General features: G+C 42.4%; 7 protein-coding genes and 6 long non-coding RNA genes across 20 annotated transcripts; 7 read left to right on the forward strand and 6 right to left on the reverse strand.

The window, feature by feature from the left end:
• The first annotated feature begins 9,266 nt into the window (after positions 1-9,266).
• Positions 9,267-26,450, forward strand: sap130a (Sin3A-associated protein a). 2 transcript variants are annotated; one of them, XM_079460422.1, is made up of 21 exons: positions 9,267-9,343; positions 9,781-9,891; positions 9,980-10,239; positions 10,943-11,107; positions 11,208-11,331; positions 11,554-11,678; positions 13,415-13,539; positions 13,632-13,776; positions 13,939-14,029; positions 14,123-14,227; positions 16,216-16,357; positions 17,903-18,021; positions 18,121-18,393; positions 18,685-18,862; positions 19,222-19,320; positions 19,448-19,797; positions 19,948-20,202; positions 20,595-20,720; positions 21,827-21,930; positions 22,052-22,165; positions 25,486-26,450. In XM_079460422.1, the coding sequence occupies exons 2-21, from the start codon at positions 9,795-9,797 to the stop codon at positions 25,642-25,644; spliced, it is 3,156 nt and encodes a 1,051-aa protein (XP_079316548.1). In that variant the 5' UTR covers positions 9,267-9,343; positions 9,781-9,794; the 3' UTR covers positions 25,645-26,450. The 2 variants fall into 2 exon arrangements, with proteins under 2 accessions (XP_079316548.1, XP_079316547.1); XM_079460421.1 differs by lacking the exon at positions 9,267-9,343 and adding an exon at positions 9,362-9,631.
• Positions 26,451-29,163: 2,713 nt separating this feature from the next.
• Positions 29,164-59,731, forward strand: myo7ba (myosin VIIBa). 3 transcript variants are annotated; one of them, XM_079461233.1, is made up of 48 exons: positions 29,164-29,283; positions 29,465-29,506; positions 29,650-29,751; positions 29,848-29,994; positions 33,539-33,723; positions 34,194-34,315; positions 34,428-34,570; positions 34,701-34,814; positions 35,846-35,999; positions 36,075-36,151; positions 36,245-36,364; positions 36,447-36,589; positions 36,755-36,965; positions 37,604-37,739; positions 37,848-38,011; positions 38,482-38,631; positions 38,912-39,070; positions 39,937-40,026; positions 40,106-40,200; positions 40,282-40,366; positions 40,632-40,850; positions 40,974-41,183; positions 41,275-41,484; positions 42,832-42,999; positions 43,137-43,409; positions 43,545-43,702; positions 43,790-43,916; positions 44,042-44,161; positions 44,302-44,475; positions 44,591-44,818; positions 45,637-45,804; positions 45,895-46,012; positions 46,139-46,265; positions 46,373-46,527; positions 46,651-46,832; positions 46,978-47,096; positions 51,928-52,082; positions 52,396-52,549; positions 53,594-53,749; positions 56,688-56,793; positions 56,919-57,032; positions 57,270-57,357; positions 57,447-57,544; positions 57,858-58,043; positions 58,174-58,290; positions 58,383-58,466; positions 59,030-59,149; positions 59,297-59,731. In XM_079461233.1, exons 2-48 carry the CDS (start codon positions 29,489-29,491, stop codon positions 59,387-59,389), a joined length of 6,642 nt encoding a protein of 2,213 aa, XP_079317359.1. In that variant the 5' UTR covers positions 29,164-29,283; positions 29,465-29,488; the 3' UTR covers positions 59,390-59,731. The 3 variants fall into 3 exon arrangements, 2 of the variants coding, with proteins under 2 accessions (XP_079317359.1, XP_079317360.1); XR_013786967.1 differs by lacking the exons at positions 57,270-57,357; positions 57,447-57,544; positions 57,858-58,043; ... (2 more) ...; positions 59,030-59,149; positions 59,297-59,731 and adding an exon at positions 55,477-55,577 and having other exon boundaries at positions 56,919-56,936; XM_079461234.1 differs by lacking the exons at positions 56,688-56,793; positions 56,919-57,032; positions 57,270-57,357; ... (4 more) ...; positions 59,030-59,149; positions 59,297-59,731 and adding an exon at positions 55,477-55,704.
• Positions 59,732-65,452: 5,721 nt separating this feature from the next.
• On the forward strand, positions 65,453-67,253 carry gpr17 (G protein-coupled receptor 17). Its single transcript, XM_079459745.1, has one exon. The coding sequence runs from the start codon at positions 65,926-65,928 to the stop codon at positions 66,943-66,945; it is 1,020 nt and encodes a 339-aa protein (XP_079315871.1). The 5' UTR covers positions 65,453-65,925; the 3' UTR covers positions 66,946-67,253.
• Positions 67,254-70,840: 3,587 nt separating this feature from the next.
• Positions 70,841-123,739, forward strand: inpp5d (inositol polyphosphate-5-phosphatase D). 2 transcript variants are annotated; one of them, XM_079460950.1, is made up of 27 exons: positions 70,841-71,195; positions 71,927-71,990; positions 79,346-79,481; positions 80,181-80,346; positions 80,711-80,851; positions 80,981-81,071; positions 85,896-85,973; positions 86,088-86,165; positions 86,493-86,616; positions 86,754-86,860; positions 87,137-87,239; positions 93,134-93,330; positions 93,453-93,570; positions 93,675-93,771; positions 94,219-94,357; positions 96,635-96,743; positions 108,529-108,617; positions 108,765-108,846; positions 108,937-109,026; positions 109,975-110,085; positions 110,265-110,344; positions 110,450-110,537; positions 121,703-121,849; positions 121,950-122,010; positions 122,105-122,305; positions 122,377-122,810; positions 123,293-123,739. In XM_079460950.1, the coding sequence occupies exons 1-27, from the start codon at positions 71,056-71,058 to the stop codon at positions 123,340-123,342; spliced, it is 3,321 nt and encodes a 1,106-aa protein (XP_079317076.1). In that variant the 5' UTR covers positions 70,841-71,055; the 3' UTR covers positions 123,343-123,739. The 2 variants fall into 2 exon arrangements, with proteins under 2 accessions (XP_079317076.1, XP_079317077.1); XM_079460951.1 differs by having other exon boundaries at positions 70,852-71,195; positions 110,265-110,320.
• An 18,290-nt stretch (positions 123,740-142,029) lies between these two features.
• Positions 142,030-142,853, reverse strand: LOC306896894. The gene is made up of 3 exons (XR_013786966.1): positions 142,763-142,853; positions 142,577-142,686; positions 142,030-142,501 (listed from the first exon to the last, which is right to left on the reverse strand). It is a non-coding gene; the product is annotated as an uncharacterized lncRNA (long non-coding RNA).
• A 3,280-nt stretch (positions 142,854-146,133) lies between these two features.
• Positions 146,134-146,635, reverse strand: LOC306896041. The gene is made up of 3 exons (XR_013786864.1): positions 146,545-146,635; positions 146,359-146,468; positions 146,134-146,283 (listed from the first exon to the last, which is right to left on the reverse strand). It is a non-coding gene; the product is annotated as an uncharacterized lncRNA (long non-coding RNA).
• Positions 146,636-149,915: 3,280 nt separating this feature from the next.
• Positions 149,916-150,417, reverse strand: LOC306896018. Its single transcript, XR_013786863.1, has 3 exons — positions 150,327-150,417; positions 150,141-150,250; positions 149,916-150,065 (listed from the first exon to the last, which is right to left on the reverse strand). It is a non-coding gene; the product is annotated as an uncharacterized lncRNA (long non-coding RNA).
• A 3,280-nt stretch (positions 150,418-153,697) lies between these two features.
• LOC306895973 lies at positions 153,698-154,199 on the reverse strand. Its single transcript, XR_013786855.1, has 3 exons — positions 154,109-154,199; positions 153,923-154,032; positions 153,698-153,847 (listed from the first exon to the last, which is right to left on the reverse strand). It is a non-coding gene; the product is annotated as an uncharacterized lncRNA (long non-coding RNA).
• Positions 154,200-157,479: 3,280 nt separating this feature from the next.
• Positions 157,480-157,981, reverse strand: LOC306895932. The gene is made up of 3 exons (XR_013786848.1): positions 157,891-157,981; positions 157,705-157,814; positions 157,480-157,629 (listed from the first exon to the last, which is right to left on the reverse strand). It is a non-coding gene; the product is annotated as an uncharacterized lncRNA (long non-coding RNA).
• A 4,900-nt stretch (positions 157,982-162,881) lies between these two features.
• On the reverse strand, positions 162,882-163,699 carry LOC306896118. Its single transcript, XR_013786873.1, has 3 exons — positions 163,609-163,699; positions 163,423-163,532; positions 162,882-163,347 (listed from the first exon to the last, which is right to left on the reverse strand). It is a non-coding gene; the product is annotated as an uncharacterized lncRNA (long non-coding RNA).
• A 15,093-nt stretch (positions 163,700-178,792) lies between these two features.
• smx5 lies at positions 178,793-180,358 on the forward strand. 2 transcript variants are annotated; one of them, XM_079461005.1, is made up of 6 exons: positions 178,858-178,924; positions 179,323-179,390; positions 179,502-179,532; positions 179,620-179,679; positions 179,811-179,945; positions 180,074-180,358. In XM_079461005.1, exons 1-5 carry the CDS (start codon positions 178,922-178,924, stop codon positions 179,934-179,936), a joined length of 288 nt encoding a protein of 95 aa, XP_079317131.1. In that variant the 5' UTR covers positions 178,858-178,921; the 3' UTR covers positions 179,937-179,945; positions 180,074-180,358. The 2 variants fall into 2 exon arrangements, with proteins under 2 accessions (XP_079317130.1, XP_079317131.1); XM_079461004.1 differs by having other exon boundaries at positions 178,793-178,924; positions 179,811-180,358.
• An 8,895-nt stretch (positions 180,359-189,253) lies between these two features.
• Positions 189,254-205,996, forward strand: scly (selenocysteine lyase). 3 transcript variants are annotated; one of them, XM_079461189.1, is made up of 13 exons: positions 189,254-189,364; positions 189,867-190,006; positions 190,081-190,190; positions 190,266-190,366; positions 192,107-192,290; positions 192,532-192,659; positions 193,383-193,544; positions 193,632-193,738; positions 193,845-193,881; positions 199,140-199,223; positions 199,318-199,420; positions 204,633-204,708; positions 205,351-205,995. In XM_079461189.1, the coding sequence occupies exons 2-13, from the start codon at positions 189,870-189,872 to the stop codon at positions 205,502-205,504; spliced, it is 1,383 nt and encodes a 460-aa protein (XP_079317315.1). In that variant the 5' UTR covers positions 189,254-189,364; positions 189,867-189,869; the 3' UTR covers positions 205,505-205,995. The 3 variants fall into 3 exon arrangements, with proteins under 3 accessions (XP_079317315.1, XP_079317316.1, XP_079317317.1); XM_079461190.1 differs by having other exon boundaries at positions 189,288-189,364; positions 189,845-190,006; positions 205,351-205,996; XM_079461191.1 differs by lacking the exon at positions 189,254-189,364 and adding an exon at positions 189,368-189,395 and having other exon boundaries at positions 189,845-190,006; positions 205,351-205,616.
• Positions 205,997-245,814: 39,818 nt separating this feature from the next.
• espnla (espin like a) lies at positions 245,815-264,808 on the forward strand (the record flags this gene model as incomplete). The annotated part of the gene is made up of 10 exons (XM_079459780.1): positions 245,815-246,108; positions 250,228-250,418; positions 250,873-251,059; positions 251,194-251,376; positions 251,490-251,621; positions 259,152-259,292; positions 259,703-259,850; positions 260,087-260,232; positions 262,642-262,806; positions 262,954-264,808. The coding sequence occupies 10 exons, from the start codon at positions 245,815-245,817 to the stop codon at positions 264,439-264,441; spliced, it is 3,075 nt and encodes a 1,024-aa protein (XP_079315906.1). The 3' UTR covers positions 264,442-264,808.
• Positions 264,809-288,358: the final 23,550 nt, after the last annotated feature.

Genomic DNA, 288,358 nt, shown 5'->3' on the forward strand with positions numbered 1-288,358 from the left:
ACTTAGCCTCTGGAGCTCTCTAAGCCATTTTTGATGCACATACGACCCAGATGTGAAGACATACCGTCTTTCTAGTAAGGAGAAGAACTCTCCTATCTCAGGGATAGCTTTGGCTGTATCCACTAAAACTAAATTCAGACAGTGTGCTTTGCAGTGGATGTAAAAAGCATCCTTAATGTTTGATGTTTGTTGCCTTCTTCCAATTGTTAAACCCCAATTTTGAAAATACCGTCTCAGAAACTTTGGGAGGGTTAAAATGCCTAACATAACACAGAGTCTGATTGTTTGGAATATTCAAGCCGGGGTGGATATGGTACCAGGCTGCCTTGAAGCTCCTCCTCCGGTCCCCCATCAGAGTTCTTGGGTATATATTCATCATTGGCTGCACCGGTGGTTCTTCCCGGGATTTGCTGATATCTGCCAAAGAAAAAATATATATAAATATATTTAAAGTATGTATAACCTTTTCATTTCAGCAAATAGTTTTCATTTACATAATAAGTGCACTTAAAACTGAATTCTGAATATTTATTTCGTTTGCCTAACTTAATATTTTTCAGTTTCCATTATCTGCTGATGAGACTGTATTTATATATTTATTTTACCACCTTCACTTTTACTTTGTCATGTCTTTTTGTTGTTATTACTACTGTTGTGATTACTTATGCCTGTTTATTTATTTGTTTACTGCTTTTCTCCCTACCCTGAATGTATAATTTTAAGAAAATCATAAAAATATTTGGCAAATTTTTTATATACAGGTGCTTCTCAGTAAATTAGAATGTCGTGGAAAAGCTAATTTATTTCAGGAATTCAACTTAACAGGTGAAACTAATATATTATCATTACATACAAAGTGAGATATTTCAAGCCTTTATTTGTTATAATTTTGATGTCCAAATAGAACTTAATATTAATAAATAAAATCTTTAGCTTGACATCTATATAACAAAATCCCTCCACTCCTAACGTGTGGATAAAACACACGGGACCAACAGTAACTCAATTCCACTGGGGAGCTGCAGACTTGGCAACACAGACCGGTACGCACCGTTCCAGTATGGTGGACGACCTACGTATGAACCTTTTTTTTTTATTATTAAATGCTTGTAGAAGATAACAAAAAAGAAACATTAACAACAACCATTATCTTTGTCAGTACAAACTCCAGATTCCCTCAATCCTCAATCAAGACTAAATTCCTTCAGTATTTCAATCCATATTAAGTGCCAAGTCCTTAAACACAGCCACTGTTCTTGTAGCTTTTAAGTTTTTAGAGAACTCGACAGACTCAAAGTACATTTTCAACTCACGTTTAAACCTCAAAAAAAGAGGAGTGGATTTAGAGAATTTAGTTTTGTGAATGTGAAATTTAGCTAACAGAAAAATAAGGTTTATAAAATAAATATCACTTTTCCTTTCACATTCATGAAAACCAAAAATTACATTTCTGTATGTAAAATCAACATTAGGATTTACATAACAATTGATAAAATCACAAATGTCACACCAGAATGTAACTGTGAAAGAGCAGTTCCAAAATAAATGTAAAGTGGTCTCAGGTTTCTCTGAACAGAAAGAACAGAGAGTATCAATGTCAAGTCTTTTGAGAAAGCACTTAACTGGGTAAACCTGTGAATTAATTTAAAGGTGATTTCTCTCGTTTTATTTGTTATCAGGTATTTGTGAGGTAATGTCCAAACTTTTTTCCACGGAATATCACTTACAAAACCATTCCAATAAGAAATTACATATGGGACAGAAACAGACTCCTCTTGAAACAAGACTTGAATTTTCTAGATGAAGAAAGGCATTGTTTACCTACAAATGTCTTACACAGATCCACTGAGCGACAAACAGATGAAAAAAAATCCTTTATAAAGCATGATAACTCCTCGCGGCACTGCATCAGCCACGGTGGCGAACTCTTTTGGAGTAACAGGAATTCCATGCTTTACCAAGAACTCAGAATAATTACAAATTGAACCATTTTGATTGGAAAGTTGAGACACAAAAATAATTCCATTACTAACCCAATTATCAAAGAAAAGAGATTTATGTTTATACAGTAGGTCCTTATTATTCCAAATTATATAAGAGTGAGGGGTAAAATTGTGTTTAAAGATGAGGGACCAAGCTAATAACATTTGCTTATGAAAAAGGGATAATTTAACAGGGATTTTCATTATGCAGGTTAACAAGAATTTTAAACCCCCTAGTGTCAGGTCCCGGGTTTGATCTTCCTTCACTTTCTCACTTTTCCTTAGTCGCCTTTCTATGTGCACAGCTGATGCGGCTTGGCAATCAGCCGAGTGGCTCAGCAGTGCACAGCTGTTTCTTATTGCTCTCATTATTTTCCTCCCTTTATGTTTCTCTCCTTAGTCGCTGTTGCATTAACTAGCTCACTCTAGCCTTGTCTGATTATTTGTACTAACCTTGCACTCTTCAAGTTATAATATTCAAGTTTTCATGCACTGGAGAATTGCTTTGGACTGTGCTGGATTCTCTCTTTTAGTCTGCACCGGTTTGGATTACGAGTTTTGCCTTTTCCCTCTGGAATCTGTTTAGACCTCGACCGACCCTTGCCTTTTGTGCTTAATCTTTGGATTACCCCTTCAGACTCTGTTCGCACCTCGACCGACCACCTGCCTGTCTGACCCTGCATCTGCTTTGCCCTGGACTATCTGAAGCTCTGCTTAGCTTTTTGTTTTGTTCTTGCTTATCTGTTTAAACCATTATTATTTTGGATTTGAGTCCTAGCCTTCTGTACCTGACAGAACGCAACAGCCAGTTATGGATTCATCTTTTCGTTCGACGCTGGAGAGACAAGGGGTCTTGTTGACCCATCACCAAGAAGGCTTCGTCGCTACCCAGCAGACTCTTGAGACGTTGTCCGTCCAGGTAGCTGACCTCACGGCTCGGATGGAGCATTTCCAACTCTCTGAGCCCTGTGTCGTCCCCGCCAGCTCGGCGCGAGCTCACGAACCACGCATAAACAACCCTCTTCCATATGACGGTGAGCCCACCCTATGCAGAGCCTTCATTATTCAATGTGAAGTTGTTTTTTTCTCAACTTTGAAGACTTCAAGGAGGAAATGATTAAGGTGTTCGGTGAAGCCTTCACTCACATTTCCGTCTCAAGTCCCCTGCGGTGGCTTCCACCAGTATCATCCGTCCCTCCTCATCTCCGGCCGGTGCAGGGTTCTTTGTGAAGAAGGATGGTTCACTTCGCCCCTGCATTGACTACAGAGGTCTGAACGACATAACTGTTAAGTATCGGTATCCGTTACCCCTTATGTCTTCAGCCTTTGAACTCCTGCAGGGGGCGAAGTTCTTCACAAAGCAGGACCTTCGCAATGCTTACCATCTGGTCCGGATAAGAGAGGGGGACGAATGGAAGACGGCCTTTAACACTCCCACGGGGCATTTTGAGTATTTGGTTCTTCCCTGTGGGTTGTCTAATGCTCCGGCTGTTATCCAAGCACCTGTTAATGATGTTCTTCGTGACATGATCAACAGGTTTGCCTTTGTGTATCTGGATGACATTCTTATATTTTCTTCCCTCCAGATTAATGTCAAACAAGTGCTCCAACGGCTGCTTGAGAACCAGCTGTACGTCAAGATGGAGAAATGCCCGGTCAGTTTTGTTCTTGGGTCACATAATCTCGGATGAGGGAGTTCGCATGGACCCTTCGACGGTATGGGCCATCTCCGACTGGCCGACACCAGTCTCCCACAAGGGGTTCAACAGTTCCTGGGTTTTGCCAATTTTTATCGGTAATTCATCATGAACTTCGGACAGGTGGCGGCTCCTCTCTCTGCATTGACCTCAACTAGGAACAGCTTTGAGTGGTCATCGGCAGCTCAGGTTGCGTTTGCTGAACTCAAGAACAGGTTTGTCACCGCACCTATTCTGGTCACCCCTGATCCTGCTCGTCAGTTCGTGGTGGAGGTTGATGCTTCTGAGGTTGGGGTCAGAGCGGTTCTTTCCCAGGTTTATTCGCACGATCTAAAATTACATCCTTGTACCTACTCTTTTCACCGTTTGTCTCCCGCAGAGCGAAACTATGATTTTGGCAAGTGGGAGCTGTTGGCCGTGCGATTGGCTCTGTGGGAGTGGCGCCACTGGCTGGAAGGTGCTGCCAGTCCTTTTAACGTGTGGACCGATCACAGGAACTTGGGAGTACATTCGGTCCGCCAAGTGACTGAATGCCAGGCAGGCTCGGTGGGCATTATTCTTTGGGCGCTTAGATTTCACCCGGTCTTACCGACCAGGCTCTAAAAACTGCACTCTCCCGCTGCCTTGCTCCGGTAGAGGAGCCGCCCTCTCTTCCCGACACCATCCTTCCAGAGGGTCGGGTGGTGGGAGCGACGCGTCAAGAGATCTATGGTCGGTGTCAAGTTGCCCTGAGGGTACCGACCAGGTCTGCTCTTTGTCCTGGAGTCGGCCTGCACTGCAGTCCTTCGGTGGGGCCATTCTTCCAGGCCTACCTGCCATCCGGGTGTTAGGAGATCGCCAGCGGTTTTGGTGGCCAGCCATGAGAGGACGTTCACCAGTTCTTGGGGGTGTGTCCGGTCTGTGCGCAGAATAAGTCTTCCAATGCGTCTCCCGTTGGTTTGTTACGGCCTCTACCTGTTCCTTACCATCCATGGTCCCATATTGCCCTGGACTTTGTGGTTGGTCTCCCTCAGTCCAGTGGCAATACGGTGATTTTGACCGTAGTGGACCGCTTCTCTAAGGCGGCCCATTTCATTGGTCTTCCCAAACTCCCTTCGGCCAAGGAAACGGCCCGGGTTTTGGTGGATCATGTTTTCCGCATCCACGGCCTTCTGAGGCTGTGGTTTTGGACAGAGGTCCTCAGTTTGCCTCGCAATTCAGGAGGGAATTCTGTCGACAGATTGGCGTCTCTGCTGGTCTGTCGTCTGGATTCCAAACAGAAACCAACGGGCAGTCCGAGCGCGCCAACCAGAATCTGGGTAGGATGCTCCGATGCATGGCTTCCCACAATCCTTCAACCTGGAGCCAGCAGCTAACCTGGGTGGAGTATGCTCACAACTCCTTGCCGGTATCTATGACCGGGCTGTCTCCATTCATGTGTTGTCTTGGTTACCAACCTCCTGTGTTTCCTTCCCAGGCCCTCGAAGCTGCGGTCCCCTCTGTCCAGGCCTTTATCCAATGCTGTCGGCGCACCTGGAAAAGGGCCAAGGAGGCGCTTATCCGGGACCGTACCAAGCGTACCGCCGACCGTCACCGCCGGAAGGCACCAAGATTCGTATGTGGGCAACGAGTTTGGCTTTGTATCAAGACCTCCTTTTGCGGATTACGGCTCGGTTTGGCCCCCAGGTTCATTGGACCGTTCCCCATCGGGGATGGTTCAGCTTCGATTGTCCAACCCTTTCTGTTGTGTTCATCCTGTCTTTCATGTGTCTAGTCAAACCTGTTTGTTGTTCTAAGCTCTGCTTAGCTTTTTGTTTTGTTCTTGCTTATTATCTGATTAAACCATTATTTTGAATCTGCATTTGAGTCCTTGCCTTCTGTACCTGACACTTAGTTTGGAAAAAATAGCATTAGGGATCAAATTCCAGATAGATGCAGGCTTATTGATAAAGTTTATCCAATTTATTTTAAAGGTGTGGTTTAACATAGTAAAATCAAGAATGTTTAACCCCTTCTCAATGGAGTTCACAAGTTTTGAGAATGGCAGTGTCAACACAAAGAAAAAGCAGCATCTGTTAGCCTTGCCAAGCCCTCAGCTTTAGCTAGTAAAAGTCTTCCCTTCAATGACAGATCACGCTGCAGCCATATACAAAGTTTTTTTCTGTGTACTCAATTAGTGGCTTCAAATTGATAGTGTATCTTTTGTTATAATACCTAAATATGATACCTGATCTCTAATTTGAATATTACAAATTTGTGACAAATTACACTCTTTGAGGGACATCAGTTCACATTTCGATAGGTTCAGAACTAAGCCTGAAGCTTTGGAGAATTGCTGGATAGATTCTAGTGCTGACGGAACTTGATTTGCATCATGCGAAAAAAGAGTGGTATCATCAGCCAACTGACTGATGAGTATCTGTTTCAGCAATAGAGATACCACGAAGACCACTATTGGAAACATAAGATGCAAATATCTGGGAAACTAGTAAAAAAAGATAAGCAGATATTGGACAACCTTCTCTAATACCACGTGACAAGTAAAACCTAGAAGTACCGTATTTTAATTTGATCGTACTATTACAGTTGTAATAGTTCTTGCAGCCTTACAGAAATACTCACCAAAACCAAACTTTTGCACCGATTTAAAAATAAAATGATGCTTAACTGAATCAAAAGCTTTATAAAAATCCAGGAAAAGAATAAAACTATGTTCCACTAGGTTGCTATAATCAAATAAGTCTAAAACGAATCTGTTATTCATTATGTGTCGGTCTCTCATAAATCCAGACTGAGTTTCATCTATAATGCTATCCAAACAATCTTTAAGCCTTTTAGCAAATATTATGGCAAAAATGTTATAATCATTGTTAAGGAGAGTGATGGGCCGCCAATCGTCTAGATTAGTAAAATCTTTCTTTGGTTTAGGAATTAGAGTGATGATACCCTGCGTTAACGTAGAAGGTAAAGTTTCTTTATCAATACTCTCTTTAAAAACATTTGTTAAAAAAGGAGAAAGTTCATTGGCAAATAATTTATCAAACAAATTCGATATCTGCTCTGTACGTTTTGAACTATAAAGATTTTTATAAAAACTGCCACTGAAATTGGCAATATCTTTTGGATCTTTTATCATTTTACCATCAAGATATAATTTATCAATTGGTGAAAGGGTAAAATTTCGATTTTCAAGCTTAAAGAAATATGCAGAATTAAGTTCACCTTCTTCAAGCCATCTTTTCTTGGATCTTATATAAGCACCCCTAGCTTTTGATAAATATAAATCATCTTATTTAGTTTGCAGAGCTGCAAGTTCAGATTTCTCCTCCAAAGATAAACAACTACAGTTACGGGTTTTAGATAATTTCATAACCAGGCTGTCCTCAAAAACTCTTCTCTTTTTGGCTATGATTGCTCCAACGTTCCTTAAATAAACTCCAATTTCAAATTTTAGAAGCTCCCAATTGGTACAAAAATTATTTTTAATTGTGGCTGCTTTCCAATATTAAGCATTTAACTTTTACATTTTTTAATTTACATTGATTTTTAATTTGCATCCTTATCTTTCTGCGAGAAATCCTCGAACACCTTTATTTTCTTCTTCGAGGCCCCAATCGATGAGCGATGTCAATTCTGAGGTGCAGATCAGCCGCGATGCTTGGGGAAATCTGGCTGAAGAGGTCGATGATCATCTGCTTCACGTTCTCTCCTGATTTCTCTGGAATACCAGCAACACGCAGATTCCACCTTCTTTTGTAAGCAACCAAATTGTTACATTTATCACGAAGTTCAACGTTTTCTTTCTCCAGTTTTTCGATCATACACTTCACCTGTTCACCATGGAATTCAAGAGAGTTGATTATCTGTTTAATAGAGTTCGAGTTTTCGATCACCGTTTTTTCAACTCCTTGAATTCGGTGCAAAGTTTCTTCGTGCATGGCCTCCATTCGCTGCATGAATCTCATTAGCATAGTGTTACTCACCACTGGATTATCAGAACTCGGTTTGCTTTTTTTGGCAGGATTGGGTTCAGGTGTATCGGGTAAAGGCACAAAACCATCAGACTGTCTCGCTCTCCATATCAGTGCTTAGAGTTCTCCTTGCCTAAATATGCAAGGATATGCTGTGCATAGCAAGATGAGTTTCTTCTTTTTCTTCCATATTCTCAAGTCAGTGCATCAGTTGAAGCAAAAGCACTTGCTAGCATGTTGATAACGAACTATAACTTTGGGGTGAAAAGTGCAGAACTTAATAAATATTTACAAAGAAGCAAGATTATTAAAGTGCGGCTATTCGAAATTATTCCTGAACATGACCAGATTAGAAGTAAAACCGGGATTTGAGAAAAAGTTTTAAGAGCTACCGTAAAACCGCCTTCTCACGACGCCATCTTGGCCCGGACCCGTATGAACCTTTTTCGCGCGATATTACCTAATTACGTAGGGCTAATGCTCAGACTTCCGGTTCACCTCTTGATCCCATTAGTTAGGCATTTCCAAGTTAGCTTGAAAGCTTTTAAACGGACGTTATAATACTTTTGTCATTTACAACAGCATATTGTCTCAGAGCAGTGTCTATATTATTTGACAGGGGATGCAGGGGCATGCGTTTTAAAGCTAGACCGTAAAAAACAACTTTGTTTCTCACCATAAGAAATTGGACAGCGACATCTACTGGGATGATGACATTAAACTCCAGCTAGCAGGCACATTTGATATATTGTCTTATGTATGTAGACGGCCAAGAGCTTAACATTTATAAAACACTTAACATTGGACGAATTCTTTGCCATAACCATCAACAGTTCACATTTCTAAGTGGAGGTTGCTGAGTACAGTGTTCTTAAAAAAAGAAAAAAAGTGAAAGTGACCTTTTTGTCAGTAATGTTGACCCATACACGAAATGTGACCTCTCCATTTTACCCATCTTGGAGATAACTGCAGCGCCCGCGGAGCAAGGGGGGTAAGGTGCCTTGCTCAAGGACACCTCAGTTGTTAACCGCCGGCCCTGAAGACAATATAAACAAAGAAATATATAAAATAAGAGAAATATGAATAACAAAATAAATAATAATACAAAATAAAAAAGAAGAAATAAAAAATACAAACAACTGTGATATTAAACTTAATTTGATATAATAATAAATTATTGTAACGTCACTTAGCCCTGGATTTATGATTCGTGTGTTAATAGTGATGTTCTATACAATAACAATAAAGTAAATAACGAAGTAAACAATATGTTGTGATATGTTGAACTAACCATCTTTAAGTGGAGCTATGCTTCTGTACTCCACGTAAATAATAAAATATTGAGATTAGTTGAGAAAGGAAAACGTTTTTGTGTTTATAGCCGCCTTTTGCCCTTACCAATATGGCGGTGGGGTTGACGTACGATCCAGCGGATCGCGTATATGTATTATTATATATGTCTCTATACTCGACTCAAGCCTCGGATCAAATGTCACATCGGTACAGTTAGTGCCTATGGCTAAATTGCAAATAAAGCCTATGAGAATATTGTATTTATATCACGAATACATTTAACAATTCCGATTCCTGGCCACTTCATAGACCGGTTTTAAATGGCTTTTATTTTGAAATTCCTTGTACTGGTCTTTCATTTTGTTTCTTGTGTATTGGTGCTGCGTTCACACTATGGAGGGGGAATAGCTACATAAACACGGTAGTATTAGCAATGTTTGTTTTCTTATTGACTACATGTTTGCATTTGTTTGGCAGAGCCTATACACACTGTCATGCTATAACACTGATATTTCCTGTACGGAATATGCGCTTTTTGAAAGCATTCGCATTAGATTTTAGTGAGCAGGGGAAATAACGCACCTGTATGTGACTTACCCGCTCTTCCTCTGGTATTGTAGCCTGCTGACTGGTTGTGTGATTTGAACTTGTGTGTATGGAATGAGCCCGATCTGATCATATCCGACCATGTGATGTTTTATGGGATACAGTGAGTGAAGTAAACAGTACAGCGGTAAAATGACAGAAGTACCGCTCAGCTAAGCTTACTTCAACCTAATGTTATTTCAACCTCAAACTTGGGATCCAATACAAACTGGAAAATGACAATTCTATGACAAACCTGGCCTTTTCCCACAGGTTACAAACAGAAGATGAGTTCTCAACATCTTTCCAGAGCCTCGTTGCCTCCCTCTGGTTCCGGACAAAGTCAGGCATCTACCAGCAGTACTGGTTTAGCGACGCTATCAGGTAGACATACAGGACTTTTTACACCCCAACTTAAAGCAAGCTGTGACTAGAAGATCACAGAATGTTGTGAATTTACTGTTACAAATAGGTGGTAATGACAAAAGTCGTGAAGTGGATCACTCTCAGGACCCTATACATGGCAGCAGTACAGGTGGATCAGCACCGTTTCGTGACGATAAGCAGGAAACTGTGGTGGTTAGGCCCTATCCACAGGTCCAAGCCCCCAGTCAATCTCCAGCTCTGCCCCAGCATGTGCCTATCCAACCCAGCCCTCCTGCCGCTGTGTCTAACCCATCAGTTCATATGTCGCATGGCCAGCAGACAGGCATTGGGGAAAGCTCTGTGAAGGTAAAACCAGTTTGCTTTCTTGTTTTTAAAATCAACATAAATCGTTTGTTGGAAATATCTGTGAAGCTGCTTTGTGAAAATTGGGATACAAACTGTTGGATGAACACACGATGAGCACGTGATGGAAAAGTTTTCTCTGATGTTTCCATTTGATTCCGATTCATAAGCACTGGCTTCGATTCGAGTAAATAAATATATATTTAATACAGATCCAACAGATATTTCTAAAAATGAGCAGTAAATATCACATTACAATGGTGAATAAAAAAAAAAAAAGGAGCCACAAACCTGTATATTAAATTTTAAACACATTTGGGTATATTGAAACAGAACTGGTTATATAACATTTAAGATATGGTATAACAAACAAAATTAGCTTTAAGGAGGGGCTGCAATCATATGAATCACTGCCTTTTATGTGAAGTTTATGCTCCCTATGGTAACATCCACCCGTTGTAAAAAGAAATAGTTCATTCACGTTAATGAAGGTTCAATGTCTGCGGAAATATGAATGAAAAAAATCAATATTCAATTGACCGCTTTTAAAAAACCCATTAATAAATGTTTTACCCAGCCCTATTAATTTCTGACATTATCAGTAAACGTTCAATATAACCTTTGTTTGTTTGCGGATTGATTACAGTCCTTCCCCTAACCCCTACCCAACACATTTGCTACTGGCAGTTCTGTTGTTTTCCTCTAGGCTGCCCTAAAGTCACCTATGCCCAGTCGTCTCATAGCTCCTGCTCCTGCAGTCAGCCAGGGGCATATTCCTGTTCCAGCCAAAGTGTCTGGCCATATTACCGTTCCTCTGGAAAGCAGCATTGCTCCAGCGTCTATACCAGTGGCAACCATCAGTGGTCAGCAGGTAGAGCCAATGCCAATAGCTCAACATCTTCTATTGAGATTTTGATATTGAAAGTGCTTTTCATAACATAAACAAAAAAACCTGATTAATGCTTCTCCAGGGGCAGAGTAATCTACATCACCTAATGGCGACTAACGTGCAAATCATCAGGAGCAGTGCGCCTGCACTACAGATCGGATCTCCAGCTCCTCCTCCTCACACATACACCTCCCACCTACCCAGGGGTCAGTGCATTTTATTCATACAGGACTGACATTTATATATTCATTTTGTATTTATAAACACATACACATGTATATATATTTAGGAAATATTTTTATGTTTTTATTTTGTGTAAACAAACTTTTATTCTTGATGCGATTAATCATTTCACAGCCCTAGTTTGAGTACATGCATACAGCAGCATTCTGTCATTTTCTAAATAGTTGCTGTGTTCTGTGATTTAGGTGCCGCCGCTGCAGCTGTCATGTCCAGTACTAAAGGCCCTACTGTTCTCAGACCAGCTGGAGGAGGAAACACGGGCCCTTGCCAATCTGCAGCTGTACAGCACATCATACATCAGCCTATTCAGGTGCAAATAGTCCACACCACACTGATCAGATACTACAGTTACACACAACAGTCTGTGGCATGGGCACTTGCAGCATATTAAATGTCTTGAGATTTAGTGACAGTATAGGTTGAAGTCATTTTGTTGGTTATGACAATTTCCTATAAAAACGGATAAACTGTTACATTGAAATATATATTTTTATATTGATATTCTTTAGCTAAAATACCATGGGGTGAAATAAGGCCAAGTTTAAATAAGCAGTGTGCAATTGTTAGTATATTTTGCTAAATTATTTGTCAAGAGTCTTTAAAGAGTAAGTAACATTGAATTTTTAAGGTCCTACTTTGGTTTATGGAGTGTCCAACAACAAGTTTTTGTACATACAAGGTGTAAAAACACTATTATGTCGTAATAATAGGCAGTTACTTTACTTCTTGACTGATTTCTTCCGTGATTCATCCGTCTAATCCCCTCTTATCCGTGAGAGCCTAGTGTCATGTGATTGGTCAGATGGTGTAGTCTGTTGTGAAAAAACGGAACGCCTATCATCATAACGGGAGTCCGCTGTGATTGGTTAAACGCGTTCATCATATGTCGCAAATTGAACGCCTATCATCATTACTGGATTACGGGTTACAGGTAGTTGGATATTATATACAGTGTATAGATAGCAGTTTGAGGCCGAATCTGACGAAGAAACATCCGAAGACGCTAATCAACAAGAAACTCCAACACGACTGGAGCACAATGTTTCTTAATGGCAAGTGACAACTCTTGTCATCAAAACTTCCAGTGTGACAACATGCATGTTGTGCTTTTGCTCACCATTAAAATATAATAAAAATTTTACTTGAAACACTGTTTATACGTTAGTAATAATATTATTTCGTCTTACAATACAGATAGTACTCAGTTCTTGAAATAAATACTTTGAGAGTCAATAGATTGAACACTTAAATTAGGCGAGTTCATATCTAGAAAAACAAACTGTAATACCTCAAAAATAACATGTTAACGTTAGTGTTAAATGCATTAGCTAAACACAGGCATAAGGTACACAGATATTTATTTAAGACAGAAATAAATAGTCACACTTTCATGTTGTGATTCGGTGGAGCTAACAGTTCCAAATAGAGTTGGAATATCCCCACGTTTCAAGGATAGTTGTTTAACATATCCTGCAGTAAACACACCCAGATTATTGAAGCAATCTTCGGTGAAATGACACGCACACAGTAAAACCTTGGGGTTATACTCCTTTGTTGTCGTTTGAAAAATGATTTGTAACCATTGTTTCCTCAGAAGTACTTCCTTTGGTAGTTTGAATAAGACAGACTTTGTTTTACAACGTAGAACACAGGTTCTGGACATGATACACACGCGTCACGTACGAGCGACCGTGTTTGGGGGAGGAGAGTGAAGTTTTAGCTGCAGTCCCAGCAAAACGTAGGCGGGAAATATTTCTAGTGACGTAGATATGTGGCGGTTAGAGACTCGGACTAGGTCAGGTCTCGTTTGCGTGATTCGGAGTCAACTCCCTTTTTTACAAGCAAATAACTTATTTCAAGTAAGTTATTCATTTACCTTTGGCAGACTGCTTACTGCAACATAACACATTGCATGAAATGTAATTGTCATGATCTAATGTTAAACTGCAAAATGTGTTACACAACATTTGTCAATGTTCCACAGTTCATGATTCTGGATGTTATAGAAATTGATTGAATGTTTATCCCCTGCAATTGTATTGACAGTCTCGATCTTTGGTGACCACATCTACGGCTGTTCTACCCACAATGGTGGCTCCTATTCCAGCTGCCAGAACACAGTCTCCAGTCATCAGCACGCCTGTGACACACACTTCAGAGATGGTTCATGGGTATGATTGTATCCACATGTTTGCTGAGTTCTATAACTGTGCAGTATTATGGCGTTTTATGGTTTTGCTCTTCTGATTGTCTTGCGTTTTAGGCGACCAGTGACAATTCACCATCCACCAACCACCATAAACATTCAGCGACCACCAACCCCACGGGACATTGCCACTCGCATCACACTGCCCTCCCATTCAGCTGTAGGAGCCCAGAAAGCCCAAGTCCCTCACACCGTCACACAAGTCAGTGACATGACACAAACTTTTAGAAGTTGCTTATGGAATCAGTTTGTTATGGAATTTGTTTTTTTTGTTACCTGGAATTGTAGCCCACAATCTTGATGTTGCCAATGCTTGCAGTATTTGGTAACCTATTCTTGAAATGTGTGAAATCTATGTCCACAGAAGCCAATTTTCAACACTGTGAGCCCGGTTGCTGCTGCTACAGTAGCTCCTATCTTAGCTGCCAACACCGTTCCATCAGCCACCACTACAGGTACATTACCTAAGCTTTTCCCCAGATGCTGCATGGTAGAGATTCCATGTAGTTAACAACATTATCTAAACTCTTAATCTTTTTTTCAAACAGGGTCTGCACCACACACCCAAATGGTCAGTAGCACTATTGTCACCATGACAATGGCCTCTCACTCCTCTCATGCTACAGCCGTGACCACCTCTGCTATTCCTGTTGGTAGGCACAACCCACTCCAAATGTGCATACAGAACTATTTGAAGGACTGCTCAGCATTAAACTGTTTATTTCTGTTTAAACATTTTACACAAATGAGAAGGACTTTTGACACATATGTTTAAAATATATGATGGAAACTTGGTTTGTTTGAGGTTAAAGTTACACCAGGTAACCAAATTAAAAACATAGACCAAAAAAGCCAGCAGAAAACTAGAGCTTTAGAAAGAAGTGGAGGTGATTGATAAAGTAATACTTGATGCATCCAGGGCCGGGACTCGCCAAATCGATTAAAAATACTTGTCTACCTTGTGAAAATGTTTCTACAGAAACCTTGGTTTAATCATAGGTTTTGGAATCATTTTGTGATATCCATGGTTTTACTATAGTAACCCTGTTTTTGTAATAAAGCCATGGTTAATATGGCTGTATTAATGAGTATTTTTTTTCATTAATCTCAAACAAATTAAACTGCAGCCTGGGGTAAAGTCAGCATGTACATTTAAAACAAACCGTGTTAATTAACAGTAAATGTCCAGGGTTGTAGACCCGATGGTGAACATGCAGTGGTGTAACTTTATTTTGACAAAGACCATCCCCACCCCCCTGGGTCGCTGAAACAAATGGAAAACTATACTTTAATAACGAAAATATTTCTATAATAACTCTGTGGGAATCTGCTTTTTAGCACAGTGGGTTAGCACATGCCCTTCAGGTCCGTCCATTGGCTGTTGCGCTGCGATTTTCTCTTAACTGGATGAATTCTACTCCCGCTACTACCTTAGCAGCCTCATAGAGGCTACAACCACACTCTGTAAGTTCTGTGTTTAGGTCGGTTCAGGCCCATCCCTTTGTTCAGGCGTTTCTGCATTCGTTCCATCGTTTTTGTTCCATCAGCTTTGTCCAAACAGAATCACTTGTTCTAAATGTCAAGTTTGCGCATGTGAAAAGCATTGCTGAAAGGGATGAATGCAAAGTGTCTTCTCGGGTAAAGAGAAAATGGTGTTGATATGTATTATTCAGTTTACCCCTGTGACAGAAACTGCCATGTTATGAGAGACAGTTGCCAGTCTCTGTTTGGAATTTCCATTTCTAGAGCTCTGCCCTTCTAAGCGGGTCGGCACTTGGGTGCTATTGTTTCCGAAGTTTCAAATGCAGAAACTGTTGTTTACAGATGATATTTGATCATTATTTTAGAGACCGATCAATTTGCTTCATAATACATTACTATGGTATCAGGAGCCGCGCAGATTACTTTTGTATTGCTTGTATCTGCTTTTTGAACTTTCTTTTTTATGAAAGCTCTTAATAACTTATTATATAAAATAAAATTTGAGCTCATATCTCGCATAAATCATGCATAATTTGTGTTAGTAAAGACCTATTAAGGTGTACCTCTCAGAAAATAAAGACAAATAAAGATAATTTAAGATGTTTAATTACGACTTTGTGCATTGGGATCGCGTGACTACGACAATGTAATAATTTTTCATAAAAATCTAAAGTTCTACCAAAATTCATACTTCGCATTCATATTCACTTTGTCCTGTAGCTCAAAATGATTCTCATGTGATTAGCTGTTGCTGCATGGGTGAGATGTGGTGCACTTGAAAAACTTGCACTTGAAAAGGATGGCTGTCAACTTTTTCACCTCTTCCGAGTTTGTAGGTCTGTACGGTGTGTCCCAGACCTTAAAGGGAAACTCCGCAGAAAATTTTTAATTCCATGAATTACTCACCCTTAAGTCGTTTGAAACGCTGAGGAAACCATTCTTCTTCGGAACACAATTATTTTATTCAGTTTAAGTAATGAGATTCAGGAGCTTTCTGACTCCCGCCCATAGACAGCAATGTAACTGACATTCTTCAATAATCAAGTGACAAAAATACTTTCAGTTACGTGTCAATTACGTTTATTTGTTTTGTTCTTATCTCTTATCTTATCAAGGTTAGAAGTGTATATTTAATAACATTGATACTATCTTTGTTCAGCTAAAGTGGTTCCTCAGCCAATTGCCCACACATCCCCACGTATCCAGCCAGAGTACCCAGGAGAGAGAACTAATTTGATTCCCATCTCAGGTCATCGGTCCTCTCCAAATCCTGTCACTATGGAGGCCCGCAGTGATAACAGGTAAAATAACAGCAGAAACTGTTCATTTGATGTCATACAAAACATTTCAATCAAGTAACTCTATAATTTAAAACAATAGTGTATGTAAAGTGTAATAAATGTCTTTTATCGCTGGGACTGCTTCGTCTTTCACATGATGTGAACAAACACACTTGCACAACACTGTTGCTTCCACGAAAAAAAACTTTATTCACTGTGGGAAAGTCCACCCAAAATTGAAAATTCTGTCAACATTTACTCACTCTCAGATTGTTCCCAACCTGTATAAATGTCTTTGTTCTGCTAAACACAAAGGAAGATATTTGGAAGAATGTCTGTAACAGGGCAGATAATGTCCCTCATTGACTCCCATAGTATTTATTTTCCCTATTATGGCAGTAAATCGGGGACAAGACTTGCTCAGTTACTTACATTCTTCCAAATATCTTTCTTTGTGTTTAGCAGAACAAAGAAATCTGAGGGTGAGTAAAATATGACTATCACTTTAATACTAGGATCTTTGGAAAGCTGAAAAGGTTTTCTTTCCCTCCCAACCAAAAACACACTTCGTAAGTGGCTTTGTAGTCTATAAACAAAAATACATATTTTTCTTTCCGCCCTGTGTTACGTCATACAGGACCATACTCAAAAAACTTGTACGAACTCTGACGGAGTGTATCTGGCACAGAAAAAGAAGTCTGAATGCATGAAATAGCTTTGGCAGAGATGCTCAATACCAAAATCGAGTCTGACTACTGGAATACATTAGATCATTTTCCATTTAAGTTTAAATTTTAATTAGATATTTTATTCTTATTTTTAAATGTATATTCAATAAAAAGATGCACAGTCTATAGAGTTTACCAGAATTACTGTATATGTATATAACTGTGTATTTAACAAATGAAAACACTCAAAATAATGTTTAAGTATCATGAGTATTGTTGACAAAAATGACACTATTTAGGGAAATACCTGTTGATGCCCTTAAATGCGAGTTTGGCTAACACTGATTTTCTGAGTGTGGATGAAGACAGGCATGAATGAATGCATCAATAGCACACCGGAACACTGGATTTTCTCAGATACCACACTACAGTTCCTGCTAATCTAGAATTACTAAAACTAAAATATATATATAACTAAAAAAATCCCCCGCAAAAAACTAAGTCTTGTTTGTATAATGTAACAATGTGTGAACTCGACGCGGACTGCAAGCACTGTGATTGGTCTGCTTCAACCCCCTCCCTTCAGGTAAAAAAAACTCTGCAAAAGTGTCGGGTTTACTCATTCGCATTTCCAAATGAAGTATCTAAGTAAATTACGTGTTTTTCTGTATTTAACAACTCAAGCTGAAAAAGTGACTGTTAACTTGCCGCTATCATTGCTAAATGCTTCTCCCAGACAGCGTACACAAGGAAGCGCATCTTCTTCTGCTCTTGTCTTGGTTATACGAGACATCCTAGATTGATCATCTAACTGAATTCTTAAGTTTGAAAACATGGAACGGAACTTGAATTTACAACTTGTGAAAATATAATTGAAGATTACTGTGTTTTTCTGTAGGCCATCAGTGCCAGTACAGTTTCAGTACTTCTTACCGACATACCCCTCATCACCGTATCCTCTGGCCCACACCTACACCCCCATCACCAGCTCTGTGTCCTCTATCCGCCCTTACCCAGGTAAACACAACACACACCATCTACCAGACCCTATGTGCTACTGTCTGAGTTTCTAAATGGTTCTAAGGCCTCTAATATGAACTCTGTTTGTAACTTTAGTCACAGCTCAGGCTCAAAGCTCCACCCTTCAAACCCAGGCTGGTGTGGGTGTGGCCACCACTGTCCACTTGAATCCCATGCAGCTGATGGCAGTGGATCGCATTGGCCTGCAGTCTGCTCAGATCAGCACCCAAAACATCCAGCCAGCCTCTATGAACGCTCAGGGCCTTCAGCCTACACCAATTGGAGTCCAGGGACTGCATGCAACTGCACCAATCAGCACACAGGCTCCGGTCGCCACACAGCAGCCACAATCAGAAACAAAGCCATCAGGTTAATATTAGCACTAGGCAGTGCAAGGTTATATACTCATTGAAACAATGAAACCGTGGTAAATTTGTCAACCAGTAGCAATTTTAGAGCATTGTTCTATTGCGATATAAGGTAAAGAATGGCTGCAGTTTTTACATTTGTACACCTTTCCACGAAAAAGTGCGTATTTAGATATTATTTTAGATGTGATAGCAGTTTTAGCTCATGTTGCCTAACTCTGTATCGAAAAACCTAAGCATTAGACAGCGTCTGTCTGACTCACAAGTATCTTACTTATTGTTTGTTGTACAGGTGTAGTTCTGGCTGAAAGCACTTCTTTTGTCACTAATCCAGTTGGGAGCACTTTCAGTGGCACACAGCCAGTCACTTCGGTGGTACAGACACACTCTCAGGGGACGGCCACTGGTGCACCCACACTGGTCTCCTCCCCTCGACCCAGCATCCTTCGCAAGAAACCTGTGAATGAAGGGTGAGTCTTGTCTACAGCTAAATTTGCATCGCTTGTTTGCATAGACTGTAACAGAGTGCTGCAGGGATAACGTTTTGGAGAACGTTAAAAACGGTTTCCCTTGAAAAACTAGTTCCTATCGACCTATCAGATGTAGGACCTTACAGACCTTACAGGTTTTGGCTGCAAAAATAAGTCATCCCACATCTATAATGTGAAAACTAGCTGGACTAGTCAACATGTATGGACAATTCATTGCATTCAATGTGAAAAACAATCAAGTTCCACATTAGCAAGGCTCTTAAGAAGTGTGCTGTCTTATAATGTTGAGGTAGAAGTTGATGAAGTAGTGTGAGACTGGTTTTGGGGTGTATTTCTAGGGCGGTGCGTAAAAGTCTCATTCCAGCACAGCCAAGCGACCCTAACACTGGCCGTGTGGATAGCGGGATAAGGCTATCAGGATCCCCTCGCCCAGCAGGGTAAGCCCTGTTTGAAGATCCTTCAGGCAATAAAGGGCAAGAAATATTGCTCTGAACATGCATATGATTGCAATGCCTAGAACTGTGTTTACTTTACAAAGTTGAATTGGTTAATTTTTCTATTCAGAGTGAAGCCCAAATCCGATGTCCATGTTGCTATGGCGCCCCCAGTCATGGCTGCTGTGGAAGCTCTGCCCAGTCTTGGAGGAGAGCTGCAGAATCTCTCCAATCCTGCTCAGCATCTTTCACAGGCCACTCATACTCTTCTAGCTCCACCAGTCCCTATGCCCCCCTCTCAACCCACAGGAGTTCTCTCTGCCCTGCCTGCAGCTATGGCTGTCACTCCTCCAGTGCCTGCGTCCATGGCCAATGCCTCTCCCACCCAGCCGGCAGCCAGCAGCACTGCAGCCCTGAGCTCCACCCTTTCAGAAGTTAAAGTCAAACAGGAAACAGAACCAGTGGACACCTCACAGCCAGGTAGATGTGTCCTGTTCACAAACTAACAAGCTGTAAGCCACATGTGATGATTAATACAGTGCTTCGAATCTGATTCACGGCAGTTTTAAAAAGGTGCTTTCGGCATCCCATGTTTATGGATTCCGACAATTTTTGCTCTCTTGTTTATAGTGCTCCTGGCCCAATCCTCGACTGGTCCAGCTCCAGCACTCTCCTCCCAGGCCTACTCCCTTTCTGTACCTGCCCAACCTGGAGACCTCCTGCCCGGGGCCTCCCCAAGGAAGAAACCCCGCAAACAGCAGCATATCATCTCCACTGAGGAGACAGAGATGATGGAGACCAACAGCACAGATGAGGAGAGAGCTAGCAGCAGAGGTGCAGGACACCGACCTGACAGACACAAGTCTCCACCCAGGGAATATGTTGGTGGGTTTTTCAGCCTGAAAGGTTTTTCTCCTCAAAGCTTTTCTTCCTTTGGATGGATATTTTCCGGAATTATTTAACAAAAGTTTGTGTTTACATAATATATGGCTGTGTAATGTGCATATTAATTTTGTATTTGTAAGCATAAAAACATGCATATATAAGAAAAGTCTCAAATAATTTTTTTAAAAACTTTTTTATATCATTTCGATTATTGGTAAATCTAAATAAATACGTCTCGATTGAAGACATTATGTAAACACAAACTTTCATTCTGGATGCAATTAATAGTTTGACAGCCTTATCTTCTGACCAAATATAAATTTAATTAAATTTTTATTGATGCATAAGTTAAGTGGTTTTGATTTGTAATGACAATCATTGTTATAATGTAGATGAGGAAGGTGTTCGGTACGTGCCGGTTCGTCCCAGACCTCCCCTCACTCTGCTGCGTCAGTACCGTAACCCGTGGAAAGCTGCCTATCACCACTTCCAGAGGTACAGTGACATCAGAGTTAAAGGTAGGTGTTTCTGTCAGCTTTACCAATTTGAACTTCAATTAAAGTTGTTCAGTGTTTTCGGTTTTGTCACCAAGTTGATACTGATTATGACAGTCAAAGAAGGGAATCCTCTGGCATGCCATCACCTCTGTCATCTACCCACTTAAACTAGCTTCATACCAAACTTAAAACGAGTCTCGATTCATTTTGAGGCATGACAGTTGACTTGTGGTTAAGTATGTCAGCCAGATGTTGTTCTGATCAGACTGATCAATTGACTTAAAGCAGTCATATGACTAGGCTAAATCGAATATTATTGGTTGTTATAGATGTATTGTAATGTGTGTACACGATTTAAGGTTAGAAAACGTTGCATTTTCCACATACCGTGCATGTTTGTATCTCCTCTTTGCCCCGCTTGTCTGAAATGTGCTGATTTTTTACAAAGCTCATCGCTCTGAAAAGCAAGGTGTGCCCTGATTGGCCAGTTCACCAGGGCATGGTGATTGGTCGTATACTGCAAGTATGTGACTGAAATGTAACACCTGTTACCATATTTCGAGCATTAGGTTCCAAAGCAATTGTACTGACAGGTACGCCAAACTTACGTGCTTATACATTTTGACGCTCTTCGTCAAACAATACCACAAACTGACGTAGATATTTGGGGGTGTGGTTACACTAAGGTGTTTCAGGCAGGTCTGGGTGAGCATTCGCTTTTAGATAGAATTCATCTTTTATTCCGACACTTGAAGTTTTGCAATTTTACGTGTCTAATACATGCATGGGTAACTTATAACACACCAAAGACGAAGAAAAACACGTATTCGCATCATATGACCCCTTTAATGAAATGGAGACATTAGATACTGGTTCGAACCATTTTTTGTGTCTCCTTTTGACTGATTTATCGAAAGAACGAGCTCTTAAGAGTCACTGGTCAGTGAAATGTACTATGCGCTTTTTAGGATTATCATAGTAAAACATTTTCTTTGCATAATTTGGCGGTGTCTTATTTTATTTCATCACTTTCGGATCGAAAACTCCCAAAACATGAAACACTGGGTTGTACTGATAAATCTCGCAATATAACAACTCTAAATCATCTTGCTACTGTGACTCTGCAGAGGAGAGGAAAGGAAGCCTTCAGGACATGGCCAATCAGAGGGGAGTTGCATGTCGCGCTCAGGGCTGGAAGGTGCACCTGTGTGCTGCACAGCTGCTGCAGCTGGTGAGTTTGCATCTGATAGTGTTGCGATTCACTATATTGTGTATATGTTTTATCAGCCAGTTGTTGGCGTGGTTAATGCTGCATTTAGGTGATGGTTTACTAAACTTTTCTCTTGTCACAGACTAATTTAGAACATGACGTGTACAGCCGACTGACAACCCTGCAGGAGGGGCTCATCCCAAAGAAGAGAGCTGGAACGGATGATGAACTGCATCGCATCAATGAGCTCATACAGGTTAACATCTCAATGTTCTATAGTTCCCTTTTTGTGGCCTCGTGAGTTCGGACCTAAATATTTGTGCGTATCATAAACAGAAACGTAGTAACTTTGGGTAACCAGTATGGGCTAAAAAAGGATATCAAATGCAAACACAAATACCTAATAGGCTCGATGGTGTAGGCCATGTCTTTTGTCTTTGTGTTAAACTTGCATCCCTTGATAAATATAGAGTTCAAAAACTCACCATAACTTGGAAATGATGGAAATATCTCTAAACATTTTGCCCTTCAACATCGACTTCTCTCGTCCTCCCCCGTAAAGGCATTTTAATCCACTGATATACAGTACAGTGGGCAAAATAATTATTTGATCCTCTGCTGATTTTGTAATTTTGCCTGCTTACAAAGAAATGAAGGGTCTATCATTTTATGGTAGTTTATTTTAACTCTGAGACAGAATATCCCCAAAAATCAGGGGCATTTTTTTATATAAAGGTTATTAATTGATTTGCATTTCAGTCAGTGAAATAAGTATTTGATCCCAGAGAAAAACATAACTTTGTACTTACTGGAGAAACCCTTGTTGGCAAGCACAGAGGTAAGACATTTCTGATAGTTGGTCCCCAGGTTTGCACATGTGTCAGGATACATTTGAGTTCATTCCTCTGAAATCTTTAAGGTTTCTTGGCTGTCGATCAGCAAATTGGAGTTTAGCCTCTATCACAGATTTTCTATAGGACTAGGGTTTAGAGACTGGTTAGGACATTTATTGTCCAGTTTTTTCACTAAACTACCCACTGTAGCTCAATAAACTCCCCACTGGAAGGTTTCAGGACAAGCACGGCGGATACAACTCGAGCCACTTTTTGAGTTTTTATTTAGAACACCTACACAGCTAGTTATGTGTGATGTTTAGCTCGTCATTTTACTAACAGAAAGATCGCTAGTTTGTAAACCTGCAAAAAAAAACACAAACAATACATCAAAATAAACTAATGAAATTACCCAATCTGGAAATATTAACTTTCGATCCAAATTACTAGCAATTCCAGATTACAGATACTCACCGGCAAGCGCACCAGTCCTGATCAACAACAGAATTAAAAATGAAACTAAAGGCGGCGCCTGCGCACTCACCAACCACACACATACAAATACACAATCTGGTAACTAGGAACAACAATAAACATATCTGCGACCTAGTAAGATTATAACATAAATATTACCACAATTAGAATGAGAATAAATGTACACTTATTTCCTCAAACAAGAAAAATAAAAAATAACATCCATCAATCCTAATATACCCCGCAAACAGTAGTGACACTCGCAAACAGTAGTGACACCCGCTGGAAAGTTCTACATTTATTGTGCTTCTCCTTAAGCCACTCTGTGGTTGTCTTGACAATATGTTTTGGGTCTTTGTCATGTTAAAGGCACATCCACGACCCATCTTCACTGATCCAGTCAAGTGGAGGTTCTTGCCCATTATTTTACGGTACATCGGCTCGTCTCTTAGCCCCTCAATGCGGTGAAGTCATCCTGTACCCGAGGCCGAGAAAAAGCCTTCAAGTATAATGTTTCCATTCTTCAGGATTTCTATATATTGTGGCATAGCGAGTTAACAATGGTTTGCTTGCCAACTGTGGTCCCAAGTGTCAAGAACTCATTAACAAGCTTCTTCCGTGGAGTTCTGGGCTGATCTGTCCCATGATCATCTTTACCCCGTTGATGAAATCTTGCAGGGAGCTCCAGACCAAGGACAATTGATAGTTATTTTGTATTTCTTCTTTTTCCACATAATAATAAATAATCGCACCAACAGTTGTCTCCTTCTAACCAAGCTTCTGTCTGTAGTCTATTCAAGGTTTGTGTAGGTCGACAATCTTGTCCCTGTCAACCTTTGAAATGTATTTGGTCTTGACCATGGTGGTGGAGAGGTTTAAATGGAAGATACAGATTCTGTTGGCAGGCATCTTTTATATACATAACAAGCTGACTTAGGAGTAACTAATCTGTGGAATTCTAGCTGGTTGGTAGGGGATCAAATGCTTATTTCACTGACTGAAATGCAAATAAAATGAATAACCTTTATATATATATTTTCCAGCTTTTTTGGTTAAAATAAACCTACCATAAAAATTATAGACCCTTCATTTCTTTGTAAGCAGGCAAACTTACAAAATCAGCATGGGATCAAATAATTATTTCCCCCACTGTATATGTTCAGACTAGGGATGTTCATATTAACCGTTAACCGATAGTAAAACCCTATGACCGATTACTATTATCAGTTAGGGCTGGGCAGAATATTCCGTTCCGAGATTTTTCTATTCTGTGTATTCCGCGGAATGTAAATAAGTGGGCGTGTTTAACTCGGCGCTCAGCAAATTGGCCTCTATTCTGAAAAAAACGAATGAATGAATCCACCCGTAACAAATGAACCTATCAAACATTCTTTCAGTCTGTAGTTTAGTGATCCGCTCCAGTCCGGCGATTCTTCTGTCACCCGCAGTGCTCGTGCAGGGATCTGCTCCAGCATAGAAAAAAGCTCAATCTCAACACGTATTGCAGAAGTCAGGTTGTTTTGTAAAGCTGTTAATAGCTTTAATAAAATTTAACTTCAGGCAAGCCAAGGTGAAACTTGCATTGAAATGCGCGATGATGCTCGCCGTGCGAGCGCTTTGATGTGACGCGCTAACGTCCCGTTTTGAGAGACGCGTAGATATAGATATGATATAAATAATACATCTGATTGTCAGAACTTAATTTGATATCTTCAGTACATTTTCATAACTTGCCTACATTTGAAATATTAACTATTGAGCATTTAAATAAACTGTAATAAATAAATTAAATCAATCTAAGAAAAATTTGGTGTAAAATATAGCATTATAATGCGAGATTTCATGAATATGTCGTTACCGTAAAATAATTTACTCATTCTGTGAAATAGATTTTTGATCATTCCGCCCACTTCTACTATCAGTTAAACGGTTTAATTTCTTTTAATACAGAAAAAAAATTATTTTTTGGTATGACAATGCAGATAATAAATAATATTTTTTTTATGTTTTTTTGCATGACAACGAAAGATGTGCTAATACTTGTTAATTTACGTGAACACGTGAAAGACGTCGGCGCGTGAAGCCATACGTGAAATGAACATCCCTAGTTCAGACCTTAAGTTATAATACCACAAGGCATATTTTTGTTTTGGGATAATTTTTTGGTAGCTTTTTGTTGAGTCAATATTTAATTTTCAGTTTCTACAATTTTTCAAAATAATTTATTTTTACAGTGTATGTTTTGACTAGATGAACTGTCTCTGTGTAGGGAAACATGCAGCGCTGCAAGCTCGTAATGGATCAGGTGACTGAAGCTCGAGACACCATGATGAAAGTGCTAGACCACAAGGACAGAGTTCTCAAGCTGCTCAACAAAAATGGAACCCCCAAGAAAAGCTCCAAGTTAAAGCGCAAGGAACGGGCATAAATGCTTTATGGTGTTAATAGGTTTTTTAGTGGAGTGAAATACAGGAATGCTTTTCAAAGGCTGGACCTGTCATGTTTAACAGGTTGCTTTGCACAATCATCTACTTTCTTAATCAGTTTTGAAGACAAAGAAAGGCGATCGTAAACCATAAAAGCATTTTTACAGCAGCTGCTGATTACTGTGGACTGTCCAGTGCATTTGAGGCAGCTAGGTTAACAGATTTTTTTAAACACCAAATGTAAAAAAAAAAACATTTTTAAAGACACATGTTCCTTTTCTGTTTAGTTGTATAGAGCCAAAATATTGCTTTAGTGAACTTTAAAGATTAGAATAGCTGAAAGTTACTCTTCCCGTCCGTTTTTCATGTTTTGGTGACGTGAAAAGTTGGTGAAACTGGGATATTTTGTGTGCAGATAAAAGTCCCCGGCTTAGTCAACAAATTGAGCCCGCTATAAACATAACATGGTAACAATATTCTATCCTGTTATGATGACGTGTAACCAATTTTTAGTTTCTTAATTCATTCAACTCAACTGTCAGGCGTTAAAGAATGACAGTGATGAAATATGTACTTTTTAAAATCAGCAAAATTATGTAATAAGAATGTGTAATTTGTTATATTGTTTCTGTGGTGATGGAAGTGATGTGGTTTTCAGTCTTTTATGCTATTTTACAGACTGTACGTGAATGTTGTTCTAAGTTTCAATAATAATTGGGTTCTTTTGTACATCTGATTATTCATTCATTTTGTGCTTGTACACTATTATGTGCTATTGCAGTAAAACCATATAAACATACAAAACATTATGTTTAGTGCATGGACTTAGTGTTGCTATATCTTAAGACATAATTAATGTAACCTCATGATCTTTATTCAACATCTGAAAATCCGCGATCCATCTCTGATGACATCGGTTAGATTGCCCTCCAACTGTCTGCATTGAGTTCGGTGTCAAAATGAAATGCCTGCAATCAATCCAGAGGTCACAGGACCGACTCGGGCTTGGTGGGCAAGAATGCGGTGGTTTACATTGTGCTCTCCATAGAGACACAACACAAGCTGATAAATGTTCCTTCACTTTCAAGTCACGTAATGTATGTTTAAGTCACCTCTCCATAGAAAAAAAGATATGAAGAAACTTTCAAGTTTATTTCACTTGAAATGCATGTACAGCAACAAAACATTCCCAGAATCCTACCAAGCTCCACTTTATTTACAACTATACTTAAAATGTTTTGTGTAGAATCCCTCGCCTTATACTACCACAAAGATTATATCAACATTTTCTCGGATTACATTATATCATATCACATTAGTTAATAACAATAAACCTCAAGACTTGACTTCTTTAATGCACTTCTTAGTGGTTGTCCTGCATCATCAATAAACAAACTACAGTTTGTTCAGAAGGCAGCTCTAGAGTTCTAACCAGGTCCAGAAAATATACCTAACAGAGCTTCTATCACACTACAAGCCATCACGCTCTCTTAAGATCTCAAAACTTTTGATAACACCTAGAATAACTAAATCCACCAAAGGGGGTCGAGCTTTCTCATACGTAGCACCTAAACTCTGGAATTGCCTTCCCGACGCTATTCGAGGATCAGATACACTCGCCCAATTTAAATCTAGATTAAAGACGCATCTTTTCAGCCAAGCATTCACTTAATGCAAAATATGGTTATTAAACCACCATGAGACCGTATTTATTAGATATTATTTACTAGAAAAATGTAGTTTGTTCTATTCACACCATATGCTGTGTTTTCAATTTATTGAAAATGAATAAATTGGTTGCCTTGTCCACAACAAGAATTAAGATAAAGATGTGATTTGTGGCCAGAAATACTATATCCGGTGTTTATAAGAGGTTTCTTTATGAGGATTTTTGTGCATGTTGTTGGTGCATGTTATTGCATAACAACTACCGATTATTTAAGCAAACGATAGAAATCACTCACTTTTTACTTAGTGGACGATGGCTGATAGCCTTCTCTTGCTTCTCCTAACTAGATGGCATCACATGCAAACTATGGATTAGCATTGGAAAAGACGAGCCACTTTTTTTTTGTTTTATTTTTGTTTCACTTGTCAGAATACAGCAGTAAAAATTATTGCGACTTCCATTTAATGGGACTAAGGATTTTATGGAAAAATCAAGGTACGAGAAGCTGTGCTATTGCTGTATAGTCACAGCTCGGGGTTGTGCAGCTTAAAGGTGGATTTCTATTTCTACAAACTGAAATAAACACCCAAGCAAACAATTTTGGAATATTTGCTAGACCTGCTCTTGTCTGTTCTGTGTTCGTATGTGTTGAAAGCCGAAGAGTTATTTTAATGGGTGGAGCAACAAAGCCAAGGGTGTGCTTGTTTCAAGTCTCAAAAATGGCTTGCTGCACATTTAATGGCTCAATACACTAATGACTATAACGAAAAATGTTCTAGAATAGTGAATTCCACAGTGATACAGATGGAATCAACCTTCTTTTTGTGTCGTTCATTTGTCTCTTTTGAAGAATGTTTGAGGTGTACATCTTTTGCATCCTCCAATTACCCACAATTCTTGCAAACATTTCAAAAGGGTGAGCCAGTCAGCTGAGCTAGTTATGAAAGGCAAGACAAAATGTTTACAGATATGAAAACATTTGTTTTATTTATTTTTGTAAATTTTATAATGCCACACAGTTGATATGTGATTCTCATTCACTGTATTGATTTAAAGGAAAGATGTATAATACCATTTAGTGACGGTACATTTCATTATTGTTGCCATGCACACACACTAGATCGTCTCACTCTAGCTTTGACTCCTTATATAATGCATCCTCCTGATTTAGATACACTCATCGTTCTTGATGAGGGTGCCTAAAACTCTGTTAGCTTTGGATATAATTCCTTATTACTTTGATTGATTACTTTAGAATTTTGTAGTTACTAAATTAAATAAGTGTAAATGTATTACCGATAATGATAATTGAATGAATTATTCATTATACTGTATGAATATATAAGTGCCATACTTCTGATAGATACATATGGTGAACCAGCAGAACAGCAATCTCACAATAATCAATACAGGGTTCCGCCTGAAAATGTTCTAATCGTGTTCCGTATTGCTAGGTGGAAATATGACTTACCGTTTTGGGTGGAGCTGTTGTGGTAACTATGACGCCTCTGATATTTACAACTTAATTACTCCTTTATGATCACAACTCTCAAAGGTACAAAGGTTTGGCATTTACCTCTATGGAAAAAGCATTATACAAAAAAGAACACTGTGTGTGTATGTGTGTGTGTGTGCGGGTATACATTCTAATTGTATGCTGCATTTTTACAAATGTAAATGTCAAAATATGAAAAATGTTTACTTGTCATTGGTCACTAGTCTTTGTGGAATTAGTAAAAACTGTTTTCATTATTATTTCATAATTCTTATGATATGGAGGGCAGAACCTTCTCTATCATAAAAGTCACTACGGAAGTGTTGGTCAGGGAGCAAAGTCAAAGTATCATAAACATCCACAGAGAGATATCCAAAGCCAGTTCTGTCAACTGAGCACTTGGACTTGTGTAAACCGATTCGAAAGAAAAGGGACAGGAATTCTTTGTTAAAGGACTTGATAATATCCAACCCACAGGTAATGTTTGACATTGTTTAGATATTATAATGCCTTGGAAAATATTTGTAAGTACATTTATTTGATCATTGTTGTGAATAGGGAAAGTGTTTACAGGCCACTCCAGCTTTGTCACTGCTATTAAAATTTCTACATTGCTGTTATATTTATTTAAATTTGCCTCTTTTGCTCAAATACTCAGACTGGGCGAGACAAGAACTCTGCCATGGTGGTTTTAAGAAAGGCAAGTTGTTTGAGGCATTTACCGGCTGTTTTTATTTTCATCTCACTATTATACATAGTATGATATTTTAGTTTTTAGAAAATTACATTTTTAACAAGATCGTAAGTTGCTCATTTCAAGATCTTCAAATCTCAATGAATTAGGGGGACTATGTGTGGTTGGACTGCAGCGATGGGGTACCGATCGGAGCTGAAGTCAGGCTCTCAGATACCGGACAGCTTCAACTCATTGATGATGAGGGAAAGGTAATATCTGTGGCTGGAACTCTTTAAGTTTGTGTAGATTTTTTTGTTAAGCCTTTTTTTGAGTATATCTGTTTTCTTGTGTGATTTAATTTCCAGGAGCATAAAATGAATAAGGAAAATTCTCTGAAGCCAATGCATGCCACGTCAGTGAAGGGCGTTGATGACATGATACGTCTGGGTGACCTTAATGAGGCAGGGCTGTTACGGAACCTTCTGGTGCGCCACAAAGATGGAATTATCTATGTGAGTTCTGAAACGCCACCTCTAGTAAACCTCTAAATGAAATGCCACGTCTTGTTTGTCCGTATGGAACGGCTGCGCTTGCACACAACACTTACGTTTTCAAGATCCACAAATGTCCAGAAAGCTTTTAAGATTTAGGCAAGGCAAGTTTATTTCCCAGTTAAATAACAAATTAAAATGCATATTTTTTTCTTGTAAATAGTTTATCAATGTGGGGAATTCTCTTTTTAAAATTTGTGTGCCCTAATAATCTTTAGTTCCCTTTCTGTCGGTCTCTCGATGTTGTGTCGAACCGACAGATGGGGTTTGACTTGAGAACCTATCATCTTCTGACTATTTTGAAAAGGCCAATGAAATTGGCGAATGAAATTTGCATGCCGGTCTCCGCCCCCGGATATCCGGGTATAAAAAGGAGACGGCGTGCTGCATTCATTCACCTTTTGTTCTTCGGAGCCTTCGCATCTGATGACATCCTTCTAAAAGAGCTGATTTCTCGCCGTGGTGCAGCGGACTGTCCCTCATCAGTGACTTCCCCTGGCGTCTCAGCGGTTCCGAAGGTGTTTTTCTCTCTAAAAGAGCAAATTTCTACAGCGCAGCATATCTCGCTGTTCTCACGGGTGCAACACAGTCATTGAGGAGGGGGAGGGACACGATGTCTGCCTCGTGTGCTTGGGGGTCCAACACGCTGAGGCAGCCGTTGTGGATAAGTCCTGCACTGCGGGCCAGAGGCTATTCAGACGTTGCAGTCACGGGTGGCCGTGTTCTTTTAAGAGCCTGCCACCACCTCGTTTGCTTCCCGTCCTGTGACCACGGTGGCTCCGGCCACGGTGTCAGCGATGGCGAGCAGCGTGGGTGACATGGGGATTACCGTGAGCGTTCATGCCCCGTCTCGCTCGTCTGGCCACTCCCTAAAAGACGGCACCTCGCCGTCTTGCTCCTTTCCCACGTACTCGTACACGATGCGTGACGAAAATGAGATGTCCCTTGCGATGTCCACGATGGTGGTCCAGGAGAGGCACCTCTGGCTCAACCTTGCCTAGATGCGGGACGCCGAGAGGGTCTGCTTTCTCGATGCTCCCATCTCACAGGGTGGGCTGTTTGGTGAGCCCCACCGTGGGCCGGCCGCCTTCCGGCTGTCGAGGTCCTGTTAGAGGTCTGCTCCTAAACAGCCTCGGCCCCCCAGAGGAAGACGTCAAGGAAAGGTCTGCCGTCTCATCAGCATCCGCCGCGGAAGCACTAGCGCTCCTGATGAGGTGAACCCAAGGAGAACAAGATTGGGTCCGACCCCAGCCATTCCATCGCTGCCGGGTCGGACTGGGATGGTTCCTGCCCCGTCCCAACATCTGCTGTGCCCCTTCGGGGGCCTGGTGCCCAAATGTTCACAAGAGCTTTCTTTCCCCCTGGGTCTGACAGCCGCTCTCACCCTCTGTGGACGGTGTTCAGCGACTCGACATTGCGTCATGGTGACGCACAGTGTAGAGTATAAACATAGCCAGCCCTCAGCATTCTCACCTCGGCGGTGCATTGAGCTACGCCATCGCCAGGCAGGAAACACAGCGGAGCTGGTCCCTTCCCCCGCCGGGGGACCGGCACTGCTGGCCGTCGAACCACCCCCCGCGGGGCCGATGAAGCAGATCGTACCTCTAGTCCCCCTGTTTCGGTCTTTGGGTAGCACTCTCCAAGCTGTCACGGTGGCTACAGAATACGGCCCGTCTCGGCTATGCGATCCAATTCGCCAGGCCTCCGCCCAGGTTTCGGGGCATCCTCTTCACCTCAGCAGAGGCACAGATGCTCCTGTAGAAGCTGCCGTTCAGGATGCTCACGCAGAGGCTCATCTTGACGTCTGGCAGACGTCAGGATTGGTTCGTAGCCATCGACCTGAAGGATGCATACTTTCATGTCTCGATTCTTCCTCGTCATCGGCCGCTCCTACGGTTCGCTTTCGAGGGGCGGGCATATCAGTACAGGGTCCTCCCATTCGGCCTGTCCCTGTCTCCACGGGCCTTTACGAAGGTCATGGAAGCTGCCCTCGCTCCCCTCAGGGAGAGCGGTGTGAGGGTACTCCACTATCTCGACGATTGGCTTATCTTGGCACACTCGCGAGATCTGTTGTGTACACACAGGGACTTGGTGCTCCGGCACCTCGACCGATTGGGATTCTTGTGCTTCAAGGGACAAATAGCTAACAAACAGAAGTATGTGAAAATATCCGACTTGACAAGTTTCCTTTAAACCAGTCAGTTAATTATGTCATTTTAATATTTTTTGAAGAATATGCATTATCTGAAAATATGATTTTGCATTTGATTATATCTGTATAAGGGGGCGTATTACAGAAAGATTGTAACTTGAAAATCGTCCTATCTGTTCGGTAATTATGGTAATTTCAGTTACCTCATTTAGGACAAATGCTATTACAGAACAGCACTTCCAAGTGCATAATCTTATTTTAACTAGAGATAGGAAAGGGGTATTACAGAAGCGTCTCAACCTGCCAAATAATCCAATAAACGGTCTTAACTTTAGGGCAACCCCACAACTGTCCTCATAATTGGTCAGTCCAACAATGGCATTACATTTATTAATAATTGAAAATTTGCAGGCTACTCGGTGGGACATGTCCCCACCACTTTATGGAAGAAATTAAGAAATACTTGCAGCAGGTGTGTATTGTTTAGGGGCGATTAACATCTAAAACTCATGGAAAACGCAGGATGGTAAAATCAATAAAATTGATTTAAAATATGTGTACAGTAAATAAAAATAATAAAAGAAAGAAAATAGAAATAAAAGTGCTGTTGATGTAACCAACGGTGCTCAGGTTGTAAATGCACGTCTAAACAAGTGTGTTTTTAATTTGGATTTAAAAATGGCTACTGTTGGATTACAATTGATGTCTTCTGGAAGTCTTCTGTCTAAACTGCAGCTGTCTGATGGTTGTTTTGGGAAGACCTGTTAGGAGTCCATTTCAGTAAACCACCCTTCTGGTGATGAAAGCATGAACTAGTTTCTCTTAATCTTGGCTTGAGACACAACATCTGATTCTGGCTATATTTGTGAGATAGAACGCTGATTTGCGTATTTATTATAAATGTTCACAAATTCTTTCACTTGATCTTCTTTGCCCTTTCTCAGTTCAGTTTGTTACGCAGATTAATCACATGTTTTTTTATCTCATTGTAACAGTGTTATTCTACATGACACTAAATTCCTTTAGAGGCATAGTACACTGGTCCACTAAACTGTACAGTTCTAAAACATTTTTACTATTCAGGGTGTGATCATAGATCCAAACCACCACATTTTAATGTAATCAACCTGTTCATTTGTTAATCTGTTTATTTATTTACTTGGTTATTTATTAACAATTTATGAGATGATGCACTGAAATGTCATGGACATTGATAGATGTGTCATTTAAAAGACATGTTGAAATAAAGACTCTTCTTGTTCTATTGTCCTGTTTAAAACAACTAAAAATAGTTTCAAAGCATTGTGTTGCATGTCATTTTCAGATCACTTATTCACTCGCTGTTGCTTTCAGACATTCACAGGATCTATTCTTGTGGCAGTGAATCCCTACCAGCTGTTACCCATCTACACTCCAGAGCAGGTACAGCTGTACACAGACCGGCGTCTCGGTGATCTTCCCCCACATGTCTTTTCCATCGCAGACAGCTGTTTCTTCAACATGCGCCGGAATCGCAAAGACCAGTGCTGCATTATAAGGTTCTGCAATCTTTCATTGGCTTCCTTATGGCTAAACCTTTAAACACATTTCCTTGTTTGAATTTTTCTGCTCATTTAACTGTAAGATGCATTTGGATAAATAGCTTACTAGCGTTTACTGTTCTCCACTTGAAGGACAAATTTTAAAGTAATTTGACAGTCATTTTAAGACCATAGATGTCACGATAGATCGTTGCGGAAGAACCCAATTGCACCCAATCGGATTGACAATACGTCTCTCTCCACATAAAACACGTGGGTCTGTCATAATTCTGCCCCTAGACCAGAAAAGACAAGAGAAGGCAGAATCATGACAATAGTAATACATATGGGTAATACCAAGACAAGAGGTACAAATTAATCTACTAATAGTTGTATTGGCCCTGTAGTATCCAACATCTGCTGTATGTTGGGTTAGTGTTATCTGTTTGACATAGTCTGAGAGTCTCTTGGTGTGTTTTGTTGACCAGTGGGGAGTCTGGAGCTGGAAAAACAGAGAGCACCAAACTAATGCTGCAGTTTCTTGCAGCTGTAAGTGGACAGCGCTCCTGGGTTGAGCAGCAGATACTAGAGGCCAACCCTGTGCTAGAAGGTAAAGCTATCTGTCTGTGTGAGCAACATGCATTTAAAGAAATAATGTACTGTAAGTTCTCCAGGCACTGCTAGTAAGCATTTTAACATTCAGGTCAATACTTATTTTGTAGCCTTTGGTAATGCAAAAACCATCCGCAATGACAACTCGAGCCGTTTCGGAAAATACATAGAGATCCACTTTACCAAAAATGGAGCAATAGAGGGTGCCCGCATTGAACAGTACCTGCTTGAGAAATCACGTGTTTGTCGACAGGTAAGCCGCCCTGATAAATGATAAAAGATGCAATAAAATTATATGATGTTTTTATATACTCCGAGACAAGAAAACCAAAGTCATTGATGTCATCCTGAACTACAAATAAGCAATCGTATGTTTGGCACAGGCCGCAGAGGAGAGAAACTACCACATCTTTTACTGCATGCTGCTGGGGATGCCACTTGACCAAAAGAAGATCCTGTCTCTAGGACATGCCACTGAATATAACTATCTCACCATGGTATTGATCTTGTAACTACTCTTTATCTCACACATTATTTTAATAGAACTTCATAAATTCAATAATTACATCAATGTTTTTAATCATTTTTAATTGTTTATATTTTGATTGTATTGTATTTGGAATAGTCTGTCATTCAATGACAGTTATTGTTTATAAATGTTTCAGGTTGTTGTATTAATAGTAATAACGTGAATATAATATGATTTTCTAATGTTCTAAATATGTGAGCATGTCCTTAAAAAAACTACCCTGTAGGTCAATTGTGCCAGTGGCCTAATATGACTTCCCCTTGTGAGTTGATCAACCAAGACGCATTGTAATCCCAGGTGTAAACAGGACCACAGTTAAAAACACGATGGTCTCGTGTTGTATAAATGTCATTTTATTTGACCAACGATAACAGTGAAAATGAGAAAGGCCCTTAAAGTTTTCACACCAGCCAGTCATTGCATCCAGTACGTTTTTCAACCGTAACTCAATTTTGACCAAATGTGTAGTTACTGCACTTTGCCTTTGTAGGGCAGCACTGTGTTCTCAATATTAGATAAACTCAATCTGCTTGTACATATATCTATTTGACAGACGCTTTGGATAAGCGACTTGCAGTTAATTTATACATTTAATTAGTTTGTTTTAGGGATCAAAACGGTTGGTGCCAAAGCTCTAACCAAGTGACCGGAACCTCACCAAGCTTAACGTGTACATTAAACACCACAAAACATCAAGGTTTCTATAGTGATGATAATGTGCTGCCCACAGAGTCAGTAATTAAAAAAGGCTCCTATGGGGGTGTATTTAAAGGATGGGACAAATGACCCATGTTGTTTGGGTTGGAGGATAGGTTGTTAATTTTGGAATACAATAGTACATCTTGTTAACTAGCTGAATTCAATTTAAATTTAAAAAAAATTATCAGAATATATTATTTGTTTCTGAAATGGTCCACAACTTTGATATAAACAAGAAGCTAGTTGTAAAATGTATCATCATGTGTAACTGTTACATAAACCATGGTTATGTTGAATTAGGGTAATTGCACTACCTGTGAAGGACGGGATGACATAAAGGAGTACGCCAGCTTCCGTTCCGCAATGAAAATCCTAACATTTACAGAAAATGATACATGGGAAATTAGCAAGCTGCTGGCTGCCATTCTCCACCTGGGGAATGTAGACTTTGAGGGTGAGGAGAAACCAATACCAAAAATAAATAAATGAAGTGTCTATTTGGACTTTATTTTCATATTCTGTTTTTAAGAAACCATGATGAACAACATGGAGGCCTGTGAAATACTCACATCTTCTCATTACAGCATGGCTGCACAGTTATTAGAGGTCATTTTTAAACTTCCGTATATTTCCCTTATAAACTAATAAAAACATTGTATAGGCCAACAGCGCACTCAAGCCCAGCATACTTTTTTATAGGTTGCCCCAAATGCCCTGGATGTGAGCTTAACACAACGATCTTTGATGACAAACAGGGAAAGTGTGTCTAAACCTCTCACCTCAGCACAAGCCGTGGACGGCAGAGATGCTTTTCTAAAGGTTAAGCAACTGAATGTGAATTTGGTTAATGTCAGATCTAATATTTATTAGTGTACAGTTCTCAAATTCTTTCTGCGTGCAGGCCATCTATGGAAAGCTATTTTTGTGGATTGTGGAGAAAATAAACAGCGCCATTTACAAACCACCTCCTGATGATGTCAAACACATCCGACTTTCAATTGGCTTGTTGGACATTTTCGGATTTGAAAATTTCAAAAACAACAGGTTTGTAATTTAAATGCTTGTATGAGGTTTATATTTTGAACATTGTTGTCCTAAACAAATATTTGTTTTCATACGGATAAAAAAAGTGTTTTTAAGAATATTCTAACAGACATGAGGATGAGTAAATGATGACTATTCTTTTAATGTTGTGTGTGATCCCTGTAGCTTTGAACAGCTCTGCATTAACTTTGCCAATGAGCAGCTTCAGCAGTTCTTTGTGAAACATGTCTTTAAACTTGAACAACAAGAATATGCCCGTGAAGACATAGTATGGAAGAACATTGATTTCAGCGACAACCAACGCACACTCGATGTCCTGGCTATAAAGTCTCTCAACATTCTTTCCCTTATTGACGAAGAGAGTCACTTCCCCAAGGTTATAAAATATAGTTACCCTTGTTTACAAAATAGACTTGCCTTTATCATTTGTTTATTTTGAGTATGTGATTATTGTTTTAAAATCTCATATCTGCAATTGTAATGTTGTGTCTCTGAGCTGTATTCCAGATACTTGAATTCCAATATCTACACTGTAAAACGTTTTGCTTCGGGTTGCCAGAAACTTATTGTAGATTGAATTTACAATTTTGCTGTAAACACAAACTTACCTAGTTCTTACATTTTAAAATCTTTCATAAAACAAGACTAAATATCTCAGGTCACCTTTCTTGTGAAATAAATGTCACATGTTTTAAAAAGTTTTTAATAGTTTCACTAGTAAACAACTTAGGAAGAATGTTATTTTTTTGCTTTGTTACTGTGCTAATGCCAGTAATGAGACCAGCATCTTCTTGCTCATTTTGAATCTCAAAAGTCAAAGTGTTTTAATTTTGAAGTAAAGTATAACCCAAATTGAAAACAGTACTCATAGGAAAGTAGTAATAAGTAGTAATTAAAGCTATAGTAAGTCACTGCCAAACCTTTAGCAATACTACAGCAAAGTTTTACAGTGTATGTGCCATTGAAAATCTGTAGTTTGCTGCTTGTATTTACCAGTGTGTCATATTTGTTTAGGGCACAGACACTACCATGCTCAACAAACTGAATCAAGTTCATGGGAAGGATGATATTTATATATCTCCAAAGAATAATCATGACACAAAGTTTGGAATCCTGCATTTTGCTGGAGCTGTCTACTATGACTCAAAAGGTATGATTGGGCTACAGGACTTCATTGTTGTATTTGGGTTTTACATGATCTAATGCAAAGGATCTATGATCTAATAAATTATCTTTGTTTTTATGTGCTTTGATATAGGTTTTCTTGAGAAGAACAGAGATGCTCTGAGTGGTGATATCATTCAATTAGTTCAAACATCATCAAATAAGCTCCTAAAGCAAATATTCCAGAATGAGCTTAGCACCGCAGATGGAAAAACTACTACCAGTCACATAATTGTAACCCCAAAAAACTCTCTCCGGGTAAGCTAAAATAGCTAGTAACTAAAATCATTTAAATATTTATGTTAAATCAGTATTTAGACCATTAAATGACTTAAAAGTATGTGGACAGCCTAACATCACACCTTGTAGTTGTTGTTTATTCAAAATCATGGCTATTAATATGGAATTGGCGCTTCCTAACAATTTATTTTCTTTGGGAATAACTTTCCAGGTATTTCATCCATCCATTTAGGTATGCAAAAATCTGTTAGGCCAGACTTTCCAAGTTGGTCTAGGTTTTATGCAGGCCAAACTAAAACCCTTCCTTCAAGGCCACCAATTTGGAAATCCACAAAGCTCTACAATTTTATTGTATATTGCTAATAAGACCATTCCATGTAAATTAAGGGGTCTAACCAAACTCTTTAATTAGAATGAAGTGTCCACATACTTTAAACATTAGTCTTATAAAATAATGAGTCTTCATTTTCTTGCCATATTGTTTGCAGCTCCCTCAGCAAACATCAGAGTCAAAGAAGCGGGTTCCCACATTAACTGGTCAGTTTCGTCTGTCATTGGACTCTTTAATGAAGACTCTAACTACCTGCCAGCCTTTCTTTATCCGCTGTATTAAACCCAATGACTACAAGAAGCCTATGGTGAGTACAGTTTATCTTTTCGTCTTTTAACCCAAATCTATATGGGTACAATTTTCTTTGCTTTTAAGCAACTTACAGATGAGCAAACACCAAAAAACACCAGAAAAGAAGGTCCCGTGAAGCTTAAATTGTCATAAGTCACCAAGGTTCCTGGCTCTCCTTGAAGGAGTTACTGTATGTTATGTTTAGTCTTACATGAATGAAGAGGTTGTGTTAAAGGGTTTGCAGAGATCAAAATCAGTTCTGTCTTAGTTTGTACAGTTCCATCTTTCTGTTTCAGCTTTTTGACAGGGAGCTGTGCATTCGTCAGCTTCGTTACTCTGGCATGATGGAGACTATCCGCATAAGGAAAGCTGGCTATCCCATCCGCCACACATTCGACGAGTTCCTGGAACGCTACCGTGTCCTACTGAAGTCTAGTGTTTGTGATCCCCAAACTGTGAGAAATGCATGATTTAATTCAATGTTAATTTGTTTTTGGTATGGTAAAAGTATTGAAAATTAAACAGTTGTCATTTACTTAACCTCATGTCTTTCAAAAACATGGTTTTCATTCTTCCAAAAGGAGTTGTTTATAAAAGAATACAGTCAAGCAAGTTTTATAAAGGTTTGTCTTCGGCTTCAGGAGGCTTGAAGTATGTTGAGATATGGTCATAAGGACTTGTTACTTATATGGTGCCTTTTATATGGATTGACAATTCAAGATTGTTTCTCCCCCAACTTGTGTGGATCAATTTACAATTAGAAAATAAACTGACTTTTGTAAGGGTATCTGGTTCTCGGTATAGCAGTATATTTACATTTAGTCATTTAGCAGACGCTTTTATCCAAAGCGACTTACAGATGTGGAAACATTGGAAGCAATTATAACAACAAAATACATAAGTGCATCAAACTAGTCCATTGAAGCCTAGCACAGTATACAAAGCTAAGAATAGTGAGGTTAGTAAGGTTTTTTTTATTTAAAGAAGGAAAGGGAAGAGAATTAGGATGAATCAATCAGCGACGTGTTGACGGAAGAGATGCGTTTTTAGGCGTTTTTTAAAGATGGCAACCGAGTCTGCTGATCTTGTAGCAGCTGGTAGATCATTCCACCATTCCACCAGTATATGCTTGAAGGGCGTTAAGTAGAAATATATGAATATATGGTTTGACTGCAGGCCCTGTTGGCTTTCATTGTGAGGAACAACATGAGGTTAAGTAAAAAAATTATACAATTTCATTTTTGGATGACCGTTCCTATATCTATGTTAAACTTCTTACTGTTTAACTGTCTGTGTTAAAATACCATTTGATTGGTTAAAGGAGAGTGTCAAGAAATGTTGTGAAAGCATTTGTGAGAATGTGCTGATTGAAGATGATTGGAGGATGGGCAAAACTAAAGTGTTTCTGAAGGTACAGAGTTGAATTTTACAGGTATAGCTGTTGAATTGTAGTGGCACACCAGTTCTAACCTGCTATATTTATTCGTCAGGATTTCCACGATACAGTTTTGGAATGTGCACGAGACAAAGCTTTGAACGAGAAGGCACTTCTTATTCAAAAAGTCCTCAGAGGATACAAACACAGGTATAAGATTGAAGATGATCTCTGACATGTTTCTAGAGAAGTTTATCACACTGGTTTCATCTGCATTTTGTGATGCTTCAGGAAAGGGTTTCTGAAAAAGAGAGCAGCAGCTGCGGTCATACAGAAATACTGGCGTGGACACAAAGTCAGAAAACTTTACAGAGTGGTAAGCTGTCTTCTAGCTACAGAGGGATGTCACTTCATGTTCCTCTGAAGGGAAAGAGAGACATCTTAATATTAAAATTGTTGCAAGTACTTGTAAAGGATTTCCTTCAATTATCTCAAATGATGTAATTGATGTAGCCTTGTATTCTTATGGCTCACCCTTTTGCAGAGCCCACACTGGTATTGACACAACATTGGTCTGTTGCCCAACAAAATATGTGGGAAAATGTATATTCTTATGTAATGTGGCAAATCTCTTTCTGCAGGTCCAGTTGGGTTTTGCCCGTTTGCAGGCTCAAGTGAGATCTCGCCAGATGGCCTGGCAATATAAACAAAAGCAACAGGCAACTTTGCTGCTTCAGGCTCAGACCCGTGGCTATCTGATGAGAAAGGAGTGGAAACGAAAGCAAAAGGCAGTGATCCTCCTCCAGGCTTACACCAGGGGGACTCTAGCAAGAAGGGCTGTCAAGAAGATGAAGAGAGATGTAGGTTGTTTCCTGATGGATAGACATACCATATTTGGATGGATGATCACATAATTATTAATATATCACACAACCTCTTTGATCTGGCTGGTGTATCATAACTGTGCTTCATGTTGTTTGTAGGCTTTTCTCTCACATCAGGAACGAAGGGATGAACAACTTGCTGTTCTAGAGAGACAAAAGAAGTTAGAGGAGGTCCTGCGTCAGAAAAGAGAAAGAGAGGCATCTCAACAGCTAGAGTCTATCACTGACCAGGAAATGGTGGATGATATTTTTGGTTTCTTGCCAAGCATGGTTGGAGGACAGGAAGGCCAGGCACCTGTTGGCTTTGAGGTAACATATCAAAGCAAAGTAGAACATTAACAATAAGATTAATTTAAAAGTGTCTGGTGATAGCTGGGAACTTTTGTATACGTCTGCCTAGGATTTGGAAAGCAAACGGACAGTCCTTGAGGAGGTGGATCTGGATGATGCTCCACTAATGGAAATTCCAGAGGAAGACTATGATGATTTGGATGAATACTCCTTTTCCAAATTTTATTCGATGTACTTCCAGGGCGCTGCTACACCTACACATATTCGTCAGAGAATACGTCAGCCTTTGCTTTACCATGAGGATGAAAATGATGTTCTGGTAAAGCCGTTAACCTATCTTTAGTTAATTCTTTTTTTTGTAATATCCAGAACTGCTTATTATTACGATGGCATCTTGCACACACACAAAATGTTTGTGTGACACGGTTCAATAAAAGGGAAGGAAGGAGGCGGAAAAAGGCGAACATTTAAAAAAAACCTTTTATTAAATAAACAAACATGGAATTAAAAGACCTGCAGGCAACTCACGGTCGACTGCTGGCCATAAAACATAAACACAAACTTAACATATGTCCGGGCCCGGTCCTCTCTCATGCTTCCTGAGCTCCTCCCTGAGAGAAGCGAGACCAGTGCTCACACAGCTGATGCTCGTTATCACTCACGTGACCGGCCTCGCACCTATCCCTCACAGCTCTCGTCCCGCCCTGCTCGTCACATACCCCATCACCCCTCGCAGGCCGGGGGTAATACAGAGACTGCGCTCTACTCCCCCCCCGAGGCTCGATCCTCCGCCCCCTGGCAGCCGGCGTGGGCTCCTCCAGCTAGGGCAGCTGGTCCCCCGTTCCCTGCTCCTCCACTTCATGGCAGCTGGCAGCAGGCTCGGCACACGGCGAACGGTGGCGACTCTTAGGCTCCCTCTCGGATGGCAGCCATCCCACCTCGACCCAGGAGCACGGCAGCGAGTTCTCCTTCCCATCCGAATCCTCGATCCAGCACCACCGCCTCAGGCAGCCACTCGCAGACTTTCCACAATCCGCACTGCCTGAACTCCTCAGCACCGCGATCACCCTCGGCAGGGAGGGCTCTTCGACAGCAAGTCTCTCCTTCCTCCCGGGTTTCGGCACCAATGTAACACGGTTCAACAAAAGGGAAGGAAGGAGGCGGGAACTGGCGAACATTTAACAAAACTTTAAATAAATAAACAACCAACAAACACGGAAGTAAAAGACCGGCAGCCACCTCGCGGTAGACTGCCGGCCATAAAACATAAACACAAACTTAACATATGTCCGGGCCTGGTCCTCTTTCGTCATATACTCCTGTCGCTCCTCTCTTATGCTTCCTGAGCTCCTCCGTGAGAGATGCGAGACCGGTGCACGCCACGGCTCTCGTCCCGCCCTGCTCGCCACAGTTTGGTTCCACAAAGAATTTTTCAGTCAAAAGTTATTTAAAGAACAATCTCTTTCTTACCTTTTTATAATCTGGCGAAACTTTTATCACCACAAATAACCTTTTTTGAAACTGAAAGGTTCTTTGGATGTTAAAGGTACTTTATGGAACCATTTAGACAAAAAAGGTTCTTCTATGGCATTGTGACGCACCTTTACTTATATAATGTACCACATTGTAACTTACCACTGAACATTACTACTGTCATTCCCAACAGGCTTCCTTAACAGTTTGGTGGATGATTTTAAGATTTATGGGTGATCTTCCTGAACCAAGGGTTCAGAAGATCTCTAGAAATGAACCAGGGTCAGTTGATCGCTCGGTTCAGAAAGATGTGGCCTCTAGACAAGGTAGACGCCTCAGCCATATGGTGGGCCTGGACCAGGTGAGGGGCTTCCTGTTTATAAAGACTCAACAGTGATGATTTTGCAACACTACACACCTGCCAAAATATTTTCCTTCTCTATGAATTACTTGTAAATACACAAAGAATATGTTGTATTTACGCTTCATTATTTTCAGAGGCTGCGAAATTCAAGAAACACACAGAACAATGAGGCTTCTGGCAAAAGAAAAGCTTCAACTTTTACAGACATTCTATCTAGAAACAGAAAAGCATCAAGTGTCTCAGAAGAGGTTCCAAACCGCAAATTATCTGCTGTACCAGAGCAGAAAAACAGAAAGGGCTCTACTTTCACTGATCTAAAGTCCCAAAACCGTAAGACCTCCACAACACCAGTGAGAGATCCACCAAACAGAGGGTCTAGTAGAAAACCATCTCTCATTTTAGAAGAGGTGAGACCAACAATAATATTACAAATCTGTAATGGCACTCACTCTTATTATTGCACATAATTTTTATTTGATCATCATCTTTGTCAAAAAATATCTTAAAATTAAAATCTTGATTCTTGAACTTTTCATATGAAGTCAGAGGATGGGTCAGAAGTTTCAAAACCACCAACTGTGCAAACCATTAGCGAAGAAGATGAAATAAATAGAGATGATCTTACTCTGGATCGCCCAATGACATCTCTTGAAAAGCTGCATATCATAGTTGGATATGCCATTGTCAGACGTGACCTTAGGTTGTAATTATTTAAAATGATGAAATCTATTATGTAGTGGCCAGATATTTTTTCTATTAAACATTCTTAGCATATCTATGTTTTTAGGGATGAAATCTACTGTCAGATCTGTAAACAGCTCCAGGAAAACCCTAGTCGTGGAAGCTTCTTCCGTGGCTGGATCCTTCTGTCGATTTGCTTGGGCATCTTCCCTCCTACTGATCGCTTTATTAAGGTGATTAAAGAACTTTATTCTCTGTTAAACACTTTGATGCATACTGCAACTCCTAATAAATGGGGTATCACATTTAATTGGACACTTCATTGTGTTGCTCTAAATATCTGCTAATTTCCTTACAGTACCTGCAAAGTTTTCTTCGATTTGGCCCTGTGGGATATGCACCATACTGTGCAGAAAGACTAAGGCGCACTGTCGCCAATGGAGTGCGTGGCGAGCCTCCCAGTTGGCTGGAGCTCCAGGTAATAACACTAGTATCATATTATCTTAATGCTCCAGAAAGTTGGCCTTGTGCCAAATGACCTTTAGAAGAAGTCATAAAATATATTACTATACTAAATATATATATTACATGATACATGATCTTATTGTTTAATAACAGGCTACCAAGTCCAAGAAACCCATTGCCATCTCAGTCACTCTGATGGATGGGAGAACTATCAGTTTACCTGTAGATTCTGCTTCAACTTCTAAAGAGGTCTGCCAAGTTCTCTCACAAAAAGTCAGAGTTCAGGACATATTTGGCTTCTCACTTTATGTGGCTTTGTATGACAAGGTACGTGACTGCTCATAGGTGCCTGAATTATTACTACTACGGAAGCATATTTAATCGAGATATTTCATGTGATTGAAGATCACTGTTCAGGACAGTATGGTATCTCTTCCTCTAGGTGTGGTCTCTGGGTGGTGGCAGAGAACATGTGATGGATGCTATCTCTCAGTGTGAACAGGAAGTAAAGAGAAAGGGTGGGCAGGAACAACATGCCCCCTGGCGTCTCTACTTTCGTAAAGAAATCTTCAAACCTTGGCATGACTGCAGCCAGGATAATGTTAGCACAGACCTTATCTACAGACAGGTCATCAGAGGCCTGAAGTATGGAGAGTACCAGTGTGAAAAGGTGTGTCTGAGACAATTTTAGTATGAGTTACGGCGTGAATGTTGTGAGTCTTAAGATAGAGGATTAGTGTTGTTATTAGTGAACCTGTGTTGACATATTTCCAATTGAAACAGAAAATTGATGCCGGCGATGTTAGATAGACTAGATGGACCAGTGTCTTGACATTTCCTTCTACCTGACAGATTGTCCTACTAAAATCACCTCTTCATTTTATACTGATAGGACAATCTGATATGGTATTGTGCAGTGTAAAATCATCCTATGTGTTTATTTAGATGATAATGCATGTCAATGTTTTTGTTCCTGGAAGAAAGTACTGTACATTGTATATGTGTTTATCTGATGAAGGTGCTTTTTAAAAACAAACTTTAAAAACAAACTTTACATTTTTGGGAGTTTCACAGACAGGGCTTAAACCTGCTGTAGTCCCAGACTAAAATAAATGTTAGAGCTTATAACTACTTGAACTGGTATAAATAGTGCCTTTGTTACATCTCAAGATGATTTTAAACATGTTTGTAAAAATCTAAATTTCTACCAGTGGTCTGTGCACCAACATGTTGTGCAATAGCACTTCGGGCAACCCTAGTTCAAATTCCAGCTCATGGTCCTATCCCGCTCCTATTCCCCACTCTCGTCCCACAATTTCCTGTCTCAACTGTACTATCTGATAGAGCTACAGTGTTAATGGCCAAAAAAGTCTACATTTTTTCAAGGCCTGGCTTAATCTACACCCTGTCTAGAAAACCACGCCTTTAGGTCCTAAAATAAGTACATGAGCATAACTGAAAACAATATATGTTATTTGTGTTTATCAGGAGGAAGACTATGTTGAACTTGCAGCAAAGCACTTCTATGTGCAGTATGGGTCAGACAGCAGTATGGAGAATGCCACGACTGTTGTTCAGGAATGCATTAATTCCAAACTGTTGGAGGTCAAGTCTGAGGCTAAGTGGGTACAGATGGTCAGCACATCACATGTTCAGGTAGAGATTTTAGTACTTATATTAACTGAAATGGAAAATATAATATTAAAAATATTTTATATATTATATTTAATAATCTTTTTTAACAAGGGCCCATTTATAAACTCTCGGACCAAGTCTGCTCATGTGAAAGCCGAGGTAGTTGACTATGCTCGCCAGAAGTGGTCCATGTTCTTCTCAAAGTTTTTTGAAGTTGCCAAGTTATCCGGTATGAATCGATGAGTATTTCCTTATAGTTGTTTGTAGTCCTATCCTATAACCTTTGCATATAATTCCCAGAAGAAAAACACTCTAATTTTGTAGGTGAAGTTAACTTGGATAATTTAATTTTCAGGTCCTGCTCTACCCAAGAACAAGTTCATCCTTGCCATAAACTCAACTGGAATAATATTCTTAGATGAACGGGAAAAGAATCTTCTGGTACTGTCTTACCCTGATGTCACCGGGGTCAACACTTTTAGGTTAGTTTAGCACCATTGTTGTATGTTTAGATTGTATCATGTTGACAATTTTGCCAACAACATAAGTGATACCTCTTTCAAAAGGTAATTCTCTCTGTGTCTTCCAGAGGTAGGAAGTCTGTGTGTTTGTTAACTCTAAAAGGAGACTTCACACTGAATGCAGTCATGGCTGCTGACATCTCTGATTTGGTAGCGATGTTCCTAGCAGGCCTAATAGAGCGTTCACATTATGCAGTTGCCCTACAAGAAGTAAACAGACAAGGTCAGGCACAAAAATAAGAAAGAAATGTCCTTTTTATGTTTTTAATATGTGAAAATGCACATTTGATGTTTACCACTTAATCTAATGTTATTGTCTAATGGAAATGGTTTGAATTTTTTAAAGATGATAAAACATTTCTCAGCTTTAAGAAAGCGGAGCTCATTCTACTTATTAAAGATGATGAGTTTTCTGCTGATCGTGGCTGGTTGAAGGGTAAGAATGAACGAACTACAGAAACCGGTGTAGTCCCTGCAGATGCTGTTTTGATTCTTCCTACTCTTACAAAGCCGACCAATGACATCCTGGTGAGAACTTCAATGTGTTGAACCTTGTTAAATGTAGTGCTCAAAACGGAATTTAGATTTATTAAGTTCTAAACTGTTCACTTGTCATTAAATAAAAAATAGCGATGTAGAAATACGTCTTATAAAAATGTTTTCCCTTTTTTAGAACCTGATCAGCTTGTCCCCTGATCAGAGAAAGACTGTCATAGATAACAGCTTAAAAGGAACCATTACTGAGAAAGTGGCTCCTACAACTCTTAAGGAGTTCTCTGTTGAATATTTCAGGTACGTTCTTATATCTGTTGGTCCGCATTGCTACTACTTATGGCCCTTTTCCACTGCATGGTACCGTCAGGTTTAGTACAACTCGTACGGCTCATTTCACTTCAGCTCAGTTTGCTTTTCCAAAGCCGTTTAGTACCACTTCAAAGTGGGTGAGGCTTATAAACTTATCGTCATGGTTGCACCGTCTCTAATGCTGAAGCGTCATTGAACGTGACAAAAACGCACACAACACAGGAGTAATGGAGCATATCGATAGCGGATGATAGCAAAACAAAATACTGCAAAAATATATGTGAGTTTGGGAAATCTTACAGCAAAGAGCAGACAACAGTCATTTGGTTTGCTCGACGGTGCACGAGGGTAAGCTAATGTAGCATTAAGCCTTGCGTTAAGGGTTAAACATTAAAACAAAACACCCACGATGGGGAAAACAAAGACAAGACTAGAATACAAACTGCAAAACAAAAACTTCCCACGAGGGGGATAAAACAAGTGTGCTAAAAAGAGTCACAATGTATCTAAAACCAAAATAACAAACATGACACAACCCCTTAAACACTAGAAGATAAACTAAAACCAGGCAGGTAACTCAGACAAGCAGGGTAGGAAGCTATTTGAAAAGGCCAGTTATACGAAACATAGACAGCATGAAAACTCACAAGCATCAGCATGACAGACAAAGTAGTATAGCACGCCGGACAAAGTAGAATAGCACGCCGGACAAAGTAGAATAGCACACCGGACAAAAGTAGTATAGCACGCCGGACAATGTAGTATAGCACGCCGGACAAAGTAGTATAGCACGACGGACAAAGTAGTATAGCACGCCGGACAAAGTAGAATAGCACGCCGGACAAAGTAGAATATCACGACGGACAAAGTAGAATAGCACGCCGGACAAAGTAGTATAGCACGACGGACAAAGTAGTATAGCACGACGGACAAAGTAGAATAGCACGCCGGACAAAGTAGTATAGCACGACGGACAAAGTAGAATAGCACGCCGGACAAAGTAGTATAGCACGACGGACAAAGTAGAATAGCACGCCGGACAAAGTAGTATAGCACGACGGACAAAGTAGTATAGCACGACGGACAAAGTAGAATAGCACGCCGGACAAAGTAGTATAGCACGACGGACAAAGTAGAATAGCATGCCGGACAAAGTAGTATAGCACGACGGACAAAGTAGAATAGCATGCCGGACAAAGTAGAATAGCACGCCGGACAAAAGTAGTATAGCACGACGGACAAAGTAGTATAGCACGACGGACAAAGTAGTATAGCACAACGGACAAAGTAGTATAGCACGACGGACAAAGTAGTATAGCACGACGGACAAAGTAGTATAGCACGCCGGACAAAGTAGTATAGCACGAGGGACAAAGTAGTATAGCACGACGGACAAAGTAGTATAGCACGACGGACATGGGACTATAGTACGACGAACGAGCACAGGAAAATAGACATGAGGGGATTAAATAGGGAGACTAACAAAGGAGATATCAATGTGCAGGTGTGGGTAATGAGACACAGGTAGAAAGCTAGCCTAGGAACCAAAGGGGCAGGGCCAAAGACGAGACCAGAGAGAACGCATTTGTCATGACTGACAATAATATGTTTCTCTCCACACAAAACACGTGGCTCTGTCATGATTCTGCCACTAGACTAGAAAATCAAGACAAAAGAGGGCAGAACCATGAAATGATTCTCTCTGCCCAAACAGTGATCTGTGTGTAAACACGTCACATTTTGGTATCGGTACAGTACGCTTGGAACCTTAACCGAGGTGGTACTAAAAAAAGTATCATGTACTAGGTACTGTACCCAGTGGAAAACCCCCAAAAGTAAGCTTTACTGTGCCATATTGTGCAGTAATACACAGTGGAAAAGCGCCATTAGTATACAATAGTAAACAGTATGATGATTAGCAAAATAGCAATATATACTGTATATAAACTATGTGAAAAGGATGCTAGAGACTATTTACACCAAGTGCAATTAGTTGATATTCACACTAAGTGAAAACATTATATTTTCTGATTTATTTAGCAATTTATGCAAAATCTGATAAATAAAAATAGTGATAGATGCTATTTTCTCTAATTTGCCTACTTACACTATTCATTCAAACAATGAACTGTTATTGTTATGGAAAAGTTTTCTTGCGTAGCAAAACAAAAATAAATTTCTGTTCACATAAAAACAGTATTCATGTCTAGGCTGTTGCTGCCTTAAAGACATCATCACCAGGCAAGAACATCAAAATACAGCTCTTCTTTCCATTAAATGATTAATTCATTATTTATTATGTAAATACTCTATACCTACATTTATTCATTGAGCAAAGCATCTTTTATTAATTTTATGAATACAAGGTAGCGCAGCAGGTCGTGGGTAATATCAGACGTTTGTGTGCCCTGGGTACTTTAAGAATACACATTTCAACATTCTATTATAATAATTGCGAATACTATTTAGGATGGATAGTGTGTGAATTAGGATGCAGCATTATTAAAAAATAGCAACTTTTAAGCAATATGCTATTGAAACTGAAAAAAATAGCCCTATTTTTTCGCATTTAGTCTGTATTGAGCGGGGCACAAAGTTACGCTTTTTGGTTTTAGCTCAATCACTCAAACAGTATGTAAAATGTACATCTCTGCTACAAATGAACACTTGCATGTTTGTTTGTAGATTATACCATTCCCGTATAATTACAGCAAAAGTGCAAACGTTACAAGTTACCCCATGGGTATGTATACATTGTTATATATTGTTATCTGAGGTTTGCCAAAGTGCGTTTAATTTAGTCTATTTATTTATTTATTTTTGTCCCTGTGTGCGATCGGAGTTCACTGCTGATATTCTGAGGTAAGAGCTTTCTAGTATCGCGGCTGTCATCAGCAGCGCCTTGCATCGCCCAATCAGCGGATGGTGGGCGGGTGCGGTTTTAAAAATTGGTCAAAAACGTTGGTGCGTATAGATGGCGGACGGATGATGAGTTTTGTGATGCGGTTGCGGATGAAATAATAGCCCATCCGCGCATCTCTAATACATACACGGTATGGACAGATATATGAGAACATGCGCCACAATTATAATAAAATTGTATAATAATAATTGTCCATTACTCTCGCTTATATTGTAATTTTTAGTTTTGATTTCAATTATTGAATTTAATCTCATTGTCTTGTACACATTTTCACATGTAAACCACATGTGGTTTAGCAGTTGCTAGTAGTCACTCACATGTTTCAATATGGTGCTATGTATAAGGCAACCCGAGTGATAAAGATAATATAAGGTTGGATTTGGTGACTTACACACGCAACTTAGAAATTTCAAAAAAACATGTGATGAAGAAATTTACTTTCAAGCTGCCAAAACACTCTTTGTCCAATTTCCCTGTGAAAATACATCATCTGTTTTGTGCAATCAGACTGCTAATATTCATTTAAGTGTTTTGAGTTTATACACCCTAGCTCGCGTGCTATTTAAATGTGATCGCATCACTGTATTATAAGAAATTACTTGAGTGTAACTCGTTAATATGTGTAAGTAAATACGATATTATAAACTAAGGTGGTTTCTTTTTTTATTGTAATTCAAGTACGATTCTTTGTTCAGTCATAATACCAAATGTAAAATGTTAAAACTCAAATTGTGAAAACGTAATAAATGCAGAACTTTAAAATGATCGAAGGTTAAGAAATACAAAGTATTACATTGTGCTGTAACCAATATTAATAAATTAGACCTTATTATAAAATGCTTACCATAAACAGCTGCATTGTCCTTCTCCAATCTTTTAATGGGTCACTTTCAATACTGCACATAAGATTAAAACATTTCTGTATAATCATGGTCTCCCGTTTATTTTAATATACTGTATAGGCTACATAAACAATTATTTACTGCCCATCACAGTAAACCAGAGCAGACATAATAAAACACGCATACATAATGAGTTGCAAGATCCAACGCACCTGTGAGTAAAACAACTCATATTGTATGTTTTACATTATTAAAATATTTTTTATAATTTCAGAATCACTTCCAATTTCTGAAACAGAAAGTGTGATGCGATTCTGACGGAAGGGATTGGGTGATGTCTTTCCAGCACAACGTGCTGCCTTTACTGTAATGTTTATTTTAGCGATATAATGCAGAACCAAACCAGACAGACATAAAGAATAAAATGAGACAAGAGTATATCATCACTGGATTTTTTATAAAATCAGAAAGTACCTGCCTCAGGTTGCTATCCCTTAAACAGTACAAACCTTAGATTAAGACCAAAACAGCAGCACTAGAGCCCCATTTTAGGACATTTTTAAATTAAGATCTTAACTTTAAGCAGGGGTAAAAAGGTATTAAGCTTTACATTATTTAAACAGGTGGTAATAAGCTATTAAGCTTGTTTACATTATTTATACGAAGACATTAAATCCAGACACTCTTGTAAGACTTGGATACTGTTGTAACCGGAACATCGTTTACCCTTCGAAGCGTGATAAAGGTCTATAAAGTCCTAAACCTCACCTAAGCTTACTCTAAACTTTATTCAAATGGGGTCAGCCTCTTTAAAAATATTTTCTTCAATTTGTTGAGAATAAACGCCTTTATGATCTGATATGTGATGGAAATTGGTAGAACTATGGGTTTGTCAGAGGCGATGTTAAAATCGGTGAGTAGCTTTTCCTCTATTTCAATCAGATATTTGTGGGCGGAGTTAATGTAAAACACGGCAAGCTATTTGCACTCAGTGTAAACACACATTGACACATTAAAACCAAATAAATGGCCTGTTTTTTGTGATTGTCTCCAGGCAGCCCATCAAAGATGTGAGCAGACAGGTAATCTCTAAGAATGCACCACCTGAGAGGCTGTGGGCAAACTCCAGAGAACCCCTCAGACAGCCTCTGCTGAAGAGGCTGGTGGGAAATCCAGAATTAAGCCCTCAAGCCTGCCAAGCCTTCACTGATATCCTTTACCACACTTTTCCAGATGTTGTTACTTTTACTAGTTTATTTTAAAAATATTCTAAAGTATTATTCTCGTGTATTGTAACATTTCCTTTGAAAGACCAATTATTGCCACAAACAAGCAACAAGGAGATTTCAAACCAGACATAAATGTTTATGAATTACTATTCGTAACGATTCATGAGGAGCATGCAAAGAGCATTGCTGTAAAAATTGATAGATATGAAAAAGTGTGTTTTTTAGCTAACCTGGTTCTTCAAATAGGATTCATTCCAGAACAATAGTGTTTACTTGACTGAAAGGGTGTGCACCTATTCTGAAATACATGGGTGACTACCCCACCAGACAGATCCAGTCTGCCCTGGAGCTCACAGACCAGATCTTTGGTCCACCTACACAGAACGAAGCACTCAGAGATGAGATCTTCTGCCAGATCATAAAACAAATGACCAGCAATAACAACCGGTAAATAGTACTTCATAAACAGAAATACAGGGGAAAGCCACTACTAATAATGCCTTCCAAATTTCATCCAAAATATTATTTGTTCAAAATCTTAAAAAATTCTGTGTTATTTTCAGATTTTAATAAGAGTTTCTAATTTGAAATTAGTTTGATCTATTAAACGTGTTTACATGCAAAATTTAAAGCCCACCTGTGGTTGATTTTATCACTTAAAACTAATCGTTCAAAATTGCATATTTAAACGTATTTTTTCCTGTGAAACAATATATGTTCCTGCCTTAAAATAGCTTGAATGTAACTCTACACCTCAGCTTCATTAAGTATATGCAGATACATGAATATGCAAACTAGCCCTGCCTCCACTTAATCCCACCTGTAAATCCCAGACACAGCTAAAGCTGAAAGTGAAACTGAGAGCAGTGCAATGATCATTTTAGCTCAAACCTAAACACCATCTTTGTATATATATGCCTTAAACTGCTGATCCACAGGGGTCAAATTAGTTGATATGCAATTGGTTACAGGTTTATGACATCTTTAACTGGAGCAGTTATTTTTAAACTGTCTTTGTTAAACTGCCGTTTTGTGGAGAAAATACTCAGTAATGGTTTAAAATTAGAAATTTGCACATGATTTGTCTTAAAGCATATTAAAAACACATAAACATATGAACAACATTAAAAACTTGATTTTAACCACAGGGGGTCATTAAAAGAGCAAGACAGTTAAACAAATATACAAATATGGCAGAAATATTTTTCGTAACAGTTCTGTACAATATTCCTTGTAGTATTTTAGCCGCACAAAAGACAACTCTTCCTTTTAATTGCTGAAAGTAAAACTATGCAATCTTGAGCTCCATTATTATCCCATTTTATTTTTCTTCTAACTTATTGTTTCAAAATTAAGTTTGAAGTAAATCATTTACAGTTTTAATAACCTAAAAGGTGTATTATAATACCTAAGCATTGTGCCTCATCATTATGAGCTTTGCCCTTCAAGAATATATTTAAAAATAATTGGAAATTATTTTTTCTAAATCAGGTTCAGTATGGAGCAAGGCTGGCAGCTGCTGTGGCTATGCTGTGGTCTTTTCCCACCCAGTAGCTCTCTGATGAAACATGTTCAACGTTTTATTGAGACACGCAAACGAGAGCCGCTGGCCACTGACTGCCTCCAAAAACTCCAGGGGGCTCTGAGGTACTATTACCACACATGTAGTTTGCAAACCAAAACTTTGTCATTCAACGTACACCAGGCTTGGGTGGAATTGTTTTATTAAAGTTTTGTATATATCATACAAGTTTAGTTGTACCGTAAGTTCACTAAGTAAAATTGTCTTTAATGAAAAATACATTGTTTCAAAAGATGTATCTGTTAATAGCACAATAATTTTTATTGTTTGTGCTATTCAGTCACTATATTAGCACAGCAACAGATCTCCTTTTATTAACTAAGACAGGAAATGACAGTTCGAACTGTTAACAGGTAACAAGTAACAGGTAAGTAGAGTTTGCTACTGCAATATTAAGGATTAATGGGAGGCAATGATGGATACACTTTTCCTGCAGGAGCGTTGGAGTTTGTGGATGTGGTAAGAAAAGTAAAGAATTGAGCACCTTGTTTGATGTCAGGTAGTATATCAGTAAGTATCCACTAGACATGGAAAAAGATGAAGACTTGGACCTGATTAACTGACGGTAGATGTTTCGGGCATCTGCTTGGATCTGTTGTCTGCACACTGCCCTCTGAGATGCTGTTTACACTAGCTTGTTTTAAAACAAAAACGATCCTTGTTTAAAGTGGCGTTTTCACATGCGTTTCAGAAAAATCTGTGTTTACACTACACTATCGAAAACACATGTCACAAATGTAAACAGTTGTAAGCTATGTGCATGCATACACGTTGTTGATGACAGTTGGTTACTAGTCACAGACCGGTCAGTACAAAATGAACATGACGTAGATAGATGAGGTGTTATCCGTGTTATTGGGTTTATTTGATTTCATCCGGCACCACAAAGACCAATATACGGATGAAATTGCAGTCCTGAGAGTGATTGTTGTCTTCAGGTAGTGTAATGGCTAATAGGACAGGGGCTTAATGAATCAGGGAAGCAAACGCAATGATACTGATGACCCAATCAGTGAGTGAATGTGGGCAACCATACCTGTGTATTATAACTTTTTCAACTAAAACGGGGTCTGCAGCGTTTCCATAAGTCTTCGTTTTCTGTGTTGAAAACTACGGAGTGGTTAGCTCGATTGCCTAGAGGTCCTTGTTGCCGATGTCGTAGTTCTCTGTCTGTGGTCATTTCTTGTAGAAGACGACACATGGCTGGGTCATCATGCTGCTGAGACAGCACCACTTTGGATGGGTCAGGATGGATGAGGAGCAGTGTGCTTATAAATGCCACCTTGAGTTAGCAGTCCTTGAGTGGCTGTTAGAGACCAAGACAGAGCTTTAGGCTTGCCTAAAAGAGTGTTGGCAAGATGAAGAATGGTGGAGCTGAATGTCTTGATCCTACACCGCCTCCCTCATGCCCCTGTCTGGCTCCACTATCCTATATACTGTATACATATAAAGGCCTAAAAAGCAGTCTTCACCCTCAGATATCCAGATGAGGTTATAAGAATGTGGAGGTCTAACCTGGTGAAAAAGACAGCTCCACATAGTAGTTCCAGGGCAGCTGGGACAAGGGCAAGTGGTTACCAAAACTTAACAGTTATGTTATTAAGAGCTCTATAGTAAAAACAAGGTCTCAACTCTCCATCGTTCTGAGGCAAAAAAACGCCTGATGCACCAGGAAATGTCGAAGGGTGGATTTATATACTCCTTGGGAAATTGGATATATCTTGCCAGCTTGATCGCGCAGTCCCATGAATTTCTAAAGATTTTTTCTCTGCTGCACATTGGATGGATGTAGAATTCAAGAAGCATACCGGAAAGGATTGAGGAACTCCGAGGGCGAGATGAGGGAAACATTCAGGACCACAGTTCTCCCCAAACTCCAGAATTGACCTATCGGTAAGCCCCGCCCCCCTTAATTACTGTTGCTAACTCGGACAAGCAGCCGGAGTTCCCAATGTCTTTCAATGGTAGCTGTCAGTGTAAAAACCAGTTGTTTTTGGTAGATTTTGGACACACTTTGTCGTCGAGGAGAATTCAAGTGGGACTTAAATATGCCATGGAGGGATATATAAATGATTTTAAAATAAATGTGGTGGATGACAAATTTAATTGGGAAGCGAGGGTTTACAGATCACAATGCAAGCGGGAGAAGCCTCATTTTGCGTTATCACGATTGCAGATGACAACATCTAGGATCAACTGTTCATGTACTGCAGTGTAAGATTAAATTAATTTACATTCAACCACTTTAATATGGAGAGACACTGAAATGTAGACCTTTGTTTATGACCTACAATGTACATGCTGTGAAAACAGTTAGGTACATAGATTTATCACTTTTCTAAAACCGATAAGAGCTTCGGATCTTACTATGTTTCTCTATGGCATTGTAAACTAAAGTTGTCCAAGTTCTGGTCCCTGTGCAACTTATATTCAACTGCCATTGGCTCCACTGCATTTGAGGGGAGAGGCTTTCCGTTCAATTTCGCCAGAGGTCCAGGAGATAGTGGGATGGTGTAAAATAAACCATGATGACACCAGCAACACACAAGTTGTGGTGGTTAGCCATGGGACTGCAACTCACTGCCATAGAGGAAGGTGAAGTTTTAGGGCCTGAGGAAGCGGTGGAGATGCAGAGTACTCAAGGTGTGTGCTTATATAGAAGTGACTGATTAGTTGATGATCGGGTTCAGGTGCGTGGATTAGAATTCTGGTCTATGGGTCTATGTTGATTGGGTGGTTGAGTGTGTATTATCCATGACACACTCTTGCCTTGGGAGACTCAAGTAAACATCAGAAAAGTGTCAGGCATAAGTTAGTGTACAGTACAGATTTTACATTGGCTTCATATGCCATTGCAACTGTTCAGAGACCTCCACAATTGGGGAACTCTACTATAAACATATTGTTGCGCTGAAATTAAATGCTGGTTCACAGATTTTCTGAAATATCAATTGGTTTGATAGTATCTCTGATTATAACATAACATTGTTTTTCATGCTTTAGAATGGAACCCAGGAAGCTTCCCCCCCACCAGGTAGAGGTAGATGCCATTCAGCAGAACAGTACCCAGATCTTCCACAAAATCTACTTCCCTAATGACACTCATGAGGTAATATAACACATACTAGAAAACTGTATTATTTCACAGTGTTTCTCACCACAATAACGCACCACAGAACTGTAGCCAGGTCTGTCAGGTATAATGTTGTCCTAAGTATTATCTTATCTGGACAGATTTTTGAGGTAGCAACCAACACCCGGATAAAAGGTTTGGTCCAGGCCATTGCCAAGAAGCTCATGTTGGTAACAGCTGATGGTTTCAGTCTCTTTGTGAAAACTCCGGATAAGGTTGGTACCAGAACAACCATGATGTAACGGACAGAAAAGTCAAGATTCTGGGTGAAACAAAGTGTCGTCATTTTAAAATCATCAATTGGAAAAAAAACAGTTTTGTTCATTTTCAATGTGTATGTTGTGTATGGCCATGTGAACAGCTCCATGTCATGTTGCTTTGCTAATTTTCCACTGCATTACTAACAAATGAACTTGATTTAATGTGCACATTTAAAATTCTCTTTCTGTCAGGTTCTTAGTCTAAATGAAACTGACTACTTCTTCGACAGTCTAAGACAAATTACAGATTGGTCCAAAAGAGCAAAGAGAGTGAATCAGAGTAGGTGCATTTCAATCTAGATGAACAAATATTTTTAGACTGTTGTTTAAAGAGTTCAATGAATGTAATGGTACTCTTTTAAATACCAGGCCCAGTGTCTTACATGGTGTTCTTTATGAGAAAACAATGGTTCAACGTCATTCCTGGGAGAGATGTGGAGGCTGATCTTATCTTTCACTACCCGCAGGTACAAGAAATCGGTGCCCTCCATTCGTATTTGAGTTAGTATCATCCATAGTCGCTTTTCCAGCAATGGGCCTATGGTCTAAGAACAGTAAGGAACAGTTACAGTTATCTGTATGTTACCATCCAAAGAGCTCAGTTATCAGCCCCACAGTGGGCAATAAAGCTTATTTGTACAGGACTGCTGGATTGGTGCGGAATGAAAATGTTAAGCAATGAGAATGGTTAGGCCCAGCGCTGGGAAAGTGACCTATGTATATTTATGCCTAAATCTACCTTCAACATTTCTTACATTTTTGTGTTTCTATACTAATAAGGAATTACCCAAGTACCTGAGAGGTTATCATCATTGCACTAAAGAAGACATGGTGCAGCTCGGTGCTCTACTCTTCAGGGCAAAGGTGGGCAATGACAAAACTAAATTTCCCATGATTCCAAAGATGCTGAAGGACCTGGTGCCTAATGACCAACTTAAAGCTATGTCTGCCGATGAATGGAAGAAGGTCAGTTAAATAAATAATGCGCTTGTAAGCTTCTGTTATGTATTCTAATATAAGTTTACAATGGATGCATTAATGTGTAAGTAATATTATTCTCTTCAACTGTTTCTAAAATGCAAACATTCATCAACAGCACCTTACTGCAGAATACAACAAGCAACCAAATATGACAGCGGAACAGGCCATGACTGGCTTTTTGAAGATCATCTATAAATGGCCCACATTTGGCTGTGCCTTTTTTGAAGTAAAAGTAAGGATATTTGACTTTGCTTCAAACACGTTTTATTTTGATATTACATATTTTAAAAACGATGTGTGTAAACGATGATGATGATATTGCAGCAAACATCTGAGCCTAATTTCCCTGACATTGTGAGGATTGCCATCAGCAAAGAGGGCGTCACAGTTATCCACCCCAAAACAAAGGTATCAGCTATTTATAACTCACTTTGCTCTTGTTTTAATGTCTGATTTTGTGAATTATGGGAAAAAAGCAACATCATAAATGTTACTTTGCACACACGCTTTTGTGGCCCAAACTTAACATCCGGTACACATCTGCAAAGAATAGAGTCCCTGGAGATTATTTTTGAAAACGAGCAAAAGAAATAACAAGTAAATTACCTTAACTGGCCATTGTGTCTAGCCAGTATTATTTTGGGTTACCAGTAGAAGAACCGTTACCTGGCTAAACCTAAAAGCGACAAAGTTACACAACCCATTCAATACATTTAACAAATTAAATAATAATAAATGAATATGAAAATAAATGCAAAATATATAAATCGTTATATTACTAGCCACTAACCAGACCGATAACAAAGCATATTAGGGCCAGCATATGCGTATCTATATATATAAATTAATTGTTTATACACTATATTTCAATCAGCTTGATTGCTAAAATTGTGTCTCATGATTTTAGTTTCTAGTTTCACTGTATTTGTTAGGATGTCTTGTTGACTAATTCAGTTCCACAACTTTTTAAGGACATTCTGGCAGTGCATCCTTATAACAAAATTGCAAACTGGTCCAGTGGAAGCACATACTTCCACATGACTGTAGGAAACCTTGTCAAAGGAAACAAAATCTTGTGTGAAACATCCTTGGTAAGATGTTGTTGTTAACCAGTAATTTAGCTCTAAAGCATGGCTGTTAATTAATTCTTTTTTCTAAAACGCAAATAAGGATATTCTATAACTCTATAAAATTCTTAACTCCTAAAATTATAACTATATTTTCCCTTCATTCAAAAGGGCTATAAAATGGATGACCTTCTGACATCTTATGTCAACATGTACCTTAATAATGAGAAGAGAGGACAGAGAAGTCGTCAACACTTTGACTAAACATTCTAGTATTTTTTTAAAGACACAGTCACACATGATAAAAAAATGTAATCTACTCATGTGTTTGAAACATGGATACTTATGCATTTAAAACACATTTTCTTTATTCTTTACTAATGCAGTAAACATTACTAAGTTGTGTATTTGTTGTCTCCAAGATCCATTGTATCATCCTAATATATTGTGTCAATATAACATTTTTTTTGCCAAGATTGAAAGACTGTAATTTTAGTGTGCTTACTGGTAAAATAACATTTTATGCTGTAAATTAATCAATCATAGTAATTTAATCATGTTTTTTTATTGAGGTGAGTTTTTCAAATAAATGATTGTGAGGCATAATTCACAGCATTTCATTTCCTTGAGAAGTACTTTTAACAGTTGCATTGTTTTTGACATGCAGTATAAATAATGTGTATGAAGTGCTGAAATATTGTTGAGTGCTGCGGTTTACTCCTAGGCACACTGACAAACTCAACTTCAAAATGGATTACTGTTGATTTTGGTGATAGGATTTTAAACGACAATAAAATTAACAATATATACACATCTCAACCCATTTGTATGTTTTATTGGCCACAATGCAGCCTAATATCTAATAATTATTTTCAATTATTGCTTTCTGCAGCAAAACATTTAACATAACATATTAGGCAATGTTTATAAATCAATTAATTTGCATATCATTTTAGTCATTTCTTTTATAAGTTTTAATTGATTGACAACACCAATTATACATTCAGACATACTCAGCTGTTTACATCATGTTATATATCTTTGATATATATATATATCTTTTGGGTTCCATTCTATGAAAGAAGAATAGTTCTTCTCTGGTGTTTTGCCACAGGGCATAAGGGGGGAAGACAACAAAGGACTGTGGGGCAGCAAATAATTAGGATTTAGAGACAGCCCAATTCAGACATGGCTGTGTGTTTTTTAGCCTATTTTGGGGGAATAAATAGGACTAGATAGTAGGCTTATTCATTAAGTCAACTATATTAGCATATCGGTGCGGACGGTCCCAGACAGAAGAAAAGCCTACACAGCTGTGATCTCCCAGAAAGGCAGATTATTAGCCTAGCTTTTTGATTGGGGCTTCTCTCCACATCTGTCTCTAAATCACATGACAGGATTATTTTGGCCCAGTGCTGCCCCACCGGTCGACAGCAGGATCCCAGAGAACAAGGACCCCAGTTTGTTATTCTGTCTCAACCGCTCTTGTGTTTTCTACTCAAATTTCTTCTCACTCATACTCATGCTCTAAGTTCCAAGGGGCCTCTTCTGTCCGGCTGTTAGGAGTCCACAATGGATGATCTCTGTTTCTTTATTCATAAACTGCCTGTTAAATGCTAAATCCGTCTTCTGTTTATTGATATAGTTGAAGGATGGGGGTTGTCGGAGAGCTTTTAACCTAAAGGGACGCATTACAGCTCTAGGCATTGTTGCCATGGCACCCCTCCCGGCTCCACGTTGCGACCAAGGCATGCCATTATTCTCCCTGTCGAAATGTGCTTCTTCTTCTGACTCAAGTTATTGTGGAGCACACAAGTGGCCCTCAGAAGAAAATGGCATTGCAAAGAAAGGCTTAGGTCAGGGGTCACATTAGAGCCTTCCCATCAGGGACCATGTTTTTGTGATCAAATTTGTTGGATACACAAAAAGAGCCACAGTATCGTAGCTCAAACACACTGCAGTGTAGAGACAGCAGAACATGCCTGACACCATTAGCACAGCCCACTTAAAACAGTAAAACCACAAATCCATTAAACACTGCCCCTAAAAGAAGCTCTCGGTTACCCTTGTGCTTTTCAACCAGCGGTAAGAAACTCAATCCAGCAGCAGAATTCCATCTCCTCTACTCCGCTCTTCCCCTTCAGTGCTGCACGGACTGTTGAGAGATTTACACTGGGTAAGTCTCTTATACTTTTCAATACTTTACCCTGTTATTTGTATTTTGAGTTAATCCCAGGATTGAAAATACCAAAGGATTTTTAGTATGATCAATTATAGACTAACTCAAGAAATTTGTAACTGCATTTGATTTATAAGGTGTTATAAGGTATTACTTAGAAAAGAGAACATGGCTGTGAGCTAAATTCCTTATTGGAAGTTTAGAATCATTATTAGCCAGTTTCTTAAAAGGTGCTTTGCTAGGGTCTATGAATCAGGAGTGAAATCATATTGGGAGTCTAAATGATGTAATGAGAGTTAGGGCATTGGAAGGAAATTAATTTTCCGATAGGTAAGTATGCATTCATGTTCATGTTTCATATTCTTGTGTGTTACTTAAAGAAGCAGGTCTATTTTGGTTTGCCTCGATCTTGAGCTATGGAAGCATGTTCATCCATGCTGAGCTCCAGCTTCGGTTAATCTCTAGAATGCCTTGTGCCTGTAATTACTTCTACATGCCTTTCGTGTGATGTAGAACAGAAGCATTAGTGTCTCAGTGCAACCTAAGCTTGACCCCACAATGTTCTTTAATACAAAAGTGATTTTGTATTGTGGCAAGTCAGTGGACCTGTGAGACTATTTGTTTTTAAAGATAACAACAATAAAAACCACAGGAACACTTGTAGTGCTTTGCTTTACATTAATAAACAGTCTATATGTATATGATATATACATTTAGTTTTATAGTTCTATATTGATCATTCGACAGAATCCAGAATCCAGAGTTGGAAACATCTTGAAAAATTAAATTCCCCCAGAATTTTAAAATGGATGCAAATTGTGTAATGTCAAAGTTACACATTTCTAGTAATTGTGCAGTTAATTTTCATATTGAAATTTCAGAAAGTTTTGAAATATTCTTCTCACCAAATTGTGTCACTACCGAAACACAGTAATATATCATTTAATAAGAAGGATTATATTGACATATTAAGATTTTTCAAACCTACTTTTTAAATATATTTGCTTTAAAAAGTGAGTTTTGTTTACTTTCACAAATAAAGGATTAAGTGTTCTTTTTTGTCACTACCGAATTTCTTTTATCACTAACGAAACAATGATACCCAGTGATACGTTTCAGTCGTGACTGTTTTGGTAGTGACAATTTTTTAATTCTTTTGAGCACATCTCAAAGATGCTAATCAGCACATGGTTTGCAAGCACAGATCTGGACAGACGTACACACATACACATTTTTTGATGGAATAACAGCCAAAAAAGTCTGATGTGACGTTCCTTAAAGTTACTCACGGATTTTCAGACTTTTGAACACATTTAAAAATTATAAGACCGACTGCTCATCATGCAACTATTAGAGAGAGGGACACAGTAATAATTCTAGATAAAAAATTTAGGGCTGTTGCTAAACTCAATCTCAGCCAATGGACTTAAACATACACTGGTATGGTAGTGACATGAAAATCAGGCTGACTGTGCGAGCATTTTCCAATGAATGGAAAACACACGTAACTTCGAGATCGTGTGTGTTGAACTGTGTGTGTTCTGCAATAAAGGCAGTAGAAGTCCAGCCGATCCCGTCTTCTTCCTTCCTAATCCTTTGAACCATGTTACAGTTATTTAACCGCAATCATGAGATTTGCGTAGAAGTCACATTTTGTGCACTTCAATTACTTATGTCCACTTCGTGATGACCAGGATAGAACCGCAGTAGCTCAGTGGCTAGCAGTCAAACCATTGGCTGGCTTACCTTTTACATGGCGTGTTCGGGGGTGAGAAAAGTCTTTCAACACTACAAGAAGTGATATGCAATCGTTATCTTTAACTCATTTTCTTCTTGTTCATCTTTTCAGTAATTTCTCAAATAAAACTGAATATTGTTGTGCACCAGCTATCGCAGCATATAAATTAAACTCTTGACAACAGTGGGGAACACTGAATGGTCAATCAACCGGAGTAACAAATTAAAACTTTCCTTTTACAATCAATAAAGAATCTGAGGGGCCCTTTGTTAAATAGTTTTATACTTCAAGCACTCATATAGCATACCATGAAAATATTGGAAATGCCATCCAGGACAACCAAGATCATCTTGATATCTTTGGCTGACAGTAAGTTGAGTAATGGGACAATAACATTACACTTAATACGATACCCAATCTGATCTACTGTTCCACCACTTGTGTAGTTTGTAATTGCCCATACTGCCTCCTTCTGTGTCTTAAAGTCTCCCTGAACAGAAAGTGAGCATTAAAATCAATTGTTAAAAGGATGGAAATGACTGTGTTCACGTAGTTACGTTATCTAACCTTGGTTAGGAGCTCGACAAGCGGAGGCACTAGGCCTGCATCGATAACCTCCTGAATCTGTGCGTCTTTTTCAGCAGTGATGTTAGACAGAGTCCATGCTGCCTCCTTCTGAATGCTGAGCTTATGATAACGCAGTAACACAGGGAAAGCAGCCAAAGCCCCAGCATTTATCACACTGTGGGTCTGCTCATCTGTACCTGTCACTATATTGCCCACCGCCCTTAGTGATGGAGTCTGGGCACAAGAAAACTAGAAATGTAAAAAAAATCTAAATGGCTTTTTGATTTTGTGTATCAGTAAACCTACCACAATTTCAGTATCCCCACAACTTAGAAGTTGCACAAAACGAGGCACAAGACCAGCTCGTACAACCAGCTCAATACGGTCATTTTGGCCATCAGTTAGGTATGAAACTGTAGCCATTTTTTGTGTCATTTTAGGGTTTGGAGTGAGGTAAGGTGTCGGTCAGCCACCTCCTAAAATATGTACAACTTCTTTTGATATCAGGTTATAAATATATAAATGTACATACAAACGTGGCCTGTGTATTGAAAGTCATGCTGAGTGACACGGAAAAGAGGGAAATTCATGTCCATGAGGAAAATCACTAGATTCCAAATTTCATGCTTATACCATGACCTGCCTTGAGACTGGGATGGATATCCAGTTACAAAAGCTGCTTCATGCTGACAATTGTAAACGCACTGTGTCCTGATGGATTTATGATCCAATCAGTTTGATCAGGTCACTGTGATCACATGTTAATGCCAAATGTAAATGCAGCCATATTTTGCGGCCACGAGATCAGCTTGTTGAGGTAACAACATTGTTATGTTATGGCCACGCGACAGGTGGGACAAGTTACTGAAAGAAACAAATGTGGAAGGTGTGTATTAGGTACTATTAAGATAAAAAATCATGTTGAAAATAGGGTGACCGCACGTCCTGCTTTGCATTGTATTACATAGCATTGTCAGCTCTTGTCCAGCATGTGACATTGAGAGAAAATGTCCTGCATTTTCATCAGTCTGATTGTCTTTGTTTTGAAAACGTAACCTTTTACCCAAATTGAACAAGAGACGCTTGTTTGCGTTATTGTTTATTTAACTATTAAACAGCGTCAAAAGCAGCAACCCGGCAGCTCATAGCTGACTTTTATTCAGTGGATGAGAAGACATAATTGAATTGAGTCATCAAGAGGCTGTGACATTCGTCAATCAAACTGTAGATCGGTGGGAAATTCCTCCCGTGTTAAACCTACCGGATACGTCACTAAAACATTGTAAACTGTTCAAATTTAAACATAAAGACAGTTAACCTTAAATTGAAATAGCAATTAAAATAGTTTTGTTGTATAACATTTTATCTAGTTGGAATGACTAATTAACAAATAATTTTTACGAGCTGAAAGGTAAAACATATATTTCGTTATTATATCAGTTTTACACTACGTTTCAGTGGTGTTCCACATTGTCCCACACAAACGTATTACCTGTCCCACATTTGGTTTGTTGGGTGGTGGTCACCCTAGTTTAAAACGTGGGCTGTGCCAGAACAGTAAGCTAAGAATCATATCCTTCTCCATAATATTTGGTTGTTGTTCTTGCTGTTTGCTCTGATTTTTTAAAATCATGCAAATCATTAATTTGCAGTTGGTCTGTGAATGACGTGACTCAGCGCTGCCCTCTGTAGGTCTGGTAGAGCACACAAACAAATTTTTATTAAGCATGTGTCTAACTCGGAACATCTGCGCTTAATCCGTGATGAGTAGAGCTCAAGAAGCTCTGCGGATGTGTTTGTCACGAGATGAACACGGATGCAGAAAGTCAAGTATACCCGTGGCTTTAAGCTGTTGCTGTGTTCATTTACATTGTTTATAGATTATTATGCAGATCCAGATGTCAATCCAATATAGAGAACCTGTGGTCAATCCTTGAAAAGCGACTGGGTAAGCAGAAGCCCACAAATTGTGATCAGCGCTAATAAAGCAGGAAAGGATCATATAGATTCTAGAAAATCACTGGCATTGTGAATAGGCTTATAACTTTAGGCCCTATTTTAATACTGCAATTAAACCATTCATTCATGACAGAAAAAAATGAAACCAATGTGTGTTTTTATTAATACGGCAATATATTTTCCTTAAAAATAAATATTATTATAGGCCTGTCTATTTCTGATAATTCCAAGTGCTATATACGCTCAGGTTTTTAACGCATTTAATTTAGTGAGCAAGTTGCTTAAATGTACTGAAAGGTAATCTGTGTAATATAAATAATTTACTTTGATTTCCCATTGTTATCCGCAGTTATAAAGATGGAGTCCCCAGTGACAGAACTTCCCTCCTTGCTGTCCAATCAATCCATGGAAAGCTGTCCATCCATGGACAATACAGTGGAGAACATGGTCTTTGGATTTTACTACATTATAGTTTTCCTCTTGGCCTTGAACGGCAATAGTCTCGCCTTGTGGATCTTCCTTCGCCAGCGAGGCACCTCTTCTCCTGCCAATGTCTTCTTGCTCCATCTTGCTGTGGCTGACCTGTCATATGTCTTCATTTTACCTCTCCGGGCCACTTATCATTTAACCGAGGGCCATTGGCCATTTGGTGAAATTCCCTGCCGTCTCGCAGGCTTCCTCTATTATGTAAACATGTACGCCAGTTTGTACTTCCTGGCTTGTGTTGCAGGTGATAGATACCTTGCTGTGGTGCATGCTGTACGTTCCCTCAAGGTCCGCCGCCCCCGTTACGCTCATATAGCTAGCTTCGCCCTGTGGGCTTTGGTGACAGTCTCAATGGCACCTCTTTTGGTCACCCAGCAGACTGCAGAAGTGAACGGTTCTACTGTATGTTTGCAGCTGTATAGAGAAAAGGCCTCACGCCATGCTCTTGTCTCCCTCGCCGTGGCATTCACACCTCCTTTTGTTGCCACCCTCGCCTGCTACCTGCTTATAATGCACAGCCTGCGGAAAGGTTCAAGGCTGGAGCCAGCACTGAAACTTCGAGCTCTACGCACAATTGGCCTAGTCATGCTAATCTACATAGTGTGCTTTCTGCCCTATCACCTAAGCCGTGCAACCTTCATTCTAGGTTATGGACACCCAGACCTGTCGTGCCAAATCAAAAGAGTACTTGCTTTGGCCAACCGTCTTACTTCCTCTTTAACTTGCCTGAATGGAGCTTTGGATCCACTGGTCTACCTGTTTGCTGCTGAGAAGTTTAGGGGGAGCATTCGAAGGCTTCTCTGCAGGGATAAATCAGGGGGGTCAGGTGCTACCAGCGGGGATGCGAAAGGTACACATGATAGTTCTCTGAGTGCCAAGTCAGAGTTCTGAGACAATAATTATATTTGTTCATAATGCAAGATTTCCCACATTTCCTGACTGTGGACACTGTATATGCAATTCAGGATCTGTAATAAATTTACACAGCCTTGTGTATCCGAAAAACGTGATCTAGGTATACTGAAGTGAAACTATTTTGGGGAAAAACTGTGAACAACAAATGACTGAAATCATTTTACAATATCAGTAGCTTTTATAAGACATGCATTAATGTCTGTTGACAGTTGTAACAAAACAAAAGCAGCTAAAGACTAAAGAAACGTTTCGCTCTAAGCAGCTATAATATTCTGTGATAAATAATGCACAAGGGTTAAACCTGGATTTATTCCATAACAAAAACAACACATACTTTTAGGCCATAATATAAGTAGGCATTGGTACTGTATGCAGCATAAGGTGCTTTTTAATGAACTATTGAGCTCCTTAAGTCATTTAATACTTGTTTTTACACTGTTGCATGAAATCCATGTCACGTTTGAAATCAATATAGTATTTTGATAAACGGCATTACCGGTCATGTGAGGTTTCTTAATTGTATCATATGTTACAAATAGAAAAAGATTTGAGAATAACGTTTTCACGTTAAGCATTTAGAATTAGAATCTCCTTTTTTTGTTGCGCTCATTTTTTTCGATTTCTCCTTGAGGGGCTGCCAGAGCATAACCTTGTTACCATTTGATTTGATTTTTTTTATTCAATTTATTGTCATTACACACATACAAGTACAGTGCAACGAAATGTATTATATAATATACAGTATATTCTGATTATCCACTATCCGTCTCCACTTACTCTAAATGTAATACAATCAATGTTAATGTCGAGCCCTAATAAGTCTATATGCAGGGGCTCATCTTCAGATGGCCTCGGCCAAATAGAGACAGAGTACATCGCGTCATAATCTGAAAACCACGGCCACCACGGAGGAAAACAATCCCACTCTCTCCATTGTCTTTCTATTGCGGGAAGCTTCCTCCTTGTCATTTCTGACTTATAACAAAAACAGAACAAATTTTAAAAACTGTTATGTGACAAGGTGTAGCCTACAGTTAACAAGCTGAAAAACCCACAACTACGTTTTTACGTGTCATATTGTCATTTCTTTTTTTACTAAAACGATGGTGGGACAAGCTGTTCAAAAGCTGTTAGCTATATTATCTTATTAGCACTCGCAAATATAACGTTACTGCATAGCTTTCTGCTTTATTCACATTCTTACTTAAGTTGCACACTGTCAAAATGCTACAGCTTAGAGCGTAGCTATCATAGATAATATATAAAACAGAAATTTGGATATTTGACTTACCAGTGACTGCACGCATGTTTACTGCACACATATCGTTGCACAATGAGTGTCTCAATTTACCCATTCTTCATGCTGATGCTTCACGTCTTATTGCCTGAAACCACTTTGGCCTCCTTAAAGTCTGGCATTTATGGTTTGATAGCTAGCTTTGACGGTTCTGTGTTTTTTTTTTTTTTTTTTACTGCACACCTTGTCACACAGCAGCTTTTAGACATTGTTTTTTGTTAAAACTCAGAAATTACAAGGAGGCAGCTTCCCTGCAAATAGAAAGTCAATGGAGAGGGTTGGATTGTCCCCCCTGATGTGGGTGTGGCCTCAATGGGCTCTGTCTCAACTGGGAGCCGCAGAGATGACGTATTTTGGTATGCACACCCCAGAAGCAAGTTAGCCTATTAGGACTTTCGGTTCCATCGCCATCGTTACATTGTTTTTTTTTAATGGGTTCTTAGTAAGTCGCCTGAAATAAGGTCTGTGGTTAACAAAACCTCTATATATTTTCACGTTTTATTCTATGATATAAAACACACCAATTATAACCGGCTTGTGATTTTTAAATGCCTTTTTGTCTTAAAAACGGCGGTTGCTAACAAGTTGCTAAAAAGTTGCTTAAAGTTAATACTTCCTTTGGAGGCGACGTTAGACATCATCAAGCATATAAATCTTATAAATAACGCAACATGGGCACACATCTTTAAAAACATAGATTCTCATTAATTCACAGAGTAATTACTTACCAAGGAAGACATTTTTAATAAAGTTTGAAAGAGTTGTCGGAGGCTTGGTGGTGGTGACGTTGAGCGACTATATTGTGTAGTCTGTTTATTGGCATCATGTTAGCTTTTTACTTCTGACAATCGTATTTCGGCTTCAAAAGTACGAAATTTGGTGTTAATTTGTAAAGATTACATTGATAGTTGAAACAAGTGAACATCATAAACCTTTGTTGATCACAGAGATAATACATAGTATTTCGGTCGATTTACCGACTGCAGCGCTAACTTTCCGGGTCGGCCAAAAAAACATGTCAACTCTGCGGCTCCCTATTATGACACAAACTAATGATCTCTACACATAAATTGTTTTACTTGTCCCTAGTGGGTGCTGTGGTTACAGCACTGTAAAGCTGTGGTAAACATATGTAAATGTACCTGTGAGAATATTGCTTTTTAATATTCCTTGACAGCTTGTTACTAAGGCTATTTAAATAAATGCATGTGCACTTCACTCTATACAGTCAAATAAAATGACAAAAGTTGTTAAATGACTACTTATTTAGAAGAGATGGTTAGAGCTTTTAGGTTTTGTTGTCACTTTGTTGTCACTTTTTTATTATGCTTTTAAATCATTGCAATCCATCAGCATAAATTTTGTTTTGTCAGTCTGGTTGCAATTATCTATATTTTGTAATATTTGTTCGGTATCTATCATTGTATTTGTAATATATCAGTTTAATCAATTTGTAAATGCATCCACTGAATAAACTTAACTTGAAATAGTTGGGTTGTGTGTGTTTTGTGTTATGAAATGACTGAAATGCATTCTGGACCATTTGGAAAATACAGTTTCTTAATGCATGCGTTAGTTAACAAAAGGTTTTGAATCTTGTCAAAGCATACTTTACCGTACTATATAATTATATTTAAACACATTCCCCCTCACCACACTGTGGCCATCACTGCTAAGCTATTATTGACACTACAGCATAACCGCGATCTTTGGCTGCGTGAGAGAGAGGCAAGACGGAAACCACCGGGCTGAAGTGACTCTGTAGGTTCTCTTTTTGCATCATGTGACTCAGACTGTTGGATGTCAGCAGTTGATCTCTCTGCCTTTTCTTTTCTCATATTTGCGCAAGGCTTCCTGTCCATTTATATATGAAGGCATCTTCACAGATAGAGACATAGAGCTACTCAATGAGAGAGATGACACAACGCCATTTATATAAAAAAAGAAAATGTGACACAAAAAAAGCAGTGACTAGATGCTGTAAAGTGTTAATGCTGTTGTGTACTTACCACACAAACAAGAGACCCTGCTATAAAACCTAAAGCAATCACATCCCCTAAAAACAAGTGTACCGGTTAAGCTATGTTTTTTCAGGGTCAGAACATGCAAATGAACCAAAGAGCAAATTATATTTGAAAATTTATGTTTTTATAAAATTTGCATTATTTTATCGCCTTTTTATTTGTCATCCATGCAAAAATAAAATTGTTGTACTTCCTTTCTGAGACCAGTTGTTGTGTAAAAATAATAAATGAATAATCTACCTCTTCACACTTTTTATGTTGATGTTGTCTACATTTCTCAGTTTTGCATAAGGGCTTTTAGCTGGTTTATCCTGCTTACCATAGTTTTGGTTAGCAAGGTTGAACATTTATATGGGATCAAAGAGCTTTCTGGCCGTAGGTCATACAATACCACATACACCTTTCTCTCCTCATTTGCACATACAGCTGTGTGAACATGTAAACCAACCTGCTGTTCGGCCTTCTCGCTTGCTTGCTCACTCTCTCTCTCTGCGTTTTTAAACTGCTCTGTGTGCAGAATGAGGAAGTTCACCCTTGTGCTTGTGGCAGCTTCCTTTTTGTAGCTTTCGCCCCTATAACAGGAAGACAGAGAAACAGCAAGCTTTGAGCTAGACAGAGCAGGAACAGACATTCATTTTATCAACGCCTTGAAGAAGACTTTGAGACTCTGAAACTGACCATATGTTTATCATCTTTTGAAACTTTCTGGGGTCAAATTTACCTGGGTGTCTCCTGGACGGACTCTAGGAGAAGTGTTTGGAAAGGATGTTTTCCCAACAGCCATGGTACCATGGCAATATTACTCGGTCTACAGCTGAGGACCTTCTCTCCAAAGCAGCCAAGGATGGAAGCTTCCTCCTGCGGGACAGTGAATCTATACAGGGTGCTTATGCCCTCTGTGTACTGTGAGTATTACCACAAGTGTCAAAGCTAGAGCTCTAGTAGAAGTGTGTCACTTATATCAGATTTAGGATCAAATGTTTAGAGTTGTGAGTTTTTATGAGTTAGTTATTATTTTATTACGTTTTATTATGTTTTGGGGTTTTGGGTTATTTACATTGCAGAGATATTTACAACATTGAAGGACTGGCATATAGTACTAAGCCCATCTTAAACACAGCATTTAAAATATGCTTGGGTTTGTGGCTGTGAACCAAATTTGTGTCAGATATATATAAAAGCACGGTTCATATGGTACACATATATTCACTGCATTCCATGTTCTAACTCTGAAAACCTATTGTAAATTTTGCTACCAGATTAAAAGATTGCTACTGTTATCACCTTCAGTATCAATATACAAAACAGAGCTCTATTTGTTTGCAGTTTCCCTGTAACTATTTATGTGAGGCTATAATGCTTGCACTGTGTGTTGCAAACAAATTTACCTTAAACAATTTAACGAAGAAGTCTGTTATTGATAGTTACTGTAAATTATAAACAAACAGTGCTGACTGAGACAAAATGTGTTAATTGTAGCAAATTGTGAGATATGTAATAACAGAGCTACCATACCAACATTTACATTTAAGCTTTTTAAAAAGCAGCTTACAAAATTGTAAGACAAACGATGTGGCAATGGAAATGCAGACACATAGGTGATAGTAATGAAGCATTTCGCATCGCTCTTTTACAGCTACCAGAATTGTGTGTATACCTACAGAATATTACCAAATGAAGAGAAAAAGTTATCAGTCCAGGTAAGAAATTCACCTTATAAATGTAACATAATACTGAATTGCTGATGAACGTTCTAGTAGCGTGTATTCTTTTTTAGTAAATGCACACCTATAAAGTAGTTCTACATCAGTCAACTGCATTGCACTCTATTTAACTGAATAATACTTTAGCCTAGTTGTCCACCACAGCCCACATATCAAACGAAAAAAAAGAAAACAGACAATTTCTGACAAGAAAAAACTATTCATAGTTATGAAAAGAGGGATGGTTGCATAAACACAGCAATTAGAGTAAGACAGCAAGAATTAGTCTAACTAAAGCCGGTTTATTTTTGCTGCAAATATTTGCATATTAGAGGAATACAATGCTTCCAAGTCATTTTAAACGAACCAATTTAGCGACTACAGTGCAAATAATATAAAAAAAATCAAGATGGCTGTTGCAGCAGTACAGATAACGCATCCAGAGTCGTTCGACTTCTCAGCGGATTACAGATTACAGGATTCGTCTAGCATTAGTTTTGAGTGCGAAACCTGAGGAATACCAGATCAACTCCTTGTTATATGCAATGGGAGACGATGTCTTTGCACTATTACTGCTGGGTAAGTCATAGAAAAAAAACATGACTGTGTGGTGGAAGCCTTTAGACACCACTGTGTCTGCAAACACAATCTCATATTCGAACGAGCTCAAAATGATGGCAAAAGTGTGGAGACTTTCATTACAACAGTACACAAACTGGCAGAACACTGCAATTTCTGGTCATTAAAGGAGGACTTAATCCGTGACAGAATAGTTGTGGGAATCAGAGACAGGAGGCTGTCAGAATGCTTACAACTGGATTCAGAGCCAAAGCTATTCAAATAGAGTGTCAAAATTATGCAGTAAAGAACCACCTCAAAATTTAAGGACACCCACAGTTTTAATTTGGATGTGATTAGAGATAAAGCCTCAAGAAACAGGCCAGTATAAGAGAAAGAACAAGTCAGACAGATATCATGATGATAAAGGGAAACAAAATTCAACACGAAAAGACTGTGGAGGATGTGGAACTGGACGGAGGCATTCTTGGAAAGATTGTCCATCAAAAGATGCAGAATGCAGAAAATGTAGGAAAAGGAGAGTTTTTGCAGCAGTATGTCGGACACTTAAATTGGATTCAGTTTCACAACAGGACAGACATTCTTCTGAGGGAGAGGAGGAGTACGCTTTTCTTGTGGAATTTTCAACAGGGACTGTTGCAGAATGGACAGGTGTTCCATTCACTGTGTATGGAACACCTGTTGACTTTAAACTCGATACAGGAGCAGCCGCGACTGCAATTACATAGGGCATCTTAAAAGCGAAAGAATTTGGAGTTTAAACCCCCCCAAAAGTACTGTATGGCCCAGGATACAACATACTGGGGTAAAAGGATATTTCCAGTGTGCAAAAGGACACTCTCTTCCTACTCTAGAAGGGTTGAAGCCTGTTCATCATTTACATTAATTTTATCCAAATCGACTTACATTGTCCTATACATTTTTTGATTTTTAAGTATGTGCAATCCCCTGGGATCGAACCCACTACCTTGGCATTGCTAGTGCTGTGTTCTTACCACTGAGCTACAGGAAAGCTCATACCCTTTTAGAACAGAGTCCTCATACCCTTTTAGAACAAAAGACAGTAGTTGAAAGGTAAGCAGTCCAACGGATCCTGGAATGGTGCGCTGGAATGGTTGTTGTTCCCAAACCAAATGGAAAGATCCTCTAAACAAATAGGTCAAAAGAGAGCATCACATCTTGGCGGCTGTAAATAAATTTAACGAAAAAAAATGTAAAAAAATGATGTCCGACAGGCGTCTGGGTTGGTTCGTGGCAATCGACCTGAAGGAGCCGTACTTCCATGTGTCCATCGTCCCTCGTCACCGGCCGTTCCTGCGGTTCGCATTCGAGGGACGGGCATATGAGTACCGCGTCCTCCCATTCAGTCTGTCCCTGTCTCCACGAGTCTTTACGAAGGTCGTGGAGGCCGGCCTCACTCCCCTCAGGGAGCAAGGGGTGCGCATACTCAACTATCTCGATGACTGGCTCATCTTGGCACACTCGTGAGATCTGTTGTGTAGACACAGGGACCTGGTGCTCCGGCACCTAGACCGTTTGGGGTTGCAGGTCAACCGAGAGAAGAGCAAGCTCTCCCTTGTGCAGAGCATCCTCTTCCTCGGTATGGAACTCGACTCTGTCTCTATGACTACACGCCTTTCTAACGAGCGTGCCCAGTCGGTGCTGAGCTGCCTGAGGAACTTCAAGCAGCAGCCAGCGGTCCCCCTGAAACTATTTCAGAGGCTCCTGGGACACATGGCGTCCTCGGCGGGGGTGGTCCCCCTGGGGTTGATGCACATTAGACCGATACAGCATTTGCTCTAGAGCCGAGTTCCATGGAGTGTGTGGCACACCGCCAGCAGGCGCATCGCCATCACGCCCTTCTGCCGGCGCACCCTAACCCCGTGGTCTTCGATGACCTTCTTACGGACAGGGGTCCCTCTTGGGCAGCTATCGAGGTGCGTCGTGGTGACGACGGACGCCTCCCTGCAGGGTTGGGGTGCTGTGTGCAACGGGCACGCAGTGCCGGGTCTGTGGAAGGGCCCCCGCCTGCGTTTGCATATCAATCGCCTAGAGTTGTTTGGAGGTGCTACTTGCACTGAGGAGGTTCCAACCCCTCGTGCAGGACAAGCACGTGCTGGTGCGGTCGGACAGCACGACTGCTGTGGCGTATATCAACCGTCAGGGCGCTATTCGTTTGCGGCAGTTATCACAACTCGCCCGACGCCTCCTCCTGTGGAGCCAGCAGGTGACGAAGTCTCTGTTAGCCACTCACATCCCGGGCGACCTGAACCAGACACCCCGACGCGCTCTCTCGTCAGTCGATGCCCCGCAGAGAGTGGCGGCTCCACCCCCGCGCAGTTCAGCTCATTTGGGTGCAGTTCGGGCAGGCACAGGTGGACCTGTTCGCCTCCCTGGACACCACCCATTGCCCGCTTTGTGGTCCCTGACAGAGGACCCCCTCGGCACGGATGCCTTGGCGCACAGTTGTTTGATAAGGGGCGCTCCCTTCCACGCTCAAGGTCTATACGGCAGCCATTTCAGCTTCCCATGGCCCCTTACTGGGCCAAGGAGTGGGCAAGAACGACTTGATTGTGAATTTTTTGAAGGGTTCCAGGCAGCTATGGCCTCCCCGCCCCCTCACCGTTCCAATATGGGATCTGCCCACGGTGTTGAGAGCTCTGAAGAGTGGTTCCCTGAGATATGGGGACAGGTACTGCATTCCTGGCTGTGCTTACAAGCTGCATATGGTTGTCACTTCAGTCAAAGTAACCTGAGGACCCTACAGTGATATGTCTGCTTATAAAGCCAAAGGGCGGGCGCCATCGCCATAGTTCCGTGCAGCTTTGCTGCCATTGGCTCAAAGTTTTACTTTGCACTTACCAATGTATTCACTGCGTTATTAAGAGCTTCAGTCATCGGAGAAAAAGGAGTTTGCCCATAGCGTCCTGCTGCGCAGCACTCATTCCCAAGGTTCCTGTACTTTAAAAACACTTAAATAGGAAGTTCTTCTGGACCAGCAATATGAAGGTCATCGGTAGTGGTCTATAAAACAGAAAATGTTACACCTTGAGGTGTTTCTAATAATTCAACGGCCCATATTTAGTTTTTCCTATAACGTGTCTGTTCTTTGAGGACTATTTGTTCACCCTGGCCTGGTGGGGTTGCCCTCCCTGAACCTCCTGACAGGCACCTTCAGAATAGTGGATTCCACCGATATTATGGACTCTAGTCCCTCCAGGCCTGTAGAGGTCAAGATTGCCTCATTCAACACCTCATCATCACCTGTGTTTGACCCTTTATAAGTCTGTTTGTTCTCTGCCTCTGTGTTCAGTCTTGATCTGTTTATGCCTTATTTCCTGCCGTTGAGCAGTATTGAAGTTAAGTGTTCTTATGTTAAGTTTTTAGACCCTCAAGTCTACTTTTGTGTTCCTGTTTATTGAAAACCTTTTTGTCTACAAAGTAAAGTGTTTTAATTGTTTTTGGGCAATTGGGTTTAAACCCTTGGGACTATTTCAGTGAGTAGTGAGTAATACCTCACTCTTTGAATGCCAGCGATCCGAGTTCGGTTCCCCCTACATGCAACCAATCACAATTCCTTATTATGTAACTTTGATCTTTGGTGAGGACAATCTCCACAAGCTTCTTTGGCCTGACGTCTGACATGACATCTGTTATATAGCTGTGCTTTTCTTTTCACACAGACAGTGTTGGGTGTGTTGGGGAACTATTTTGAGATGTGCATTGGGCCACTTCTGCTTGTAACATCAGTAAGCATATTGTCAGGAGGACTGTTTCTAAATTCAGTGCTGTGCAAACACCTGTAGGTTTGTTTAAACTTAAATTAAGAACTGTGATTTGCCAGCACTGAGTTTTGCTAGCTCTCAGTTTTGAAGAAGTATAGCTTTCAATGAAGCTTCGCTTAAATTTAAAATGTATAATTTCAGTAGTTTTACAGTTAAGGCAAATATAATCCCTCTTGTGTTACTTTAGCATTGTGGTCATAGAGTAAAGGTCACTTGACGAAATGTCGTCTAGTAATGAATAGCCACTCCAAACATATGCAAATTACAAGCCATTTGCTATCTTGTGCATGGTAATGAATATGTGACCTTGTGATAGTTGGCTTTTTAGCTTCCAAAGGTGTACGTGTCTTGTCCCTAAAACTATACTGTTCTTTGCATTGCATCAAGCATTGTTCTATCAGCATGACAGTGCTTTTCTTTATAATTTAGCCTGGTTTTCACAGACTGTGTTCACATAATTTCGGTTTATATCATGTTTAAAAATGTTTGACCATCAACATTTTATCCAAATTATTATTATTATTTTCTGAGACTACATTTTCTGACTTTAACTCATCCCAGCTTTCAAATTACAGCTACCAAAATATTTACGGGATATTTACCTTGGGACTGGGACCCGTTTCAATAAGGAGTTAAAATATGAACTCTGAGTTGATTTACTCAGATAATCGCTACTCTGAGTTTTCTATTTCAGAACACCTGGTTTCAATGAGTTCAATCCACTCTGAGTAAGTTTACTCTAGGTTACGCGCGTTCACCACGGCTTTAAAAAGCCATCAGCAATTGAGCGAAGATAACACGATTCACCATGCCAACGCAACGTGACAAAAAGCGCTTTGTTTATTCAAATATAGCCAGTCGAATATATATATCTACGATTTTTGTCATGTAGGTGCAATCCTTCTGCATAAAAAAAGAACATGGCAGCAGCTGAAAATGAAATATAAAAACATTATTCAGTCTGGTGAGTTTAAATACTCTTGCTACTAGGATGCCTGACTGGGAAATGTTCGATATAAAGTTAGGATATGAGAACCGAGCACTGTGGCTATAGAAGACAGAAAACTTGCCATGCTTGCACCTGCTCCCCCAAGAAAATCATGGCTGGTTTTTCTAAATCCTGTTTGTAAGATAGCTATGCACCCAATCACATTGGGAAATCCTAAATGGTATTTTAATTATTAGCTTTCTTCCAGAGTTGGCAGCAAGACCACATTTATTTGATCAGCCTAATTCAGAAAGACGTACACCATTCACCTGCAATTCTGTGGAACTCCTCTTTGATGGCTCTCACAGGAACCTTAACAAAAATGTATAAAAAGTTCTTGACACCGATGCACACTTTTCTTACTGCTCTGCATACAGTTGCCTTGCTAACGTGTTCTGCATCCCCGGTGTTATAAAGAAAGCTTCCATTAGCAAAGAAACATAAAGCCATACAGAGAATCTGCTTAGATGTAAGAGCGTGACTCCGAATGAATGCAGCTTCCTCATCTACTGGTTCCTGAATAAATGGACATTTAATGTCTGTGTTACGAACTTGTGCGCGATTAAGGAAAACGAATGAAAAAACAAACGGCGTAGGCAATATCACCACTGCTCCCGCTTCAAAAAGGGTCACCTCGGTTTGTGGACTAAAACCTGCTCCTGACCAGGTTAGGTTCACAGAGTAGGTTACTATGGTTACTCACTCTAAGTATAAGATACCTCGATTTCTGAAAGGGCTTGACTTACCCCGTTCACGGGTTTGATATACCTTGCGTTCTGAAACTGAAAACCCAGAGTATCCCGTTTTCTGGGGTTAACTTACACTGAGTTTGCACTTACCCTGCTTTCTGAAATGTGTCCCTGGTCTGACAAAAATTACATTGGCTGTGTATACACAGGGGTAACGAGCTAAGGGACACACTTGGGTAGACAATCACAGGGAAAACAGTGAACAAAAGAAATACAAAGACTACAACACAATACATGAAAGGGAACTGAAGAGGTACAAACTAAAAGTCCACAGAAATTAACATGAACACGTGACAAATAACTGCTGAAAATTTACGTTTTTTAACATTTTTGTTGCGTGTCTTAAAAGAATGTGTCTTATACACAGCATAAATTGAGTGCAATGCTAAAAACAACTTTTTACTCAACAACGTTTATGTTCTTTCTTGACTGGCATTTAGAAATAACCTGCATTCAAGGTATGGGAGGTGAACTAAAACTGTCTCTGGAAAATGTCTCTACCACAGTTCTTCCTCTTTCAAGCCTGCATTTCAGCACAGCCTCTGTATTAAAATATCCATCAGCTTGGGTGTTGAGCAAGCCACGGGGTTCCTCTTAAAACTTGCCTTGAATGTAAAGTATTAGTGAATGTCTTGCAATCTAATAAAATAAACTAATAAACTAAGCTAAATGCTTGTTCTCACCTTAAACCACATTTTTTTAAAAATCTAACAGAACGTGGAAGGTGTGTACTAAAATAATGTCTTTGGCCTCTTTTCTGTCTGACATTTTGTAATTAGACATGCTAAGATGCTTTAAACGCTAGCATTTTATTTACTTTGACCCATTACCAAAAGTATGAATTTGTGATCTTTAATTTTAAAATCGAAGGCACTTAAACAATGTAACATTGAAAAGATTTTGGTTTGTAAAGGACAAAGTCTATATTTGTACTGGCTGTGCTACAGGTTATTTTTACTGCGTAGATCTTGTGTCTTTTGATAATTTGTGCCACTTTCAATCAAAGAATGCATCCAATTACCACCAGGTGATATACTGTTAAGCTTAGAGGGACTACAACATCCTTTGAAAAAAGTGGCTCATAAAAGTGACAGGCAGTAAGCAAACCATGTAAAACGGTTGGTTTTTGACAAGCAAAGAAAATGCAAAATGTAGTAAAGTTTTAAGATTTAAGATATTAAGATTTAGTTGTTTTGTTAAGCTAAATCTAAGGTAATTCATTTATTTTTAACCTCTTCTTTTTCCTTATAGGCATCTGAGGGTGTGCCTATTCGTTTTTTCTCTGTACTGCCAGACCTTGTGGAGGCATACCATAAGGAAAACATGGGTCTGGTGACACACCTTCAGTATGCTGTGCAGAAGGAGGAAGAGCCAGAAGAGGAATCCGGTGAGGCAATTATAATATAATTTTGTCTTTGAGCATAACTAACTTTTGGTGTTACTTCACCAGAACAAAACTGGTGAATTTGAGTTATTAAAATGAACATGAATGTGTTTGAGTGTCCTGAAGTGGCGGAACATTTAATTAAATTGTCTGTCTCTCCACATCTGTCCTACCTACATCTCCAGTGCTGTGTATCAATAGCATGAGTTTATGTTTGGCATGCTATTTATACGGAAAAAGTACTTATTATGTGATATACACCGTTATCTCAAAGTTTAGCATTAGGTGCCTATAATACACCTCAAAATACATTTCATACACGCAAAAAGTTCCCTAGGACAACACCAGTGCTACTAACACAATAATCTATCATTTGAGCTAGAGATTAAATAGATACTTCAAAATCATGAAGTTTTCAGTCTTCTTGCAGGTTTCATTCAATTTAAAATCCTAGATTTGTAATGTTGACCTTTTGACCTCACTGTACTGAAAGGAATGGTTCATCCGAATGATCACCATTAACTTTTCATAGTAGGAATACAAATAAATATGGTCAAGTCGATGCAGACCATTTTGGGGTGAACTATTCCTTTAAGTGTAACATTTAACAGTATATGTAATGGAAAAATGCATTATTGAAAGAGATTCCTTGTTTGTGTTGTTGTTGTAATACAGTACCTCTTTTATTATCATTTTCCACAGAGCCGATCAGTTTGCCTCCTCAGCTTCCACCCAGAAACTTCACAAGTAATGAAGGTAAAGACGGTAATGGTGACCCATGCAGAGGAATGGAAAGAGGAGCAGAGACCACCCAGGTCTCCATCTCAGACAGCTATCTACAGAGACTGCAGCAAATCGACTTATCAAAGTACAATGAAATTCATCTGTCATACTGTAAAAAAAACACTTGTACATTTTCTTATCATTTAATACAATAAAGACACTGGCATTTTACTAATTCAGTTAGCTTGAAGCATAAAGTTTAGAATGTTTTATTTCTGTGATGTATATTTTTGGGTGCTGCTGTATTCAATGTGCCCAATATTAAATAAGGTTGAATTCCAGGCCCAATCCACCCTGCAGTGGATAGGAGCATTAAATGCCCCCACCAGGAAGGCATATCCGGCTGACCCTTCTGATGATGACCCTGACATATATATATATTGAATTATCTCTGTCATTTTACCACCTAGCATTTTTATGGTCTGTTAATAATGATGTTTGATATCCAGTCTCACCGAGGATCATCAGAAGTCCATCCAGGATTATTTCTGCACATCTCTGTGTCTGGATGCCGAACAGGTGCAAAATGGAAACCCTACCCTGCCTCACTTTAGAAAGCTCACACTAAGTATCTGCAAAAATCTGAACAGGTCAGAAAAATTACATGGTGTACTGTGACTATAAATATTGCTGTTTGACAAAAACTGGATATTTTGGTTTGGTATCTTTTTTTACCAATACAATTTGCACTTTTAAATTAAAATTGATACTTTTTGTAGTGAAATTTCTCGCACACTTCCAAGTCTCGAAGCACTGCAGAAAGTTCTGGATCAGCCTCTATCTCCTGGACCTGGAAGACTAAGGAATCAAGTAAGTTAAATGACAGACAACTAAAAATTTTTTAATTTAAATATTTCGTTGTATGTAATTTTTTTTTGTTAACTTCTATTTATTTTTGTTTAGTTTGATTTGTGACACTATTTTGAAACCCCACTTTAGACATTATACTGACTATACGTAACTTTGCATCTACATGTCAACTAACTAGGTTAAAATTAGAGGTTGGGTATAGGGTTGAAGGGATAGTTGTTATCATTTACATATTACACTTACCCCACAAGTACGAGACAAGATTTTTAGACTTTTTAAAAAGAAATCCTCAATGAAAAAAAATATAGGGAAAATAGTATTTTACTCACCTAAAAAATGCAAAAAATATTGGCATTAAAATCAACTTGTACATTATGAAAGAAATTCAAATTCTATTTTAATGAATTATATTATGCTGTAATAAACAATATGTAAACACTGCAAAACGTTTTATCACAAACTTAACTGACAAAAATGTTATATTGCTTTCTTAACAGGCAAAGCTTTTAGTAAAGAGCTGTGGTTGTTTTCTCTTTGTGCTTTTGCATAGTTTAAAATGTGGTTTTTAAACCTCAGTTCCCTTTCTGTCGGTTTCTCGACGTTGTGTCGACAGAATGGGGTTTGACTTGAGAACCTATCATCTCTGACTGACTTGAACAGGCCAATGAAAATTGGCGAATGAAATTTGCATGCCGGACTCTGCCCCCGGATATCCGGGTATAAAAGGGAGCCGGCGTGCTGCATTCATTCACCTTTTGTTCTTCGGAGCCTTCGCATCCTGATGCTGACGACTTCGCGGACTTTCTTCAAGTGTTGCTGGTCTTACGACGTGGTGCAGCAGACTGTCCCTTCTCCTGTGACTTCCCCTGGGCGTCTCGGCAACTTCCAAAGCTTCTCTCTAAAAGAGCAAATTTCTGACAGCGCGGCATGTCCCGCTGTGCTCGTGGGTGCAACGCACTCATCGAGGAGGGGGACGGACGCGATGTCTGCCTCAGGTGTCTGGGACTCCGGCACGCTGAGGCAGCATTTGTGGATACGTCATGCCCGCACTGCGGGCGAATGATGATTCAGACGTTGCGGTCACAGGTGGCTGTGTTCTTCCGAGAATCAGCCACTACCTCGAGTGCTTCCCGTCCTGCGGCAGCAGCGGCATCAGCCCTGCCGTCCGCCTCGGCGAGCACCGAGGGTGATCGGGGAATTACCGTGAGCCTCAAACCGTTCACGCCCTGCCTCGCTCGTCTGACCGTCCCGGAAAAGGCGGTACGCCGCCTTGTTCCTCAGTCACGCACTCGGACACGGGGCGAATCGTGGGGGGTCCATCAGGCCAAAGCGTTGAAGGAGTTGCAAGAGGGAAAGACCGACCCAGGGCTTATGCAGGAACTCCACACTGCCACTGACCTCGCTCTTCGGGCGACGAAGGTGATGGCGCGGGCCCTGGGCCGTACGATGTCCACACTAGTGGTCCAGGAGAGACACCTTTGGCTGAACCTTGCGCAGATGCGGGACGCTGAGAAGGTTCGCTTTCTCGACGCTCCCATCGTGCAGGGTGGGCTGTTTGGTGATACGGTCGAGGACTTCTCCCAGCAGTTCTCGACTGTAAAGAAGCAGACGGAGGCGATCAAACACATCCTGCCCCGCCGCGACCCCACGTTGTGTCCCGGCGAGACACACGGTCGGGTGTAACCCTCAGTGGCCACCAGCACCTCTCAGCCAGACGGTGCGGTGTGCCGCGATATCGCCAGGCAGGCACCTCGGCAGAGCCGCTCTCCTCCCCGGGGTCCCCCCCACGGCGAGGGAGCCGTACTGCCAGCCATCGAACCACCCCCCACGGGGACAATGAATCAGATCGAATCTCTGGTCCCCCTGTCTCGGTCCCTGCGAGCCTGGTTGGCTCTTCCCAGACCAGCACGGTGGCTAGAGAGAACGATCCGTCTCGGCTATGCGATTCAGTTCGCCAAGCGCCCACCCAAGTTTCGGGGCATCCTCTTCACCTCAGTGGGAGGGGTAGATGCTCCCGTGCTTCGGGCCGAGGTCGCTAACCTTCTGGCGAAGGGGGCGATCGAGCTCGTCCCTCTGGCCGAGATGTACCCCTGTCTCGACGACTGGCTCATCTTGGCGCACTCGCGAGATCTGTTGTGTACACACAGGGACCTGGTGCTCCGGCACCTAGACCATTTGGGGTTGCAGTTCAACTGAGAGAAGAGCAAGCTCTTCCCCGTGCAGAGCATCCTCTTCCTCGGTATGGAACTCGACTCTGTCTCCATGACTGCACGCCTTTCTTCCGAGCGTGCCCAGTCGGTGCTGACCTGCCTGAGGAACTTCAGGCAGCAGCCAGCGGTCCCACTGAAACTTTTTCAGAGGCTCCTGGGACACATGGCGTCCTCGGCGGGGGTGGTCCCCCTCGGGTTGATGCACATGAGACCGCTACAGCACTGGCTACAGAGCAGAGTTCCCTGGAGTGCTTGGCACATCGGCAGCAGGCGCGTCGCGATCACGCCCTTCTGCCGGCGCACCCTAACCCCATGGTCTTCAATGACCTTTCTGCAGACAGGGATCCCTCTTGGGCAGGTTTCGAGGCGCGTCGTGGTGACGACAGACGCCTCCCTGCAGGGTTGGGATGCTGTGTGCAACTGGCTGTGGACGGGCAACCACCTGCGCTGGCATATTAATCGCCTAGAAATGTTGGCGGTGCTGCTTGCACTGAGGAGGTTCCTACCCCTCGTGCAGGACAAGCTCTGCCATGGCATATATCAACCGACAGGGTGGTATTCGTTCACGGCAGCTATCACAACTCGCCCGACGCCTCCTCCTGTGGAGCAAGCAGGTGACAAAGTCTCTGTTAGCCACTCACATCCCGGGCGACCTGAACCAGACAGCCGATGCGCTCTCTCGTCAGTCGACGCCCCACGGAGAGTGGCGGCTCCACCCCTGCGCAGTCCAGCTCATTTGGGTGCAGTTCGGGCAGGCACAGGTGGACCTGTTCGCCTCCCTGGACAACACCCATTGCCCGCTTTGGTACTCCCTGACCGAGGCCCTTTCTCAGGGGAAGGGCGCGTTATGGCATCCGAGACCAGACCTCTGGAACCTCCATGTCTGGCTCCTGGACGGGACGAGGAGATTCTGAGTGGTCTACCCCCAGCGGTGGTGGAAACCATTGTACAGGCTAGGGCCCCAGCCACGAGGCGGTTATACGCATTTAAGTGGCGCCTATTCTCGTCCTGGTGTTCTTCTCGCGGAGAAGACCCACGGATATGCTCGATCGGGAGCGTGCTGTCCTTCCTGCAGACGAGACTCGAGAGCAATCTCTCCCCTTCCACGCTGAAAGTGTATGTAGCCGCAATTGCCGCTCATCACGAACCAGTTAGTGGGAAGTCTCTGGGACAGCACGACCTGATAATTAGGTTCCTCAGGGGCGCGAGAAGGTTTTTGAGAGGTGACCCACCTTGAGAGGTGGGTCAGGTCGACAACAACAAACCAATCCTGTTGTCGGACGGAGGCAGCCCCCTTACTCAGGGACAATGAATTAGGGGTTGTCACCCCTAAGACTTCTCGGCCAGAGGGACGGGCTAGATTGCCCCCTTCTCCAGAAGGGTGGCAACCTTGGGCCGAAGCATGGGAGCGATCTCGTCTCTGCTGAGGCTAGATAATGTCCTGAGACTTGAGCGGGTGCCTGGCAAACCGGATCGCATGGCCGAGATGGATGGTCCGCACTAGGCACAGTGACATGCTGGGGAGCTGTGACCAGGCCCCCAGAAATCATGACGGAGGATCTGCTTTATTGTCCCGTGGGGGGGAGGTTTTACAGTGGGCAGCACAGCTGTCCTGCCAGGGTCGGGCCCTGGGGGGTCCAGCGGGGCTGCTGACTTACCTGCCTTAAGTCTTCGCTGCCAGTCACTCTGAGCGAACCATCAATAAGTAATTTTAACCTTGTATTATATTCTTTTAGCGGGTTATTAAATAAACACCAGTTCAGCTCTAAAATCTGGAGGCGTTCGTTGCATTTCCTTCAAGGAGGATTGCTTAATTTGTTGAAAGGAGTTTTCCTCTGTAGTTTTTGTCTCTGGAGTGATGTCTTGGGAAGCCTATCATGTTGGTTGGTGCAGGCCACCGGAGTTGAGTCTTGTGTTTGTTAGATGGCTTGATGTCCGGTCTTAACCCATCTTAACGATAACTCAGTTCAACTGAACCGAGTCCGCCCCTGCAACCTTTTTGGTCATTCATTCTCCTAGCTCCAGGTCTCCAGCTTGAAATCAAACACTGTTACACTTTCAGCTGAATTAGGAGGGTCTAGGGTGCACAGAGCTGTGCCCCGATGACATTCTGGTGCAAGCCAATTAAAGAGCTGTCTTGGGTCATCTGCCTGCCAAAAAGTTTGTGTACCTTAATAAAAAATAATTATGTCCGCACATATATTGTCACCCCTGATAGCACACACACATCAAGCAGAAATCTATTTGATGTCTGCATTTACACCTGCAATACATCTGCAAAACATAGTTTGCTCACCTGCAGTTAGTCTCGGAGACGTCACCTGTCAGATGTCCTATAGACATCTAGATTTCTGTAAGATGTCTATGATTTAGAATGAATGTAAAACTGCTCGTTCTAACATCTTTAGCAGATGTTTTTACACAGCAGATGTTTTCCAGATCTTTAGCAGACATCTTACAGACGCACCTGTGCTGTCTGGGACAGAAATTAACCTAATACAATTTTAAATAATATTGACCAGCCACAACTGCTCTGCTGATTGGTAGTTGATGAGAAGTTGCAAAGTTACATATAGTTTGTAAAATATTGTGTTACCTTTTTCATCTTTTCCAGCTTTCTGTTGATGCAAATCAGTCTGTGGCTTTTAGACTTGAGCAGCTGACTCAGCTTATATGTTCAATTGAAGACAAGGTATAGCTTTACTGTATTCATGTTTTCACACAAAGCATGACACTATACAGAAACTAGCTTCTTATTGTATCCTGTATTTTTGTTGTAGACTAACAACCCCTGTTGTATTTGTAGATAAAATATTCTGTCTTTGAATCAGTTGGATATGATGGAGGACACAGAAGGTCATTGATACCCCCTGTGACGTTTGAAGTAAGAAATTATTTCAACAGAAAAGATATTGTTCAAATAAATATGTATTTTAAAGTTGTTGTTCAATGTTAAGTGATCAGCAAGTGCCCTCCTGCTATATGTTGCCTTTATGCTTACTGTGTTGTTGATATAATGAAAGATAATACAGCTGTTGCTCTAGAGAGATATTTGTGTATGTGTGAGATATAGCAATGCAATGACACTTTGGTTGTTTTCAAATTGAGAACTCGCTTAAGTGATACAAAGCAACAATAAAAGCAATGAAAATGTACACTACACAATAATGGCAAACTACTACCACATATTTATTGTTTTTTGTATTAACAGGTAAAATCTGAATCCATTGGAATTTTAAACAAAATGTACCTCAAGGTAGATGTGGAAGGTGGGAAGGTTATTTTCAAGAAGTCCAAAGATGGACCTGAGGATAAATATTTTGTTCACAATAAAAGTATGCCACAACTTCATTAATACAGTTTCTAACCATACATATAGAATGCATTTGACTAACTAGAATCAAATACCCTCAGAGGACTTTACTAGTCTAAGTACTACACAAAGACTAATAATTAAATTTTTAATCTCCAGTCTTGCAATTGGTGAAGTTACAAAAGTTGAAAAACAGACTCGTTTTGGTGTTGGAGACAGAGAAAGAAAAAACCCAGCGCAAGGACTTTGTCTTTGATGACACCAAGGTAAACATTCCATTCATATAGTACATTATAGTATTCAGTGGTGTTGGTACATTTTTGCTAGCTTGATTTAGGCAGTTAAATCAAGTAGCTTGAGATGACAAAATCTATACAATATGTATAGTATGTAAAATTGATGGCTTCCCAGTATTACTTGGTAGCAAAGTTCAAATTTTTAGGGCGTTATGAAAAATATTATACAATGAAACTTTGTTACCATGTTTTTGCCTTGTCATGTGTTTTTGTATGTGAATGTGTCATTCAAATGCACATTTGTAGAAAAGAGAAGGCTTCTGCCAACTTCTGCAGCAGATGAAAAACAAACACTCAGAAAAACCTGAGCCCGATATGATCACGATCTTTGTTGGCACCTGGAACATGGGTAAGGCATTCCAAAGCGTTAGCTTTACAGGGTTAAAAGCATTGATTAGAGTAGTATTTGAAGAGATAGTTCACCCAAAAAAAAAAGAAAAATCTGTCACTATTTACTCACACTCAAGTTATTCCAAACCTGTATACATTTCTTTGTTATGTTTAACAAAAAGACATATATTTAGAAGAATGTTAGCAATTTGTAATTCTGGGACATAATTTCCTAGCATAGTAAAAACAATACTATGCTAGGAATACTATACTTCCACGCATATTTGAGCTCATAACTTTAGAACTGTAAGCCCTAGAAACACAATTGTTCTTACCTATAAACCCTTTGCTGATCCTGATATTACGACACAAAATTTTCTGCCATTTAGAATTTTTTCTAATTCGTCGTAGACAGTTTGTACGATTTGCACAACATTTTGATGTAGCATCTAGAGACAGTGCTGACAAAAAAGGATTTAGAGATTTTCAATTGACCAATCCGTTTTTATATAGCGTGTTAACATATTTAACGACGAGCACAAGTCTTTTTCAAACTTTAATGTATTGATCAAGATGTGCTACTGTATTGATACGAAACGTAGTGTATGGCATCAAATTGATACGAAAGTCTGGATCTGAGGTTACATACACAGTTTTGGCACAGCGCCACCTATTGGTACAAAGAAATGAAAAATGGCAATTTTTCCCTATAACTTTAGAAGACTTTGCCTACAACTTTCTTGTTTGATTCCTCGAGTCACGCAGAGAGGACAATACCCAATGTTCCTTGGTCGGCCATTGGGGGTTCCACTCATTTCAAATTTTGTCATAAAAGGATTTTACGGACACAATGGCATATAGCTATGAAACATGGAATGGTTCAGCATTACCGTTTTCTGAGTAGAGCTGTAAAGTTTTAAGCCAAGAAATTTATTTAATTCCTTATAGTATGTGAAAAATTAAATACCACCATACTTCCTTTGAGCCATATTAAATTATATTAAAAGCATACTTTTCAAACTCCTCCTACAAAATAATTCAGATTTGAACAAAATTTTGTATATAGCATCTACAGATACTTACAACAAAAAATTATTAAAATCTCTTTGATTTATCGAACAGTTCTCCTATACCTCCTCAAGGAATCTGATGATGAGAATGCAAAGCATGGCTGTATCTTAGCGATACTTGTATGAAACAACATACAAATAATTCAGCATAATGTATTCACATAGCTAGAAATTCAGAATTTTCCACCATGCTTCCCTTCTGCCACATTGAATTTTATTCAAAACATACTTTTTGGAGCTCGTCCTTCAATGTTTGTCCGATTGTCGCGAAATTTGGTACATGGCATGTTGTGACACTCCAGACAAGTATGCCAAAGGGTCATGTGGCTGTCTCTTCATGACACAAATCTTGGTATGTATTACCACTGGCACAACTTGTCTTGCTCATAATTTGGTGTCAGCGCCCCCTAGTGGTCAAACGATATTAGCAGTTTTTGTGTACAGAGTGCCATTCCGTGTATTTTTGAAAATAGTTTACCTTTGTGCCAATAGGCTTGACCCTTAATTGCTGCTTGCAGCTATAATTCTGCTTCTTCTCCTGTCATGTCCGCCCATTGAAACTCTAGTACATGTCAAAGTTGTGAAATTTGGCCCACACATAAAGGACAGTCTGAATTGAACCATGGCAAATATAGAGTCACCATATTTGCCACCAACAGTTCAAATTTCCACATACATGTTTGCCTATAACTTTTGAACCGTACATTCTAAAAACAAAATAATTTTTCCTCTGAACCCTTGGCTCAACCTGCTTTTTTGACCTACTCATAGACGTTTTGCACGACAGTTGGTATGCAGCATCTAGAGACTGTCATCACAGTCATGACCTGAGGTAACATACACCTCTTCGGCATAGCGCCATCTACTGGTCCAGAGATGTAAAAATTGCTATTTTAACAAAACTTTGCTGAAAAATCTAAAAAAGTTGTCTTCCTTGAGGCATGGCGAGTTAAACCATACCCAATATTCCTCCTTCGTCCATTGTGGGCGTAGCACATTTAAAATTTTGTCGCAAAATGCTGTATTTTACGGACACAATAACGTATCGCTACAAAACTTGGCATGGTTCATCAAGGTCAAGTTCTGAGAGGACCTGTAGGCCAAGAGATATACTGAATTTATTACAATGTTAATAACAATGATGTGTATTTCAGTGTACTAACATAGACACTCTCTCACACACACACACACACACACACACACACACACTCAGTAGACCGGGCTTGAGGCTTACTGGTGGGCGTCCAGCGACTCGGGCATGAGCATCCGTATAATCCACCCCAAAGCATGTGCACAGCCACATAACCAGCACGGCAACGGTCACACCCATCACCTCGAGCACGTCGTCCCCACCGTCAGCACTCAGCTCCTCTACACATAACAAGGACAGAATAAACAAAATTAAACTACTAATAAATTAAATAAAAAAAAAACAAAGAATTAACAAAAGGAAATGACGTTACCAAACAACCGTAATGCTGGTAAATGAAATGAACAAACAAAAGGAAATTACGTTACTCAACTACCATAATCCTGGTAACTGAAATAAACAAACATAAGGCAAAGGAAATGACTTTGCCAAACGACCGTAATGCTGGTAACTGAAATAAACAAACGAAAGGCAAAGGAAATGACGTTACCAAACGACCGTAATGCTGGTAAATGAAATAAACAAACAAAAGGAAATTACGTTACTCAACGACCATAATCCTGGTAACTGAAATAAACAAACATAAGGCAAAGGAAATGACTTTGCCAAACGACCGTAATGCTGGTAACTGAAATAAACAAACGAAAGGCAAAGGAAATGACTTTGCCAAACGACCGTAATGCTGGTAACTGAAATAAACAAACGAAAGGCAAAGGAAATGACGTTACCAAACGACCGTAATGCTGGTAAATGAAATAAACAAACAAAAGGAAATTACGTTACTCAACGACCATAATCCTGGTAACTGAAATAAACAAACATAAGGCAAAGGAAATGACTTTGCCAAACGACCGTAATGCTGGTAACTGAAATAAACAAACGAAAGGCAAAGGAAATGACTTTGCCAAACGACCGTAATGCTGGTAACTGAAATAAACAAACGAAAGGCAAAGGAAATGACGTTACCAAACAACCGTAATGCTGGTAAATGAAATAAACAAACAAAAGGAAATGACGTTACCAAACGACCGTAATGCTGGTAAATGAAATAAACAAACATAAGGCAAAGGAAATGACTTTTAAGAGACAATTAAGGACGCACAACCCACTCGAACGATCACAAAATAAATCACAGAAACACATTCATTCGTGAATGTTACACATCTGAGGGCAGATATTCAGTCGGCCACACAAGGGGCCTATGAGGTAGCTTCGTCAGCAAAATGAGCTCAGTCCGTTAACTTTGACTCAGCGAGAAGCCCAGAACATGAGGGAGACGTGCGTTAACAGCACTTAAGCAAAGCAGCAGTCGCCACAAGGCAGGCCGCAAGCGTTTCCTTGCTATGGTAGCTATCCACACACAATACACACAATAGTTATTTTAAGCTACCACCCAGAAAAGGTAACCACATAGCCCGCCTGGAACAACCACATGCAGACACACGAATATCGCAGACAATGCGCAATGCGCAAGTCAGCAAAGTAACGTTACTCCATCAATCAAATGAAAACGGGGAAGCCGCAAAACAGCAAAGCATTCTATGAAAAATCGGAATCCGACATAAACCAGCAGCAGACTAGCAACAGTACAACATTTGTGATCTACATACCTGCGACACCACCACAAACTAGGTGAACCGAAACAACATGAGCCTCCAGCGTCACGTACTGCCCCAAGGGGTGCGTTCGGGTTATAACATCCCCCTCCTGACATGATTGGCAACCAAGACTACACCACGAGCTAATCGTAACCAAGTGGGGAGGAGGGAAAATCTGATCCTTTGACGTGTCCAAACTATTTCCCTTTGGGCTTTGGTTGACCTTGTAATTGCTGCTTGCAGCTATATTTCAGTCACACTTTATTTTAAGGTCCAATTTTCTTTATTAATAAAACATTACCTACGACTTTTTCCACTGTAGACTCCTAATTTGTTGCCCATTAATAGTTAGTAAGGTTATTGTAAAGTTTATCTATTGGGTAGGATTAGGGAAGTAGAATAAGATCATTTAGAATATGTGCTTTATACTGTAAGTACAAAAAACAGCCAATATACTAATAATATGCATGCTAATAAGCAAATAGTTAATAGTAAGAATTGGTGCCTATACTTAAGTGTTATGCATATTTCTTCTTCCGCCATTGCGTCTATGGCATAGAACTGTACATAGAAAAGTTATGAAATTTGGCACACAAATAGTGGACAGTCTAATATGATACTGTAGATTTGGAGTCTAGTGCCACCAACAATCCAAATTTTCACATACACTTTTGCCCGTACACCATAGAAAAAATTTAATTTGAATGAAATTTGGAACAGCATGTAGCATCTGGAGACAGGGCGTTTGTGCATTCACTCATAGAGAGCATGTTTTCTGCTTTTATAGCCATGACGTGTTCATCCTGTGAACTTTCACTAATAAAATCAATGTGCTCATAGTAAAGACATTAAGAAAATTGAACTGAAAATTGCAAACATTCTTCTCCAAATATCTTCCTTTGTGTTCAGCAGAACAAACTAATTTATACAGGCTTGGAACAACTTTAGAGTGAGTAAATGATAACAGAATTTTCATTTTTGTGTTAACCATCGCTTTAAGTAGTCATGTGGTGTCAACATGGAAAAAAGTGTCAACTTTTAGTGAAATATATTTAACATCTATCAAAATAACATCTCTATCACTATAATATAGCGAAATATTTATTGTGTGCATATCATTTTAAACATATTTGTCATACTAGTTTTTCTTTATAATTTGTTGCCTTTTTTTATCTAATAGTCATGACAAGTAGACTTCATTACAGGTCAAGCCAAAGAGTGGCTAAGGCACCTAATCTATCCATTAGTTTTCTTATTATTCTGCTTCTTCTTCTTTAGGGTCAAGCCACGTGGCGTAGACACCTATTGTATCCCTTAGTATTTTTCTTCTTCTGCCATTGAAGTCTATGGCAGCTCATATAACGGTACACGGGAAAGTTGTGAAAAAATTGGGAAAGTTGTGCACACACATAGGGGACAGTCTGAACTGTTACCATGGCAAACAGTCCAAACTATATATATCCTAAAAAGTTTTTAAAAATTATCTTTTCCTCTGAAACCTTAGCTCCTGCCGATTCGAATGCACTATATGACGTATGACCCATTTATAATTTTGTCGAAAAAAACAAAATTTAATGAACGCAATAGCGAATCGCTATGAAACGGTCCATCTGGTTTACCATAAATTTGGTACAGTATATGGCTTCTAGAGACATCCCTAACAAAAAGTTATTAAAATATTTTTGATTGGTCAAAAGATTTTTGTATATAGCCTCAATGAATTCTAAGGCGACTGTGCCAAAGGGTAATATGGCTGTATCTTCTCAAGACTTTTGGTATGTATCATCACTGGCACATCTTGTCTTTTTCAGAAAAAATGGTGACAGCACCACCTAGTCGTCAAAAGTTTTAATCAATCTTATTGTGTTCTAAGTGCATTTCCCATAAGTTTTAAAACTTTGTTTTCAAGTTTCAATATTTCCCTTTGTGCTTTACCCCGTAATTGCTGCTTGCAGCTATATTTTAACCTTTATTTATAAAAAAATAGATCTTTTCCTATTTTGAAAACAAACACACATATATATATATATATATATATATAATGTATTTAATTTTCAGTAACTGTGGGTAAAATGAACTGTTTCTGCATATTTAGGAAATGCGAGTCCGCCACAAAACATCACTTCCTGGTTTCTGTCGAAAGGTCAGGGGAAGACCCGTGATGACACAGCCAATCAAATCCCACATGATATCTATGTAATTGGGACACAGGAAGACCCACTAGGAGAGAAGGAGTGGGTAGACATAGTTAGAAGTGCCCTGCGGGATATAACCAACATTAGCTTTAAACATGTAAGTCACACAAAGCCAGGTTCCAGGTTCCTAGGCTTATGCAACTAATTGTCTATCTGTATGCATGTATTCAACCGTATAAACTGTATTATACTCATTTGCTTTTTTTTGGTTGTAAATAGATTGCTAGTCAGACACTGTGGAGTATTAGAATTATAGTTCTAGCCAAGCCAGAACATGAGAACCGCATCTCACATGTCTTCTCTGACAGTGTTAAGACCGGCATAGCTAATGCTCTAGGTTTGGTTACCCCTTTCCTTTTTTAAATAAAAAATATAAATCTATCTGAGTAAAATGTATCTTTGCATGTTAAAACCTAATTGTGGGTGCGTGTGTGTTTATAGGGAACAAGGGAGCAGTGGGGGTTTCCTTTATGTTTAACAGAACATCCTTTGGGTTTGTCAACAGTCACCTGACCTCAGGAAGTGAAAAAAAATTGAGGTAAACCAAAACCCCTATTTAAAAACAAAACAACAAGCCATTGACAAAATACATATAAAAACTATTTAATAAACAAGTGTGTAACTGAAAAACATATAATTGCTCTTGTCATTTCAAACCTGTATGACTTTCTTCTACACAAAACACAAAAGAAGATGTTGGTAACCAACAATCAGTCAATGGGTACCCACTTTGTTTGCTTTTGATTGATTGTTTGTATCTTTTCAATAGAAGTGAATAGGTATCACTATTGTTTGGTTAGCAATGTTCTTCTAAATATTATCTGCATAAAAATGTTATATGTGTTCTGCATATTATACAGGTTTGAAATGACTAGAGGAATTCTGGAAATTATGACAGGATTTTTGGATGAACTAGCACTTTAAGTCCATTTATTATTTATTATTTGATGTTTTATTTATTATTTGATGTTTGTACCTTTTCTAGACGAAACCAAAACTACATCAATATTCTGCGTTTTCTAAATCTGGGAGATAAGAAGCAAAATCCTTTTGACATAACACATCGCTTCCCACACCTCTTCTGGTTGGGGGATCTGAATTACAGGGTTGATTTTCAACCACAGGTAGGCTGATGTGTCAATCCAGTTCATTCAAATCATTCCATTCATTCAATCCAGTTAATTTCAAATGAATTTTATAGCACTGATCACAATTTTTCATCGCTGCAAAAATGCTTTACAAGAAAATCTAGCTACACATCAACACTTACATTGAAGTGCAGCTGTATCTGATAATGACTTCGACCCAATTTAAAAGTAATTTTATACAGTATGCTTTATTACAAATGGGCTAATTTCAGAATGCCTTGTGACATGCTATGGAATATTCTAATATGGGGAAAGACGACCTCACCCGTAATTTTCCTTTTAATCACAAATGCTTCCTTTAGCATATTTATAAATTTTTCGCCTTAGAATTATAAGGTTCTATCTCACATTTTTGCCAAATTGATTTATTAACCATCATATTCATGTTCTATGATAACTTATTTACGTTATAATAATTTTTCCAAGCTTTGTACATTTTGGGACATTTTATGGATAACAAAAGGGTCTACCTACAAACGCTTGGTTAAGGGTTCTATAGGTTCTTGGTTCTAAAATTTGGTTCTATAGGTTTTTATTTGTGAGTTCATCACAATGAATGCACACATAAGAAACCCAATCAGGATCAGCTTTCTTTCATGCATGTTTTTTTTCTTATTTAAAATTTATTTTAAAAGGTAAAATAGTAAACAATTTAATTGACCCTTCGCAAAACCCTGCACCTCTTCATTCCTGTTGCTATGTCCGACATGCTTTCGGTATCAGCCATGCGCAACCACTCCTAGTTTAAATTTGTGCACTCCCTGGGGAAAAAGTGAACAATTTCTGGAAAAGTGACTGATTTCAGACAGAAAGGTCTGCAATATGCATAACGAGAGATACATTTGTGATTTGAGATAACTGTAACAATAATTATACCTATAATTGCATCCAAACAAGCCGAATCTATCGTTAAGAATAACAGTCCATCAGTGTCTTAATCTTTATTTGTGTTAAACACCGCAAACACAGTAAAGCTGTTGCTTTACGACTTCATTGCTGAAAATGTCTTTACTTTAAAATGTCACTGAAAATGCTACTCTCTGAAGGCGCGCTCATCACAGGGACGCAAAGCAAAGTCGGACTGGTTTGTTTGTCAGACAAAATGGCAGTCAGTAACGGGGGGGGGCACACAATATCAGCGTTATGATTGGTCAGATCGCTTGTCAATCAAAGTGCTTGCGAAGGGTCAATTGATGGGGTCTTAATAAGCAGAATAAACATTAGCATGTTATTTAATACATTTAGAGAGAAAACCATTTTTCCCGTGTCACCCTCTGTGGAATTAAATCCAGGTTCCTACCTAAAATTATCATCTGCAATAGACAAAATATTTAACACCTACTTGAAAAAAACATTCATCATAAAATATCTAATAAATCTAACATTTTATGTCAACACATTATTACAACACACATTTTTGTTTTAAAATCAATTGTAAGTAAACTGTTTGTGATTCTTAAAATGTATTGCTTCAGTTAATGTTTTGCCAGAACCTTTTAATTCCAAGTATAACATAACCTTTTAGAATTACAAAGTTCCAAAAATCCCCATTTACAAATTTGAGAGGATTTTGACATCGTTTCTAGGGTCTCTGTAATTTTCATTTGTGAAAAAGTCTTGTTCCCCATATCATTTTTGCTATATAAAAGCTCAATATCTCGAAATTGCTCAGAAAGCAGATAGAACATTATAATTTCAAGGTGAGGAATTGTGTTTAGACTATTTCATATTGACATTACATTACACTTAAATGCAAAAAACGTTGTTAGGGCTGTCACAATGATTAAATAATCGTCTCATCGCAATTATTTGACATAGTCGCAATTGTTTCAGATAGCAGATAACTAATTTATGTAAATCCTTAGAAATCAAGGGTGATCTGCAGCATTTTACTTCCACCATCCTTACCCTGCAATTTACTGTTACGTTCGAATTACATTTTGAGATTTGTATTTTTTGTGTTTATGAGTTTTCTTAAGGTGATTTTAGATTTGCTGCATCTACAACTTCAATAAATTATTGAATGAATGAATTATGACGAATTTTTATAATTGTTAATTGCCTTAACGCAATTATTAAATAGACAATAAATCGTCAGCCACATTTTATAATCGTGACAGCCCTAGTCTGAGTTGTAGTTTTGGTGTTAAAATGGCCCCTTTATTACTGAGAGCTTTCAAGTAGCAACTTTTGATATCAGCAGACAAGAAAAGACCAAAATTCTGTAGCCCTATAGATTTTTGATCTTTGCAGGATGCAGAGAACATTGTGATGAAGATCAAACAGCAGCAGTATCAGGAACTACTTGCCAAGGATCAGCTGAGCACAGAGATGAAAGAGGGAAAAGTCTTTATAGATTACGGTGAGAGCTCTCTCTCTCTCTCATTGAGTTTCTTTACTGCAAAGAAACAGGATCAGTTCTTATTTTACCCACACTGCAAGAGAATATTTTATTAAATAACAAAATAACCATTTAAAATACAAACTGTCATTTATCTATCTATCTATCTATCTATCTATCTATCTATCTATCTATCTATCTATCTATCTATCTATCTATCTATCTATCTATCTATCTATCTATCTATCTATCTATCTATCTATCTATCTATCTATCTATCTATCTATCTATCTATCTATCTATCTATCTATCTATCTATCTATCTATCTATCTATCTATCTATCTATCTATCTATCTATCTGCCTGTCTATCTATCAGGAGCTCAGTTTTCCAGTTGCATGGCAAATTCCCAAAAATTTCAACACTGTTCAATCACGTGTACTAGGCCCAAAAATGCAGAAAAAAGCCCAAAATAATGCATGCAAACATTTCTAACAAAAATGACATAGGAATACCGATAGAGGAGCTGGCTGTTAATTTACTCTACTTCAAGCCATCCAAAATGTGTGTGACTTTATTTAGACACAACAGTAAAGATTTATATCTGGAATTGTGGTCCTTGGTACAAGCACAGTTTCATGTCTTTTAAAGTTCAAAACCCAAGAGGCAACATAAAAGTAATCCCTGTGGTTTCTGACGAAATATTTAAGTTTTAATATGCGAATCGATCTATCTCTGCAAGAAACTGAAAATTTCTTCCAATGGCATTCGTGTTACCTACTCACTTATAGCACTTGAAGTAGAGAACCTTGGCAGCGGAAAAGCGTTTTACTTTATTAAGAAGAACAAATAACTGCACATTAAACTCAAGATAGAGAATTGCAAGCATTGATGGAAACCTAAAGGCACCAAATGTAAATTTGGTAGATGGTACACTTTTGAAACAACAAAGGTAAAGCTTTATGACGTTATGCAGGAGAGTGGAATGATAGGAGATGTTGTTTTCACCATCCAGTGGCTTATGCAGATCGCCCATCATGTTCACAGACGAGGTAGTGAATGAATTTATTACGTTTGATAACATTATTTAATGTCATCGTAATCAATTAGCTGCAAGAAACATAGAATGTAATGCTACGTTAGCCCGTCAGTGATATTTGACTTTGTCAAATGATTTGGTAGCTTAATGCTGTGCAGTTTTATGTGTTTAAAACATACAGTCATTCAGTCGTCCGTGTACACAGTCGAACAAATTTCAGATTTACTAAGTATGTGAAAAACAATATTTGAACTTTGGTTGAAATATTGCGTCATCGAACAACGCCTTTAACAATAGTATTAACTAAAATACGGATATATACCGTATTTCATAGGGTTACTGTATTCATATCTATTCAAATAATCTGTGCATGACTATTTCTTGTACAATATATAATATTTCCTTACCTGTCTACTAAAACACATGCGAGAGCTGGTCGCAAAGCTCTCTCCATTTCGAAAACGCCACATCGATATTAATCCTTCTATTATTATACTTTTGTCCATAAGCCTGCTCGTCTACTTTTACGTATTTAAGGATTTTCTTTACTTTAATATCCAAAAAAGAAATATTTTGCTATAAGATGCTAGTGGGCCATTATAAATGGTAAAAACTATTACAAAGGGTGGGTTGTTTAAAGAGTTAAGGATTTCATAAAAAACCTAAGTCTTAATGGTCACATATATTATGTAATGATTGTCTGATAATGATTGTCTGATGACAGCAAAGGCTGGATGCTCTCTCTAACGGATGAAGGTGTGCTCGTGTCCAGGATATAAAGCATATATTTTGTCAGTTTGCTCAGATTTATATAAGCGTTAAATATATATTTAACACGGTTCAGTAAAAGGAAGGAAGGAGGCTGGAACAGGTTAACGTAAAACAGACTTTTATATAACACAATATAACAAATAAACAACAAACCGAAGGTAAAATGCCGGCAGCTCCCTCACAGTCGACTGCCGGTCGTGCAAAAACACAAAAACACAACATAGAGTCCAGGCCTGTAGGCCCTGTAAAACCAGATTAAGGTCCCAAGAGGGTACGGAGGATGATCGTTGTGGATTCACCCTTCTTGCGCCCCTGAGGAACCTGGTGATCAGGTTATGTTAACCTCCATGAGATCTTGAAGAGCAGCAATAATGGTTTCCTCATCCCGTCGAGGGGCCAGGCATGGAGATTCCAGAGGCCTGGCGTGGCAACCCTGCCCTTCCCTGTCCTTCACAGGGAATCGGCAAGGGGGGAGCTGTTATCAGACCTACCAGGTCTGAGAACCAAGTCTGGTTGGGCCAGTAAAGCGCAACTAACAGTACTTGATGCCACTCTTCCCTGACCTTGCACAGGCTGATTGGGGGGCAAGGCGTACTTCCACTTGTCCTGCGGCCAGCTGTGTGCTAAGGCATCCTCGGTCAGGGAGTACCAAAGCGGGCAATGGGTGGAGCCCGGGAGGCAACAGGTCTACCTGCGCCTGGCCGAACCGCTCCCATATGAGCTGATCTGCGCGGGGATGGAGTCTCCATTCTCCGCAGGGAGTCCCCTGATGAGAGAGCACATTGCCTGCCTGGTCCAGGTCGCCCGGGATAAACGTGGCTCGCAGGAATTTGGTCCAACCGGACCAGCACGTTGTATTCCTGCCCTAGCTCAGAAAAAGCCCAGATCTGACCAAGGGTTGTGGATGCGCAGATACTGAGATGCATATCTTTATTGGCTATTAAAATGCCTGTCAAAGATAAGATAATCTTAATAAATGAACACAAGATTTATTATTTTTGAATCCTAAGTATAATAGGCAGAAGTAAAAAGCTGTAAAGGCTATAAACAGACTACATTCGCCACCACCAAGCCTCCAACAATTCTTGCAGTCTTTATTAAAAACATGTTCCTTAATGACTAAATGTAAATGTAACCCACTTTTCTTTTATTTTTGATAGAAACATTTTACATTTTGAAATGTAGATTCTTTGAAATGAGATGACACTTTGTGAAATAAAAATTAAAAAATGAAAACAGAGATCATCTTTTTGTGGTACAAACTGTAAATCAGCCACTGCATAAAAGTGCACAGAAATCAAGGTGTGACAATCTAAAACATTAAAGAGTGCAAAATAGACACACAGAAATTAACTGGTAAGGCTAACTTTGAGAAAATGTTAAATAAATTTATGAAATAAATTACAATACAGAAAAGACTCTCTTACACACACACATGCATACGCGCTCACACAAGAACCTAGATCTTGTCATTACACGTGTTTACATTTTTTTAATCAGATGGCACTAATGTGCTTTTTTTAAATGGGATTTTAACTTTTTGTCGGTCTCTCAACGTCGTGTCGACAGAATGGGGTTCCTATGAAAACGCCATGGCGCTGTGCTGCGTCACAATCTCTAGTGGAACGACGCTGACTGGACTGGGCGTATCAGACATGAGCGCTAGCTCGACATTGTAACCTTCCAGTGGAGAGGTAGGGGGTCCCAGAGCCTGACATAGGTGGGAAACTGCCACCGGCCATCACGGGCGGAGGCCTAGTTTCTCTTAGGCGAGAAGCCACCCGGCACCGTAAGGGCCACTGGGAAGTGCTATTTCTCTATTTGTACCACTATATGTACCACTGGCTGCCGGTCTCACCTGGTTGTACCATGCTCAACTGGTAGTACCACGCCCTTAGCCAGTGCCCACAAGGAGGCCATCTTTGGACCGGTACACCATGGTCACGGCGTCCACAATCCAGTGCGCCAATCTCTGTTACTTGTTAAGAATCTGTTTGTTAGAACCAAGATATGTTGTTGTTGTAATATTATCATCATTGTTTATCTGGAACCAGTGTGCTGCTTGTATATACTTGTGTTGTCTTCGCCTATTTTATTCATTTGCATTATTATTTGCGTGTTCTAAGCTATGATAAAGCTAATCATTTCATCATTGCATTGCACAGCACGTTTGAGGGAAGAGATAGCTAACAGTAAATAGCAACCCTGTTATAGGCGTTTGATCTGACAGCAAGATAGCAGTATACGTAAGTTTTCCCACCATTTGTAAAGTCAGGGACAACCAGACAATGTACCCCAGGGTAGAGGAAATGCACTTTGTAGTTAAATGTTTGTTCATTTAGAGCTACTATAGAAAACATGGCGGCGCAACATGGCCAATTCAATGTATGTGGGCCCACTTTGAATGTAGATAGAAATAGCTTATTCTAAAGTAATTCAAACATTACGGTTCTTAAGTCTTTATAAACCTCTGAAGAAATAGTTTTGTACATTATATTGCATTTCTGTCAATAGATCCTATACCAAATGAACACCCTATTCCAGTCAATATTCCAGTCAAAATTAAGCGGCATCTAGCGCTGAGGTGAATTGCAACCAACGGCTCAGACAACCCTCCCTTTCAAAGCACTACAGAAGTTGACACAACATGGCAAATTACATCCATGGGACCTGCGGTGTATAGAAGCATTTTGGTAGCAATATTCAATTTAGAATGCAATATGGTCAACCAAATTGAAATAGAATTCCCCGGACGGATTATATATGTTTAAGATTTTCAAGAAAAACTGTAGCAAAACAATAATTTAAATGTTATTTTCCCTAAATCCGTAAACATTAATAGGTTGAACATTTTGGATTGCATTTTTCATTAACACACAGCATGTTAAATGTTGCAAAATTCAATGTGTACTTGAAAATGCATTTCAAGCTGACCATGCCCCCTCCCACTTACAGCGTTATTCGTAAAGGTGAAGCCAGCATTGCTCGTTACTTGGGTTGGTGTAAGGCTGCAGAGCTGATAAAAATATTAAATCGCATGCACACGAAGTGGAGCACAAAGACAGAAATGATTTAAGTGTTTCTTAAGATTATTGTCTGTAGATGATAGAGTAGCTACATTGTTAGAACATCTCGCAAACATCTTGTGAGGTGACTCTTCAGTAACTTCAGTTCCCCTTCAGTCGGTCTCTCGACGTTGTGAGAGACTGACTGACTGGGGTTTGATCTTGAGAACCTACCTTCTCCGAGATAATTAATTAATAAAACGCCAATGGGCTTGGCGAATGGCACGCGCACGCCAGTCTCCGCCCCGTGCATACGGGTATAAAGGAAGATGGCGGCGGTCATTCACTCATCCTTTGTTCTTCGGAACCTGTGTGTTTGCTGATGCTACACGCGATACTCGACTTCGAGAAAAACCTGCTGGATTTATGACGCGGAGCAGCGGACTTCTCCTTTCGGTGGACTTCCCCTGGGCGTTTCGGCAGAAGGCTACAGACCTTAAGAGGTAAGTCCCTCCGGCTACGAGCATGTTTCGTAGCTGTATCCTTGGGTGCGACAGACTCATCCCGGAGTCTGACGGCCATGATTCCTGTGTCACTTGCTTGGGGCTCAAGCATGCTGAGGCAGGTTTTCACTGATGCAATGTCCCGTGTGTGCGGACATAGCAATCAGGGTGTTGCGGTCACGGTTGGCTACGTTCTTTCGAGCGCTGCCACCACCCCGTCTGTTTCCCAGGCGTGTTCAGCTGCCGTTTCGGCGAGGTTGACCGCTTTGGCGAGCGGCGGGGGTGATTTAGGGACGCGATAGATGTCGCGCCGTCAGCTTCACGCTCGCGGACCATCTATACCTCTTCACGCTCACCTGGTTCGTCCCCTACGAGCGGCAGACGGCCGTCTCATAGTGGTAAGACTTCGCACACGGATGATGACGCTATCTCTGTCGCTGCGTCGGACAGCTGCCTGCTGGCATCGGAGAAGAGAGCTCCGGAGGAGACTCGGGCTAAGATGTCGGCCATGCTTTCCCGGGCAGCCGCGTGCATCGGGTTGCAGGGTGTAACAACATCCTCGCCGGAACGCTCGCGGCTAGATGCGCGGTTTCGGGGGCGTGGTCAAAAGCCACGCCCCGCTCCGTTACCATTTTTCCCGGAGGTGCATGACGAGCTCGCCAAGTCCTGGAATGCGCTCCTTTTGGCGCGTTTCAGGCCGGAGGGCTCTGTGGCTGTGACTTCCCTGGTTGGTGGGGCGGCTAGAGTCTATGTTGACGTTCCCCGCGTGGAGCGTGCAGTCGCGGGCCACTTGTGCCCGCAGACAGCTGCCACTGGGGGGGGCTCGACCTAGACTCCCGTCCAGAGCACGTAAGCTCTTCGACACTCGTCGAAGACTTGCAGTGCTGCTGGACGAACCGCCTCCGCTCTCCACGCCATGGCGGTCCTCCGGGTTTTTCAGGTAAGTCCTGAAGGATTTGGACGACGGGAAGTTCGACCCAACTCGTATGAGAGCTACGTACTGCCACAGACCTCGCGCTACGAGCGACGAAGGCCACGGCACGTGCACTGGGTCGGTCGATGTCCACAATGGTGGTCCAAGAGAGGCATCTGTGGCTTAGTCTTGCGCAGGTGAGCGGCGCCCAGAACGTCGGTTCTGGATGCGCCCATCTCGCAAGCAGGGCTGCTTGGTGATACCGTGGAGGACGGCAGTTCTCCGCGGTCTGGCAGACTGAGGCGATCGAAATGATCCTGCCACGCGGCAACGTGCCCGCCAACAGGTCGGCATGGTCTCGGGCACAGTCTGGTTCCCAGCAGCCCTGCCCTCCCGCGGCGGCCCTCCGGTTAAGGAACCTCCCAGAGGACGACCCACCAGAGGTGGACCCCCGCGGAAGAGGGCATCTGTTCCCCGTCAGCAGCCCGCCAAGAGGCTCTTTAAAGCGGCCCTGACGGGACGAACCAGGGGGAGATTTTACTGGGCCCGAATCCCGGCCTTTCCAATGCCGGATCGGAAAAGGACGCTGCCTGCCGCGTTCCATCGAGTCTGGGCCCTTTTCAGGGTCCGGCGCCCACATACTCTCAAAGAGACAAATCTCCCCTGGGTTTTCCTCCACAACACACTCGTGCAGACGGTGTATGGGATGGATCGGGCCGCCGACCGCAATCTCCTCCGGACATTGCGTTGGGCCGCCTGAAGCAGGTAAACATACAGAGCCGTCAACCTCCCTGGGGGTCCCCCCTGTGCGAGGTGACCGTACTGTCAGCCACCGAACCAGCCTCCCCCGGCACGGTGAGGCAGATTGTCCCTCTGGTCCCGTTGTCACGGTTCTTGGGCCCTTGGTAGCGCACCAGCCCGTCACACTGGATAGAGAGGACGGTCCGTCTCGGTTACTCGATCCAATTCGCCAGGCGCCCCCCCCAAGTTTCGTGGCATTCTGTACACCTCGGGGCGAGGAGAGAATGCTTCCGTACTTCGGCAGGAGGTCGCCGCCCTTCTGGCGAAGGGTGCGGTCGAACCCGTCCCTATAACCGAGATGTCGTCCGAGTTTTACAGCCAGTACTTCATCGTGCCCAAAAAAGGGCGGGGGGCTGCGGCCCATTTTTGGATCTGCGGCACCTGAACAAGCACCTGCACAAGCTGCCGTTCAGAGTGCTGACGCAGAGGCGCATCCTGGGCTCGGTACGTCACCAGGATTGGTTCGTGGCAATCGACCTGAAGGACGCGTACTTTCACGTCTCTATTCTCCCCCGACACCGGCCGTTCCTACGGTTCGCGTTCGAGGGAAGGGCGAATCAGTACAGGGTCCTGCCATTCGGTCTGGCCCTGTCTCCACAGGTTTTTTCCAAGCTAGTGGAGGCTGCCTTAGCTCCTGGCAGGGAGCAAGGCGTGCGAGTGCTAAACTATCTTGACGACTGGCTTGTCTTGGCACACTCGCGAGATGTGTTGTGCACGCACAGGGACCTTGTGCTTCGGCACCTAGACCGTCTAGGCCTCCGGGTCAACCAGGAGAAGAGCAAGCTCTCCCCCGCGCAGAGCACCTCTTACCTCGGTATGGAACTAGACTCTGTCCGTATGTCAGCACGTCTCACCAACGAGCGTGCACAGTCAGTGCTGCGTTGTCTGAGGTTGATCAGTCAGAATCCCTCGACGCCGCTGAAGAATTTTCAGAGGCTCCTGGGGCACATGCCGTCCTCGACGGGGGTAATCCCTCTCGGGTTGATGCACATGCGGCCGCTTCAGCACTGGCTACAGAGTCGGGTTCCCTGGACGGCGTGGCACGCCGGCACCAGGCGGATTACGGTAACGCCTCAGTGCCTTCGCACTCTCTTACCCTGGTCAGACTTGACCTTTTCTCCGAGCGGGGGTCCCGGACAGGTTTCGAGGCGTGTCGTGGGAACGACAGACGCCTCCCTGCAAGGGTGGGGTGCAGTGTGCAAGTGGGCACGCAGTATCGGGTCGGTGGACAGGTCCCCGACTGCGTGGGCATATCAACTGCCTAGAGTTGTTGGCAGTCCTTCTGGCACTGAGGAGGCTCCAGCCCCTCGTGCAGGACAAACACGTGCTAGTCCGGTTGGACAGCACGACTGCCGTAGCGTACATCAATCGCAAGGCGGCATACGCTCACCGCAGTTATCACAACTCGCCCGACGCCTCCTCCTTGGGAGTCAGCAGGTGAATCCCTGCGGGCCACGTTTCTTCTGGGCAACCTGAACCAGACAGCCGATGCGCTCTCTCGACAGTGTACTCCCCACGGAGAGTGGCGACTCCATCCCCGTGCAGCCCGGCTCATGTGGGAAGCGGTTCGGCAGGCACAGGTGGACCTGTTGCCTCCCCGGACTCCACCCATTACCCGCTATGGTATTCCCAGACCGAGGGTCCCCTCGGCACGGATGCCCTAGCACACAGCTGGCCGCGGGACAAGCGGAAGTACGCCTTCCCCCCCAGTGAGCCTCCTTGCACAGGTCCTGTGCAAGGTCAGAGAAAGGGGCATCAGGTTCTGGTGAGTGGTGCCATACTGGCCCAACCAGACCTGGCTCTCGGATCTGGTAGATCTGACGACAGCCCCCCTGGCCCATTCCCCTGACGAAGGACCTTCCGTTGCAGGGGAAGGGCACGTTGTGGCACCCCAACGCAGGCCTCTGGAACCTCCATGCCTGGCCCCTGGACGGGACGAGGGCTTGCCCGTTAGCGGTCCGGGAGACTGTCTTACAGGCTAGAGCCCCGCCTCTAGGCGGTCATACGCTTATAAGTGGCGCCAATTGTCCTGGTGTTCTCCCCGGGAGGAGAACCCGCGGAGTTGCCTGATCGGATCAGTGCTGACCCACAGGTAAGTATCCCCGTCAGCACAACCTGGTCACCAGGTTCCTCAGGAGCGCGAGAAGGGTGTGTCCACCCTGGCCGCGCTCCGTACCCTCTTGGGACCCTAATGGGGTCCTACAGGGCCTTGGTACGGCCCTGGTGAGCCCCTAAGTATTGCCAATCTTCCTCAGTCGGATGAAAGATGCACTCTTTGTGGCGCTCACCTCCATCAAGAGGGTGGGGGACCTACAGGCATTCTCTGTGTCCCAAAGGTGCCTGGAACTCGGGATCGGTAATTCTCACGTGGTCCTGAGATCCTATCCCGACAACGAGCCCAAGCTTCCCACTACTCCCTTCCGGGACCAGGTGGTGAACCTGCAGGCGCTCCCCTCCGGAGAGGAAGACCCAACCTTTCTATGTGTTGTGTCCAGTACGCGCGCTGCGCCTCGGTCTGGACCGCACACAGAGCCTCAGAAGCTCTGAGCAGCTCTTTGTCTGTTCTGGGAGACGGCACCCGGGGGGGGCTGTCTCCAAACAGAAGTGGCGCACTGGGTACCAATCCCAGGATCGCCGTGCCCGCTGGCAGTGAGAGCCCACTCCACTCGTGGGCACTGGCACAGGGCGCCTCTCTGGCAGACATTGTAGAACTGCGGGTTGGGCTACGCCCAGTACCTTCACGAGATTTTACAATCTCCACGTGGAACCAGTTGCAGCACATCCCTTAAACGCCGCCAACGTTTAGGGTGGGCTCCTGGTTTGGGCGTACGCCTGCGAAAGCGCCTTCTCCCCTCACCAGGTGAGACTAGTGCGCTATTGAAGCCTACCTACTTTCCCCTCTCGGGCGAAGTATAGGCATTCCATCCATCACTAAGCATTGCACTTGGTAACAGACTGGGCGGAGCCGTCTGTTAGAACCAGGTCCGTTACAGGTAGAGTCATCCCTGCTCAGGCAGACCCCTGTATTAGGACTAGTGCCCCATACGTAGTGACTCCCCTTTGGGTCGTCCCGTGTGTTGAATTCCTCACTCAGGATTTCCCGATTGGTGAATCTGTGACCTCCCCGCCGGTGGTAATCCCACCTGGATTGTCCCCCTATTCGGGCTAACACCGTTCCGCATGTTGTTCTCCCCGCCGGGGAGACCATGTCATGTCTCCACATGTACCTCCCCTCCGGGTAGGATGTGGCCTCCGTAGCACACTCTTCTAAGAGGAGAGCAGTGTTTCCCCAGTGTCCGGCTCCGGACAGCTCCTCGCTACTAGAGGCGTACGCCACTGTCCGTGAGGCCGTCAGTAGAGGCTTCTCGGTATGACCAATACTATATGACTGGAAGATTACGTCTCGCGGTAGCACTCTGGGACTCGCTAGCCCAGTCAGGGTCGCTCCGCTAGAGGTCGTGATATCGGTGCAAGCGCTGTGGCGTTTAAGATTGATCCCCAGTCAGTCTCTCACAACGTCGAGAGACCGACTGAAGGGGAACGTCTCGGTTACGTCTGTAACCTCGGTTCCCTGATGGAGGGAACGAGACGTTGTGACTTCATGCCACAACGCTGCACCGAATCACTGCAGTGAACGGGAGTGCCCTCTCAGGTTCCTCAGTACAAAGGGTGAGTGAATGACCGCCGCCATCTTCCTTTATACCCGTATGCACGGGGCGGAGACTGGCGTGCGCGTGCCATTCGCCAAGCCCATTGGCGTTTTATTAATTAATTATCTCGGAGAAGGTAGGTTCTCAAGATCAAACCCCAGTCAGTCAGTCTCTCACAACGTCTCGTTCCCTCCATCAGGGAACCGAGGTTACAGACGTAACCGAGACGTTTTGTAGGATAGTGTATCTGCACAGCCCAGATCCATCCACATCCATCCAAACAAATGTTTCTGTATGTGGTACTTTCATGCGGGAGGCAGTGTAAGGGGAGATATTATGCACAAATATATGTAAACATTCAGGCCATTGTGAAGATCTGCCCTCATGAAAATTAACCTTGGATCCACTGTAACTTGATTCTTAAAGTTGTGGAAAAGTTGCACCACAAAAACAAATTCTGAATGATTATGTGAAGCCATTGACTTAAAAGACAATGAATGTGTTTATGATGAAATGCGATTTAACGCATTTATCGGCTCTGCAGCCGTACAGTAGATGTTCCAACACCACCTCAAATCAACACTAGTAATGAGCAATGCTTTCTCTGCCTTTACGCAATGATGCTGTACAGGGAATGGGAGCATGGCGTGGTCAGCTGGAAATGCATTTTCAAGTACACATTGAACTTTGTAACATTAAATGTGAACATGAAAATGCAATCCCAAATTTTAAACGTGTTGATGTCAATGCGTTTAGGGATTATTAGAATGATCATTTTGCTACAGTGCTTGACTTTAAGGTCCAGTCAGTAATATCTAGCGGCAAGATTGTGAAATTGCAACCATCCGCTCACTCCATTCATTGCATTCAATTGAAAAACATTCTTCATTTACACTTCAAGTACAACTATGCAACAGGCACGCAACCTCTTTAAAGCTTCTGTAATAACATATTTAAATAAACACCAAAGTTGCCAGTTCTACAGAAATGGACATCACCTTTCACTTCTGTTAATGCTTCTATGATTATCAAATGTATGGCATTTCTTCGCAAGGGATACATTTAAATCAATTGTTATGTCAGAATTTTTATGCATGTTACTGTATGTATGTATTCCTTTACAGAAGAGGAGGAGATAACGTTTGCTCCAACATATCGTTTTGAGAGAGACACACGGGATAAATATGCCTACACCAAAACCAAGGCCACCGGGGTACAGTGTGAATTGTTTTTTTAGCACACCAATTCATTTGGATCAAAAGATTAAAGCCGGCAGAAATACCTGAGCAATGATAGATAGCAATAAAGAACTTGTTGTTTTAAAACAAACAATGGAGTATGTATTTCATTTTACAAACAGATCAAATACAACCTACCTTCATGGTGTGACCGTGTGCTTCGCAAATCCTATCCTATGGTGCATGTGGTTTGTAACTCATATGGTTAGTGCATGATTTTAATAATATCAACTTTTATGTTATAGTAAAAGATCAGTGTCGTAAATACACATAATGACATTGCTTTTTTCTTAGGATGCACCAATGATATCATGACAAGTGACCATTCCCCAGTATTTGCCACATTTGATGTTGGTGTGACTTCACAGTTTGTATCAAAGAACGGTATGACATTCCAATTTCAATGAACTGACTAATAAACAATTAATGAAACAATGTTGCTTCACACGTAGGCCACATTTTCTTAATTTACCACATTGGAACCAGTAATTTAATGAATTCTTTCAATGTTTATTGTATGTAATTAACTAATTCTATCCATGCTAAATTATATTTAAAGTGGTAAGAGCATTGCGCTAACAACGCAAGGTTGTGGGTTCGATCCCAGGGGATTGCAGATACCTATGTAAAATGTATGGGATAATGCAATGTAAGTCGCATTAAGCTTCTGCTAAAGCAACACAAACAATTTACTTATGATTTTTGTTAAGACATGAACTTTGGAGTTGTAATAGTGGCTTTTATGACACATTTTATATTTTAGGATGCTTTTTTTATTGTTCAAGTTAACCATAGAAGGCAGTGTAAATTATTGTTTTATCATCTAAATGTTTTATCCACAGAAGGTGGGGCAGGTCAAATTACATTCTAGAACTAAATATGACTGAAATAAAATTATAATGTTTAATTTTGACATTGTTGACTTTTTGGCCTTTAGGGCTTAATATTGTAAAATGCTAGGCATTAATCACATTTTGATGGTGTATGTAAAAAACAGGTAGTGCTGCTGGCTTACACTAGCCTGTCTATCACATGTCTATACATATAAAAAACATAGTTTGAGCTGATCTCATTAGCAAAAGTGTAAATAAATTGTCACAAAATAAGAAAACTGTGTTTTGCTTAAAAGTAGCTATTTTCTATGTAAGTTTCCAAATTTGAATACTCAACTCTCTGTAAACCTCATTAAAAATCTGTTAAGTTCGGGCCACATAACAATTGTTTATGTTGTTGCCACTGAAACCTTATATGAGTAGGGAAATTGGGATGCAGCAAAAATGAGAATGAGAAAAATAAAACAGGCTTCATGAGTTTTTTTTTATTCATTTTCAGATCTATCAAAGGATCCTCAGGGTGCAATAAAATTCATGAACTGTGTGGCTGTTCTTAATACTAAATCAAAGACCAAGTTCTTCATGGAGTACCATTCAAGCTGCTTGGAGAGTAAGGAGCCATTATACTTATATTGTATCATATTTCTTTCAAAAATTATACTTACAACCCCCATTTTCAACAATTTTTTATTTTCATTATTATTTGTAAGATTACAGTGAAGTATGTTTAGTACAATAAATTCACAGCCAGGATTCATATTTTTTGAAAATCCTTTCAATTCATTCTAGAGTTTGTGAAGAGTGCTGAAGGAGAAAATCAAGAGAGCGCAGAAGGCTCAATAAAAGTACGATTTGGAGCACAAGTTGAGGTTAAAATGCTATTTCCTACCAGAAAAACTGAACGTAATGACATCATACATACAAAGTTTTATGAACACATTCACATAAACACACTTTGTTCAACCAACTTGCAGCTCACACCCCTTATTGCTGACCCAGAATACCTCCTTGATCAGCACATCCTCATCTGCGTTAAATCTACAGATTGTGATGAGTCATATGGTGAGTTTGTCTAAAATAAACCCAAATGCGCTTAGAACATGTTATTGCTCACTGATCACATTTAAATACATACACACATTTTTATTAAGGGCTTTATTAATTCTGAAAAGTCAAATTACAGGTGTTACTGGGATAGTTCTGTACATAATGTACACATAATCCAGATATTCTGAATAAGGCATTCCAAGCCATTCACATTTTTTTACTGGACATGACTGCTCTTGTATTACAGTGCAGTGTAGTGATTTGATCAGTAATGTTGGAAATTCCTTAATTATCATTAATGTCTCACAAATACTGTTGTCTTGCAAAATGGGAAGTTTATACAATTTCACCAATCAGAAGATTTCTCAGCAAATGTATCCAAATCCAGATTAAATAATCATACAATCTACATTGATTTCAGACCTTCATATAATAATGTATTTTAACAATGATTTTCTATGTGTCACAGTCCTGTCTGTTTCTCTATGCTTCTCTCACTCCATTACCCAATGACTACATCTCCCATGATCAATGTCTTGTCTCTGTTATGTTAGCTGTGTGATTCTCTGGAATACATTCTGATGTATTATCGGTCAGTTCTTGCAATTATTATTGAAAGCATTATTGTTGGATAAACAGTAAAGATGGAGTTGATATTTTAAATAAAACAAAACTGAAAACAAATTCACATTTTTCAGCGCCACAAAATACGTACCAGCAGGTACATATTGCAACCCAGTATCACAATTTCCAACAACAGTAACGTTAACAACAAAATATTATATTATATTGGGGTGTAATGATTTATAATTTAATCAGACTACGTATTTTTTGTATGTTTATTATTTCGTATGCACAATTTAGATGTATTTGAGCACATCTCGACCCCGACCCCGCCTCTGCCCCTTAACCTTACAGTTTGTATATTATATGATATAAAACAGAACACGTAACAGGAAGATATAGCTATATATGCTGTTTAGTTAAAAAGTGCAATTATTCCAACCATTCCGAGGCAGAAGAACACACCCAAAAGAGATCCCTTCTCCGTCCTGCACTAAACTCGGAAAGGGAGCGAGCGGAGTGGTACGCTCCCCCTGCGCTTCACAATGAGCTTGTACGCGTCCTCACCAAGGCTGTACAAGACCTCAGCCTCGAGTGGGACTCCCCCGATGAGCCGGCTAAGAGTAAGCTGGACACGTTGTTTCATCAGCCAAGAAGAAACAACGTTCAATAGGAGGTCATGAAAACGTTGTCTACGCCTAAGTCGGCGCACACCCATGCTTCAGAATCGGCCATCTTTCCCTTTGTAGACACGGCTATGCGCACACTCCCCCCGTTGAACAGGTGATTGCAGCGCACCTGTGTCGATCTTCATCCTCTGTGCTGCCATTTAAACGTGTCGGTTGAAGCTGCCTCCACTGGGCTTCATCGTCACCTGTGGCTTACGCCAGTGACCTCAAGGAGGCAGATAAAAATGCCCTCCGGCCTCATCGGGGTGGGGGCATGGATTCTGTTGTAGAGCGCTTTGTGGAGGATCAGAAGTGCTGACGTGCAACGAGTCAGCTGCTTGCCAGATGCTGCAACCACGGCCCCTGAACCCGTTTTTCACAAATAAGGCAATTTCCTCCTCTTATGAATGCATCAAGTGAGCCACCTTCACACATGGGAGCTCTGGGATTGTGTGTCGCTGCGGCGTCCAGTTAGGTCTGATCACTGGGCAGAAAGTGATTATTACGGATGGCTCTCTAACGAGATGGGGTGCCCAATGCGACGGCATTCCAGTTTTCTTAAACCTAGAGTTGGGAACAGTTCGGGCGGGCACAGGTGGTCCTGTTCAAATCAAGTCAAGTCAGCTTTATTTATATAGCGCTTTTTACAATTTTCATTGTTACAAAGCAGCTGTACAAGAAAACATTGACTATAAGTAAAACATAGAAGGTTCTGGAAGTCAAAACACAGGTCAAATATCAGACACACAATAGATTCCTATATGCAGTGTTAATTAAATAAGACTATCATATTCTGGCAGCCCCCCGGCCAGGCAAACAGTGCAAAACAGTATGCAAACGGTGGCGAGGAACCCAAAACTCCATTGGAGGAGAAAAAAAAACTCAGAGGGAAACCAGGCCTAACCAGGGGATTCCAGTTCCCCTCTGGCAAAAACTGCAGCCTCTGCACAAGCTCGACAGTGCGCGCACAACAAGGCAAAATAACAAAAGTTAGATTTAAAATTATCATTAATAATCTAATAGCGGCTGACGTTTTGTAGAGTCGCCACGTCCTTCGTCCAGCTTTATCATCAAAGCATTTGTCAGGTCTGGGTATGGATTGCGCCCTGCCCGCTCCGGTAACCTTGGACTGTATCCTGCCCGCTCTAGTTACCTTGGAACAATGAGACAAGACTGGCTGAGAGTAGAGTACTGTTCTGCACTCTTTGATGCAACAAATGCATCAGTTGTTATTGGAAGTGTTCCTGGTTCCAGTTGATCTAACTAGTGCAGCCTAGATCTTTGGAATATATTTATTATGATAGTGTAGTGTATGCTAGATTAAAAAGATGCGTCTTTAGTCTAGATTTAAACTGACAGAGTGTGTCTGCCTCCCGGACAGTGCAGGGAAGACTGTTCCAAAGTTTAGGCGCTAGATAGGAAAAGGATCTGCCGCCTGCACTTGATTTTGAAATTCTAGGTATTACCAACTAACCTGACGCCTGAGAGCTTAGTGCATGTGATGGACTGTAATACGTGAGAAGTTCACTCAAGTAGTGAGGAGCTAAACCATGCAAGGCTTTATTAGATTAGATTAGATTAGATTCAACTTTATTGTCATTAAAAATATACAAGTACAGTGTAACGAAATGTAGTTTAGGTCTAACCAGAAGTGCAATTAGCAAGTGCAGGATATACAGTTAGAATAAATACAGAATACAATATTGATAAAATATTATACAGTTATGAAAATATTTTACAGTAGGTAGAAAATATTTTACAGTAGATAATAAGCAAGATTTTAAACTTAATGCGATGCTTTATTGGTAACCAGTGCAAGGTTGACAGAACGGGGCTAATATGCTCATACTTTTTTGTCATGTAAGAACTCGAGCTGCCGCATTTTGGACCAGTTGGAGTTTTTGTAATAGGCCTGCAGTCTATGTAGGAGTGTGCTGTGGTCAATGGTGTCGAATGCAGGACTAAGATCTAGCAGCTACAATAAGGAGATACAACCTCGGTCAGACGCCATAAGCAGATCATTTGTAACTCTGATCAAACCAGTCTCTGTACTGTGATGTGCTCTAAATCCAGACTGGAAATCTTCATTAATCTCATTCCTTTGGAGTGTTGTGGAATTTTCTTATTCCTTAATCAATGTGAGTCAATTTTGACAAACGCAATATACAGAGACATCAGGTACTTTGCAAAGTATTTTATTGTCGTTTAATCTGCATCATAAGCAATGAGCATGGTGCAGAGCAAAGGCGCTCTTTCCTTCTGCACCCAGAGTATATATATGATTACGTGAAACCCCCTCCCTTTGCCCCCTAGCCAGAATCCCGAGCTGGTTTCCGAGAAGTGATGCCCGTTATTCCAAACAGAACATCTTGGCATCTGCTCGAGGGCAAAGGCAGAGTGGTATGACGCGTATAGAGAAAAACATGATAACATAGAGAAGAAAACATAGATAAAAACTTCATAAACATATAGATAGACACATCAAGAAGCTAGACTAGAAAATTTCCATTACATTCCCCCCTTTTATCATATATGATAACCAAAATCTTTATACTTTGACCATGTAAGATGAGCAACGCCCTTTCTCTTATAGGTTTCATTCTTCTATCTAAACAGTTCTTAAAATCCCACTAGAATTGGTAACACCACCTGCTTCAGCCTTCGTCACTTTCCATATTTCCACTCTCATTTGTGAAGTTGCTCCCGTTCCCTCATAACTAAAATTTTTCTGAGTTAGAGCTAGTCTAAAACTTTCTCTTTTTCCTTTTTATTTGGCCGTCCCAGGGGACATAATGGCCCACATTTTCAAATTTTGTTGCCTTATCCAGAACATCAACTGAGGTACACGTACCTCTACACAAATACATATTTGTTCCCCAGTACCTAGCAGAATTTGGGTAACACTTTCCCTCCCCATAGCATTTTATTAAACTTGGAATATAGTATTGCACAAAAACAAAATTCTATAATCTCTAATTTCTCGGGGTTCGATGTGTCCCCGACTCGAACAGTTGATTCCCTTTGTCAGCACGACCATTGCGAAGAGCCATTGTGGATGCCATTTTGATGGGCCTATGGTTGGAGTTGCCACTCCTTGGAGACCTTTTTGCAGTGGGAGGCGTGTCTTTTCCATGACTTCCTGGAAGCTGTGTAATGATTTGTCAGCTCCATTTGCTACTGCTCTTTTGACCTGCACAAATATTTTGAGAGCAAAAAAAACACAAAAACACATTGCTTGTAACATCCCCCCTTTTGACACGTGGTCTAGACCATGTGTCAAAATTGCAAAAGCAGGGAAAAAATGTTCTGGCAAACGGGTGAGGCCATTTGGACCCCCCAAACATTGTCTGTGTATTTACATGAGCACTCCTTCTAGAGTGCACGCTCAGCTGGTTCTGCAAAATGTTTGCATCTCTGCAAGAGAAAGAGTTTTGTTAGTGATTTCTGGAGACAATCTGTCTGTCTCTGATGTTGCTTGCTTTGCTGCAAGGTCAGCTCGTCGGCTTCCTGCAAAAAATAGTTTCAGATACAAAAGTGTGTATGGCATAGTCACACACAACAATGGCTGATGGGATAAGAATGGCAGAAAGCATATCAGCAACCTGTGTGTAAGAATCTTTTTACCATCAGCTTTCAAAAAGTTCCTGTGTTTACACAGTGTGCCAAAATCATGAGTTACACCAAATGCATATCTACTATCTGTGTGAATGTCTACATTTTATTCTTTGCTAATTCGCATGCGTGTGTGAGTGCAATGAGCTCTGCTGTCTGAGCAGAGAAATGGTCCCTAAAAATGATATCAATTGCTTCTTTGCTTTTGGACTTGCGATGTCTGTAATTGCAGACACGCTTTGCGGACAGCTGTCTGCCGCGGTCAGTAATTTCGTGACCCAAAAATGAACAAATCGTTTTGCCAGCTGGACTTTGGAGACATTTTACTTTGTGTTCTTTTCTCTTATCTTTTAAACTGGAAACAAAGGCCTGCGCACCGGTAAATTTTGGCATGGCACAACTATGCCTCTTTTTCCTTTTTTTATCTTTTTAAACTCATTAAATATTGGCCTTATGCCATTGAGGGCTTCTGGTTTGAGGCTTCTGTTTTTAGGGGGTATTGCTGTTTGCATGGACGAAAATTACCCTTGGGTGTTATCACAGCAGGCTCACAGTTCCTAATCCCCAAACATAATATTTTCCTGTTACCCACATTTGTACGGGCACCTTTACCAAAATTTCTGGTATGTCAACATGCATCATTAAACTATTTGTGTGTGAAAACACTTCAAGTCCCCTTGTTGCTGACAGACAGGCATGATTCTCACGATGGGCGTGCAACAAATTTGAATATTGCACGTCATCCCTTTTAACCCATTCTATGGCGTGCGCATATTTGTCAGCAAAACACCCACATCTCCCCACACCATTGCAATCAACGTCATGAGGCTCTGTGAGGCAAAACTTTCTACATCATACTTACGTAATTCAATATTACATCGTACAGCTGTACGAGCGCTGCACACGGGTCGTGTTGGTATCATGCTCAATCTGTCATCATACACATTATGACTCTGCCCAGCAAATGAATCGGGCAGCAGTCAGACATGAGAAACCTGTGTTGAAATTTGACACTCCCCAACTCACATTGCACCCTTTTGACATTACTTATTTTACATTAGAGCCACTAGCATTTAGGAAAAACACAGCTAGTTTAGACTCTGGCAAATTTAAACACTTCTTGTGAATCACAGTAGGCTATTCGTTGCCCCTGAATCTATCAAAAATTCAAGCGGTTTGTTGCACACAAGCGTTGTGCATTTTAGCAAAGTTCAGAAAGCGGTTTCATTCATCATGGAATGTGAGCTAAGCAGATGTTCATTGCATACAGTAGGAAAAAGCATTTCTTCATTGCATATGCTAAGGGAAATCATACTCACCACCCTCGGAATGATGCCTCACCTCCTCACTTCCATCTACCTTTTGTTTTGACCTCCGCACTCCTGGAGGCTCAGGACAATCATTTCGCCAGTGCCCCGTCTTTCCACAATTAAAACACTTCTCTGGATCATAATTACTAGAGGGTTTAAAACCTCCTCGCCATCTTCCTATTCTTCCGTGTTCTCCTCCGATATTCATTAGAGCCATGTGGAGTTCTTTATCTTGTGTGTTTTTCTTCTGAAGCTGTTTCTTGTCTGTTTGTCTTTCGGCGTGTACAGCATGACGGGCAATCTCACTCATTCTCGCGCGATTTGGCTCGATGCATGATTTTTCCACTTCTCGTCTCAGCTCTTCTCTGAGGTTCCGCAGAAAAGCGGATCTGAGATGTCCTTCGAACGGACCAATGTCCGGTCCGTCTGAATCAGGTTGAAGTCCAGAATGTTCTTTAAATACTTCCTCCAGTCTGGCCAAGAAATCCTCCACTCTTTCATTAGTCTTTTGCACACAAGCAGCGATCTTATCCAGATTCAGAGCTTTGGGAAAAGTAGATTTTAGTCCTTCTAAGAATTCCTCCAGAATCCTCCTGTACTCAGCATTGCTTGCGTGCGACCAATCGACATGTTCCCTTCTCTTATCCTCCACAGGCCATTTACCCTGTAGCTTTCTTAAGTCAGATGGTTTTAGTTTGACTTTCAGCAGTCTCTCTAATTCTCTCGTTGAGGGGGAGAATTCCTTGCAAAATGTCAAAAGTTCGTCAGCCATCAAAACTCCCCCTTTCTCTGCTGAACTTAGATGTTCCGCTGCCTCTTTCATTTCGGCTTTGGTCCAGGGTCTAAAAACCAGTTCGGGTCCCTCTGGACCTGCCACCTCGACCATAGGGAACTGCTGTCCATCTTCATCGAAAGATTCTTTGCGATAAAGGTCGTTTGACGTATTCTGCCATGCGGGTGAAGTATCCGTCTGTGTCTGTCTTTTTACCGCTCCTCTCGTCACGGGAACTCTGGCGACCGGCGGGGCTGGATGGTCTTTATCCTGTTTTGGGGTCACCACGGGCTGTGGCATGTGCGGCACTGGTGCTGGTGGGGGCACTGGAGCTGCCTCGATCGGGTTCAGATGTCGGTGAGGAGGGACACAATCATCCTCCGGTTGGTGTTTGTAGCAAGTCATAGATGGGGGTAAAGGAGACAGAGGGGTTAAATCAATATACTCAGGCAAAACAGGGTACAATGGAGCATGCGGCGGTGGGGGTGTATGACACGGCGGTGGAAGTTCTTCCAAAGCCTTCTCTTTAAAAACATTGTCACGTCTATTTGCTTCCTTTTCCCATAATTCTAAACATTTACACGCTTCGTCATATTTTTCCCTTTCTTTTGTAGACATTTTAAATATGTCTTTTTTCCCCATGTGTTCTCTTATTTTCCCTAATTTTGTGGTACTAAATGTACCGTTTTCTGGAAAGTTAGCTTTTTCTATTAAATAGGGTACGCCTTGTAAACTTCCCATTCCCCACCTTTTCCTCATTTCTCTGTATGTTGGTTTATCCATATCATTTCTTAATAGTCCCCCAGACTGTTTAGAATCTCTCTCGATTCTGAGTAGTCTCCCCTCTTTAACCAGACTGTTTTAAGCAGTCCCCCATACTGTTTAGAATCTCGATTCTGAGTAGTATCCCCTCTTTAACCAGACTGTTTTAAGCAGTCCCCCAGACTGTTTAGCGCTAAGTAGTCTCCCCTTTTGTTCCAGACTGTTCAGAAATCTATCTGACTCACCACTTTTCCTTTTTGTGCCTTGCACGGAGTTCTTTTGGGATCACGTCAGCTTGGAGTCCGGAGTAGAGTTCTCTCGTCCCTGTATGGGGTTAGAGCTGGATTTGCTATGTCCAGGATGATCAGTCAACTCTAGTCCGTTCTCCGTCAGCCTTGTGATCCCATACCTCGTCGCCAAATTGTTGTGGAATTTTCTTATTCCTTAATCAAGGTGAGTCAATTTTGACAAACGCAATATACAGAGACATCAGGTACTTTGCAAAGTATTTTATTGTCGTTTAATCTGCATCATAAGCAATGAGCATGGTGCAGAGCAAAGGCGCTCTTTCCTTCTGCACCCAGAGTATATATATGATTACGTGAAACCCCCTCCCTTTGCCCCCTAGCCAGAATCCCGAGCTGGTTTCCGAGAAGTGATGCCCGTTATTCCAAACAGAACATCTTGGCATCTGCTCGAGGGCAAAGGCAGAGTGGTATGACGCGTATAGAGAAAAACATGATAACATAGAGAAGAAAACATAGATAAAAACTTCATAAACATATAGATAGACACATCAAGAAGCTAGACTAGAAAATTTCCATTACAGGAGGAAGAAACATATTTAAGTTGCGACTACTTTTTCCAGAATTTTAGATAAGAAAGGTAGATTCGAAATAGGTCTGTAGTTAACTAGTTCTCCAGGGTCCAGATGGGTTTTTTTGACAAGGGGCATTATAACAGCCACCTTATATGCTTTAGGCACATGTCCTAATGTCAGAGATGAGTTAATAATGCTAAGTAGAGGATCTATTATTTCTGGGAGCATCTCTTTCAGTAGATTTGTAGGTATAGGGTCTAGCATGCATGCAGTTGATTTAGATGATCTAATGATTTTAGATAGTTCATCGTGATCTATAGTAGAAAATAAACGTAATTTCTCCTTAGAGGCGCTGTAGTTACTCATTTGTTCAGCGGGTTTCACTTCTGGTTGCATAGTTATAATTTTTTCTCGAATATCGAGAAACCTCCCTATTTCACCTAGTTCACCTCCCCATTGCTCATGTTGGCACTCCCTGACCAAGTTCCCATCGTCACGGGTGCCTTCACGCACAGCTGGTACTGTTCGGAGTCAGGGTAGAGGAGCATTGAGCTCTGCTAGTTGCGCCCAACCAGACTCGGATCTCGGAAGTGAGCGCTTCTAATGATCACTCCCCCCTGGCGGACTCCCCCTGACAAAGTCGTAAAGCAAGACCGCCCAATGGTCGGTTGGGGGTACAGCTTCCAATAACAACTGATGCATTTGTTGCATCAAAGAGTGCAGAACAATACTCTTCTCTCAGCCAGTCTTGTCTCATTGTTCCAAGATTACTAGAGCGGGCAGGACGTAGTCCAAGGTTATCAGAGCGGGCAGGACGCAGTCCATACCCAGACCTGACAAATGCTGTGATAATAGAGCTGGACAAAGGACGTGGTGACTCTACAAAATTATTAATGATAATCTTAAATCTAATTATTTTTTTATTTTGCCTTGTTGTGCAAGCACTATCGAGCTTGTGCAGAGGCTGGCTGCAGCTTTTACCAGAGGGGAACTTGAATTTACCACAGGAGGTTTTTTTCTCCTCCAATGGAGTTTTGGGTTCCTCGCCACCGTGTACACCACACTGCATATACGAATTTATAGTCTGTCTGATATTTGACCTGTGTTCTGACTTGCATAACCTCATATGTTTTATTTTAAGTCAATGTTTTCTTGTACAGCAGCTTTGTAACAATGAAAATTGTCAAAAGCACTACATAAATAAAGCTGACTTGACTTGACAACTGAGCGGAGCAGCCTGCCTCCTTAGGCCGGGTACTACCTGAGCACTTAGTGTATAGCTCTAACAGGACCTAGTACTCCACACGTAGTAACCTCCCACAGGGCGGTTCCGTATGATGTATTCTCATGAGCCGGCTCCCGTGTTGGCAGCCCATGACCTCCCTTAGGTGGGCCTCCACCTCTCGCGGTACAACCGCACATTGTTCTCATGAGTTCTCCCCTGCGGGTGAGATCCTGTAGATGTCTCCACTAAAACTCCTCCCTGTGGTAGGAAGTGGTCTCCGTAGAGCGTTTCCTCAGTGAGGAAATAGCGCTTCCCAGTGATCCTTACGGTGTCAGGCGGCCATCTCGCCTCTAGAGTAACAAGGCCACCGCCTGTACGGCAGGTAGTAAGAGCCTCTCGTCATGACCACACAAATTGATGCCTTTATACATCACTGGATGGTAACGGCTCGTGGGGACACCAATTTTTGACGCGCCTTTGCTGGTCTTTGTAGTTCTGCTGAAAATTGTGACATGGCACAGCACAGTGGCGTTTTCAATAGGAACCCCGACTTGGTTATGTGAGTAACCTCCGTTACCTGATGGAGGGAACAAAAGACGATGTGTCCATCATGCCACAGGTGCTGTGCCAGCCCACTGCAGCGAACGAGAGTGCCTCTCAGTTTCCTCAGCCCAAAAAGGTGAATGAATGGGCATGCCATCTTCCCTTTTATACCTGTATGTACGAGGCTGTCTCATTCTTCAAGTTCATTGTCCTTTTCAAAAGCATAATCGGAGATGATAGTATCTCAAGTCAAACCCATTCTGTCAGTCTCGACACAAAGGTCTCGATCCCTCCATCAGGGAACCGAGGTTACGTACGTAACCAAGACGTTACATATGTAACCAAGACGTTTCTTTTTAAGCTGATTTCTGATAGATATGTGTTTATTTTGTTCATGTAAGTGCATGGCATTGGCTCTCGTGTGTTTTGTGACTACTTGTGTCATTAATTTAGCTACGTTCGAAGGATAGCACAATATTTGGCCGAGATACAACTGATTGAAAATCTGGAATCTGAGCGTGAAACAAATTGAGAAATTTGTTGTTAAAATAGTCAATTTGTAGCTGTAGCAGGCTTTTGCTAAGAAGAAACAGGTTTTTTAACTCCCTGTTGGCTAACTGCTGTAATGACTGTTGTGGAGAGTAGATTAACCTGAAAGTGGAAATTCTAAGCTTTACATAAATAATAATAATATTAATAACTTGAGTGGTTAATTCCCAAAGAGAGGGCTGTAGGTGTGTTTCCAGTCATTTTGTATGCGTTTTTGCTGCATTTAGATTTTGATATATGTGTCCGGTAGGACATTTACAAAAATCTTAATGGAACATGATCATTGCTTAATATTCTCTTACCTGAATTTTGACCACATTCTAATTCATGTGTAAACTAATTATTGACTCTGCAGGTGTAGGTTGTGTAGCCCTGCGTTCGGCTGAATGTTCTTACACTGAGTTCTGTATCAAACTCACACATCATGGGGAGCGCACAGGTGAGCTAACAGGTGGCATCCAGCTCCATACATCTAAAGGCAAACAGTCAGAGAAGCTATATGGTGAGTGCATTTATTATTTATCTTCTGACTTTTAACATTCTTTAAAACTGGAATATACATTGAATTATTGTTTTACTGCTCATTTTTGTCTTTTCATCAGATTTTATTAAAGTTGGTGATGACCCAGGAGCCAGTAAAGGCAAAACAGGAGACAATACCAAGTAAATCCTTCCCATCTTCACTTATTATTATTTGCATTATACCTTTCAAATGATTGTATTTTTAAAACATATATCTTTTGACATTCCTTGACAGAGCATCTACTACAGTCCTCACCACTGATATAAATAATCCCAATTATATGGGTGTAGGCTTCAAGAGCAACAACCAGGCAGAAAGGGGCTCAAGAACAATGGCATACTCAGCCAAAGACACAGCACTTGGTAATATTTCCCCGAAAAAGACTGGTTATGAGCATTCTACATCTAGCCCTAGTGGAAAGACAGTGGCACCTGTGTAAGTAAACACACACACACACATAGAAAGATAGATATATATTGGTCAGCTAAATCTACCTTTTTTCATAGGCCTGAGGATGGGCAACCTCCAGAGATGTTTGATAATCCCCTTTATGGCTCAATGGGTGGATCACGAGGAAATAAAGACCAGCTCTCTCCCTCAGATGCTCAATTTGCTTTTCCCAAAACAGACCTTGATGCTGATCGCCAACCTCCACTCCCAGTTCCTAGGATCCGTTCCTACACCTGCTCAGAAACCAAACAGTCATCAACCACAAAGGCCATCAGCAGCAGTGGTCTACAGCCCCAGAACATTAATAAAAAACCTGTGGTTCCTTCCCGCTCTGAAGGGGGCATAGCTGTATCTGGTAGGCCACCAGTGCCTGTAAAGGCTCGAACAGGTCAGCCACAAGAGCCGCCACTAAAGCCCAGAGACTACAGAGACAGCTCAGAGCTCCCATCCAAGACAAGGCTACCAGCAAGAACAGGCCAAACAAAAGATGGTATGATAGCTACATGCTCCTCATTCTGTTAATCTGGAAGAATGTAGTCTTTCATTATATTGCTCTATATTGTCTATTGAACAATTCAGATCGAACAAAACACCGGAAAAATTGCATCTGTTGTTATTTACTCATGTTTACAGATATTACAGACATTTTCATTGACACTAAAACCCAAAACAATGCAGTGCAAGAAATTAAATACAGATTAAACATTTAATTAGTAAGGAACATTTCTTCTTATAAATATAGTACATTGAAAGTCCTATTTTACCTATATTTTTTACAGTGTGGAAAAGAGCTGCTGAATTGTTCTTATTTTACCACAGAAAAAATGTTTCACAACCCACAGGTTTAGAAGGACATAAAGAAATAGTCAATGTTTATTTGTGTATAAACTGTTCTTTCAACTAGTAAAGCAGCAGTTTAAGGTTTTGATACAAAATTTTATTTATATTTTGATATACAATTTCTGTCCCTAGTGCATCATGAGGCACCACAACCTCCGAAGATGGGTCGTCCTTTGAAATAATCTCTTGCTGATGTGCCATGGCGGGGACATTTCAGTGCTGATCTGAAATGTTTGAAACTGCACTGAACAAAAAACATGAATCTTCTATTCTCAGAGTACAAAAAATTGAATGTGTGGAAATTTTACGAACTTTATATTTTCCTCAAGAAACTATTTCACAAGAATTTATAATAATTCTTCATATTTTAGATTTTTACACTGGCAGTTGGATGTAGAATGTTCACAGATTGAATGTAGTTACTGCATATAGTCATGAATCTAGTGTTTACTTCTACCACCTTTGTCAAAATATATCATGTTGCTTCAAATGGGTTCTTTAACATGAAATAATGTGAGGCAAGGCATATTTGATATGTGAGAAAATGCATATTTTATTAAAGCAACTATTGTTTTTTAAGAGGTTACTCTTCTAAATGATATATTTTAGAATCCCATTTTTGTTTCTTGCTCCCACTTTAAACATAATAAAGTTAAAGTTAACATTCTTTCCACTAAACTACACATATGATATTTCGAGCAAATATTATGATTAGTATGAAATTCACCATCTGTGATTCGGGCATTGAGAAAATAAAATTATTATAATTGGATAATTTTTTTACATAATACAAACAAAAATGTAAGAACTTATAAAAAATATCATATAAAAAATATTATATCAGTAGCAATAATAAAATCATATCAATGAAAGCTTACACAACTCGTAGTGTTTGGCCTCTATTTCTTGTGATATGTTTCCATCCAAGTACTAGTCCACTAGCAGAAGAGCAAGTTCACAGGGCATGTTCGCTTTTTTCTTAAAATAAATGATTTAATAACAAAATATGTGTAAAATATATGTAACATACTGTATGTATAGCTATAAAAGGATTGTGTACATGGTGTCTTATACTCAACAGAAAATTGAAAGTAGTTTTTAAACAGCCAGTATTACAGTCCCCAGAAATATAATGGGGAAAAGATAAGACCGCTACGACCATGGATTAAGAACGCCTGAGGTTACGACTGTAACCGTAGTTCCCTAAAATAGGGAACGAGACACTGCGTCAAGGTTGACACTTTGGGGAATGCCAGCAGCGTGACGCATCTGAAAATGTTGTGTAAAACTAATCTTGCGATTAAGCGTCGCGCCGCGATGACGTCACGAGTGACGCGGTACCGGAAGGTATAAATAGGAAGCGGACGCAGAATCAGCTTCTGCAAAAATGATTGAAGCAAATGCTCCAGGTAAAGGGAGTTATGGCAAGGAGACGCAGTGTCTCGTTCCCTATCTCAGGGAACTACGGTTACAGTCGTAACCTGAGACGTTCCCTTTCGAGGGAACTCTACACTGCGTAAAGGTTGACACTATGGGGAGCGAAATGCCCACTACGCCATAATGAATTGTGTCTGTCCATGTGTGAAGGTGTCCACGAACATCTCAGGCCAAAAGAGCCTGGGATCCGGGTAAGGAAGAGAGGTCCAGTCTGTAGTACCTTATAAACCCAGCCAGCAATGACATGTGGGGCCCAGATGAGTTAAGTACGGGTTCCATGGTTACCGTGTGGGCATGGGCTTTGGCTGGGTGAAATCAGCGGGTCCCATGTAGGTTTTGTAGTATGAGTCCCACATAGGAAGCCCATATGAGCTAATTACATGGGCCCCATAAGGGACAGGCATGGGCAAATTGGGCATGGGTTTGAACTGAGAACACATATATGGGTCCTGCATATCATTTTCATGGGCCAAGTGGGCATGGGTTTGAACTGGGAACACATATATGGGTCCTGCATGGTATATTTATGGGCCAAGTGGGCATGGGTTTGATATGGGAACACATATATGGGTCTTGCATGACATCTTTTTGTGGCGAGTGGGCATGGGTTTGATCTGGGAACACATATATGGGTCTTGAATGGCACATTTATGGGCCGAGTGGGCATGGGTTTGAACTGGGAACACATATATGGGTCCTGCATAGAATTATTATAGGCCAAGTGCCCATGGGTTTGAACAGGGAACACATATATCGGTCCTGCGTGGTACATTTGTGGGCAAAGTGGGCATGGGTTTGAACTGGGAACGCATATATGGGTCCTGCATGGCATATTAATGGGCCAAGTGGGCATGGGTTTGATCTGTGAACATATAAATGGGTCCTGCGTGGCATATTTATGGGCCAAGTGGCCATGGGTTTGAACTGGGAAAAAATATATGGGTTTTCAGTACTCTTTCCACCACTGCCTGTTATGCACACAACACCTGATTAGGCTCATTCATAATAAAGCCAGCGAAGCAGTTAACGTTTGTTAATTCTCTCACATATCCTTTAATTTACGAATTTTACAGTATTTAATTGTTATTCGGTCAGGCAGTTCTTAGGACATCTATAAGGGGCTTGTAATGCAAAGACGCGTTCAAAACGTTAACTGCTCATTCGGAAAGCACTGCTGCTAGCTGTGACTTCGAGGAGAAATTCATATCAGACATTCACAAATTGAGGTAAGTTGAAATATTATGTTGCCAGAAAAATAACACACAGTGGTCTGTGCTGTTTAATCTGATGTAGAATAACCAAAAGGAAAAACAGCGGGAGAGGTTGGACAATAATTAATATATCACGATATACTTTTATTCAATAACGGTGATATGAGTTTTAAACACATTTCCGATATTTTAGCTTACCACATGTGGAAATGTGTTTTACTTGACTGAATGATTTGAAGAGTTGCAAGTTGGAGCAAAAAAGAACATCGCTAAATTGACTTATGCTCCTTTGTTTTTAGGTGCACTGAAGAGTAATGCAATCACTCAAAATGTGAACCGCAAAGAAGTGGAAATGGCGCTGGGGAAGTGGTTTACCGGCGCACGTGACCGTGGAGGGGAGAGGGCTGCAAGAGCCCATAGAGAAAAAGGAGCGTCCACCACACAGACGCCATGAGTGTATTTTTTGGAGAGTTTTTTTTTAAGGATATTATTGATTTATTTACCGGTATGTTGTGACTTTTAAAGATTATGTTTGTTGTTTAATGTAACAATTTTGTATTATTGTATTAATGTATTTTTTGGAGAGATGTTTTTTTTTAAATATAGTTTTGATTTGTTTACATGTGGCATTTAAATTATTTTTTAAAGATCATTTTTGTTGTTCAATTTGACTATAAATTTCTTGCAGTTCTTATATTCATTCTTCGTTTTTAGTTTTTCTTAGATTGTTTCCTTAAACCATTTTGCATGGTTGGGCTTAGATAGGCCTTGCATCAATTGCCCAGTTAGGACCCACATAAGATCCTTACAGAGCCCACTTTAAGCCCATAGGGGCATTCACGGTTGAATCCTGGTGCAAGCCCACTTTAAACCCCTTTAGGCAGGTGGGGCCCAAATTACAGGTCCCACTTAAAACCCATCTGGGCATCCACGGCTGGCCCCCGTGTGGATCCCGGGTGCAAGACCATTTTAAACGCCCTATAAGCAGGTGGGGCCCAAATGGGTCTGTCATGAATTGCCCAGTTAAGATCCCACATAACACCCTTATAGATCCCTTTTAAAGCCCACGTGGGCATCCACGGCTGGATCCTGGGTGCAAACCCCTTTGGGCAGGTTGGGCCCAAATCGGTCTGACATGAATTGCCCAATTAAGACCCATGCAGTACCCTTACAGGTCCCACTTTTAATACGTCTGGGCTTCCACGGCTTGCCCCAATGTGGATCCTGGGTGCAAGCCCATAATGGGGCCCACATTTGCCGCCCATGAAGCCCTCATCTGGGCCCCACATGTCATTGCTGGCTGGGAAGGTATGTGGGAAAGACCATCCCGCAGCATCACAAACATAATTTATAGATGCCCCGGACAGAAGGGTCCGCAAGGAAGCCATACTCCTAGTTGAATGTGCCCTAACTAGCAGAGGTGAAGGTATTCAACGCACCTCGTAAGCTAAAGAAATTGCCTCTACAATCCATTTACTAATGGTCTGCCTAAAGGCTGGTTGACCTCTGTTACGAGGTCCAAAACAGACCAATTTTTGGTCAGATTTTCGCCATAATGAAGACCTATGTACATATTCTCCTAACGCCTTGACAGGGCATGACAAATATAACCTTCGGTGATCCGCTGTCTTGTGAGGTGTAGGATGAATAGCGTGCAGAACTAAGACAATCGTCACATTCCTAGGTACCTAAGGGACAGATCCCGGTCTAGGATGAAGAATAGCCCTAATCCTGCCTGGAGCGAACTCCAAACAAGATGGAGAAGCTGATAAAGCTTGACGGTCGCCTACCCTCCTAAGAGAGGTAATGGCTACCAAGAAGGCTAGCTTAAATGTTTGTCCGAGCTAGACTCAATGGGCTCAAAAGGCATCTGGGAAAGCCCTTCTAGAACCACAGTCAGGTCCCATGCAGGAACTCTCACCTGAGATGGAGGCCTCATCCTCAAGGTTCCACGCAGGAAGCGAGCAACTAAGGGATGTCTCCCCAGAGAATTCTTGGGTAGAGGGGAATGAAAGGCTGAAATAGCTGCCAGATATACTTTAATGGTAGATGGTGCACAACCTGTAGAAAACGGTCCTGCAAAAAGTCCAGTACTGAAGCCACCGGGCAGTTAACTGAGTCTAGATGCCTTTCATTACACCACAAGGTGAACAATCTCAACTTAAAGGCATAGTTTTCTTGTGGAGGGAGCTCTAGAATTAAGGATCATCTCAACAACCTCAGTTGAGATACCCCAATTTAACAGCTCACCCCCCTAAGTGGCCAACCCCACAGTTTCGCAAGTTCTGGGCGGGGGTGATATATAGTGCCCCCCGCTTGAGTCAGAAGGTCCCACCTGAAGGAAATCTCCCATGGCTGACCTGCCAGGAGAGTTAGAAGGTGTGAAAACCATACCTGAGCTGGCCACAAAAGGGCTATTAGTAAGAGACTGATCCCTTCCTGTCGAACTCTCTCTGGAACTCCTGGGAGCAGAGCGATCAGGGGGAAAGCATACAGACGGCGTCATGGCCATGTCTGTACCATGGCGTCCAGTCCTAATGGAGCTGGGCGAGTAAGTGAAAACCACAGAGGGCAATGAGATGTCTCTTGGGAAGCAAACAGATCGATTACGGCTCGACCAAACCTTTTCCAGAGCTGCTCCACCACTTCGGGGTGGAGTCTCCATTCCCTGGGCCTCAGCACCTGCCTTGACAGCATGTCTGCTCCCACATTCTGGACTTTTGGGATGAACATCGCCCTGAGTGATGTAAACTTCTCCTGGGCATCCGTCGTCACTATCCTCCTGTGACATTGAGCCCCCAATTTCAGTCCTGGATTGAGAAACCAAGGTTTCTTCCATATAACTAGGAAACAAAGGCATCTGCATGTAACCCTGATCATACGGAACGGGTTGCCTCTCGGGGAAAACCCTTTGCCTTTTAGCCACCACTGAAAAGGTCTCATATGCAGGAGGCCAAAAGGAATCACGTTGGACGCTGCCGCCATTAGACCCAATATTTTTTGAAAATGTTTGACAGTGTAGGTATGACCTAACTTGTTCCTGGACACTGCTGTCAGGATCAATTCGACATGTGCAGGGGACAAAATCCTGACTGGCTCTCGTGGGGGGGAACATACTCTATGGCCCCTTTCACCGAGAGAGACAACAGTTCCCTTTCTAACACCCCATCCTTTTCGGGGTCTACCTCAGTGGAAAGCACCCCCTTGAAATTTGGAGGGCGGACAGCGTATTGAATCCTGTAACCCTTTTCTATCGTCGAGAGGAGCCATGGAGTGAGATTTGGAAGCTTTCTCCACTCGTGGAGAAAATGTACTAAGGGGGTCAACATCTCCACATTGATGTCCTTGTGTGAAGCCCGATGCCCTGAAGCGGCTGACCGGCAGGGAATGGTCGAACTGTTGACTTTATTTGCACATTTACTAGGTCTTCGGTTAGACTCTGTTGATTCCGTGCTACAGAAACTGACGTGCATAGACGGTGGGGTTACCGTTCATATTTCCTGAGGACTTCTTCGAAGGACCGAACTTTACAGTCCTCCAAGAGGGGGCGCCCTGTTAAACCGTCAGGACTATGACTGCCCTCAGATCCGGTTTTACCTGCCTAGAAGGTTTAGGAGGTTGCTGCCTCGACCCACAAGCCCTCTGAGGAGGGGTACGAGTAGCTACACTCTATGTCTGCTGCTGCCTATATAAGGAGCCTGTAGATGGCTGGGGCTGTCCTTGGAATGCAGACCCCTGGGGGTAAGAGCGGCGAGGTAAATATTAATGAAAAGCCGCTGCCTGCAGTTTTGTCTGCTGAAAATGGTCAACTACTATCTCAACCGCACCACCAAAGAAGCCTTCGGAGGAGAAAGGTGCATCAAGCAGCACAGTCTTATCTTTCTCTTTAATGCCTGATAGATTTACCCACGGGTGTCTCTCTGTGGCTACCAGTGCTGACATGGAGCGCCCAACAGCTTGGGCTGTCTCCTTAATAGCCTGAAGAGTTAGATCAGCTGCTATTCTCAACTCGTTGAGCAGACCTCAGCAAGTTGGCCTGGTATGCCTGCAGGAGACCCATGGTGTGTAGGCATGACCCAGCCCAACCTGAAGCCATATACATACAATTAGACGTGACTCTACATGGTTTGGTGGGCAACGTCAGGGATTTCAAAGATGATGTTGATTCCGGTGAAAGTTAAACGGCCAACGTATCTTCTACCTTTGGCATCTTGCCATAGCCCTTATCTCTAGCCCCTAACACATCAGAAAAATTTGTGGAAGTTGAAGATATGTGAGATGAGTAAGGTTTTTTCCACGATTTGGACACCTCTGAATGTAAATCGGGAAAAAATGGCAACCCCCGACGCTGAGGCTGTACCCGTTTTTTCAAGAATCTTTCATCTAATTTACTGACGGACAAAACTTCTTGTTGTTCTGTGGGCAAGTCAATGCCAAGTCTGGCTACCGCCTGGTCAACAACCTCTAACAGCTCCTCATATCCAGGGGAAAGGGGGGTTTTATGGGCTCATCTATGTCCCCTGTATGAAAACCAGCACTCTCTAATTACTCAGAGCTAGAGCAGTGCATTGGATGGGGCGGGAAAATCCGCCATGCGGGCTTCCGTATCCCTTCCAAAGGCGATGGAACTGGGGGGCTGAGAAAAGGCTGAAGCCATCTCAGCATCCTCATTAACATCCATCTGCGAGCCCCACGAACGGAGACCCCACGCCGCCTCGACAGTGGCGGGTTCCGACCCGTGAGACAATGTTCACAGGGATCCCCCTTAAGAGCTGCCTTAGCATGCTTAGATCCCAAACACTCAACACAGAGTTTGTGTGTATCCCTACCTGTAATAAATAGAGGGCAAGGGGATCACACAGCTTAAAGGTCTTTTGTCTACTCATTTCTAACTAAGTTTAGTCACACGCACGCACACACACACACACACACACACACACATACCTACTTAACCCCCCAATGAGGACGTATGTCTGAACACCCTACCATTGGGTACACCCCTTTTTGAAGGGTCTAGAGCAGGGGTCAGCAACCCAAAATGTTGAAAGAGCCATATTGGACAAAAAAAAACAGCTTTTACTTTAGGATTCGAAAAAACAACAAAATGTGCAACGTGCATATAGGCATCCTGTAATTTCATACATCCCCATGGAAATAAAATGCAGTCCTCTTCAATCCTCAATAATACAATAAAATCCTCTTCTCCAAATGCATATGCTTTTCTTCATGTTCCTATAACTGTCAGGAAGAGCATGCCATGTTTTAAACACAAGTTTCTCGATAGTTGGGAGGCTTTCAATTTCACTCCATTCGTGGCTTTGGGCAAGCTGGGCTTTCTGGCGAGTGACGTCTTCAAGCTCGGCTGTCAGACTTTTGAACTTGGACACCCACAAATCTTTGTCAGCTATATCGGCCATTTCCATTTCAAGGTCAGCTTGAATTACTCCTGGGAATGTGGTCAACAAGGACGGGTCAATCTCCAGGGGAGTGACAGAGAAAGATAGTGTCATTTTTTCCTTTCGGAACTCGCTGAATTTGCTCCCAAATGCAGTTTGCATATCTACGATCGCACCTTGTAAATAATCACTGTTGAGTGTGTGATCGTGATGGGCTTTTTTGAACTCTCTCAGGGAGGGGAAGTGAGAGAGCGTGCCTCGCTGTACATCTCTGGCGAATACAGTCAGCTTGCGCTCGAATGACAAAACAGCTTCCAGCATTTGGAGTGCAGTGTTTCCCCGCCCCTGGAGACTTTTATTCAGCATGTTTAGGTGACTTGTCATATCCACCATAAAGTGCAGTTTTTCCAGCCACTCTGTATCTTCCAGATGTGGGTAGTTCAGGTTTTTGCTTTTCAGGAATGTTTTCACATGTTCTAAACAAGCAACAAAGCGACGCAAAACCTCATCTCTGGACAGCCATCGGACTTTGTTGTGTAGCAGGAGATCGAAATATTCACTGTCAACTTCATCTAGCAATGCACGGAACTGACGGTGGTTTAATGCTTTTGCAATTATCGTGTTCACCATCTCGATGACAAGCTTCATCACCTCCATACACTCCGGTGGGAATGTTTGTGCACACAGTGCTTCTTGGTGCAAGAGACAGTGAAATGCAAGCAGATTTCGATCGCTTTCTGTAATAAAGTCACAAACCCCTTTTGTGATCCCCTCATACTGGGCCCCATCTGTAGCCACTGAAATCAGGTGGTTGGTGTTTATTCCATTGTCATTTAAACACTTCAGCACAGCTTCACATATGTCCTCTCCGCGTGTTTGGCCGTATTAATTCGATCATCTCTTCTTGCAGCCCATCAGAGTTAATATACCTGCATAACAGCGCTGCCTGTTCAATAACGCTCACATCACACGACTCATCACAGGCAATTGAGTATGCTGGAGCTGAATTAATGTCCTTGATTTGCTGATTGGTGATGTTGCCTGCCATTTTAATGGCTCTTTCCTTCACTGTCTTTGCGGAGAGAGGCATATCTTTAATTTTCTGTAATATCTCGGTTTTGTTTTTGAAGTCTGAAAATAGGTGCTCTGATATTTTAAGGCCGCCGCACATAATGGTGCCGCACATATCAGAAGCTTTTTAAAGTGGTAGATCAAACAAAAATGTCCTCTTGTCATTTCAAACCTGTATAACTTTCTTCCACTGAACACAAAAGAAGATTTTTTACAGAATGTGGTTAACTGGCACCGATTGACTTGTGACAATGTAAGTGAATGGTTCAGTTATCAACATTCTAAAATTTCTTCTTCGATGTTCTGCAGAGGAAAGTCATAAACGTTTGAAATGACAAGAGGGTGAGCAAATGATGACAGAATTTTTACTTTTGGGTAAACTGGCACTTTAACGGTGACAGTTGAAGCTAAAGGAACAGTTGCATAATTTAGACTACTCCATCCATGCTCAAACCCAACTACACGATTATAAAAAAAATCCAAAATATTCAATTCATTATTTTATGAAATCCTGGCTTTTTTTAAACTTGCTTGTGTTTCTTCTAAACCACACAGTTCAGGAAGCTTGCCTACAAATTGTAATTCTGTAGATCTATTGGTATAAGCACTAAAACATGATTACCCAAAGCTGTCATTGAATAATAGATTATATTTTAGTTTGTTTTATACCAAACAAATCCACTAATATGCCTACATTTGAAATATAGACAGATGCACAAAGGGTTAATCTATGAAGCTTTTGTATCTGTTGGAAGCCTGAAAAGTACATTAAATACATGTGCATACACAGCCATTGAAAGGAAACATTTTAAATTCTGTTTTAGAAGCAATAAAAACCATAGGGCAGATTTTCGTTATTTTTGTGAACTACCCCTTTAAACTATAAGGACCTACATCCATTGTCCTAATCGAACCACACACTGAAGCTTGTTTGACACCTGAAGCCTGGTTTGATTGACTAGTGGGAGTGCTTGCAACTGCGCTTAACGTGCCACTGGCCTGGTTGGAAGAGTCGGGCTGGAGCGCAGTTTGGTTTGGAAAGGGGACAGTATGAACGCAAATCAGAGTCAATAAATAGAGAGCAGAACAGAAAGCATGGCACTGTTGCCAAAACTTTTCCTAATATTTGGATTGTCAAACATAATGCAACGCTGTGTGAACAATCGGGTTTATGATAATCAAGTATGCCCAGAGTGCTTTAAAAGCATAATTGGCCAGTTACTCTCATTTCGTTCTCTTATGACAATGATATCATAAGCGGATTGGTCTGTGCAGTGTGCACATGAAGTTGAACACACCTTATGACATTTACATTTACATTTATTCATTTGGCAGACGCTTTTATCCAAAGCAAGTAGTTACAAGTAGTTTTTTACAGTGACACATTACTGCAGAGCAATCAGGGGTAAGGTGCCTTGCTCAAGGGCACTTCAGTCATGACCTGCTGGCACTGAGATTTGAACCAGCAACCTTCTGATCACAAGCCCAACGCTCTAACCACTAACCATTGTGCTGAGAGAGATCGCTTTGTTCTCAAAGCAGTCACATAGTAATGGTGAAAACGTGCTCGGTAGCAGATGGTATAGTACAATGTGAGCTCAGGCCAGCAGGGGGAATGGAGACAATTGCATTGGCACGACATTTTTACCGAATGCAGGACTTTCGCAAAGAAAAGCCGTTTAGTTTCGGTTTTAAGTAAGAAACAATGTTCAAACGTCACAAACAGGCAAATTGGTTTAATAATTTGTTAATATAATGTCAATATATGTTTTTAAAAGACATATTTATAATGATTTTTTTTGTAATATTAAACTGTAGCTGTCAAAATTATTTGCAGCATCCGGGTCACAGGGAGTTTTTAGTTTTGAGCTGTTGTTATATGAAAATAACAACACTTGGAATGTCGCGACTGGCCAATCAGAATCAAGCATCAATGATACGTGTAATAAGATATTATAACAACCCTACTACATCAAGCCACCAATTCTATACTCACCACCAATGTTTGCCATGCTACTGAAAATCAAACAAGAATGTGTTTTCAACTTCACTGCAGTGTTCAGATCGAGCCAGAATCTCCTTTGAACTCAGAAGTTCACTTCTGTATTCAAGAATAAAATCACCTCTGAAAAAAGCTTCATTGGTGAAAACGCCACGTCCTAAAGAGAAAAATATATTTATTTCAGAGATTCTTTTAAAGTGAACTATTAATGAAACTATCAAAAAATATTGAATGAAAATATTTATTTAGTAGCCATGCTAAAATGAAAAATAGCTGTCATTCCAAACACACACACAAACATTATTATCGCTATATTTTGTTAAATTTGACTGCATTAGACTATACTGGGCAACCTGTGGACCTCATGTTAAATGTTTATTAAACTGAATGTGAATTATTCAGTGTGAAATGTATCTTACCTTTATATTTATTGATAAATTTGTCTTGGATCCCAGGCTTGTCTGTTTTGCAAGCAATGTGATGCTTTGCGTCCTGAAGTGGTGTCATATGTCTTCTATTTTTCAATGTAGTCAGCATGGTGACGGGATGACTGAAATGAAATATTATAAATACATTAACAGTATAATCAAGCAGATGTCCCTCTAAAACAAGCCACACAGTTGAGTATATAGACAATGGAAGAGAATTTCAAAGCGGAATTGAGTTCTAGATCCAGATGTAGAGGATTTCTATCTTAAGTCTACTATCTTAAGTCTACATAATACCCTCCAAACACTATGCAAATTAAATAAACAAAAATATGTGGATTTTGTGCGTGTATTAAAAATATCACTAAAATCTCTGCAATTTTCACCACTAACTGTTACGAACTGCTCTGAGACTTGAAGGTGAGATCCAATTGCAGCTTTATTAGAGGGCAATCCAAAGGCGTAATCCAAATAACCGGCAAGGGTCATCCTCTATCCTCCATCCTATGAGCCGGAAACCGATCGAGCTCAGCCATATTGAAGGACATCTCGATTCTCTAATTGCACCGGGAGGAGTCGAGGATCGAGGAGGGAGGCAGAACCATGGCAGAACATTCAAACACACATAAATGTGAGTATTAATCATAAAGTTATTGTAAATGTGTGTTCTTGCGACTGTTTATTAATTATTATTATTATAATAATCATTATCATTATTGTTTACATGTACAAGTAGCGTGGCCATACGTCCGGATTTTAAGCCCCCTGTCCGGCGTCCAGCGCAGCCTCAAGCCGGACACTCATTTGTTGCGCTTTCGGAGTTGCGCTGAATCGGCCTTAAACATTGCGCTGTAAAACCTTTATTGGGACGCAGCAGCATAGCATCTGACGGTCAGTCAAATGATTGGCTGAAAGAGGTGTCAAATAAATATCTGATATATAATTTGTTAAAAATGTAAACAAGCCTCCACGACGTCGAGGTGGAGTCCACGTACTGGCTACGTCACATCATAACGTTAACATGCCGAAACGTCCGACATCATTTAATCCGGAAAGGACAAAAGAGCACGAATTCATATCAAAAAGCAGTAGAGATGCTTTCCATGGATTTTGCACACTATGTCGCTGTGAAGTGGACGTTAGTTGTAAAGGGAAAGCCGCCATTGACCGACATGTCAGCACTGAAAAACATAAAGGTAACCGATGAGCTGCTGGTACGTCTTCCCTTAGGTCTTAATTTCGAGAGGCAACATCACCTCAGGATGACAAAATCTCCACTGCAGAGCTTTGTAAAGTCTATCATACAGTCAAGCATCACATACAGGAGTGTCTTGAATAAATAGAAATACTGTGAACAAACACTTTTTTGCCTCTTCTGGTACACATAGGTCTACATCAATGTTGTTGATCAAATTGTCTGGCAATGAATAGAGTAGGCTATTTCAGAATCACTGTCTCATGATACCATAGATATGATAGACAAAATTGTATTGTATTTGCGAGTACACCAGATGCAGTTATTCTTGCCTCACTAAATGCTGCAAAGTGTCCTCCTTTTTGGTGTTATGGAAATGGCCACCCTATGTACAAGACACAATGTATGTGAAATCACAACAACAATAATTCATTAATAATAACTGGTAAATAAATAAGAACAAATATGGTATTTTGTGGAGGTTGAAACAGTTACAATAGAAATTATATCTTATATTCAAGAATCCCGATGTGCAAGCTAAATCCAGCGGTGTACAGTCATCATTAGTTGACGACGCTTTGAAGTGACGCTAAAGAGCGAGGATATATAATTTCACTATCTTCGATTCCTCCGTCCTTGTGTCTTTTCCTTGCTTCCTTCTCTCGCATCCTGAAGAGGTGGAGCTAAGGCACGTGGAAAGGAAGTAAGAAATAAGTAAACAAATAAGAAATGAGACGCACCCAAGGAACCAGTGAAACGCTCAGAAATGCAGTAATAACTAAACAAGTCTTTGCAATGAATGGGTGTGTGGAAGTGGTATATATGTGTGTATGTGAATGATATGCAGGTGTGTGTGTGCAATCAGTGCTGATGAGTCCGGGTAGTGAGTTATGGGAAATGTAGTTTGTGAGTGAGTGAAAAGTCTGATGTGGAGCGCCCTCTGGTGGTTCTCAAGGGGCACTCCAGCTGGTGACCGTTACACTAACTGGATGATAATAATACTGACAGCGCCAGCGCTATGGTGGGGCATTCGAGGGCCATTTTGGTTGTTCATGGCACGTTACTAGGCTTCGTCGTGGTGAATGCTTATTGGTCGCCAAGTAAACTTGTTACACTTGATTTGCAGCGCGCGCAAAATCCATTTAAAGTTGAAGAACAGTTTTTCAAGTTGGAGCACAGACGCACAATGTTACACGAGAGAAAGATCAGGTTAGTGCAGCTTGCATTCGAGAAAGACTTGACACACAAATGCACAAGCGAATGGAAGGACACAGTACTTAGACGGTTCAGTAGCAACACTCGTCGCCTGCAACTCTTCTGAGGGTAACTCGTTTGTTCAATTCACTTATTGAAGCCAGCCCTGGCTTTCATTAGGCCAACTAAACAGGTGAATTGTTGATGAATGTTTGTGGGTTGTAACTGCATTTGTGTTTTATAATTGGCTATCTGTAAAGATATATGGGCTTATGTCATTTCTGCTTGGTGCGTGCATAAACTGCTGGGAGGTGTGTAACCCAGGTAAAAAACAAGTATTAGCATAAAGTAATAGCAGAATATACATTTATTTTTGTCCTTTAATTATTTTGTTTAGAAAATGAGTATTTAAAGTCCTTGAAACCCTGAGAAAAAACGGTGTTTAAATAATTAATATTATTTGTTGAAGCACACTTTGTATTTTATTTTTTCCATTTCCTGTATTTTATTTTATCTTAATTTATTTCTCAAATTCTACAAAATTTGCATTCTACGCAAACCAAAAACTAAAAAATCAGTTAAACCTTAAACCTTGTGTGAGTGGCTCATTATTGCTGTGACATCCTTATTCTCTACGGGCTAATTTTAGTCTTCTGATTTAACTGGTCCATACGCAGACATTTGTGTGATGATGTCCAACTCGTTTTATGAAGAAAAAAAGCCATAAGTTTTCAGAACCCTTGTCAAAAAATCCTATTGGATTCCAATAAGAAATTTGTACTGGATTCTAATTAGAATTTCTATCATATTTTGGAACCATTCCTATTGGATTCCTATAAGAAATTTGTACTGGATTCTAATTAGAATTTATATTATTTTTGGAACCATTCCTATAGGATTACTAAGAATGATCTTACCTCTTTAGGACTTCTTCTATTAAGGCATATAGGGATTCAATATGATATTTGATAAAAAAAAGGTATACACTTTCCTACTGTATCCTACTGTGTGTGTGTGTGTGTGTGTGTGTGTGTGTGTGTGTGTGTGTATGTATATATATATATATATATATATAAAATCTTAAAACAGACATTGCTCTAAAAATATTAAGTTGTTACACATTGCTTTAGCAGTGAAAACATTATGGATTTGATCCTCAAAAAGCACAATAAACCTGAGAACATGTAGGCTAAGAACCCACAACCCTTTGTTTAAGACAGCATACTAGCAAACTTCTCAACATTTCATAACTTTATCTCAGATTGATAAAACAAAAGCGTGCAGACAAATCATGACTTCATTTTTTAATTCGTTTTTATTTAGATATATTCACTAGAGGCAAAAAACAAAACAAAAAAATCAATGCAATATTATATTATTCTCACACACAGTTGCGTCTTTTGGATAATTTGCATTCATCTGCGCATTTCTCAGAGATGGCTTTTTTAATTATGCTCACTTCTGCGTTGAATTTACTTTTGATGTAGCCTGTAAGGTAAAAGAAAAAAAGAGAAAATAAGTTTACAAGCCATAATGATTAATGAATAATAGTACTAGGTGTTCTGTTTACGATCCAACCCATCTACAGCAAAGCTGTGCTTATAACAGTAACTTAGCACTTCAATAGAAACTCACTAGGGTTAAAACTTACAGGCATTATATGTGGAAATGCTTTAATATGAATAATGTAGGGGGGAGCGGGCCACAACTTGTGGGTTTTAATTTCAGCTGGATTAACAAAGTTTGACATAAGCAACATGCATTTCTTATTTTACAAATAAACACTTAACATTTATTTCTACAGTTCCCATAAAATTATAGCAAGAGTGTCAGAAGTGTAATCATTACAACTTTAACTATAATGGACAGAGGGTTAGTTGTGACGATTGCTAGCAAATTCAGTTTGACCACAAATAACTCAATAATATTCCATCTATAAACTAGAGGTGGATATTGTCTATATTAGACAGATATCCGCACATCTGTCATCTCATCTAACCATCCTTCTATCATAGATCAGTACATATGGATATGAGAAAATTACAAAAATCATAATTGTCAATTTCTTCTGATGTTGTTATTTAAATCAATGCAATTTTTTATTGTGTTCATCATATTCACAACTAACCCTGCTATTTAACTTTATTTTGAAATAAAATAGTTAACAGTTGCTAAGAATGGCTGACATGCAAGGGATAATGTACAGGCAACCGGTTGTTGAAGCCCGGACAGTGTGATCATTTGTATCTCACTGAAGGGACTTCTTTCGCGATAACAGCCGGCTGCTTGTACATTATCCTGATATTTACATGGCTACTTGCCACATGAGAAAAAAACTGGGCATAAAATGTGAATTTGAAACATTTTATTAGCTCATTTTTACTGAATGCAGACCTTCCGCGAGGAAAAGCTGTTTAGTTTCGGTTTTAAAGTAAGAAACGACGTTCCAACGTCACGAACAGGCAAATTCGTTAAATCATTCGTAAATATGATATCATAAATGTTATTAAAAGTCATATATAGAATTAATTTTTGTGTAATATTAAACTGTCCCTCTCAAAATGATTTGCAGCATCCGGGTTACAGGGTGTTATTAGTTTTGAGCGGTTGTTTTTTTAAAGAACAACCCTCGGAATGTTGCAACTGGCCAATCAAGAGAAACATACATAATATGCAGAGCGAGGGCCCAGGTCACGAGAACCAGGATTGATAACTACTGATTTATACTGTTAAGGCCTAAAAGTGATTTCTTTAGAAAAATAAGTTACTCACTAATGATGTCAGACACTTTTTCAGGATCCAGTTGAGGTTTAGCATCTTTGTTCTTAAAGGCATTGGAACATTTTCCAGTGTAGCAGTGTGTTGCCAGTATTCTTCTGCCGAACACTGAAATCAGGAGGTCTTTTGTTGCCTTTTTAGCATCTGTCCACTTCACATGACCAAACTGTTCTGCATTGATGGATGTGTTAGGGCCAATTCTCACCTGAAAACATAGAATCCAAATCAGTTAAAATGTGCACCTATTAATATTTGATTGTTATAATGAAACCTACAGTATGAGCAGAGAGTCAGAGTCACCCTAGAGCAAAGTTATTGATGGCACTGTAGAAAGCACTGTTTCATGTCAGCCACAATAAATCATTTAATACATTAATTATGACAACCTCAAACAGAATTGATTTTATTTCTCTTAAGCCAAATTTTGAACAAAATTGTATCATAAGGCTCCAGCTCAGCTGTGTCCCCTTTGGAAGCCTCTCTCTGGGGTGCCTGGAGAAGTGAAAAATTATTCACATATCCCTCAATGTCCCCAGTCTAGTGACCTGCCTGCTCTTACTTAGTCACACATTTTGTGAATATTGTGATATATTTAAATATGCGTGCAGATTAATTTTTGTTGACGATACAGTCCTGTCTTGTTTGGACAAGTTACATTTCTGACAGCTGTCCTCAGATGTCAAGGCAGTCCTTATCGAGCCCTGCTTTGTTAGGAGGAAAAGACAAAACGGTTTGCAACTAGGTGACAGTGTAAAGGATGATGTACTGTTGTCTGCTGGAGTGGTTGATGTGAAATTATGCCATCAAAAACCCATTCATACACAAAGAATTGCTTTTTAAATATCCGTCCATTGTAGTGACGCCTCTGTGTGAAAGGGTTTAAAACTATACCTTTTTGCAGTCACCAATGCTAGTCTCCTTTACATGAAGAGGTTGTAGGCTGGTCCTTGGGGCAGGTGCCACAGGGGAAGACTCTGGAGCACGTAAATTAGAAGCAGGTTCAGGGGGAGGTACCAGTGAACTGGTAACTGGTGCAGTTAATAATGGAGTGCATCCTAGAACAAAATAACTTATTATAACACTAGAAGCAATTGCATTTAATAAATAAATGCAATTAATAACTACACATTTTACCATTTTTTAAAAGTGTTAAAGTTTCTACCAGAACACTTTTGATTTCTTTTAATTCTGCCAATATTTGCTCATTTAATTCACTTTCATTTCCTGATGTTGCAGTCTTTGATGTTGCTGCATCTTTACTTGATTCCTATAATTTTAAAATAGTCATTACTACATTTAATAACATAGTTCATGTTTTTACTGATTACAAATATCACAGCTAAAGGCTTACTTTAAACAAAAAATAAATGTTATCAACATTTACTTACGCAAATATCATTCCAAACAAAAACATGTTAATGTTAATGCAGCTCTATAAAAACACACATTTTACCAAAGGCCTGATGCACAAATCTAGTAAATAATAAACAATGACTTTCCTTTATTTGGAGTAGGAAATTGAGTCATGTGACATGTTTTTGAAATTCTTACTTTGTCTGCCTTATACTGCTCTAGAAAGGATCTGGCTCTTATCGCGTGGGTCTTCTTTGCAGACACTTGCTTTTCAACAGACTAGATTAAAGATTAAAGAGACTGATAGAACAAAATGCATGCTGGGTATTGGAGAGTACAAGACACAACCATGACTCCCAGCATCCATAGCGGTTGACTTGTTCATCTGAAATTTTCCCACCGAAAAATAGCAACAGCCTACCTGAAATTCCTCACTGCTCTCTGAATCAGACAGTATCCTACGATATTTCTTGCGTTGTCCTCGCCCTACTTCTTCATCTTGCTGTGGTCTGTTTCTGGCCTGGCTATCTCTTTCTACACTGTAAAGCTGCTTCATCATGGCAGATCTAGTTCCTGATTTTATTAAATAGTGATAACCACAACATGTATATAATCAATTCATCAAATCATAGCAATGCATACAGACATATTTTAAAAACTTACCAATGTTTAAAACTTTTGCAGGGCTGGATTCTTCATTGTAAGACACATCACATATACCCCCAATTTCACAGCGGCCATTTACAATTTTGTCTATGGGAAGTACATCCCATTGTTACAATGAATACTCGCACACCCAACCGGTTCAGGTAAAAGTTGCCAGAGTTTATTGGTGGCACTCACACAAAGGCTACACACAAGGATGGTCCCCAAATTACCTCAGCAGAGATGAGCGTTCACATACATCCACAGCACAGCAAACCAAATTGAAGAAAAGAGATACAAACAAATCATAAAATAACTTCAAAGGAACACCATAGTGAAACACTCTGCATACGGTTAATAGATGGCTCATCTCTGCCTACAGCACCTTACCGTCCATCCCTGTGGTACTCACACAGTGAGAGGAGTTTGACAGGAAACAAAAGAACAAACAAACAAACAAACAAAGAAATAACTAGTCCGCCTGGGCCACCATACTAGGCCGAAATACCCTGCTTTACTGGCGGACTAGAGGAAACATCATCATACATCAAAACTGAAAAACAACCCCAAAAATAAAGGAATAACAAGAGCAACGATTAGGCCACACTGAGTCCAAATAGCTGTTGCCACACTGCAAAGGAAAAACAAACCACTTTATTATATTAAAACCTTGTTCCACATTCCCTAATCATACAACCCTCCATACCCGTATAACTAGTCCAATGAGCCCCGCCCATGTGCGCCCTCGCACACGGTCTCGCACAAACACTTCCACGATTCCGGCATGCACATCCACCTACTTCCGACGTCACCAAACTACAATATACAACACGTTAAAACTTTATCCTATTAAAACCACCATCCTATACACCACCATAATCAGACGGGTTACCTTTTCGAAGTTCCACTTGAGTGTTGCACAAGACCCGTCTACCACGCAACAACATCCACCTGAGAGTCGGTGTGTCACCCGCTATTCTTGCCGGCCAGCAACAGACACACTCACAACTCCTTCCTACCGGCTGCCTTTATCCCTCCAGCCACGCCCCTTCTCTTGGTTAACGCCTTCGGTCGTACCCGCTACATTCCACCCCCTCGAATTGCATCGGCGACCCGACGATGAAAAAAACATTTTTTCTAATCATCTACCTCCTCCGTTCCCCCAGCTGATCTTAGCAACCGATAGGGGTTTGAATGTCTACCAGCAGTACTTCTAACAGATCTGCGAGGACCCTTGCCTATTTGCGGGGCGTCTTCTATCCCTTCAAACACCCTTTCCTCTCCAAGATCGCTTACCGGTGAGTCTGGAGATCCATTCTCTTCCCCTGAATCATCCTGGGACATCGCCACCGGGTGAAACTCTACCTCACAATCAGCCATATGAACCTCACTTTCCTCCTGGGCCTCTCCTTCGGCCCCAGAACGGTCTCCTATCCCCACCACTGCAGCGGGTACACCCCTGAGTTCCGCTCTGTGTACCTGTCGTATTGGACCCTCTTGGCCCACAGGGATAATAGTGTAAGGGGCACCCCCTTCCCTAGGCTGCCGCACCACTTTATACAGAGTGGCATCCCACCGGTCCTGAATCTTATTACGGCCCTTAATGGCATGATTACGGGTATACACAAACTCCCCCTCTCCTATACCAGTGTCATTTACCTTGGGCTCGTAATTCCGATCTCGTAACTGCCTCCTTGCTTGCAACCGTTCCCTTACATGCCTATAGGCCTTCCCCAATACCTCCTGATGTTCCCTCACCCAATCTTCCACCCCACCGTCTCCCTCTGCAGTCTCCTCTCCAAACAGAAAATCCACCGGTAGACGGGGCTCCCTACCGAACATCAGAAAATAAGGCGTCCTACCCGTTGACTGATGGACTGTGGTGTTATAGGCATAGACTAATTGCGCTAGGTACCGTGGCCAGCGTCTCTTCTGATCGGGGGGTAAAGTGCGTAGTAAGTCGTGCAAGGTACGGTTAAACCGCTCACATTGCCCGTTACCTTGTGGGTGGTACGGTGTTGTACGACTCTTCTGAATATTATAGATTTTACACAGCTGCCGTATTAAGCTACTCTCAAAATTTCTGCCTTGATCGGAATGAATCCTACTAGGGGGGCCAAACAAATTAAACCAGTGCTTCACTAACACATCTGCCACTGTGCTAGCCCGTTGGTCTTTGGTAGGGATGGCTTGGGTATACTTTGAGAAAACGTCTGTTAGCACCAGTACATTCTCTCGGCCGTCAGATGCTGGTTCCAACACTGTAAAATCTATTGCTACAACCTCATGGGGCCGATTCGCCTGGATGCTTCCCAAAAAGGGCCTAACCTTAGGCTGCACGGCTTTAGCCAAGATACACCTACCACACTCTTGACACCACTTCTCCACATCCCTCGTCATACCTGGCCAATAGCAGCGTCCCCTCACTAGCTGCAGAGTTCTCTCCACACCTTGATGCCCATGCTTGTCATGGAGGCTAGACAATGTTTCTTCCTGTAAACACTTTGGCAAAACTAACTGATAACCCTCCTTTCCTCCATCCGGAGTGTGCAGGCAACGATACATCACTGTATCCTTCTCCCTCAGGCGCTCCCACTGCCTGAGAAGTTCCTTTGTCCCTACCCCAAACACTGATCGCTCCTTTGGACCGGGGAACCGCCCCTCCCTCAAATACGGGATCAATGGCCCAATCACCAGATCTCGTTCCTGTAGCCTAGCCAACTCGACTTCGGAGCACCCTGGGAAAGTAGAAACTTCTGCCTGAACACCAAAGCATAGCGCATCTACTATATCCCCTGACGTCTCAGGCAGCTGTGGTTCACTATACTGACGAGACAATGCATCCGCATTACCATTTCGGGTCCCTGGGCGGTACTTCAGAGTCAAATCAAATGCGGCTAGCTGGGCAGCCCATCTTTGTTCTACTGCTCCCAATTTAGCTGTATTCAAGTAACTCAAAGGGTTATTATCCGTGTACACAACACAGGGTGACCCTAGCAGATATTCCCTAAATTTCTCAGAGACTGCCCACTTAAGGGCCAGGAACTCTAACTTCATTGAACTATAGTTCTGCATGTTTCTCTCTGATGGCCTAAGGCCCCTACTCGCAAACGCCACTGGTCGTCGCTGCCCATCATGTTCCTGCGATAATACTGCCCCTAACCCCGAGTGACTGGCATCCACCTCTAACACGAATGGCTTCTGGAAATCTGCGTAGGCTAAAACCGGAGCGGAAATCAAAGCTTGTTTCAGCTGATCAAAAGATGTATCACACGCTGTACTCCAACATGAGGCAATAGGCTTTCTCTGGGTTTTACCCCGCTTCCTTGCCACACTTAACTGCGCTACTACTTGATGTAACGGTGCTGCCATCTTTGCAAACCCTGCAATAAATCTGCGGTAGTAACTGGCAAAACCAAGAAAAGAACGTAGCTCTGCCAAGTCACTAGGAGTTTTCCATTCCCTCACCACTGCAACCTTATCAGGGTCTGTCGCCACCCCCTCCGTCGAGACGACATGGCCAAGGTACTTCACCTGTGTCTGAAAAAAATTACACTTAGACAATTTTGCCTTCAAGCCCTGTCTCTGCAACCTACAAAACACTTCTTCCAGCCTCCCCAAGTGCTGGTGCACCGAAGATGAAAACACAATTAGATCATCCAGGTATAACAACACTGATTGGTACCGACAGTCTCCAAACATACGCTCCATAAGGCGCTGGAAAGTACCAGGCGCATTACATAGCCCAAATGGCATTCTATTAAATTCAAATAGTCCAAACGGGGTGCAGAAAGCAGTCTTAGCCCGGTCTTTCTCTGCCACCTCCACCTGACTATAACCACTGGCTAAGTCCAGCGTAGAGAACCATAGAAGACGCCCCGCAAATAGGCAAGGGTCCTCGCAGAGAAAATGTTACAATGAATACTCGCACACCCAACCGGTTCAGGTAAAAGTTGCCAGAGTTTATTGGTGGCACTCACACAAAGGCTACACACAAGGATGGTCCCCAAATTACCTCAGCAGAGATGAGCGTTCACATACATCCACAGCACAGCAAACCAAATTGAAGAAAAGAGATACAAACAAATCATAAAATAACTTCAAAGGAACACCATAGTGAAACACTCTGCATACGGTTAATAGATGGCTCATCTCTGCCTACAGCACCTTACCGTCCATCCCTGTGGTACTCACACAGTGAGAGGAGTTTGACAGGAAACAAAAGAACAAACAAACAAACAAACAGAGAAATAACTAGTCCGCCTGGGCCACCATACTAGGCCGAAATACCCTGCTTTACTGGCGGACTAGAGGAAACATCATCATACATCAAAACTGAAAAACAACCCCAAAAATAAAGGAATAACAAGAGCAACGATTAGGCCACACTGAGTCCAAATAGCTGTTGCCACACTGCAAAGGAAAAACAAACCACTTTATTATATTAAAACCTTGTTCCACATTCCCTAATCATACAACCCTCCATACCCGTATAACTAGTCCAATGAGCCCCGCCCATGTGCGCCCTCGCACACGGTCTCGCACAAACACTTCCACGATTCCGGCATGCACATCCACCTACTTCCGACGTCACCAAACTACAATATACAACACGTTAAAACTTTATCCTATTAAAACCACCATCCTATACACCACCATAATCAGACGGGTTACCTTTTCGAAGTTCCACTTGAGTGTTGCACAAGACCCGTCTACCACGCAACAACATCCACCTGAGAGTCGGTGTGTCACCCGCTATTCTTGCCGGCCAGCAACAGACACACTCACAACTCCTTCCTACCGGCTGCCTTTATCCCTCCAGCCACGCCCCTTCTCTTGGTTAACGCCTTCGGTCGTACCCGCTACATTCCACCCCCTCGAATTGCATTGGCGACCCGACGATGAAAAAAACATTTTTTCTAATCATCTACCTCCTCCGTTCCCCCAGCTGATCTTAGCAACCGATAGGGGTTTGAATGTCTACCAGCAGTACTTCTAACAGATCTGCGAGGACCCTTGCCTATTTGCGGGGCGTCTTCTATCCCTTCAAACACCCTTTCCTCTCCAAGATCGCTTACCGGTGAGTCTGGAGATCCATTCTCTTCCCCTGAATCATCCTGGGACATCGCCACCGGGTGAAACTCTACCTCACAATCAGCCATATGAACCTCACTTTCCTCCTGGGCCTCTCCTTCGGCCCCAGAACGGTCTCCTATCCCCACCACTGCAGCGGGTACACCCCTGAGTTCCGCTCTGTGTACCTGTCGTATTGGACCCTCTTGGCCCACAGGGATAATAGTGTAAGGGGCACCCCCTTCCCTAGGCTGCCGCACCACTTTATACAGAGTGGCATCCCACCGGTCCTGAATCTTATTACGGCCCTTAATGGCATGATTACGGGTATACACAAACTCCCCCTCTCCTATACCAGTGTCATTTACCTTGGGCTCGTAATTCCGATCTCGTAACTGCCTCCTTGCTTGCAACCGTTCCCTTACATGCCTATAGGCCTTCCCCAATACCTCCTGATGTTCCCTCACCCAATCTTCCACCCCACCGTCTCCCTCTGCAGTCTCCTCTCCAAACAGAAAATCCACCGGTAGACGGGGCTCCCTACCGAACATCAGAAAATAAGGCGTCCTACCCGTTGACTGATGGACTGTGGTGTTATAGGCATAGACTAATTGCGCTAGGTACCGTGGCCAGCGTCTCTTCTGATCGGGGGGTAAAGTGCGTAGTAAGTCGTGCAAGGTACGGTTAAACCGCTCACATTGCCCGTTACCTTGTGGGTGGTACGGTGTTGTACGACTCTTCTGAATATTATAGATTTTACACAGCTGCCGTATTAAGCTACTCTCAAAATTTCTGCCTTGATCGGAATGAATCCTACTAGGGGGGCCAAACAAATTAAACCAGTGCTTCACTAACACATCTGCCACTGTGCTAGCCCGTTGGTCTTTGGTAGGGATGGCTTGGGTATACTTTGAGAAAACGTCTGTTAGCACCAGTACATTCTCTCGGCCGTCAGATGCTGGTTCCAACACTGTAAAATCTATTGCTACAACCTCATGGGGCCGATTCGCCTGGATGCTTCCCAAAAAGGGCCTAACCTTAGGCTGCACAGCTTTAGCCAAGATACACCTACCACACTCTTGACACCACTTCTCCACATCCCTCGTCATACCTGGCCAATAGCAGCGTCCCCTCACTAGCTGCAGAGTTCTCTCCACACCTTGATGCCCATGCTTGTCATGGAGGCTAGACAATGTTTCTTCCTGTAAACACTTTGGCAAAACTAACTGATAACCCTCCTTTCCTCCATCCGGAGTGTGCAGGCAACGATACATCACTGTATCCTTCTCCCTCAGGCGCTCCCACTGCCTGAGAAGTTCCTTTGTCCCTACCCCAAACACTGATCGCTCCTTTGGACCGGGGAACCGCCCCTCCCTCAAATACGGGATCAATGGCCCAATCACCAGATCTCGTTCCTGTAGCCTAGCCAACTCGACTTCGGAGCACCCTGGGAAAGTAGAAACTTCTGCCTGAACACCAAAGCATAGCGCATCTACTATATCCCCTGACGTCTCAGGCAGCTGTGGTTCACTATACTGACGAGACAATGCATCCGCATTACCATTTCGGGTCCCTGGGCGGTACTTCAGAGTCAAATCAAATGCGGCTAGCTGGGCAGCCCATCTTTGTTCTACTGCTCCCAATTTAGCTGTATTCAAGTAACTCAAAGGGTTATTATCCGTGTACACAACACAGGGTGACCCTAGCAGATATTCCCTAAATTTCTCAGAGACTGCCCACTTAAGGGCCAGGAACTCTAACTTCATTGAACTATAGTTCTGCATGTTTCTCTCTGATGGCCTAAGGCCCCTACTCGCAAACGCCACTGGTCGTCGCTGCCCATCATGTTCCTGCGATAATACTGCCCCTAACCCCGAGTGACTGGCATCCACCTCTAACACGAATGGCTTCTGGAAATCTGCGTAGGCTAAAACCGGAGCGGAAATCAAAGCTTGTTTCAGCTGATCAAAAGATGTATCACACGCTGTACTCCAACATGAGGCAATAGGCTTCCTCTGGGTTTTACCCCGCTTCCTTGCCACACTTAACTGCGCTACTACTTGATGTAACGGTGCTGCCATCTTTGCAAACCCTGCAATAAATCTGCGGTAGTAACTGGCAAAACCAAGAAAAGAACGTAGCTCTGCCAAGTCACTAGGAGTTTTCCATTCCCTCACCGCTGCAACCTTATCAGGGTCTGTCGCCACCCCCTCCGTCGAGACGACATGGCCAAGGTACTTCACCTGTGTCTGAAAAAAATTACACTTAGACAATTTTGCCTTCAAGCCCTGTCTCTGCAACCTACAAAACACTTCTTCCAGCCTCCCCAAGTGCTGGTGCACCGAAGATGAAAACACAATTAGATCATCCAGGTATAACAACACTGATTGGTACCGACAGTCTCCAAACATACGCTCCATAAGGCGCTGGAAAGTACCAGGCGCATTACATAGCCCAAATGGCATTCTATTAAATTCAAATAGTCCAAACGGGGTGCAGAAAGCAGTCTTAGCCCGGTCTTTCTCTGCCACCTCCACCTGACTATAACCACTGGCTAAGTCCAGCGTAGAGAACCATAGAAGACGCCCCGCAAATAGGCAAGGGTCCTCGCAGAGAAAATGTTACAATGAATACTCGCACACCCAACCGGTTCAGGTAAAAGTTGCCAGAGTTTATTGGTGGCACTCACACAAAGGCTACACACAAGGATGGTCCCCAAATTACCTCAGCAGAGATGAGCGTTCACATACATCCACAGCACAGCAAACCAAATTGAAGAAAAGAGATACAAACAAATCATAAAATAACTTCAAAGGAACACCATAGTGAAACACTCTGCATACGGTTAATAGATGGCTCATCTCTGCCTACAGCACCTTACCGTCCATCCCTGTGGTACTCACACAGTGAGAGGAGTTTGACAGGAAACAAAAGAACAAACAAACAAACAAACAGAGAAATAACTAGTCCGCCTGGGCCACCATACTAGGCCGAAATACCCTGCTTTACTGGCGGACTAGAGGAAACATCATCATACATCAAAACTGAAAAACAACCCCAAAAATAAAGGAATAACAAGAGCAACGATTAGGCCACACTGAGTCCAAATAGCTGTTGCCACACTGCAAAGGAAAAACAAACCACTTTATTATATTAAAACCTTGTTCCACATTCCCTAATCATACAACCCTCCATACCCGTATAACTAGTCCAATGAGCCCCGCCCATGTGCGCCCTCGCACACGGTCTCGCACAAACACTTCCACGATTCCGGCATGCACATCCACCTACTTCCGACGTCACCAAACTACAATATACAACACGTTAAAACTTTATCCTATTAAAACCACCATCCTATACACCACCATAATCAGACGGGTTACCTTTTCGAAGTTCCACTTGAGTGTTGCACAAGACCCGTCTACCACGCAACAACATCCACCTGAGAGTCGGTGTGTCACCCGCTATTCTTGCCGGCCAGCAACAGACACACTCACAACTCCTTCCTACCGGCTGCCTTTATCCCTCCAGCCACGCCCCTTCTCTTGGTTAACGCCTTCGGTCGTACCCGCTACATTCCACCCCCTCGAATTGCATTGGCGACCCGACGATGAAAAAAACATTTTTTCTAATCATCTACCTCCTCCGTTCCCCCAGCTGATCTTAGCAACCGATAGGGGTTTGAATGTCTACCAGCAGTACTTCTAACAGATCTGCGAGGACCCTTGCCTATTTGCGGGGCGTCTTCTATCCCTTCAAACACCCTTTCCTCTCCAAGATCGCTTACCGGTGAGTCTGGAGATCCATTCTCTTCCCCTGAATCATCCTGGGACATCGCCACCGGGTGAAACTCTACCTCACAATCAGCCATATGAACCTCACTTTCCTCCTGGGCCTCTCCTTCGGCCCCAGAACGGTCTCCTATCCCCACCACTGCAGCGGGTACACCCCTGAGTTCCGCTCTGTGTACCTGTCGTATTGGACCCTCTTGGCCCACAGGGATAATAGTGTAAGGGGCACCCCCTTCCCTAGGCTGCCGCACCACTTTATACAGAGTGGCATCCCACCGGTCCTGAATCTTATTACGGCCCTTAATGGCATGATTACGGGTATACACAAACTCCCCCTCTCCTATACCAGTGTCATTTACCTTGGGCTCGTAATTCCGATCTCGTAACTGCCTCCTTGCTTGCAACCGTTCCCTTACATGCCTATAGGCCTTCCCCAATACCTCCTGATGTTCCCTCACCCAATCTTCCACCCCACCGTCTCCCTCTGCAGTCTCCTCTCCAAACAGAAAATCCACCGGTAGACGGGGCTCCCTACCGAACATCAGAAAATAAGGCGTCCTACCCGTTGACTGATGGACTGTGGTGTTATAGGCATAGACTAATTGCGCTAGGTACCGTGGCCAGCGTCTCTTCTGATCGGGGGGTAAAGTGCGTAGTAAGTCGTGCAAGGTACGGTTAAACCGCTCACATTGCCCGTTACCTTGTGGGTGGTACGGTGTTGTACGACTCTTCTGAATATTATAGATTTTACACAGCTGCCGTATTAAGCTACTCTCAAAATTTCTGCCTTGATCGGAATGAATCCTACTAGGGGGGCCAAACAAATTAAACCAGTGCTTCACTAACACATCTGCCACTGTGCTAGCCCGTTGGTCTTTGGTAGGGATGGCTTGGGTATACTTTGAGAAAACGTCTGTTAGCACCAGTACATTCTCTCGGCCGTCAGATGCTGGTTCCAACACTGTAAAATCTATTGCTACAACCTCATGGGGCCGATTCGCCTGGATGCTTCCCAAAAAGGGCCTAACCTTAGGCTGCACGGCTTTAGCCAAGATACACCTACCACACTCTTGACACCACTTCTCCACATCCCTCGTCATACCTGGCCAATAGCAGCGTCCCCTCACTAGCTGCAGAGTTCTCTCCACACCTTGATGCCCATGCTTGTCATGGAGGCTAGACAATGTTTCTTCCTGTAAACACTTTGGCAAAACTAACTGATAACCCTCCTTTCCTCCATCCGGAGTGTGCAGGCAACGATACATCACTGTATCCTTCTCCCTCAGGCGCTCCCACTGCCTGAGAAGTTCCTTTGTCCCTACCCCAAACACTGATCGCTCCTTTGGACCGGGGAACCGCCCCTCCCTCAAATACGGGATCAATGGCCCAATCACCAGATCTCGTTCCTGTAGCCTAGCCAACTCGACTTCGGAGCACCCTGGGAAAGTAGAAACTTCTGCCTGAACACCAAAGCATAGCGCATCTACTATATCCCCTGACGTCTCAGGCAGCTGTGGTTCACTATACTGACGAGACAATGCATCCGCATTACCATTTCGGGTCCCTGGGCGGTACTTCAGAGTCAAATCAAATGCGGCTAGCTGGGCAGCCCATCTTTGTTCTACTGCTCCCAATTTAGCTGTATTCAAGTAACTCAAAGGGTTATTATCCGTGTACACAACACAGGGTGACCCTAGCAGATATTCCCTAAATTTCTCAGAGACTGCCCACTTAAGGGCCAGGAACTCTAACTTCATTGAACTATAGTTCTGCATGTTTCTCTCTGATGGCCTAAGGCCCCTACTCGCAAACGCCACTGGTCGTCGCTGCCCATCATGTTCCTGCGATAATACTGCCCCTAACCCCGAGTGACTGGCATCCACCTCTAACACGAATGGCTTCTGGAAATCTGCGTAGGCTAAAACCGGAGCGGAAATCAAAGCTTGTTTCAGCTGATCAAAAGATGTATCACACGCTGTACTCCAACATGAGGCAATAGGCTTCCTCTGGGTTTTACCCCGCTTCCTTGCCACACTTAACTGCGCTACTACTTGATGTAACGGTGCTGCCATCTTTGCAAACCCTGCAATAAATCTGCGGTAGTAACTGGCAAAACCAAGAAAAGAACGTAGCTCTGCCAAGTCACTAGGAGTTTTCCATTCCCTCACCGCTGCAACCTTATCAGGGTCTGTCGCCACCCCCTCCGTCGAGACGACATGGCCAAGGTACTTCACCTGTGTCTGAAAAAAATTACACTTAGACAATTTTGCCTTCAAGCCCTGTCTCTGCAACCTACAAAACACTTCTTCCAGCCTCCCCAAGTGCTGGTGCACCGAAGATGAAAACACAATTAGATCATCCAGGTATAACAACACTGATTGGTACCGACAGTCTCCAAACATACGCTCCATAAGGCGCTGGAAAGTACCAGGCGCATTACATAGCCCAAATGGCATTCTATTAAATTCAAATAGTCCAAACGGGGTGCAGAAAGCAGTCTTAGCCCGGTCTTTCTCTGCCACCTCCACCTGACTATAACCACTGGCTAAGTCCAGCGTAGAGAACCATAGAAGACGCCCCGCAAATAGGCAAGGGTCCTCGCAGAGAAAATGTTACAATGAATACTCGCACACCCAACCGGTTCAGGTAAAAGTTGCCAGAGTTTATTGGTGGCACTCACACAAAGGCTACACACAAGGATGGTCCCCAAATTACCTCAGCAGAGATGAGCGTTCACATACATCCACAGCACAGCAAACCAAATTGAAGAAAAGAGATACAAACAAATCATAAAATAACTTCAAAGGAACACCATAGTGAAACACTCTGCATACGGTTAATAGATGGCTCATCTCTGCCTACAGCACCTTACCGTCCATCCCTGTGGTACTCACACAGTGAGAGGAGTTTGACAGGAAACAAAAGAACAAACAAACAAACAAACAGAGAAATAACTAGTCCGCCTGGGCCACCATACTAGGCCGAAATACCCTGCTTTACTGGCGGACTAGAGGAAACATCATCATACATCAAAACTGAAAAACAACCCCAAAAATAAAGGAATAACAAGAGCAACGATTAGGCCACACTGAGTCCAAATAGCTGTTGCCACACTGCAAAGGAAAAACAAACCACTTTATTATATTAAAACCTTGTTCCACATTCCCTAATCATACAACCCTCCATACCCGTATAACTAGTCCAATGAGCCCCGCCCATGTGCGCCCTCGCACACGGTCTCGCACAAACACTTCCACGATTCCGGCATGCACATCCACCTACTTCCGACGTCACCAAACTACAATATACAACACGTTAAAACTTTATCCTATTAAAACCACCATCCTATACACCACCATAATCAGACGGGTTACCTTTTCGAAGTTCCACTTGAGTGTTGCACAAGACCCGTCTACCACGCAACAACATCCACCTGAGAGTCGGTGTGTCACCCGCTATTCTTGCCGGCCAGCAACAGACACACTCACAACTCCTTCCTACCGGCTGCCTTTATCCCTCCAGCCACGCCCCTTCTCTTGGTTAACGCCTTCGGTCGTACCCGCTACATTCCACCCCCTCGAATTGCATTGGCGACCCGACGATGAAAAAAACATTTTTTCTAATCATCTACCTCCTCCGTTCCCCCAGCTGATCTTAGCAACCGATAGGGGTTTGAATGTCTACCAGCAGTACTTCTAACAGATCTGCGAGGACCCTTGCCTATTTGCGGGGCGTCTTCTATCCCTTCAAACACCCTTTCCTCTCCAAGATCGCTTACCGGTGAGTCTGGAGATCCATTCTCTTCCCCTGAATCATCCTGGGACATCGCCACCGGGTGAAACTCTACCTCACAATCAGCCATATGAACCTCACTTTCCTCCTGGGCCTCTCCTTCGGCCCCAGAACGGTCTCCTATCCCCACCACTGCAGCGGGTACACCCCTGAGTTCCGCTCTGTGTACCTGTCGTATTGGACCCTCTTGGCCCACAGGGATAATAGTGTAAGGGGCACCCCCTTCCCTAGGCTGCCGCACCACTTTATACAGAGTGGCATCCCACCGGTCCTGAATCTTATTACGGCCCTTAATGGCATGATTACGGGTATACACAAACTCCCCCTCTCCTATACCAGTGTCATTTACCTTGGGCTCGTAATTCCGATCTCGTAACTGCCTCCTTGCTTGCAACCGTTCCCTTACATGCCTATAGGCCTTCCCCAATACCTCCTGATGTTCCCTCACCCAATCTTCCACCCCACCGTCTCCCTCTGCAGTCTCCTCTCCAAACAGAAAATCCACCGGTAGACGGGGCTCCCTACCGAACATCAGAAAATAAGGCGTCCTACCCGTTGACTGATGGACTGTGGTGTTATAGGCATAGACTAATTGCGCTAGGTACCGTGGCCAGCGTCTCTTCTGATCGGGGGGTAAAGTGCGTAGTAAGTCGTGCAAGGTACGGTTAAACCGCTCACATTGCCCGTTACCTTGTGGGTGGTACGGTGTTGTACGACTCTTCTGAATATTATAGATTTTACACAGCTGCCGTATTAAGCTACTCTCAAAATTTCTGCCTTGATCGGAATGAATCCTACTAGGGGGGCCAAACAAATTAAACCAGTGCTTCACTAACACATCTGCCACTGTGCTAGCCCGTTGGTCTTTGGTAGGGATGGCTTGGGTATACTTTGAGAAAACGTCTGTTAGCACCAGTACATTCTCTCGGCCGTCAGATGCTGGTTCCAACACTGTAAAATCTATTGCTACAACCTCATGGGGCCGATTCGCCTGGATGCTTCCCAAAAAGGGCCTAACCTTAGGCTGCACGGCTTTAGCCAAGATACACCTACCACACTCTTGACACCACTTCTCCACATCCCTCGTCATACCTGGCCAATAGCAGCGTCCCCTCACTAGCTGCAGAGTTCTCTCCACACCTTGATGCCCATGCTTGTCATGGAGGCTAGACAATGTTTCTTCCTGTAAACACTTTGGCAAAACTAACTGATAACCCTCCTTTCCTCCATCCGGAGTGTGCAGGCAACGATACATCACTGTATCCTTCTCCCTCAGGCGCTCCCACTGCCTGAGAAGTTCCTTTGTCCCTACCCCAAACACTGATCGCTCCTTTGGACCGGGGAACCGCCCCTCCCTCAAATACGGGATCAATGGCCCAATCACCAGATCTCGTTCCTGTAGCCTAGCCAACTCGACTTCGGAGCACCCTGGGAAAGTAGAAACTTCTGCCTGAACACCAAAGCATAGCGCATCTACTATATCCCCTGACGTCTCAGGCAGCTGTGGTTCACTATACTGACGAGACAATGCATCCGCATTACCATTTCGGGTCCCTGGGCGGTACTTCAGAGTCAAATCAAATGCGGCTAGCTGGGCAGCCCATCTTTGTTCTACTGCTCCCAATTTAGCTGTATTCAAGTAACTCAAAGGGTTATTATCCGTGTACACAACACAGGGTGACCCTAGCAGATATTCCCTAAATTTCTCAGAGACTGCCCACTTAAGGGCCAGGAACTCTAACTTCATTGAACTATAGTTCTGCATGTTTCTCTCTGATGGCCTAAGGCCCCTACTCGCAAACGCCACTGGTCGTCGCTGCCCATCATGTTCCTGCGATAATACTGCCCCTAACCCCGAGTGACTGGCATCCACCTCTAACACGAATGGCTTCTGGAAATCTGCGTAGGCTAAAACCGGAGCGGAAATCAAAGCTTGTTTCAGCTGATCAAAAGATGTATCACACGCTGTACTCCAACATGAGGCAATAGGCTTCCTCTGGGTTTTACCCCGCTTCCTTGCCACACTTAACTGCGCTACTACTTGATGTAACGGTGCTGCCATCTTTGCAAACCCTGCAATAAATCTGCGGTAGTAACTGGCAAAACCAAGAAAAGAACGTAGCTCTGCCAAGTCACTAGGAGTTTTCCATTCCCTCACCGCTGCAACCTTATCAGGGTCTGTCGCCACCCCCTCCGTCGAGACGACATGGCCAAGGTACTTCACCTGTGTCTGAAAAAAATTACACTTAGACAATTTTGCCTTCAAGCCCTGTCTCTGCAACCTACAAAACACTTCTTCCAGCCTCCCCAAGTGCTGGTGCACCGAAGATGAAAACACAATTAGATCATCCAGGTATAACAACACTGATTGGTACCGACAGTCTCCAAACATACGCTCCATAAGGCGCTGGAAAGTACCAGGCGCATTACATAGCCCAAATGGCATTCTATTAAATTCAAATAGTCCAAACGGGGTGCAGAAAGCAGTCTTAGCCCGGTCTTTCTCTGCCACCTCCACCTGACTATAACCACTGGCTAAGTCCAGCGTAGAGAACCATAGAAGACGCCCCGCAAATAGGCAAGGGTCCTCGCAGAGAAAATGTTACAATGAATACTCGCACACCCAACCGGTTCAGGTAAAAGTTGCCAGAGTTTATTGGTGGCACTCACACAAAGGCTACACACAAGGATGGTCCCCAAATTACCTCAGCAGAGATGAGCGTTCACATACATCCACAGCACAGCAAACCAAATTGAAGAAAAGAGATACAAACAAATCATAAAATAACTTCAAAGGAACACCATAGTGAAACACTCTGCATACGGTTAATAGATGGCTCATCTCTGCCTACAGCACCTTACCGTCCATCCCTGTGGTACTCACACAGTGAGAGGAGTTTGACAGGAAACAAAAGAACAAACAAACAAACAAACAGAGAAATAACTAGTCCGCCTGGGCCACCATACTAGGCCGAAATACCCTGCTTTACTGGCGGACTAGAGGAAACATCATCATACATCAAAACTGAAAAACAACCCCAAAAATAAAGGAATAACAAGAGCAACGATTAGGCCACACTGAGTCCAAATAGCTGTTGCCACACTGCAAAGGAAAAACAAACCACTTTATTATATTAAAACCTTGTTCCACATTCCCTAATCATACAACCCTCCATACCCGTATAACTAGTCCAATGAGCCCCGCCCATGTGCGCCCTCGCACACGGTCTCGCACAAACACTTCCACGATTCCGGCATGCACATCCACCTACTTCCGACGTCACCAAACTACAATATACAACACGTTAAAACTTTATCCTATTAAAACCACCATCCTATACACCACCATAATCAGACGGGTTACCTTTTCGAAGTTCCACTTGAGTGTTGCACAAGACCCGTCTACCACGCAACAACATCCACCTGAGAGTCGGTGTGTCACCCGCTATTCTTGCCGGCCAGCAACAGACACACTCACAACTCCTTCCTACCGGCTGCCTTTATCCCTCCAGCCACGCCCCTTCTCTTGGTTAACGCCTTCGGTCGTACCCGCTACATTCCACCCCCTCGAATTGCATTGGCGACCCGACGATGAAAAAAACATTTTTTCTAATCATCTACCTCCTCCGTTCCCCCAGCTGATCTTAGCAACCGATAGGGGTTTGAATGTCTACCAGCAGTACTTCTAACAGATCTGCGAGGACCCTTGCCTATTTGCGGGGCGTCTTCTATCCCTTCAAACACCCTTTCCTCTCCAAGATCGCTTACCGGTGAGTCTGGAGATCCATTCTCTTCCCCTGAATCATCCTGGGACATCGCCACCGGGTGAAACTCTACCTCACAATCAGCCATATGAACCTCACTTTCCTCCTGGGCCTCTCCTTCGGCCCCAGAACGGTCTCCTATCCCCACCACTGCAGCGGGTACACCCCTGAGTTCCGCTCTGTGTACCTGTCGTATTGGACCCTCTTGGCCCACAGGGATAATAGTGTAAGGGGCACCCCCTTCCCTAGGCTGCCGCACCACTTTATACAGAGTGGCATCCCACCGGTCCTGAATCTTATTACGGCCCTTAATGGCATGATTACGGGTATACACAAACTCCCCCTCTCCTATACCAGTGTCATTTACCTTGGGCTCGTAATTCCGATCTCGTAACTGCCTCCTTGCTTGCAACCGTTCCCTTACATGCCTATAGGCCTTCCCCAATACCTCCTGATGTTCCCTCACCCAATCTTCCACCCCACCGTCTCCCTCTGCAGTCTCCTCTCCAAACAGAAAATCCACCGGTAGACGGGGCTCCCTACCGAACATCAGAAAATAAGGCGTCCTACCCGTTGACTGATGGACTGTGGTGTTATAGGCATAGACTAATTGCGCTAGGTACCGTGGCCAGCGTCTCTTCTGATCGGGGGGTAAAGTGCGTAGTAAGTCGTGCAAGGTACGGTTAAACCGCTCACATTGCCCGTTACCTTGTGGGTGGTACGGTGTTGTACGACTCTTCTGAATATTATAGATTTTACACAGCTGCCGTATTAAGCTACTCTCAAAATTTCTGCCTTGATCGGAATGAATCCTACTAGGGGGGCCAAACAAATTAAACCAGTGCTTCACTAACACATCTGCCACTGTGCTAGCCCGTTGGTCTTTGGTAGGGATGGCTTGGGTATACTTTGAGAAAACGTCTGTTAGCACCAGTACATTCTCTCGGCCGTCAGATGCTGGTTCCAACACTGTAAAATCTATTGCTACAACCTCATGGGGCCGATTCGCCTGGATGCTTCCCAAAAAGGGCCTAACCTTAGGCTGCACGGCTTTAGCCAAGATACACCTACCACACTCTTGACACCACTTCTCCACATCCCTCGTCATACCTGGCCAATAGCAGCGTCCCCTCACTAGCTGCAGAGTTCTCTCCACACCTTGATGCCCATGCTTGTCATGGAGGCTAGACAATGTTTCTTCCTGTAAACACTTTGGCAAAACTAACTGATAACCCTCCTTTCCTCCATCCGGAGTGTGCAGGCAACGATACATCACTGTATCCTTCTCCCTCAGGCGCTCCCACTGCCTGAGAAGTTCCTTTGTCCCTACCCCAAACACTGATCGCTCCTTTGGACCGGGGAACCGCCCCTCCCTCAAATACGGGATCAATGGCCCAATCACCAGATCTCGTTCCTGTAGCCTAGCCAACTCGACTTCGGAGCACCCTGGGAAAGTAGAAACTTCTGCCTGAACACCAAAGCATAGCGCATCTACTATATCCCCTGACGTCTCAGGCAGCTGTGGTTCACTATACTGACGAGACAATGCATCCGCATTACCATTTCGGGTCCCTGGGCGGTACTTCAGAGTCAAATCAAATGCGGCTAGCTGGGCAGCCCATCTTTGTTCTACTGCTCCCAATTTAGCTGTATTCAAGTAACTCAAAGGGTTATTATCCGTGTACACAACACAGGGTGACCCTAGCAGATATTCCCTAAATTTCTCAGAGACTGCCCACTTAAGGGCCAGGAACTCTAACTTCATTGAACTATAGTTCTGCATGTTTCTCTCTGATGGCCTAAGGCCCCTACTCGCAAACGCCACTGGTCGTCGCTGCCCATCATGTTCCTGCGATAATACTGCCCCTAACCCCGAGTGACTGGCATCCACCTCTAACACGAATGGCTTCTGGAAATCTGCGTAGGCTAAAACCGGAGCGGAAATCAAAGCTTGTTTCAGCTGATCAAAAGATGTATCACACGCTGTACTCCAACATGAGGCAATAGGCTTCCTCTGGGTTTTACCCCGCTTCCTTGCCACACTTAACTGCGCTACTACTTGATGTAACGGTGCTGCCATCTTTGCAAACCCTGCAATAAATCTGCGGTAGTAACTGGCAAAACCAAGAAAAGAACGTAGCTCTGCCAAGTCACTAGGAGTTTTCCATTCCCTCACCGCTGCAACCTTATCAGGGTCTGTCGCCACCCCCTCCGTCGAGACGACATGGCCAAGGTACTTCACCTGTGTCTGAAAAAAATTACACTTAGACAATTTTGCCTTCAAGCCCTGTCTCTGCAACCTACAAAACACTTCTTCCAGCCTCCCCAAGTGCTGGTGCACCGAAGATGAAAACACAATTAGATCATCCAGGTATAACAACACTGATTGGTACTTAGTCAGCAGGGCCCTAGCCCTCAACTGTTCACACTCATTCAACCCATCAAAGGAAGGAAGATTCCACCCTCCCTCCAACACTTCAGCTTGCTGAGAAATCGCCACTGTAGTGTTCCCCCTGTCGCTAGATGGAATTACAGACTCATTTTGTGATGACTGTTCGCCCACTACATTGGCTATACGCACCCGTGCCACCACCCTCCGCGGACTTAACCACGCGTCTGAATTGCCCACATTAGTCACAGGTATATATGCCACTCCATTGTCTGAAGGGATAAGTGCTGGCGATACCAGTAACCCCTCTGGCAACCCGCCCTCTTCAAAATCCGACGGCTCCACCAAAAAATCAACATGCCCCTGCGACGGGACCTTAGGGCATGTGACGGGGACAAATGTTAATGCCCCCGCCTCCACATGCACCGAGCCCCCTCCCCGCACTTTAACCCTATAGGCTTCGGGTGAGTTCAGGATTGTTTCCTCAACCTGGCAATGCCTCAAAGCTCTTCTCCATCCCGAGTCCAACTCTTGCACTACTGGAATGTCAAAGAGGCTAGTGCCATGTTGCTGAAACAACTCCTGATAAAATCCCTTGATAATGTTCATTCCTAGCACCCCCGGTGTTCCTAGCTTCTTAAAACGCATCTGGGGGTCTTTGGGATCTTTCACTACAAGTACGCCCATAGCTGGCATGTAATTCCCCAAAATCGTGACATCTAATTCCAGATAGCCCAGATAAGGTAACTCTAACCCATTACCCGCCCTCAGGTCTAACCACGAGCAATTCTTCAGCGGAAATTGAGAAAACCACTCATTATAGCAACCCTCGGTTATAGTTGTAACCATTGACCCCGTATCCAACAAAGAAGGAATTATCCTATCCCCAAACATCACCTCTACTACAGGGCAATGGCTTACAAGTATTCGCGTGGTCTCACAAACAGAGCCTGGTGCTTTCCCTACCAGCGTGTGGCTCTGCACACTGGCGGGTTCTAGTTTCCCTGTTGAGTCACATTTTCCTTTCCTGCTTGTATTACCCTAAGCTGTGGAGGAGCAGAACAATAACGTGCCATGTGACCCAACTGATCACACCGAAAACATCTCAATTCGCTCTCCACCCTCCTTCTATTTCTAGAGGGAGGAGCAGGGGAGGGAGCATTTACACTCATTTTTAATGGGTTTAGTGCCTTTACCAGGGAATCCAACTGACTCTGCTGTGCCTCAATTAGAGCTCTAAGTTCTGCATACTCAGATTGATTTACAGGTTTCTGCTCATTGAACCCTGTGACCTGAGCCTCATCAGAAAAATATGGGGTATCCTTTGGCTTTTGTTTAAAATACTGTCCCTCACATTGTGCTATCCATTGAACAGCTTCCCTGCGTACTTCACGAATCGTCCAATTCGGATTTGCCCGTACTTGATCTCTTAGTCTCACACCCAATGTTTGGTCTCTCACCCCATCACAAAATTGGTCACGAAGATCTTTTTGAGCTTTAGCCTCGGCCAGTTCGTTTGATTTCACAATTTGATCCATTAAAGTCATCAAAACATGGGAATAATCTAACAAAGATTCCCCCTCCCGTTGTTTACGATTAAAGAATCGACGTTGCAGGGAAATATGAGAGTGTGAACACCCATAAACTTCTCTTAGCACTCTAAATATACTTTCTACACATTCCTTTTCTGCCTTTGGGAGATATTTAACTTCTAATCGAGCGGCACCCTCTAAATGATTATACACCCACAATGCTTTCTCTTTAGCTGTAGCTTTAGTATGAACATGCATTTCAACTAGTTCAATCCATTCTTCTACAGTAAGAGCATCAGTCCCATTCAAAACTCCTGAGAATTTTGGTACCTTCTCAGCCTGTTGAATAAACAACACTTGTTGCCCTCTGTCCATTACAGCTGAGTCAGCATTGGCCATATTTCCACTTGAAGACCCTGGAGAGGCTGGTGAATCCACCTCCCGTCTTTGCTGCTCGGAATCCATAGAGCCACCTGCACTCTTTTCCAACGATGTAATCCGAATCCTTCCACAATCTCCGCCGTCCACCACAGCCTAAGGTTGCTCTTGTTAACCCCCCCAAAAATAAAAAACAATTACTCCCACCAAAATTATCTTTATGCCACCAATAAAGAAAAGCCGACTACGCCAAAATGTTACAATGAATACTCGCACACCCAACCGGTTCAGGTAAAAGTTGCCAGAGTTTATTGGTGGCACTCACACAAAGGCTACACACAAGGATGGTCCCCAAATTACCTCAGCAGAGATGAGCGTTCACATACATCCACAGCACAGCAAACCAAATTGAAGAAAAGAGATACAAACAAATCATAAAATAACTTCAAAGGAACACCATAGTGAAACACTCTGCATACGGTTAATAGATGGCTCATCTCTGCCTACAGCACCTTACCGTCCATCCCTGTGGTACTCACACAGTGAGAGGAGTTTGACAGGAAACAAAAGAACAAACAAACAAACAAACAAAGAAATAACTAGTCCGCCTGGGCCACCATACTAGGCCGAAATACCCTGCTTTACTGGCGGACTAGAGGAAACATCATCATACATCAAAACTGAAAAACAACCCCAAAAATAAAGGAATAACAAGAGCAACGATTAGGCCACACTGAGTCCAAATAGCTGTTGCCACACTGCAAAGGAAAAACAAACCACTTTATTATATTAAAACCTTGTTCCACATTCCCTAATCATACAACCCTCCATACCCGTATAACTAGTCCAATGAGCCCCGCCCATGTGCGCCCTCGCACACGGTCTCGCACAAACACTTCCACGATTCCGGCATGCACATCCACCTACTTCCGACGTCACCAAACTACAATATACAACACGTTAAAACTTTATCCTATTAAAACCACCATCCTATACACCACCATAATCAGACGGGTTACCTTTTCGAAGTTCCACTTGAGTGTTGCACAAGACCCGTCTACCACGCAACAACATCCACCTGAGAGTCGGTGTGTCACCCGCTATTCTTGCCGGCCAGCAACAGACACACTCACAACTCCTTCCTACCGGCTGCCTTTATCCCTCCAGCCACGCCCCTTCTCTTGGTTAACGCCTTCGGTCGTACCCGCTACACCATGTTGGGGGATCTTCAATCCACTGAATCAACATGAACTTCATTTTCTAAATTAGGAAAAAAAATATTCATAGGCATGATCAATATTCAGACAACCAAACATTAAGATTTTTCATAATATTAATAAATTAGATAATTTGATCAAAATACTATTAATAATTTCTTCCCTGATAGCAGCCAGGTGGATTGTGCTATCTGGGTTATTTTGCCGTTTATCGTACCCCTCTGTGGTTCTGACAATGCTGGTTATGTGCCTGTATTGTTCTTATAGGTCAACGAAGTGTCACTTTCAACTACCATGTTTATCTCTTGGCTTTTCTGCTTCAGTTAAGTTTTCTCTGAGGCCCATTTTATCGATATCATGTAAAAATGCACAGTAAAATAATCGTTATCGACATATCGCCCATACTGACGTGTTGGAATGTCTTCTTCACTTCATAATAACTATCAACCGTTATCTGTTGTCAGGACAACAGTACCGGCGCGCGCTTAGCGCCATTCTGCCTCACGAAACGCAAAACTCACAAGTCCCTATCTAACTGTAATAAAAGCAACGTATAAAGCGTATACGAACCGAATAGACACCATTTCTTCTATTGTGTAAGTAACCGGCAATAATTACTTCCGTTACTCTTTTATAAAGAGAACAGATAACGTAACTGCTTACGGTAGTAACATTCCGAATTGTAAAGCTTATAAAAGCAGACCAAAAATTGTCATTTTCGCTGGTTTTCACAAAATCATAATATATATTGTGAAATAGTGGCAATAATGTTACTTACATATTGTCACTGCTCTTCAGTTTCTTCCACTGGGCTGTCTTGTCATATCACCGGCTCCACTGCGGTCTAAACAAGGTCTGCGCATGCGCAATGTAATGCCCATAAAGTAAGGCGTAGGCTCATATACAGCTGTGTGGGTGTGTGCGTGGAAATATTGTTCTAATATTTTTGGTAATGTAGTACAGTGCAATTATTTAAATATTACATTTTTGCACAAGATTGTGTGAAGACCTGTGAAGATTTCCAGTGAAATGAGTGTACCACGAGGCCCTTATAAAAGGTAGCTATGTGACATTTCATTTTTATTAAAGCTGAATGTAGAGAAGCAATTCATTTCATTATGTTTATACAGTAATAAAATATTATTATTAATACATTAGTAATGCCAACACTTTTACAGAAATTGTACCCCTTACGAAATAACCATGTTAAAACAAAACACATGGTTTTAATAGAGTTAAAACAAAAAAGAACATGGTTTGTAGTATTTACCACAAAATAAAAATAATTAGGTAAAACATTATTTATATAGTAAATCCATGGTTTGTCTAATAGTAATCGATGCAGCAAAAACATGGTTATTTTCTCTAAGGGATATCTTACAATGCTTATATACTTGTTCAGTTTAGTGGTAAAGAAAGATTTTAAAGAAATTCTTGGTTTTATTTGTAGGCTGATAAATGTAAAGATGGCTTCTCATTATTTTAATAGATTTTTGGATCCAGATTTAAGTTACCCTCTTCCAAAGACAAGTCGATGGAGAAGAAAAAAAACTTCTCAGGACAACAGGGATCATCTTACTCATCAGAATGACACCCTGGCAGACAATGAGGACAACAATGAGGACTTGTATGATTCTGTTGATGAAATGGACCATAATGACAGTGAGTGTACAGAGACTCTGGGAGAGGTAGACTCTGCCACAGATGACACTGCTGACACAAATCCTGATTCTTATTCAGAATTGAGAAATGTTGGGGCACCTCTCTACACAGGATCAGAGATAACAATTGCACAGTGCGTACTCCTAATTTTGTCGTTTTCACTGAGGCACAGTTTAACAGCAAGTGCTGTGGAAGACCTCTTAAAGTTATTAAATGTTTTTCTCCCAAGTGGCAACATATTGCCAAAGTCTCTTCATCTCCTCCGAAAACTGTTTCATGATCCATCTGAGTCTTTGAATGTTCACATTTTCTGCAACAATTGCCGGGCATATATTCCAAAGAACAACATGCACTGTCCAGAGTGTAATGAGATCAATGACCCAAAAAGAAATATTACAGAAGGCAGTTTTTATATAAGTCTCTCAATTGAGGATCAGCTAAGAAACATTCTACAAAAAGAAGAATGTGCATTGCAATCTGAAGAAAATAGAATGAATGATGTAAGAAAAGGTGAAATGTATCAGACACTCCCTAATTTCACAGCAAACGACATATCACTGCTTTGGAACTGTGATGGCATTCCGATGTTTAAATCTTCATCTTTCTCATTGTGGCCCATTAGATGTATTATAAATGAGCTCCAACCAAATGTTCGTTTTAAAAACATAATACTCGCTGGTGTTTGGTTTGGACGTGGCAAACCTGACATGTCTACCTACCTTAAACAATTTGTGGATGACATTCTAAAAATAAATTCAAATGGCGTTAAATGGATGCACCCACTTACTAAAACAACTGTTGTGTCTAAAGTTTTCCCTATCATATGCTCATGTGATGCGGTGGCCCGATGTGTGCTTCAAGGTATACATCAGTTCAATGGTGCATATGGATGTGGCCATTGCTTAAATGAAGGAAAAACTGTGCCAAAGGGAAGAGGATATACTAGAGTGTATCCACCCACTGAGGGGGAGAAAAGAACTCATAGCCATGTCATTGATTGTGGACAGAGGGCCATTGAGAATGAGGTTGACCATGTGTGTGGTGTGAAGACAATATCACCTCTAGTCCTTCTGAATCCCTCCACTGGTTTTGACATTGTCAATAGTTTTCCAGTTGACTACATGCACTGTGTTCTGCTGGGGGTGACAAAGCAATTCTTGGACTTGTGGTTTAACAGCAAGTACCACGAAAGCCCTTGGTACATTGGGACATCACATAAGCATGTTGATCAAAGGCTGCTTACCATCAAACCTCCATCCGATATACCAAGAGTGCCACGGAGTGTGAAAGTAGCACAGAGGTGGAAAGCTGCAGAATGCAGAAGCTGGCTGTTATTTTACAGTGGGCCTGTTCTGTACAAGATTCTTCCAGCAAAATTTCTGAAACATTGGTTACTTCTGGCCACTGCTATTTTTTGCTTTCTTAAAGACATCATCACAGACAGTGACATGGAAACTGCAACATCAAAAATAGCAACATTTGTGCAGGAGATTCCAAAGACATATGGCTTGTGCCATATGTCTTTCAACATACATCAACTCACACACTTGGCTTTCTCTGTCAAGATGTATGGTCCCCTTTGGTGTACATCTGCATTTTCATTTGAGGGTCACAACCAAAAACTGAAGAGGTTATGTCATGGGACAAATTACATTCCATCTCAAATTGCACGCCACTTTAACATACTTCAGTCCATTCCTCGACTACTTGAGGAAACAAAGACTAATTCTGATGTCTCAAACATGGTGGACAAACTTGTCAATGACTGGCTAGGGGTTTATCCTCCTGTTGTTAGGGCACAAAAGATGGAAGGTCTTGTTTTTTTGGGTTGTTCTCGACAAAAAGCGCTGGATCACAAGGATAGGTTCTTAATGCTCCCAGTCTGTCATCTGTCTGAAAATGATGAATACTCTGCAGAGATTTATGACAGAGCCATTATAAATGGACAACTGTTGACAACAGAGAAATACGGAAAGGAATACAAACACAACAGTTTTACAGTTCTGCTAAGAAATGGTTGTATAGGAAAGATTGAATCGATTTTAAATATTTTACATGATAACAAAAACCATCCCTTAATCCAGGTTAATCTTTTACAAACTGCTCTTGCTGGTTTTGTCTCTGAAGGATCCCCTTCCCATATAAAGGAAGTGTTGTCTACTGTATCTGTCATTATTGTGAAACCCGTGGAGGTTGTCCGAAAGGTTGTGTGTATGAGCTTTCAAAAAACATGTTATATTTCATTACAACCAAACAGCATCGAGCTTGACTAATATGTATGACTAGAGTGCTTGACTGTTAAATTTATTGTACAGTCAACATAAAATGAATTATGCACTGTACATAGTGTTCCAGTCAGTAATGTTAATTAAAACATGTTTAGTCAGCTGTAGTAAAATTGTTTTGTTTAAAGTTGTATTTACATTTTATATTAACCATTTTAATCAATATTTTATGAACTGATTGAATTGATAATTTTATATATATCCTTACAATATTGTATTGAAGTCAAGAACAAATTACATCTTGTGCTGCACTTTACATGTAAGATTGAAATAAAAAATGTTTGCAACTTTGAGTTATCAGAATTATCCAGTTACCGTCTCTCTCGATTGAAAAAAAATATGTATATTGCCTATTATTCTAACTTCCAGTAGCTTTTTAATAACAATAATGCTTTATTTGTAAAATACAAGTGGATTTCAGACATAAAATAAATTACAAAGTCTGAAAGGATTCTAGGAGAAATGAAAGTCCAACTAGATTCTAAGAACCCAAAATAGAATCCTATAGGACGAATTGAAATTTCCATAGAATATATTATAATATCCAATAGGATTCTAAGAATCAATATTTTCCAATAGGATAAATCTGAAATTCCAATAGAATTTATAAGAATGCCCAGTAGGATTCTACAAGTCCAGTAGGATCCTATAGAATCCTATAGGATAAACTAAAATTCCAATAGGATTTTCTGACAAGGGAAACATCTATACGAAAAAACTTTGTCTGATGGGGAATTTTTTTTAACTGATTCAGTGTTTTATTTTTGTCGTCGTAATTTGTTAATTATTTAAGTATAAAAAATATATGGCTATTTATTGTATGCCTATTTATGTTTTTTATTTAGCCTATTATTATTTTCTGTCCTGCTCTGTTCTGTTGTTTAGGCTATCTGCTCTGGGCAGGGTTTCCCGATAACGATGTAGCCTATCTTAGCTCTTAAAAGCGCTCTCTTCGTGCAAGGTTATGAACGTTAGCCGCAATTCATCGCGCATTTCCCAAAAATGTACATCTTCCCAAAAATGTAGGCTACTGACCTCGTAGAACGCGAGAATAGGTGCTACTTGAGTCGCTTTCCGTTCGCAAAGTGCTGAAGTATAGGCTATACTAACAGTATAGGGAATCGTATTCTGAACGTTTAACCTTACAATTGTCATCTATTGTGTATTATATGTATTAAAAATATATATAATGACATTCTATATAGATAGATCATTGGAGCTAACATTCTACACTGTTAACGATTTGCTTGTATTTTTACAGTACGTTACTGGCAGCACGGTTGCCAGTAAGTTACTGTATTTTGATTTACAGTGCTGTACTGTAATAGATTACTACAGTACAAAAAATATTGCTGTATAGATACAACACAGTACTTTACTGTATTTTTACTGCAATTTACTGTAATACCTATATTGACAAATTACTATTTAATTCGTATTGGCAATAATTACAAATATTATTATATATTTTAGCTAGTTTGGATATAAATCTGTATTTATTAATATTATAAAACTGCTATACTTGACATTATGAATCAAAAGGCAATCCAGGTAAATTTTTTATTGAATCATTTCATTGAAACAAAAAGTATTAAAACATTTAAAACAGTATTGAAGAATGATGTATTACATTAACAACATATAATGACTATGTACAGTAGTCAACATTTAAAGTGGATCAAAAAGGCGAGAACAATACCTATTCTTGTAACTTTTTTGACCCACTTCAAATGTTGACTACTATATATATTACAACATTTAAGTGAGCAAAAATATTCATACATTACATATCAAAACAAACAATAGCAACAAAGTGACAGGTGTCATCTAACACTGGCAAAGAAAACACTGGTCTGTAGTTAAAATGTTCCATTCAAACTGAGTGTCGTGTGTAAGAGTGTTGTGTGTGGCTGTGTGAGAGTGTTGGTGTTTGGGTGAGTGACAGTGTTGTGTGTGGCTGTGTGAGAGTGTTGTGTGTGGCTGTGTGAGAGTGTTGGTGTTTGGGTGAGTGACAGTGTTGTGTGTGGCTGTGTGAGAGTGTTGTGTGTGGCTGTGTGAGAGTGTTGTGTTTGGGTGAGTGACAGTGTTGTGTGTGGCTGTGTGAGAGTGTTGTGTGTGGCTGTGTGAGAGTGTTGTGTGTGGCTGTGTGAGAGTGTTGGTGTTTGGGTGAGTGACAGTGTTGTGTGGGGCTGTGTGAGAGGGTTGTGTGTGTGTGTGTGTGTGTGTGTGTGTGTGTGTGTGTGTGTGTGTGTGTGTGTGTGTGTGTGTGTGTGTGTGTGTGTGTGAGGGAGAGAGTGTTGTGTGCGGGTGTGTGAGAGTGTTGTGTGGTGCTGTGTGAGAGTGTTGGTGTTTGGGTGAGTGACAGTGTTGTGTGGGGCTGTGTGAGAGGGTTGTGTGTGTGTGTGTGTGTGTGTGTGTGTGTGTGTGTGTGTGTGTGTGTGTGTGTGTGTGTGTGTGTGTGTGAGAGAGAGAGTGTTGTGTGCGGGTGTGTGAGAGTGTTCTGTGGTGCTGTGTGAGAGTGTTGTGTGCGGGTGTGTGAGAGTGTTCTGTGGTGCTGTGTGAGAGTGTTGTGTGCGGGTGTGTGAGAGGGTTGTGTGCGGGTGTGTGAGAGGGTTGTGTGTGTATGAGAGTGTTGTGTGCGGGTGTGTGAGAGTGTTGTGTGGTGCTGTTTGAGAGTGTTGTGTGGGTGTGGGTATTTTTGTCGAGAAACTACATGACTTGCAGTTGTAACTGGACATCCTGGGATGACTTGCTTGGTTTAAAAATGACCAAATCCAGCCAAAATATCAATGGTGAGACTGTAACACAAAAAGCCAAAAAAAAACAAAATCTGTTAGCCATTGAAATAAGTACAAATTGTGAAGTAAATGGTGAAAGAAAATTCAGTAACACTTTACTATAAGGTTTTATTCCATAACATTTATTAATGGTTTAGATAATATGAACTAACAATGAACAATATATTTTTCAACATTAATAATATTTGAGAATTCATTATGAATTAACTAATGTGAACAGAGATAAATTGATTGATTTAAAAATGTATTGCCAAATGTTAAAATGTATTAACATCCTATGTTAACAAATAGAACCTTATTGTAAGTGTTACTAAAAAGTCAGAAGTAAAACCAGAAACAAATTTGAATAAAAGTTGTATTATAAATACATGGTCAATACTTACAGAAACTCATAAGCCCAGGGTGCAAAAGTGGACCAAACTGTGACGTTAGAGCTGTAAGAAGAAATATATAATGATATGTTACTTGCTGAAATTTAGAAACCATTCTGTTTATTATATACGCTTAAGATAGTCAATCAAAAATGTAGCAAAATGATCATTTAAATGTTTTCCCCTGTATACATTAACATTAAGAGTTCAAATATTTGGGATTGCATTTTCTATACCGTTGGTGTAGCGAAAGTCAATGTGTTTTTGGAAATGCATTTAAAGCTGATCGCGCTCCTCTTTCCGTACAGCGTCATTACGTAAAGGCGGAGTCAGCAGCGCTCTTTAGCAAAGTACGTGCATTGATTTGAGGTGTTGGAAGCAATATCGCTACAAATATATTGTCATACAAAACTTTTTGGCCAACTGAATGTAAAACACTCTAAAGAACATCATATCTGCTTCTGCGGATATACCGTAAATACAGAAATAAGCGCCGCAAACACATTTATCAATCTGTTAGTAATGAAATCTGTATGGATCGCACTCATCACAGTTAAATATGACGTTTCATTTTGTGTGAAGCAGTTTGGTAGCTGTGTGGGCTACTTTACAGTGACTTTGTTATTTCGTATGAGATTTATTTAGGAGGAATCTTAGTTGAATTGGTCAAAGATTATTTTATTTGAACACAAACGCGAGTTTATCTATTACCAAATACAAGTCGGTTTACCTAGCTTGCCATTATAAACGAACTTCAACTATTCGACAGAAAATAAACTCACCAAAACCCTCATAAATGGTTGAAATAATCCTATATTCATTAAGTGAGATGTGTAAAACGGGTTTAAGCAGTGGGCTGACTTAGTTTAATTTCTGAGGTAGAAGCAACGTTTGTTGGCGACCATATCTCTCTCATTCCACGTTTAAAACAACACTGTGACAAACTGTTGTGCAAAATACAAAAACAAAATATTTTTTTTGTATGAAACACATAAAATAAACCAAACTAAAAACTTACCAAACTGCCAGAAATCGATTATCCTCCTCCAGCTGCAGCCAGGATGGGCTCTGTGTGATTTGACGTGATGATGTTGTGGCACACTTTCGTTACACGTTACAGCAAAGCTACAGCGAGGTTACAGCGAGACCAAAATTTACTGTAAAAGTTTCCCGCTCAATGAAAATTACCCAGAATGCATTATGAGCTGCAGTATTTTACTGTAAAAGACCGATGCAGTATTGTACTGTGGATTTTTACAGTAATGTGCTGCTAATCTACAGCGACATCTAACAGTGTAGGGTAGAATGTCATTCTATTGTAATGAATAGGTCACTGGAGGTATGATTTATGGACACGCCCCTTAATTGGAAGGAATGGACGTGGTTAATTAAATTAGTGGTTACAGCTGATACGGGAGGAGAGGATCATTATTTAAACATGGCTTGAGTTCTGAACGGGAGGACTTGGGTCGAGCTCTCACCTGTGGGGAAATGTTAAACGGCCGCTCGGGATAACCAGTATCTCCGGCGGTGAAGACAGACAGTTAGTGGGGGGACTTCCTGTGTTAGATAGTGAGGTGTACGACTTGGAATTAGGAGAGCTGCTGACCAAGGTATCCGACTACTCGTGTTATACGGAGACTGTAGAGCAGGGGTCACCAAACTTTTTTTCTCTGGGGGCCACATTATCGTTCCTGACTGTGATGGGGGGCCGGGTCAGCTATATAACATAGAATTGTATGACCCAGACCAAAATGACCACCAGCAGGCCTCATTGTGTAGTAGAGTTTACTAGCCTGGCACAGCCATCCCCACTACTATATCAACACTTGTTTCCTGGCACATATTTATCTATCTTTACTAGTGGTTTGCAAAAATATGAATCAAGTCTTCACACTTTGTTTATATTTGAAATACCACAGATATTCCATTTATTTATTTTCAAATAAAAAAACATAAAAGCTGTCAAGGTAAGAAACATCTGTCTAGTTGAGGTGATTGACACTGGCAAAGGTGAGTGACAAATTATAAATTTTAGGTAGGCCTGTTAATATTAAAAATAATATAAAGAAAAGCCTGGAACTGTCTGTGTTTCAGGCCATGTTTTCGGATGTAGTTGACACAGTGCACAACCACCCTCATGACAGACGCCCACTTCAATACTTTGCAGCATAGTGCATGCTGGTGAATCAGACAGTGGACTTGTAGTGGGGGGGGCAAGCTCTCGTTCCGCGAATTCGCTGTTCAAGTGCCCTACTAGCCCCCTCGTTGTGCCAACCATACTAGGTGCGCCATCCGTAGTGATGCTGGCCAATTTAGACCAAAGTAGATTTAACTCTTCCATTGTTTTGCACCCTTGAATAAAAATATCCTCTCCTGTCGTAGTACCTTTGATACTTTTTAGAGCTGCCAGCTCCTCAGACACGTGGAAGCTTGCGCTAACTCCACAAATAAAAATGAGCAGTTGTGCTGTGTCCTGCACGTCATTGCTCTCATCCATGGCCAAAGCAAAAAACTTCTATTCTGACGCTCTCTTATTCAGCTGGTCATACACGTTGTCCCCCAATTCTTCGATTCGCCTGGTCATAGTAGTTGCGGAGAGACTCACCGCGTTGAGCGCATCCTTCTTGTCGGGACACACCTCCTCGGCCACAGCAAGCATGCATTCTTTAAAATAGTCCCAATCAGTAAATGGCTTTCCATGGGTAGCTATTAGGTGAGCTACCTTATAGCTAGCTCGGACAGCAGCCTGGTTGACCTGAGTTTGGCGAACGAATACATTCTGTTGTGCGGCCAGTTCACCTTTCATCTTCCGAATGCTGTCTTCTCTAGCTTGCCCTCGCAAGCTAATATATTCTTTGTGGCGCGTTTCGTGGTGACGCAGATTATACTCTTTGTAGACCGCCACACTTTTTTAACAGATAATACAAATTGCACGGCCCTTACATTCAACAAAAAATAATCGTTGGTCCACTGTTCTTTGAAAATTCGGCACTCTCTATACACTTTTCGTGTTATGCTCGACATGCTGTCTTTAACATTGACAGTTGCGCGTGCGCTGTCTGTCACTGCTTAATCTCGAGCATGCCGGGTGACAAAAGTTCGGCAAATATTATAGGTCATTTTATAACTAAATATAATTTTTTTACTGAAAAGAATCAACAAAATACCAGATGCAGACATGTTATCATTTTTCAAAAAGCAAAAAAAAAACCTTTTGGGGATTCCATCAGAGGGCCGGTTCAAGTAGCGGGTGCAAAGGGGTTGGGGGGCCAGTCAAAGGGGGCTGGCGGGCCTGAATCGGCCCGCGGGCCGTAGTTTGGTGACCCCTGCTGTAGAGGGTTATCCTGCTGGTCGAAGGACGAACGGGAGGCCGTCTACCTGGGAACTCTCAATTAGATAAACTGATCTCTTGTGCATCCCCTGTGCCTACCTGGTGTGCGGGTGTTCTGACTGTGAACTAATCTCGCCTGTGCCAGAGAAAAGGGGGTAACGTGTTTTAAATGATGAGTAATGCTATTTATTATTAATAAAGAATTGTGTTTAACTGCCATCCGAGTGTGCTGATCTCTACCTTCCTATACTTTGTGCGGTTGTTACACTATATATATCATTGGAGCTAACTGACTCTTGCCGTATCCGGTCGGCAAAACAGCTGATTTCAGCGCTGTCTTCTGTTCCTCTTTTAGATAAAATCCCAAGTCTAAATCGTTCATTGTCATTCTATATGGATCTTTCACATTTAGGTCTGGATTTCCATGCTACTATGATGTTGCCAATGCGTCAAAAAATATTTATCAAACGACAGTGCCCCCCCCTGCCGATGATCCAATGCCCCTCCAGTAGATCTGCTCTGACGCCGACTTTGAATACTGATATCACTATAAACATTAAATATATATGCACACGCATATTAAAGCAATTTTACAACACTTAAGGTTTTGTTTTTTCATAACCTGTATTTAAAAAAATGTATACGATTAATTAGCCTACATGCAATTTACGTTATTATATGAAGCATATGCTTACAACACAGGTGGTACCAGGAATGATCATTAATTTACCAATTGTTTTAAGATTGTAAAGTATTGAAAAGTGGCATACCATCGAAAGGTTGACAAAACCCTTAACGTCATATATGTATTAACAAAACTCAAATACCACTCGATTTATTATTTTGCAATCTGGTCGTAAATCATAGGTCAGAACTCACCTTTCCTCCTTAAACCCTGCGTAGGTCTCTCTCTTCACGGGAAATAGTGGATATTGAGGTGGTAGGCCTATCACGTGTCTGCATTTCCCGGGAAACCTGTTGGTCGTTGCTAATTTGGGTACGCAAATGACGTTCTTACGTTTGTTGCGATCGCGCTGAAGTTGTTCTAGGCCAAGTGCTACAGTGGAAAAATACAGTGGAAAAAAACAAACACTTCATAAACCTTTTCATATCGATTGGTTTTACGTCTTAATGCAGTAAAGGGATGTCATAAAAGAGCGAATACATATCACGCTCTGAATTTGTCTGTCGCAGTGTTCGTTTTTCTGCTTTGCTGCGCAGACGAACAACATATGGGTCATTCTATAGTTAGGGGTTATAATTGAGTCTATTCACCAGGGGTTTTGAGGTTGTATGTCTAACTGATTTAAAAAATATGAATTTTAAACTGAATAACGGATATTCTTTGGTATACTATCATCAAGGATAGATATTTTTTCAACATAATTCTCCATTACACTGAATTAAGAGTTATTCAACGTCTTTATGTAATACTGTTCACTCTAGAGATGTCCTTTTTATAATTTTTATACAATTTTAGCCTACAATTAAAGATTTATGACACAAAAACCACGTTTCACGGGATGCATTAGGAGAAAAAGAGAAACCTTTCTTTAAAATAAAATCTTTTTATTGTAACGAGTGTCAGCAACAAGTAATTAATTAACTCTCTTAAAACAATGGAGAAAACAAACAAAAACTTAAAAAAATGCTGTTAATACTATAGTCTCATTCACAAAACAGCCCTTTCTAACTCATCCTACTTATAGTCTATTTCATCTTCCAGTTTCTTTTGTCCTTTCATGTTTCTTTTAATTTCCGACAGTTCACATTTCTGAGATCTCGGTAGATTCATTTGACTTCGACATGCGTTTCAGTCACCTCTTGAATAATGCCAGGATAAATATCGTCGTCATATTTGAGAGAACACCACTTGCCAATGATGTCTGAGTTTTGCCAAGAAATTTCAGGCAGGTCTTCACTGTTATTCTTCTGTGTGGGTCCTGTTGCCTGAACCTCAAAGGTAAACGTTTTGGTGTCATCACATTGACACTCTGTCTCGTTGAGCAAAGGCAGCTCACATCTCGGTAACTGATTTTTCTTGGGGTAACTGTTACCACGTGGTGAATGCGCATGGTTGATGGTACCACCGGGAGACTATGTGGCATATTTTTTGTGGCTTCATCTACATCATCCTCATTTATGTAGAACAGTTTTACTGAGGTCTGTGGACCCACCAGTGCATTGAAGAAGATATCAGCATTTGGGTTGTCTTTCCCATGGCTGACAAGTTGGTCAGCAGTCCTTTTGAGGAGGCCTCCAACTCCATCTGGAGCACCCTTGCCGTGGCTCGCCTCAAAAAAGTTCCAGGTGCCTGATTTGAACCCATATTGCTGCAGCTTAGTGCAAAACATATAGAAATTGCCTTTTAGTCTGTATTGTGTGCATGGCCCATCGCTGAAGAAATGCACACGGCAGAACAAACTGTAGCAAATGCTGTTGTTGGGGCTCTCAAGGAGGCTCTTTTTTTACTTTAAATAAGTAGTTCTTTATCGACTAACATATTATGCTGCATGTATATAAATCTGAATGGACTGTCATCTGCAAGCATAACTTGACCATAGATTTTTCATATAGAACAATAAGAATAGGAATGAGAAATACATGAGATTTTTTACATGACATTTTATACTAATAAATAATGGATGTTTTCACTTTAGGTATACAGGTTTAATTTAAAGCCTATAAGTAGGCCTTATGTATGTTTTACTGGAGAAAACGATTTCTGCAATATTGGAATAGCCTTTTTAAAATGTACATGGGGAAGAATATATTTATGCAACAAAACATGTTCCTCAAAAATAAAGCAAAACAATTGAGAAAGAATGCTGACACAATCATATCTCTCTCTTATCCGACACACACAGAGATCCCTCATAATGAACCAGGTTTAAACCAGGTGTGCTAGATAAGAGAAAACATACAAACTTGCAGAGCAGTGGGCACAAAAATAACTGCACTACATGTTTATCATGAGCAATTCACGAAAACTATCACAACCCAGATTGCACAACTCTGATAGCACTGTCATGATCGCGATGGGTGAGACACGGACAGAGGACCCAGGTGCAGACAGCGGATAAGGGGTTAACACACTTTAATACATAAATACAAAACAAAGACCCACGTGGGGGTGACATTGACATGACATCACATCTGCTGTGTTCTTCCAAAAACACTTGATAAATCTCTTTAAAAAAGCAGTTTTAGCAGCAGACGTCTCCAAAACATATTGCAGATGAGTAAACTGTGTATCGCAGATGTCTTATAGATGAAAATGCTGATAGCGCATATACATCTGTCATTAATCTATTTGACGTCTATTTGAATCTATTTGACATCTGCAATACATATTTGGCTCATCTGCAATACATCTCGGAGATGTCTGCTATCATATGTCACATAGGAGACCTCTGTAAGATGTTTATGATTTAGAATGGATGTTAAACTGCTCTTTCTAAGATGTTTTTACACAGCAGATGTGTTCCAGATCTTTACAGGAATCTTACAGACGTACATGTGCTATCAGGGGATGGCCCATAAAGCAAAATCTAACACAACCACCCTCCATTATAATCAACTAGATTATGTTATATTATTTACAGTAGTAGTATTATAAAAATAATCAGTAATCATGGTTAACATTGCAACACCCCTAAATGGCATTGAAACTGCTCTTCATTTAGTTTGGTTGTGAAGTTATACTTCACAGCTTTAGGAAGATGTTAGTTAATTTATCTCAAATATAATCTTGCAAGTTTTTTTTGTGATTCAGATGATTTCATGATCTGTCAACAAAAATGCAGTTAAAACATTGTGGGCTACAATCTGCAACGGCCATGATTTCATAAACGTAATTGATTTGTATATTTTTAACTTGAATATAATGTAATTTTTTCATAATCCTTTATTACAGATACTCTTCAAAACATGAAAACAAGATCACAAACATATTGTGGATAAATTAGAAATGAGCATTTCACATCCGTTAAAAGGTGTCAAAAAGCTGCCAGGCCTTTGATGTTCAGTCTTTGTGAATGTTGATTATTTAGTGTGACTTGTAAGGTCTGGTGTACTGCTTCTGTGATGTGGGGGGAAGGGTAACCCTAAATCAGCTCACACATGTGGGGGAAGGAAGGGTACATAACACTGACAACTTCACTACAGCAGACTGCTTTACAATAAACTCTTTTAAATCAAGTGAAGTTAAATAATATATAAATCTCAATGTGACAGCTTGATTTGTAATACTTTAAGAAGTTTTTTATGTAATAAACTAAATATATAAGAGTAGTGTTTAAAAGGGATACATCTACGACCGGAAGTTATACAAAATATCGACATATTACAATAGGTAAATAAAAATTACAATAGATTACATTAGCTAACGCCTACCCCTACCTTAAACCTAATCTTACAATAATAAAAAATAGTAATTAACTATTGCTAGTGTGACAAATATTATGCTGTATTGAAGTGCGCATGCCCAGTGGAGGTAGCCGTATACCTTCTAGCCAAAACCGGCAAAAGACAGACGCGTAGAGATGACGGAAATGTATTCCTCCAATTGGAGCGCCATATCTTGATTTTCCTAGCCAATAGAAGTCAACAGCCCTGGTAGCTGCTTGATGACGCGTGTGACCTAAAGCACATAACCGCGTGAAAATGGTAATGGTTTTTGTTATGCATGTCGTATTTTAAATGTAATTACTACATCTTGTTTTACATTATTTATGATATTCAATGCTGGTAACTGATTTTAAGTGTTAGTCACTGTTGAATAATGCTGGAGCCATAGCGCTACAGCAGTGCAACTAGCTCTCTAGGCAACGTAAGCCCGTCTAGTCGCAAATTTCGTATTATAAATATTCGTATTCGTATTAACATCAATTTCTGACGATGTATATGATCATTTGTTTAATGACTTCTGTGTGTGCTTGTAAATTGCTGTTTTAATCAGTATTTTTCTTATAAGTTTTACAGTATTTCACTCTGCGAGTCTATGTTTTGTTCTGCTGATCAGGCTATAACTTTTCGAAAGTTTAAGAACACATTTATTTTCTCAGCTCTTCTACTCCTTCTTCAAGTCGCTGGTTGGCAAAGATGTTGTTGTGGAACTCAAGAATGACTTGAGGTGAGCACACCGACCTTTCGATCCATTTGTATCATATATTTTAAAACTGGAGATGCATGTGGCTGGTAGTCTACTGTAAATGGTAACTAATTCTATATGTAAACTTTCCAGCATATGTGGAACATTGCACTCAGTAGATCAGGTATGGAAGCAGGCTCTTCGTGTTTTATTAAATATAGCAGTCTGGTTAATTTGTGGTTTGAAAATTAAACTGGCTAACCCTTTACAGTATCTGAACATCAAACTGACAGATATCAGCGTCACTGATCCAGAGAAATATCCCCACATGGTAAGCATTATTTACTAGGTTTTTTTATTGCCTAAATGGTGAACATTCTTTCCTTGTAAACAGGACAACAGTTTCATGCTACGTCAGTGCAATTCACTGTCAGATACTAGTGTGGTGTTCTTTTCTCTCAGTTGTCAGTGAAAAACTGCTTTATCCGTGGCTCAGTGGTGCGATATGTTCAGCTTCCTGCAGATGAGGTGGACACACAACTGCTGCAAGATGCTGCACGCAAAGAGGCCATGCAACAGAAACAATAAATGCTTTAAGTAGGAATAGTTTCAGTTTGTTCCAATGTTTCCAAACATTGTGTGTAGAGTGTTGTTGTTTTTTATTTCCTTACCTATTCTTTTTACGTAAAGTTTGTAACTGGAAGTTTTTTCTCTTTTGGTCACAGGTCTAATACATAGGGCATGTTTTCCCCCTGATTAGACGTTATGCATCTGGGCTTTAAGTTTTTCAGTTTTAAAAACATTTTCTTCCATTGTTTCCTATTTGATTTAAAAAAGCTCTGCTGTTATGCTAATAAAATGTGCACAAATTATTGTTTGTAAATCTTATAATTTAGTAAAGTCCTAGTGCAGGTGATCTGGTATATATCATTGTATAATTTTTTTTATATGCATGTTTAATTCATAATCATTATCAGACTTTGTCCACAATATAGGTAATAGACTATGCACGATGGTGTCTTCTGTTTTCTCTGAGTCTGCTCCGTTACATTTGGCGCACGTGTCCATAGGAAACAATTGATGTTTCCACTCAAGATGCACCTTGGATTATGGTCAACGATGTGTGTCAAATTATCCAAACACTTCATAACACATCCACAAGCAAAAACGGAAATGCTTCAGGCTTTCCATTTCAAGCAACATTCACAAATATGAAAAAAGTACACTTTTTCCACTAACTTGAGGCTCAATCACAGAGGCACCCAATGATGCTGAGCTGTAGTGCTGTCAATTTGCTGAATTTCAAACGTTTTTTGTAAACTGCTCATTGTTTTTCCAGCGGCAGTCATATTTATGCCGATGGTCCGCTCCAGAGCCATAAGCAATTTTTGCTGGCCGTCCATTGTCGGTCCGCGGTTCATAATCGTTTAATCACGCTAGCCAAAATGTCCTTAAACATACACAAATGCATTACATTTATCAAATGCTTGTAACCGATGTTGCACAAATAGAAACATATAGTTAGCATTTGTACCCATACGAATAGTTATCCATGTTTTTTACAGTATTTCCAGTAAGACCATAGTAAGCACAAAAGCAACCAGTTAAACTATGATAGTTGTAGTAAAACCACAGTTAATCCAACAATAACCCTGGCTTTAGCATCCATATTATAAACTTTTCCCATGGTTTTCAAAAACTTACCACAGCACTCCAGCATTCCTATATTACTTAGGTTTTGATAAAAAGTTTCTACTTATGTTTGAAAAAAGAATAAATAAACAGGATTTGATTGCAATATGACATGATGGTTGTACCAGGTTAACTGTCTTAAGGGTTTAGCCATTTTTAAAATACAAATAATTTCAAAGCAGCTTTACAGAAAATGCATGTTAAATGTTAAAAATTATATATACTTTTATCAGCCAGCAGCTATATTACTCACTATCATAATATCTTCTGGCAACAAATAATGTTCATATCTCAATAGCTTTAAGATAATACAAGTCATGTTCAAATAACAAATATTATTGTAGGGTAAATTTGCAGATTGTTAACCCACTTTGTACTGGTACAATATCTATAATATATGTAAATGAACAATATTTGAATGATGCAAAACACATTATCCAGCAGAGTTTTGTGGACAAATAAAAGGGAATATATCAATACGAGTAACTAAAAAAAAAGTGTAAACATTGTCTCTTCTTGCAGAAGTATTCATCTCCCTTCATTTTATTCACATTTTGTTATGTTGCCGCCTTATCTTAAATAATTGTTTTACATTAATCTAAACTCTATGTTCAATAATGTAAAAACAAAAAACTGATTTGTGACTTAGAACTTTAGCAAATTTATTAGAAATAAAAACTAAAATAAGTACATTGCATAAGTATTCATACCCTTAACTCATTAGTTGGTCCATAAGCCACTCTTGCAATATTTTGGCTGTAGGATCATTTTCATGTTGGAGAAGGAACCTTCTACCCTGTCCGAGGTTATGAATGTTCTGGGCTAGGTTTTCATGATAATTTTCTCTGTACTTTGTGCCTTTGAGCATTTCCTCCACTCTGACAAATGCCCCAATCCTTGCAGCTAAAAAAAAGAGAAACTGAGATTCGTTAGACCAGATAATCTTGTTGGTGACAGTTTGAAAGATATGTTTTTGCATATTTCAATGTATTTATGTTTCTTCATTGAGCAAAGGCTTGAGTCTGGCCACTCTGCAACAAAGCCCAGATTGGTGGAGTGTTGCAGTGATGTTTGTCGTTCTGCTAGTTTATCCCATCTCCATATATGATCAGGGAGCTCAACCAGAGATATCATCAGCTTCTTGGTCTCCTCTCTAACAGAGACCCTTCTCTATCGATGGCTCAGTTTGGACAGGAGGTCAGCTTAAGTAAGAGATCTGGTGGTCCAAACTTCTTTAATTAAGGATTAATGGAGGCTACATGCTTCTGTGAACCTTCGATACAGCAGCTTTTTTCAGAAGTCTTCCCCAGTTCTGTGTCTTGATACAAGTCTCAGAGCTCTACTGGCAGTTCTTTTGACCTCATGTCTTGGTTTTTACTTTGATATGCATTTTCAGCTGTTGCACCTTTTATTGAGAGGTATGTGCTGCTCCAAATCATACTTATTCAGTTGAATTTGCCACAGGTTAACTCCACTTGAAGCGACTAACATCAACAAGCAAAACTAATAACTTCTGAGCTCAATTTCAAGTGTCCCAGAAAAGGCTATTAATGTACTTTTCATTTTTAATCCATTTGCAAAGTTGTCACAAATCGTTTTTTAGTTTTGTTATTATAGTGCATGTAGTGAGTGTAGATTACTGTAATTTTTATTTAAGTCGTTTAAGATATGGCAGCAACATAACAAAATGTGAATAAAATGAAGGGGGATTAATACTTTTGTGACCAGGACGTTTCTGGAATGTTAGTCTAGCAAACCGTGGCTCGACTAGTAGTGACTACACAACCCCGAATTACCGGGGAAATAATCTAATAAACGGGACACAAGTCCATTTGCTCAAGAGAGGCAGGAGGCGTGAGTTCACAATTACATTTTTTTAAAGAAAACAATTAACCAAATAATAACAACTCACAATAAATTGTCACGATCCGTATACAAAAAAAGACGAAATAGGTAGTTCACTGCAGGGGCTGAGAGGCTCTGAAAGCAGGCTAGCTATAGCTGCATACGGCAGAAACACCACAATTAGAAAATCACGCTCCACTACAAATAGTGATCAGAAATAACACAGCACTAATAAGATTAGATTAGATTAGATTCAACTTTATTGTCATTACACATATACAAGTACAGTGTAACGAAACGTAGTAAATAAACCCCTAGTGTTAAGGTGAAGGCCGTGCAGCTACCACCACCGGCCCACTTCCAGGAAAACCTAGCTCCTGCAGAATAAAGAAATAAAGATAAACAATCCACTTAAAGACAGAAAACAACAATTTATGTCAAAACACACATTCAAGATGACGTGGTCACGTCACAAATTATATAAATAACACGACCATTTCACTGCGCTCAATCCATGCAAGAAGTCATTAAACAGCGATGATCATGCAGCTAAAGGACTGGTGACAGAACCAGCCAAATCCATACAAAGACGGACACATAAATAAAATCATGAAATAACAGAATCAAGAACCCTTTAAGGCCCACTAGAGCCTAAGACAGATCGTCTGAGCAACAGACGAGATGGGATCCCAAGTAAGTTCTGTTTCCCCCAAAGCAGCAGACGTGGCTCAATAAGCAAGGGTTACTTGACAGCAAGTTGTGAACATAGCTGCTCAACCTGGCTTTAACGAGAGCAAAGAGATTTCCTAAACAAATATTTATTAACCATCTAATTAAAACAATTGCAGATTAAAAAGAAACAGTAGCTAATTTACTCACCCTGATTGAATATCGGCACGCACACACACGCATACGTAACACAGGCACACAGTCATACGATGGATCTGTTAGCGAGTCAACAAACAGCTGGCATTCCGACACGCCCGACCAAGAGATGCCACACCGATGGAAGCCCCGAAAGCACACCACCCTAAAATGCATTGCAGATCATTCAAACAAACAAACTTCTCGAAAAGTTACGATACAACATTAAAACTTACAATGTGGATGTGTCGATGTCACCAAGAAAACAACGAGCAGCCTCAATGGCCAAGTGTCACACAAATACAAATAAAGAAAAATGCAACATCACCTAATACTAAAATCAAAACAACCCGCTGCACAGCTGAAACGTATACCTCCGCGATCTCTTGGGATGGGGCGGGCTTTCAACGATGACGCATCCCAGGAGGCATGAACACAGAGTCTATATATGCTAAGGGTGGTACCCCATTGGCTAAAATGATGTTTTATTAACGGGTCCCGTCCATTCCAGGCTCGGGCAATCTACCTCCAGGCTGGCCGGCAACTCTCAGGAGCCCTGGCTCACCCATACGTCTCCAGCGTGAGGCTGCCTCCGTTGGGGACACAACCGCTGGTCTCTGGACCACAATTCTTCGGCACCGCCGCTAGCGCGACAGGTCTCCGTTAGACACACAAGCGCCCGCCGTTAGATTCACCTTTCCCGCCCCGGGCTCTTGGTTCTCCAGCGTGAGGCTGCCTCCGCTGGGGACACAAGCGCTGTTCTCCGGACCACAATTCTTTAACAATGCTACCACCGCTACCACAAGCCTATCTCCATTAGACGCACAAGCGGCCGCCATTGGATTCGCTTTTCCCGCCCCTGGATCTTGGCCAGCGGCGCCGGAATTGATTGCTAGCGTGAGGCCCTCTCCGCTAGAGTCACGGGCCTCGGTCCCTGGGCCTCATATCTTCGGCGCCGCTGCCAACGCTAGCACAAGCTTGTCTCTGCACAACGCGCAAACGGCTGCCATTCTCTTCAACAGGCACGCCCCACGTTCTTATTTGCCACAGCCGCTGCGATGCCAGCGCCTCCACACGTGCATGCGATGGAACCTCCACCAGTCTCCAGCAGCATCAGAGCGCAGATTTTGGCAGAAGTCCAGGCTGCTGGCACCCGAAGCTGACCCCAAGCCTATTCCTGTACCACCTTATCCGTAGTTGATCTTCCAGTGAATCACCCACTGCAAACGCTTCTCGATGCCTCTCTCAATTCCATAACTAAGGCAGTTTCTCCCAGGACCCTGCAATCATACATCTGAGAAGCTTCAGATCGTTTCACCAGGCTTTCAGCATTCCCTTCCCAGAATTTTCTCTCCTCACAATTACCTCATACATCTCATTTCTCAACACTGCAAAAAACCTTCAGGCCAGCTCCATCAGAGGTTACCTCAGCGGACTCCAGTTCTTCCATAAATTGATTTTCAACTCTCCGTCACCGGCCATAGCAAGCTCCCAAACATCAGTGGTTATCCAAGGCATACGAAGATCTCAACCCGCCCGTCAGGACGCCAGGAGGCCCATTACCCTGGAGATTCTCACCAAATGCATCTCCACCCTCCGCAAGGGATATCACTCCATACATGTTGCCCGCACACTCGACGCCATGTTCACATTGGCGTTCTTCGGCTTTCTACGATGCTCAGAGATCACCACATCCAAATTCGACCCTTCGGTTCACCCAACCATGAATGACCTCCAATTCGGAGACGATTTCTTACTTTATTAAACAAAGTAAGACGGACCAGACCAGGAGAGGCCATTTCGTCTACGTTTTCAACATCCAGTCACCGATTCAGCCGTATCGAACCCTCCTAGCCTACCTTCGCTACAGACAACCCCGATCAGCGGCCTTATCGGATCCCCTCTTCATCGACGACTCTAATCGCCCGGCCTCACGCTTCTGGTTTCAGAAGCACCTCAAAGCCGTCCTGCTCCAATCTGGCATCCCAGCAGACAACTTTTCCGGTCACTCCTTCCGCATAGGCGCAGCTACCACAGCCGCCCAAAAGGGCCTATCCCAGCCGCAGATCCAAGCCCTAGGCCGATGGTCATCGGAGGCTTTTAGAAGCTACATCCGGACGGACCTGTCGCTCCTCAGGGAAGCCCAGCGAACACTCCTTTCCTGTATCATCTGATAGTCTCGGATGTTGGTTCAAACCTCAGCCACTCTGACGCATGACTCCCTGAAGATAGCATCACCTGCGGACCTATGGACTCAAGCAGGTGTCGCATTCACATTTACCAGTTGTCCAGCTTTTTCACCCGGGAACGCCTCCGCAGGAGATGGTTCTCACATCCGGTGCTCGGCTGAGCCGGTCTTCATTGCTGAAGGCGGCACCACCATACAGTTCGTTAACAAGGCAGCCAGCGCTTCCATCTCACGACGTTGTTCTCAAAGTCTCGAAGACTGCACCACTCGCCATGGAGACAGTATCGCAGCAGCAACCGCCCCCGCAGGGGCACGTGCTTCCAACCAGTGCTCTGCAGCACCAGTCACAACTTGCCATGAAGCCAGTATCGCAGTGACCGGCCCCGCAGGGGTCCGAGCCTCCCACAAGTGCTTTGTAGCAGCAGGCACCACCAGCAACGAAGCAGCGACCGCCCCCGCAGGGGCCCGAGCTTCCAACAAGTGTTCTGTAGCAGCAGGCACCACCAGTAATGAAGCCAGTATCGCAGCAGCGACCGCCCCCGCAGGGGCCCGAGCTTCCACAAGTGCTCTGTAGCAGCAGACACTACTAGCCATGAAGCCAGTATCGCAGCAGCGACCGCCCCCGCAGGGGCCCGAGCTTCCACAAGTGCTCTGTAGCAGCAGACACTACTAGCCATGAAGCCAGTATCGCAGCAGCGACCGCCCCCGCAGGGGCCCGAGCTTCCAACTAGTGCTCTGTAGCAGCAGACACTGCTAGCAATGAAGTCAGTATCGCAGCAGCGATAGCCCTAACGGGCCTTCATCCTTTTGTTTTTACTTAATTTCAGGTTGCACCTCCGTAACGCACAGCATGGCATTTTTGGGGGGTGTATGCGTACTTCGGCGGTTGTCCAGCTCTATTTTGCATTTGGGGGGTGTGTTCTGGGCTCGAGCCGGTTCCGAGCCTGGAGCACTTGCTCTGAGCAGGGTAGAGTGCTCCGGGTTCGGATAGATCCAGCGAGCTCGGAGCCCACTCCCTGCACAACACACAAAATATGCATAACCTTCATTCCCATGCTTTACCATCTATCCCAACAAGGAGCTGTTTAGCGGCGAGGGCGAACTCGTGATAATATAATAATATATGTCTCATATCTACCAACAGCGCTTTACCTTCCATCCTCGTGGTATTCACACAGTGGGAGGAGTTGAACAGAAAACAAACAAACAAAAATAACACTAGTCCGCCTGGGCCTCCTTACTAGGCCGAGATACCCTTCTTTACCGGGGGGCCTAGATAGGGTGGCCATCTAGTCCGGATTTTAAGCCCCCTGTACGGCGTCTGGCGCAGCCTCAAGCCGGACACTCATTTGTCCTCCTTTTTGGAGTTGCGCTGAATCGGCCTTAAAAAATGCGCTCTAAAACTTTTATTGGGAGGCAGCAGCATAGCGGCTGACGCCGTAAGATCTCCGGTCAATCAAATGATTGGCTGAAAGAGGTGTCAAATAAATATATGATATATAATTGGTTAAAAACGTAAACAAGCCTGCACGACGTGGAGGTGGAGTCCACGCACTGGCTACGTCACATCATAACGTTAACATGCCGAAACATCCGACATCATTTAATCCGGAATGGACAAATGAGGACGAATTCATATCAAAAAGCAGTAGAGATGCCATCCATGGATTTTGCAGACTATGTCGCTGTGAAGTGGATGTTAGTTGTAAAGGGAAAGCCGCCATTGACCGACATGCCACCACTGAAAAACAAAGTTAACCGATGAGCTGCTGGTACGTCTTCCCTTAGGTCTTAATTTCGATAGGCAATATCACCTCAGGATGACAATCTCAGCTGCAGAGCTTTGTAAAGTCTATCATACAGTCAAGCATCCCCAGGCAGTCATACAGGAGTGTCTTGAATAAATACAAATACTGTGAACAAACACTTTTTTGCCTCTTCTGTTACACATAGGTCTACATCAAGATATGTTGTTGATCAAATTGTCTGGCAATGAATAGAGTAGGCTATTTCAAAACCACTGTATCATGATACCATAGATATGATAGACAAAATTGTATTGTATTTACGAGTACACCAGATGCAGTTATTCTTGCCTCACTAAATGGCTTGGAGTGGATCAGTCTGTGGCACTGCTCAGGTGTTATGAGAACCCAGGTTGCTCTGATAGTGGCCTTCAGCTCTTCTGCATTGTTGGGTCTGGCATATCGCATCTTCCTCTTCACAATACCCCATAGATTTCCTATGGGGTTAAGGTCAGGCGAGTTTGCTGGCCAATTAAGAACAGGGATACCATGGTCCTTAAACCAGGTACTGGTGGCTTTGGCAGTGTGTGCAGGTGCCAAGTCCTGTTGGAAAATGGAATCTGCATCTCCATAGAGTTGGTCAGCAGCAGGAAGCAGGAACGTCCTGCTATACGGCTGCGTTGACCTTGGACCTCAGAAAACAGAGTGGACCAACACCAGCAGATGACATGGCACCTTAAACCATCACTGATTGTGGAAACTTTACACTGGACCTCAAGCAACGTGAAATGTGAGCCTCTCCTCTCTTCCTCCAGACTCTGGACTTTTTGATGATATTCTAATTATATGACCAGCACCTGTATGTTAAGTTGAAGGTTACATTCAAATAAACGTCCCTGTTTGGGTGTTTATTTTTTGCACCAATGCTAATCCAGTCAAGTGTCCTCATGAACCATTTAATGCATTTATTACTGTAACGGGGTAAAATAAATGGGAGGAAATGATGGGGTTTACAGTAGCCTACTTATTTTATTTATTCGAAATCGTGCTAAAAACAATAGATGAATAGCAATCTGTATGTTGTAAAAATCTCATCAATGGAAAAAATAAACATGTTACATAATGAAAGTCTAAACTTTATTCGCAATAATGTTAAAAACAGGAGGTGAAGTGTCATTCAGATCGATATTCTACTACACAGGTCTTTCTGTCTACTTCATTGGAGGGGCTGGAATGTGTAAAAAAGGAGGGGCTGATATTTCATATTATAGAAAAATCTGCTTTTTACGGTGTCTTTGTAACACGGAAGTGCCGTCGTTTTATGGCGTAGGCCTACTACGGAATGGTGATTTACGGCTCATGTGTTACCAAAGACCATACTTTGCGGCTTCTTTATGTCTTAAACACTGTAAAACCCTGATTCTATTCTGATTACCAGGCGTTTGGTTAGTGGCGAAATGTGACCAATTTGGCGTTCCATACATTTTCTGTAAATAATTTTTTTGCTGACGTGGCCTTCGATAGTTTCACAAGTTTTGTCCCTTTTAGTCTTCCGTACAGTCAACGAATTCAGACGCTGATGGGGCGGGATTTAATGTTATGCGTTTCCTGTTCAAATATTATTGGTGGAGTGTCACATTGAACAGTAAATTATTGACAGCACATGCTGAAGAGTACAGAAGGTCAGTGAAATAATTGTACATAATTATGAAGGTTGTATTCCGTTATCTTCGTGATAGCTGTCCTTGTAAATCGACTGTAAAGGCAATTTAAAATAATTTTTGCATAAGCTAATACTGGCTACGCTAGTCACATAGAAAACGCAGGCATTTCTCATCATGTCCTAAATCTTATTTGTAAATCACAGTTCTGTAAATCACGTGTGATTTTTGTATTGTCATATATTAAAATAATATAATTCTTCTTATTGCAACTTGTTCAAGTGCTATTGTTGTTTTCTAAACATATCCACGTTTTTACAACTATGAAAAGACCTCAGTGTTTAGCTGACATCTTGTGCATATGACAAATAATCTTGAACCTATAACTGCAATATATTTAATTCCAGTTTGACGTCAATGGTTTAGCATATATTATACATTAAATGTTTTAGAGTTTTTACAACCATGCCAAGGTTTCGTATCATGTATTTGTATGTTTAGGATTCTTACCATTGTAACTCAGGTAATGGCTGAAAAGACTGAGCCCTTTGTCATTCTGAATCACAATGTATGGGGCAACTCTTCACATCAACCGGGGTCTGACCAGGATTGTAATCATCATGTTAACTTGGATCACCAACCTGTAGCTGATGAGTCAGACAGGTAAAGAATAAAATAATTTCATTTGTCACTCCAGAATGTACTGTAATTTGTTATAACTGCCTTTTCTGGAACAGAATATATATGGATTACAATGCCACCACCCCAGTCGATCCAGATGTTGTTAGAGCTGTCACCGAAGCTTTAACTGATGCGTGGGGAAATCCCAGCAGCAATTACTTGCCAGGTACAGTATGTGATATACAGCTATTATCGAATCATACATTCTTAATACAAACTCATGCTGTTTGTCTTATCATAGGTCTGAAAGCCAGAGACACTGTTTACCATTCCAGAGACACTGTTGCAAGGATGGTCGGTGGCAAAGCATCAGACATTATATTTACATCAGGAGGAACTGAGGTGAGGGTAGAAATCACAGAAAAGGTTTATCTGTCCCCAGGCCCGGCGTAACAGGGGTGTACCACTATTGCTTCTTTTCATTTATTTATTCAACAAATGTATTAAGGCTGTAGCTATCGATTTATATTAGTGATCGAGTATTCTACCAATTATTCCAGTGATTTATCAAGTATTCGGATAACAAGTACTTGATAGTTTCTTTATTAAAGAGCAATACTAAATATACAAGAGAAAACAAGACAGGTCAGCATAAAAATGTTTCTGTTGGACCAATACAAATTATTTCACTACTGAGAGTTTCTGTTTCCATAAGGTAATACATATGTTAAAATAAAGATGCGGCTTCAAAAAACTGATGCAGTGATTTTCCTAAGGGGTGCCCAAAATTTTGCATACCACTGCACTGTATCTTTATATAAAATAGCATTTATAGTTTTATAAACACAAACTCAGTTACACAATATTTATGTTTTTTAATTTAGCACTTTATACACCGTTGCAGATTGAAGTCTTTTGAGAGACCCAGAGTTCAGGGTTAAGCTGAAGGTTAGTTAACCCTGCTTTCTGGAATACACCCCAGGGCTGCCGTGGGGTCACAAATTCTTTATGGGGGAGCCATGTCCCCCTGTGCCCTTCTGTGGCTCCAAGCCTGATTGTCCCTTCTCTTTTACCAGTGGTGTAGTGAAAGCATAAGTAGAATGTTGCACAGGCATGAAGTGCCCTTTCATGTGAACCTTGCACTGCTTGCAGGTCAGAAGTTCTAACGAAACACTCAAAACACAAACAAGGTAACACTGACCCCAGTAATTACCAGACAATTTACGTGCATTATCTCTGTGAGCAGTTCTGTTATGAAAATCAAAATAAGGAGCCAGAATAGGGACATAAAAAGGAGATGAAAGTTAAAAATTTCCCAATCGACCTGAACTTATCCTATATTAAACCCATTATTTAAAACTGGTTAACTAAATCCAATATCGGGACACTCCTAATATTGTTGGCATATTTTGATAAATTGACAGTTTTTACGTCATGAAGATCACATAGAGCAGTTTTTTCCATTTATTAATTAGACTAATTTGTTCTGTCATAGTTTCAAATCGAACCAAATTGTTTTATACTTCGTATAACAACTTATCATTGTGTTGTCATATTTATTCATATTGTCTGCGCTATACGCGATTTACAATAAAACTATCAATCGCATTTAAAAAAAAAAATGCGCTCATAACACAGCACATCAACATAAAGGCTTTTCGCTGCATTAGACAAACAATTAATATAGCCAAAATTCCCACATATCTCTGCTCTACAATGTAAATCCATGATGATTTTGTCGGACAATGTTGCGTTTATTAATCAGGATTTTAGCAGCAGTTAAAGTAATAGCTGGTTGGGTTGTTATTGGGGAGATGTTATTGGGTCGTGTTTAGTCACAATTTTATACTCGTTTTATGTCTGACAAAAGAACAGATAATATTTGAAAATAGTTGTTAAAATACAATATAATGTGATCAGAGAGTAGAAGTGAAACAAATTCAAAGTACTAAAACTAGAGCAAACACGACATGATGACACCACAAATACAATATGCTAATTCGTGTGTGACGCCATTTACCCCATTGTCTCTCAACATCCTGTGGGAAACACTGTGGAGCATGGAGATTTGTGTTGAAACATTGATGCAAATGTACCCTGTATTTTATTTGCGTTAACTCAAATTTTTTCTTCGACCTTCAGGCCAATAATTTGGTGTTTCACACAGCAGTGGAGCATTTCAGGAAATGTATGAATTCTTCAGAGGGAAACGCATACATCCAGAAGCTGAATGGAAGAGGATCCCTCCCCCATATAATCACTTCGAATGTGGAGCATGACTCCATCAAAGTCACAGCTGAATACTTATTAAAAGATGGAAAAGCAGGTTAGCTTTCTTACAAAACTAATGTACAGACATTGTTCTCCTATGGTTTTGTCTTTATAAATAATGCTTGATTTGAATTCCATACTTTCTTTTTGTCTGACATAATGCAGGATTTTGCAATTAACACTGTGTTACACTAAATGCCCTTTTCATTTGTCTTAGCAAAAGTAGAAAAGCAAAAGAAAAAAACTGTGTGGTGTAGTTGGACCTGACTTTTTGCTTGATTGGGTTCTTGTTGTAGATGTCACGTTTGTGCCCATTTCCAAGGTGACTGCACGGGTGGAGGTAGAGGATGTCATTGCAGCAATTCGTCCCACCACCTGCTTGGTGTCAGTCATGCTGGCCAACAATGAGACAGGCATCATTATGGTAAGCGTGTTGCCTTGACAATAACCCTGTCATTGTTCAGATCACTGTAAAAATTATATATAATTATTATGACATATTTGAATGTCTAAAATTATATGCTTATTTAAAAGATTTTTGTCGTCATTTTCAAATTAAGTTTATAAAATATACAGTTAGTAAGTTACTATTTAAATAAGTAAAGATAACTCATTTTCTATTTACAGAATTCATGTTTTTGATCGTGCATTCCAATTAATATCCATCAAATTTGTTTAACAAAGTAACAATAACTTTATAAAAAAATACAGCTAACAAATACAATAAAACACAATAAACATATGATAATACAATAAACAAGCATTTTGCCCGTCTCATAAACAGTTAGCACATAGTCTACATGGTTTAGCTCTTTAAAATGTTTACGTTTCAAGGCAGACTGCCGACTTTACAGCCATTTTAGGATTGTTGTGAGTTGGTTTTTGTGAGTTAGGAGTCATCTTCACTACTCCTAACTTCTCACAGGTTAAGGAGCTAGTTAAAGCGCTAAAATGCTTTGTGAAATACTCTTAGCACAAACATTTAGGAGTCCTAAAATTAGCCCCAATATTTTAAGAGTTTATTCCTAAAACAGCAAGTTTGGAGCTCATTTTAGCCTTAAGATGTTCTGTGAATACTGGCCCAGTTGTTTTACTTGGTTTTAGCATGAACTGCCATGTAAAATATTAAATTATATTTTTTCAACAGCCAATTAAAGACATTTGTCTGAGGGTTACGGAGGTAAACAAACAGAGGTCTCTGTCAACTCCCAGAATCCTCCTGCACACTGATGCAGCCCAGGCTATTGGAAAGATACGAGTGAATGCACAAGATCTTGGAGTAGACTACATTACCATTGTAGGGCACAAGGTAAGTAACAAGAGAAGCTGTTGATATATTATCTCTCTCCGAGCAAAGCAAATTAGAGATCACTATTCTGTCGATCACGCGTTACAGTTTTATGGCCCTCGAATCGGGGCTTTGTTTGTGAATGATCCTGGAACCAAAACCCCAGTGTACCCTCTGCTTTTTGGAGGAGGACAAGAGCGCAATTTCAGACCAGGGTATGATATGGTTTATTTTGTATGCTTTCATGCATAGGTGATTAGTTATTAGTTATTATACAGTGTATTACTTACTGAAATTAATATTGTTATCTCTGTTTCTCAGAACTGAAAACACAGCAATGATAGCTGGTCTTGGAAAGGTAAAAACCCATCATATTACTGTCAGTATAAGTATATCACTATCATCTAGTGTGTCATCAACTGTGTGTTGCAAGCCAAAAGGCTGGACACACTTGACAGGAAATATTTGGATTATCTTAAAATCATTTCATCTCAAGGCATACGCTTAACTATTTAAAATAGGTTTGGTGTGCCAAATAAAATAACAAAAGATTATGCTTATGTATAAGAACTTTGATGTGTCAGTTGGACCAGATAGTGGGAAAGGGGATCTATTAAGCCCCCAGTATACATGAGAACTCTATTACTATTGTATCAAAGTCGGTTGTGAAAATGAAATTGTGCAGAGCTGTTATTTACCCAAGAAAATAACTAAAGTTTATACATTTTGATTTTCAATTTTTTTTAGTAACTATGGAATTTTCCAACCCAGTCACTGTACCCATGTACTATGTTGAACATTCATTCATAAGAGAACACAGACCGTCTGGAGATCGTTAAACTCTTGTTTATTAACTTAAGATCCTCAATGGCGCTTCCACAGTGAGAGCATTTGCGTATGGTTACCAGATTGCATTTAATATTTTTGGAATTTTATTTTGTTTACGAAATTAATCTTGATTGTTCTATTTTGTAAACCATTTTTTGAGTCATCTTTTAGAAAATATAAAAAAAATTGAAGTCATTAAAAATGTTTCGAGCTGGAAATCGTAGCCATCAGAATATAAAAAACCTCTTGAAATATTTCACTTTGTGCGTAATGAATCTAGAACAGTGGTTCTCAAACTGTGGTGCGCGTACCACTGGTACTCAAAGAGACCCCTGGTTGTACATCACACGACATGAAATTAAAAGCACTACTTTTTAATTTACATTTCATGTTTCAAATACAATTTCAAATGTTTAATACATGATTGATAAATACGAAATACATATTATTTCGCTTATTTATTTTTAAAACTTCTCTATAATAATGAATTATTTTTAACAAATGGGAATACATCACCAATAAAGTTAGTTTTATTTACCGCATGTAAAGCAGGAATGTAATAAAGCATCTTTCCATTTAAATAGTCAAAAAGTCCCTTTCAACTTTTTTCCTGTGGGCTCCTTCTGCGTCCTCCTGACGCGCATGCTTTCAGTGCAGAGAATGACTAGTTCCGAAAGTCTGCGCCGTGCTTACTATGTAGCACAACTATGTAGCACATAGTTCAGCTAAGTATCTGCTGATCCCCATTGCATAACACATCGGTGAAGATTCAACAGTGAGATTGGTAGACGAATCAGGCCTCCTATTGAATCATAGAATCTTCGACAATTTGGGGTCACCCCTATGATGTACATATGTAGTGCGGTGAGCACAGAGCTGGGATTTATCCGTGCAGAGCAACAGTTCCAAAGCACAACCCATGTAAAGACAATAACTGCATATAACTGCAATTTTATGTCTCAAACTGAGATGGCCAAACGGAGGCCAAACTTCCTAACCACCTCTTTAATTTTTTTATGTTGTTGAATCGTCTGGCTCAACTAACTGGTAAACTGGTAAAGTCTCCAACTGTGCAACTGATCTCACTAGCTCTGTGTGTCTGTGCATGTTTTTCACACTCTTGATGTTATAATGTAACAATTTTATTGCTGTAACCCTTAAAACTAGACTCCCAGAGTGTTACTGTAAATGCATGTGCCCCCTGTGTAGATTTTTCCAGATGCCATTCAGTAAAGTCAACATTAACCATTTACTACTCAAACATTACGGTTTAGGTTTATGCTCCTCCGAATGTGTAGATAACCTCTCAGACCACAACAGGACATTGACGACTCCTCCTGAGCTTCAAGGCAAGCAGAGGAGGTTTCAAAGGTTCCACGTGGCCCTAACCTGCGGCTGACCCAGAGAAACGTCTAGATTAATTGACGAGTTGATAATGTTATAAATGGGCTCAATTGCAACGGGTAGTAACTCTTTTAATAATTTAGTTGGTAAGGGGTCTAATAAGCAAGTTGTAGGTTTAGATGTTGCAATAAGTTTAATTAAATCTTCCTGTCTTATAGGTGAAAAACACTGAAGGTTGGTACTAATTCATAGGATAGACATGGAGGTTGAGTTTTAACTATTTTGTCTCGTATGTTTTTCGATTTTCTCTGTAAAAAAATCCATGAATTCATTGCTACCAAGGTGCGGAATAACCAGGTCAGGTGATGTTTGTTAATTTAGTAGCATCTGTGCTAAATAAAAACCTTGAATTGTTTTTGTTAGTTTCTTTGAGGTTACGGAGGTGCTCAGCCTTTGTTGCTTTTAGTGCCTTTTTATAACAGTTTGCACTCTCTTTCCACTTAATTTTAAAGACCTCTGATTGGGTTTGTTTCCATTTGCGCACCAGTTTACGTGTTTCTCTTTTAAGGGCGCGAGTGGTGCTATTGTACCACGGTGCTATGTTTTTCTCAATAATCTTTTTTGACTTCATAGGTGCAACAGCTTATAATGTATTCGAGAAAATAGTGCCCTGGTCATGTCATCGAGCGATATGTATTTATTGGTATGGTTATTAAAAGAGTCAGATCTGGCATGCTCTTTGCGAAACTATCTTTAGTAGCCAAGGTAAGAGCTTTTCTTCATCTGCACTCAAAGGTAAAAACACGCCTGAAACATTAGCCAATAGCGATGTAATAATGAGAACAGCAAGTTAAGCAGTAAGCAGGCTGGTAATGCTAACAGCCTGAGGGCTAATACAAAATGATCCAATCAAAATAATTTGTCAGTGCGTTTAAAAACTATTTTTGTATGTGTTATACTTAAGGATAAGTTTCACCCTCAGCGAATAACAATTTAAAACACAAATATTTAAGATATAACAAGAATAGACAATGTATTACATTTGAAAGAGCTCCAGCTCAAACCATGCACTCTCAGCAAACAGCTTTTTTTTTAATCTTTAAAATGTGATTTATTTAAGGGATGCTCAGAGGCTTAAACTGCCATCCTTTCACAATTCCTCTTTCTCTTCAATTATTTTGGCCCTTATTGGACTTTGTGGAGAATGTCTCTGTTACGGTTCCCTGATGGAGGGAATGACAGAATGGGGTTTGACTTGGCGAATGGGACGGCCCTCTAGACCCCGGGTATAAAAGGGAAGATGGCGTGCCCATTCATTCACCTTTTTGAGCCGAGGAACTTGAGAGGCAGCGGGCCAGCACATTGCTCGTGGCATGATGGATACAACGTACGACGTTGTGTCGAGACTGACAAAACGGGGGTTTCTGTCGGAAACACCACAGTGCTGCGCCGTGTCGCGATTTACAGCGGAACAACACTGACTGCCTAGGCGAGTCACGAATGTGCGTCCCCTTGCCTGAGGGGGTGGACGCTACAGAGACCACATCTGCCGAAGGGAGATAATACGTGTAACACCTACACGGTCTCACCAGTGGGGAGAACTCATGGGAGTAGTAGTGCGGGGCCCCAACCAGGGGTGCTTAGACCGAGGGGAGGTCACAGGTTAGCCGACATGGGAACCAATAGTGAGAAAGCGTCAGACGAGACTCCAAGAAGGGGAGTCACTATGTGTGGAGCACTTGCCCAAATACAAGGGTTCACCTCGTGAGGGAAACTCATATATACTTGGGCTTGAATATGTGCTGCTCCGCCAGGCTCGTACCCCCGGAGTGCTTAGCGATGGATGCCTATACTTCGTACTGCTAACTCCAGAATAGGAGGCGTCGGGCGAGTTGCGACATCTGCCATGAACGAACACCACCTAGCAGTTGACGTACGCTAGGACAGCCATTTGTCTGCAGCATGTGCTTGCATCAAATGAGAGGCAGGGGCCTCTGTCACCAACTCCAGACAATTGGATTGCCACTGCAGGTGCCTGCACCCCGCACCCCAGTCGAGCAGGGAGGCATCCCATACCACAGCACGCCTCACCACCTGCTCTAACGGGATTCCAGCCCGGAGTGGGACATGGGACTGTCCGAGGGTGGCTAGGGTGGGCCAGCAGACAGACGTGATGTGAACACGCCTTGTGCCGGTGTGCCACACTCTCCAGGGAACCTGACACAGAAGCCAATGCTAAAGCTGTCTCTTATGCATCAAACCGTGTGGCATGGCTGGGACAAGAAGTTGTTCTGCATTCTCAGTAAGGTAGAGCCTGGTCTTCCTGATGTTATATAATGTACGGCATGGACGTGTTGTGTTTGCAATGTGACAAGCGTCATCAAAGATTACTCCAAGATTTTTGGCTGTTTTTAACGGAGTCATGGCTGAATTGCCAACTTGGATGGTGAGATCATGCTGCACCGTGGGGTAAATTTCTTTGTTTGGTTGAACACAGAGATTACTTAGTTGCGAAATAACAGTAGGGTTTTTAATATTTGCTTAGGGGCTTCACTTTGGTCATATGTCATGTACTTAGCTGTTGCTACAGTAGTTGTTAATTTTTTTGCCAAATACATTTTGACCAGCAATGACAAAACGACGTAGTCTAACAGATACTGGAAGCTAAAGCTACTGGTAATTTATCAAAACTTTACCAAAACAATATACCAGGAATTGTAAACTAACAGTACTGCTTTGTGTGTTGATAAAATATTTATATGCTCTCCTACTTGTAAGTCGCTTTGGATAAAAGCGTCTGCCAAATGAAGAAATGTAAATGTAAAACTTTACAGAGATATCACTAACCACTAAAGTAGATAACATTAAATTATAGAGATTGAAACATGAATTTTTATACACAAGCTTTCCACATGTATGCACTTGGTGGATTCATAACATTAAATAAGGCAATAAAAATAGCTTTGCAAGTTACTTGTTGCTCCATACCCCTACCACTCTGACGCTGACTGGCGGCCATGACAGGGGAAATGTAATGAGTGTGGCCAATCAATAATTGCAGGTGGCCAATAGAGAGAGCTCTTTTATTAAATTGGGTAGATCCCGCCCAGTGGGATGTGGCCTCACTATCAAGCAAAATGTTTTTGTTCTGCCAAGAAATGTAGTTACGTGATGAAAAGTGTGGGAAATAAAAAAAGAAAAATTTGCATTGCAAATCATATTAACTAGTTTTGAAATTAAAATAGCCCTTTTAGAATTTTTTTTATTATTATTTACTATTATTTTATTATATATTTTTATTTTAAGTCTTTTTTTATCTCAATAGTGTATTTTTATTTGGAAAATAAAGAAACAAAAAAGCCCATAGTGCCCAAAGTTTATGTGTGTTGTTATTTATTGTACTCACGTTTTGTTGGTTTGTGTGTTTCTTGTTTTTTGGGAAAGGCTGCAGAATTAGTAAGCTTAAATCTAGATGCATACGAAACCCATTTATTGGATATTAGATGCTACCTGGAGCAGAAGCTGATAGTAAGTTCTTGTTTGTTTATTGTTGTGTGTTAAGAACACTTCTATATAAACAAATATAAACTTTGTGTAATTTTCCACATTTACATTTTTTCAGGCTGTCTTTGGAGAGGATAAGGTTCATTTTAACAGCCGTTTTCCTGGCTCAGACGTTTTGCCCAACACTTGCAATGTGTCCATCCTAGGTAGAGGACTGGCAGGTGAGTGGAAGGCACCTTTATAGCTTTAGTTATATAGTATGTATACAATTTCACCTACATTTATAATGCTACAGAGATTAGTCACATATATGTTGTTATATTCAAGGTCTGTTATGTAAACAGGGGTTAAAGTTCCCTTTCCGTCGGTCTCTCAACGTTTTGTCGAACCGACAGATGGGGTTTGACTTGAGAACCTATCATCTTCTGACTATTTTAGAAGAGGCCAATGAAATTGGCGAATGAAATTTGCATGCCGGACTCCGCCCCCGGATATCCGGGTATAAAGGGGAGACGGCGTGCTGCATTCATTCACCTTTTGTTCTTCGGAGCCTATGCATCTGATGACAAATCTTCTTGAGCTGAATTTCTTGACTTGGTGCAGCGGACTGTCCATGGTTAGCGACTTCCCCTGGCGTTTCAGCGGTTCCGGAGGTGTTTTCTTCACTAAAAGAGCAATTTCTACAGCGCAGCATGTCTCGCTGTTCTCGTGGGTGCAACACACTCATTGAGGAGGGGGACGGACATGATCTCTGCCTCAGGTGCTTGGGGGTCCAACACGCTGAGGCAGCCTTCGTGGATACATCCTGCCCGCACTGTGTTCTTTTGAGAATCAGCGTTAAGCTGCGCCATCGCCAGGCAGGAAACACAGCGGAGCTCATCCCTTCCTGTGGGGGACTGGCACTGCTGGCCGTTATACCACCCCCGCGGGGGCGATGAAGCAGATCGTACCTCTAGTCCCCCTGTTTCTGTCTTTGGGTGCTTGGGTAGCACTTTCCAAACCATCACGGTGGCTACAGAATACGATCCGTCTTCGCCAGGCCTCCGCCTAGGTTTCGGGGCATCCTCTTCACCTTAGTCAGAGGCAGAGATGCTCCCGTACTACGGGCCGAGATTGTCACCCTCCTGGCGAAGGAAGCGATCGAACCCGTCCCCCCGGCCGAGATGTCCAGCAGGTTTTACAGCCTCCCAAGAAGGGCAGAGGGTTGCACCCTATTCTAGATCTGCGAACCCTGAACAAGCACCTGCAGAAGCTGCCGTTCAGGATGCTCACGCAGAGGCGCATCTTGACGTCCGTCAGATATTAGGATTGGTTCGTGCCCATCGACCTGAAGAATGCATACTTTCATGTCTCCTGACAAATGCTGGACGAAGGACTTGGCGACTCTAAAAAACTTCAGTCGCTATTAGATTATAAATGATAATTTTAAATCTAACTTTGTTTTTTATTTTGCCTTGTTGTGCAAGCACTGTCGAGCTTGTGCAGAGGCTGCAGTTTTTGCCAGAGGGGAACTGGAATCCCCTGGTTAGGCCTGGTCTCCCTCTGAGGTTTTTTTTCTCCTCCAATGGAGTTTTGGGTTCCTCGCCACCGTTTGCATACTGTTTTGCACTGTTTGCCTGGCCGGGGGGGCTGCTAGAATTTGATAGTCTTATTTAATTAACACTGCATATAGGAATTTATTGTGTGTCTGATATTTGACCTGTGTTTTGACTTCCATAACCTTTTATGTTTTACTTACAGTCAATGTTTTCTTGTACAGCTGCTTTGTAACAATGAAAATTGTAAAAAGCGCTATATAAATAAAGCTGACTATGTCTCGATTCTCCCTCGTCATCGGCCGTTCTTATGGTTCGCTTTCAAGGGGCGGGCATATCAGGACAGGGTCCTCCCATTCGGTCTGTCCCTGTCTCCATGGGTCTTTACGAAGGTCGTGGAAGCCGCCCTTGCTCCCCTCAGGGAGAAAGGTGTGCGGGTACTCAACTATCTCAACGACTGGCTTATCTTGGCACACTTGCGACATCTGTTGTTTACACACAGGGACTTTGTGCTCCGGCACCTCGACCATCTGGGATTACGGGTCAACCGAGAGAAAAGCCAGCTCTCTCCGGCGCAGAGCTCCTTTTTTCTCGGTATGTAACTCGACTCTGTCTCCATGACGGCACGACTCACCCTAGAGTGCGCACAGTCAGTACTGAACTGTTTGAGCCTTATCAGACAGCAACCAGCGGTCACGCTGAAATTATTTCAGATGCTCCTGGGGCACATGGCGTCCTCGGCGGGGGTGGTCTCCCTCGGGTTGATGCACATGAGACCGCTGCAGCACTGCTACAGATACAAGTTCCCTGGAGAGCGTGGCACACCCCCCTTGCACTAAAGGGGGGTGGCATTCGCTCACGGCAGTTAACACAGCTTGCCCGATGCATTCTCCTGTGGAGTCAACAGTTGACGACGTCCCTGCGTGCCACACACATCCCGGGCGACCTGAACCAGACAGCCGACGCGCTCTCTCGTCAGTCGACACCTCGGGGAGAGTGGCGACTCCACCCCCGCCCAGTTCAGCTCATTTGGGTGCGGTTCGGGCAGGCGCAGGTGGACCTGTTTGCCTCCCTAGACACCAAAATGGATTTTGTTGATCAGATTTAATTTGATTGGCTTCATAGCCATACAGTGTTTTATATTCGGATAATTTTTTTGTTCAATTTAAGAATATGATAGGACAAAACTGTGAATCTCTGGTTTTGTTGCTCTGTTATTTTTTCAGGGTTTGTTTCTTCTCTCAAATGAGAGAGCCCAACCATCAATTTACCTATTTAATATCTGGTTAAGGTCATTCGCAGTAGGTGTTTTTAATGCAGAAGGGGGTCATGCAAAATGCTATAGGACTGGTCTGACCTTTTTTTTAGAATAAAAAACAGTAACACTTCCTAGAAGATCCACCAGATGGCGCATTGACTTGTTTTAGTCATGCATTTAAAGGGATTAAAGAAGAGGACTCAAGACGCATCCTTTTTGCTCTCCTTTACTCAGGGTAATTGTATTGCAGACGTTCTGGTCCACTCTCACAACCTGTGCTCTGCCTGAGAGGAAGTCCAGAACCCAATTGCAGAGGGAGGTACAGTGGGGGAAATAATTATTTGTTCCCCTGCTGATTTTGTAGGTTTTAAAGAAAAAACAAAGAAATTAAGCGTCTAGTTAAATATACATCTGTCAATGCACTTAAGGCACATCATCAGTGATGGAACCAGGGGTCATTGGCTGTTTTGGGTCTTTCAACATCATACACCCTCACCCAGGCAACCCAGCCGAGATTGATCAAGTCCCACCTTGTGTCTTAGTAGCGTGTACCCACAGATGAAAGTGAAAAAGTGAAAGTGAAAGTGACCTATTTGTCAGTTATGGAGAACCATACCTGAAATTTGCCCTCTGCATTTAACCCATCCAGAGAGTAGTGAACACACGCACAGCAAGTGGTGAACACACATACACCCGGAGCAGTGGGCAGCTATCACTGCAGCGCCCTGGGAGCAAGTACAGATCACCCATCTTGATCCACAACCATCTAGAGGCATTCTCAGCTGCCTTTGTTGTGGTCTTGATGGTCTTTCTCTGGCGTGCCCTGTGATGCCAAGCAGACAGTATGCTTTGCAGAGGGATTGCACTGCAAAGCCTCTACAGCCCACCTCGATTGGCGCACACTGGGCACCCCACCCCCGTCTGCAGCACTCCTCCACTAAGTCGGCGTACTTAGCATGCTTCCTCTCATTGGCCTCTACCATACGCTCCTCCCAGGGGACTGTCAGCTCCAGAAGAACCACCTGTTTTGTTGAATCTGAGAACAGCACTATGTCTGGTCTCAGGGTGGTTTCCACGATGTGCTCTGGGAATCTGAGCTGCTTCCCCGGGTCAGCCTTCATCTGCCAGTCTGGCGCGGTTCCAAGGAGTCCCACTGCCCCCTTTGGCTGGGGCTTAGGCTTCTCCACTGCTCGGACGAAAGCCATTTTTAGATTATACTAACCATGGAGTTGATCCATGTAGATCTCTGAGGAGCTTATCACAATGTAAAACATGCCACTTTCTGTGCTGTAACTGTAACAGAATCCTGGCCTGAGGATATCTACATGGTAATATTCAAATCAAACGTGTGGAGTTTGGGGCCTGTTGGACATTTCGGAGTTTAAAAATGAACTGCATTGGAACTATGTTTTCTTTTCTTGGGAGTTATTATATCAAAGTAGATTGTGTAATGTGAATAATTCGCCATTCTTTATGATTTGTCTCTGCCCGTTTGCTGGAATGTGATTAACATTAAATGATTCATCCATTTAAATAATTTATTATGACAATAATCTGAATCCTTATTCATTTTTAACACTTATTTTTAGTGACTAGAAAATAATTTCCTGGTCAAATCACATGGATCTTATTTTTACAAGCAATTCATCACATGACACATGAGTATTCCTGAGTTGCAATAGCTTCCTGTTTCATAGTGAAACACTGAACTTGGTCAGGACGTCATGGAAAAACAAAAAGTCAAGATCTTCGCAACGTATTATCACAAAAGTCTTAAGATTATACCGGCCAAATATGATGTTGAGCTGTTGAAATCTCTATTAGGAGTTAATCAGTGTAAGACATGCCACTTCCGTTTGCCTGCAGGTGGCACTAACTGTAACTGAATATTGCCATGTAGATGTCTTCAGGCCAGGACTTTTATCAAATGTGTGGAGTTTGAAACGTCAAACTTTGGTAGGCCGCAACTGTCACATTCAAAATGTCGATCTTTGCAATTTAGCATTGCAAAGGCCTTTAGATGAGAATGACCAAACATGATGTTGATCAGAATAAAACTGGTTTGTAATGATCAGACTCTGCAACAATTCAGGAATCTCAGGAATTTTTCCCATAATAAATTGTCAAGCCTTAAAGTTACTACAAATGAGCATGAGCAAAAAAAAATTGAAACAAATTGGAGACTGTGACAAAGATAACGATAATGTTGTGTTAATTCTGCAATTCATCTAATCTGACATTTACTTCCACTGGCCACGCGCTTAATGCAATTGAGTTATCAATGCATTTCTAGAGCCAATGTGGTCTGCCAGGCGATAGTTTTTAGCATCTAAATAATTTTCAAACGAATATGGTGTTAGTTTCACAATATATAGTTTGTAGTGCAAAATTTGCCAGTAGTTGTTTAAAAATGAATTATAAGTCTGCCTTCACTTATTAATATTAAAAATAAATGTGCTCAACAAAGGTTTTTTTATTTTGAGGGCTTAAATATATGCTATAAGTGAATAAGTGATAAGCCGGTAAGTGAAATACAGCTTTGGTGCTATAAGTCAGGTCTCAAACCTGCAGATTTGTAAAACACAAAGAGCTCCTGTGAATTATTGATTTCTTTAATTTTATTTTTTTCCCCTGCTGTAGGGCGTAGAGTCTTGTCCACATGCAGGAGGTTGTTGGCTAGTGTTGGTGCTGCCTGCCACTCAGACAGAGGAGATCAGTAAGTCATCTATATTTACAAAGAAAGGAGTAACTTTTTAGGTTAGCAAATTAACGACAATTTATCTAAATACCACTTGCCTGGTACTGTACCACAAGTTACTATGTATGTTAAAAGTAAACTGCTTAATGGAAACTGCATAAAAATTGAAACACTGCTAATTTGACAATCCACTTGTTAAGTTCTGATGTAAAGAAGTTCTGTTGTTTCCGGGTCCAGGCATCCACTCATTTCAAGTGAGGGTATTATTTAATCATCCATTTATGAGCTCTTTTTATTCATATAACACATTTACTCAAAAATTTTATAAACTCAGAAATCAGTATTTTAATAAATGTTGTTTGCCTATGGCATCTGATAGAGCATGTGGACCGATAAACGGTATATGACCTTCCCTATAAGGTAGTGCGATAACAAGCGGAAAACAAGCGGATAAGTAGCCTACAACAACAGCTTTCTTCACAGATTATTTTGCTTCTTACAAAGATACTGTTCTAATAAGCCTTTTTATTAAGTTACATTCTGGTTTGTGCAAGTTTTAGTATCAAATTAGCGGTTTACTGTGTGCAATTTTAATGTCATACAATTTTAAGGTTTATTTGTATTTTGACAAATAAAAGTTTTATTCTGTTAATTCCTTAGAGCGTCCTATATTCTTCTCAACTGTGGGATTCCATATGATGTGGCTACCAATGCTCTGAGAATAAGTGTGGGTAGAAGTACCTCCCGTGAAGATGTGGACATTGTAGTGGAGGATCTGAGAGAAACTGTAGAGCAGCTGCAGAGAATGAACTAGTACCGTTTTCCAGAATAACACCTGTGGGATGGATCTTACATAAAAAAATCTGGAGACTGACGCAGAAAGGAGAAAATTGTTGAATAAAGCCATTATTTTTGTTTTATTGCATACAAAATGTACTGTTGTTGCTTCATAAAAAGCTTTCCTGTAGCTTAGTGGTAAGAGCATTGCGTTAACAACGCAAAGTTGTGGGTTCGAACCCAGGGGATTGCAGATACCTATGTATAAATGGAGGATAATGCAATGTAAGTCGCTTTGGATAAAAGCGTCTGCCAGATGCATAAATGTAAAAATGTAAAACAATTGGAAGTGGGCTAATCACATTATGAAATTAATGTATTTCTCAAGTACACACCAGCAACAATTATAAGCCCTCCAGAAATTCTTACAAGTAAAAAGTATCTCAAGTATATTCCCAATGATACTTACATTTCTTAACACATATGAATTCCTATATGCAGTGTTAATTAAATAAAACTTTAAAATTCTAGTAGCCCCTCCGGCCAGGCAAACAGTGCAAAACAGTATGCAAATGGTAGCGAAGGAACCCAAAACTCCATTGGAGGAAATAAAAACCTTAGAGGAAAACCAAGCCTAACCAGGGGATTCCAGTTCCTCTCTGCAGCCTTTGCACAAGCTCGACAAGGCAATTTATTGTGCATAAATAGTAATAAATAGTGCACGTGAAGGACTGTAATACAAGAGAAGTTCATCAAATAGTGAGGAGCTAAACCATGTAGGGCTTTATAGGCAATAAGCAAGATTTTAAAGTTAATGCGATGCTTTATAGGTAACCAGTGCAAGGTTGACAGAACCGGGCTAGTATGCTCAGACTTTTTTGTACGTGTAAGAACTCGAGCTGCTGCAATTTGAACCAGTTGGAGTTTTTGTAATTGGCCTGCAGGGCAACCACCTATTGGTTCATTACAGTAATCTAGTCTTGATGTCATAAAGGCATGTATAAGCTTCTCTGCATCTGATGGTGACAGCATATGATTTAGTTTATATATATTTTTACGATGGAAAAATGCTATTATACAGGTGTTACCAACATGGTTCTCAAATGACAGAGTACTATCGAATAAGATGCCAAGTATCCTTGCTGACGATGAGTGTTTATGGAACATCTGTCAATAGTTAAGCAGTATTCTTGGTTGTTACGTATGGTGGCATTCAGTCCAAGTAACACTTCTGTTTTGCCCAAGTTCAGTAATAGAAAATATTTAATCATGCAGTTTTTTATATCGCCTAAGCATTCCATTATTTGATGGAATCGCTGTTTCTCATGAAGCTTCGAGAAAATATAAAGTTGCGTATCATCAGTATCAACGTCTCTCGACGTTGTGTCAAACCGACAGATGGGGTTCGCCCCTGAGAACCTATCATCTTCTGACTATTTTGAAAAGGCCAATGAAATTGGTGAATGAAATTTGCATGCCGGGCTCCGCCCCCGGATATCGGGTATAAAAGAGGAGCCGGCGTGCTCATTCATTCACCTTTTGTTCTTCGGAGCCTTCGCATCTGATGACATTCTTCGAATTGCCGAATTCTACGAGGCGGTGCAGCGGAGATTCCCCTGGGCGTCCTGGCAGTTCCAGAGGTGTTTTTCTAAAAGAGCAATTTCCTCAGCGTGGCATTGCCCGCTGATCTCTTGGGTGCAGTACACTCATCGAGGACGGGGACGGACACGGTGGTTGCCGCAGGTGTTCGGGGGTCCGACCACTGTGGCAGCCTCGTGGATTCGTCCTGCCCGCACTGCGGGCGGATGGCTATTCAGACGTTGCGTCACGGTGGCTGTGTTCTGTCAAGATCCAGCCACCACCTCGTTTGCTTCCCGTTCTGTGACCGCAGCGGCTACGGCCCTGCCGTCAGCGGCGGCGAGCAGGGAGGGTGATGTGGGGATTATCGTGAGCGTTAATCCGTCAGCCGGCCGGCTCGCGGACCGCTCGCGCCCCGTCTCGCTTGTTTAGCAGTTCCCCAAAGATGGTCCTAAGCCGTCTTATTCCTCAGCCACGCGCTCGGATACGAGCCATGGAGATGAGGTGTCTCTTGCAACATCGCAGCGCGACCTGCTGGCATCAGACTCTGGCTTTTCCCTGAAGCTCCCTCCCTCGGGAGGTCGAGCACAGGTGAGAGCAGACGTCAAGATGTCAGCCATGCTCGCTTGGACCGCTGTGAGTGTCGGATTGCGGTGCACCGCAGCCCTGGCGCTCGCGGCTGGGTACTTCGCACATTGGGTCCGGGCACGACTCCAAGCCGTGCCCGGCTCAAGTGCAGAGTTTTACCGAGCTGCATAAGGAGTTCAGTAAGACCTGGAGCGCCCCCTTCGGCGTGCTTCCGTCTAGCTGACTCTATCGCCCTCTCTTCCCTCGGGGCGGGGAGGCAGCTAGGGACTATGTCAATGCACCCTGGGTGGAGCATGCAGTCGCGGGTATCCGCAGACGGCGGCCACCTGGGGAGCTTGACCTAGACTCACCGTCCAGGGCATGTAAGGTCTCGACATCTCTGGTGTTGAGGCTGGCAGTGCTGTGGGCCAAGCTGCCACCACTCTTACGCCATGGCCATCCTGCAGGCCAGGGCGCTAAAGAGAGCCCCACGGGGTAAGACCGACCCAAGTAGTGCCGCCGCCGACTGGCCCTCCGGGGACCATGGTGGCAGCGCAGGCTGGGTCGGACGATGTCCACATCAGTGGCCCGGAAAGACGCCTCAGACTCAATCTTGCGCAGGTGGGCGATGTTGAGAAAGGCCACTTTCCCGACTCCCCTCTCGCAAGGTCGGCTGATTGGTGGCGCTGTCAAGGACTGCTCCAGCAGCCTTTTGACAGTGTAGAAACAGACCGGCCTGCTGTGACCCAGCCGCCTTTCGGCCGTCGAGGTCTCGCACGTGGTCTGCCCCCCAGCAGCCCCGGCCTTCTCCAGCATCGACTCCGGTTCTGGTGCCCCCGCAGGTGGCCGCCCGGAGGAAGACGTCAAGAGAAGGACCACCTAGAGAGATTGAACCATCGGGCCCGACCCAGCCTTGGTCGCTGGATGGTCGGACTGGGGCGGTCTCTGCCCGCCTTCTCACAAGGAGAGGTCTCTCTCTGGGTCCCACTTGCAGCCGCTCTCACCCTCTGAAAGATGGTGTTCGGCAACTCGACGTTGCGTCGTGGCGGCACGCAATGGCGAGTATAAAGCATCCCCCAGCACTCTTGCTTCGACGGTGCGTCAAGCTGCGCCATCGCCTGGCAGGTGATTTAGCTGAGCTGTTCCCCCCGGGTGGGACCAGCACTGCTAGTCATTGAACCAACCCCCGCGGGTTGATGAAGCAGATCGTAGCCCCCCCTGTGAGGTCCCTGGGTGCTTGGTTAGCATTTCAAACCATCACGGTGGCTGGGAGTGTGGTCCGTCTCGGCATTCGATCCAGTTCGCCAGACCTCCGCCGGACTTCGGGCATCCTCTTACCTCAGCAGAGGCATGGATGTTCCCGTGCTCCAGGCCGGGGCTGCCACCCCTCTGGCGAAGGCGATCGAACCGAGATGCCCAGTGGCTTCTACAGCCGCACTTCATCATCCCCAAAACCAGGGGTCGCTGCATACCTTGAGCAGCACCTTGCAAGGGTGCCGTTCAGGAGGCGCAGAAGCGCGTCCTGGTGTCTGTCAGATGCCAGGAGTGGTTCATGACAACTGACCGCATACTCTCATGTCCAGTCTCCCTCGGCATCGTCATTACGCCTGCTGCTGTCGCATCCTAACCCCGGGCAGGTCTTGAGGCCGGTTGTGGTAACGACAGACACCTCGGGTGCGGTGTGCAACGGGCGCGCAGTGTAGGGTCGCTGGACGGGCCCCCGCCTGCGTTGGCATATCACTGCCCTCAAGTTGCTAGCTGTCCTGCTTGCACTGATGAGGCTCCGGCCTCTCGTGCAGAGCCAGCATACTGGCCCGGACAGCACGACCGGCGTAGCGTACTAAACCTCAGGGTGGCATTCGCTCGCTGCAGTCATCGCAACTCGCAAAATACTCCTGACGACAGCTCCCCCTGGCCAAATCCCCTGGCGAAGGGCCTACTCGCAGGGGATGGGCACGTTGTGGCATTCGAGCGGGACCTTTGGGTCTGGCTCCTGGATGGGAGGAGTTCCTGGATGATCTACCCCCCACAGTGGTGGAGACTATCACTCAGGCAAGGGCCATGCCCACAAGACTGGATGCCTTTAAGTGGCGCCCCTTCTCGTCCTGGTGCTCTTCTCGAGGAGAAGACCCGCGGAATTGCTTGCTCAGGAACGTGCTGTCCTATTGCAGGAGAGGCTGGGGAGTAATCTCCCCTTCCACATTGAAGTGTGGGTACCCACTGTCGCGGTTATCACATACCAGTTGCTGGTGAGCCTCTGGGGCGGCTCACCAGCTCCCACACCGGGAGAAAGACCCAACCTGTACGTGGGGTGTCCAGTAAGCGCATTGCGCCTCTACTCGAACCACACGGAGGGCTTCAAGGCCCTGAGCAGCTCTTGTCTGTTATGGAGGTCAGCAACGGGAGTGCTGTCTCCGAGGAGAGTTGTCCCGCTGGATCGCACACGCCGTCACTACGGCGTGCCGATCCTAGCCCGTGCCCATTTGAGTGACGGTACACTCCGCTCGGGGTGTGGCCTCCTCGTGGGCATCGGCTCAGTGTGCCTCTCTGGCAGACATCTGTAGAGTTGCGGGTTGGGCTACGCTATACCTCGCAGAGGCTTGCAACCTCCGTGGAGAACCGGCAGCTTGAGTCTTGCCAACAGGTGAGACCAGCGGTCGTAGGGCGTACGCCTGTGCATAGCGCCATTCCCCTTCTTAGGTGGATCAGTGCGCTATGGGCTGCCTCCCTTCTTTCCCCAAGGGTGAGGAATAGGCAGTCTGTCCATCCATCAATAAGCACTCAGGGCGACGGGCTCGGCGGAGCAGCCCTGCTGCCTATGGCCGGGTATCAAGCTGAGTTATTACATATAGCTCTAACCGGACCTAGGGCCCCACACGTAGTAACCCCCCACCAGGGTGGTTCCGTCTGAGATGTCGTCATGAGATGGTTCCCTGCGTGGCAACCCATGACCTCCCCCAGGTGGACATCCACATTGCGGCATTCCGCACATACCTCCCATGAGTTCTCCCCTATTTGGTGAGACCATGTTGGTGTCTCCACTGTATTCCCCCTATGGTGGGAAGGGGTCTCCGTAGCGCACGTCCACATTGAGGGAATAGCGCTTACCCAGTAGCCCTACGGTACCGGACGGCTTTTCGTTTAGAGAACAAGGCCTCCGTCTGTGGTGGCCGAGGGCAGGGGCTACTCATCTTTGCCAAAAGCTCTGGGAGCCCCTGCCTGCCCACTGGAAGGTTACAAATTTCGCGATAGCGCTCACGTGTGGCTCGCCCAGGCCGGTCAACGTCGCTTCGCTAGAGATTGTGACGCGGCTTAGTGCTGTGGCATTTTCAATAGGAACCCCATCTGTCGGTTCGACACAACGTCGAGAGACCGACAGAAAGGGAACGTCTCGGTTACGTATGTAAACTCTGTTCCCTGATGGAGGGAACGAGACGTTGTGTCCCTCATGCCACAACATTAGCCGTCCGCTGCAGCAATCGTGAGATGCTCTCAGGCTCCTCAGCACAAAAGGTGAATGAATGAGCACGCCGGCTCCCCTTTTGTACCCGGATATCCAATGCAAATTTCATTCGCCAATTTCATTGGCCTTTTCAAAATAGTCAGAAGATGATAGGTTCTCAGGGGCTTCGACACAACGTCTCGTTCCCTCCATCAGGGAACAGAGGTTACATACGTAACCGAGACGTTGCGTACCTCTCCTAGAGGTAGCATTGTATAATGTGAAGAGCATAGGCCCTCAGACTGAGCCCTGGAACCAGCATCAAAACATACCTAACCGAGCATATGCTGTTTTTTTCAACAGGGAATGCAGTTGTCACTACCTCAAGGCCACGTATACACCGCAAGATTTTAGTGGCAATTCACTAAATGATAGTTCCAATTGTTTACTTTTGTGATGATTGACACACTGTATCGACCTGTTAACGTGTTGCAGCTGTGAATAACCAGTTTTTTATATGCCGTTTACTTTGTTTGTCCGTCAATTTAAACTAAACTATCGCTGACAGACTGTGTTTTATTTAGGCTCGAAAGGCTGCTTCACAGAGTGCTCTTTTGCAGTGTTACCATGTTCAATTATTTTTATTGCTTTTATGCTTGTTGTATGGTCTTAGATCATAAGTCTCGCCCTTTAGGTGTCAAAAAATTTCAGTAACGGATTTTGAGATTTTTGGTCTAATTAACATTTTTGGTCTAATTAGGTTTACTTTTGGCTTGTCTTATTCGCTGTTTTTTCCATGAAGATCTGGCAATACTTTCACGCAGGGGCGATTCTAGGATTTTCATTTTAGGGGGGCTCAACCCCCAATAAGGGTATGATTAAAAAAATATTATTTGACTATTAGGGTAGGTTTGTATACTACTATTTCATTGTATTCGAGAAGTGTATGTATAAGAATATAGACAAAACATGTATTAATGTAATTGTCTATTGGAAATATGTTTAATCTGTTCTATATTTATTTCTATTTATTAAAAATAACACATGAATTATCAATTTGCCACTTCTATAAATCAATTACTTAAAATAAAACACAAATCCCTTTACTCTACTCTTACTCTAATGTATCATGATACACTAATGATTCATTATTACTTAATACAAAAAAAATATTTAATATTACAAAACAAAATAACTCCACATGATGTTTCTCTCTCTGTGCCATTTGTTGCTTTCAGACAATGATGTGTGTATTTAACCATTTCTGGGCATTGCTGCACAATGTAATGCCGAGATACACAATAATATGTTTTAAATTTTAAAAAGTAAATTAAAATAAATAACCCAACCTTCAAGATACAAGATTAAACACATGATAAATGCTGAAATAAATTATTTTATTGACACTACATCTAATTTAAAAGAAAATACTGGAACCAGGCTTCATAAACATTGAATTGATCCTCTCTTTAATTCGTGCGCAGGAACGCCTCATGAAAAAAAACAGACCATAAAATGTAATGGCATAAGTAAAAATCAGGGCAATATGGTACTAGTCAAGACACTTGCAACTTTAATTGGGTTCTTCTTTCTGGTCAAATATTTTTCATATCATCAGCCAAAATATCAGAAACGACTTATTTGTTTTGTAGCTCAACTTCTTAATTTGACTAAACTCTTAAACTGCTACGTGCCGAAATAATTTGGATCTTGGATGCTGGCATGATGAATTCTGAAACTGATACGGCCAAAGATAATAGCAGTGTTGGGCAGTTTAATACTAGTTAAAAGTCACCATGAAACCAAACAGGAAAAGTATTTTGCACAGAGTTGCAGTGATTATTTTAAATGATATATTCATGCACACCATTATTTTTTACAATAAATTTTCTCTTGTAGTCTTTAATCAAAACTTCAATCAAATAGCTCCTCTCCCCCTCTCAACAACAACTCTTCACCACATGACGCAAGCAACTAATAAGAGGTAGGACTGTCATGATACACAAGTTGATAAGACTCCATTGCAGGGAAAATACGAGATCTTTATTAGGCACACAGACTTCAGTTCCCCACCGGAACGGCGGCAAACGGAACAACCGGTGGGGAGAAGCTCGACACACCAGAGAGATTAATGCAATACAGCTGAGGACGTTAACATCCCACGGGAGGGACGCTCAGCTTGACAACTCTTTCGGGAAGAGACAACAGATGGCCAGCAGTAGGACGGCTCAGAAAACAGGACCAAACTAATTTCGGTAAATGCTGTGAAAAGATTTAAAGGGAATGTAACCCTCTTGCTCGCTAGCCTCTAGCACCGCCGCTAATGCTCTGCATTGTGTGTGTTCGTGGTAGAGAAGAGACATGGAGACGCAGGGGTTTTGGATCGTGGCTTGACCTTTTATTCCACAGCACGGCATCTGTAGTGTTGATAACATAAACTGAAAAATGCCGCACGTCCAATAAAGTATATTCCAATCCACACTTAACTAAACACAATCTCTCGCCGCCCATACAATCATGCATAACTTTGCATCAGCGCATAAATCACACTCAAAAGAGAGACAAAAAACATTTTAACTTTCCATATCACTCTGCTTTAAGGTCTTTAGCAGTTTATAACACAAAATATAAACAGAACTTAAGAGCGATAACAAATAGAATAATTTAAATTAAAATTTCCGCCACCATTAACACGTCTTACCTGTAGTGTTGATAACATAAACTGAAAATGGCGCATTACACGCCTATCTGTAAATGTTTCGGTATCTTACGATCCAAGATGGCCGCCGATGACAGAGCAGCACGGCATGTTATCAAACAAATACACCACTATTGATGGTAAAATTATAGTGGAAGATGAACTGTTAAGCTTCCTTGCTGTCAAACTGAAGACGGTGCCTCAGGATGACATTATTCTGATGACTGTAAATCACTTTCTGAGTGGATTGAAAACTCCAAGAAGGTCCTGTTTGAACTGTTTCCTGGTATGAGGCAGCGTTGCGTAGCTCACAAAGGGCAACTGAAAGATGTTAACAATGTTAAGAGTTGTCTAAAACTACTAAATGAGGTTGGTGAGAATGCTCCTCGCTTTGTGTCCTATCACTTGGATGATTTACCTTCAGTGACTTTTAATAGCCTCGATGTCTCTTGTCTGGTTATTAAGATTGATTGCCTAAGTGTGGAGTTGGCCTCCATGAAGAATTCTGTGAGTAAGCAGTCGACGGATTGTGTGAACCTTTGTGGAATAACTACAGACATTAGCAAACAACTGAGTTTGATTGAGCTACCCAGTGCCAGCAAGGGGAATGCAGCCACAACCATGGACAGTGAGGAGGCCCAGCTCCATGGACCAAGTCATAGGGAGCCTGCACCCCGACCCTCTGTGTTGCCCGTCTCTGAGGAGACGACTGGAGGGGGGATTGAGGTGGCGATGTCCCCGGCATGGAGCCGTGTATTAAAGTATGGCAAGCGCAAGCAATGTCCCGGGAAACGATCTGCTGCTGCAGCACACAAAATATTATAAATCCTGCTAGAGAGAAGAAGACCTATGGAATAGTTGGAACAGGTGCAGTGGAGAATATACATGCAGTGACAACTAAGTGGGTGAGTGTGTTTGTGACAAAGCTTGCTCCTGACTTAGACTCTGAGACTCTGGCTAGTTATTTAAAAGAACAATTCTCCAGAGATGTGACTTGCCTGAAGATTGGAACTGAGTATACTCGCTACAGCTCTTTCAAAGTTATAGCTGAATGCAAGGAAATAGCAGAGATCCATGCGCCGCAGCTGTGGCCAGAAGGGACTTATGTAAGACGCTTCTATGAGTATCGCAAGCCTAGGGCTGCGGTAGGGGCAGGTATTATAGCATTACTTGACATAGAGAAAAGTGCGCCTGAGCTAAGGGCGTACCATGCATGTTAGGCAATGATAAACTGCTATGAGAGTTGTGTCTTATAACTCCCGTGGTCTGCAGCTTGGACAGGATGCTGAAGCAAGAGCCCAACGCACTGTTATTGATAAGCTTTTTGAGAATGCTGATGTGGTGATTGCAAGAGACTTTTTTAGCTATTCAAGATCTGGATAAACTAAATGTTGTGCATAATTGATTTCCGTGGGGCAGGGGAATCTATGACAGATCTAAACACCAGAATTCTGCGTGGCAGGATCCCTGGAGGTGTGGCCATATTCTGGCACAAGAAACTGGACCCGTTGGTCACTGTGATCAGGGTGGATGTTGACTGGCTCATAGGAATTAAGGTGGTGTATAATAAGAATGTTTTTATAATCTTAAATGTATACACTCCATATGAATGCCACAAAAATGAAAATGAGTACTTGAATAAGCTTGCCTGTATAGGGTCTTACATAAGGGAAAGTGAATATACATAAATTTTTGTCTTGGGAGACCTGAATGCAGATATATCAGATACCACTTCACTTTTTGGTCAACACTTGATACAATTCTGCAAAGATCACCAGGTTATCTTGTCCACTAAAAAAATATTGCCAGCTGATAGCTACACGCATGTGAGTGAAGCTTGGCATACCACATCCTGGTTGGACCATTGTATTTCTACAGCTGATGCACATGATTGTATAAAGGAGGCTGAGATCCTATATGGTTTGGCCACAGCTGACCATATTCCTGTCTCTATGTTCATAAATATTAAGGGTTTACCTGAGCTTGTTTGTAGTGGCAGTCATAAACAAGGTGAAATACTGGACTGGACCAGGCTCACAGAAGACGACTTGCAATATTACAAGTTACTGACTGATGTGCACTTGAGAAATATTGAGTTACCCGTTGATGCAATTATGTGTGTGGATAGCAGCTGTAAGAATGTAAGTCACAATAATGACCTATGTGCAATGTATGTTAAAATTGTGAACTGTTTAGTTAGAAGTGAGAAGGTTAAACAACATATTGTAAGACCAGGGTGGGATGACTATGTCCATGATGCTCATATGGAGGCAAGAGATGCATTTAGAAGATGGGTCTTAGCTGGCAAACCTAGGCATGGCCCAATATGTGAGCATAAGGTACGGTCTAATGCTAGGTTTAAATATGCTGTGCGTTTTATAAAAAGAAATGAGCTGGCTATGAGGGTAAACTCTATGGCGAGAAAGTTACAAACTAATAATGTTTATGAGTTCTGGAAGGAGGTGAAAGTGGTTAACAATAGCAAAATGCCACTGCCCTCTAGTATTGATGGCATTACTGAACCGGAAAACATTGCAGAGCTATGGAGGAGACACTATGAGAACATTTTTAATTGTGTGAATAGTGATATGTTTGACATGGGAGAGATACCTTACATTGATGATGTAGTCATCAGCCGGAGGAAGTATGTCATGCTATCAGGGCTGGGCTGGTAATCTGGCATACCGGGCAAATGCCCGGTGGGCCGACGCACTTGGGGGCGGGTTGATATAAAAAAAAATTATTTGCCAACGACCGGCCCATAAAGCAGGGACAGCGGCCCATTGGTTCATTATCCATACTGACACTGGGCTGGCTCAATCATCTCTTAGGGTTAGGGCTCCACCCCTCCCCCTCGGTTTCCTGTGTCAAATGCAGTCAGTGGGTCAGAGCCAGAAATCTGTGGATTTAGGATGGAGAAACAAAAGCGCAAGGGCAAGGGGGGTGCGGAGCAGTTGCGGGCCAAACAAATAAAAATTCTAGAGGTTGATGCCTCAACATGTGCAAAAATAACCGACATGTTAAGTGCTGTAGCTTCAGTTTCCAAGCCTATAGTAGCTTACCTGACGAAATTTTGCAAAAACAGGTGAACATAGCACATGGAGGAGAGGTGACAAGCCATGGCGGCACCCAGGCAGAGGAGTAGGTGTCTGATAGTGAAGTCAAGGAGAGACAGAGTGAGTAGGAGAGTGTACTTGAAACGGTAAGCAGTGTTGGGCAGTAGCGTCGCTACAAGCAGTGACGCTACTAGCTTAACTACATTTTTCAGTAGCGTGGTGGTAACGTAGCTGTTTTCTGAATCAAATAGCTTTTCAGTAGCGAAGCTCTTTTGTTGATCAAGTAGTGCGGTAGCCTCAACACAAGCTAACGTTACATATTACCAAACATTTCTGAAGAACAAGCTCATATCGGAAACACCACTGCTAAGGATCACCGATCCTGGTCCAGTAAGTGACGCCACCACCATACAGGGACGGCCGGTGACTTCTTCGTGTTTTACGGTAAACAGCTTTTTGGTGCATTACTGCCACCTTCTGCTCCGGATGGTGACATCACAATGTGTGGGCCTGGTTGGGCCACGACGAAGATGATGATTTACCTAAATTAATGAATATTATAGTAAGACAACATAATCGTTGTCGCTATTTTAATGTCTGTCAGATTGTCACCTACTGCACTAGCCACTCAGTCAGCTAAAGTCAAATAACACATCATAAGCTATTTTGCATTGTTTTTGTAGCTAGGTTAGCAGAGTTAACTTATTCAATTGCAACTTCGGCTGATTATTCTAATGTTAACATGGAGCACATTGTAATTGACGTGTTGCAGAGAAGAGCAAGCTACTGAGGAAACTGCTGTTATTGTAAGGTGAGTTGAGATTATTGATATTATTATAAAAATATTCATAATATTGTAGACTGAAAATGTGACTCGTTATTCTCTCTCTCTCTCTCTCTCTCTCTCTCTCTCTCTCTGTCTCTCTGTCTCTCTCTCTCTGTCTCTCTGTCTCTCTGTCTCTGTCTCTCTGTCTCTGTCTCTCTCTCTGTCTCTCTCTCTCGCTCTCGCTCTCTGTCTCTGTCTCTCTCTCTCAGGATGCCCTCACGTTTGTAGTTCGTTGTCTTTGATGTTCAGAGCACCATGGAGCCATTTCCACTAAGTAAGTGTAAAATATGTGCAACCATCTCTCTACATTGTTATATATTAAAGATATTTGTAAGGGGATCATTTTTCTCATTCAGTTATCATTCTCGTCTCTCTCTCTCTCAGGCTGCCCTCACTTTGTGTAGGCCCTACTCCACTGCCACCTTTGGTCACCACGGAGTCAGTCAAGAGAGAGTGAGTACACTGGTCCATGGCACTTAGTTCTCAGCTTTGTAGGGGTTTTTGGGAATAGAAAAGTAGATCTGCATATCTACAGGGACCGCAAGGATGGTGTACTGGTGGTGTCCGACCGATTGTGGTGGGCTGGTCTGAGCAAAAATGCCAGGGCCCTTTTTATCCCAGTCCAGCCCTGCATGCTATTGACAAACTTAAAATGAACAAAGCCTGTGGGTGGGATAGAATAACTGCAGAACATCTGAAATACGCTGGTCAAAGTATTTCTGTTATACTTGCTCTATGTTTTTCTGGGTTAATGAAGCATGGAATACTTCCTGGATCCATGTTATCTGTCTTGCTAGTGCCTGTAGTTAAAAATAAGACTGGTAAATTAACTAGTATAGATAACTATAGACCTATTGCACTTGCAAGTGTACTATCCAAGGTACTAGAAGGGATTGTTATGGATAGGATTGCAGAATACATAGTGTCAACATATAATCAGTTTGGTTTTAAGAGCAAGCATGGAACTGATCTGTGTATTTATGCACTGAAAGAATTGTCCATAGGTATAGATCACGCAATAGCACAGTCTTCATGTGTTTCCTGGATGCGTCAAAGGCTTTTGATCGTATCAATCATGGGAAACTGTTCAGTAAACTATATAAGCGTGGTGTCCCCTATTACTTAATCAGGATACTGCATTACTGGTACTCCAACCAAACTATGCAAGTCAGGTGGGGGATGAGTTTGTCAAGCCCGTTCTACAATGGAGTGCGGCAGGGCGGAATTCTATCCCGCTGCTATTCAACTTGTACATGGATGATTTATCTATGGAGCTTAAGGGCTGTAGAACTGGCTGCTTGGTGGGGGATAGTCTCACTAATCATATGCTTTATGCTGATGATTTGGTGGTACTGTCTCCCTCCAGTGCGGGCCTGCAGCAACTTCTTAGAATATGCTCTCAATATGGACTAATGTTTGATATAAAATTTAACTCTATGAAGAGTGTAGTGCTGATCGTCAGAACAAAGGAGGATATGAAGTGTGTCTATCCCTCTTTCTCATTGGCAGATGAACCACTAGAGGTTGCAAAGAAAGTTAAATATCTGGGACATGTGATGAGAGATGACGTCTGTGATGATGATGATGATGTGCAGCGTCAGTGTGGAAAACTGTATGGACAGGCAAATATGCTGGCACGCAAATTCCACATGTGCACTCCTGATGTTAAAATCGCACTCTTTAAAGCCTATTGCACTCCATTGTATACTGCCCACCTGTGGTGTAATTTTAGTGAGTCGAAGATGAAGAATCTTAACGTGGCTTATAATGATGCACTGAGAATTGTGCTTAAAGTTCCTAGGTGGAATAGTGCCAGCGAAATGTTTGTGTCTAACAATGTGCCCACTTTTAATGCGGTTTTAAGAAATCTTGTGTATAGATTCATCTGCAGACTGACAGGGTCTCAGAATATGATAATTGTATCCTTAGTGGATGTCTCTAAGAGTGACACAAGGTATACATCTTGCTTTTGGAAACATTGGACCCGAAGCCTGTATATGTTTTTTATAAATGAATCCCCATCGGTCTCACTCCCATATGTTGTTGTATTGTTTTGTATTGTTTTGTACTGTATTTATATATATATATATATATATATATATATATATATATATATATATATCCGTACTGTGTTGTCTCTATGGACCTTTGTGTCTTGAATAAAAAGTTGATTGATTGATTGATTGATTGATTGATTGATATCAACACTACGGTACAGCAAGAGGCTCAAAAAACATTTGAATCTGGCGTAACATAAGTTTCATAGCGACATCTTGTGGGCAACACAGTACACTGCCCTACATCCACCCCATCTTTAAGTGATGGTGTCCCAGCCATCAAATTAACCAAAACTCAAGTGTGGTCTGATCTATACAATCAAAACAATCTATCAGTTTTTTTTTAAATGTTTGTAAATTGTGTGTGCGGGGTAGCTAACTCTTTTCAGGGTGCATGCATTATGTTTCTGCAAATGCCCTTTTATTTTTAGCCCTAAGCCACACCTTTCTCCCTCTTTCTATCTTTTGGCGGTTGCTCTCCAGCTTCACAACTTGGGATTCAAGTGAGAGTTTAATCGGGGGATGCCGGTTTCCATGAACCACTCTCTATGGTCCTCCAACCTCTGGCTGCACAACGTACACAGGCAAACCTGGTTGCTTCCTGACAACAACGTATGGCCGTGCCTCCCATCGATCTCTCAACTTCTGCTTCCACTCCACATGACAGACCTTGACTAAGACTCTATCTCCTGGACTGAAGTCTTCACTCTTAGCTCTTTTGTCATAATATTTGTTCTGTTGTCCTTTCACCAGCTGAGATGTCTGATTAGCTAGGGCATAGGCCTGCGTCAGAGAGTCATACAGGGTCTGGACATATTCGCTGTATTCACCTGGCTGGTCCGTTTTAGGGGACCCGAAGATAAGGTCCACTGGGAGCCTTGGATGCCTGCCGAACATGAGGACTAGAGGTAGTAAGGGCTGTATCCAGTGGAGTCATGTCGCGAGCAGTTATATGCGTGTGTCATGGCATACACATACTCATGCCACCTGGGCTTCAGGCGCGGTTGTAGTGTTCCCAGCATGTTCATCAGGGTGCGGTTGAATCTTTCAGTGGTCCCATTGCCCTGTGGGTTGTAGGCCGTTGTGTGGGTTTTAGTAATCCCAGTACACTTGCATAACTCCTTTACAATTGCGCTTTCAAAATTGCGCCCTTGATCAGCGTGTAACCTTGCAGGGAACCCAAACCGACAGAAGAAATTCTTCCACAAGACCCTGGCTACTGTTCCTGTCTTTTGGTCCCTGGTGGGGTAGGCCTGCGCATAGCGAGAAAAGTGGTCCGTGACAATGAGCAGATTCTCTATACCGCCCTTGGACTTCTCCAGCATTAAGAAGTCCACACAGACCAGCTCCATGGGGGCACTGGTATGGATACAGACAAGAGGGGCCCTGACGCTGGCTGTGGGAGTTTTTCTAACGCAGCACCGTTCATACTGTTCGCACCAAGCCTTAATCTCCTGGAACATTCTTGTCCAGTAAAATCTTTCATTTATCAACTGTAGTGTCCTCTCAAATCCCAGATGCCCTGAATCAATGTGAAGGGCTATTTTGTTGGTTTCACGCAGCTTTTCAGGCAGTATTAGTTGCTCCACCAATCCTTTTTTACAGTCTCTGATGCTACGATACAGGATCCCTTTCTTTACAACTAGCCTCCTCCACTCTTTTAAAAGGAGGCCCCCAGTGGCTCCTACTTTAATCCTCTCGCTGTGGCTTGGTTTGTGGTTTCTGCTCTTAAAGTGGAGGATGGGACCGATAACTCTGTCTTCCTTCTGCCTTGCTCGAAGCTCCTGTATGGTCATAGCCGGCAGTACCTCCATCCCCACATCCACATACACCTCACTGGTTTCCTGACTGCTTTCAGGTTCCTCTGTGCCAGCTGTATCATCACCGGAAACCTCCTCTGGCTCCTGGGTGATTTGTTCCTCCTCCTGCCTAGGCCCACCAATCCTCAACTGCTGCGGGCATGACTGTAGGGTCTACACCACCTCCTGGCTAGACATACGTGATAGTGCGTTGGAGTTATCCTGTCCCCTTCGATACTGGATGTCAAAGTCAAATATGGACAGATGAGAAACCCATCGTTGACCTGTGGCGTCGAGTTTGGATGAGGTCACTACATATTTCAGAGGGTTGTTGTCCTTCAGAACAGAGAATTTGCGCCCGTAGACTTATCCGTCATGGCCCACTTGAGAGCCAGGAACTCAAGCTTGGTGCCGGATACCTTGTCTCAGGTGGGCTCAGGCCTCTGCTCGCATACGCAATGACCCTTTCCACCCCATCTTGGACCTGTACTAACACCGCACAAAGCCCCACTCCTGATCAGTCTGCAGCACAAAGGACTGACTGTAGTCTGGATACCATAGCACTGGTGCACTTATCTGTTTTTCTTTTAAAGACTGAAAGGCTTCCTCGCATTGAGTAGTCCACAGAAATGGCTGGTCAATGTTGATCTTCTCTGGGTCTGTCCTGATGCCCTCCGCAGACACCAAGTGACCCAAGTACTGAACTTCCTTCCTCACAAGCTGGCACTTGGACGGCTTTAGTTTCAAGCCATGCTCCCTAAGCCTATTGAAAGTCAGCTGCAGCCTCTCTAAATGTTCATTAAATGACTTAGAGAAAATGATAATGTCGTCAAGATAAATAAGGAAATGGGTAAAATTTAAGTCTCCAAAACAGGAGGTCATCAGTCTGTGAAATGTGGAGGGTGCGTTTTGTAGCCCAAAAGGCATTCTATTGGCCTCAAACAGCCCCATGAGAGTGATGGATGCTGTCTTGTGCTTGTCATGTTCCGCAACCTCCACCTGCCAGTATCCAGATGTAAGGTCAAGGGTGGAGAAGTACTTTGCTTGTCCCAAAGCCTCTAAAGCCTCCTCTATCCGTGGCAGAGGCAATGCTTCTCGAGTACCGCAGGAGTTGAGCTTCCTGTAGTCAATACACAATCGGAGTGACCCCTCTTTCTTGGTCACCATCACCACAGGGGATGCGTACAGACTTTTACTGGGTCGAATGACTCCTGCTGTCTCCATTTCCATCAATAACCGCCTCACATCTTGCCACTGGGAGGGGGGTATTTTGCGGTATGGCAGTCGGAAAGGCCTCGGGTCAACCAGGGGAATCTCATGATGTACTGTTGTGGTGTGACCATAGTCCATGCAATGTTGGGAGAACACATCTGCATTCTGGTCCAGCATATCCCGAAGTAGCGCATGTTGATCCTCACTTTCCACCACTGCTTCACTTAGGTCAACCCCAGAGCTAGTCACTACTTGATCCAGACTGAGACATGCCCCTCTGCTTCCAGCTTCACCATGCTTTTTATCTGGGAACTCTACCACCTTGTCCACCAGGACTGCACTGGCCAGACTTGTGTGTCGTCTGATCGTAATGACTCCCTGGAAAAGATTTATCACTCTAACTGGAGCACGACCTCTTTTCACATTAGCTAGTACTTTGGCCACTAAGACATCCTGGGGTAGTTGTAAGGAGGGATCGCCTTCTATCAAGGCTGTATAAGTCTTACTTTGAGGGCCAGCTTTAATCCTACACCCTGAATCGATCTCTTTCCCACCAGGGAGGCGAATTGTACGACCAGTGTAAACAGCAGGACCCACAACATCATGCATTTGACTTTGTTTGGCGCTTCCCACCTTCATTAGAGCTGTGTACCACTCTGGATGCTTCTCTTTGACCTGGTGCAGAAACTGTTAACCCTAAGCTGCTTGAAGATGGGTTCGGGAGGCTCGAATGACATTGGTTCCCACCAGATTAAAGAGCAATAGTCGGAATCAGGAATAATAAAGGTAGGTACTGCCTTAAATTCTTTCCCCAGAACTTTCAGGTCGATGTGCAGGACACCACGGTAGGGTACCGTCTGACCTGCTGCACCCTCTATTGGTATCGTAGAAGACCGTAACTTCTGCTTCTGTAAAACTGGATGGTTCTGCCAGTAGTTGTGCGTAATACTGATGATCTGCAATCCAGAGTCAATGAGGGCCTTGCATGCCTTGCCATTGACTTCCACTTCCCCTTCGTTCCTGGGACCCACTAGGGGGGTTTCCCCTCTTTTAGTGTGAATCCTCTTCACGGATGGGTGGGGTCCTTGCTGTGTACCCATGGATGCCCCAGCTGCCATGGGCACTAAGTGTTTAAATTATGAGCAGAGTGCATGTGTCCATCAGCAGAGGTCTTAGGCCGCTGGGCTTCAATTGGCTCGGATCCAGAAGCACTGCTCTGCACACTATGGCTGTGTGGCCTGGCTCTCCACACCGATAACAGACCAAGCTTATACTCTGGCTCTGGCTTGCTTTTCCCTTTGCTGGCTGGACTGCTAATGGGGAGGCAAGGGATGGAGAGGCCATTCTCATTTCTAGTTGGGATAGCTTAGTCATTTGCTCTTCCTGAATGAGGGCTAGTTCTTAACCATTTCTGTCAACTCAGACATTTCTGATGTGGGATTTGGTCTATCCATTTTGGTGTTTCCACCCCCTCCTGATGCTATGTGCACCTTGGTATATGTTTTCTTTGCTTTACTCTGCGTCTGGAACTTATTTGTTTCTCTGGCATAATTTCAGAGCTCTGCCTGCAGGTCTCTGAAGCTCAAGAGCCTGGGTGCCATTGGTGCGATTCTAGTGTACACCTCCTCATCAGTATGGCCTCTCATGAACTGCCGGCTTAATTTGCTATCTCCGTCCAGGAAGGGCTTGCCTCCTCTTTGCTTCTCCTCTACCGTCTGCAACTTAGTTTCCAGTTCTATAGCATAAGAACAGTCAGACTCCCCTGAATTCTGGCTCTGCTCATAGAAGTCAACCAGAGGGAGAAGACAGTTCAAGAGGAGTATAAGTAGTTGTCTTGTTTAACGCTGTTTGAGGGACCCATGCTGGGGACCCATGCATTAGCAGATGGGGGCAATGGGGTGGATCCACTATAGCCTGGAACTTGTGTAGCGTGAAATGTGGCTTCTGTGGAATACACTTGAAGGGCCGGCCCAGTGGTTACGTGTTTAACTGTAACATTCACAGCTGGCGACCTCGGACTCGGTGCAGGCACAAAAGGGGGATACGAATAACCAGAGTAAGCCTGGGGACCGGGTCTAACCGGCTGGGCCGGATATGGTGATGCAACTGGAATGGGTCCGGGTGGCTGCAGGTCGTCTGGCATCTCAACAAAACTATGATGTGTAGAGGTTTGTCAAAGCATTGCTCCTGATGGCCCAAAGCCACTGTGCTTGCGAACAGAGACATCAACTGACCTATCTACCTGGCCGCCTGTTCTCGCATCTGGGCTGTTGTCGAAACAGAGAGGCGGTACCTGCCCTGAGGCCCCAGTGCCTGACGGCCTTGTTGCATGGGCTGGTGTCACGTACTGGTCAGCATAGAGCAGGTTCGGTGGGGGGGGGGGGGGGGGTGGAGCATGGCGTTCTAAGGGCAATGGTAGGTAATTTATGGCATGCTCGGCTGGCGGTAGGAGGTTGGACTCGTTGCTAAAGGAACTATGCAAGTTTTGAGTTGAGTTTGCATAGGTCTTCGACATTGTAGAATGTAAACGTGTATTTATTATGTGTAAGCAGGTTAAGTGGCAGTGTAATTGGATTGTCAGAAGGTGTAATGTCAAAAGTTCCAATCTCGTATACAAAAGAGAAAAAAGAAAAACCTGATGTGTTAAAGCAAGCTATACATTTCAGTGAGATTAGCACAGGTAACTATACAGTTTATCCACAAAAAATGTGTGTAAATTAAATTGGCTTGTGAGTTTACCCGTAAACACCTGCTGTATGTCTCACTGAACATCCAATAGCTGCACAATAATCTAAGTGAATCTTGAGAAAAAAAAGAAGAAAACAATATATATATTCTTATTAATAAACTATCACATATGCTTTATATAACAGCAAATCACTCAAATTGAAACAGCAAAACTAGTTCAGATTCCCATCAGATGCATTCCCCAAAATCACCAGTTTGGTTAAGAATTCAGATTGTCTATTATAGAGTTCAGCACACAAACCACTGCCTGTAGATTTCTCTTACACTTCAGTCTAGTTGTGCCACGATCCGGGTCACAGCACCAAAGATGTAACCCTCTTGCTCTATGCGTGCTCGCTAGCCTCTAGCACCGCCGCTAATGCTCTTCATAGTGTGTGTGTGTGTTCGTGGGTGATGGTAGAGAAGAGTCGCGGACACAGAGGAGTTCCGGATCATGGCTTGACCGTTTATTCCACAGCACGGCATCTGTAGTGTTGATAACATAAACTGAAAAATGTTGCATGTCCAATAAAGTATATTCCAATCCACACTCAACTAAACACAATCTCTCGCCGCCCATACAATCATGCATAACTGTGCTTCAGTGCATAAATCACTCTCAAAAGAGAGACAAAAAAAACATTTTAACTCTCCATATCACTCTGCTTTTAGGTCTTTATCAGTTTAGAACACAAAATATACCAATAAACAGAACTTAAGAGCGATAACAAATACGATAATTTTAATTAAAATTTCCGCCACCATTAACATGTCTTACCTGCAGTGTTACTAACATAAACTGAAAATGGCGCATTACACGCCTATCAACATTACGGTACAGCAAGAGGCTCAAAAAACATTGGAATCTGGCGTAACATAAGTTTCATAGCAACATCTTGTGGGCAACACAGTACACTGCCCTACATCAACTAGGTGAATTACTAAAGCTTCAACTAGACAAGACAGGATACTACTAAGTGCAAGACTAAAGCCAAAACGGCAGAGTACAACGATCAGAGGTTTAGAGCGAAACGGTCTGACACAAGACGAGTGAACGAGAGGGACTTAAAGGGGAACCTAACGATCCACAGGGGAATCAGAGGTAATGATGATAATGATGGCCCAGAAAATCTACATGTGAACAGGGTGAAGCGGTAATGAGAATCCGGTGATGGAAAAGCCTGACAGGGAAACACAAGAGCGGGTTGAGTAACGTAGACACCAGACACATGGCGAGCGGTCAAAACACTAGAACATGTGTAAATGGTTTGTTTTGGGCAAACCGTTGCAGGTACCAAGTTAGATTATGAAATGTTATGTTGTGAATGATTGTAAAAGCTTGGTATATTGATTCTGTATCTTCCGTCACAGTAACGCAGTGCGAGATTGTGGTGGAGACACATTGTGCAAACATTTGTTTGCTATTCAGTAGGGATGCACCGAAATGAAAATTCTTGGCTTAAACCAAAAACCAAAAAAGAGGAAACCAAGGCCGAAACGAAAAAAAATTATGCCAATTATTAGTACCATTGCATTTATGGCTATGACCTTGTACTAACTTTACTAAAATCAAGGCATTGCAATTGCATAAATTAATATTAAAGCTTCAAAGAATAAATCAATTACAAATTATGCAAATATTTATTTAGCACATTGCAACAATGCACAGTATAAAATAAAATTCAAACTAAAATGTTTAACTTGACCCTACTCATGTCCTTCTGGGGATGGGGACATCAGACAAATAACCATCTAGCTGTTGAGCAGTTGAGCTTGTCATCTGCATGACATTTCAGAAAGATTTGAGCTAGTGTATTTAAATAGGGCCAGTACATAAATAAAATATCTAGCAGAAATATGGCTACAATCTTAGTCACATATATAGAAGCCTAAGAACAGAATAGACTACCTATTATTTGAGGCACTTTCTTGCAGGATTTCACTGAACATATCAAACAACGAGGGAGCATGTCCCTCATCTGGTGCAGAGAGACGAGTCTTTTTTCTACGCTCTGATCTCCTTCTCCTGCGCTTCTCCGTCTGCACGCGGGTTCTCTGCATACATCGCGGCCCGGATCGCGATGACCTTCTTGCAATGCGATTGACCCGAGAAAAAAATCTGAACTTTGGCGAAAATTTGTGCCGCATTATCCAATCAGGAGCTTGCTCTAGTAGGGTCGTGAGCGATCGGCAGAAGCCCCTCCCATGACGCGAATTCGCGTCTGTAATGAAGTGAATTTCACTTGCGAATGATGTGAGTAAACTCAAAGTGTTCAAACCTCCAACTACACGTGAATTGCGTGATTTACAGTGTTTGGTGTGACACTCTATAAGAGTATATAAGAGATGTACTGAAATACATCCACACCGCAGACTTGTCGCTTCAGACAAGCACGTGCAGGTCGCGGGTTTCTGTTTGCGTCATCACAACATTTCGGCCGTAAATGTTTCGTATTTCGGGCAAAAACCAAAAATGCACTTTTGGGCCATTTTCGGCCGAACGATTTCGGTGGCTGAATATTCGGTGCATCCCTACTATTCAGTGAACGTGTCCAGTCACTGTTTTTCCTAATCATTTTAGTTATACAAACTGCCTACCATCATTTATAACCGTTTGCCTGGAGTTGAAAGCTGCCAAAGGACTAGATATCCCGTATAAAGGATATTTAGAGTTGAATGTGAAAGTACTTGGTATAACTTTGTCTCGAATGGGTATTTTGTTTGTACGAGATCCCTCTGATGTACAGACGCAGACAAGAAAACATAATGTTCCTGGTCTGTTGGGAATTCATATACTGCAAAGTTGTTACCGAGAGCTGTTTAGTCAGCATTGCACTTCTTTATTTCATTCCCCACCAGCTGTACCTGATGAACGTTTAACTGATTCTGAATTTATTGGTAGTGTCTCTATCTCCCCAGGTTCCTCCATCTGTGTTCCCTCTGGGTAATTTAAGCTAGTCCCAGCCTTGTGCAAACAGGCTATTGGTTCACTTATTCCTGCTGCATTTTTAGAACCCCCAGGTATGGGTGACTGGCAACTACCTGCAGACCTCCTGATTCCATGCTCCCTGGTAACTAGTGTACCCTTGGTTAATATAGGTACTCTGGACAGGTGGTTAAGAACCCATACTTTTTTAGGTAGACTTAGTCTAAACGGTTAGTCTATGTCCCCATAGTCAACCTGTGATTTTTGGCAGCAAAGAGAGTTGTGAGAGCCCTACTGTGTTCATTCAGTCAGCTGAAGTAGTGAATGGCACTGTCCCTGGTCTGGCCAATATATCATGGCCTAACCTAGAAGAGGTAGAACAGGAAGATGCTAAGGCTTTGGTGGAGAAGTATAGTGTGGTTTTCAGTCATAGTGATGGGGATTTAGGATGCACAATCTTGATAGAGCATAAGATTCCCTTGTTAGATAATGCACCTATTCGCCAACGTTATTGACGACTCCTTCCTTCCCAGTATGATCTTGTGAAGGCTCATATCCAAGATTTGTAGGACAGGTGGTAGTGTGGGTGAGTTGTAGCCCTTTCTCCTCTCCCATTGTGGTAGTCAAGAAGAAGGACGGGTCAATTCACCTGTGTGTTGATTATTGCCAATTAAACGCGAAAACCAAGAAGGATGCGTTCCCCCTTCCGTGCATAGAGGAATCTTTGGATGCCCTGACTGGTGCTTGCATGCTTTCTACATTGGATTTGGCGAGTGGTTACAACCAGTACAACCAGGTCCCCGTAGCTGAGAAGGATCAAGCCAAGACTGCTTTCTGTACACCTTTTGGTCTGTTTGAATTTCAGCAGATGCCATTCGGCCTTTGTAATGCACCAGGGACATTCCAGAGATTGATGGAGCACATCTCTGGAGATGAACGATTTCACCTACTCCTCCTATATTTGGATGATGTGGTTGTTTTACATTTACATTTAGTCATTTGGCAGACGCTTTTATCCAAAGCGACTTACAGATGAGGAAACATTGGAAGCAATTATAACAACATAGGCAACAAAATAGATAAGTGCATCAAAACTAGTCCATTAAAGCCTAGCACAGTATACAAAGCTAAGAATAGTGAGGTTAGTATTTTTTTGTATTTATTTTTTAAGGAAAGGGAGAAGAATTAGGATGAATCAATCAGCGAGTTGTTGACAGAAGAGATGCGTTTTTAGGCGTTTTTTAAAGATGGCAACCGAGTCAGCTGATCTTGTAGCAGCAGGTAGATCATTTCACCAATGTGGAACAGATCCAGAGAAGGTACGCGAGAGTGACTTTTTTCCTTTCTGGGATGGTACCACTAGTCGTTGTTCCTTTGCAGACCGCAGTGATCTGGCAGGAACATAGATGTGCATTAGCGAGTGGAGATACGATGGTGCGGACCCAGTGGTGGTCTTGTAGGCCAGGAGCATAGCTTTGAACTTTATGCGGGCGGCAACAGAGAGCCAGTGTAACCTGATGAAGAGCAAAGTTACATGTGCTCTCTTCGGTTCATTGTAGACAACTCTTGCTGCCGCATTCTGGATCATCTGGAGAGGTTTGATTGTGCTTCTGGCAGGAAGTCCAGCCAGAAGCACATTGCAAATAATCCAGTTTGGTCAAGACAAGAGCCTGGACTAGGACTTGCGTAGAGTGCTCTGATAGATTTTTCATCTTCATTTCAGAATCATCTAGAGCGGTTGGAGCTAGTGTTACATCGGTTGCAACAGAATGGCCTGAATCTTAAGTTCAGAAAATGTCTCTTCTTCCAGCCAGAGGTAAAGTACCTTGGGCATGTCATCTCCGCATCTGGTGTCGCCACTGATCCTGAAAAGATCAGTGCTGTTATAGAGTGGAAGACTCCATCTACTGTCGTAGAACTGCGGCCCTTCTTAGGTTTTGCCTCCTATTGCAGGAGGTTTGTGGAAGATTTTACAAAGTATGCCGACCCTCTCCAAAAATGAGTAGCACAGTTTCAGCCTTCAAGTAAAAGAGCTAGGCCAAATAGCTCCTGGAGTGATCACAGGGACTGGAATTGCGAACAGGCCTTCCATAGTCTTTAGGAGAAGCTGATTGGGGTATGCAGATTTTACTTGACCATTTGTTCTAGAAGTGGATGCTAGCAATCTGGTGCTGGGGGCAGTCCTGTCCCAGGAACAGGAAGAAGGGCAACGTCGGCCACTTGCATATGCAAGCCGTGGGCTCAGACCTACTGAGAGGAACAGACAAATTATTCAATTATGAAATTGGAACTGCTTGCACTCAAATGGGCAGTAACAGAAAAGTTTAGAGACTATCTTCTTGGCCCCAAATTTACAGTCTTCACAGACAATCACCCTCTTTGTTATCTCCGTACTGCTAAACTGGGTGCCGTAGAACAATGTTGGGCGTCACAGCTGGCACTTTTTGATTTCACCCTGATGTACAGACCTGGGACATCTAATAAGAATGCAGATGCACTCTCTCGCTTGCCTCCTGCCCCTCTGCCAAGTTCTATGGGAGAAGTCAGCAGTTGTCTGCTTTTACATCTATTATTGAGGTAGCTCCAGCAAGAGGTAAAGCTGACCTGCAAGTGTTAGAGGCAGAAGATCCAGTGATACAGGCTTTCTCGGCATATTGGAAACGTGGTGGGGTCCCCTCAGCTTTGGATGTGTTTTCTAAGTTTGCACAAGCATATCCTACATCAGACCAGAAAGCTGGGACGGTCGTTCGAATTCTTACGGAACAATGGTTTTATACCTATGGTGTCCCAAAACGGAGCCATTCAGATCAAGGACGAGACTTTTGAGGGAGAGCTACTGAAATGCCTTTGCCAGTTGTGTGGAATTGAGAAGTCATGTACTAGCCCTTACCATCCAGAAGGTAATGGGCGATGTGAACGCTTCAACCGGACATTGCATGATTTGCTGCGCACTTTACCCTAGAACAGAAAAAGAGATGGCCTCATCATTTGCCTCAGTTGTTGTTTTTCTATCACACCTCAGTGCATAGCTCTACAGGATTCTCTCCTTATGAGTTGATGTTTGGGAGAAAGCCTCTTCTTCCTATAGAATCACTTCTGGGACTAACCGAGGAGGTGACATCGGGTGGGACAATAGAAGATTGGGTTCGAGAACATCAGATGCATTTACCATCAACCTATCTTAAGGCGCAAACTCAATTGGAGGCTGCAGCCGCTTCTCGAGCACAACACTGTGCGGTCCCATTGTCAATTTTGCCTATTGGCTCATTTGTGTACAGGCAAAGTCATCCCCCTGGTCGCCATAAAATCCAAGACCAGTGGGAGCCTGTTGTATAGGAAGAAGTGCGATGTCTGGATCGGGTTATGGGGTATTATACAAGATCAAGCCCAAGGGTTAGTCAGGCTCAGAGCGGAAAATCCATCTTTAAGAATTGTGCCCATTGCCAATGCAATTAGGTTCCCCTCACCCATGTGCGATTGATGTGGAGTTATTTAGAGATGTGCCTACTCAGTCCTGACCCTAGTGCAGATGAGGAATTTGACTTGGGGGTGTGTGCACTGTTGAATCCACATGATTCAGAAAGACAGAGATGTGTTACAGCCCCGTTGTTATCCGGGCAGCTAAACGAACAACCTGCTAGTCCAAGTTCCGATTCGATGGAATTGAGTCAAGGCCTTGAGTGTGGTAGATCGGAGGAAGAACAACAACAAGCATCAATTCAAACAACTCGACAAACCACACGGCTAACAGCAGGCCAGCACCTTTATCATGTGAAGAAAACGAGACGCAACGTAAATGCCTGTCATGTGACGATGACTATAATTAAATGTATAATGCAATATTGTTGACGAATAAAAACGAGACTAAATGTGGTACTGAGGGCAGTCACTCTTTTCCTGTTAGTTCTTTGCAATACTGGCAAATGTAACCCTTGATTCTCTTGACTTGCGATATCACTTCCATTTGTTTTATTAATAAAGGATATTGGAAGTCAAATCGGTCTAGGTAATAACAAATTCTTTGATTTTAATAGTCACACACCAACAAAAATAAAATTCGTTTTGGAAAAAGATGCATTGAGAATCATTTTATCATCGCAGATCTCAGAGTTGTAATCAAATCGCATTGTGACGTGCCTAGAGATTCCCACCCCTACCGTCGACTAAAACTAGACGAAAATAGTCATGGATAATTCTGACTAAAATGCTCAGACTTTTAGTTGACTGAAATTTAAAACTAATATGACAGCTTGACACAAAGACTAGACTAAAATTAAAACTGACTGCCAAAAACAACACTAGGTCAAGCTCAAATCAGAAATACTGCCAAAAATCACTGATCCTGGATCAGCAAGTGATGCCACCACCATACACAGTTTGGGTGACATCCAATTGGCCATTATGGGTGCCATCCTAAAGTTTTATTGACTACGGATGGTGATTGACATCAGATTTTGTCATGATCGTGGGGGTGAGATAAGGACAGAGGACCCAGGTGCAGACAGAGGGTAAGGGGTTAACAAGACTTTAATAATATAAAACAAAACCCACAAGCGGGTGACTGGACAGCACAGCACAGCACAGCGATATAAGGACAGAGGACCCAGGTGCAGACAGCGGGTAAGAGGTTAACAAGACTTTAATAATATAAAAACAAAACCCACGAGGGGGTCACTGGACAGCACAGCACAGTGAGATAAGTACAGAGGATCAAGATGCAGACAGCGGGTAAGAGGTTAACAAGACTTTAATAATATAAAAACAAAACCCACAAGGGATGACGTCACAGCACGTCACGTCACAGCAACTCACCCAACAACCACAATAAACCAGCACAAGACAGAAGACACGAGAGCATTAAATAATGGATCAAATCAAGAGAGGAACAGGTGTAACAGTGTTAGGTCATACACACTCCTAGGGGGCGATTGAGCGCTAAAGCTCCTTTGATTTAAACTGGTAATATGGAAGAGGAAGAAGGGGTGTTGGGAAGAGGGAAGCATGGTGTTGTCCTAGCACCTCCAGCAAACACACATTGGGAGTCCAGATTGAGAAATTTAGTTACCAGGTCAATCATGTGGACTCTTTATAGGTGACCTTGTATTAGGGTGTGAAGAATCTGTACAATTTACTAAAGCTCCACCTTTTGGATATTGAGGTTTGCTTGAAAGAGAAGGTTTTCATCCATTAATCCTTATGGATTAATAAACGTCCTGAGTATGAATTTTCTAAGCTCAAATCAGAAATACTGCCAAAAATCACTGATCCTGGATCAGCAAGTGATGCCACCACCATACACAGATTTGTGTGACATCCAATTGGCCATTATGGGTGCCATCCTAAAGTTTCATTGACTACTGATGGTGATTGACATCAGATTTTGTCTTAATTTGAGCTTGCATTATATAGCTCAGGTGACGATGGAGGGTTTTGCTGAAGCTGAGGATGCAGTCAGACCAAATGAGACGGTATGTTGTCAAGCAAGCAATAATTGTATTGTTTTGATTAATGATTAAATTACAAAATTTGTAAATTACAAAAAAGTGCACATCTTTTAGACCAATAGATGTACACTTAAATATTATTTTATGCAAGTCTTGATCCTTGCCTCTTCTGTCTACCCACATCTCCACGAACGAAGAGAAAAGACACAGATCATGAATTTCATCAAAAAACTTTTATGTATCTTTGTTTTTTCCCCAAACCTATAAGTATTCCATCAGGACACTTGGAATATCACTTTTTCGGTAGTTATTTTTCAAAATGTATTTTAGTGTCATGCAAACTTTGTTTAAATATGTTTAGTTCTACTAAATTAACACTTTATAGTGCAGTATTTAATTGCTGAATTTACACACAATTATTAACTCTAAAGATGTTTACTGTATATCACTGTTAACTGACACATTTAAAGGTAACTTCATATGTATAGATTTTATTTATATTTGTGTTGAAGGTGTTTGCAGAGTTGAATAGAAAGGCCACAACGGACCTGCAGCATGAATTTTCTAATGCATTGGATCGCTACACACCCCGCTCTTTACAATCATAATCTTCAAGTCCAAGAATAGAAGTGTTAGAGAGACACTGACTGAGGTTATGCAGCAAAAGATTTCAGGAGTGAGTGAACTCTGCTTTCCAATGTTTTTATTTGTAATGGTGATCACAAATAGTTGACAACAACAGTGGTTTGTGTTTTCTAGAACTTCATGAACATGTAGCATATAATGAAACTCTTGCTGCAGAATAGTTATCAGTGTACACACAAACAGGACAACGGTGACAGCACATTGTGTTTTAAAGTGATAGTTTACTAAAGAATGTAAATTCTGTTATGAATTACTCATCCTCAAGTTGTTCAACAGCCGTAAGAGCTCACTTCATCTGCTGAACGTTAGTCAATACATAGTTAAAATAAGCAGGCTTTCTACATCAGCTCCACATGAATGCATTGTATGCATGGATGAGTGTTGAAGACTGACATGGAAGAGGAAGTTGTTGAATGATATCTTTTTTTTTGCTTTATTGCACACAATGTTTCATTTCCCTGTTTCATAAAATGAAGGTCAAACAACTGGATTCACATGGAAGTCTTAATGATGCCTCCACTAACATTCTGTGTTTTCATTGGAGGTTGTGTTGCTGTCTATGGAGGAGTCCGAAAGCTCTTGGACCTCATCAAAACTTAATTTGAGATCTGAAGATGAACAAAGGTCTTACGGTTGTGGAATGACTTGAGGGTGAGTAATTCATGACAGAATTTTATTTTTTTGGTAAACTATCACTTCAAACACTTAAGTAATTAATTAGATCCCAATTAGTAACTTTTTGCTGGATTGTCACTCTCAAACAAACAGTATTATTATTTGTTATATAACTTTTAAGTGCATTTCATTTTCCACTTCTAGAAACCAGATGTGAAGGCAATGCACACACTTGTACTCCAAGGCCTACCTGGGACCCGTTTCAATGAGGAGGTTCAAGCAACACTGAGTTAAAATATGAACTCTTGAGTTGATTTACTCAGATAATAGTCGCTACTCTGAGTTTTCTGTTTCAGAACACCTGGTTTCAATGAGTTCAATCCACTCTGAGTAAGTTCACCCGAGTTAATGCGTGTTCACAGCAGCTTTTTTAAAAGCCATCATCAATTAAACGAAGATAACACGATTCACCATTATGGACAAAAAGCGCTCCGTTTATTTCTCGCCAGTTGAATTGGAGGCACTATATATATATATATATATATATATGTATATATATATATATATATATGTATATGTGTACATGTATGGCAGCAGCTGAAAATGAAATCTAAAAACATCATTCAGTCCGGTGAGTTTAAATGCTCTTGCTAGTAGGATGCCTGACTGGGAAATATTTGATATATTTAATAAACTGGCCTTGAAAGTTATGAGGATATGAGAACCGAGAACCTGGCTATAGAAGACAAAAAACTGCCCATGTTTGCCCCTGCTCCAGTCATGTGTAACGGAGGCCAGCTAGTGAAGAGCTGTGCAGTGTGTAAGCCTCACTCCCCGACCAACAGAGACGCTGCGGTCTTTAGGCTCCACGTTTTAAGAGATGGGTGTCATCAGTGACATTAATTACACGAATGGGCAAAATACCCTGCTCCATCCAACACACTACCCTTGCCAGCAAAAGGTCGCAGTGGTTATAAAGGGAGGAAGACGGTTCTAACATGCCCTGCAAACTATCCGACACCCCCTCCACCGGCCCTGTACCCAAAACTTCACTAAGATGTGGAACCGATGTATCAACGTGCACAATCACATCACAGGACTGCATATTAGAGATGCGCGGATGAGGTAAAATGTCACCCGCATCCGCTGCTTCAAATCAATTATCCACCCGCCATCCGCCCGCACGTATAATTTTCTACGATATAGATATCCGCACCCGACCCGCAACCGATCGTCACTTTAATTCATCTAATTATTTTCTTTAAGCATGATGTTATCAGATTCAGTGACGTTAGAACTAGTCTGTCAATATCCGATATTAAAATGAATCGTAAAATGCTTTTAAATGAACATTTATTTGTATAACAAAAAGTTTGGCTTCGGCCACACAAACACAGCTCAAATAATTTGAAATATTATAATGGAACATTCCTAAAACAGATATTCAAAGTAACAATAAAGAACTTTTTTCTTTCCAGAAAACAGAAAAAAGTCCAATAGCAAAACGGTGCCAATTCAGCATTAGCTACTTGGCCTTTTCTTTTGCACTGTGCAAACACAGAATAGCATCTACTGTGCCTGGATTCAGACGATTCCGCCTCGCCTCTAAAACCCGGCCTGCTGCACTAAATGAGCGTTCGCTTCCACAGCTTGTTGCAGGAATGCACAATATTCTCCTAGCAAAACTGCTATTAAAACACATTCGTATTTTAAAGAAATGTTGTTATAAATAATTGTATTATTAACGAATGATCTCATCAACCCGCGACCCACCCGCAATTAATCAGAATATATTTTTTATTACCCGACCCGCGGATCATCCGCAGCGCCCGCGGATTTAACCGCCATCCGCGCATCACTACTGCATATCATTATTATTGCCCACCAAGAGGACAGTCTGTTTGCCCATCAACCGACAGCTCTTTTGGTCGAGATTCATAATAACGCCATATTTGAGCAAAAAGTCAGAATTTCCTGAGGCTCAAGATCTGCCACAAGAAACTCTGCGATGACAGTTAGAGAATCAAATTGGCATACCGTTTGCCAGCGACCCAAAATTGGCATCCTCCCCCCATTGGCCACTCTAACCACACCCTCATGCTGTTCAAGGTAAGCCCCACCATTCGTAGTAGTAAGCGACCTCTGTCTCGGTATTATTGAGACTTGTGCACCTGTGTCGACTTGACGTCACACCCACCTAATTTAGCAGCCAGAAAAATCCCCGGTATGCCTTGGACGGGTGAGGCCAACTGAAAATGGGGCAGGCACTCGGCCTATGATGCCTGCCCCCTCCCGTTTCCCTGCACATAAGGACAGTCTCTCCTGATTTGCTGATTACACCCACATTCCCAGCAACCGCCTCCTGCGCCTGCCATGCTATTCTTTAATAATGTGGGAACGGTCTCACAAAGTTGTTGTACCGATTTTTGTAATGTCTGAACCTCATTATGAAGCGCATCCACCACCTCCGTCAGCGCATCTACCTTACTTTCTGCTGCCGAAATATGTAAACCACGCACTCGAGCATCACGGGTGATCGCACATTGTTCTAACCCCTGAATAAATTCGAATTCGCTTGCAATATTTATTGCTTCTTCCAAAGTGATAGGTTTAATACTGCGTAATTGAATACGAGTCTCCCCATTTCCCACATGTGCAATAAAATGATCTCTAGCCAATAAGTCTTGTGTGTCGGCATCTACAGAAGAGTACGCCTTCGTCACCGACCGCCGCAGCGCATTACCAAACTCATGTAAAGTTTCGTTCGGCAAGCGTTTGCTTGACGAGAAACTAACACGATTCCATTCTGCAGTTTCGCATGGTTCAAAAAAATTTGCCTAAAGTGTCTTTTAATAGAACATAACTGTTTTTGGACTCTACCGAAAGGCCACTATAAATATCTCGAGCTCGCCCGGATAATAAAAGTGCCATAAATTTCATTCCGTCATTCGAATTATTCACCACAGCCACCATCTCAAACAGTTCCTTCCAATGAGACTACTATTCTCTACCCGTGCCGGTGAAGGTCTCCGGCATAAATACTGGACATGCCATAGACATGTTTGATGATGCAGCTCTGGTTAAAAACAAAGGCGCAGTCACAGTTTTTGAGGTAGATGGGGTAGCCACTGTCACTGACACATCCCGGTGCCAATCTCTACCCTTCATCGTCCGGCTGTTTTATTTATGTTAGGGATATGATCCCACCGCTGCCACCAGTGTAACAGCCGCACAAAGTATAAGAGAGGTAGAGATCAGCACACTCGGATGGCAGTTAACACACACAATTCTTTATAAATTATAAACAGCATCACTCATCATTTAAAACACGTCACCCCCCCCTTTTCTCTGGCACAGGCGATATTAGTTCACAGTCAGAACAGCAGAACGCCAGGCAGGAACAGAGGGTGCACATGACATCACCGTTTATCCTATTGAGAGTTCCCAGATAGACGGATTCCTGTCCAGCAAAGAGGAGGATACCCAGGGACCTTGAGGTGTCGTCCTTCGACCGGCAGGATCAGCCTCTAGAGTCTCTGTATGACAAGAGTAGTCGGATGCATCGGTCAGAAGCTCTCCTAATTCCAAGTCGTACCCCTAACTATCTAACACAGGAAGTCCCCCCACTGCGACCAAGATGGCGGCGCGTGTACATCGTGAGGCTCAGCGTCTCTCCAGTTTTAGCATTTATATAGTGTATTTCTTGCTCATCTCGGGTCTGTTTGTCCAGAACAGTTGTGCATTTACATCGTACACCCGGCAGGAGCTTTTGGATATCAGTTTACGCATGTCCGGAAGTTGTATCAGCAACATTCAACTCGTCCATGAGATCGTCAGAACAACACCCTACACGGCCGGGCGGAAGTGCTTGTCGGCGGCGTCGAGATCGTGAACAAAGGCGGGGGAAGCGCGGAGGGCTAAGAGCTAGGCTACAGCTAACACCACACCGGCTCTCTTTACCCAGCATTTTCCTGGCTAATGTTCGATGATTAGTGAACAAAATGGACGAGATTAGACTCCGCATCACCAACAGCAAAAGACTTTTGAACTGCAATGTCATAATCTTCACGGAAACATGGCTACACAGCGGTATACCGGACAACGCTATTGAGTTAGCGGGCTACAACACACACCGGGCGGATAGAACGGCAGAGGAATCCGGTAAGACAAGAGGAGGTGGATTGTGCATTTACATCAACAAAGCTTGGTGCACAAACTCTGTTATTGTCGGGAGACACTGCTCGGCTAACCTTGAGTTTCTCATGGTTAAATGTAGACCGTTTTATCTGCCACGGGAATTCACTTCCACCATTATAACGGCAGCTTATATTCCACCGGATGCTGATGCCAAGCTTGCTATGAAAGAACTTCATGCAGCCATCAGTAAACAACAGACTGCTCACCCGGAGGCTGCATTTATTGTTGCGTGAGATTTTAATCACTCTAACTTAAAGACAGTGCTCCCTAAATTCCACCAGCATGTTTCCTGCCACACAAGAGGAAACAAAACTTTGGACCATGTCTACACAAACATGGCTGAAGCTTACACCGCGACCCCCCTCCCCCACCTGGGTCAATCTGATCACCTTTCTTTGTTCCTCAACCCCAAGTACATTAATCTCATTAATCGTGTGAAGCCATCAGTGAAGACCATCAAGGTGTGGCCTGTGGGGGCAGACTTTTCACTCCAGGAAAGGTTTCTACACACAGACTGGAGTCTGTTTGCTTCTCAGGCCACCAGTGGCTCTCACACGGACATAGACAGTTACACCTCATCTGTATTGGACTACATAAATTCCACCATTGATAGTGTCACAACCCAGAAGCAGATCACCACGTACCCTAATCAGAAGCCATGGATGAACAAGGAAGTGCGCCTCCTGTTGAAAGCACGTAACACTGCCTTCCGATCGGATGATGCACAGGCCTATAGTACTTCCAGGGCAAATCTGAAGAGGGGCATCAAAAAGGCCAAGCACTGCTACAAGCTGAAGCTAGAGGAGCATTTTTCTAATTCTGACCCTCGACGCATGTGGCAGGGCATCCAGGCCATCAGTGACTACAAACCCAAACACTCCACCCCCATAGCCACAGATGCCGTCTTCCTGAACGAGCTTAGTGACTTTTATGCTCGCTTTTAGAGAGACAATAAGAAAACAGCTACCAAGCTCACACCCTCTGCTGACCACCCAATCATCACACTTAACTCCACTGATGTTCACACTGCACTAAGCCGGATCAACGCGTGCAAGGCTGCTGGCCCAGACGGCATCCCTGGTCGTGTACTCAAGGCATGTGCGGAGCAGCTCGCTGGGGTCTTCACGGACATCTTCAACCTGTCCCTCGCCCAAGCAGGGGTTCCAGCATGTCTTAAATCCACCTCCATTGTGCCCATCCCAAAATATTCGAACCCGACATGCCTTAACGACTACCGCCCTGTAGCACTCACACCCATTGTTATGAAGTGCTTTGAGCGGCTGGTCCTGGCACACCTAAAGGTCTCCCTACCACCCACACTGGACCCATACCAATTTGCCTATCGCAACAATAGGAGCACGGATGATGCAGTGTCCATGGCGCTGCACTCTGTGCTCACACATCTGGACAATAAGGACACTTACGCACGCATGTTGTTTGTAGACTTCAGCTCTGCTTTCAACACGGTCATCCCTTCCAAACTAATCATCAAACTTGGAAACATGGGCATCAACAACCCTACCCGCAATTGGATTATGGACTTCCTGACGAACAGGCCTCAGCTTGTTAGGTTAGGCCACATCTGCTCCACCACCACCACCCTCAACACTGGTGTACCACAGGGCTGCGTACTGAGCCCCTTTCTCTACTCCCTTTTCACACTCGACTGCAGGCCTGTGAACGGATCTAACTCCTTCATCAAGTTTGCAGACGATACAACAGTGATTGGTCTCATCAGCAACAACGATGAGACTGCATACAGGGATGAGGTCCGACACCTGGCCACATGGTGCTCAGACAACAACCTGCTCCTTAACACCTCCAAGACAAAGGAGATCATCGTGGACTTCAGGAAGGTGAAAGGAGGCACACACGACCCCATCCACATTAATGGGATGGCTGTTGAACGTGTTTCCAGTTTTAAGTTCCTGGGGACTCACATTTCGGAGGACCTGTCCTGGACCACCAACACCTCATGCCTGGTCAAGAAGGCTCACCAGCGTCTCTTCTTTCTGAGGACACTGAAGAAGAACCAACTGTCTTCAACTATCCTGGTGAACTTCTATCGCTGCGCGATAGAGAGCATCCTGACCAACTGTGTCACAGTCTGGTACGGGAACTGTTCTGTTGCTGAGCGCATGGCACTGCAGCGGGTGGTGAAAACAGCCCAGCGCATCACAGGGACTACACTTTCTGCCATTGAGGACATCCAGAAGAAACGCTGTCTGCGACGAGCTCGCAGCATTCTCAAGGACTCCTCTCATAGACTGTTTACTCTCCTGCCTTCCGGTAGGCGCTTCCGGTGCCTCCGGACAACAACCAGCAGACTAAGAAACCCCCACTGATTCCACTACCTCTCTTACCTTTAACTCCAATGCTGCTATAACATTGTTTACATTGCACTACAGGGCTGCATGCATGACTGAACTGTACACACCAGTACTTCATGTATCTGCTCTACCGGACTGTTTACACACACACAGCATCATTTGCACTCTATACTGCTCACTTGCACACCAGGAATATTTAACTGAATGCTCATTTGCACTAATGGACCACTTCCATAACTGCACTAACCTATCTACTGCACTGTAATTCTATTAACTGCATCCACTCATCTATTGCACGGTAACTTCAATAACTGCATTAACTAATCTACTGCACTGTAATTCTATTAACTGCATCTACTCATCTATTGCACTGTAACTTCAATAACTGCATTAACTAATCTACTGCTCTGTAACCTATAAACTGCATTAACTCATCTTCTGGACTGCAACCTATTAACTGCATTAACTCGTATACTCCACCGTAACTTTAATAACTGCATTAACTCATCCACTGCACTGTAACTTCAACAACTGCATTAACTCACCTATTGAACTGCAACTTTAATAGCCAATGTCAATAATTTATGCATACCTAAGTCACTTGCACTATTTTAGTCTAAATTATTATCTGTTTATATCCACCTGTACATTAATGTTCATAGTATATAGCCATCTGTATATATTGTTCATAGTATATACCTACTGTCATATTTTCATAGAACATTCCTACTGCAAAATATTTTTATAATCCATGCCCACTGTATTATATTCTCTCATATTGTATTGTGTATTTATTCTAACTGTATATCCTGCACTTGCTAACTGCACCTCTGGTTAGACCTAAACTACATTTTGTTACACTGTACTTGTATATGTGTAATGACAATAAAGTTGAATCTAATCTAATCTAATCTAACTGTCTATCTTCACCGCCGGAGATACTGGTTATCCCGAGCAGCCGTTTAGCATTTCCCCACGAGTGAGAGTTCAACCCGAGTTCCTCTCAAACAGTACTCAAACCATGCTTAAATAATCATCCCTTCCTCCCGTATCAGCTGTAACCGCCAATTGAACTAACCACGTCCATTCCTTCAAATTAAGGGGCGTGAAACGATTGAAAACGATTGAAAAAACAAACGGCGAAGGCAATTTCAACATGCGTTTCTAAAAGGGGGCAGATATTGTAACAAACCTCGGGTTTGTGAAATAAAACCTGCTCCCATCCAGGTTAGGTTCACAGAGTAGGTTACTGTGATGGCCCCGATGTAGCCACACATCAGTGAGCGGTGATGTTGCACACGCACATACCTACAAACCCCATTACTCATTATGTTTAGGTAATTTATCTTGCACATTCTTTAGTATTTCTTTTTATTTCAATAGTTGTTTATATATTTATGTGGCAAATAAGATGTAGACACTGGGTATTTCTCATTAAGATATTTATTAGTTGCAGTACTTCACTGACTGTTTGAAGTGCACACAATCTAGTTGGTGTGGTGCAGTATACGCATCTATTAATATTTCTTTCTTTGAGTTTAAGTTACCGCTGTGTTGGCTAAAGGCTGGATGATTGGAGCTTCGTCTGGCGATCGGCTAGTTCCATTTGGGGTTCTCCGCACGAATTAAGGACCGGCATGCCGTTTCACCTGCTATTTTAGTTCCACTTGCTGCCACCAACCAGCAGGTTAACTGGGGGGGTTCTCAAATTATTGTGTTCTTTTTCCTAGATTTATTATTTGTGTTAAAAGATGCACTTAATTGTAGTGTAATCATTTAATTAGCGTGGGTATTGACTTTGTCATTGTATGAGTAAAGTTGTTGGTTTTGTCTTCCCTTATGTGTTAATGTGGACTAGTCCGTTTGTATAAATGTGTCCCTGATGTTTAGCATGTAGATCAGTTCAGTTTGTCTTTACACATACTCAGTTGTTGGAGTTGTAGTTTGTTCTGTTGATCTCGTTTATAGGCCTAACATTTGTTTTGATTATTTGGACTTTGTTTCCTTGTTTTTTGAAACTTTTGTACCTGATTTTTGTGAAGTCAGTAAAATATATATTTTTTGGAAATATATTTCTATGGCCCTCATTCCTTGATTGCTTGGTCTCTCACAGTTACTATATCTAAGTATAAGATACTTAGATTTCTGAAACGGGCTTGACTTACCCCGAGGTCGCGGGTTCGATATACATCGCGTTCTGAAACTGAAGGGGTTCTGGGGTTAACTTACACTGAGTTTGCACTTACCCTGCTTTCTGAAACGGGACCAAGTAACTCCAACACATGTTTGGTAAGTTCTTATAGTTACATCTTAAAGGGATACTCCAACCAAAAATCATGAATTACTCACACTCAAGTTGTTCCACACCTGACTTTATTATTGTTTAACATGTTTCTGTATGAATGTAAGGAGCAGACACTGCTGACAAAAAGTTGGTGACTGTAAAACTTCAGACTGTCATGTTTACCATGAATTTGCGCTTAAGGTGCGTCACAGAACCCCCACACACCTTGATCAGACCAGCATAATTGTGATTAAGGTGTTTACATGCCTTCATATTGCTATTAAAACAGGCGTACACCACATATGTTACTTCGATTATGCTTACTGCGATTAGTAGCTTAATCACATTATTTAAATCAAATGATAACGTTTACACGAGGTAAAATGTAATCGCAGTATTGCCAAAATACCGTTATAATCGCATTATGAGAGTGCATGTAAACGTAGTAATTGTTGCCCTAGAAATCTGTCACTAACATTCTTCCAAATAGCTTTCTTTGTGTTCAACAGAACAAAGAAATCTATACAGGTTTGGATCAAGTTTAGGGTGAGAAATTCCTTGTATCTTTTTGGGGGGGAGGACTATCTATTTAAAGAATAGATTTTCTTTGTACGTGCTGCCATATAAATGAGCTCCCAAGAAACATAATTTAATTACTACACTTTACAGATATATACTACCTTGTCTGTGAAAACCCAGCTTAAGTCATTTTATTGTGATTTATTGTTTTCTACATGAAATCATCCTACATAATGTAAAGAACATTCTGTGAAAAGGTCATGTCAAAGATTGAAATATTAAAGTCACTGAAATCAAACTTGGTGCTCTGACCTTATGTCATGAAAAGCTCATAAGATTTTAAACTGGATTTCACAGATAAGGTCACATTTTTTATAACGCAATACTTTTCTTTTTTAATGTACAATGCATGGGCATGGCAGACCACACTCACAGTTGATCAGGCCTATCAATATTTCCTTGTTATAATATTGTGTTTTTTTGTTTTCTATAGGTGTCTGATGTTGTGTCCTGGGAAAATTTACAATTATGTATCTCTCTTTCCAAACCTTCTGTGTCTTGAGCAAGTGTCTACTGACATCACTGTTTTTCTTAATGAAAAATATGTTAAATTGAACCTTGAACTGTGTCACTACCTTTATTTATCTGCAATAAATGTTATTAATAGAATTATTGGTTTATGATGGATGTTTGAAACACTTCAGTTACTGGAGTCACGTTTCCTTAATTTCTTTAAGGCAATCGGTTTGCCTGCTTCAAACACATTCTGATTTACTTGATTAAAGTAAATACTTCCACCAAACAACAAATTCAAAGTTGCAGAAAATGTCACCTTAGTAAGCTCAACTTAATAAATGAGTCGTTTGACATACACACACAGTAAAATATAGTTGATTACACTAAATAAGCATGTAAACGGTGCTGCAGATCGGTGTGCATACAGTCATAGGGCAGTAATAAAGTCCTAAACATATTTCTAATGTGTTTTATTAGTATCACAACTGACACATCTGATGTTTGATAAAATGTCTGATTTACAAGCTTTTATCTGCTCTGAAAATGACACTGTAGGTTCACTGTAATCTCTAATCATATGCCATATGCATGCACACCAGTCACACACGTTTAAGTAGGTCTTCAGAGGCCAGTTCTCTTATTACTGGGGTTTCTGCAACCAAAGGCAACCCTTTAATGATTGGTAAGGCAGTGCTAAGGCTATGGCTAGGCCATGATCAGCACAGGTGCAGTGTGACGTCTTTCATTACCTTTACAGCTCACTGGCCCCGACCTGCTCCTCTCCTCTGCTAACCCAACTCCGCCAGCTGGCAGACGGTTAGGTGTCGGCTTCCCCTGTGTGTGTGTGCAGTGGGGGAAGTTGCCTTTGACAGTCTCCTAGATCCTGTCAATGGTAGCCGGTGCAGAGACATGGTTCTCCAAAAGGCCATCACTGCAGTCCAGGAGGGAGATATAGAGGGCCTCAAGAAACTAGCCGAAACTGGCTGCCTTACTGTAACCATTGCGGACGCTCAGGGGGCGGGATTAGTCCACCATGCAGCACGCTGCGGTCAGCTGGACTGCCTTTGCTTTCTGGTGACAGAGCTGGGCCTGGCAGCTGACACAAGGGCCCTTAACGGGGCCACACCTGTCCATGATGCTGCAGCTACAGGTCACACGCGTGAACTACAGTGGCTGGTACAGGTTGCAGGATGCAATGTAAAGGTGAGTGCTTTAAAGCGATCACAGAGCCATGTGAGGGTTAACACAAAAATTGTTTACTCTCCAGTAAACATGTCATAGACTATGTGAAACATTATGATCCTTCTCTCAGGTCTGTTTCCCAGCACAATACAATCCAAACTTGTGTGCTAATTTATAATGTTGTTTCTGAAAGACAACTGCAAAAACTTGCCATAACTATTTCATTGCTGTTTATAGTTGTATAAACAGTTTTGATAAGTGAATGCGATCTCTAATCCTGATAAAAATTATTATTTATCTTCCAGGCTACATCATATGTATAAAACCAGATACATGTACAAAGAATAAAACATGCAGTCAAGTAAATCTGCTCTGTTTATGGCAGAAGGATCTCTCGAGATTCGATTGACAGATGTAGTCTTCACTTTCTAGCATGCTCCTAGACTATTTCTTCTGCGGCTCTTTCTTGTCCAGCAGCACACACTTTATTTATTTTAAACACATTTATTTATCTTAAACGTACAGTACAGACACCTTGTGGCCTCATTTGAATGTCGAATTAGCGGCTAATGGCATTAGCGGTAGACAACACTTGTACTGTACAATTTGCCTTACACAGTGATTTTAATAGAGAAATAGGCTATGTGATAATGCATTTTCACACTGAACTCGCAGAGAGGGAAAGAGATCACATTTAGAACGGTCTTTCACCTTGATAGAAAAAGTTTGCAGTTGATCCGTGCGTCACAAGCATCTGAACAGTGGGGCGCATTCCATATAGATCACAAGCTTTTATTGTAACAGTAAACCTGTTTTAACTACTATTGCTTTGGTATATTTAATGCGTGGAGATTTACATTCTCACCTACATGTCTCTGGCAAAACACGTTTTTCTTTCGACTTTGCTGCAGATTACCTGCTGCTCCTACCTGATGATATACGCTGTGATCAGGCTGCTCAAACGATGACAGACAGGCGTCTCTATAGAATATAAGCAATTTGCGATTATCCGTAAACCTAATCCAAAAACAATTTGTACATTACATTAGGACCTAAATCATGACTTTATAGTCAGCGTTAAGCGTTTTTGTTTTGCTAATGAATAAGAACCAGGGCAGACACCACGGTTAGTTTTGTTTTAATTGTCTTAAATAATTAGTCCTCAGGCTAATAAAATCTCTCACGGCAAACAGCACATCATAGTTATGCGCTCAAGTTGTTTATGTATGACTTACTTGTCAATGACAAGCGCTAAAATCCACGGAATTCCGCTGAGATCTACAGGCAATCATTCCACTGGAATGTAGCCAAATATACACACACAACGTGAGTCAATAACTAGTATGCTATACTAGTTTGCTTTGAAAGATTTTTTAGCATGAAGAAAAATTATTTGATAGGTTTACTAAACTAACTGTGGAAGAGTTCAAGAATATAATTTTGCTAAACAGTTGCCATGACAACACTATACGTGTGTTGTATTCACATGCTAAATGGAACAGGTTGCTGTTAGCATAGCTCTTTTTGACAAGGAAAAAAGCATTTGTTTACACAGCCATTGAGTGTTTTCATGCAAAATATGTTACAGACATATCCTGAAGACCCTTATAAATTATGGAAACTTGTTGAAAGTGCTTATCCGATGAGCCCTGCCTCTAAAGGGTCCACTGTGTCCTTTTTGGAGGATCTACTGACAGAAATGCAATATAATATACGTAAATGTCTTTTGAGGCGCATAAAGACCTTACATGATGAAGCATTTTTATTACCTTAGAATGAGCACTTTCTATGTACATACACAGTCCCCTTGCATTTAATTCAGCATGTTGTTTCTACAAAAAACTGCTCGACAGAATGAAATGCATGACAATGCAATGTTAATGAGCATGCATTAGAGGGGGCTCAATCTAACTGTTAACGCTATTTTTTACCTGGGGAGTACAGACCGCACCGCTCCTCCAAGACCCTCACCCCAGCTCAATCCCACACTAATGCAACCAGGATCTGTTAATCGGAACTACCTCTTAATCTAATTAATGGCCAGCTGTGCTGTATTAAATGTTTATTATTAATATTATAAAGTATTATAATATATAAACTATAATATACTACTAAAATAACGATTCTTTATTATTACAATTATTTGTAAAAATTATTAATATTAAATTTTTATTGTAAAAATGATTAGACTGTATTAGATGCTTTAAGTGCCTTCTTATCATTTACTTAAGTGATAACAATTTTACAAGTCAGTGGCTTTGGCCGGGAGTTCATCAGAACGTTTTTTATGCACGAGCTTGCCAAGGTGAGGTCAACGTTTTATGCCGTTGAATTATTAATGAACTTACTTGGTCTGATTAAATAAAGATGGCTACACTAATTTAATCACTAATTTAAACACAGTGTTGGCCAATTGGAGAACCTTAACTGTATCACCAGCAGAATATTTATTTTAGAATGGACAATATAAAATGTTGTTGTGGTGACATTATCAAATGACCTCTTTTAAACTGAATGTTTGTTTAGAACTGTGATCTTGCTATGGACTTTAAATGTTGTAGGAGGCCAGTGATGATTTGTGGTTTAATTCCCACTTACAACATTTTACAACATAATCTTAAACTGTATTTATTAATAAATGTGTTAAATAGGCTGAACACGGTTTTAGTATTGATCTAGTAGTAATCACATCATGAGCTTAATTTGTTGGTGAACCCACATCATGAGCTTAATTTGTAGGTCAACCTAGAAGATTCGGTTTCATTCCTCCTGACCGCCAGAGGCGGTGCTAAGCACTGGTGAATTACACACAGTATCAGCTCGATAGGTCAAGATAACATCAAACAGAGTGACGTAGGCTGAGCTATTTACATTTACATTTATTCATTTGGCAGACACTTTTATCCAAAGTGACTTACAAGTAGTTTTTTACAGTGGCACATTACTGCAGAGCAATCAGGGGTAAGATGCCTTGCTCAAGGGCACTTCAGTCATGACCTGCTGGCACTGAGATTTGAACCAGCAACCTTCTGATCACAAGCCCAACGCTCTAACCCCCAGGCCATAATACAAAAGACGACAATTTAACTATATTTGAATGCATGCATGATAGTTTAAAAGATTTATGTCATGTTTATATACTATATGGTCAACAATGCCAAAGCTTTTTGGAAAGGGTTTGAGATGTAAACTGTACAGAGGTTAAGCATAAAATTTATATTTTTGATATTGTACTATATCTTATGCAAACGAGTTCCGTACAGAGTAGGAATGGTGAGTGAGCCAGGGTTGTTGAAGAGTCATGTATTTAATTATGTTATCATGTTATTTTGTGTGTTTAGCATTTTTTGTTATTATGGTTTAACTCAAAACAATTGGAGGGTTCAATTGGCATGATGAAGAAATGTAGAAATGTCCACCAGAGCTGTTGCCTATGAATTTAATGTTAATTTCTCTACCATAAGCTGTCTCAAAGGGGGTTTCAGAGAATTCAGACTCACAACCGCAGACAACGTATAACCACACCAGCCCAGGACCTCCACATCCAGCATCTTTACCACCAAGATCCTCTGAGACAAGCCACCCAGACAGCTGCTGCAACAATCAGTTTGCATAGCCAAAGAATTTCTGCACAAACTGTCAGAAACCGTCTCAACCCCAATACAGTAAAACTGCACATTTTAGAATGGCCAAAAACAAAAGCGTTGAGTTAATAATGTTGTTCAGTGTATGTTCACATTAATGGTAAGTCACTGATCTGACAAAATTCAACAAGCCCCTACATGTAAAGGCTGTTGGATGTAGAATTAATGAGTTTAGAATTAATGAGTTTTTTGGAATATGTCAGAGTTAAAAAACCCCAATAAAAATGTTATCGTTTATGAATGTACATCGGACTGTTACTGTGGGGACATTTTCACGCCTCTAAACATGACGCGGCACAAATTGAAACGTGAGTCATAAGGAGTCATGGCCTCTTGGGCGGGCCTTGACCAAATAAATCGGCCAAAGCTTCCAGACAATCAATAAGAAGACTAGCATGCACCGAACCTTAAAACTGAATTTAAATTGTTTACGGCATTTAGAGCAAAAATATTCTCCTCTTGTGCTCAATAAAGACAAAATGTTTTGTGTATTTAGGATCAGGACTCTGGAGGGGCTACTTCGCTCCATCTTGCTGCCTGCTATGGCAGGGTGGAGGCAGTGCACTGGCTGCTGATTTACAGAGATATAGCAGAAGTGGAAACAAAATGTGGTGCTCTGCCTGTTCACTATGCTGCATCAAAAGGTGACCTCACCTGCCTGAAACTGCTCGTTGGTCAAGCTCCAGGGTAAGGTTTTAGAAGCACAGACACATGGAGTTGATACAATTTCTTGTGGCAGTGAAACACAACAGTCCAGCACCTTGGTCAACAATTGTTGTTTTTATGGGTGCTGTATAAATAAATGAGTTGGACTCCACCGTTTCTGTGCATCCCTGGTTGTTGCCCTGCACTATTACTCCCATGAGATCTCCCCACTGGTGAGACCGTGTAGGTATTATGGCAGGATGTGGTCTCAATAGCGTTCCCCCTCAGGTGAGGTTATATTGTTCTTTAGGTGGTATTCCTGACCAGACTTTATGTATCAAGATGCCTGTACAACATGTCAAAACCATGATTAGATCATATCTTAAATCTCAAGTTGCAAGCCACACAGGTTGACATGGTCAGTGACAACGGGTCAGAGCAGTGAATAGGCTTAAGCGGTGAGGTGAAAAAATGACATTATAAATTTATTTTTCAGGTGTGTTAATCGACAGACTAACATGGGAGCTAGTCCTCTGTATCTGGCCTGCCAGGAAGGACATCTAAATGTAGCAGAGTACCTGGTGAGAGATTGTGGAGCTGATGTGCATCTAAGAGCCCAAGATGGAATGATGCCACTGCATGCCGCAGCTCATATGGGCCACTATGCATTGGTAGTATGGCTGGTGAGTAATACATCTGCATACATGCATAGACATACACACCCAAATATTCAACTTACTAAAATTTGAAAATGTTGCTATTATAGAAATGAAGTCATGCATTAAGTGTGCAGTTCTTTGTGTTTTGTGTATTACAGGCAAAGTTCACAAACATTAGTCTTTCAAGTCAAGATAATGACGGGGCGACCGCTTTGCACTTTGCTGCTAGTGGGGGGCACCGTCAGATCTTAGGGTGCTTGTTGCAGATGGGATCAGAGGTCAAGAAGGATTATTGGGGTGGCACTCCTTTGCATGATGCAGCAGAAAATGGAGAGATAGAGGTGGGCCTAGAACTTAAATCTGTGTGGTGTTACAGTCACAAGGATTGTGCTAATAAATTATAGTTTTATTAAAGTTACAGTTTCAAATTATATTGTTTATATTCATTTATTAGTGTTGCCAAATACTCCTGAGTCACAAGATAAGCCCAAAAGAGAGGGATGTAGATGGCTTTACTGCTGCAGATCTGGCTGAATACAACGGACGCTTTGATTGTGCGCGATATCTACGCTCTGTGGAAAGAAATGTAAGATTTTCTTGTAAGCATGCAGAAGATAAATGACAACAATCTAACTGATTTGGTTAATGTCAGTTAAACGTTATGGTAACTTTCTAGTGCAGAATTACACATGTGGCGAAATGGGCATCATTTGGCATGTATTGATGATCAAATCACATTCTGAACAGTACCTTGTGTGCAGGAAGTCGGAAAAATGTCTACTGAAATTTTTTTCCCATTTAGCTGAAGCAAGGTGACATACAATCTAGTCAATATAATTTGTGCTTCCTGGGACTTTGTTGGTGGTTATTTGTATTTTTGTAGTTATCACTTTTTTGAATTTGAAATTAGAAATTGAATGACACACAGGTTTGTTTCTTGTTGGCTTATTTTCAAACTCGAGAGATGTCAAATCATGTGACTGTTTTGTTTTGAATGCTATGCCCATTTTCATTAGGATCAAGAAAATCTGTGGCATATAGTGCTTCACTTTCTGAGAAGAGGCCGTAGATGATCTCAGTAGCCTCCAAGAACACCTCTAAGCCTTCTTGTTTCACATTTTAAATAAGATGCTGCTCAATTTGAGTCATGAATATTTCAAGGGTGAACATGGATAATGGAGTTGGTTCTGTCATTACCACATAGAACATGGAATAACATTATTTAAAACAAAAAGCTGGTGGATCAGTGGAAAATTCTTTAGATTATTTACTATTGTTCATAATTTTGCATTCATTATAGTTTTGAAACCGTTGCAATCAAATTGGCAGCTGTTTGAAACAAGCAATCAAATTGGCAGCTGTTTTTGCTATTTAGATTTTTCTTGATTTTCCCAACACGCTTAGCTGACCCTTATTATTACTTATGAAGCACATATTCAACATGACCAAACTTCCCTAATCCTACCTTATACCTATATCTTACTAACTGTTAATAAGCAACAAATTAGTAGTTTACTGAGGCAAAAGTCATTGTTAATGATTTGTTAAAACAGAGAATCGGACCTTGAAATAAAGTGTGACCAAATTATTGTAAATGTGTGATCATAAATCTAGCTGAATATTCATTCCAATGAAAGAAATGTGCTTTAAAACAATGAGCTATGGGCTATGTTGTTATTGTGAATGTGCATTGTCATATGATCTAAGTGAATATTTGAATTTATTTTAAGACAATATTAACAGGTTAAGATGTGTTAATACAAAGGTAAAACCAATAAAGAATTCAATGAACACATTTCATTACATTTTAAGTATATCACAGAAACCCCTGGGGTTGAAGGAATTGATCTCCAATCACCCTGGTCACACTTTTCCATAGATCTAATGCAGTAATAGAAGCTGTTTTCCAACATTCGCATAAATAAATTAACACTCTATTGCTCATACAGTATATTGACGTGAAAGGCTCGGGCCACCACCAGAAGCCAAATATAAGTTGACAGTACCTGTCCCAACAATACACATTTAATTAGTGAAGGGAGGTGGCTGAAGCATGAGATTCTGCTGCTTACAGTCTTTCTACGTGCTGGGGATGTATCAGTTACCTTCTTACCGGCAACCAAGCTCAGGTAAAGGGCCGGGGGCTGAGCTGGTTATGGGATCCACAGGGTTTGGTTTCAGGGTTTTTACCATTCTAATGTTGGAAACAGATACTTGATCTATTAAATCAGTTAAAGAACAGAGTGTTGGTTAGCTTTTTTTTATTGGTCAACAACAGTCAACAAGTATAGGCAATAGCTGCAGAAAGTAATTATCAAAATGAATGACTTTAATTACAGTTTTAGTCAAATAACATTTAAAGATACTTTTGTACCATTGGGAAATTATATTGTAAAAATATTAATATATCACTGTATCAATCCAGTCCTTCTGAGTAAATTAATCTGGTTGCACCCATTTCCTTGTAATTGGCTTCTTGCTTATAACAGTCACAATTCTAAACAGGTAATTGTTATCTTTAAAATAGTTTCTAAACATTTATGTACCTCAAGTCAGCAGTGGTGGATTATGAGGAAAAAGTGGCCCTGGACTTCTTCAGCAGGAGTGGCCCACAAAACCCAGCTCGCAACATAACATAACACACTGATGCACAAACCATTGTATAGCACTTTAATTCATAAATGTATTTTTTTTAAGAGGCTTCATGTAACCTTGCAATAAATCAGTAAAGGCCAGTACAGTCTAAGCAACAAACAGAAATCAAAATGACATAAAAGCCTGACTAAACATGTAAATATAACATAAAGTATTTATTGTAATATAAGGTAATATATTTAAACTGATCATGACATGGTGTGACTAGACTTTGTGTAATATTGTTTTACAGCTATAAAGTCCAAAATCAACATTGCCAAGGACATTCTCTATTCGTGAACGCAGTTCGTCCTGTTTAAGCTTAATTTAAGTTAGAGAGGCATATCAATTTGCTGCTAGTTTGTACAAGCATTACGCCAATTTACGTTCCCTTTCGATACTTCACTCGTACTGCATAGCTGTCAGGAAATGTGAAAGACTCAGATGCATGAATTCGGGAAACAGAGTTTATTCAAAATATTTGCAAAAATGAATCCAATAAACACACAGGGCGACAGGGTACTCCTGGCACATGGCACAAACAACAAAAGAATAGTTCACTCAAGCTGGGCAAGCATGCGCCAGTATCCGCAAAGGTAGTGAGGAAAAAGGTCAGCCAAACAGTAACACGATCCGAACCGGCTCTCTCCTTATTAAATGGCGCTTCAGAATGATTACACTGAAACAGATCCTCTCGCAAATATGCCCAGAGGACTGGTTCTTCTCCCTGGATCTGAAGGACGCACACTTCAACATCCAGATAGTCCCCCATCACAGACGATTCTTGAGCTTTGCCTACGAAGGGGTTGCATATCGATACTTAGTACTTCCATTTGGACTATCTCTGGCTCCCCGCACTTTCACAAAGTGCATGGACATGGACAAAGTGCATGGACTCTATTCTCTCTCCGGCAGACAGGAATCTGCATTCTGAACTAGCTCGATGACTGGCTTGTTCTATCAAAGTCAGAGGACGAGCTAAGGTCCCTCCTCATTAGCCATCTGGAATGCCTGGGGCTCAGGATCAACCTTGCCAAGAGCGCTCTGTCCCCCACCCAACTTATCTCGTTCCTGTGGATGGTTTTCCATTCGACCCGTATGATGGCCTGAATCGCGACGGACCATGCTATGGCTGTTCGGCAGCTCGTGGCCTCTTTCAAACTGGGAGCTTCACGGCCCATGAAGGTGTTTCAGAAAATGCACATTTGTGTGGACCAAGTCTGCGTAACCACCCTAACCCCTTAGGAGGATCCCTTTTGGTTAAAGCAAGATGTGCCCCTAAGCACCACATGCAGATGGAAGGTGTTCACGACAGATGCCTCCAACACAGGTTGGGGGACTCTGTGCGATGGCAAACTGGTCTTCGGCCACTGGTCAGGCGTTTCGGCATCGAGCTGCAGACCTAAAAGTGCAAATTTCTCACGGCTGCGAGCACGTCTCCCAGCTGTTTCATTGGGTGTGACAGACTCATCCCTGAGTCAGACAGTCATTTGCAAGCATGCTGAGGCGGGTTTCGTTGATCTGGCATGTTCTGAGAACAGATGTTCGGGTGAATGTTTTGCCCCACTCTGTCTGCTTCCTGGGCGAGTTCAACTGCCACTTCGGCGAGGTCGACTGCTTTGGCGAGCAGCGAGGGTGATTTGGGGGTACCTAAGGATGTTGCTTCGTCAGCTTTGGCTCGTGGACCACCCATACCCCGACACGCTCACCTGACTCGTCCCCGATGGGCGGCGGTAGACCGTCCCATAGCGGGCAGACCTCACAGAGGGGTGAGGACGAACTTTCTGTCATTGCATCGGACAGCTACCTTCTGGCATCAGATGCAGAAGATCTCTCTTAGCTCCGGGCGGTCGAACTCAAGATGAGACACTGAGATGTTAGCCATGCTTGCCCGAGCCTCGGGTTGAAGGCCGTTACACTTGCCCTCCCTGAGGCGCTCGTGGCAGCACTAGGGGTTTCGGGGGCGGAGAGTGGTGCCTTTTTTTCCGGAGGTGCATGAGGAGCTCACTAGGTCCCGTGGATTCCCTGGAGGGCGGGGAGGCCCAAGCCTACGTCGACTTTCCCCGGGTTTAGTGTGCGGTCACATGGTACCTGTGCCCGCAGACAGCTGCCACCTTGGGGGGGTCGACCTAGGCTTCTGTCCAAGGCTTGTAGGCTCTTTGGATCTGCGCCTCCTGAACAAGCACCTGCACAAGCTGCCATTCAGGATCCTGGGATCAGTTCGTCACCAAGATTGGTTTGTGGCAATCGACCTGAAGGACGCGTACTTTCACTTCTCTATTCTCCCTCGACACTGGCTGTTACTGCGGTTCACTTTCGAGGGAAGGGCGTATCAGTACAGGGTCCGGCCCATCAGTCTGGCCCTGTCTCCACAGGTTTTACCAAATTCATGGAGGCTGCCTTAGCTCCCCTCAGGGAGCAACGCATGCAAGTACTCAGTTATCTCGACGACTGGCTTATCTTGGCACGCTCGCGTGATGTGTTGTGTACGCACAGGGACCTTGTGCTCTGGCACCTGTTCCAAAGAACACAATTCCTTTAATATGAATGAGTGTTTTTGGCCTGTTCTTTGTTGTTTGATGAACATTATAAACAGAGATCTTTACATGCTGCTGCCCCTTAAAGAGTCATTTATACAGATATACAGATCTAATATACTGTAACACGTCTGTTTCATTTCCCAGCTGTTAACGTTCATAAAACGCACTACTTTTACACGGACCCTAGCTAATATGAGAATTTTTATGTAATTTTGTGTTTATTTGTCCGTAATGATTTCTTCTATCAGCTCTACTGTCTGGAAAATATTTATTTTGTCAATATTAGAGTTCAGTACCTTTCACCATACAGTTCTGGTGTTCCTGGTTTATGTGCGCACTTCAGCAGTCTTAGGCCAACCTCAAATATTCTCATTGGTTGAGACACGTTGTGACGCCGATCCCAAGCCAGTTCCGATCAACATCCCACCCCTTCTGTGTGACCCATGGTTTGTCTGTACGTTTCAGAGCTAGTGAGCAACGAACTTTAGAAATTAAAATAATACTTTAAAAAACGTAATTGTTGGTGTTAATTAATTAATGCCTTAACGCGACAATAATGTGTTAACTTGCCCAGCCCTAATGTTTATAATGTTGTTGAATCTTCTGGCTCAACTAACTGGTAAACAGTCTCTTACTGATCTCACACTACCAGTGTGTGTTTGTTTCACACTCTTGTTGTTTCAGTGGACCCTTTTCATTTCTGTAATCCTTAAAACTAGACTGTGTCTGTGTATCCGTCTGTGTGCACATTTGTGTGTGTGTATATGTGTGTTAGTACGTGGGCATATTGTGTGTGTGGGGAGTGTTTTGTATGTGGGTGTGTTTGAATTGGCTCACAACTGGTATGGATTCGTGCAAGGTCACGTCCCCAATTTAGAATGGTGCCTGAAAAAGGCATTAGTGTTTCTGTTTACTGCTTCTTTTTGGACAGTCTTCCACTTTCCAAGTCGCTGTCGGTTTACACATACCTATTGGTTTGTTCCTTCATTAGTGACATTGCAGCTATCCAATCCACTGTGTGAATTATTAATTGCGCTCTCCTATCAGAGTTTATTGTTTATTGTTTGTTGGACTAAAGCCAGTTGTTGGGATGGTGTGGATGGATTCAACCCATCTGTGGGTTTGGTGTTCTGATTCTGTGTCACTGTCAATTGGCACACAGGGATCAAAGACTATACATGGATACCAACCAAAACGGTAGCTTGTAAGTAACTCTTTGTGCTTTTTGTCTTAAGTGTTTGTAAAGCTAGATGTGTATAGTTTAAGCAATAGTGTGTTTAATTAGTTGTAAATTTCTGACATGCTTTGTTAATTCTAAAATAATCACATATTTCTGTTTTTGTAGTTTCTTTATTTTTACAGTGTAACTTACAGTGTATCCTGGTTACGCAATAATTATTTTTTAAATGTTTTCATGACATCATTATTTAAGGTTTCTAAGATGTTTAAATGTTATGTCTGTAATGCATATAGTGTATTTATTTCATAACATTTAAATATTTCAATTTTAAGGCTCGAAAACTGCCCATTTAGAATTTATTTCTTAATTCTGAGTGCAGCGACTTAATTATACTCACACATTCTGTCATCATTTACTCATCCTCAGGTTGTTTCAAACCTGTATAATGTCTTTGTTCTGCTTAACACAAAGAAAGATATTTGGAAGACAAAGCAAATAGCTAAGAGCCTCCCATTGGATTGGAGGTATAGGCTCAGCAACATTGTGTGCCCTAAGAGGTCAGCTGAATACCTGAATATATTGAATGAGCAGGTTATTCCATCAATGGCCTTTTTTCTTCCCTGATAGCACAGGCATATTCCAATATGACAATGCCAGGATTCATCAAGCTAAAATTGTGAAAGAGTGGTTAAGGGAGCATGAGACATAATTTTCACGCACGGATTGGCCACCACAGAGTCCACACCTTAACCCCATTGAGAATCTTTGGGATGTGCTGGACAAGACTTTGTGCAACAGTCCAACTTTCCCATTATCAATACAAAATCTTGGTGAAAAATGAATGCAACTCTGGATGGGAATATATGTTGTGACATCACAGAAGCTTATCGAAATGATGCCATGACGAAACCGTGCTGTAATCAAAGCTAAAGGCGGTCCAACAAAATATTAGAGTGTGTGTCTTTGGTCACACTTCAGTATAGGGGCAATTGTCGCTATTAACAAACCATTAACAACAAATTTTTCCATAACAAACTCTTAATTTGTTGCTTATTATTAGTTAGTAAGGTAGTTGTTAGGTTTAGGTATTAGGTAGGATTACGGATGTAGAATATGGTCATGCATAATATGTGCTTTATAAGTACTAATAAACAGCCAATATGCCAATAACAGGCATGCTACTAAGAAATAGTTAATAGTGAGAATTGCCACCTATACTGAAGTGTTACGTGACTTTTTGGGATGGGCAGTGTATAAGTTGTGCTTGCGAAGCAAAGGGATATCTTTGCAGTAAAGTGTTGTAGAGAAAAGGGTGTGGGCTCATTTTACAAACAATCAGCCTCTCAGCATCTTCACGAGGCTATTAAGCCACGACCCTAGCAACAAAACAGATTCTTTTAGCAACCGTTTAACAAGACCTATATCACTGCATCAGTACATTGTAAAGACATGGGGGTTGGTTCGTTTTACTTGTAGCTCGGAACATCATCAATTGGCATCTGCCAAGCCATGCCCATAGCAACCAAACAGATTAGCTTAGCAACCGTTTAGCCAGAACTATATTGCCATTAGAACATTATAGGTCAAGATCCCAAGAGGGTACAGAGTGCAGACGGGGGGATTAACTGTCCGCCGTCCCTTAGGAATCTGATGATCAGGTTGTGCTGTCCGAGAGACTTACCTGCCATGAGCGAGTGATGTGCAGCAATGAGTGTGTTGCACCTGTGAGAACTGCTAAATAAAAAAATGCTTATTATTACAGCTCAACACAGTTTGTCAGCCTCTGGAAACGAACTGCACCACAGAGGAAGAGCTAAGAGAGAAATCAGCTGTCTCACAGCAACTCAGCCCAGATTATTACAGACAGATAACCAGTGCACACAAAAACATGGACAGTCTTAAGGTAAATCCTATAAAAGTATTTGTCATACATATTGTACACACATACAAACATGCTGTATGTTTTTGTTTAAAAGCATAATTTCATTGGCCTTTTCAAAACTAGTCAAAAGATGATAGGTACTCAAGTCACACCCCAACTGACAGTTCGATGTAACGTCTCATTCCACAGATGTTACATACGTAACCGAGACATTAAATATATGGTATACTGTATAGGTGTGAAATAAATGTGCCAATAGTATTTTCTTAAAGTAAATAATATATTGAAAAAATTGCCTTTTTTTGTGGAAGTGTTACTTTAAAATTACCGATATCTTACTAGGTTTTAATGCAGGGCGATTATGATCCATTAAAGCAGAACATTTTGCTGTAAGTGATTACGCATACTTCCATTTTCTTTAACCCCACCAGCATCCAGACATAGAAGATTCACCTCAAGCCCATTACCCCTCTTCACCTATGTCATCTCTTCCTTCCCCCACTAACACCCCAGTCAACTCGCCCTCATCCTTTACTTCCCATGGGAAGACTTTTCAGCATGTTCACATGGCCACCACGGGTGAGAAAGCCGTAACTATGTAATAGCCAACGTTACTTGTATGTTCTGCAATCCTGACAAAATTTTGTAAGAGCTGCTATCATTATTTACTCATCCTTTCTTAATTTCACTTGATGGCTTAATTCCACTTCACTGAGTAATAGCTCATAACATATGTGAATATGATCAGAACATAATCAGAAACAGATGACAGTAACAAATAATGTTTTTGTTCTGATCTTGTTCTGTCATTGCAGTGGTGAAGAACCTTAACTCGAGTATGCCTGCGAGTAAGCCGGTACCAGAGAAAGGGAGACTGTTAATGGGTGAAATGAAACTGGGAGATGTAAAATCTATTGCCAGGCTAAAGAGATCTGGATTGACAGCAGATTTGACAATTTCTGTTAGAAAATCTAACATACACATTCATTTATTAAAACTTTGTCTATTTACTGACTTCATTTATTTTATATAAAGCACTGTTGCATGCATTCAAGTTAAAGGGGTCCATTATGCTTTTCAAATATTTTACTTTCTAATGTTGCTGTGCAAGCATAACAAAGACATACAAACATTTCAAAGGTCAAAGTTCACTATAAAGTATATAGTTCACTATACTATTATCTACTGTATAACAGAAAGCCCATTTACAGAGCTACATTGAGCAATTCATTAGAATTACAGTGTACTTCTTCTGTACAGTCAAGAGTGGCAATATTCCTCATAATAATTCCTGCTCAAGACATATACAGTACACAAAGAAGGGAGCAAGGTCTGGTTTAGCTCCTTTAGTGGTATTTTCTAGCTGATGGCTCCCTTTTTTCAAAATGTCAAGCTTGTTAATTGCTTTTAGATATGGTAAAAAAGATTCAGCTACACTAGTTCTATGAAAAGATAACAGTCATTAATAATCACATGCCCTAATAATGCCTTTGAAAACATTATCATTGGCTATAAAATCGATTTTATAATACACAAATACTTATACATTTCAAATACTGGAAGCTGAAGCTGAACCTGACAGTTACGGTAAGGGATTAGATCCATATGAAACATGCTCTGGGTGGGTGACCAATCATATTAGACTGAATCAGCTTGACCAATTACATAGACTCAGCACTTTGGAAAGGCTTTAAATAGACAGGAGTTACAACAATAATGTAAATAAATTAGAAACATAATGTTTTTGTTAACAATCAAGTGTGAATTATTTTAGTACATTCAAAACCAAAATCAAGACTTTCTATAATGAATAGCCATAATAGCCAATGATGCATGGCAAATTTTGAACTGCCTTTCAATGCATTATGTGTTAGGACTCTGTCCTTCCTGTCTCAAGCTTTCTAGCCTCCTGGGCAGAGTCATGACATTGCCACGTCTTTCGGGTTTCTGTTGTGTTATGTGTGGAGACATGTGGCTTTATGTTGTTACTTAATGCCACGTGTCTTCCTGTTATGTCTCTCAGCCCCACCCTCCTATCTCCTGTAATTTCATTAGGGTTTCATTCCCATCGTCTGTTTTGTAATTCACCTCGTTAGGGTTTCATTCCCATCAGCTGTCACCACTCGCCCCATGTAATCACTCCTCGTTAGTGTCTCCCTTTATATGGTCTCAGTTTCTCTCTGTTCGGTGTTGGTGCATTGTCTTTATCTATTGTCTTTATCTTTTGTCTGATGTTGGTGTTTGTATCAACGCTCACGGTAGTATCCCCTGTTTCTCGTCTTGTTGGACTACCCTGTTTCCTGTTTCGGTTTTGTGAAGTGTTTTGTTTCTAGTGTTTGTTTTCTAGTGTGTTTTTGTTCTTGTTTTTCCCCATTGCGGGTGTTTGATTTAATAAACATTTATATTTAACCCCTCGTCTGCCTGCATCTGGGTTCTGTCAAAACCATTTCGTGACAGAAAAGATGCAGGTCCTGACGCCTGCGGGAAGGCAGGCCCTGACGCCTGCGGAAGGGCAGGTCCGGCCGCCTGCTGAAGGGCAGGTCCGGCCGCCTGCTGAAGGGCAGGACCGGATGCCTGCTGAAGGGCAGGACCGGATGCCTGCTGGATCGCCCACTGGAAGGCCGGCTGTGAAACCGGGTGAAGAACCGGCAGGAGAACCGGCTGGGCTGGTTTACGTGCCCCCCTCCGTTGCCTCTTCCTCTTCTGCCGAGCCAATTTCCTGGTAGTCGGCTGGAGGAATGAGGTGAAGGACGGGACTAATGTTAGGACTCTGTCCTTCCTGTCTCGAGCTTTCTAGCTCCCTGGGCAGAGTCATGACATTGCCACGTCTTTCGGGTTTCTGTTGTGTTATGTGTGGAGACATGTGGCTTTATGTTGTTACTTAATGCCACGTGTCTTCCTGTTATGTCTCTCAGCCCCACCCTCCTATCTCCTGTAATTTCATTAGGGTTTCATTCCCATCGTCTGTTTTGTAATTCACCTCGTTAGGGTTTCATTCCCATCAGCTGTCACCACTCTCCCCATGTAATCACTCCTCGTTAGTGTCTCCCTTTATATGGTCTCAGTTTCTCTCTGTTCAGTGTTGGTGCATTGTCTTTATCTATTGTCTTTATCTTTTGTCTGATGTTGGTGTTTGTATCAACGCTCACGGTAGTATCCCCTGTTTCTCGTCTTGTTGGACTACCCTGTTTCCTGTTTCGGTTTTGTGAAGTGTTTTGTTTCTAGTGTTTGTTTTCTAGTGTGTTTTTGTTCTTGTTTTTCCCCATTGCGGGTGTTTGATTTAATAAACATTTATATTTAACCCCTCGTCTGCCTGCATCTGGGTTCTGTCAAAACCATTTCGTGACATTATGCTCTTGTTTTCTCTCAGAGTAAAATGGTGGTGATACCCACAGAGGAGGCCAATTTGTCTGATATTGATTACTTGGTACCCAAAAATGATGAGAAGGGAAGACCTATAGCAGAGTGGAAGAGACAGGTGATGGTACGACAGCTACAAACTCGTTTATTTGAGCAGGAAACTCAGTGGATGAAGGTGAGAAATCTAGCAGGAAATGTCTTCTGTTTCTGTTTGATATTTTCAGATAAAATCTGATATTATGTAATATGTAATGTTATGTTTGAGAGAAACTTTCTTCTGGATGGCCTATAATTGAATGATCTTTTAATGTGTCTTTAACAGGAGAATGGTAATAGATATGCAAAGATGGATAGTTGGAGATATTCCCAGGCTCACAATGCCATCCTGGGTCCATTTGGAGAACTTCTAACAGAGAATGACCTCATTTATCTGGAGAAACAAATTGAGAATGTGTCCATGCAAAAAAACTCAGAAGGCTACGAAATGGAACTTGCTCGTCTGGCCGAAGAACTTCGAAACAATCTTCCAGCACCCATAGTCAACATCACTGTCAGCACTCAGTACAGAAACCTCACAACACCGACTCCCTTGCCTGTTTGGTGTAACCGTATATCAGGCATTGTAAAGAGTATGTCTCTGCTTATGACCAACCTAACAGACCATGCTCACTGCAAAATGCCAAACACTGAGCTTGTGAATGTCTTCTCCCAGGCTTCAGAGAGACAAGCCCCCAACAGAGGCAGGAGAGAAAAAATAGAAAATGAGATTCACCAGTTTGGCGTCTCGGTGAGGAATCTAAAGTCCAACTTTGAGAATCAGAATGCTTCCTCATTAGAAGGCTCGTGGAGCACAGAGTCATTTTGTAAACAAGAGCAAGTGCCAGTAGAGAATCAATTGGATGAGGTCCTTCAAGTACAAAGACCCGAGGCTGACAAAAGTATGAATGAATCAGATATAGACTATATTAACATCAGCAATGTAATGGAAAGTACAACCCTGCGCAAGGAACGCATAGTGGTCTTGTTCCTTGGTCACTGGAAGAAATCAGCATATACTTTAACAGTGCAAAATGCACAGAGGAAGCAAAGCGTTGATTCACTTGAGATATCTAAGAAAACCAAGTGTGAACGTAAGACTAGCTTGGATGTTCCTCAAAAGACAACCATGGAGAATGGAAAATTAGGACACTTCTTTAATCAGAGAAGTGCTATCAACAAGATGATTGGGAATTGGAGAAGCATGATCTCATTTGTCCCATCACGACAGATCCGAAGACTCAACCGGCAACAGGCCATTTACTCACCAGAGCAGTTCTTGCCTCATGTGGAAGGATCTCCTGTTGGCTATGACAAATTGACTTTAGATCTCTTCATGCTTGGCTACTTTCACATACTGGAGCTGGATTTGCCACCAGATGAGAGGAAAATGAGACACCTATTGTGCTTTGAAGTTTTTGACCATGTGGGGCGCTTCACCTGGGAGACTATTCGGGATTTCCACAAGGCTGTAATTCAGGACATTGAGGCTGGGAACCGAGAATGGAAGGATGGTTTTGAAGATATTAAAGTGACATTTTTTAGAGATGGAACAGGTCAACCAGGGCTTGAACACTCAGTACAGACACCCACGGTAGAAACTAGGCCTGTACCTAAAGTCATTGTTCAAACACCCACTCCAGATGAGGGTGATGTCCCCAGAAACAGTGCAGATTTTTCTAGTCTAAGCAATGAAGAGATATGTAAATATATTGACCGTAGTTTTGCTTTCTGGAAAGAAAAGGAGGCAGAGATATTTGATTTTGAGGAATGACAACAAGATTTTTGAGGACACAAGCATACAGACTTCACCATCATTACAATCTTATTTTTTTGTCTTTTTACTGGATTTTCCGTAGTATTGGGGCTAATATTTATACAGTTGTGGAGGCATACTTTTTGCAGTTAAACTTAAAGATTTTCAAGATTTTTCGAGATGGAATACTACCATAAACTGAACTGTTTACCGGACAGGGATTATTTTAAACTAGGACTAGACCTTTATACAATATAATATTTAAGCCTGGCTCTTGTGGGTTCTCATGTGGGTCCTGCTCTCTGTTTGTTCTTTACACAAAAAAGATTGTCACACTTCAGTTTAGTGGGCAGTTCTCGCTATTAACAAACAAATAAGTACGACTTTTCCCCCAATAAACTGTTAATTTGTTGCTTATTATTAGTAAGTAAGGTCCAGATTTAGGAAGATGGGGCCCCTTGAGTTGTTTTCGAGGCCTCTGTACTATTTAATATCATGTGTTTGATAGCATTAGTAAATATTTTTTTCTCCAATGACAAACAATGACACTTGTTTATTGGTTTACACGTTTATAATGCTTGTTTTGACAGTGGGAGTTTAAAGCGTGTAGTAAGATTCAAACGTACATAAATGTAAAATCCAATCAACATTAAAAATCAACATTTCAATTTCAAGGGGACTTATATAGTTTTTTGACATAATCATACAGCCCTACCATAATTTGTTTTTAAAATTACAAGTAAACGCATTAATTTATAATAAGAAAACTACTAAAAAGGAACCAATGTGTGTGTTTTCCCTTTATTTCATTCTCAGATAAAAAATGTGGGAACCCCTGCATTAACATGAAATGAACAAGCATTTATTAATCTTGTTTATTGTTAGTTAATGCCGAATACAATTGTTCATGTTAGTTTGCGGTGCCTGTTCAATGTTTCTTAAAATATTAGTAAATACTGAAAATAAAGATTAACAAATGCAGACATGTAATCTAATAGTTAACTAATGTTAACAAATGCAACGTCCATAAAGTGTTACAAATATATTAGTATTCTATTGCAATTTTATCAGTAAAGCATTTGACAGATCTTCGTCATGAGTTTGAAATGCACTTTTTAAAATTGTATTCATAATTAGATGAAATGTATTATTATGGCTTAAATAGTTTCATAATGACCGGTGGCCCAGTAGTGTGAAACACAACAAAATTTTAAAAGCAAATATAAGTTCACAATGAAATTAAGCTACATCACAACGGAATGAAGCCACAACGCAACAGAATCAAGTCAAAACACAACGGAATCAAGTCACATCACAATAGAAATGCTCCCGACCACTAGGTGTCACTTTCGGCATTAAAAAGCTATGTCATGCTGGGTAGGAGGTGCACGTTTGGTTGGGTGTTGTTTTAGTGGTTTTTTGTAGCCTGTTTAGTTTGTGTAAAGCAATTAAAAAAAAAGTGTGCTCTACTGTGTGAAAACTGAATGTCAATGACAAACAATCTCAAATGAACAAATTTGAGACTTGTTACACAGCGCTTTTGAATGCTTGATTTTGATTGGCTAGTTATGACCTTCTAATGCATGTAATAGCCATTTCACCAGACTTGGCAGCTGTGGAGTTGCTGAGCTGCCGCTGTCTCTCATAGTAAAAATGTGTTGTCTCCGGCAGTCGTTCATGGTCACTAATCTGCTTGAAGTTTATGTATATTTTAAATATGCAGTACATTTTTGCGGTAATGACTAATACCACGCTACGGTACGCTACGTTAGGCACAGTTTACTATGACATTTTGCGTGTATCGTGTATTTTAACTTGCAAATCAACTCTGTATTCTTTATTTAAATCTTTGTATTTGTTTACTTTTTGTTAGGTCATATAAATTCGGGGTTTCCATTATTAAAATTATGTTCTCTGTGTTTTGAGCACAGTAAAATGTTAATAGGTTAAAGCCAGCATGGATGCCACTCACAAAAACAGCACTTGCAAAGAGCTATGCCAGTGGAAGGATTTTGGGAAAAGCTTGTGCACCACCTCCGTGCCGCCAATGAAGCCCTCGCATTTTGCCGCTTATCGCATGACGTTCTTTGACGTTGAAATTAAAGATTTTTATTACATTTATTTATTATTGTATATGTTATTTAACCTTTAGTTAAATAATTTAAATTTACCATGCCATTAATATTTGTCTTCATTTGTATTTACCATGGCCACCTGCAACTGACATTATGAATGCACTGGAAATCAGTGGGTTATTATTATATAGATGTTTTAAAATTACAAACACATCTGAAAATACAACGGGTGGTTGTCCTCCTCTGGATTATCTGCCTAAAGATCAAGGTGTGGTACCTTAGGTGTGAAGAATAATTATTTCCATTTTACTAAATGCTGTTCTTTTGCATTCTTGTCTTGTCAACCATTATAACAGCGTCTTAATGCAGACAGGTTTCAACTGTGGAAAACGTTACAGATAGAATCCACAAATAACCAATCAGGAAACGCCAACATGACATCAAGATAAATTACTGGTATATAACTTAAGCACATCAAATGAACGAGAGCAGACGGGGCCACCTAAAGGGTGGGGCCCCTGGGCTGAAGCCCAGTCAACCCCAATGGTAAGTCCGCCCTTGAGTAAGGTAGTTTTTAGGGTAACATATTGGGTAAGATTAGGGATGTAGAGTATGGTCATACAGAATATGTGCTTTATAAGTACTAATAAACCAATATGCCAATAACAGCCATGCCAATTGTGAGAATATCCCCCTATATTGATGTGTTACCAAAAAACATTACTGTGTGCACTTTGAGACAAAACAATCACAATTATATTTTGTGTCTTATATTGTTTTCAATAGACACCTCTAACATTTAAGTTAGTCTGGGACTAGGTTTATGCCATGTCCAAGAACCTGCCTCTTTGCTACTTTTTTTAAATAGTCCTAATTAGGATTTTGTGAATTTAATAGTTTTTGTTACAAAAAATCTAAAAACACAATTATTTTCATTTAAAACAGCCAGAAAATAAAAGCCACACGTCTAACAAAGTTTTAGTAACACGATTCAATAAGAGGAAGGAGATGGGAACTGGCAAACCTAACAAGACTTTTAATTAAATAAATAAACAAAGTAAAATGCCGGCAGCTCCCTCACAGACGACTGCCGGCCACACAAAAATAGATCTTAGTTTGTCTCCGGGCGGTCAAGCTCAAGATGACACTGACGCGGAGATATCAGCTGTGCTTAACCAGGAAGCCCCGGGTTGCAGTGCGTTACACGGCCCGCCACGAGATGCTCGAGGCTGGACTTGTGGTTTCTGGGGTCGGAGCGTGGTCAAAAGCCACCGCCCCTGTGCCATGCACCCTTCTCGGTGTGTTCCAGGCTAGCGGGTTCTGTAGCTGTAACTTCCCTGGATGGCGGGGCAACCCAAGGCTACATTGATAACCCCCAGGTAGAGCCTGCAGTCGTGGTGTGCCCGCAGACAGCAGCCACCTGGAGGGTTCGGCCTAGACATCTGTCTAAAGCTTGTACGTTTTCTTCGACAGCCGGGAGTTCAACACTGCCACGGCCCTCACACTCCAGGCAATGAAGGCCATGGCATGTGCCTTAGGTCGGACGATGTCCACTATGGTGGTCCAAGAGAGGCATCTGTGGCTCAACCTTGCGCAGATGTGTGATACCCAGAAGGCCCGACTTCTGGATGCCCCATCTCGCAAGCTGGCCTGTTTGGTGATACCGTGGAGGATGTGCAGTTCTCCGCGGCCCAGAAGCAGAATGAGGCGATCAAACAGATCCTGCTACTCCGTGACGTGACCACCTATAGGTTGTCACAGTCCAGAGCGCAGCCTGCTTCCCATCAGCCCCGCCCCCCACGGCGGCTCCTCCGGTTCCAGGGCCCTCAACATCAACTCCCATCCAGGAAGTGACTGCAGGGAGACCCAGGACATCATGCGCAGCTCCAGCCATGCAACCCTGTCAAGACGCATGGGACGGTCTCTAGGAGAGCTTCCTTGTCGCTGGGTGCCCACATCATGCAACAGCCTCAATTCGACGATGTGACTTGCCACTCTCCACGGGACTGTGTGTTTGGCAGCGAAGACTTAAAGCAGGTAAATCAGAAGAGCCACTCGCCCCCCCCCCAGGGCCCTGACCCTGGTGGCACAGCCTTGCTGCCACGACAGAACCTCCACCCCAACGAGGCAATGAAGCAGATCGCCCCGCTAGTTCCTCTGACATAATGTGTGGGGACCTGGTCACACGGTGCCTAGTGAGGACGATCTGCCCGAGTGCCCGATCTGTGTCGTGCTGGGACCTTAACATGGTCCCGTTCAAGCCCCTGGAACAAACCCAATCTTTCTCTAATGATGAAAACGCTTCTCCTGTCGGCGCTCCATCAGTAGGGTAGGGGATCAGCACGCACTCTCCGTGTCCAGTGGGTGCCTAGATTTGGTGTACTCCACATGGGCTAGACCCCAGCTGCAGACTAGGTGGTGGGGAACCTGCAGGCGCTCCCCTGGGAGGAAGTCCCAACCCTTTCCCTGTCGTGTCCAGTATGTGCCCTGCGGTTACGGACTGAACACAGAGCTTTGTCTGTGTCAAAGGACAGCAGGGAGGCTGTCTCCAAACAAAGACCGGCACACTGGATCGTGGATGCCATCCCTAGGCTTACCGATCCCAGGCCCCTGCCCACTGTAGTGACGCTCACTCTGCCGGGGCACTGGCTCCGCTGGAGCACTACTACCTCCCCTCGGTGGACTCCACCGCTTCCGTTCACCTCTGGTTTGGGCCCTGCACTACTACTCATATGAGTTCTCCCCACTGTTCGTAATTTTTATGGACAGAATTTCTAGGCGCAGCCGGGGGCCTGAGGGTGTCAGGTTTTGGGACCACACGATTTCGTCTCTGCTATTTGCGGACGATGTTGTCGTGTTGGTCCCTTCAAACCAGGACCTTCAGCATGCACTGGGACGGTTTACAGCCGAGTGTGAAGCAGCTGGAATGAAAATCAGTACCTCCAAATCCGAGGCCAAGTTTTTGGGGTCTTGTTCACGAGTGAGGGAAGGATGGAACGGGAGATTGACAGACGGATAGGAGTACAGATGATGCAGTGTCCATGGCGCTGCACACCGTGCTCACACATCTGGACAATAAGGACACTTATGCACGTATGCTGTTCGTAGACTTCAGCTCCGCTTTCAATACCATCATCCCTTCCAAGCTAATCGTCAAACTTGGAAACCTGGGCATTAACAACCCTACCTGCAATTGGATTATGGACTTCCTGACGAACAGGGATAAGCTTGTTAGGTTAGGCCACATCTGCTCAACCACCACCACCCTCAACACTGGTGTACCACAGGGCTGCGTACTGAACCCCTTTCTCTACTCCCTTTTCACACTCGACTGCAGGCCTGTGAACGGATCTAACTCCTTCATCAAGTTTGCAGACGATACAACGGTGATTGGTCTCATCAGCAACAATGATGAGAATACATACAGGGAGGAGGTCCGGCACCAGGCCACATGGTGCTCAGACAACAACCTGCTCCACCTCCAAGACAAAGGAGATAATCGTGGACTTCAGGAAGGCGAAAGGAGGCACACACGACCCCATCCACATTAATGGGATGGCTGTTGAACGTGTTTCCAGTTTTAAGTTCCTGGGGACTCATATTTCGGAGGACCTGTCCTGGACCACCAACACTTCATGCCTGGTCAAGAAGGCTCACCAGCGTCTCTTCTTTCTGAGGACACTGAAGAAGAGCCAACTGTCTTCAACTATCCTGGTGAACTTCTATCGCTGCACGATAGAGAGCATCCTGACCAACTGTGTCACAATCTGGTACGGCATCTGTTCTGTTGCTGAGCGCAAGGCACTGCAGCGGGTGGTGAAAACAGCCCAGCGCATCACAGGGACTACACTTTCTCCTATTGAGGACATCCAGAAGAAACACTGTCTGCGTCGAGCTCGCAGCATTCTCAAGGACTCCTCTCACCCCGCTCATAGAATGTTTACTCTCCTGCCTTCTGGTAGGCGATTCCGGTGCCTCCGGACAAGAAGCAGCAAACTAAGAAACAGCTTTTTTTCCCAGAGCTGTTTCATTATTGAACTCTGCCCCCCACTGATTCCACTACCTCTCTTACCTTTAACTTTATCGCTACTATAACATTGTTTACATTGCACTACAGGGCTACCATGCATGGCTGAACTGTACACACCAGTACTTCATGTTATCTGCTCTACTGGACTGTTTACACACGCACAGCTTAATTTGCACTCTATACTGCTCACTTGCACATCAGGAATATTTAACTGAATGCTCATTTGCACTAATGGACCACTTCCATAACTGCACTAACTTATCTACTACACTGTAATTATATTAACTGCATCTACTCATCTATTGCACTGTTACTTCAATAACTGCATTAACTAATCAACTAAAGTTGAATCTAATCTAATCTAAATTGGTGCAGCTTCTGCAGTAATGCGGTCAATGTACCGGTCTGTCGTGGTGAAGAAAGAGCTGAACTGCAAGGCTAAGCTCTCAATTTACTGGTCAATCTACGTTCATACTCTCACCTATGATCATGAGCTTTGGGTCATGACCGAAAGGATAAGATCCAGGATACAGGCGGCCGAAATGAGCTTCCTCCACAGGGTGGCTGGGCGATCCCTTAGAGATAGGGTGAGAAGCTCGGTCACCCGGGAGGAGCTCGGAATAGAGCCGCTGCTCCTCCACATCGAGAGGGGTCAGCTGAGGTGGCTTGGGCATCTGTTCCGGATGCCTACTGGACGCCTTTTCCGGAAGGTATTCCGGGCCTGTCCGACCGGGAGGAGACCCCGGGGAAGACCTAGGACACGCTGGTGGGACTATGTCTCCCGGCTGACCTGGGAATGCCTCTGTGTCCCCCCGGAAGAGCTAGAGGAAGTGTCTAGGGTGAGGGATGTCTGGGCATCTCTGCTTAGACTGCTGCCCCCACGACCCGGCCCCGGATAAGCAGAAGAACATGGATGGATGGATGGATGGATAAATTATGGTAATTTCAATGTCAATGTAAATTACATACATATTTATGTAATAAATCAAAATAAATGAAACATTTTTAGATATCTGGTAAATGGTATATTTTTAAGAATAGCTATCTGGAGCAGGAAAACTTTTTTAAACAAAGTGGACAGCCCACAACTTAAAGAACATAAAAACACTCCAGGCCAGTGGATGCCAATGTTTTTGTGTAAAGAAACAGGACAAGCCTTGGCATACACATGCACAGTTATAAGCCAAAAGTGCTTTTTTACACCGTTGGTCGACGTATATGTGTTTAAAGTCTGGCGAATGTAAATAGTGTGTCTCTGCTGGTCTTATTGGTGCAGAAAATCCACATGTTGCTGGGGAAATGATAATACATAGCCGAGCAGCAAGAGCTCAGCAAGAGCTCTGTTTTGGCTGTACTCGCACGACTAAGTGCATAATACATGCATGTGAAGTCACCGTTTTCAGAAAATTTCGTCTTGCTGTTTACAGGGAAACGAAAACTGCAGCTTTTTCTAAAAGTTGCGCTTTGAGACCCATTTTCAAAAGATTGTGTTTCAGTCCCCTAAACCGCAGTTTCAGTGTGAAAGGGACAGCCAAAATGCAAACATTTTCAGTTGAAAGGGGTATCGTGTAAACAGCCTCTGAGTTTAAAAGATAATTTAACCCAATCCATGACCTTCCAGGACATACAGCTGGGTTTCTTAAACGTTTTCATTCTAGGACACTTCAAAGGTCAGCATTGATTTCAGATATTTTACAGATTAAAAGTTTTAAAAGTAATAATTGTTTGAAAGTCGAAAATCTATTTTTTTTATTTAAAGTCCATGGACATGACAAGTACCCCTAATTATAGAATAGCTCTGTATGTAGATAGAAATAGCTAATTTTAAAAACGTTATACACCTATGAATACAAAGGGAAAACATAGGTAATAATTTATATTAAATTGCATTTCTGTCAATAGATCCTCCAAAAGATTACACACTACTCCTTTAAATTACAACACTTTTAAGAACGATTTTTAGTACTCTTTCCACCAACTTATTTAAAGGGAGAAGCACACCTTTGTATGACTCTTGGAACAGTTTGATAATGCCCCTAAACAAGAGGGGAAATGGAAATATTTATGTTCTTCAAGTATAATTTCAGCAAGCTCTTGTGATCCTTGAAAACCAGGATAAACCTTGACCCAGTTTGAAAAGCTGCATCGTCTCAGGAGGACAGAGAAAATGTCAAGGTGAACTTTGACCCCACTCTGTTGATACTGGCTAACTGCCAGCTTGACGTTTCTCAGGCACTGGGGCGGTGTTTTTTGTGCGAGTGTATTTGTGTGGGAGTGTGTAAGTTTGTATGTGTCAGGGGATTGCGTGGGTATATATTTTACAGCTCCAAGGCAGATTTTTGACCAGAATTGTGTGAGACAGTCTCCCTGTGTATTTTTGTAGAAGTTACACAAACGTAGATTTAGATGTATGATAAAGCAGAAATGTTAACAAAATGGAGCACTGTGAAAAAACTGAAATCCACAAGCTTTTAAGCTCAGAGATACATCACCAAGATAATAATAAACAAGAAATAAAAATTCTTTGTAGCAAAAAAAGAGCATGGCAGTTTACAGTTTTTGTTTTAATCCCCACTCCTTTTCTTTTTAAAGATAAATGATGGCTAGTGAAAAGGTTGTTTTGTTAAGCAGATAGGTTGTATAGAGTGTCTCCTCTTGCTCAATGTTTTCAGATTTTTTTGTCTACATAAAGCTGATAAGCCTAGCAGTGATTGTGTATGGAGCTGACCATAATCATCTCTCACGTAACTACTTTTAATTACATGCCTTTTATCTTTTTTCTTTTTATCAATTTTTCCATTTTGTTTTTATGGGTTTCTCTCTGCTGACTTTGGAAACAGAGGGTTGAACTACATAAAAAAATGTATGTTTCATGTTATTTTACCATCTGCTTAAGATTTAAAAGATACTTCATATCCAAACAACTTTCAGTAATTCAATTGCGGAGTGATGTGTCCTTAAAGGTCCAATGTATAATTTTTGGAAAATCTATTGAAAGAAATGTGATATTATATACATAAATATGTCTGCAGAGTTGTACAAGGACCTTTCATAATAAAGCGTTTTATTTATATTACCTCTGAATGAGCTATTTCTATCTATCTATACTATATTTGCCATGTTGTTTCTACATTAGCCCTAAACTGCTCTCCAGTGCCCGTTTCGTAAATACGTTATCTCCTTCGGCAAAAAAGCGAAAGTACGATGACTTCTTAGGTCTGTGTCAGCCACTGAAGTGTTTCAGAAGGGAGGAGGGAGGGATGGATTGAGCCGTTGGTTGCAATTTGCCATCTCCCTGTAAGATGCAGCTAAATTTCATACAATGGACCTTTAACTATAATGATATATTTTAAATGAAATTACTATTGATGTAATTTTCAAGTCCTGCAAATGATTAACCATTATATTTCCATAGCCATGACCGTGGTCAAACAGTGCTCCATGCCAATAGTTGTTGATTTGTGCCTGGGGGCTGCAGTGAGGTCTCCGTGCTGGGAAGCTTCACAATTCTCTGTTTCAAAAACTGCTTTCACAATCTGCTGGATGTCTTTTAGTGGGCTGGCGCACCACCAGGGACCAAGAAAAGGACACAAATAGTATGAAAACGACAACAGAGCACAAGGAATAGGACGTGTTGTGTGTATAAATTTGAGATAAAATGAATGTTACTGTAAATATTAGTAAATCTGAAGACTGTATATTTCAAGCATCTGTACTAATGATGAGAGTGCATTTAGATGTGAACGTGTGATGAGAGTGCATTTAGATGTGTGTGTGAATATATATATAAAGTTATGTGAAAAACCCTTTTACATTTTATGGATTTCCACATCGGGACATAATAAAAAATCATCTGGTCCATGCCAGGCCTAACAATTAGGTAAAAACAAACTCAGATGAACAACAACATATGACATATTACACCATGTCATCGTTTATTCATCAAAAATCGGATGACAAAGTAAAGACACTCATGATTTAATAATTTGTAGATCCAATATTTAGCAGCAATAAGTTTAAGTAATTGTTTTCTGTTTTCTGTATGCCAATTCCTCACATCGCTCAGCGGGGATTTCGACCCACTCTTCAGTAACACAGTTCATTTGCCTATACACAGCTCTATGAGGGTTTTGCCACAGCATTTCAGTCGAGATGAGGTCTGGCCTTGACTGAGCTGTTATTCTGGACTTGACTGGGCCATTATTCTTTTCTTTTTTAGCCATTTTGTTGTAGATTATTGTCCTGTTCCATGTACAATACTGGCCAAACTTCATCTGTTGGACACATGGACACACATTTGACTAGAATAGTATACAGAGGAGTTCATGGTCAACTCAATAACTGAAAGGTATCCAGGTCCTGTGGTTACAAAACGAGCCAAAAATCATCACCCCTCCACCAACTTCTTGGTATGTGGTGTTTGTTTTTATGTGATGTGTATATTTGTCCCCAAAGGTGGCAATAATGGCCAAACATTTACCTTTTGATCTTGTCTGCCTAAAGGGGAATGTTCCAAAAGTAAATTGTAAATTGTTTGTTCAGCTGACAGTCTGACCTTGGGGTGAATATGATGGGATGTACACTCCTGGGAAGATTGACAGCTGTCTTGAATGTCTTCCACTTGAATACATTCATTCATTTTCTACCGCTTATCCGGGGCCGGGTCGCGGGGGCAGCAGTCTAAGCAGAGATGCCCAGACATCCCTCACCCTAGACACTTCCTCCAGCTCTTCCGGGGGGACACCGAGGCGTTCCCAGGCCAGCCGGGAGACATAGTCCCACCAGCGTGTCCTAGGTCGTCCCCGGGGTCTCCTCCCGGTAGGACGGGCCCGGAGCACCTTCCGGGGAAGGCGTCCAGTAGGCATCCGTAACAGATGCCCAAGCCACCTCAGCTGACCCCTCTCGATGTGGAGGAGCAGCGGCTCTACTCCGAGCTCCTCCCGGGTGACCGAGCTTCTCACCCTATCTCTAAGGGATCACCCAGCCACCCTGCGGAGGAAGCTCATTTCAGCCGCCTGTATCCGGGATCTTATCCTTTCGGTCATGACCCAAAGCTCATGACCATAGGTGAGAGTCGGAACGTAGATTGACCGGTAAATTGAGAGCTTCGCCTTGCCGCTCAGCTCTTTCTTCACCACGACGGACCGGTACATCGACCACATTACTGCAGAAGCTGCACCGATCCGTCTGTCAATCTCCCGTTCCATCCTTCCCTCACTCGTGAACAAGACCCCGAGATACTTAAACTCCTCCACTTGAGGAAGGAACTCTCCACCAACCAGAAGTGGGCAAGCCACCCTTTTCTGACTAAGGACCATGGCCTCGGATTTGGAGGTACTGATTTTCATTCCAGCCGCTTCACACTCTGCTGTAAACCGTCCCAGTGCATGCTGAAGGTCCTGGTTTGAAGGGGCCAACACGACAACATCATCCGCAAATAGCAGAGACGAGATCGTGTGGTCCCCAAACCTGACACCCTCCGGCCCCTGGCTGCGCCAGAAATTCTGTCCATAAAAATTACGAACAGAACCGGCGACAAAGGGCAGCCCTGCCGGAGTCCGACATGCACTGGGAACAAGTCCGACTTACTGCCGGCAATGCGAACCAAGCTCCTCCTCCGGCCGTACAGGGACCTGACAGCCCTTAGTAAAGGACCACAGACCCCATACTCCCGAAGCACCCTCCACAGGATGCCACGAGGGACACAGTCGAATGCCTTCTCCAAATCCACAAAACACATGTGGATTGGTTGAGCAAACTCCCATGAACCCTCCAGCACCCTGTAGAGGGTGTAGAGCTGGTCCAGCGTTCCACGGCCTGGACGAAAACCACACTGTTCCTCCTGAATCCGAGGTTCTACTATTGGCCGTATTCTCCTCTCCAGTACCCTGGCATAGACTTTCCCGGGAAGGCTGAGAAGTGTGATCCCCCTGTAGTCGGAACACACCCTCCGGTCCCCCTTCTTAAAAAGAGGGACCACCACCCTGGTCTGCCATCCCAGAGGCACTGTCCCCGACCGCCACGCGATGCTGCAGAGGCGTGTCAGCCAAGACAGCCCCACAACATCCAGAGACTTGAGGTACTCAGGGCGAATCTCATCCACCCCCGATGACTTGCCACTGAGGAGTTTCTTGACTACCTCAGTGACTTCGGCTTGGGTAATGGACGAGTCCACCTCTGAGCCCTCAACCTCTGCTTCCTCAATGGAGGACGTGACGGTAGGATTGAGGAGATCTTCGAAGTACTCCTTCCACCGTCCGACGACATCCCCAGTTGAGGTCAACAGCCTCCCACCTGCACTGTAAACAGCGTTGGTAGGGCACTGTTTCCCTCTCCTGAGGCGCCGGACGGTGTGCCAGAATCTCTTCGAGGCCAGTCGATAGTCCTTCTCCATGGCCTCACCAAACTCCTCCCAGGCCCGAGTTTTTGCCTCCACAACCACCCGGGCAGCAGTCCGCTTGGCCTGCCGGTACCTGTCAGCTGCCTCAGGAGTCCCACAAGCCAACCAGGCCCGATAAGACTCCTTCTTCAGCTTGACGGTTTCCCTTACTTCCGGTGTCCACCACCGGGTTCGGGGATTCCCGCCTCGACAGGCACCGGAGACCTTACGGCCACAGCTCCGAGTGGCCGCTTCGACAATGGAGGCGGAGAACATGGTCCACTCGGACTCAATGTCTCCAGCCTCCCTCGGGATCTGGTTGAAGCTCTGTCGGAGGTGGGAGTTAAAGATCTCTCTGACAGGAGACTCGGCCAGGCGTTCCCAGCAGACCCTTACAGTACGTTTGGGTCTGCCGAGTCTGTCCAGCTTCCTCTCCTGCCATCGGATCCAACTCACCACCAGGTGGTGATCAGTTGACAGCTCCGCCCCTCTCTTAACCCGAGTGTCCAAAACATATGGTCGCAGGTCAGATGAAACGACCACAAAGTCGATCATCGACCTGCGGCCTAGGGTGTCCTGGTGCCACGTGCACTGATGGACACCCTTATGCTTGAACATGGTGTTCGTTATAGACAAACTGTGGCTAGCACAGAAGTCCAATAACTGAACACCGCTCGGGTTCAGATCAGGGGGGCCGTTCCTCCCAATCACGCCCCTCCAGGTGTCACTGTCGTTGCCGACATGGGCGTTGAAGTCCCCCAGTAGGACGACGGAGTCCCCAGTCGGAGTACTTTCCAGCACCCCTCCCAGAGACTCCAAGAAGGTCGGGTACTCTGCACTGCCGTTCGGCCCGTAGGCACAAACAACAGTGAGAGAGCTAACCCCGACCCGTAGGCGCAGGGAAACGACCCTCTCGTTCACCGGGGTAAACTCCAACACATGGCGAGAGAGCTGGGGGGCTATAAGCAGACCCACACCAGCCCGCCGCCTCTCCCCATGGGCAACTCCAGAGTGATGAAGTGTCCATCCTCTCTCGAGGAGTGTGGTTCCAGAGCCCAAGCCATGCGTAGAGGTGATCCCGACTATCTCTAGTCGGAACCTATCAACCTCACGCACCATCTCAGGCTCCTTCCCCGGTGTTATCGTTGTTCAGCACTTGAATACAATGGACCTCAAATTGTTTGGAAAACTCTATATTATGGTTCCAAGTTTGATTGCAGCAACACTTTATTGGCTAAGTTCTTTGCTGGTGTTTCCTGCTTGGGTTTATGTTTATACACACCTGGGGGCTCCAGATCAGCAATCTGCCAGAAAATCTTCTTGTATAGAAGTGCTCACACTTGCTGGTGATCAGTCAATCAAAAGCATTTGATTATCAGTGCATGTCCACTACTCACCCTCCTAATTCAAGCAAAGCGATGCTTTACCATTTTTTATTATTTTTTGTTAAATAAATAATGACAAAGTGTCACATGTGTTGTTGTTCATCTGAGGTTGTATTTACCTAATTTTAAGGCCTGCAGTGGACCAGATTTTTTTATTATGTCCTTATACAGAACATTATCCCTATGGCTCCGTCAACTCCACCATGGGTCGCTGTCCAGGCTGATCTGGCTTGCATTCTGGTTCCTCCTGCTCCTGGCTTCACTTTGGCTTCTCCAACCCTACACTCCCCCTTATGTTTGAACTTTTTTTTAAGGTTTTTACCTTTCTCCTGCTCCACGTTCCCCTCCAGAGCCTCTGCACTCCCTCCTCAGTTGAACTGATTTTTTAAAGCGCGAGAATGTACCTTCCTGGAAGAGTGGTGAACTGTCAAATATATTTGTGTTTTTTGCTTTCATTGTGTCCTGATGTCATTACTGGTTCAGCTTTCCCTAGTTTCTTTTCTTGGTTTCTGATTGATTTCATATTCAGTTCAGTGGTGTCTTATCTAATTATTGCTTCAGTGTATTTAAGCCTTGTTTAGGAAAATACATACATTTTCTCTTATCTGGAAAATACATACATTATACAATCCAACAGGAAGATTTTTGACGTCAACAACAAAAAAGAGGTGGAATTATACTGACTGTCCAATGGCCAGGCATTTTTAGCCAGGCCCCACTTACAACAAATCAATATAAATAAATTCCCGCTCTACATGTCTTTTCACATTTCAGAGCCCTTTCACTGGGATATATGTCACGTAGTCTAGAAAATTTTGTCTCGTCTATAAATTATTGCAACATTTTCTCCATGTCAAAGCGCTCCGGAGTTTGTGCATTCTCCTGAGCATTTAAATTTTTAAAAAATGTTAAGGTTTGTGTTCTTCATTACATTTTTTATTATTTGTTATTATTTCAAATTCCGCCTTTGCTGTGTCAATTTGCCTCAAGACTTTCATAGCTATAGCGCAACTAAAATGACTGAGTGCACCTTAGGTGTAAATATTTATAAATACTTAGATCTTGTAAGCAGTCCATTTTTACTTTGAAATATCAGGTAGTTGGAACATTATCATGGTTCTAAATATGTTTTCTATCATATTAGAAGAGCAATCCCCCCTCATGCACATGATCAGAGGAAAGCACGAAGGAGCAGACAGACCACGCGTATGACACAAACAAAGGCAAACAACACAACAAGTGGAGGTCCAGTATCCCCCCCCCGGCGGCGCCCCCGGGCGCTCTAGGAGGGGGCTCACCTCGACGTCGGAAAAGCTCCACAATCAGGTCCAAGATGTCCTGGGACGGTACCCAACTCCTCTCCTCTGCGCCATAGCCCTCCCAGTCCACTAAGTACTGAAAGCCTCTGCCACGTCGTCGTACGTCAAGCAATCGCCTAACCCTGTAGGCCGGAGAGCCATCCACCAAAGTAGGAGGAGGGGGGCTGGGCCGTTAGCAGTTAACCTGAAGAGGGGAAAAACTCACAGGCTTGACCCTGGACACATGAAAAACACAGTGAACCCGACCAAGGTGAGGGGGAGTTTGAGCTTGACAGCCACCGGATTAACCACCTTTTCTCCACCTGAGCGCCAGTTTGTGAGAAGGCACTCGGAGAGACAGGTCCTTGGTGGATAGACCCGTTGACCACAAACATAGGTAGGAGGAGAAGTTCGGTGGCGATCAGCCGCTGCCTTTGGCCGTCTTTTGGTCCGGACCAGAACCTCTCTGGCCCTCCTCCAGGTGCGTCGGGTTCCTGTGAGGGAAACAAGGGAGGGTTATAACCCAAGGAGCATTCAAACGGTGACATACCTGACGCAGCTGAGGGATGTGAATTGTGGGAATATTCTACCCACGAAAGCTGAGAGCACCAGAAACTGGGGTTACTAGATGTCAGACATTCTACCGAGATCCTGGTTGACCCGCTCGCACTGCCCGTTGGTCTGGGGGTGAAAACCTGAAGACAGACTCGCAGAGGCCCAGATCTGTCTGCAGAAATCTTTCCAAAACCTGGAGGAGAACTGAGGACCCCTATCAGAAACTAGGTCAAGATGGAAGACGTGGTCCACCATCAGTTGTGCAGTCTCCTTGGTGGATGGGAGCTTGGAAAGGAAGTGAACCATTCTTGAGAAACGGTCCACTACCGTGAGAACCATAGTATTACCGCTGGAACAGGGAAGCCCTGTGACAAAATCGAGAGCCACATGGGACCAAGTGCGGGAGGGAATGGGCAAGCGACGAAGCAGACCAGCGGGCGGGCTATTGCGCGACTTGCTCTGGGCGCATGTGGAGAAGGCCGACACGAACTGTTTGATATCTTTGACCAATGATGGCCACCAGAAGCGTTGGCGGATGGCTGGCAACGTTCCCCAGATTCCTGGATGGCAGACTAGCCTGGAGGAGTGGCCCCACTGGAGGACCTCCGGTCACAACGTGACTGGAACAGACAACCGACCCTCTGGACACTCTGCCGGCACTTGCACCCCTCGACCGGCCTCGATCACTCGCCGTTCGATGCCCCAAGAGAGAGAGCCGACCAAGAGACCATCCGGGAGGATGGCGTCACTGGTGTTCTCCCTCTTTGCGGGTTCAAATACACGAGACCGAGCATCTGGTTTGATGTTCTTGGACCCTGGCCGGTACGAGAGGGTGAAGTTAAAACGGCCAAAGAAGAGTGCCCAGCGGGCCTGCCGCGCGCTCAGCCTCTTAGCAGAACGGATATACTCAAGGTTCTTATGATCCGTCCAGACAAAGAATGGCTGTGCGGCTCCCTCTAGCCAGTGACGCCACTCACCCAGGGCCAGTCTCACCTCTAACAGCTCTCGATTGCCAATGTCGCAGTTACGTTCAGCAGGACTAAGGCGGTGAGAAAAGAAGGCACAAGGATGCACCTTCCCATCACTGGGGGACCGCTGGGATAAGACCGAACCTACCCCGACATCAGACGCATCAACCTTGACAATGAATTGGAGTGCAGGATCTGGAAAAGACAGGACAGGTGCAGAGACAAAACGAGACTTAAGTAAGTCAAAGGCTACCTGAGCATCCTGGTTCCACCTAAACGGTACCTTAGTGGAGGTCAATGCCGTGAGAGGTCTTGCCAATTGGCCAAAATTTCTGATGAATCGACGGTAAAAATTGGTGAATCCCAGAAAGCGTTGTAACGCCTTGCGGGAGTCAGGGACGGTCCACTCGGCAACAGCCTTGATCTTAGCGGGATCTGCCTTAATCTTCTTACTGGAGATAATATGGCCAAGGAACCTGACTGACTCGGCGTGGAATTCGCACTTCTCCGCCTTGACAAAGAGTTTGTTCTCTAGGAGATGCTGGAGAACCTGTCTGACATGCTGGGCGTGTGCCTGGAGAGAGGGGGAAAATATCAAGATATCATCCAGATACACAAACACAAATCTATTGATCATGCCACCCAGAACACTGTTGATCAGGTTCTGGAAAACCGCCGGAGTATTGGTTAGACCAAAAGGAAGAACCCGATATTCAAAATGTCCCGTGGGTGTATTAAAGGTGGTCTTCCACTCATCCCCCTCCCGAATACGGACAAGGTGGTATGCGTTGCGGAGGTCTAATTTGGAGAAGACCCGAGCTCCCTGCAAGAGTTCAAAGGCAAAAGAAATGAGGGGTAATGGGCACTTATTCTTAACAGTGATGTAATTCAAACCTCGATAATCGATACATGATTATCTCTCCTCGCTGGGCTCATCTGTCCCTCCTCTTCCTCTACTGGTGCGTCCTTCTTCTGTACGATGAAGAACCCCGCACCAGCAGGGGAAGAGGAGGGACGGATGAGCCCAGCGAGGAGAGATTCTTGAATATACTTGGCGGAGAAGTGCCCGGGAGCAGATCTTTGGCACAATCGTAGGAGCGAAAACAAATGTTTACACCGCATATAAGGAATATAATTATGGCCTGGGGGTTAGAGCGTTGGGCTTGTGATCAGAAGGTTGCCGGCTCTAATCTCAGTGCCAGCAGGTCATGACTGAAGGGCCCTTGAGCAAGGCACCTTACCCCTGATTGCTCTGCAGTAATGTGTCACTGTAAAAAAAAAACTACTTGTAAGTCGCTTTGGATAAAAGCGTCTGCCAAATGAATAAATGTAAATGTAAATGTAAAAGTTGCCCTTGAAATCCTGAAATTGTGCATGAAATCAATTTCAGTAAAGTTATTTACATCACGATCTCACCACTCCTTGCTCCGACTTTGCATCCACACACAACCCCCCCCTCCCCGTACAGAAATGGCAGCAATTGGGCCACAAAGTGCCATGGTTAAAAGTTTTGCCTTTTTCCCCTGGCTCCTAACTTGTTAACCCAACATTCAGTGGCATCAATGTTTACTCTGAGCATGCTGCGTGTGAGGCATTGTTATGCTTCTTGTGCGCATGCGATTCAGTTCAGGGGTCCGTTCTTCATACGTCGCTTATTACATCCGAGATCAAATGACACATCCAAGATGATATCATCATGCTTATCATTATCCGGCTAATTGGGTTCTTCGAACACACCTGTTGTTTATGATTAGTATCGCTGGATTGAGTTATCTGAGATAATTGCGCGTTTATTCGTTGGTTTAAAAGGGCATATGTATCGTTATTAGAAACAATGATCAGCAACGCTGTTATTGGCTGTTCAGCATGCCTAAAGAATGCACCCAGTTCCCTTTCTGTCGGTCTCTCGACGTTGTGTCGAACCGACAGATGGGGTTCGCCCCTGAGAATCATCTTCTGACTATTTTGAAAAGGCCAATGAAATTGGCGAATGAAATTTGCATGCCGGGCTCCGCCCCCGGATATCCGGGTATAAAGGGGAGCCGGTGTGCTCATTCATTCACCTTTTGTTCTTCGGAGCCTTCGCATCTGATGACATTCTTCGAATTGCCGAATTCTACGACGCTGTGCAGCGGAGATTCCCCTGGGCGTCCTGGCAGTTCCAGAGGTATTTTTCTAAAAGAGCAATTTCCTCAGCGTGGCATTGCCTGCTGATCTCTTGGGTGCAGTACAATCATCGAGGACGGGGACGGACACAGTGGTTGCCGCAGTTGTTCGGGGGGTCCGACCACTGTGGCAGCCTCGTGGATTCGTCCTGCCATCACTGCGGGCGGATGGCTATTCAGACGTTGCGTCACGGTGGCTATGTTCTGTCAAGATCAAGCCACCACCTCGTTTGCTTCCCGTTCTGTGACCGCAGCGGCTACGGCCCTGCCGTCAGCGGCGGCGAGCAGCAAGGGTGATGTGGGGATTATCGTGAGCGTTAATCCGTCAGCCGGCCGGCTCGCGGACCGCTCGCGCCCCGTCTTGTTTAGCAGTTCCCCAAGGATGGTCCTAAGCCATCTTATTCCTCAGCCACGCGCTCAGACACGAGCCGTGGAGATGAGGTGTCTCTTGCAACATCGGAGCGCGACCTGCTGGCATCAGACTCTAGCGATTCCCTGAAGCTCCCTCCCTCGGGAGGTCGAGCACAGGTGAGAGCAGACGTCAAGCTGTCAGCCATGCTCGCTCGGACCGCTGTGAGTGTCGGATTGCGGTGCACCGCAGCCCTGGCGCTCGCGGCTGGGTACTTCGCACATTGGGTCCGGGCACGACTCCAAGCCGTGCCCGGCTCAAGTGCCGAGTTTTACCGAGCTGCATAAGGAGTTCAGTAAGACCTGGAGCGCCCCCTTCGGCGCGCTTCCGTCTAGCTGACTCTATCACCCTCTCTTCCCTCGGGGCGGGGAGGCAGCTAGGGACAATGTCAATGCACCCTGGGCGGAGCATGCAGTCGCGGGTATCCGCAGACGGCGGCCACCTGGGGAGCTTGACCTAGACTCACCGTCCAGGGCATGTAAGGTCTCGACATCTCTGGTGTTGAGGCTGGCAGTGCCGTGGGCCAGGCTGCCACCACTCTTACGCCATGGCCCTCCTGCAGGCCAGGGCGCTAAAGAGAGCCCCACGGGGTGAGACCGACCCAAGTAGAGCCGCCGCCGACTGGCCCTCCGGGGACCACGGTGGCAGCGCAGGCTGGGTCGGACGATGTCCACATCAGTGGCCCGGAAAGACGCCTCGGACTCAATCTTGCGCAGGTGGGCGATGTCGAGAAAGGCCACTTTCCCGACTCCCCTCTCGCAAGGTCGGCTGATTGGTGGCGCTGTCAAGGACTGCTCCAGCAGCCTTTTGACAGAGTAGAAACAGACCGGCCTGCTGTGACCCAGCCGACTTTCGGCCGTCGAGGTCTCGCACATGGTCTGCCCCCCAGCAGCCCCGGCCTTCTCCAGCGTCGACTCCGGTTCTGGTGCCCCCGCAGGTGGCCCCCCGGAGGAAGACGTCGAGAGAAGGACCACCTAGAGAGATTGAACCATCGGGCCCGACCCAGCCTTGGTTGCTGGATGGTCGGACTGGGGCGGTCCCTGCCGCGTCCCAACACCTTCTGGGCCCCTCCAGGGGCCTAGTGCCCGCCCCCTCACAAGGAGAGGTCTCTCTCTGTCTCCCACTTGCAGCCGCTCTCACCCTCTGAAAGATGGTGTTCGCCAACTCGACGTTGCGTCGTGGCGGCACGCAATGGCGAGTATAAAGCAGCCCTCAGCACTCTCGCTTCGACGGTGCGTCGAGCTGCGCCATCGCCTGGCAGGTGATTTAGCGGAGCTGTTCCCCCCGGGTGGGACCAGCACTGCTAGTCATTGAACCAACCCCCGCGGGTTGATGAAGCAGATCGTAGCCCCCCCTGTGAGGTCCCTGGGTGTTTGGTTAGCATTTCAAACCATCCCGGTGGCTGGGAGTGTGATCCGTCTCGGCATTCGATCCAGTTCGCCAGACCTCCACCGGACTTCGGTCATCCTCTTACCTCAGCAGAGGCAGGGATGTTCTCGCTCTCGAGCACGCACAGTCAGTGCTGAGCTGCTTGAACTTTCAGGCAGCAGCCAGCGGTCCCCTGAAATCAGTTTCAGAGGCTCCTGGGCATGGTGTCCTCGGGGGTGGCCTGTCCCCCTCGGGTTGACGCACATGGGACCGCGACAGCACTGACTACAGAGACGAGTTCCCTGGAGAGCGGGGCGCACTGGCAGTAGGCATATCGTCATTACGCCTGCGGCCGTCGCATCCTAACCCCGGGCAGGTCTTGAGGCCGGTTGTGGTAACGACAGACGCCTCCCTACGGGGTGCGGTGTGCAACGGGCGCCCAGTGTCGGGTTGCTGGACGGGCCCCCGCCTGCGTTGGCATATTACTGCCCTCAAGTTGCTAGCTGTTCTGCTTGCACTGATGAGGCTCCGGCCTCTCGTGCAGAGCCAGCATACTGGCCCGGACAGCACGACCGGCGTAGCGTACTAAACCTCAGGGTGGCATTCGCTCGCTGCAGTCATCGCAACTCGCCCAAATGCGTCCTCCCGTGGAGACAGCAGGTGGCAAAGCCCCTGCATGTCACACGCCCACCGGGTGTCCTGAACCAGACAGCCAAGCGCTCTCTCGTCAGTTGACACCTCGTGGGAAGTGACGACTCCACCCCTGCGGGCCGGCTTGGGTGTGGTTTGGGCGGGCACAGGGAGACCTGTTGCCTCCCTGAACACCACCCAGTACCGCTGGGCACTCCCTGGACGAGGCCCCCCCCTCGACACGGAGGCCCTAGCGCACAGCTGGCCGCGGGACAAGCGGAAGTACGCTTCCCCCCAGGGACCCTAATAGCGCAGGTCCTGTGCAAGGTCTGGGAAGGGAGAATCAAGTGCTGCTAGTTGCGCCGTACGGCCCAACTACACTTGGTCCTCGGAGCTAATACTCCTGACGACAACTCCCCCTGGCCAAATCCCCTGGCGAAGGCCTACTGGCAGGAGATGGGCACGTTGTGGCATTCGAGCCGGACCTTTGGGTCTGGCTCCTGGATGGGACGAGGAGTTCCTGGATTATCTACCCCCCACAGTGGTGGAGACTATTACTCAGGCAAGGGCCATGCCCACAAGGCTGGATGCCTTTAAGTGGCGCCCCTCCTCGTCCTGGTGCTCTTCTCGATGAGAAGACCCGCGGAATTGCTCGCTCAGGAACGTGCTGTCCTATTGCAGGAGAGGCTAGGGAGTAATCCACATTGGAGCGTGGGTACCCGCTGTCGCGGTTATCACGTACCAGTTGCTGGTGAGCCTCTGGGGCGGTATGACCTGATTATTAGGTTCCTCTAGGGCGCGAGGGGCTAAGGCCTCGTCCGCGCCCCGTACCCTCTTGGGACCTTAAGGTGGACCTTTGGGTCCCCTTTTTTCGGGCCCTGCGGAGAGCCCCCTTCCTCGTTCTGCCCCCTTCCATGGCACCTGCAAGCATTCCGTGTCCACCGATTGCCAAAATTCAGGCTCGGTGACTCTCACGTGATCCTGAGACCCCGGCCGACTTACGTGCCCAAAGTTCCGCCGCCCCCCTTTGGGAACTAGGTGGTGAACTTGCAGGCACTCCCACACCGGGAGAAAGACCCAACCTGTACGTGGGGTGTCCAGTAAGCGCATTGCGCCTCTACTCGAACCACAAAGAGGGCTTCAAGGCCCTGAGCAGCTCTTGTCTGTTGTGGAGGTCAGCAACGGGAGTGCTGTCTCCGAGGAGAGTTGTCGCGCTGGATCGCACACACCGTCACTACGGCGTGCCGATCCTAGCCCGTGCCCATTTGAGTGACGGTACACTCCGCTCGGGGTGTGGCCTCCTCGTGGGCATCTGCTCAGTGCGCCTCTCTGGCAGACATCTGTAGAGTTGCGGGTTGGGCTACGCTATATGCAACCTCCGTGAGTCTTGCCAACAGGTGAGACCAGCGGTCGTAGGGCGTACGCCTGCGCATAACGCCATTCCCCTTCTTAGGTGGATCAGTGCGCTATAGGCTGCCTCCTTTCTTTCCCCAAGGGTGAGGAATAGGCAGTCCGTCCATCCATCAATAAGCACTCAGGGCGGCAGGCTCGGCGGAGCAGCCCTGCCGCCTATGGCCGGGTATCAAGCTGAGTTATTACATATAGCTCTAACCAGACCTAGTGCCCCACACGTAGTAACCCCCCACTAGGGTGGTTCCGTCTGAGATGTCGTCATGAGATGGTTCCCCGCGTGGCGACCCATGACCTCCCCCAGGTGGACATTCACCTTGCCGCGATAGCGCTCACGTGTTGCTCGCCCAGGCCGGTCAACATCGCTTCGCTACAGATTGTGACGCGGCTTAGCGCTGTGGCGTTTTCAATAGGAACCCCATCTGTCGGTTCGACACAACGTCGAGAGACCGACAGAAAGGGAACGTCTCGGTTACGTATGTAACCTCTGTTTCCTGATGGAGGGAACGAGACGTTGTGTCCCTCATGCCACAACATTAGCCGTCCGCTGCAGCGATCGTGAGATGCTCTCAGGCTCCTCAGCACAAAAGGTGAATGAATGAGCTCGCCGGCTCCCCTTTATACCCGGATATCCGGGGGCGGAGCCCGGCATGCAAATTTAATTCGCCAATTTCATTGGCCTTTTCAAAATAGTCAGAAGATGATAGGTTCTCAGTGGCGAACCCCATCTGTCGGTTCGACACAACGTCTCGTTCCCTCCATCAGGGAACAGAGGCTACATACGTAACCGAGACGTTTTTCTCCCAAGCGGAAGAACGTGTAATTATAACGCCCAGAAAAGTAGCAGATAAATTAAATGCGTAAGTGGTGTCCATGTTAGATGTTTCTATCACCTTCTACTGTATGTATTTTTGCTTTTTTTTATTTCATATTTACTTTGTTCCTTTATGTCAGAGCCACCACGGGACCCACTAGAACATGGGAACAAGTAAAACTGAAGAACAAGAATATTCTACAAAATGGTAGCCTTTACTTCTTATACAGTCCTTATTTTAAAAAGCCACTTTTTTCCTCTTTTAAAAGCCACTGTTAAATTATGTGTTTGTCTTGTAAAGGAAATTTTCTAGTCTTGCTTCTTGATGTGTCTGTCTTTGTTTATGAAGTGTCTAACTATGTTTTCTTTAGAATGTTATCATGTTTTTCTCTATACGCGTCATTGCACTCTGCCGTTGTCCTCGAGCAAAGCACTAGACATTCTGTTTA

This window comes from Barbatula barbatula (assembly GCF_947034865.1).
Source record: "Barbatula barbatula genome assembly, chromosome: 7".
Classification (NCBI taxonomy): Eukaryota; Metazoa; Chordata; class Actinopteri; order Cypriniformes; family Nemacheilidae; genus Barbatula; species Barbatula barbatula.

Excerpts from the sequence above, each read along its gene's own strand:
- sap130a (XM_079460421.1), top strand. Across the intron at positions 10,240-10,942 it reads TTGGGGAAAGCTCTGTGAAG|GCTGCCCTAAAGTCACCTAT; the intron begins GTAAAACCAGTT and ends GTTTTCCTCTAG. Across the intron at positions 18,394-18,684 it reads ATCAGAAACAAAGCCATCAG|GTGTAGTTCTGGCTGAAAGC; the intron begins GTTAATATTAGC and ends TTTGTTGTACAG.
- myo7ba (XM_079461233.1), top strand. Across the intron at positions 37,740-37,847 it reads TGTCTACTATGACTCAAAAG|GTTTTCTTGAGAAGAACAGA; the intron begins GTATGATTGGGC and ends GCTTTGATATAG. Across the intron at positions 40,027-40,105 it reads AAACTAAAGTGTTTCTGAAG|GATTTCCACGATACAGTTTT; the intron begins GTACAGAGTTGA and ends TTTATTCGTCAG.
- gpr17 (XM_079459745.1), top strand. The coding sequence starts at position 65,926 with ATGGAGTCCCCAGTGACAGAACTTCCCTCCTTGCTGTCCAATCAATCC.
- scly (XM_079461189.1), top strand. The coding sequence starts at position 189,870 with ATGGCTGAAAAGACTGAGCCCTTTGTCATTCTGAATCACAATGTATGG. Across the intron at positions 190,367-192,106 it reads TTACATCAGGAGGAACTGAG|GCCAATAATTTGGTGTTTCA; the intron begins GTGAGGGTAGAA and ends TTCGACCTTCAG. Across the intron at positions 199,421-204,632 it reads CCTAGGTAGAGGACTGGCAG|GGCGTAGAGTCTTGTCCACA; the intron begins GTGAGTGGAAGG and ends CCCCTGCTGTAG.
- smx5 (XM_079461004.1), top strand. Across the intron at positions 179,391-179,501 it reads GAACTCAAGAATGACTTGAG|CATATGTGGAACATTGCACT; the intron begins GTGAGCACACCG and ends TAAACTTTCCAG. Across the intron at positions 179,680-179,810 it reads CAGAGAAATATCCCCACATG|TTGTCAGTGAAAAACTGCTT; the intron begins GTAAGCATTATT and ends CTTTTCTCTCAG.
- inpp5d (XM_079460950.1), top strand. The coding sequence starts at position 71,056 with ATGTTTTCCCAACAGCCATGGTACCATGGCAATATTACTCGGTCTACA. Across the intron at positions 93,571-93,674 it reads CGGCATAGCTAATGCTCTAG|GGAACAAGGGAGCAGTGGGG; the intron begins GTTTGGTTACCC and ends GTGTGTTTATAG. Across the intron at positions 110,345-110,449 it reads GATTTGGAGCACAAGTTGAG|CTCACACCCCTTATTGCTGA; the intron begins GTTAAAATGCTA and ends ACCAACTTGCAG.